This window comes from Trachypithecus francoisi, unplaced genomic scaffold, assembly GCF_009764315.1.
Source record: "Trachypithecus francoisi isolate TF-2019V2 unplaced genomic scaffold, Tfra_2.0 Lachesis_group1, whole genome shotgun sequence".
NCBI classification, from domain to species: domain Eukaryota; kingdom Metazoa; phylum Chordata; class Mammalia; order Primates; family Cercopithecidae; genus Trachypithecus; species Trachypithecus francoisi.
Genome location: NW_022681454.1, coordinates 68,468,178 through 68,756,535, shown reverse-complemented (window position 1 = coordinate 68,756,535; position 288,358 = coordinate 68,468,178). Strand labels below are relative to the sequence as shown.

General features: G+C 34.7%; 1 protein-coding gene and 1 pseudogene across 3 annotated transcripts; one reads left to right on the top strand and one right to left on the bottom strand.

Annotated features, from left to right (window-relative positions):
* Positions 1-108,813: 108,813 nt before the first annotated feature.
* TECRL (trans-2,3-enoyl-CoA reductase like) lies at positions 108,814-240,928 on the bottom strand. 3 transcript variants are annotated; one of them, XM_033214557.1, is made up of 12 exons: positions 240,576-240,928; positions 212,798-212,849; positions 160,001-160,045; positions 153,776-153,879; positions 145,553-145,668; positions 141,142-141,247; positions 136,494-136,566; positions 131,391-131,434; positions 121,836-121,893; positions 111,840-111,925; positions 111,410-111,455; positions 108,814-110,572 (listed from the first exon to the last, which is right to left on the bottom strand). In XM_033214557.1, exons 1-12 carry the CDS (start codon positions 240,807-240,809, stop codon positions 110,445-110,447), a joined length of 1,092 nt encoding a protein of 363 aa, XP_033070448.1. In that variant the 5' UTR covers positions 240,810-240,928; the 3' UTR covers positions 108,814-110,444. The 3 variants fall into 3 exon arrangements, with proteins under 3 accessions (XP_033070448.1, XP_033070450.1, XP_033070449.1); XM_033214559.1 differs by lacking the exon at positions 111,410-111,455 and having other exon boundaries at positions 110,117-110,572; XM_033214558.1 differs by lacking the exon at positions 160,001-160,045 and having other exon boundaries at positions 110,117-110,572.
* A 23,113-nt stretch (positions 240,929-264,041) lies between these two features.
* LOC117086379 lies at positions 264,042-267,094 on the top strand (annotated as a pseudogene).
* The last annotated feature ends 21,264 nt before the right edge of the window (positions 267,095-288,358 follow it).

Below are 288,358 nucleotides of genomic sequence, written 5' to 3'. Positions count from 1 at the left end.
AAGTGGCTGGTTTTGAGCTGGAAAAGTGACATGCTCAGGATCCTGTGACACTTCCATTATATTTACTACTTTGAACTCCAGCAAAAATATGTAAAATTAAAAGCCCAATATTAAAGGTAACTGATTCTGCATTTCTGTTAATAGCCACAATTGTTACTTGAAATCTGTTCTAAATGTTTAAATTATTCCTTGACATTGTTCAATTTTGTGTTTTAATTAGGATATACTTTAAATTATTTACTTTGATTTTGAGGAAATTTAAATATTACTCAGAAATATGACACTAATGAAAAATAAATATGCTTTCAGAGAAGTGGGATTATTTAGGACACAGGACTATTTAATTATTCTAGTCTCCTGGATAGCAGCTCAGTATATTTTTCATACCTTACTGCACCATTCTGTGACACATACAATGTAAGACTTAAGATATATATTAAATTGTTTTTGAGACAATTTTATTTCATTTGAAATATTAATAAAAATTCAGGTTAGTATATACATGTTGAATATTTTAAGCAACTTGAATATGTTTCCATTGTTAATGTTTTTGCAAAATAATACATTATAAAGGTGTGTAGTTCTCTATGAGAACAAGATATGAATTCAATGTGAGCATTAGATGTCAAATTGTATCTCTATTTACCTCATATAATTAAATTTCATGGTAAGGTGTTGAAGCATTATTTGAAGATAAATATTAAAATGTTAATGAAACAATTTTCCCTAAAAAGTGTTTAAATACTTAAAAAATAGCATGCTCTTCTTGTCTGTAAATGTGAACCTTAATAAAAATTAGCTAAGCAAACAACAAATCAAGTGAGAAGTAAATATAATTTATGATCTGATTCTTGTAAAAAAATAAACATTTAAACAATTTGCACTCAAACAGTTTGATCACTAAATTAAAGAAAGCACATTAACTGTCACTTAAAAAATTCTCTTTTGAATATTTTGTACTTTGAAATAGAAAAATGCTAAAATAAGTTCATGTTAATAAAAGACCAGTATGTCAGGAGAATTGCTTGAACCTGGGAAACGGGGATTGCCTTGAGCCAAGATCACACCACTGCACTCCAACCTGGGTGACAGAGCAAGACTCTTTCTCAAAAATTTAAAAATATAGATATAGATATAGATATAGATAGATATATTGAAAGAATCAAAGGCAATTAGTTCTGTATCTTAGATATTTTAAAACTGGGCTGGGCGCAGTGGCTCATACCTGTAATCTCAGCACTTTGGTAGGCCAAGGCAGGCGTTTCATGAGGTCAGGTGATCGAGACCATCCTGACTAACACAGTGAAACCTCGTCTCTACAAAAAATTAGCTGAGTGTGGTGGCAGGCGCCTGTAGTCCCAGCTACTAATCAGGAGGCTGAGGCAGGAGAATGGGGTGAACCTGGGAGGCGGAGCTTACAGTGAGCCGAGATCATGCCACTGCACTCTAGAGTGGGAGACAGAGCAAGACTTTGTCTCAAAACGAAAAGGAAAGAAAGAAAAAGAAATTTAAAAACTGAAACACATTTTTAAAGGAGGTTTCACCTTTAATGGCTACTTAGAATGTTGTACTACTGAAATGAAAAATAATATTAATTACAAAAAGATCTTTGTTCTGCTACCGACATTAAAAATGTTGGTAAGTGTTTAAATGATAACAACAAATATGCTTCTTTATATGGTTTTGTTTTTACAATTGATTTGAAATCTATATATCTTTGTTCAATTATTTATTTTGCAATAATTATATGCTATATACTTTTTAAGGTACTGGTAATATAGCAATAAACAAAACATACTAAGTTCTTTATCTTGATTGGCTTACATTCAAGAAAGACAGAAACTAAGAAAAATAAATACATCAATTATATAGTAAATTGGATAATGTTAAGGGAAATAATAGAAAATAACCAAGAAAGAGGAGTGAGGATTGACACATAAAATAAGTTAGAGATGTCTTTAGAGAGAAAATGCCAATTGCTCAAAGATGTACAGTTGAGGAAGAATGAAAAATTAGATTTGGTCTAAATATCTTTCAGATAGTAAGTTCTGGAAATACTAAAACCCTGTTCCAGGGCTGCATGCTATGTTCAAGAAAAAAAAAGTGCCAATTTGACTGAAGCTAAAGGAGAAGGAGAGGTATAAAATATGATGTCACAGAGGATGTTGACTGTGGTCTCTATTTGATTGCTAATTATTACAGTATCTTAGCACTGCTTCCCTTTTATTTCTATATGCATTTCCTAAGTGATCTCATCCAATATCATTCCCTTAAATACCGTGTATATGTCACTAATTCTAAAATGAATTACTTGATTCTAACATATCCACTAACTTCAAATGTTTGCATCTGACTAATGTCTTGCTATCTTTATCTAGAAATCTAATAGGTATCACAAATTTAACAAGATCAAATCAACACTACTAATTCTCCATCTCAAAAAATATTCTGTCAAAACATTTTCCTGCTTAAATCATCTTTATATAATAAACTATATCTCTATCATTCATGAAGCTAATGCAAAAACAAAACAAGAAAAATAGTAAACATACAACATAAAGAGTCATTTTTGTGTCTTCTTTTCTTTTTAATTTGGCCTAGAAACAATGACATTACAATAGTAATAAGAACCTCTTGCATTTTGACTTTGATTTTGCCCAAGAAATTGGAGACCGTGGAGAAATAGACAATTCTTGGGCTATGACAAGAAAAGTACTAGTTGAAACTGTAATATCTAGTGTCATAAAATAATAAATGCTAAAAAATAAGAGACCATTTCACAAGAGAAGCTCTCTTGCAAGGGCTAGACAAATATGGCACATTTTGAACACCAAAAGAATAACATAAAGTATTATATTCCATTGAATAACATATGTATACACAGTCTGCAATTATAGAAAGTAAAAAAGAAAGCATAAAAATACAGAGGAAGAAAGGAAGGAAGGAGGAAAGAAGAAGCAAAATATCAAAATACGTAGTATAATGACAACTAATGAATGCAGAAAAATGCTAGGTTTAGAAAATAAATAAAATTAGTAAAAGAAGAAGACTCAAGTAAGAATTATCAGTTAATGCAAAAATATTAGGTGAAAGAATGAACAGCCTGTTTGCTGAATTTCAAATTAGCTTCCTAATAAAATATTATAGTTAATTACAGAGGGGAAAAGTATAACTTTTCAGTGGAGAATTTTGGTAAACATCACCTCAGCCAAGTGACCAAAATTAACATCAGAAATAGTGGGATAAAGAGACATTGTGTTTCCCAACATAATTAATTGAGAAAGTAAAATGTCACTTATATAATATTTCTGTCACATATAAATAACTTCAATTTAATCATGTCAAAACAGTAAGCAAATCTAGATGAAGGGTCATACTACAAAACATATCACCTGTCCTAGGAAATGTTAACCATAAAAGAAAAAGAAAGATATAAAATTTTCCAGATAACAGAAAACAAGTGACAAGATAATTAAATATGATGAATTATCCTGGATTGAATTCTGGATCAGAGAAACTATTACTATACAATACATTTTTGGGCACTACATGAAACTAGAATATGGATTGTACACTAGATTATACTATTGTATCAATATTACATTTCCTGAAGTTGAAAATTTTGGAGGTGTTGTGAATAAGATTGTCTTTTTGCCTAGAAATATAGTTGTGAAGTAGTTAGTAGTAAAGGGTCATGAAGTATATACATTCTTCTTTTCTTTTTCCTTTTTTTTGAGATGGAGTCTCACATTGTGTCCCGGCTGGAGTTCTATGGTGCGATCTCGGTAAACTGCAACCTCTGCCTCCTGGGTTCATGCAATTCTCCTGCCTCAACCTCCTGAGTAGCTGGGATTACAGGCACACACCACCACACCCATCTATTTTTTTGTATTTTTAGTAGAGATGGAGCTTCATTATGTTGGCCAGACTGGTCTCAAACTCCTGACCTCGTGATCCGCTTCACTCAGCCTCCCAAAGTGCTGAGATTACAGGCCTGAGCCACCACGCCCGGCCGTAAATTATTCTTTGTTGATTCAGAAGACTGAGTGTGTAAAGAAAAAAAAAGACACATAAATTATAAAATTTTAATAATAGTGGATTCTGGGTAAAGGATATAGTTACCTAATTAGTAGTTCTTGGTAAAAGATATATGTGAATTTTTGTACTATTTTCAATGCTTCCGTAATTTGGAAATAAGCTAAAATATAATTTAAAAAAATATTTCATTTAAATGAGGAATAAAAACCTAAAGGAACTAAATATACCTTTCACCTCAAACAACAGAAAAAGTATAAACGTGCTTTCCATATTGGATAACACACAACGTAATGATTCCTGAGACACCAGAAACAAATACGAGCCCAAAGTTTGCTGTATCTTACTGTTTGGAAATAATCTGCAAGTTGCAGTGCCTGTAATTAGCTTCTCTGATACACTTAGTGTTTGAATCCTTTCAGTTTTTAGATATCGGCTCAAAATTTACCTCCTCAATGACATCGTCCTTGAACTTTGTTTCATGATCAAAATATGGCATTAAATGTTCATAGCATTTATCATGATCAGAAGTCATCTTATTAGTTTCTTGATTAATATTTTCATTGTACATATTCATCCAAATATTGTATTATTGACAGGAAAATTAGCTTTTAATGCATTTAAGGCAACATATTTAATAATTTTTTAGTTTCCTCAATGTCTAGAAAATGCCATAACATAAAATAAATACTTAATAATTATACATGGAATGGAAATGCAATTAATAAGTTTAGGTGATACAAAATCACTTATATAAATGGAGACATGTTAAAAAAGCATCTGAGTGATTAATACTTAATATCCCACTTAATCTTCACAGCTACCAATGAGATTATCCTTCTCATTTTTCCTACGAAGAAACTAAAAAATAACTAGTTTAAATGTTATCCAATGACACTTCTTAGTAAATAGCAAAGGCAGTCTGCCTTGAATTCTGGTTTGAATCTCAGGCACTTAGCCATTATTCAGTACTATTTTACAACTCTGTGTTATAAATATGATGCATTTTTAAATTATTAAGAAAAACTTGAGAGTACAAGGAGATATAAAAGCATATTAAACAAAGGAAATTAAAGAAAAATAAGGAATAACACTATTATGACAAGGCACAGGCAAATTCAGGCTCTATAGTCGAAAATTTTAAGATACAGAGGCTTTCATAATAAACAAAGGATATTAAAGATTAAACAGTCAACTGGATATTTAATATAATGCAGTAAAATGTATAATCCATTAAACAAACATTATATAGACACAAGAGAGGCAAGCTGAAATGTAAGAGATCTGTTCATTTCCTGTTAAATAACTAAAAAAAAATGTTAATGAGTAGTTACAACTGCCAAATATGGTGATGGCTTTTGAGTACTTGAAGATGAGTAGAGTACTCTTTGTGATTTTAATCACTTTACAGAAAGATTTACTTCTTCACTTTCCAATATATTGTTATGAGGATCTTAGATATTTTGAAAAACAAAATACTATGCAATCTGAGAATATCACACTTCTACCTTTGGCTGGTTAGATAATATTCTAGAATAGGGAAGAACTAATTTGTAATAACAATTTTTATAGTTCCAAATTATTCCCACTCTTGAGGCGGAAAAGTTGGTGAGTTATAGCCAGCTGGTGGTGGAATTATGTATTTTATGCAGGAGGAAATATAATTGCATGTGGATATAAATGGGCATTGGATATTGAGGATGAAATTAAAAAGGGGATTTTGAAGTAGCTTGAAATCTTTGCCAATGACAACACTGTTTGAGTAAGGCTGTTTAATGCTAAATAACAAGTCAATTTTCATTTATTTGCCTTTGGCAATTACAGTAGTCTGAGGCTTCAAAAATGTAACAAGATTTTGAAGAACCTTTTCCAAGCAATTTTAGTAGAGAACGCATTATTTTGGCAGATTTATATATCAAGAGTCAGATAAAATATTTGAGGTGTGTCAGGAGTTCTGCTCAAAACTGAATTGTTAAAGGAAAATTTATGTACACATTTGCTCCAAAGTGTGAAACATGGTAGGATTATAGTAATTTTTCTACTGAAAAATAAGGTAGCAACAATCCCTCACATTCTGGGTAAGGGAAGTTTGCTCTGGTCTTTCTGAGAGTGATTTTTTTTTTTTTTTTAATTTGTCTCTAGTGGAAAGTGCTAGCACATAAACCAACCCTGCAGGAGAAGAAAGAATAGCAGTGTTTGTTTGTTTTGTTTGTTTGTTCATTTGTTTGTTTCACTCCTGTTTCTAGAAAACTTCCAGAGTTTAAAAATATATATATATTGTATCATTAGTCTGAGTAGAAAGAACAAATAAGTTCTTGGGGGGGTATAATTACAGCAATTATTTAAAACTGTCTTGGAAAGCCTATTCCTTTATAATTAAGTTGACTTGCCCTGTGCGTCTTGGGAATTAGGGTTGGTGAAAATGAGTCTCTCCAGTTGATAATGATTGTTCTGATCAGATTATAATGCAAGAGCAGAAGAGATGACATTTTAGCACACAGAAAAAAAGGCGTGAATTTCTAAACAGAATAAAGAGGAAGGTTTATCCTGAAACTTTATGAGCCATGATATATTCTGATCATTTTCTTTTTCTTTTCTTTTCTTTTTTTTTTTTTTTTTTTTTTTTTTGAGATGAAGTCTCACGCTGTTGCCTGGGCTGGAATGCAATGCCACGATCTCGCTCACTGCAACTTCCGCCTCCCTGGTTCACACGATTCTCCTGCCTCAGCCTCCTGAGAAACTAGGATGACAGGTGCTCACCACTGCACCTGGCTACTCTTTTGTATTTTTAGTAGAGATGGGGTTGCACTATGTTGGCCAGACTGTCTGATCACTTTCTATAATCTTCAATTTTTATTCTCAAATCAAAGATAAAATATAATGGCCCATTTATTTTAACAACTACTTTGTGCCAATTACCACATGAGGACTTTTCCACATGATATCCAGCATGATTCTCTCAAAAGCATGGGAGAGATTATGTTATTGGTTGGGTGCAGTGGCTCATGCCTGTAATCCCAGCACTTTGGAAGGCGGAGGTGGGCAAATTATGAGGTCAGGAGATCAAGAGCATCCTGGCCAACGTGGTGAAACCCCGTCTCTACTAAAAATACAAAAAATAGCTAGGTATGGTGGCACACACCTGTAGTCCCAGCTACTCAGGAGGCTGAGGCAGGAGAATAGCTTGAACCCGGGAGGCAGAGGTTGCAGTGAGACAAGATCACGCCACTGCACTCTAGCCTGACAATAGGGCAAGATGCCATCTCAAAAAAAAAAAAAAAAAGAAAAAGAAAAAAGAGAGAGAGAGGTTATGTTATTGTCACAATTTTCAATGTAAAGAGAGAAGTTCATATAGAATAAGCAAATTGCTTCATATTTGTAGCAACAGTATTAGAGTTTATACATATCTCTAAAATTTTTGACACAAGGTCCATACAGTTTATTTTTTCCAGCGTTATATTTCCTACAGTATATACAAAATGTAACATTGAGTTCTTGCAGAGCACCAGAAAATGAAACTTTTATAATATTAGTATACATAATTTAAAATAATTAGAACACATTCATTTGGTGCATTTATCACCACCTATTGAACATAAACACTATTCAGAAAACTCAAAGATTGATCTAGGAAAGGGTATGTATTCCTGTAACTAGTATTTAAAGGCTATGATTTTAACCACAGTAGTGAAGTCACCTTGTTTATGCCCAGGGATTACATTGTAATTAGGAAATCATGAGGAAAAGTTTGATATTTTAGCTTCAAGTTGTCAGCCAATTTTCTTATTTGGAAGATCTTGACAGTGGAAGTTTCTCAGGAAACTTGATCCAAAGAGTTAACTCTTTGGCTCAAGCCTGTAATCCCAGCACTTTGGGAGGCCGAAACGGGTGGATCACGAGGTCAGGAGATCGAGACCATCCTGGTCTACACGGTGAAACCCCGTCTCTACTAAAAAATACAAAAAACTAGCCGGGCGAGGTGGCGGGCGCCTGTAGTCCCAGCTACTCGGGAGGCTGAGGCAGGAGAATGGCGTGAACCCGGGAGGCGGAGCTTGCAGTGAGCCGAGATCGCGCCACTGCACTCCAGCCCGGGCGACAGAGCGAGACTCCGTCTCAAAAAAAAAAAAAAAAAAAAAAAAAAGAGTTAACTCTTAAAATGTTTTTTTCTGAATATACGGAACAAAATATTTTATAAAATAAATAACTTTTCTAAACCAGAAACATTATTGGTGTATAAGTCACTTACCAATATTTAAAAGATGTTAGAAAGATTATGAGGAAAGTTATTGTATTAGTTCATTTTCACACTGCTATAAAGAACTGAGACTGGGTAGTTTATGAAGAAAATAGGTTTAATTGACTAACACTTCTGCAGGCTTAACAAAAAGTATGACTTGGGGGTCTCAGTACAACTACAATCATGACAGAAGACAAAGGAGAAGCAAGACATGTCTTCTCATAGCTAAGGGAGAGAGAGAAAGTGAGGAGGGTAGTGTCACACACTTTTAAACCATCAGATTTCATGAGAACTCACTTAATATCACCAGAAGGGCACGAGGAAACCTGTCCCCATAATCTAATTGCCTCCCACCCGGCCCCTCCTTCAACACATTGGGATTACAGTTCAATAAGAGCTTGAAGTGGAGACACAGAGCCAAACCATATTATTCTGCCCTTGTCACCTCCCAAATCACATGTCCTTATCAAATTTCAAAACACAATCATACCTTCTCAACAATTTCACAGTCTTAACTCATTTCTGTGTTAACTCAAAAGTCTAAGTCCAAAGTCTCATATGAGACAAGGCAAGTTCCTTCCACTGATGAGCCTGCAAAATAAAAATCAAGTTAATTACTTCCAAGATACAATTGAGGTACAGGAAGTGGGCAAATGTTCCCATTCCAAAAGGGAGAAATCAGCCAAAACAAAGGGGCTACAGGCCTCATGCAAGTCTAAAACTGAGGAGGGAAAGGCATTAAATCTTAAAGTTCCAGAATAATCTCCTTTGACTCCATGTTTCACATTTAGGGTTTGCTGATTCAAGGGGTGGGCTCCCATGGCCATTAGCAGCTCTGCCCCTGTTACTTTGCTGGGAACAGCCCCTGTGGCTGCTTTCATGAGCTAGTGTTGAGTGCCTTCAGCTTTTCCAGGTACCCAGTGCAAGCTGTCAGTGGATCTACCATTCTAGGATCTGGAGGATAGTGGACCTCTTCTCATAGCTCCACTAGGCAGTGCCCTAGTGGGGACTCTATGTGGGGACTCCAACCCCACAATTTCACTCTGCACTGCCCTAGTAGTGGTTCTCCATGAGGGCTCCACTCCTGTAGCAGACTTCTGCTTGGACATACAGGTGTTTCCATACATCCCCTAAAATCTGAACAGAGGTTCGCAAACCTCAATTCTTGCCTTCTGTGCACCTGCATGTCCAACTTCATGTGGAAGCTGCCAAGGTTTGGAACTTCCCTCATCTGAAGCAATAGCCTGAGCTGTATGTACCTTGACCCCTTTTAGCCACAGCTGGAGCTGAAATGGCTGAGTGCAGGACACAATGTTTTGTGGCTGCATAGAGCAGCAGGACCCTGGGGTTGGCCCATGAAACCATTTTTTTCCACCTAGGCCTCTAAGCCTTTGATGGGAAGGGCTGCTGCAAAGGAGGTCTCTGACACGACATAGAGACAGTTTCCCCCATTGTCTTGGCAATAAACATGTGACTTCCCTGTACTTATGCAAATTTCTACATCCAGCTAAATTACTTCCTAGAAAGTTTGTTTTGTTTTGTATTTTCCTACCACATGGTCTGGTTGCAATTTTTTCAAACTTTTGTATTCTGCTTCCCTTTTAAATATAATTTCCAGTTATGTGTAATCTCTTTGTTCATGCATATAAATGTACACTTTTCAAAATAGCCAGGTCTCATCATGAATGCTCTGATGCTTACAAATTTCTTCTGCCAGATACCTTAAATCATCCATCTCAAGGTCAAAGTACCACAGGCATCTAGGAAAAGAGCACAATGCCACCAATCTCTTTGCTAAAGCACAGCAAGAGAGACCTTTACTCCAGTTCCCAATGAGTTCCTCATCTCCATCTGAGACTATCTCAGCCCTAGTCTTTATTGTTCATATCACTATCAGCATTTTGGTCAAAACCATTCAATGACCAGGCACAGTGGCTCGTGACTGTAATCTCAACACTTTGCGATGCCAAGGCAGGTGGATCACATGAAGTCAGAAGTTCAAGATCAGCCTGACCAAGGTGAAATCCCATCTCTACTAAAAATACAAAAAATTAGTTGGGTGGTGGTGGACACCTGTAATCCCAGCTAACTGAGAGGCTGAGGTAGGAGAACAACTTGAACCCAGGAAGTGGAGGTTGCATTGAGCCAAGATCATGACATTGAACTCCAGCCTGGGTGACAAGAGTGAAACTCCATCTCAAAACAAAACAAAACAGAAAAGAAAAAAAAATTCAACAAGTCTCTGGGAAATTCCAAACTTTTCTAATGTATTCCTGTCTTCTACTGATTCCTCCAAACTATTCCAAACTCTGTCTGTTACCCACTTCCAAGGTCACTTCCACGTTTTCAGGTGTCTTAAGAGCAGTGACCCTCTCTCCAGGTGTTAATATTCTGCATTAGTCTATTTACACATTGCTATAAAGAGCTCCTTGAGACTGGATAATTTATGAATAAAAGAGGTTTAATTGACTCAGAGTTCTGCAGGCTTAACAGGAAGCATGACTTCAGGGTCTTAGGAAACTTACAATCATAAATGGAAGGTGAAGGGGAAGCAAGACATGCTTTCCCATGGCAGTAGAAGAGAGAGAGAGAGAGAGAGAGAGAGAGAGAGAGAGAGAGAGAGAGAGAATGAGGGGGGAGATGCCACATACTTTTAAACCATCAGATATCATGAACGCTCACTCACTATCATGAAAACAGCATAGAGAAATCTGTTCCCATAATCCAATCACCTCCCACCATGCTCCTCCTTTAACACATAGGAATTACAATTCAACAAAAGATTTGGGTGGGGGACACAGCCAAACCATATCACTTACTAACAGTAAACATAATTTGTTTCAAACTAGACTCATTTGAGTAAAGATAAAAACAAAAATATCTTTACTGCATACCCACATTGGATCCAGCAGATATTCAGCATCTACATCAAATGAATTATATATTACATGCTATACAATCATTTCACTGTTAGTGAAATGTTCTGCCAAATGTCTGTAAGAAAAAGTGCTGAAACTTGAATTTTAAAGTATTTCATCTTAAATATTACGTTTTATATAAACACACAAGAATAATTTACAATAAATAAATTAATAGTACTATATATAGTTTTAGAGGAATAACTACATTATCAAATAAGATTAACACAGCTATAGGTTTTCTCCAAGATTCAGACTCAAGTATCCAATTAAAACAGACTCACTGGAAGAGATTCATTGGATCTAGAGTACCTAAAGGCAAAAGACATGAAAACAGAACTATGAAGAGCAGAGCTACTGTAACAGTATGTAGCCAGTCAGACATGACATGTCAGAAGTGGGTTCCCCACAACACACACACACAACAGGAATGTCAGGTGACCAGAAGTTGATGGGCAGGCAATAATAATTGGTCACAGCCAGAACAAGGGAAAGTAGTTGTCTCCCAATAGAAAGCACCTGAAACTGGTGATCAGCAGCTTTCTGACCTTAGGAGTTGGGTGAGTGAGCTCAAGCATGCACATTCAGAGGCAAAATGGCAGAGTTTAACTGGTATATTACCTTCCTCTAGGGATGAAAACTAGTAAGGGAAGAACATTCAAGTGATCATGCTTAGAACTCCAGTAAAGACACTGCACATGTTCCCTGCCAAGTTTTAGCAGGCCACTGTGCATACAGATAGCCCACCCCAAGAGAATAATCAGTGGAGAGGGGATTGCTGTGACAACACTATACTCTTTTAAACCAAGACTATTCACAAGCAGACTATACACAAGTCTTTATTTAAAAGAATATAGTGTTGTCACAGCAACTCTAGAAACTTTTCCTGTAAAAGTTGTTAACTATTAGGAAATGACTGGGCATGAGCAAGGTGACATGCTTACTGTGATTAAAATCATAGTGTTTAAATAGTAATGAAGTAATGCCTTGTCTTAACCAATATTTTACTCTGAGTTGTGTGAATGTTATTTACAAGTGCAATACATCTTATTATATTGGAGTTATATATTAGATTAGTCTTATCAAGAAAATATACTTTTTGAACACTAAAATTGAGAATCCATTTCTGTTCTCAGATTTGATATCTATTTTTAAAAATATGCTAATATTTTATAAATATATCTGCTTCTGATGCCATCTAATGTTTTACATTTACTCAAATCTTCTCATCAAAGAGTAACTGCTCCCCTACCATCTCTATTAAGTAGAGCAAAAACTTCAAATGTACTTTTTGGTATAGGCACCCCGGAGTTCTTGACTTCCACATTGAGAAGAAATACTTCACATAGTAGCTACTTTAAAGAGCATAAATAACATTTAGAGAAAACCCAGATAAAACAACAGCTTAAAATTCACAGTAGCCTTGCTTAGCCTTGATCAGCAAAATTCCAGAGACTTACAAGGAAAGAAAAGATTTTTTTTTCCCCCTTCAGTATGCCACTCTGATCTTGTAATTGTTACAAAACATTTATTTGTAATGAGAAATACCAGTTAGAAGCATGGGCTCTTCACACTGGCTCATCAGCACAGTATCTTCAGAGAAAGTGTGGCTAATAAAAAAATAGAAATGAAATCAGAATCAGTTTGATCAATTAGAATCATAGACACCCTATGAGTTCGTTCTTTTGCATACATGTGTTTCTTTTGTTTTGTTTTTTTAATTTGTGCTTTTAAAAAGTTTATTATTCATTTTTTTTGTGGATACAGGCATACATATAGTAAGTATACATGTTTATAGGGTTTATGAGCTATTTTGATACAGGTAAGCAATGTGTAAGAATTACTTCAGAGTGGCCGAGTGCAGTGGCTCACGCCTGTAATCCCAGAACTTTGGGAGGCTGAGGCAAGTGGATCACGAGATCAGGAGTTTGAGTCCAGCCTAAACAACATGGTGAAACCCCATCTCTACTAAAAATACAAAAATTAGCCAGGCATGGTGGCACACACCTGTAATCCCAGCTACTCAGGAGGTTGAGGCAGGAGAATTGCTTCAATCCAGGAGGTGGAAGTTTCAGTGAGCTGATATTGCGCCACAGCACTCCAGCCTGGGTGACAGAGTGAAACTATGTCTTAAATAAAGAAGAAGAAGAAGAAGAAGAAGAAAAAAAAAAGATTACTTCAGAGTAAATGAGGTATATCCATCATCTCAAGTATTTAGCCTTTGTGTTACAAGCAATCTAATTACACGTCTTTAGTTATTTGAAACTGTACAGTTGAATTATTATTGACTACAGATGCCCTGCTGTGTTATTGAATACTAGATCTTATTCAATTTTTCTGACTAAATGTTCATAGCCATTGACCATCCCCACTTTCCCCTGCCCTCCCACTACCATTGTTCTCTGGTAATCATCATTGTGCTGTCTATCTCCATGAGTTCAGTTGTTTTTTTAGCTGCCACAAATTAGTGAGACTTTGCGAAGTTTGTCTTTCTGTGCCTGGCTTATTTTGTTTCACATAATAGCCTTCGCTTGATTCATACTGGTTCAAATGACAAGGTCTTATCTTTTTTGTGATTGAATAGTATTCCATTGCGTATATGTACTATATTTTATCTATCCATTCATCTGTTGATGCACACTTAATTTGCTTCCAACTTTTGGCTGCTGTGAATAGTACCACAATAAACATGGAAGTTTTTTTGTATCTAATTTCAATTCTTTTGAGTATACTCTTAGCGGTGGGATTGCTGGATTGTATAATATCTCTATTTTTAGTTTTTGAGAAACCTTCAAACTCTTTTCAATAGCAATTGTCCTATTTGGCATTTCCAACAACAGTATACAGGAATTTCCTTTTCTTCACATCCTTGCCAGCATTTTTTATTGCCTATTTTTTGGGTAAAAGCCATTTTAACTGGGTGAGGTGACAGGTTTCTGTAGTTTTGACTTGCATTTCTCTGATGATCAATGATGTTGAGCACCTTTTTATAGATCTGCTTGCCATTTGTATGTCTTCTTTTGAGAAATGTTTATTCAGATCTTTGCCCATGTTTTAATCAATTAATTGATTTTTCCTATAGAGTCGTTTGAGTTCCTTATATATTTATTAATTTCTTGTCAGATGGTTAGTTTGCAAATATTTTCTTCTGGTCTGTAGATTGTCTCATCACTTTGTTGATTATTCCCTTTGCTGTTCAAAAGCTTTTTAACTTACTTTGATCCTACTTGTCCATTTTTGCTTTGGTTGCCTGTGCTTCTGGGGTGTAACTCAATAAACCTTTGCCTAGGCAAATATACTGGACAGCTTTTCCAATATTTTCTTTTAGGAGAGTCATAGTTTGGAGTCATAGATTAAAATCTTCAATCCACTTTCATTAGTTTTTTGTATATAGTGAGAGATAGGAGTATAGTTTCATTCTACTGCATATGAATATCCAGTTTTCCCAGCAGCATTTATTAAAGAGAGTATCTTTTCCTCTATGTACGCTTTGGCAACTTTGTCCAAAAAACGTTCACTGTAGATGTATAGGTGCTTTTTTTTCTGAGTTCTCTATTCTCTTCCATTGGTCTATGTATCTGTATTTATGCCAATATTAGGCTGCTTTGGTTACTATAGCTCCATAGTATAATTTGAAGTCAGATAAGGTGATTTCTCCAATTTTGCTCTTTTATCTTTGACTATTCTGGCTCTTTTATGGTACTATATAAACTGTAGATTTTTTTTTTTCTATTTATGTGTAGAATATCATTGGTATTTTAATAGGGATTGCATTGAATATTTAGATTGTCTGGGGTTAGTATGGACATTTTAACAAGGTTGATTATTCCAATTTATGAACGTGGAATATTCTTCTATTTTGTTGTGTGTCCTTTTGAATTTCTTTCATCAGTGTTATATAGTTTTCCTTACAAAGATATTTTACTTTTTTACGTTAGTTCCTAGGTACTTAATTTTACTTGTAGCTACTGTAAGTGAAATTACTTTCTTGATTTTTTTTTCCTCAGGTTGTTCACTCTTTTTGTTGTTGTTGTTGTTGTTGTTGTTGTTGTTGTTCTTGTTGTTGTTGAGACGAAGTCTTGCTCTGTCGCCCAGGCTGGAGTGCAGTGACACGATCTAGGTTCACTGCAACCTTTGCCTCCCGGGTTCAAGTGATTCTCCTGTCTCAGTCTGCCAAGTAGCTGGTATTACAGGCGCCCACGACCATGTTCAGCTAATTTTGTATCTTCAGTAGAGATGGGGTTTCGCCCTGTTGCCAGGCTGGTCTCTAACTCCTGACCACAGGTGATTTGCCCACTTCAGTCTCCCAAAGTGTGTTCACTCTTGGCATACAGAAATGCTACCAAATTTTGTATATTGATTTTGTATGCTGTAAGTTTACTCAATTTGTTTATCAGTTCTAATAGTTTTGTGCTTGCTGTTATTTAGGTTTTCATCAATATAAGATTATGATATCTGCAAACAAGGAAAGTTTGATTTCTTCCTTTCTAATTTGGATGTGTTTATTTCTTTCTCTTGTCTGATTGTACTAGTTAGGATTTCCAGTACTATATTAAACAACGTGATAAAAATGGGTATTCTTATATTTTAAATAAAAAGCATCCAGTTTTTGTTCATTCATTAGGATATTAGCTGAGGATACGTCATATGTAGCTTCTGTAATGTTGAGGTCTATTTTTTCTAGTCCTGGTTTTTTGACTGTTTTTATTATGAAGGGATGTTAAATTTTATAAAATGCTTTTTAAGCATGAATTTGACTTATTGTATTTTTTTCTCCCATTCTGCTCACATGATGTATTACATTGATGAATTTGAATATATGAACCATTTTTGCATCCCTGGGATAAATCCCCTCTTGGTCATTATGAGTAATCTTTTAAATGTATTGTTGAATTTGATTTGCTAATAATTCATTGAGGGTTATTGTGTCAATGTTTATCAGATATATCACCCTATCATTTTCTTTCTTTTTTTTTTTGGAGGGTGGAGTGGGGAGGGAGTCTCGTTCTGTTGCAAGGCTGGAGTTCAGTGGCGCAATCTCTGCTCACTGCAACTTCCGCCTCCCAGGTTCAAGTGATTCTCCTGTCTCAGCCTCCCGGTTACCTGGGACTACAAGTGAGCACCACCACACCGGGCTAATTTTTGTATTTTTAGTAGAGATGGTGTTTCACCATGTTGGCCAGGGTGGTCTCAATCTTTTGACCTCATGATCCAGCCACCTCAGCCTCCCAAAGTGTTGAGATTACAGGCGTAAGCCACCACGCCCGAGTCATTTTTATTTTTTCAAATGTGTCTTTCATTTTGGCATCAGGACAATACTGGCTTCAAATAATTAGTTTGGAAGTATGCCTGTAGCCTTTTTTGGAATCATTTGAGTAGGATTATTATTAGTTCTTTAAATGTTTGCTTTCCCTATTTATTGATATATGGTTGCTCATAGTAGCCTCTAATGGTCTTTTTAATTTCTATGATAATGAATGTATTGTTTCTTTTTTCATCTCTGATTTAATTCATTTGGATCTTTCTTCTCAATTTATTTATTAGGTTGGTTAAAGGTTTGTGTTTTATCTTTTAAAAACAACTTTTCAACTTTTCATTTTGTTGGTATTTTTTATAATTTTCTTGCTTTCAATTTCATTTATTTGCACTTGGATGTTTATTATTTTATTTTTACTACTGATTTTTGGTTTGGTTTGCTATTTCTTTTCCAGTTCTTTAAGATGCATTTGGTAGGTTGTTAAAGTTTTTCTTCTCTTTCGATGTAGGCATCTATAGCTATAAGCTTACCTCTTAATGCTTTTGCTAAATCCCATAGGTTTTGATACATTGTGTTTGCATCACCATTTGTTTCAAGAAATATTTTAATTTCCTTCTTAGTTTCTTCATTTACCCACTGGTCATTCAGCAACATAGTGTTTAATTACCATTTGTTTATGGTTTCCAAAATTTCTTTTGTTATTGATTTCTAGTTTTAATCCATTGTAGTCAGAAACAATGCAGATGTATATTCCTTTGTGTGTGTGTGTGTATGTGTGTGTGTGTGCTCTAAGATTTGTTTTGTAGCAAAATATATGGTCTATTCTTGAGAAGGATCCATGTGCTGTTGTGAAGAATGTGTATTCTGAAGCCATTGGATGAAATGATCTCTAAATAGCTATTTGGTGCCTATGGTCTACATTGCTGATTAAGTTTGCTATTTCTTTGCTGATTTTCTGTTTGGATCATCTGTCCAATGCTATAAATTAGGTATTTTAGTCTCTGGTTATTATTGTATTGTGGTCTGTCTCTCTCCTTATCAATAATAATATTTGCTTTTTAAATCTAAGTGTTCCACTTTTGGGTACATATGTATTGTAAACTCTCATATTCTCTTTATTCTCTTGCTGAATTGACCCCATATCATTATATAATTAACTTATTTGTCTTTTTTTTTTTTTTGCCTTAAAGTGTGATACAAGTATAGCTACTCCTTCTCTTGGGTTTCATTTATGTGGAATATGTGTTTCTATCTTTTCTTTCAGTCTAAGTGTGTGTTTCTAGGTAAAGTATATCTCTTGTCAGTAACAGAGTGCTGTTTTTTTAATACATTTAGAAACTCTAGGTATTTTGATTGTACAGTTTAGTATGTTTACATTCAATGCTATCACCGATAAATAATAACTTATTTCTGCCATTTTGTTATTTGTTTTCTGGTTGTGTTGTGGTGTTCTCTTTCTTCTTTACTTGCTTCCTATCTTCCTTTTAGTAAAGGTGGCTTTCTTTGGCAGTATGTTTAAATTTCTTGCTTCTTATTTTTTGTGTATCTATTGTATGTTTTTAGATTTGAGGTCACCATGAAGCCTTCAAATAATACACCCTATTATTTAAAAATAATAACAACACTAATTTTATAAACAAACAAAAAAGAGTAAAAACGCTGTACTTTAACTTCATCTCCCCATTTTATGACTTTATGTTGTTTTTATTTATATTTTATTGTCCTATGTCTTGAAAAGTTGTAATTAATATTTTTGATTGTCTCATTATTTATTCTTTCTACTTAAGATATGAGTAGTTTCCACAAAATTACAGGGTTTATTTTCTTGTGCTTTTCTGTGTATTTATTTTTACCACTGAGCTTTGTACCCTCAGATAATTTCTCATGGTTCATCAACATCTCTTTGTTTCAGATAAAGTCCTCTTTACTTTTCCCTCTGTTTTCTTTTTTTTCAAGCAGGAGTCTCTCCCATAGCCACCACAGCTGAGAATGTGCCGAGACTTGCCTGAAGCCAACAACTCTGGAGTCTCATTCAAGGCCCACAGTATACTGGTAACATTTATTCAGGGTCCAAGGGTTCTCTAGTCAACTTGTGATGGGTCCTATCCTTTTCTTCAAAAAATAAAAATAAAAATAAATAGCGTGTTCTTCTCTTGCCATGGATGTGTCTAGAAATATAGTCTAGGAGCTTGGGTATTGAAAGGGGTACTCAGGACTGATTGATGCCATATCATACATACTGTGGCTGAGCTAGTATCCAAGATATAAGACAAATGCCTCTTTCCTCTTTCCTCATCTTCCCTCAAGAGGAAGGAATGGGTCCCTTGTGGAGAATGAGCTTTGCAGCCTAAAACTGGGAAAGATGTGGCACAAGCACTCCCTTAGCCACCTTGGCTTGTATCTCAGTATGTCGCAGTCCCTCCAAGTTCACTGGCTGCGTGCCCAGTTCTGCACTAGGACTTGCCAAGGAGTTGCAGTCCTTGTGGCCTTAACTGCCTTTCTCACTTATTTAGGGGCCCAGAGCCGTTTATCCCATGGTTGTGAGGCTCGTCAGAACTCAATTTCCAAACACTGAGATGAGCAATTCACCTCTGACTAGGACTGGATTAAATACTCCCTCCATGTGTGGGTGTTAGCTGAGTTTAGCCTGATTTTGCCTTCTGCTGTAACAGAGTAGCACTGAGTTCAATACAATGTTTTACAATTGTTGCCCTCTACCTCTCTCAAGTGCACAGATTCTCTCTCTCTGTACCACATAGCCACTGCTGGGGATGGAGGAGAGGTGACACTGGATATTAGAGAATGTCTTTCCTACCTTTATCAATGCCTCTTTCAGTGATATAAAGTTAAAACTAGGTACTATGAGTGTTCACTTAACTTCTTTTTTCTTATTAAAGTGTTTTTATGTATAGATAGTTGTTAAATTTGTGTCCTTGTTAGGTGAACAATCAATGGAGCCTTCTATCTGTCATCTTGTTACAATGCTGTCTATTTTCTAGGTCTTGTAGGAATCCTTCATTCTTTTTTATTCTTGTTTCTTTTGTTTCCTATGTATTTTCAAACAGTCTGTCTTTAAATTTGCTAATTCTTTCTTCTCTTGAACAATTTTACTATTAAGAGACTCCAATGCAGTGTGTCAACTGCATTTTTTGACTCTACAATTTCTGCTTAAATATTTTCAATTATTTCACCTTCTTCTAGAAATTTATCTAGAATTTTGAATTTCTTCTCTATGCTATCTTGAATTTCTTTGAGTTTCCTCAAAATAGCTATTTTGAATTTCAGTCTGAGAGGTTACATAGATATGACTCTCTAGAATTGGCCCTGGTGTTTTATTATGTTTGTTTCATGAGGTCGTATTTTCTTGGATGGTCTTGAGGCTTGTGGATATTCTTCAGTGTCTGGGCTTTGACAAATTTGATATTTATTGTAGTATTTCCCATCTGGACTTGTTTGTAGCATCCTTCTTGGGAAGGCTTTCCAGGTAGTCAATGGGACCTGGGTGTTGAAATCCTTATTTTTGGTTACTGAAGCCATATCTGCACTAAGGAGGACCCCAAGCTCAGTAATGCTGTAGATCTGGCAGACTTATTGAGGTACTAACTTGTTGGTTGTGGATAAGATCTAATCCAGAAGAATTCTCTTGATTACCAGGAAGAGATTCTCATTCTCTTTCCATGCTTTTTCCCAAACAAATAGAGTGGCTCTCTGTTCTGAGCTGTCTGGACTTGGGGCAACAGGTGCCAGAGGACCACTGTGGTCACTGCCACTGGGACTTCACTAGTTTAGACCTGAAACCAGCACAGCATTGAGTCTAGCGGAAGGTCAACTATAACCACTACCTGGCTACCATCTGTATTCGCTCAAGACCCTAGGGCTCTACAATCATCAGGTGGCAAAGTTAGCTACTCTTTTTTCCTTCTCTTCAAAGTAGTGAGTTCCTCTTGGCCCCAGGGATGCCCAGTGATGTTTCCTGGGAGCCAGGGCCTGGAGTATGAAATCTTAGAAATCCACTTGGTACATTATTCTACTGCGACACAGCTGGTACCAAAATCACAAGACAAAATCTCTCTAATTATTCACTCCACTTTTTTCAGGCACAGGAGTATCTCCCTATGCCCATCACCACCACAGGCCTGCAGAGTGTACTTCCAGGATACCAGCAATGTTCATATAAAGCCCAAAGGCTCCTCAGTCAGCTTATCATAATTGCTCCCAGGCCTGGGACTCACCCTTCGAAATATGGGCTACCCTCTAGCAAAGGATAAGTTGAGAGATGCTGGTCAAGATCCAAAGTCAGGAATCAGATACCCTAAGATCCCTCAGTTTGCTCTTCCCTACTATAGCTGAGCTGGTACCTAGGCTGCTTTTTGGTTCTTGTGATGGTGCTTTTCTGTGTAGATAGCTGTCAAATTTGCTTTTGCTACAGTATGAATTATTGGTGGAGGCTTCTATTCAGCCATCTTTCCCCACCTCTACCAAATTGCCTTTATGATATGCTGTTGGATATGGTTTACTAGTATTTTGTTGAAGATTTTTAAAAGTCTATTTTCATCAGGAACCTTTGTCTGGAATTTTTCGTTGTTATGTTCTTGCTTGATTTCAGTATCAGGTGACACTGGTTTCATAGAATTAGTTAGCAGGAGTTTAGGAGGATTGCTCTCAAATTTTTTGGAATGGTTTTATTAAGATTAGCATTATCTCTTCTTTGTATATAATGGTAAATTTGACTATGAGTTCACCTAATACTGAGCATTTGTTTCTTGGAAAGTTTATTATTTCTGATTTTATTTCATGGTCTGTTCAGGGTTTCTATCTCTTCTTGGTTCAGTCTTTAAAATTCATTCATTTCCTTTAGGTTTTCTTGTTTGTGCACATAGAGATCTGTTTATAATAATCTGTAATTATCTTTGATAACTCTGTTGTATCAGTTTTGATATTACCTTTATCATTTCTGAGTGTGCTTATTTCAGTCTTCTCCTTTTTCTTCATTAAACTAGGTAGCCATCTATAGATTTTGATTACCCTTTGAAAGAACCAAGGGGTTTTTGTTTTGTTGATTTTTTGCATCATTTCTTGTTTGATTGTTTGATCTCCATCTTATTTAGCTTTGCTCTGTTATGATCTTTGTTATTTTCTTTCTTCAGCTAGCTTTGGATTTCATTGGTTCTTGCTTTTCTATTTTCCTGAGGTATGATATTAGTTTGTTAATCTGAGATCTTTCAATTATTTTGTTTTAGGCATTTAATTCTGTAAACTTTCCTCTTAGGATTGCTTTTATTCTATCCCAGTTGTTTTGGTATATTGTATCTCTATTTTCATTCATTTCCAAAAATTTTTGGATTTCTGCTTTAATTTCATTGTTTGTACAATAGTCATTCAGGAACAAGTTGTTTAGTCTCCATGTAATTGTGTATCTTTAAGAGTTCCTGTTTGTGGGCGGGTGCGGTGGCTCATGCCTGTAATCCCAGCACTTTGGGAGGCTGACACAGGCGCATCACAAGGTAAGGAGATCGAGACCATCCTGGCTAACAGGTGAAACCCCATCTCTACTGAAAATACAAACAATTAGCCAGGCATGGTGGCGGGCACCTGTAGTCCCAGTTACTTGGGAGGCTGAGGCAGGAGAATGGCATGAACCTGGGAAGTGGAGCTTGCAGTGAGCCAAGATCACGCCACTGCACTCCAGTCTGGGAGACAGAGGGAGACTTCTTCTCAAACAAAGAAAAAAAAAAAAAGAGTTCCTCTTTGTGTTAATAGTCTAAGTTTATTCTACTGTGTTCTGACAAGTTTTTTGATATGATTTCAATTTTTTACAAATTTGTTGAGACTTGCTTTATAGCTAAGCACATGGTCAATTTTGAATAATGTTCCATGCACCCGTGAGGAAAATGTATATTCTGATGCTATTGGGCAAAATATTCTGGAAATTTCTGTTAACTCTATTCAGCCTAGAGTCTAGTTTAAGTCCAGAGTTTCTTTGTTGACTTTCTGCCTTGATTACCTGTCTAGTGTTGTCAGTAGTGTGTTGAAGTTCCCCACTATTATTGTAATGCTATCAATCTATATTCTTAGGTCTAATAGTATTTTTTATAATCTGGCTGCTCTGGTCTTGAGTGTTTATATATTTAGGATAGTTAAATCTTCTTTTTGTATTGATTCTTTATCACACATTGCCCTTCTTCATCTTTTTAAAATATGGTTGACTTAAAGTTTTTTTTTTTTTTTTATCTTGTATAAGAATGGCTACTTCTGCTTGCTTTTGCTTTGTGTGATATATCTTTTCCTGCTCCTTTTGTAAGTGTCTTTAGTGATTAGGCAGGGCTCTTGTAGGAAGCAGATGTTTGGGTCTATTTTTTTTAATTCAACTTGACGGTCTATATCTTTCACAAAGAGCCTTTTACATTCTAGATTTGTATTGATATGTCAGGTTTTGTTGCTATCATAATTTGGTAGCTTGTTGTCTTGTAGTCTCATTTGTGTAATTGTTTTAGGGGTCTGTGAGCTTTCTACTTATGTGTGCTTTTATTATGGCAAGTGGTATGGTTTGGATGTGTATTCCCTCTAAATATCTGTTAAAATGTGACCTCTGATGTTTGGAGTGGGCTTAATGGAAAGTAGCTGGGTCACAGGAGTAAATTATTTATGAATGGCTTGTTGCCTGTATTAGTTCATTTTCATGCTGCTGATAAAGACATACCCAAGACTGGGCAACTCATACAGAAAAATGGGATTAACAGACTCATAGTTCTGCTTGACTGGGGAGGCCTCACAATCATGGAAGAAGATGAAAGGCACATCTTACATGATGGCAGACAAGAGAGAAAATGAGAGCCAAGTATCTCTTGATCTTAAGATATCTTGTGAGACTTATTTACTACCATGAGAAAAGTATGTAGGAATTGCCCCATGATTCAATTATCTCCCACCAGGTCTCCATCACAATACATGGGAATTATAGGAACTACAATTCAAGATGAGATTTGGGTGGAGACACAGCCAAGCCATGTCATTCCACACTTGGTCCCTCCCAATTTTCATGTCCTCACATATCAAAACTAATCATGCCTTTCTAACAGTCCCCAAAAGTCTTAACTCATTTCAGCATTAACTAAAAAGTCCACTGCCCAAAGTCTCATTCAAGACAATGTAGGTCCTTTCCACCTATGAGCCTGTAAAATAAAAAGCAAGTTAGTTACTTTCCTGATACAATGCAGGTACAGGCATTGGATAAATACACACATCCAAATGGGAGAAATGGGCCAAAATAAAAGGGCTAAAGGCCCCATGAAGGTTTAAAATCTAGCAGGGTAGTCAAATCTTAAAGCTGCAACATAATCTCTTTTGACTCCTTGTCTCATATCCAGGTCACACTGATGCAAGAGGTGGGTTCCCATGGTCTTGGGCAGCTCCGCTCCTGAGGCTTTGAGTGTCTGCAACTTTTCCAGGTGCACATGAAAGATGTTGGTAGATCTACCATCTGGGATCTGGAGGATGATGGCTCTCTTCTCACAGCTCCACTATCAAGTGCCCCAATGGGAACTCTGTGTGAGGGCTTCCACCCCACATTTCCCTTCAGCACTGCCCTAGCAGAGGTTCTTCCAGAGGGGTCCACCACTGCGTCAAACTTCTGCCTGGACATCCAGGCATTTCTATACATTCTCTTGAAATCCAAGCAGAGGTTCCCAAACCTGTTTTTGACTTCAGTATACCCACAGGCTTAACATCATGTAGAAGTTGCAAAGGCTTGGGGCGTGCATCCTCTAAAGCCATGGCCTGAGCTGTACCTTGGCCACTTTTAGCCACGGCTAAGGCAGCTGGGATGCAGGGCACCATGTCTCTAGGCTGCACACAGCAGGGGTGTCCTGGGCCCAGTCCACGGAACAACATTTTTCTCCTAGGCCTCCAGGCCTGTGATGGGAGGGACTGCCACAAAAGTCTCTGATATTCCCTGGAGACATTTTTCCTTTTGAATTAGTGATTAACATTTGGCTCCTTATTACTTATGCAGATTTCTGTAGCTGGCTTGAATTTCTCCTCAGAAAATAGGATATTCTTTTCTATCGCATCATCAGGGTGCAAATTTTCCAAGCTTTCATGCTCTGTTTTCCTTTTAAAACTAAATGCTCTTAACAGCACACAAGTCACCTCTTGAATGTGCTGCTGCTGAGAAATTTCTTCCTCCAGATATCCTAAATCATCTCCCTCAAGCTCAATGTTCCACAAATCTCTAGGGAAGTGGCAAAATGCTGCCAGCCTCTTTGCTAAAACATAGCAAGAGTCGCCTTTAATCCAGTTACCAATAAGTTCCTCATCTCTGTCTGAGACCATCTTATCCTCTATTTCGTTGTATATATCATTATCAGTATTTTGTTCAAGACCATTCAAGTTTCTAGAAAGTTCCAAATGTTTCCATATTTTTCTATCTTCTGCTGATCCCTCCAAACCGTTCCAACCTCTACTTGTTAGCCAGTCCCAAAGTCACTGCCATATTTTCCATTATCTTTACAGAAGAACTCCACTACTTAGTACCAAATTACTGCATTAGTCCGTTTTCACACTGCTGATAAAGACATACCCGAGACTGGGTAATACATAAATAATTAAAAAAACAAAAAAACAAAAAAGAGGTTTAATGGATTCGCAGTTCCATGTGGCTGGGGAGGCCTCACAATCATGGCATAAGGTGAAAGGCACATCTTACATGATGGCCATCAGGAAAAAATGAGAGCCATGTGAAAGAGATTTCCCCTTATTAAACCATCAGATCTCATGAAACTTATTTACTACTACAAGAACAGTATGGGGGAACTGCCTCCATGATTCAATTGTCTTCCACCGGGTATCTCTCACAACACATGAGAATTATGGGAGCTATAATTCAAGATGAGATTTGGATGGGGACAGAGCCAAACCATATCATTGCCATTTCCATGGTTATGAGTAAGTTATTGCTCTGGTAGCTTGCATGATACCTCGTTGTTTTAAGGGGCTTGGCACCTTCTCCTCTTTCTCTTACTCTCTCTCTCACCATGTGAAACTCTAGCTCCCTTTCCCCTTCTTGCCATGAATGTAAGTTTTCTGAGACACCAGAAGCAGATGCTGGTCCTATGCTTTGTGTAGTCTGAAGAACTATTATCCAAATACACCTATTTTCTTTATAAATTACCTAGTCTCATGTGTTCTTCATGGCAATCCAAAATTGACTAACACAGAAAGTATTATCTTTTAGTTTCCATATTTAGAACTCTTTTGAGCATTTCTTGTAAGGCTGGTTTTGTGGTGATTGATTTAGTGGCACTTTGGTCCCATGCCAATAGAATTGGGGTCTGTTGTGGGCAAATGAGTATATACAATCTCTGCTTTCTCCCAGCCTGGCAGACAGAAACAGCTGCAGCCGCCCGGGGCAGTACTCAGAATGTTGGGTGATGGACAACAAGTGTTGCATTTTGCTACAGCCGCACAGCACCCTGAAGCTTTTCCGGCTTTATGTGGACTTAAGTAACACCTCTGCACGTTCTCTATGCAGCTTCTCCTACAGTCCACACATCTGTAGGGGTTGTGGGAACTCTTGTAATTTGGATCTCAGAGGTCCTTGGCAGGAATGTGGTGCCCTGAGATTCCTTCACTCACCCCTTTCTTGGGTACTGTCTGTGTCTGGCGGCCAGTTCTGGCACCCAGCAGTACAGATCAGGCAATTCCACTTCCTTCTTCAACCCTAGTGTCTCTCATCACCTATTTCATTTTAGTGTTTTCTCTCCAAAAATAAAGACCTGCTTAAACTGTGAATGCTTACTTGATATTCTGGTTTCTTTCTTTAGAAGAGGTGCATCCCAGCTGTATCTAGGCTTCCATCTTTTAATCTTTTTCCCACTCATAACATTTTTAAGGACAAAACAAATATTTGCATCTTGTAGCCTTTCATATTTAGTTACATAAACATTTAATATTTCTTTTGGTTTTGACTTTGTTTTATTTTGTTTCTTTTATCTTTTTTTTTCATAACAGATACTCAGGCCTATGTATCATGAGACTTGGCCAGTAGACAAATTGTCTCTCCTTTTCCAAAACAATTCTAAAAGTAAGTTGTCCTTATGAGGTAAAATTTACTGCCTGTTTTTCTCATCTATAGCATTAGGTACTATAGATGTATAAATGAAGAGTTTTTGATTAGTAGGGATATAATCTTGTGACAATTCTGGAATTTGTAAGATAAATTGGAGAAATCTTCTAAAATAAAGTATTGCATTACAAGCAAACAATTGGGTCTAAACTTCAAATAAATAAATTAGTTTCTATTAAGTTTAAAAATTAAAGAAGTTACTAACTTGCTGTGTATCTCATAGGTTAAATTTGAAAGAATTATAAAAATATATTAGAGTTCAATGTCTTTTAATATTTCCACTGAGGAGATAGTATAAAAAAATCAGGAGTTCACATTTTCCTTCATGTCAAAAATGAATAAATTTTTAAGTAAGCAAAACACTTACTTTTAATAAGTCCAAAATATACAATTTAACAGTTTTATATATTTAGTTGCTCTCATCTGAATTTAGTAAAGTCCTGAGTTTTTTAACATGCCCATTAATTGAAAGACCTATATTTCTAGTGAGAAGAATTGAAGTTTCAGTTCTCTCTGCGACATTTTTCATGATTGCTTCTAGTTGAAATCCAGAGATTTTTGTTAGCTTGTTCCAATCTATTGTTAGCTAAATATAACCTAATGTACATATGTTTGTGTGTGTTTTCTTTCCTTTTAATTAGGTAACCACACACTTGCCAGTGACCTGAATGGTAATGTCATGTTTTAAAATCATCTGTGTTCCATTATGAATGTTTAAATAAATAAAAATAATGCTTTGATTAAATTGCATTTCCCTTGATGATTAATTTAATAAGAGAATAATGAGTTTTCTTGGTAGTTTATAATTTTGGGTAGTATCACTATTTAGTAGAAATAAATGATTCTGAATTTCCTGTTGTAATACAGTATTTTCAGTGTCTAGGGAATAAGTATTATTCATTATTTAGATTCACTTTATTGACCTGCACTTTAAATTGTCTCCATATTTTGTGAAGTTAAATAAAATAATTTAAAATATTGGTATTCTTCAGTAGTTTATGTGTAGTTATAATTAATATGAGGTTTTTTTTTTTTTTTTTTTTTTTTTTTTTGTTGGAGTTTCGCACTTGTCACCCAGGCTGGAGTGCAATGGCCTGATCTCAGCTCACTGCAACCTTTACCTCCCAGGTTCAAGTGATTCTCCTGCCTCAGCCTCCCGAGTATCTGGGATTACAAGTGTTCACCACCATGCCTGGCTAATTTTGTGTTTTTAATAGAGATGGAGTTTCACCATGTTGGCTAAACTGGTCTCAAACTCCTGATCTCAGGTGATCTACCCACCATAGCTTCCCAATGTGCTGGGATTACAGGGATGAGGCACCGTGCCCAGCCTAATATGGGCATTTTATGTGCATTCCATCCATTTTTAAGAACAAAGAACTATACTCTTCTTGTATTCTCCATTCATGTAGGCATCCTATGAAATTCAGAGAGTTTTTTTCTTATATTTCCACTATAGATTTGCATGGCAATTAATTTTGAAAAAAAATGATAACAAAATTGTAGAGGCAATTACATTGACCTCAATGATTTTTTCCCAGTTTATTATATTATCTAATAGTCATACCATTTAAAGAAAATAAAATATAAAGCTTAGTATATTTCATAACAACATTTAACAAAATATCAAAGTAATCCCTTGTAACATTTTTCTATGTACAAATATTAAAATTTTAAAAATATCAATATAGGAAACTTCTGGTTTCATCTCTGACATTTAGATAGCTTAAAAATCAAGATTGAAATACAATGACACAAAAAAACTGGACAAACAAAATCAATGACTTTTCTTGGACCCATCAGAGGACCAAGATTGGAGGACAAATTGCCACCCTGAAATCTGATCAGAGAGTCATATTCAGAGAGACACAGATGAGATATGTTGACCTGGAGAATCATCTACTGGAGCCATAAAACTGGTGGAAATAATTCAGCAGTAAATTTGTTGAATTACTGGCAGCTAAGTGGGAATTGACATGACAGTGAGTAACTCCTGAGGGTAAGCAGTGTAACTATAAGAAGGCCCCTACAGTTTCATAGGCTTTACCTTGAGAAAAACCGTCAGATTCTCAGAGGTGGTAAGATCTCTGTAGTAGGTCTGGCAGTAAAGAGGGAAAATAATCATTATGAAATACACCTAGAGTATATTATTTTAATAGACCTGTTTTCCTGTTTAAAAAGGAATTGATTAGAGTCTTATCTCAGCTGAAGAAAGGGAGTTTCTCCCTTTCCTGTTTTTTCTAGTCTCTTATCTCCTCTAGGGTAAGTGAGGGGACACAGTAAACAATGATAAGGTTTAAAAAATTAATTGAAAACACGTCAATCAGGGGACAAAGTAAGTCTGTATGGGGGGAAAGTAGGCTATACTACAGGAGAAACAGTGAAGGTCAAAGCCCTTTGATACAGGCTAATTTAAACAATTAGATACAATTTGAAGATTATAACTACTTACCTTGACATACCACTTATATGAAGTGCTGTGCTATCACATCAAAAGTGCTCCAGAGCAACTGCAGTGGATTGCAGCTAAAAGGAAGTGGGGCACAGCTTTATTTCAAAAGAAGTACTTACAGATGCCCAAGGAGAAGATACAAAAGCAAACACACTAGAGAAATGTATAGACTCTGGCTCCTATAGCTACACTAAAAACATAAATATAGCACAACTGCTAGCCATAGAAATATTAATACTCACAACAAAGGTCTATTTAACTCAGTTTTTATACCCAAGACAAGAAGTCCAACTTTCAACAACAAAAAAATGATGAGACTTATCAAAATGCAAAATAAATCAGCAAACATAAAAATACCTAAAAAACAAAATGAAGCATCAAAATCCAGACTTAGATATGACACAGATGTTCAATTGACCAGACAGAGCATTTAAAATAACCATGATTAATATGCCAATGTTTCTATGGGAAAAATTATAAAATATGCACAAATAAATGGATGATCAAAGCTGCAAGAAAGAATAAAAAAGAAATTCTACAATAAAAGTAAAGTTTTTTTATGGATTCACTAGTAGGTTGGGTATGGCCAAAGAAAGAATTAGTGGGCTTGAAAATAGGTTAATAGACACTACCTAAGCTGAAATGAAACAGATAAAAAATGAACGAAAGAATAGCATATTGGAGATCTGTGGATGAATAGGTAAAGGCATAACATCTGCATAGTTGGAATACCAAAAAGAAGAGAAGAATAATGCAGAAGAAATATCAGAAATAATAATGACCAATAACTCTTCAAAATTAATGAGAGACATCAAACCAGAGATTAAGGAAATTAAAACAACACCAAATAAGATAACAAATGCACACACACAAGCATACCTTTTAGCATATTGTTTTCCAACTTTAGAAAACCAATGACAGAGAAAAATTCAAAAGAAATTGGTAGCAGGAGGAAGTGCTATCACTTGGAAACAAGTCTAAAGATGATTGCCAACTTCTTCTCAAAAACTATGCAAGTTAGAAGAGAATGGAGTAAACAATTTAAAGTGTTGAAGAAAAACCTCATAATTCAGTATTCACCAAAATTTTCCTTTAAGACAGAAGAGGATATGAAAACTTAAACAAAAACAATAAATGCATCACCAGGCAATCCTCCCTCAAAGAAATGTTAAGGTTTTCAGACAGAAGGCAAGTAGTATATCAGAAAATTCGTTCTACAAAAAGAGAGAAAGAGGGTCTACAGGGAATAAATGCAAATAAAACATAATCCTTTATTTCCCTTATTCTTATTTGATCTAAAAGGTAATTATTTAAAAGCAATAAAATGAAGACATAGTTGGTTATTACAGCATCTAAATAAATGAAATGAAAGATAACAGTTTTACAAGAGACAGAAGGAAGAATTGGGGACTATTTTTAAATAGAGTACCTGTACTATAGCTTCTGCTTTTTTTTTTTTTTTTTTTTTGAGACGGAGTCTCGTTCTGTCGTCCAGGCTGGAGTGCAGTGGTGTGATCTCGGCTTACTGCGAGGTCTGTCTCCCGGGTTCATGCCATTCTCCTGCCTCACCCTCCTGAGCAGCTGGGACTACAAGCACCCAGCACCACTCCTGGCTAATTTTTGTATTTTTAGTGGAGACGGGGTTTCACAATGTTAGTCAGGAGTATCTGTACTATAGAATCATCATACTCTTACTTGAAGGTGTACATAAATTAGTTTATATGTGCATGTATATATATATGTAAATATGTGTATGCATATTCACTAAAGATTTAAACTAATATTTAACTAAATATATATATATTTAAACTAAATCTTTAAGCTAAATATAGATAGATAGATAGATAGATAGATAGATAGATAGATAGATAGATGTATATAATTAATAGGACAATCGCTACTCAGCAATCTTTTCTAGATAATAGCAGAGGGGCAGGCAAGGCTTTCTAGCTTATTCTAGGGAGCCAGAATGACCCTAATACAAAAAACAAAACAAACAAACAAGCAAACAAAAAAATAGGTATAACGAGAAGAGAAAATGACAGACCAATACATTTGATTAACATAGACATAAAAATATTTAAAATAAATATTAAAAAGTTTACATTCCATGACTAAATGATAGTCCACTCATGTAAAACTTAATAATTTCAGCATTTGAAACAAATCAATGTAACCTACCGTATCAATAGACTAAAGATCAAACGTCATATGATCTTGCAAATTGATTTATAAAAGCATTTAGCAAAATTTCACGCCCATTCAAGACAAAAATTCAGACTGTATGACTACTCTTTGACTTTCCGGAAAAGGTAATATTACACATAAGATGAACAGATCAGTGCTTGTTAGGGTTTGGTGCAGGTGGGGGGAACATGCATACATGAAAGATAGGGCATCTTTTAGGTGTGAAATATTCAATATTATGCTGGTGGATATATATTATTATGCATTTGTCAAAAGCATAAAACTTCATGGCACAAATATTAAACCTTAATATAATCACATATATACACATATATAAACTTAAAAGTAAATATTTTTAAAGTTTTCTTGTGTATATATATACACATATCTATATATAAATATATACACACATATATATATACATACATAAATATGTATACATACATATATATATTCTTTTTAGTAGAAAATTGATGCACCCCAAGAGACTGTGACAAAACAAAATTATAAGTCTACAAAATAGTCTTGCTGAAAAGGGGTGGGAAAATGTGCTGACCTCAGTAACTTTGAAAATAGTGGAATCTGTAAAACAAAAGAAAAAAAAAAAAAACAACTGCACAACACAGTTTGTTTGATTTGTAAAAAAGTTGTGTGCATCTCTCCCCAATCCCCTGGCTATTTCTCTACAAAAGTATCTTAAATTGGCCCGGTGCGGTGGCTCATGCATGTAATCCCAGCACTTTGGGAGGCTGAGGAGGGCAGATCATGAGGTCAATAGTTCTACACCAGCCTGGCCAACATGATGAAATCCCGTTTCTACTAAAAATACAAAAAATTAACTAGGGGTGGTGGTGCACGCCTGTAGCTACTTGGGAGGCTGAGGCAGGAGAATCGATAGTACCTTAAATTTTATTTAAATTGTTATTTTTTATATCATTATATAACTCATATGAGGATAATTGGGTGATTAATATTTTTATTTTTTATCTAAAATGGATGATTCATCATTTCTAGATGTTTTGTTTATAATGTATCTATCATTAATTCACCCAAACTTCTTTTTTAGCAGTGCAAATCCCCTCTGAATACGTTAAATATGTTAGACAGACATTTATCTTTCTCTACCCTTCCTTTCTTCCTTCCTTCCTTCCTTGCTTTCTTTCCCTTCTTTTATATGTCTTCCTGTACAAATCCACTGCTGCTCTCAAGGATTTTTGCAGTTCTCTCATACTGTCACTTTCTTTCATCATTATATCAGGAATTGTCTTTTCTTCATTTCAGGGTTAGTTTCACACTCCCTGTAATGCCTCTTCTTTGATGTGTTTCTTAGTTACGTAAAAATATATACTTTGGTAAATTCCCGAGAAAGAGATTGTGTGGGGGTTAAAAGATTTTAGAAACTTTTCATTATTTTTTATAATTAAGAAGATCTTTACTCTCTTTTAACTCTCAATCAATAATGTGCAAAAAATGATATCACTTTGCAGCATTTCTCCATTGTCTCTTACTTTCTAGAATTACAAGAACATATTTGATGTTATACAAAATTCTATATGTTTTCTCCTCACTTTTTGTATTACAGCACTATAGAAAAACAGAACAAAAAAGGTATAGATGTATTGAAAGAGTTTTTTTTATGAGGCATGAACTTAACACAATTATGGAGGCTGAGAAGTTAAAAGGGTAATTTCATAATATGAATATGGTATGAGCTAACCACATTGAATGGTGTTTTGTCACAGTCATTTGAACTAGAGCAACTCCATCTTGAATAAGATCTGGGTAAAATGAGGCTGAGACCTACTGGGTTGCATTCTAATTCACAGGATTAATAGGAGGTCTGCACAAGATACAGGTCATAAAGATCTTGCTGATGAAACAGGCTGCAGTAAAGAAACTGGACAAAACCCATCAATTCATGCTAAGAGACACTCCCACCAACACAATAACAGTTTATATATGCCGTGGCAAGGTCAGAAAGTTAAGCTATATTATCTAAAAAGGGAAGGAACCCACAGTTCTAATAACTGCCTACCCTTTTCCTGGAAGATTCATGAATAGGCTGGGTGCGGTGGCTCATGCCTACAATCCCAGCACTCTGGGAGGCCGAAGAGGGTGCATCACCTGAGGTTAGGAGTTGGAGACCAGCCTAGCCAACATGGTGAAACCCTGTCTCTACTAAAAGCACGAAAATTAGCTGGGCATGGTAGCACATGCCTGTAATCCCAGATACTCCGGAGGCTGAGGTAGGAGAATCGCTTGAACCAGGGAGGCAGAGGTTGTGGTGAGCTGAGATCACACCACTGCGCTCCAGCCTGGGTGACAGAGCAAGACTCTGTCACACACACACACAAACACACACACACACACACACACACACACAAAAGGAAAAGAAAAGAAAATGTATCATCCAACTTTTGTTTAGCATATAATAAGGAAATCATTATAGAAATGGGCAACCAGCAGCTCTGGTAGCTGCTCTGCCTTTGGAGTAGCCATTCTTTTATTCTGTTACTTTCTGAATAAACTTGCTTTCACTTTACTCTGTGGATTTGTCCCGAATTTTTTCTTGCTTGAGATCCAAAAACCCTCTCTTGGGGTCTGGTTTGAGACCCCTTTCTGTTAAAAGTTTTACTGCCCAATTAATTACACAGATTACAGATTTACTTATACAGTATTCACTTTTTAAAGTAAATAAAAATGTGTATATATTAATATTTAGTATTTAAATGTAATATTTAAAATAATTATAATTATTTGATTTATCTTCTTTAATATATTTTTGCAAAGTCAAGAACTTAAAAATAGATAAGACATATACGAAATTTTAAGTGGACATTAAAAAAACTAGGTGTTCAAATGACAAAAAAGTATTTTCTAGTTTATTTTATAATGTGGACTCATTAACTTAAAAGTTACATATTTTATATCTTAAGTGTTCATGACTGTACTGTCAAGAAAAAAGATAAGGATGGAGTAATCTTGTTTACTTACTAAGTTTACAAATCATAACAAAAGTAATAATGAAAGCTTAACATTAACTTTACAAACTACCCAATGCATAAGGTCAAGCATTTATGCGTGACTTGCTTTCATTTGGAGGCTATTTTAAACCTCAAGATCTTATTTTTTATTTATCCTATTTGAATCTGATACTTTGCATTTTCAGATAAATATTGCATACTATGATTTTATGGTTTCATTTGTAAATAATTCCTCTTTTCAATTTAAAAACAATAGGGCAAGATATCCAAATTCATAATTAGACACTTTATATGTGTGTATATATGTGTATATAGATATATACATACATATGTATCTCCAAATTTGTTAGTCATTATTTTTATAATATTTAATTTAGTAGTAATATTTAAAGAGACAAAAGTATTTTAGAATTACTTAATCCATAGCATCCGAACTACGGAATATGAATAATGACCAAATTATGTAACAACACCAATTTTATCTAACTTATTTTAATACCTTAACATATTTTTGAAGTTTCACAAAATAGCATTTGTGGAAAGAAAATTCCAAATGTGCACTTTATGTTTATAACTGTAGGTCTTTGTTCCTTTCGTATGTTAACAATTTAATTATGTGTCTTCTATGTCTAATTAATTCTATATTACAAATTGACTTTATAATCATTTATTTATAAAATAGCTGCAAAATAGTAAGTCCCACAGCAATTTTATATTAATACATAGAAAGATATTTACATGGAGTGTTTGCTTTAAGTACATTGAATGTTGTTGTGTATACTTCCATGGCTATATTTTTACACATTATTTTTCCCTAATGACATATTACAAATCTGTTAGTTAGTTGACCTTTTATCACTTTCAGCTTATGATTTACATAACTGCATATTTAGTCACAATTTGTCAGTATGAACTCCTTCTTGGCACTAATACTAGGCTAAATTCCTTGTTTAGTACTGCATTTTGTCAAGAAAGAGTTGAGTAAGACAAAAAAAGTTGCTATAAAATTTAGTAGGTATCATTTCAATTTTTTCCACAGAAAAATTTTACTGTAACATTTGCAATCTTTTTCTAACTTAAATAAATTTTTAAAAAGTTTCCAAATAGTTACTTTTTAGATGATAATAATAATAATAGAAATTTAAGGGACTTGAGAGTGATTGAATAGTCATCACTGTTACTTGTGGTTACTGTCTCCTGGTGTTGCTCTCTACTTTTACATCTGCTGCATATTAATTAGCACTTGTTTCCTGGGTTTTTATCAAATTGAATGGAGGAGAATGGGATAATTGCTTTCCTCCAAGAGTGGTAATGCCATGTATTAGCAAGATTAGAATCACCCATAAATATATTATAACAATAAAGACAAAGAGATACCAGTAGAGACTTTACTGCTACCACAATTAGGTGTAGACATGCATTATCACACTGATTTGTTTTTAATTCTCTAACATTTCTTTAAGAGGAATTTAAATGAGTATAATACACAATCTTTTTCAGGTGTGAAGTTAATAATTCAATGCAGTAGCAAATGGATTCTTTTCACATTTGATTGAATTTTTCTTAGGGATTTCTAAATAAGTAAATAAAGTTACACCTAACTGCAAGAAATGCAGTTTGAATTATTGCCAATTCTTGATCGAGTAACTTTTTTTTTTTTTTTTTTTTGAGACGGAATCTTTCTCTGTCGCCAGGCTGGAGTTCAGTGGCACTATCTCGGCTCACTGCAACCTCTGCCTGCCAGGTTCAAGCGATTCTCTCGCCTCAGCCTCCCAAGTAGCTGGGACTACAGGCACGTGCCATCACGCTCAGCTAATTTTTGTATTTTTAGTAGAGATGGGGTTTCACCATGTTGGCCAGGCTGGTCTCCATCTCTTGAGCTCATGATCTACCCGTGTCAGCCTCCCAAAGTGCTGGGATTACAAGCATGAGTCACCGCGCCCGGCTGAGTAACTCTTTACAGAAGTACACAGGCGTTTGAATACCTATTAATTAACACTTAGCATCCTTTAATTTATATATTATTGTTAGTTCCTGCTTAGTTTTATCAAGCAACCTATTAAGGTAGACCCCCTTTTTAAAAAAGATATGAATAAGTAATTTCAAATATGTTAAATAAATTTTCCTGTTTTCCTTTATTCCAATAATAGATATCATTACAGCATAACAAACTGCTTTGATCATTATAATATATTCATCTCTTCTGTTTTGGCCGGATACATTATTTATGAAATATTTATTTAATATTTATGAAAATAAATATTTGAATTTTGTAGAATACATGTGACTAATGTATTTGTTATTTTCACACAATGAGTTCATTATTTGTTACATTCAATCTTTGTTCATGAAAATATAAAGGAATGATTCCTATTGTGTTAAGATGTTAATAATATAATAATTTGATTTCTTTTAAAATATAAGAAATCTGGCTAAAATATTATTTGACAGTGGCAATACATTTCAGAACTAATATGGATAATATGCAAAAACAGAAAGTAAAAAAATCTTAAAGATGCAAACATTTGTAATACCAAATTTTCTAATCAGGATAATCAATGGAGGAAACTTAAAATGTACACATTAGAGTTTTTTGTTTATATGGTATAATTTAGCTCACCAAGAATCCATTCATTATTTATTCAGTAATGGATGTATTTTTATACACTATAGTTAAAACAGGCACAATGGATAATGCCAACTTCTATAGCACAAGTTAAATACAATGGAAATTAAAAGTTACAAACTTCTCTTATGTTCATTCTTACTCATGAAAGAAGATTCCTAAGATTACTTACATTTAAGAAGCATAGAAGCATCTGAGAAGAGTGAAGCCAGAGTTTTTATAAAATGTATGTTCTTAAGAAACATCATGGCCACTTTCCAAGTTTTATTTTACTCATTAGTGAGTGTGTATATGTATGTGTCTGTGTTTTATAAAATTGTATTAGGAGGGCAGGTTAATGTATCCAGCACTACAGTCAAGTTAGAATAAAGCTTCATTAAAACAAGGATCCCTCCTGTTGGTCTATCAGAGATACATACTCCTCCCTTCCCTCCTCCTTCCCTAATGCTGAACACTCTAATATAGTCTCGTCTTAAAAATTTAGCCTTTTTGAAAATATTATATAAATCATATCATATGTGTATAAGAAAATAAATCTTGGGAACCTAAAATCACTAAGCCGTGAGAAAAGTCAAACTGACAACTATGAAAGGCAAATCTGCTTCCCATTTTATTCCTAAACAAGATTGCTACGAAGGTAAGCTGTATACCTTGCTCACAATTTGCCCACAGGAAATTCCTTGTGGACAAAGGACAGACAGAACTCAGAATCATCCCTCTGAGGCTCACCTGAGACAAATGCATATATGATTACTTCCTCTGCCTATTGTTTATGTAAAAATGCAGATTCACGGAGCCAGACTAAATTGTGTATTCAGTGGAAGACTGATGAATGACTCAAAAGAATGCCACCTTTACTTTCTTATCTACTTCTGACCTGGAAACTCCAACTTTGAGTTGTCCCCGCCTTTCTAGACCGAAACAATGTACATGTTACACATATTGATTGAAGTATCATGTCTCCCTAAAATGTATAATAGCAAACTGTACCACTGACCATCCTGGGCACATGCCATTAGGACCTCCTGAGGCTGTGTCACAGGCACATTCTTAACCTTGGCAAAATAAACTTTCTAAATTGACTGAGATCTGTCTCAGATATTTTATGTTAACATATGAAACCATTTAGAATTGCCTTTTTTACTTGGTTTAAATCTTAGAGATTCATCCAAGTTTTATTTTACATCAATGATTTGTTTAATTCCTGAGTAATATCGTCTGGTATCAGTGTAGTGCATTTCTTTAGTCATTAACTCATTGAAGGACATCTGTGTTGGTTCCAGTTTTGAGTTATAAACATTCATATACAGGTTTTTATGTGAACATGTCTCTCCCTTTTTCTGTGATAATATCAAAAGTTAAATTTGTAGACCTTATGGTAGTTTCATGTTGAGGTTTTTCAAAAGAGTCAAACTGTTTTGCAGAGTGCAGTACCGTTTAATATTCCCACTGGCAATGCTTGAATGACCTATTCTCTTCCCATCCTCTCTAAGATTTAATGGTTTCACTATTCTTTTTTTTTTTAAGCCATTCTGACAGTTGTGTAGTGTGTCAAATTACGCCTCAGTTGACAGATGTAATGAACTTCCTGTGGTTCAAATGTTGAAAGCAATACCAAGGGGCTGTGGCAAGGTGAGGGAGTAGCCACACTCTGTGTGTCCTTGGCAAATGTTGCAAAATGTATTTTTCTCCAACCAAGTCAGAAACAGTTCCAGAAAACAATATCAAAAACAATTACAGCTGGTAATTTCCCAACTAACCACCAACAGACTACCTGCAAACAGCCAATTAAGAGAGACTGGTGATTTGGCGTTTAAAGGTCTTCTAATCAAGCCTCTATCACTCCCCTAACTCTCCCCCTCTTCTTTATGATCTCTAACTCTTCAACCTGCTCCTCCTCAGAGTACCCTTTCAGTTTTACACTGAAGGCTTCTTGTCCTCAGTCTGCAATCTGAAGTTTGCTTTGGAAAATAAAGTTCTTTTTTTGCTTCCACTGATTTCATTGATCTTTTATTAAGAAATGGTATTGAAATGGGAGCATCCCCTGACCCTCGCAAGATGTGCAATAGGGGTGTGGCTCATCCGTTTGGCCACTGTGGGCTCCAACACTTTATGGGAGAAAGAGCATGCAGATGGACAGGTGCAGGAGACACGGCAAGTGCTTTTGGGCTCGGGCACAATGGTAGCATCTAGCGGGGCAGTCTGAGGTTCCCAGAGCCCCAGTGGGCATGCTACAGTGCTCTTTTAACTCTGCCACCCACAGATGGCTTAAGCGTTAATCATTTCAGTGCCCTCTTGGGACCTGGGATCTTGTCTGGCGTCCAGGAAAAATCAGATCACACAGACAAATTGAAGGATGGTAAACACGGGGAATTTTACTGCCAGATAGATGTGGCTCTCATTGGGATGAATGGGGAGCTGAAAAGGGGATGGACTAAGATGATCTTCCCCTGGAGTTCCGTCATCCCACAGCCATTGTTCCCTCTGACCATCCCCAGCTGAACTCCTCTTGATATTCAGAAGCTCCTTCTCTGCCGTGCTGCTCTGCCACCCTTCTGTTCCTCTGCTCCTGATTATCTGCCCATGGATCCTGGGGTTTGGGGATTATATGGGTATAGGATAGAAGGGCTTGACAGGCCAATAGGCAACATTTGGCACCAAAACAGGAATGCCTGTTCCCATTTAGCGCCCTGGGTTTCCAGACTTGGGAATGGGACCTTTGCCAGGGAACCGCCCTCTTCTACCTAGTATCTCTCTGACTTCTCTCTGTACCAGTATTTCAGTTTGATTTTAATTCGCATTCCTTTAATGGTGAAGGATGTTATACATATTTTCATGTGTTTATTTGCCAATTGTGTATTCTCAGTGTAATATATGTTTATATCTTTTTTCCATTTTTAACTGTAATGATTGTTTTCCACTATTGAGTTTTGAAGTTCTTTATATATTGTATATATTAGTTCTTGTCAGATTTGGTACATATTTTCTCTCAATTTTCACCTTGTCTTTTCATCTTACTTAGAGGATCTTTTGCAGAGCAAAAGTTGAAAGTTTTGATGAGGCTCAGCTCATCAATTTTTTTATTTTATGAATTATATGTTTCATATCAAGTTTAACAACTTCTTTCCTAACTTTGACTCAAAGATTACCTATTATTTCCTTTTTATAGTTTCGTATCTTACATTTAAGTCTGTGAACCATATTAAATTAATTTTTTTGTGCAAGGTGTAAAGTTTTTGCCAATGTTTATTTTCTGGCCTATAGATACATAATGCTATAGAATTTTTAGTTGAAAGGCTACTCTTCAACCACTAATTATGTTACACAGTGTCAAAAATCAGTTAGGCATGTTTGTATGAGTCTATTTTGGGAGATTTCCATTCTCTTTTATTGATATATTGTATCTTTCCCCCTGTTAACACCACACAGTCTTAATTAATATAGCTAAATAAGTATAGTAATACTGATGAGTAGTGATTCTTCCAGCTTCTAGTCTCCTTTTCCAAAATTGTAGCTATTGTGATGCTTTTATACTTCTATCATGTTACAGAATGTTTCTGTTTTCTCAAAATTCAGGTATTGAAGCCCTAATTTCAAATATGGTGGTATTTGAAGGTGGAAGTTTTAAGAAATTTTGAAGTTTAGATTAGGTCATGAGAGAGGAGCTCCAAGATGAGGTAGTCTCCTCATAAGAATAAGAAAATAAATCACAGCTCTTTCTTTCTCTGCCGTATGATTACACAGTGAGAGGGCAACCATCTGCAAGCCAGGAAGAGAGCCTGTTCTATCTGAATGTATGCGTCTTTCCAAAATTCATATGTTAGAACTTAAACTCCATGGTGATGGTATCAAAACGTGGGGATTTTGGGTGGTAATTAGGGCATAAGGGCCTAATTATTTGGTCATGAGGGCCTAATTACTTCATTTTTCATGGAATTAATACCATTCAAAAAAAAAATGGAAGGAACTAACTAAGCCCTTTTGCCTTTCCTATTTCCATCATGTGAAGATGCAGCCATGATGTGTCATCTTGGAAGGAGAGAGTGAATCCTCACCAGACCCTGAATCTATTGATGCCTTGCTATTTGATGTCCCAGCTTCCAGAGAGTCAGAAATAAACTTCTATTATTTATAAATTACCCAGTGTGTGGTATTTTGGATAGCAACACAAATAGACTAAAACAGAAATTGCTACTGAGAAGTGGGGTGTTGCTATAACAAATACTGAAATATGTGAAGGTGGCCTGGGGTCTGGGTAACTCAACTATTAGAAGGTGGAACATAAAGCACTATTCTGGTGTGAGCTCGGAAGAAGAGGAGAGCTGTAGAGAGAACTTTAGTCTTCTTAAAAATAGTGTAAGGAGTCTTGAACAGAGTGTTAGTGGAAATATGGACAGTAAAGGCCATTTTGATGAGATTTTAGATAGAAATGGGAACTACATTACTGAAAACTGAGAGAAAAGTCATTGTGGTTATAGAGTGGCTGAATTTTATTCTTGACCTAGAGCTTTGTGGAAAGTAGAAGTAAAAATTGATGAACTAGGATATTTGGCAGAAGAAATCTCTAAGCAGTGTTCAGGGAGCTTCATAGCCTTGCTTGATTTTTTTTTTTTTTCTTTCTTTTTTTTTTTTTTTTTTTTGGTAGTAAAACAAATAAGGCAGAAACAAACTATGGTGGTATTTGTAATCAAGGGGGAAATAGTAAAGATCTGGAAAATTTCCAGCCTGGTCAGATGATAAAGGATAAAAACCTGTGTTCAGGCGCAAATACCAAAGGTGTGGCCAATCAAATATTTGGTGAGATTAGTATGGCTATCAGGAAGCCAGATGCTATTCATCAAGACAATAGAAAAATAATTTTCAGATGGCAATTCCATCACAGACCCAGAGTGCCAGTAATTTGCGGGCAGAATCTATTCAAAGGAGGGCCTCAGGGTGTTCATGGAAACTTGGGGCTCGCTGCCCCATACCACCTCAATCTTCTGCTCCCTTAATTCCCATGCATCACTACTTGGCCACCCCAGTTGTGGCTCAAATGGTTCCAGCCTCAACTTGGGCCATTGTCCATCCAGAAGTCACAAATGGTAACTTTGGTAGCATCTGCATAGTGCTAATTCGGCAGGTGCACAGAGTGTAAGAGCTGTGGAGGCATGAATACCTTAATCTAGATTTCAAAGGAAGCCTTGGAGAGCCTCAGGACCCAGGCAGAGAACTGACACAGAGACACAGTCACTGCAAAGACTCTATTCACACTAGGGAAATGTCCAGTGGAGGCATACAGTTTGGCCCACCAAAGAGAGTGCCCACTAGCACAATGACCAGTAGAGCCATGGGTTTAGGGCCACCCCAGACAACCCCTACTAGTGAAGGAGAAGAAAAGGAAAAATTAGTTAGGTAGACAGCTAAGGCTAGTCTTCAGAGAGGCAGTCCGCCCAAAAAATCACAGCTACAGGCAACTATAGAACAGCCTGGGGAAAAGCCAGACTGCATCTGTGAGATAAGGATGCAAGGTCCAGCATAGAGGTCTTTTGTTCTTTGTGTGAGTAGAAGTCTCCCAGAAAAAAATTTTCTCCTCTTTTCAAGCATGTACAGCATGGGCTCTGTGGGAACTTGCACAGGGAGGAGATGGGGACTTCCCTAAAACAAACTCATACTTATACAAACAAAAACTGCTTTGTCTGCCCACAACTACATAAGTAAGGAGAGTTACACAGACAACTTTACAGATAAGAGAAGTTATCCAAACAGCTACAGAGATGAAAGGAGTTTCCTATAAAAGCTTTTCAATTTGACTGGAAAAATGGCAACCAACTCAGGCTCCCCTCTCTTCTGAGGAGAGCTTTTATCTTTAGCTTATTAAACTTTTGCTCCAACCTCATCCTTTGCATCCACAATCCTTAATTTTCTTGGATGTGAGACAACAAATCTTGGATAACACTTTAGCCATTGTGGATATTGACCCTGACCTGTTTCACTAGAGCATGCTTAATGAAGTCCTAGAGACAGAGTTGCCTCTGAGACACCAAAAGAGTAGAGCCACCAGTGTTCAAAACCAGCCTGGGAGAGTCACAAGCACTTCAACCTCTGAAAGCTACTGTTCGGGTTACATCCAGTGAAGCCATGGAGGCAGGATCACCTAGGATCTCAGGTGCCCAAACTCTGTCCCAATGTGTCTGGAGGGTGAGACAAGGAGTCAAAGAAGATTTTTCTTCCACCTGAAGATTTAATGTTAGTTGCTTTGTTAGATTTTGGAGTTACTGGGGATCTATTACCCCATTATTCTTTCCTGTTTCTCCATTTTGGAATAGGGATGTCTATTCTATTCCTGTCCCCCCCCCATCATATTTTGGAAGCATATAACTTTTTTGATTTCCTAGACTCATAAATGGAAAGGAGAATTGCCTCAGGATGAATCATACCTTGAGTCTCACCCATATCTGATTTAGATGATATTAAGATCAAACTTCATAATTAGTCTTTAAAGTTGATGCTGGAATGAGTAAATAAATTTGGGGATATTGGAATAGAATGAATGTATGCTGTATGTGAAACAGTCACAGATTTTATGGGCCAGGGAACAACATATGTGTTCCTCCAAAATTTCTATGTTGGAACATAAACCACAAAGTGATGGTATTAGTTGGGACCTTTGGGTGGTAATTGGGTCATAAATGGGATTAATGTTTTTATAAAGGGACTGGAGGGAACAAACAAGAACCCTTTGCCCTTCTACCTTCCACCATGTGAGCACACAGCAAACAGGTACCATCTTTGAAGCATAGAGTGAGCCCTCATTAAACGTTTAATGTGCCTATGCCTTGATCTTGGACTTCCCAGCCTCCAGAACTGCAGAAATAAATTTCTATTATTTGTAAATTACCCACTTTCTGGTAACTTGTTATTACCATGAAGGAACCCAGTAGTGAATAAGAATGACTCTTGGGAGCAGAGATCTTTCTCATGTTTATTATCTTTTATTTATTGTTTTATTTTTATTTTTGAGACAGAGTCTCACTCTGTCACCCAGGCTGGAGTACAGTGGTATGATCTCAGCTCACTGCAACCTCTGCCACCCAGGTTCAAACAATTCTCATGCTTCATTCTCCCACTAGTTGGGATTACAGGTGAGCACCACCACACCCAGCTATTTTTTTAGTTTGTTTGTTTTTGGAGAGATGGGATTTCACCCTGTTGGCCAGGCTAGTCTCGAATTCCTGGCCTCAAATGATTCGCCCACCTTGGCCTCCCAAATTGCTAGAATTACAGGTGTGAACCACGTTCCCAGCCATGTTTTTATCTTAGGCAGATAGTATTCAGTTTTTTGTTATTATGATATTAGATGTAGGGTTTTTGAGAAGATTCTTAACAAGTTAAGGATGTACACCACTCTCTCTACTTTTCTGAGCATTTTTATCATAAATGTGTGTCAGATTTTGCTATGTTTTCTGTATCAATTGATATGATCATTTGTTTTTTCTTCTTAAGCCTGTTGATACTGTAGGTTACATAGATTTCCAAATATTAAAACATCTTTGAATATCTGCAATAAATTCCACTTGATGATGGTATACAATTCATTAAATAGATTGCTGGGTTTAATGTGCTGTTGTTAACTTGTTGAAGAATTTTGAGTTTAAATTCATAGACAATATTAATTATTAGTGTTTTTAAAACTATATTTTCTAGTTTCAGTATCAGGGTAATTCTGATCTTATGTAGAGTTTAAAAATATTCCCTTCTTTTATATTTTTCTGAAAGATATAGTGTAAAATTGGTGTTAATTCATTTTAAGAAATCTATTAGATTATTGTGTGATTGGAGATTTTAAGCTATAAATTCAAATTCTTTAATGTTAATAAGACTTCAGATTATGCATTTTATCTTCATGTCACGTTGACTGTGACTATTGAGGAATGGATCTATACATTCTAAGCTGTTGAATTTATAAGTGCAAGGTTTTTTTCTAGTATTGTAATATCACCCTTTAACGGCTGCAGTATCTCTATGATATACATTATCCACTTTCAATTCTGATATTGGTGATTTGTTTCTTTATCCTTTTTATTTATTATTCTTTTGCTGAACATTTATCAATTTTATTGATTTTTTTGAGGAAACAAACTTATTTCACTGCTTTTCTCTGTTGTTTAACTGTTTCCAAATTCATTGATTTCAGTTCTTGTCTTTTTTATTTGCTTTTTCTGCTTGCTTTAAGAGTACTTTGCTTTCCTCATTTCTTGACCTAGGGATTTTGATTATTTAGGTTAGACATTTCTATTCCTAATTAAGTGTTTTGTGTTATATATTACCTTCTCGGCATAATTCAGATGCATTGCACATATGCTACATATTTTATTTAACTTTCATTCAGTTCTATGTACTTTTATTTACTTAAAATATTCCTTTTGTCTCTTTTTATTAATAAATGTTTTATGTAATTTCCAAGTAATTTGAGACATTCTTTTATCTTTCTATAATTGATCACATCTATTTGATTTTGTTATGGTCATAGAACATACTCTATGTGTACTCCATTATTTTAAGTATGTTTATGTTTATTTTACAGGCTATGATTTAGAACCCATTGGTTGATTGGATTCAGATAATGTTGTTGATTTTCTCTCTATCATGTCTATCAGTTGCTGAGAGAAGGACAATTATGCGCCCAATAATAACTGTGGAAAAGTCTATGCTCCTTTCAGCTTCATATATTTTGAGACTCTGCTATTTGGAGCATATCTATTTAGAATTACTGTTTTTTGGTGAATTCACCCTTTTATCACAATGTAATGTCCATCTTTGCATCCAGTGATTTTATTTGCTCTTAGTCTACTTTATCTTGCATTATTATACACATCCCTCCATATGTAAATTAATGTTTGCATGGTCAGTATTTTTCCATTATTTTACTTTCTTTATTATTATTGCTATCATTATTATTATTATTTTGAGACAAAATCTTACTCTCCTAGACTGGAGCTTCATGGCATGATCTTGGCTCACTGCAACCTCCACCTCCCGAGTTCAAGCAATTCTCATTCCTTAGCCTCCCAACTAGCTAGGATTACAGGTGCACACCACCATGCCCAGCTAATTTTTATGTTTTTGGTAGAGACGGGGTTTCTCCATGTTGGCCAGGCTGGTCTCAAACTCCTGACCTCAAGTGGTCCACCAGCCATGGCCGCCCAAAGTGCTGGGATTACAGGTGTGAGCCACTGTGCCTGGTCCCATTCTTTTACTTTCAAGTTACCTATGTCATTGAATTCGAAGTAAGTTTTCTGGGAAATAGTTTTGTTGCTGAGTCATTTAGGAAAAAAAACTTTCTGCAAGTATTTGTTATTGGTATATTATAATATTTATATTTCCACATTTTAGATAATTATTGGTAAGTTAGAGCTCAAGTCTGGCATTTTGTTTGGGTTTTGTTTGTTTTCTCTGTGTCCAGTGGATAGTGATAAGACACATATTTTAATATCCAGAGAATCACTAATAAAGCTATATAACTTTTATATCCTAAAAAATTCATTAATAAAGATAAATTCTTAAAAATGTCCAGGTAGCTCACAGAAAGGCAATAAAAATGAAACAGAAGAATAAGGAAAATGTGATGCAATGTAATCAGCAAAGAGGGTTCAGCTGCTTGAACTTGTAGAATAAAGTCAAAATAACGAAAGTGAGGTGTGATAAAAAGAGAGCAAACTTTGTTAAATGCTAGCAAGATTGGAGAATGGGTGGAATTCTTTCCAAAAATTATCACTTTCCAATGCACTTACTTCTTAAATCATGTGGAAGATTCATAAGACCCCATTATACACACACACACACACACACACACACACACACACACATATATAGGAATATATGAATTTTTAAGGAGAATGCATGCATTTTTAAGGAGAAGGGTTAGTAATGCAGGAAAGACAGCAGGGCTAAAATGTGTGAACACAGCATCAGGTGGTATGAACTGCTTTGAACGTTTGTCGTGAATTATTGTTCTATCTGGTGAAGCAGCTGGTGCCATCATGGCTTCAACCAGGTTACAAATCAATAGCAGTCAATTTTACAGTCAGTCTCTAGCAGGGAGTGAGTCCTGACCTTGGAGCAATCTTTTACTGGAAAGGAATTCCAGAGGTGTATGGTCAGTATCACGATTCTGCCCCTGAAGCTTCTAAGGAAATATATGACCAGATAAGTGAGCGTGATGTGTCCTTAACAAGCATTAAAGTAAATAAATGTGCATAAGGCATGTGAGTATAAAGTGGGAAAGGCAAGGGAGTGAAGCACACACTCAGATTACATTTCAAGACAAAAGAAAACACATCTGTAGTTAGTCTCAAAGCTACATCTTGAAACTGGGGAGAGGGGAAGAAAAATTTTTTAGGCTGTAAAACACTTTGTAGTTTATCTCATAGCTACATCTGAAAACTGGAGAGAAAGTAGGAAAGGAAAAAACACTATTTAAAATGTGGTTTGAAGCTAAACTGCTTGGTTAAAAAAAATAATACTTTGGCCGGGCGCGGTGGCTCAAGCCTGTAATCCCAGCACTTTGGGAGGCCGAGACGGGCGGATCACGAGGTCAGGAGATCGAGACCATCCTGGCTAACATGGTGAAACCCCGTCTCTACTAAAAAATACAAAAAACTAGCCGGGCGACATGGCGGGCGCCTGTAGTCCCAGCTGCTTGGGAGGCTGAGGCAGGAGAATGGCGTGAACCCAGGAGGCGGAGCTTGCAGTGAGCTGAGACCCGGCCACTGCACTCCAGCAGCCTGGGCGGCAGAGCGAGACTCCGTCTCAAAAAAAAAAATAATAATAATAATAATACTTTACCTCTGTGGTCTTCCACCAAAAATACATCCCTTCATTCTAATCATGAGATACACTTCAGACAAGTCCTGACTGAAGAACTTTCTACAAAATACCTAACCAGTACCCCTCAAAACTATGAAGTTCTTTAAAGAATAAAAAGGAAAAGTCCGAAAAGATGTCACAACCAACAAAAGCCTAAGGTGATATGATGAGTAAATACAATGTGGTATCTCGGATGAGATCTTGGAACAGAAAAAGGCATCAAATAAGGAAATCTGAATAAATTATACACTTTACTTGATAATAATTTATGAATAAGATTTCATTAATTGCCAGGCATGGTGGCTCAAACCTGTGGTCACGACACTTTTCGAGGCCAAGTCGGACAGATTTCTTGAGCCTAGGAGTGTGAGACCAGCCTGGGCAACATGGTGAAACCCCATGTCTACAAAAATACAAAAATTAGCTGGACATGGTAGCACACGCATGTGGTCCAAGCTACTTGGAATGCTGAGTTTAGAGAGTCATTTGAGCCTGAGAAGTAGGAGCTGCAGTGAACCGATATTGTACCACTGCACTCCAGGCCATGTGACAGACTGAGTTCTTGTCTAAAAGAAGAAAAACAAAAGAATGCACTATTGTACCATAAAAATGTAAGATATTAATGCTTGGAGAAACTGGGTGTTGGGTATATGAAATCCTTGTGTACTACCATAAAACTTTTTCTGTAAATATAAAAATGTTCTGGAAATAAACTTTAAATAAATTTTTAAAAAGTTTCTTTTGATTGTAATATGGAGAATGAATTACAGCCTGTATAGGGTGGAGACAGGAATTAGGATGCTGTTGCAATAATTCATGTGCCAGATGATATGACCTTTTCCAGAAAAATGTCAATAAGGATGAAGGGCTGTTAAACATTTTTCAAAAATATTTAGGAACTAAAGTAAAAATGACTAATTATTGGCCTGGGTATAATAGCACAATGTCAAGGAGGCAAGGATTATATAAGTTTTGGTGACAGTAAATAGTGATAACATCATTGGATATATGAAAAAGGGAGAGAATTACTGGGAGAGGAACATGTAATGAGTTAAGTTTTAGACAGTTTCCTAGTTTTCATGTACAGATTTATATATACATATAAAATTTGTTTTCTAGCTGAAAAACAAATTAGTGTACTTGGCCAAGGTCTTTGGATTTGTAATGTGTTTACACTAGATTTACCTCTGTCATGAACACAGACTCAAACGATAAATAATTTTTCAAAACTGCTTTTCTCTGTTGAGATGCCTGGCATCAATTGTCTTCCCATTTAAACGTACATACATGGTTTCAATTTTTGAAACTTTCAGAAAATAAAATAAAAATAATGCAAATGGGATATAATTTTTTACATTGAGTCTCTGAGACATTTTTGATGTTTATTCTGGGCTTTATATGAGACCAAAATAATAAATGATTAAAGTGAAAATTGTCTTCCGTCTTCCCTTTAGTTTAAGGTGGATAAATCCTGAACTGGAAATAAAACAAATACCTACCTCCAGTAATATAAGAATGCACACGCCTTGCTACAAAAAATTTAACTTATTTTTTAGAACCTTATTTATTGGTACATAATATATATACATATTTTGGGTGTGTATGTGATCATTTGATATATTCATATAATGTAATCAAGTTAGGGTAATTGACATATCCATCACCTTTTAAATATTTATGTCTTATAAAGCCTTGTTATAAACAGCAAAATAGCTAATATTTCAATTCATTTTTTAAAATTGCCAAACACACACACATGCACAGGCTTAAAAATCCAGCTATACTAAAATGCAATATAAAATCTATTTTAGGAAGAAAACATCTTGAGAATATTATTAGAAGTCACAGACATAAGGTACATTTTTCTGACCCAAACAAAACGATCACAACCAAACATAAAATGATTTTATTGTAAATTAAATGACTATTGAATTAATCATTTGGATCTCAACTCATGCTAGATTAGCTTTTGTCATTAGACATCTCTTGCACAGAATTAGTGAATATATAAAAAGTGTTATGATTAGAGGAAAAAATAAAACCTAAAGCAGATAATACCATTAAAGGCATGGCTCTCATGCCCTAAGGTTTAAACTATTTTGTTTTACAGTTTTAGTGAAATGTGCAACATCAACTGTGCAACATCAATAATTTCTATGTCATAAGTCTTAGACAATGGACCTGCAGATGTGTTTCTTGATAACACATTTTTTTTTTTTCTTTAGGGAGTAATAAGTTCTGCTGTGAAGCTGATGTCAGCAAACTCTACAACTTTGATCTTCATAAGGTTATGCTTTGAAAATTAATGGGACAGCTACATATGAAATCAAAATCAATTTACTATTTTCCACAATGGAGAAAAAATGAATTATCCAATATAAAGTGTGGGGCACTATAACGGCTGCAATCTCATCTCACTATTCTTATGTTTTTTAATAAACTGTTCATGCTTTGTTCTTGTAGTTTATGACATCAAAGGGACTCTTCTGTAAAATTACAGCAATAAATTTCACCTTATGCTGGACAGATTTTACTTCTTTTCTGTCTATCTGTCATCCTGTTTTGCAAATAATCAAGACATGACAAAATTGATTAAAGATTTATCTTGCCTTCATGAAATAGAATAGCTGCCTTACTTAGCTGAAACATGGCAATGTAAAAGCAGAGCTAAGATTAGACCAAGTTGCTACCATTTAACACCACTCAAAAGACAAGTGATATTCAGGTAAACCTGATACTGTTGCTTATTATCACTGAATATTTAATTTTTTGTAGTTCAAGTTAAAGTAGCTGTCATTATTTACTACTGGCATTTGGCAAAAATTGTTAATCAGGTATCAAAAAATGCATTGTTTACTACCATCTGCTGTCACATCTGTTTCACAAATAAATGGTTCTAAAAAGAATATGTATAGATTTAATACAGAACAGATACTTCTAGATATATTTTAAAATGTTAAACATTGAATTTTTTCCAAAATATTATACATTTGAATTGTAAAATATTCCTATACATATTTAGGGCCTGGTTTTCTGTACTTCTTCCCTGTAACAATTCTTAGTGCTCTGCAATCCTCTCATTCTCATTTTAACTGTTTGCTACACACAAACACACACACACACACACACGCACACACACACAGAGCTCACTTCCTTCTCTTTTCATGCCTGCATATCTTATAACAGTTATGCTTACTCTTTTGTAAATTTCTGTCCTATTTTATATTGTAGAGTTCACCAACAAAGAAAAATTTGATCAACATCCCTCACTCACCCGTCAGCCAGAATGGGTTACAACACCTGCTGTAAATGTATGTGATATACCATGCACTGTTGTACCTGATATGTCTTTTAATCAACCCTTTGTGTAACATAATGCTAAAATACAGAAGAGTAGTTTTCTGTAATTAACTCTGCCAAAGCCAGAAACTAAAAGCCACGGAGTAATGATACACAAGTAAGACAAGAACTGGATATGCTGTAAACACTCTCTTGTTAAGCAGACCTATTAAAAATATAAACAAGAAATTTTATATATTGGACAATTTTCCCCAGGATTTAAGAGAGGGCAATGCAGTTCTGAGACCTACCCTCTTTGCATTCTGTCTCTCCTATAGGAACACACCTGCCCCTAGGGCACTACCAAATGTTAGCTGTTCCTGAATCTCTACCTATCATATTTCCTGGAGGTTAAGTATGGTCCTCTTTACTCTTCATTGCTACTTTCAAAACATTTCAGAGGTGAAAAGATAGGAGCTAAGATAGGTAACAGTTAAGTGATTCATATTTAAAAACATAATAAACTTTATAAATATTATTCATATTTAGAATAATATAGAAAGTAATGATTATAACTCTGTTCATAATATATAAAAGTAATAATGGAATGATTCAAATATTATCAAATGCTATTTTGCCCTTTGCAAGAAATCTTAAACACAAAAACAGATAATCACAGCTTTAATCTGCTTTACAAAAATTCCCTGCAATGTCTGTGCTTGTGAACAAATTATCCTATTGAAAAATTCCAATGAACTCTACTAGTATTCCTCAATGTTTTTAAGATTTCTTGTCGAAATTAACCATTTTGTAATATAGTGACATCTCATAAGTAATAAAAATGCTTAAATAACATGAATGCTTCAACAGAAATGCTATGGAGTTTAAAACTATCTTTTTATGTCTAAATATTCAAAGGCCCTCAAATTAAGAACCAGTTTAAAATTTGTAGTTCTCTTGAAGGCTTTATAGTAGCAGGAAGTTTTATAAAATGCAGAATGTGAATTGAAGATTCACGTGTCTGTAAAACTCATTATGGGAGTAGTCTCATAGTGTTCCACTAGAAAGCAGAAGCAGCACCTGCTTTTGTTTAAGTTCTAATTTGTGAGTAAGTAAATTCAATCTATTGCACAACTAATCCAGTTACATGCATTTGTATGAAATATAATACATAACAACTAATTATGGAAAGTTTTGACACAAATATTCCTGTTTTGTTAACCTTTGCTTCATTCTCAAGCAAATATGTTGCTGATATAACACTTATCAAAAAACACAATGTTTCGTGAAGTTTGTATATTAAAAAGAAACTTTACGGTTGTTATTTTTAATTTTTATTTTGAAAAACATTTTAAAAACAAAGTAAGGAGCTGATAATCTGAACATAATTGACAGGATTATGTACCACATTAAAAGTAGAGGGGAAAAAAGTGAAAAAAAAATCCAATAACCCAACTTAAAATTATGGATTGTTCCTAAATATAGTAAGCATTTCTAGCCAAATAAAAATTGATGAGCATAACTGTTTGTAAATCCAGTCCTACTCTATACAGGAATCTGAGTTCCTAGAAAATAGAGAAAAAAGTGTATATAACTGACAGAATTTTAAAGATTAAATGAGACATCCTGTTTGTGCAGTCTGGACTATATTTAGTGTTTAAAATGTGCATGTGTAATACTTTCCCTTAAATTATTAATTTTCATGTAAAGACATACACATTCTACAAAAATAGGTTGAAGTTTGATTTGATAATAAAACATTTTTCTCAATTTAAATGAAGCACTTTTTTGGGCTAGAATATCATTTTAGATTAAATCATTGATGATATTTTTCTAATGACAGCATGCCATCCTGGTTCATTTTTAATATTTTGCAAACATGTTTTTTAAAAAAATTTCCAAATGTATATTTGAAGTAGAGATTACAACAAACCCCCATGCAACAATTCCCCAACTGTTCGTGCTTTCTGCTGTGGTAACAAATGATCCTAATGTCTATATTAGTTTTGACGTTCATTCTGAAACCACATTGAGGGATAAAGTTTCCATCCCAGTTTTGAAGCAGAGTTTGGAAAAGAGCATGGCAAAACCACAAGGAAGCTCTTCAAGTTTCTCTGTGAAGTGGCACAACTCAATTTTTCTTACTTTTTTTGGCCAAAGCTCGTGACCAAAGATGGCCACGTCCAACTCAGTAGGTGTAGAAGTATCCTCTCTCAGTGAAGCACTGCAAGCCCTGCGGCAATGGTTGGGATGTATTAATTCTTTTCCAGGAAGAAGAGTCAATAAATTATAAATTTATCAATTGGCTTGTAGAAGAGTGACGTTATTTTTTTTTTTTTTCCTGACAACAGAGTCTTCCTATCCAAGGACATAGCATTTATTTTCAATTTGTTCAAGTCTACTTTGTGTATCTTGGGAAGCTTTTCTCGTTGATGTTGCAAAAAAAAAAAAAAAAAAAATCTTTTTTTTATATATACTGTTTAGATAACTTATCATTTTTATTATTATGTCAGGTAGGACTTTTCTCTTATTGTGTTTTGAATTTAAACCATTTTTATTTTATTGTTATTATTAACTTTTTAATGGCAACCTATTTTTTAAAGACACCAAGCAGTCTGAGAGGCAATATAAAATGTGCAAAATAAATAAGTATGCGTTCCTGTTCTTAAGCAGCTCATAATTATAAAAGACACAAGATGTATCTGAGTAGTGATACTTCAAATACTACTTAAAATAGTAGATAACAAATATATAAAATTGTTTGACTATGAATGTGATTGATTTAGACATATGCTCCTCCATTGAGTAATTGATTTAATTGAGCTGAGTAGTTTAACACTGCATGGCTCCTTATTGTTCCTTAAATATCTCTCCTGAACCAGAAAACATTATTCAATAATATAAATACACATATGAAAAAATGTTTTTCTGACCAGTGGCATGATACTTATAGAACTTTTAAATAAATATGAGGTATATAACAAGATGCTGTGGAACAGATAAATAATTGATTTAATGCTTTTGTCATAGAAGTTAAAGTTTAATGCAAAATTTTTCATTTTAAATTTTCTTTGGACACAGGGTGGGGAACATCACACACCGGGACCTGTCATGGGGTGAGGGAAGTGGGGAGGGATACCATTAAGAGATATACCCAATGTAAATGACAAGTTAATGGGTGCAGCACAACATGTCACATGTATACATATGTAATAAATCTGCACACTGTGACATGTACCCTAGAACTTAAAGCATAATAAAAAATAAATAAATAATCTCAAGATAAGAATTCAATAATATTGGACATTATTAGATATCAATCATTGGCACTAAAGCACCAGTGATTGAGACCTACTCTAAAAATTACACATGGTTTAACATGCCTGAGTATAGGTGCTTGAACAAAATTATGATTATTGCTATTTGTTAAATATTTTGTTAAATAAATGAAATTCCTTAACATTTGATCTTAGTTTAATACTTGAGAGTCAAAAAAACTACAATCCTGAAGAAAAATTTTAACAATAATAGCTACTACTAAATTATAATATATATCAGCCATTGTATTAAGTATTTTATATACATCATCTAATTTTAATTCAATAATATCTCACAAAGTAGGTGTAATTACTTCTTGTTGCAGATGAGAAATATGAGGCACAGAGAGTTTGTATAATTGATCCAGAGTCAAAATTCGAGAAGAAAGGGCTTCAATTCTGGCCTGCCTCTTCCAAATCAGGAGTTCCTAAACACATAATATGGTTTAGAAAAAAAAAAAGAACTTACCTTTTAGTGTTGGTTATGTGTTGAATAGTTTGAAAGATGAACTGGAGGTTTGGAAAATGCTTATCAAGAAATAATAATATTTAAGAAGTTATGTGGCAACCTGAGTTATTTTCAGTGAGCTGTTGGTTAAAGCCTTAAAAGTGAGTAAATTTCTGAGATCAACAATATTCAATATTTAAAATTGTGCTTTAGCACCAATATTGTAAACAGATGCCAAACAGAGATTCTATTTACAAGCAGCATTGTTTTATACAGTCAGAAAGTTAGTTAAAAAATTATTCAATAAAAATTGTAAGATAGCAATATTCTGGAATTACAAATATCATGTTAACAAGTTTTCAAGTGATGCTAACTATTGACACATATATAATGAATTAAATTGTGGAAATTATAGCAAAAGTAGGTATTGACTTCTTTCTTACTAAATTCCAATAAGTTATACTTTTTATATGAATTTGATATGCTTATATTACATAACTACTATCAAGGAAATAACATTTTTTTCTAATTGTGGCTTTCCATTTTAATTTAGATTATTTCTAACTTGCATGCATGCTTCTGACAAGACTGGGTTTATAATTGCAAATATGTAAATAAAACAAAATGTAATCCTATATTTGAATAGAAAGTAAATTGATTGTTAAAGAGTCTATCAAGCAGTTTTGTTTTTGCTTTAATGACAGTAAAAATTAAGAAAAATAAAATGATAGGGCTTTACCTCAAGTCAAATAATATTATTTAAGAAATACAAATAAAAAATTCAAAAAATTGTGTTCAATACTGTACACAAGCTATGATTTCATATCTTAAAAATTTAATTAAAATTTTTAAAGTGAATATTTAAAGTGATTAAACAACTCATAATATGGACAATATATCAACTTTAATAATAACACTAAGAATAACGCTAAAATAATTAAAAAGTTGGAAAAATTAAGAACTGATCCTTGAATGGCACATGAGAATTATTTTATTTAGCAAAAATTTCAATGAACACATATTCATTGAGATTATTTTTGTAGACACTGTTCTAGATATAGATACTAGGGATACCATAGATAACAAAATGGAAAAGAGATTCCTGCTCATTTGGCTCCTTTAATGTAATACTATGATTACTACTCCAACACATTTATATTACACACAAAAAATATCATCCTTATACTTTATTTAAAATCTAAATATGAAACATGTTCCCCCCATTTTACTCTGTTTTTATTGTCTATTAATAACTTGTGATCATAAATTGGAAATAACTGAAAAAACAATCCCATATATACTCATGCAATAACCTCCTGAACTGAGAAAGATCAGTAACTTCGTCTGTAATATTGCATGTGTGCTAAGCTTAGGCAACTTCTCTTTCCTCTATCCCACTTTAATAAGAGGCAATAAGATGCAGGTAACTGAAGGTTAAATGAGAAGAAAAGAGGAGTGAAAGGACAATGGCGTCACTCTCCACTGCCTTTATGCTATCATAGTATTAAGATAGACTCTGCAATAATCTTTGTAATCATTTTCAAGAAGATTATGCAAAAAGATAAATATAGTGGATAACTAATGGCTTCCCTTAAAAAGCATCCTTAGCTGTGCTAGATCTCCATCTTTTGAATACTTCTTTTGTTACATGGTGCTGTAAAATTTAATCACAAATATAATCTAAACACACAGAGTTTTTAACAAAGGAGCCCCAGCCTTGACTGACATTTTGCTTTTTCTGTTCTTCCAGAAGAAATGCTACTCTTGAATATCAATTTTCTTCAGGGGTCTTGGGTGAAGGCTGCTACAATTGAAAAAATAATTTCTCTCTTATGGACTTATTTCCTTCCTAAGCCTGAGGGGAAAAGTAGGAAAGTATTTATTCTTACTTGAAAGAAAATTTGGTACAAATTTTAAAAAGATAAAATACTGAGAGGGGCACCCAAGATGGCTAAATAAGAACAGCTCCAGCCTCCAGCTCTCAGGGTGAGCGACACAGAAGACAGGTGATTTCTGCATTTTCAACTGAGGTACCGGGTTCATCCCACTGGGCATGTCGGACTGTCGGTGCTGGTCAGCAGGTGCAGCCCGACCAGCAAGAGCTGAAGCAGGGCGAGGCATCACCTCACCTGGGAAGCGCAAGGGGGAAGGGAATTCCTTTTCTTCGCCAAAGGAAACTGAGACACACAACATCTGGAATAGTGGGAAACTCCCACCCTAATACTGTGCTTTACCAAGGGTCTTAGCAAAGAGCACACCAGGAGATTATATCCCACACCTGGCCCACAGAGCCTCCCTCAGTGCTAGCACAACAGTCTGAGATCTAACTGCAAAGCGGCAGTGAGGCTAGGGGAGGGGCGCCCGCCATTGCTGAGGCTTAAGTAGATAAACAAAGCCTCCAGGAAGCAAGAATTGGGTGGAGCCCACCACAGCTTAAGGAGGCCTGCCTGCCTCTGTGGACTCCACCTCTGAGGACAGGGCATAGCTAAAAAAAAAAGCAGCAGAAACCTCTGTAGATGTAAAAGTTCCTGTCTGACAGCTTTGAAGAGAGCAGTGGTTCTCACAGCACGGAGATTGAGATCTGATAATGGGCAGACTGCCTGCTCAAGTGGGTCCCTGACCCCGGAGTAGCCTAAGTGGGAGACATCCCCCACTAGGTGAAGACTGACACCTCACACCTCACACACCTGGGTACACCTCTGAGACGAAGCTTCCAGAGCAAGAATCAGACAGAAACACTCACTGTTCAGCAATATTCTATCTTCTGCAGCCTCTGCTGCTGATACCCAGGCAAACAGGGTCTGGAGTGGACCTCAAACAAACTCCAACAGACCTGCAGCTGAGGGTTCTGACCGTTAGAAGGAAAACTAACAAACAGAAAGGATACCCACACCAACACCCCATCAGTACATCACCATCATCAAAGACCGAAGGGAGATAAAACCACAAAGATGGTGAAAAAGCAGAGCAGAAGAGCTGGAAATTTAAAAAGTCAGAGCACATCTCTCCCTCCAAAGGAATGCAGCTCATCACCAGCAACAGAACAAAGCTGGACAGAGAATGACTTTGACGAGTTGAGAGAAGAACACTTCAGTCGATAAAACTTCTCAGAGCTAAAGGAGGAAGTATGTAACCAGTGCAAAGAAACTAAAAACTCTGAAAAAAGAATGGATGAATGGATAACTAGAATAATCAATGCAGAGAAGGCCACAAAAGAACTGATAGAGATGAAAACCATGACACGAGAACTACATGACAAATGCACAAGCTTCAGTAATCAACACGATCAACTGGAAGAAAGAGTATCAGTGATTGAAGATCAAATGAATGAAATGAAGTGAGAAGAGAAGTGTAGAGAAAAAAAAGTAAAAAGAAATGAACAAACCTCCAAGAAATATGGGATTATGGGAAAACACCAAATCTATGTCTGATTGGTGTGCCTGAAAGTGACAGATAAAATGGAACTAAGTTGGAAAACACTCTGCAAGATATCATCCAGGAGAACTTCCCCAACCTAGTAAGGCAGGCCAACATTCAAATTCAAGAAATACAGGGAACGCCACAAAGATACTCCTCGAGAAGAGCAACTCCAAGACACATAACTGTCAGATTCACCAAAGTTGAAATGAAGGAAAAAATGTTAAGGGCAGCCAGAGAGAAAGGTCGGGTTATTCACAAAGGGAAGCCCATCAGTCTAACAGCAGATCTCTTGGCAGAAAATCTTCAAGCCAGAAGAGACTGGGGGCCAATATTCAACATTCTTAAAGAAAAGAATTTTCAACCCAGAATTTCATATCCAGCCAAACTAAGTTTCATAAGTGAAGGATAAATAAAATCCTTTATAGACAAGCAAATACTTAGAGATGTTGTCACCACCAGGCCTGCCGTGCAAGAGATCCTGAAGGAAGCACTAAACATGGAAAGGAACAACCAGTACCAGCCATTGCAAAAACATGCCAAAATGTAAAGACCATCGATGCTAGGAAGAAACTGCATCAACTAAGGAGCAAAATAACCAGCTAATATCATAATGACAGGACAGGATCAAGTTCACACATAACAATATTAACCTTAAATGTAAATGGACTAAATGGTCCAATTAAAAGACACAGACTGGCAAATTGCATAAAGAGTCAAGGCCCATCAATTTGCTGTATTCAGGAGACCCATCTCACATGCAGAGACACACATAGGCTCAAAATAAAGGGAGGGAGGAAGATCTACCAAGCAAATGGAAAGAAAAAAAAGCAGGGGTTGCAATCCTAGTCCCTGATGAAACAGACTTTAAATCATCAAAGGTCAAAAGAGACAAAGAAAGCCATTACATAATGATAAAGTGATCAATTCATCAGGAAGAGCTAACTATCCTAAATATATATGCACCCAATACAGAAGCACCCAGATTCATAAAGCAAGTTCTTACAGACTTACAAAGACACTTAGACTCCCGCACAATAATGATGGGAGACTTAACAACCCATTGTCAACATTAGACAGATCAACGAGACAGAAAGTTAACAAGGATATCCAGGAATTGAACTCAACTCTGCACCAAGCAGACTTAATAGATATCTATAGAACTCTCCACCCCAAATCAACAGAATATACATTCTTCTCAGCACCACATTGCACTTATTCCAAAATTGACCACATAGTTGAAAGTAAAGCACTCCTCAGCAAATGTAAAAGAACAGAAATTATAACAAACTGTCTCTTAGACCACAGTGCAATCAAACTAGAACTCAGGACTAAGAAACTCAATCAAAACCGCTCAACTACATGGAAACTGAACAATCTGCTCCTGAATGACTCCTGGGTACATAAAGAAATGAATGCAGAAATAAAGATGTTCTTTGAAACCAATGAGAACAAAGATACAACATACCAGAATCTCTGGGACACATTTAAAGCAGTGTGTAGAGGGAAACCTATAACACTAAATGCCCAGAAGAGAAAGCAGGAAAGATCTAAAACTGACAACCTAACATCACAATTAAAAGAACTAGAGAAGCAAGAGCAAACACATTCAAAAGCCAGCAGAAGGCAAAAAATAACTAAGATAAGAACAGAACTGAAGGAGATAGAGATGCAAAAAACCCTCCAAAAAATCAATGAATCCAGGAGTTGGTTTTTTGAAAAGATCAACAAAATTGATAGACTGCTAGCAAGACTAATAAGAAAAGAGAGAAGAATCAAATATTCACAACAAAAAATGATAAAGGGGATATCACCACTGACCCCACAGAAATATAAACTACCATCAGAGAATACTATAAACACCTCTATGCAAATAAACTAGAAGACCTAGAAGAAATGGATAATTTCCTGGACACTTACACTCTCCCAAGACTAAACCAGGAAGAAGTTGAATCCCTGAATAGACCAATAGCAGGCTCTGAAATTAAGTCAATAATTAATAGCCTACCAACCAAAAAGACTCCAGGACCACACGGATTCACAGCCAAATTCTATCAGAGGTACAAGGAGGAGTTGGTACCGTTCCTTCTCAAACTATTCCAATCAATAGAAAAAGAGGGACTCCTCCCTAACTCATTTTATGAGGCCAACATCATCCTGTTAGGAAACGCTGAGAGTGGCACAACAAAAAAAAGAGAATTTTAGACAAATATCTTGAATGAACATTGATGCAAAAATCCTCAGTAAAATACTGGCAAACCAAATCCAGCAGCACATCAAAAAGCTTATCCACCATGATCAAGTGGGTTTCATCACTGGAATTCAAGGCTGGTTCAACATATGCAAATCAATAAAAGTAATCCAGCATAAAAACAGAACCAAAGACAAAAACCACATGATTATCTCAATAGATACAGAAAAGGCCTTTGACAAAATTCAACAGCCCTTCATGCTAAAAACTCTCAATAAATTAGGTATTGGTGGAACGTATCTCAAAATAATAAGAGGTATTTATGACAAACCTACAGCCAATATCATACTGAATGGGCAAAAACTGGAAAGAATTCCCTTTGAAAACTGGCACAAGACAGGGATGTCCTCTCTCACCACTCCTATTCAACATAGTGTTGGAAGTTCTCACTAAGGCAATCAGGCAAGAGAAAGAAATAAAGGGTATTCAGTTAGGAAAAGAAGAAGTCAAATTCTCCCTGTTTGCAGAGGACATGACGGTATATTTAGAAAACCCCATTTTCTCAGCCCAAATCTCCTTAAGCTGATAAGCAACTTCAGCAAAGTCTCAGGATACAAAATCAATGTGCAAAAATCAAAGGCATTCTTATACACCAGTAACAGACTAAGAGAGAGCCAAATCATGAATGAACTCCCAATCACAATAGCTTCAAAGAGAATAAAATATCTAGGAATCCAACTTACAAGGGATGTAAAGGACCTCCTCAAGGAGAACTACAAACCACTGCTCAGTGAAATAAAAGAGAACACAAACAAATGGAAGAACATACCACGTTCATGGATAGGAAGAATCAATATTGTGAAAATGGCCATACTGCCCAAGGTAATTTATAGATTCAATGCCATCCCCATCAAGCTACCAATGACTTTCTTTACAGAATTGGAAAAAAAAAAAAAAAAGTTTTAAAGTTCATTTGGAACCAAAAATGACCCTGCCTTGCCAAGACAATCCTAAGCCAAAAGAACAAAGCTGGAGGCATCACGCTACCTGACTTCAAACTATACTACAAGGCTACAGTAACCAAAACAGCATGATACTGGTACCAAAACAGAGATATAGACCAGTGGAAAAGAACAGAGCCCTCAGAAATAATACCACACATCTACAGCCATGTGATCTTTGACAAACCTGAGAGAAACAAGAAATGGGGAAAGAATTGCCTGTTTAATAAATGGTGCTGGGAAAACTGGCTAGCCATAAGTAGAAAGCTGAAACTGGATCCTTTCCTTACTCCTTATATGAAAATTAATTCAAGATGGATTAGAGACTTAAATGTTAGACCTAATGCCATAAAAACCCTAGAAGGAAACCTAGGTAATACCATTCAGGACATAGGCAAGGGCAAGGACTTCATATCTAAAACACCAAAAGCAACGGCACCAAAAGCCAAAATTGACAAATGGGATCTAATTAAACTAAAGAGCTTCTGCACAGCAAAAGAAACTACCATCAAGTGAACAGGCAACCTACAGAATGGGAAAAAATGTTTGCAATCTACTCATCTGACAAAGGGCTAATGTCCAGAAGCTACAAAGAACTCAAACAAATTTACAAGAAAAAAACAACCCCATTAAAAAGTGGGCAAAGGATATGAACAGACATTTCTCAAAAGAAGACATTCATACAGCCTACAGACACATGAAAAAATGCTCATCATCACTCACCATCAGAGAAATGCAAATCAAAACCATCTCGTTTTGATATCATCTCACACCTGTTAGAATGGCAATCATTAAAAAATCAGGAAACAAAAGGTGCTGGAGAGGATGTGGAGAAATAGGAACACTTTTACACTGTTGGTGGAACTGTAAATTAGTTCAACCATTGTGGAAAACAGCGTGGCAATTCCTCAAGGATCTAAAACTGGAAATTCCATTTGACCCAGCCATCTCATTACTGGGTTTATACCCAAAGGATTGTAAGTAATGCTACTCTAAAGACACACGCACACATATGTTTATTGCAGCACTATTCACAATAGCAAAGACTTGGAATCAACCCAAATGTCCATCAGCGACAGACTGGATTAAGAAAATGTGGCACATATACACTGTGGAATACTATGCAGCCATAAAAAGAATGAATTTGTTTCCTTTGTAGGGACATGGATGCAGCTGGAAACCATCATTCTCAGCAAATTATCACAAGAACAGAAAACCAAACACCACATGTTCTCACTCATAGGTGGGAATTGAACAATGAGATCACTTGGACACAGGAAAGGGAACATCACACTCTGGGGCCTGTTGTAGGGAGGGGGAGTGGGAGAGGGATACCATTAGGAGATATACCTAACGTAAATTATGAGTTAAAGGGTGCAGCAGACCAACATGGCACATATATAGTTATGTAACAAACCTGCACATTGTGCACACGTACCCTAGAACTTAAAGTATAATAATAATAATAATAAATAATTTTTTTTACCAGATCCTGATGACAAGTCAACATTTTCTCAGCAAGCATTTTTACTGCAACATATGTCATTTATGCAAAGGAAAAAATATAGCAATATATATTAAGGACATTGTCATATACATATGACAATTCCTTTACATTTTCCTTTTTTCCCAAGTTTAAAGAGCAACAGACAATATTTTGAGAAATTTCTGTGAAACTGGTTACTTTGCTTTTATTTATTTATTTTTTTGCATTCAGTTTTATTTTAAAAATATTGTATCTACATATTCTTGATCTTGACTTTTGAATATTTTGGTGCTCCCTTAAATTTTATAAACCTTTGGCTTCCCCATAATCCAGATTTGGGGTTCAGACACGAATTATTAATACAAAGTAGAACACAACAGGGTGTCTGCTGTTAAGGAACTAAAGCTGTAGTATGCATTTCATTTGGAAATTAATATCCACTAGCCTATAGTCTCTTTCTTCTCACTCTACTATGTATTTTGATGTTCACTTTTACCTCTTAATTTTCATTATTTTCTATCTCCTTTAGTTGGATTTTCAATTCCTGTGCCATTTGCCTTACAATAGTTCATGCTTATAATAATGAGATGTCTTTATCCATAAGATTAACTCGTGTTCTAAATAGTATGTTTAAGGCATCAGAGTAGATGTCTTTATGAATAAGATTAACTCATGTTCTAAATACTATGTTTAAGGCATCAGAGTAGATGTCTTTATGAATAAGATTAACTCATGTTCTAAATACTATGTTTAAGGCATCAGAGTAGATGTCTTTATCAGTAAGATTAACTCATGTTCTTAATACTATGTTTAAGGCATCAGGGTAGTATTATGAAATTATTAAAAATAGTTTAATAAAAGATCTTAATTTTTTTAATTGCACAGGAATTTTTTGTTTGTTTGTTTAAGACAGAATTTTGCTCTTGTTGCCCAGGCTGGAGTGCAATGGTGAGATCTCATCTTACCGCAACCTCCACTTCCCAGTTTCAAGCGATTCTCCTGCCTCAGCCTCCCGCGTAGCTGGGATTACAGCCATGGGCCACCTAGCTTGACTAGTTTTGTATTTTTAGTAAAAATGGGTTTCACCATGCTGGTCAGGTTGGTTTCGAACTCCCGACCTCAGGTGATCTGCCCTTTTCAGCCTCCCAATGTGCTGGGATTACAGGCGTGAGACACCATGCCCGGCCTTGTTTTTAAGTTTTAAAAATTTTATTTAACATTAGGATAAAAAGTTTTAATTCTACTTTGTAGAAAAAGGGTAGAATAGCCCCTGCTTATTTGTAGTTTTACTCTCCAGGTTTCAGTTAACTACAATGAACTGTGGTCTAAAAATATTAAGTAAACAATTTCAGGAATAAAGAATTCATACATTTTAAATTTTGCACCATTGGGAGCACCATGACGAAATCTCACACTATCCTATGCCATGTCATTCTGTCCTGCCTGGGACACACATCTTCACCTTGCCCATATATATGCTGCATATCCACACTGTATATACTACCCACCACTTTAGTCATCAGTATCCTCTGCTCCTGTTATTCAACCATTGACATTGTCATGACCTGATAATCCTGGTCACTCAAAGCAGATAATCTGCCTTTTGACGTATTGTCACAAGGTGTATAGTAGTCTAACACCGTCACCTTACTTCATCTGACCATAGGCATCTGTATTAGTAAGCTTTCACATTGTTATAAAGAAATACCTGAGACGGGGTAATTTATAAACAAAAGAGGTTTAATTGGCTCACAGTTCCACATGGCTGGTGAAACCTCAGGAAACTTACAATCATAGCATAAGGTGAAAGGGAAGTGAGGCATGTCTTTACAAGACAGCATGAAAGACAGAGAGCTAGAGAAGAAAAAGTGCCACACTTTTAAGTCATTAGACATCATGAGAACTCAGTCACCGTCAGGAGAACAGCATTGGGGGAACCATTCCCATAATCCAATCATCTCCCATCAGGTTCCTTCCTCGATGTGTGGGATACAATTTGAGATGAGATTTGAGTGAGTACACAGAACCAAACCATCTCAGCATTTTGTTATCTCAGATCATCACAGGACAAAGGGTGAATACAGTAAAATAAGGTATTTTGAGAGAGAGAAAGACCATATTCACATAAGATTTATTGCACTAGATTGTTATAATTGTTCTGTTTTATCATTAGTCGTTAATCTTTTACTGTAGCTAATTTATAAAATAAAGTTTAATATAACTATGTATGTATAGGAAAAAACATTACATATAGGCTTAAGTACTATACATGGTTTCAGGCATCCACAGAGAGACTTAGGATATATTCCTTGTAAAAAAGGGAGGCTACTATATTTCATAATTTGATATTTTACATAATTTTATGTAAATAAAGATAATTTTATTAAGATTATTCATCAACTATGTAAAGCAATTATGATTTTGCTATAAGCTGGTTACTATTATTCACATATTATTCAAGGACATAGTTTTAAATCAATGATAATTTGGGATAGTTTTACTATTAAAGTATTGTGATTATGTACATTTATTTTTGCTTTTAAAACTCATAAGAAGAGTAATGTTTCAATTGTCTTAAAATCTAGTATTAAAACTTATTAGTGAAAAAATACTATACAATAAAATAGATGTTTTTATAATAAAATAGATGGTTTTTATAATTTTCATATTTTATTCTAAATGTTCAGATACGAAGAATACTGTATGATAAGAAAAAATATTTTAGGATGAATCCCTGATAAATAAGGAAATAAAAAATAAAATTTCTTATCTATACAGAATGCTCAAGCTATTGTATCAAACTGTTCATGGTAAAAGGAGAGGTCATTTTTGTTCATATTTTCTGACAGAATGAGGACATTCCTGTTATCCCTGGTTAGTTGAATAATGTCCCATGGCATTTTCTCCATTGATACAATGTTGCAATGACAGTCTCATTGCTGTTTACCCTGACTTTCTTTTTCTCCTCTTACTATATCCCTCTCCTTTCACAAACAGATTTAAAGTAATAAGAATGTTCCAAACTCCAAAAAAAATTTTTTTGTGTTTCTGGCTTACAATTCAAAAGTAAGATAATAACCACTAACATTCCCACTCACATTTTGCTTTCAAAATGTGCACTTAAAAAAAAAAAAAAGCTATGGATTCTTATAAAAATTACTATCCAATTAGGTAAGACTGGGTTTGAATAACAATTTGATCAGAAATGTACTTTATTTTTATTAAATTTTTGTGTATACAAACTGGATCTATGTCTATTATTTGTGTAATTCAACTATATTTACACAATTAAATCTATGAACAACAAACAAGTTTTGAGCTATATTTGTAAAAAAATGTGAAATCAATATACTAAATATCATGTGTTTTAATTTTCTATTCGCATCATTTGAAATTAACTATCAGGAGTATAAAAAGTAACATTGAAAATCATATTTACATAATAAAAGTGCAACCATTGTTTTTACACACATAAAAAAATACGATAATTGTTATAGTCTGCTTAGTCCCTACTTCAACTAGATCTATGTTCTTGTCCCATGACCAAGAAGAAAGAGGCAAGTGGACACCCGAGAGTGAGAATAATTGAATTTATTAAGCAAAAGGAAAGCTCTTAACAAAGAGAGGGGATATAAAAGCAGTTTACCAGAAATGGAGCTGAGTTCTGGGTCTTTTAAGAGTTCCAAAGACAAGGAACTCTTCTGTGGGTTCTGCTCAAATGGGATAGGTAAAATTTCCTCCTAGAGGTATTACACCTGTGCATGCCTGGGGTTGACCAGAATGACCTCATCTTGGTTATTACCCATGAGTACCTAAGTTAAACACATGAGGGTGCTAAAACCACAATGCTAATATCATGCTAATTGCATTATAATGAGCTGGATCAAGTTAATGACATTTAGGTTGATTTATTGTACCTGTACCTAAATTGTGACTGTCCCTTTTGAGCAACATCTTGTCACAAGGGGAAGTTCTTAACCATATTTCTTCCTATCAGTTAAACAGGTGGTGTAAATGCTATCACATGTTTGTTTGCGTGAACATTGCCTTTCTCTGTCCTTCTCCCTAGACCCTCCATCTCTGTCTGCTTAATCAGCCCCTACCTGCCTCCTTTTTCCTTCTCTGCTCTGGAGTGGTGACCCTAACTGCCATTAGGGGATAAGGGGAGATGACCACTCTAGCTTATTGAAGCTCTGAGAGAGTGTTGTTTGTGTGACAATCAGGGATCCTCCAGAGGGAAATCCAGAAGGCCTCAGAAAAAGGATTTCTTCATGCATGGTTCCACTTACATCATCCATCTGAAGTTTAATGGTGACTAGGTGAGAAGAAACAAATTTTACAAGAAGGTTTAATATGCAGGTTCCAAAAAGTAGAGCTGACATAATCATTACAGGGGTCCTATTAAGGGGAGAAATCATGCCATTGAAGGGAGATATCCTTTAATGGTATTCCATCTATTTCCAGCTAAATGGATCTTAGTGTCTCTGAGTCATTTAGCTCTATGAAGTAGCAGGTTGGCTCTAAACTTAACCTCTCCTGAGGGATTAACATAAAAGCAACAGGAAGTATTTGCTACAGCACATACCCCTCCTTTTCCTGCTGAGGAAAAACCAAGGGCTATTCTATTATCCATTACCTGGTTAACAAGTGAGTCTAATGACGTTCGAGGGCCTTAAGACCTTGACTAGGATCTTCAGCATTTTGTTCAATTAAACTTGATGCCTTTTGGATTGCATATGCATTGTAAACTATTTATCTCACCTAGCTGCCTGTGGATGTAACTGCTGTTATTACACCCAACGCTGTAAGACCTATTATTTATTTCTGTCAAGTATATTCTGAAGGGAAGGGACTATGAGAAGATACTGGTATATTTGTAGGAAACCCAGGCAAGACCTGCCTGTGAATCCCAGCACTTTATGAGTCCAAGATGGGAAGATCACTTGAGGACAGGAGTTCGAGACCAGCCTGATTAATATTGCAAGACAGCATCTGTACAAAAAAATTAAAAATAAAAAGTCAGCTGTGCATGGTGTCATGTATCTGTTGTCCCAACTACTCAGATAGCTAAGGCAATTAGGATTGCATGAGCTCAGGAGTTCAAGGCTGCAGTGAGCTAGAATCTGACCCTAGCACTCCAATCTGATAGAGAATAAGACACTGTCTCAAAAATAAATAAATAAATAATAAAAATAAAGAATATTTGAAAAAAGAAAATAGACTAAGACCCAGACTAAATTTTCAAGTTAAAAGAAGGAGAGTAACAGACTGGAAAAAATCCAAAACCTGTCTTTCATGATGTTTATAAGAGACTTCTAAAAGTTTAGCATACAGAAAGCTGGGCAGTAAAAGAAAAAAATATATTTAGTCTGAAAACACTAACCAAAAGAAAGGAAATGTTTCTGTATTAACAGAAAACAGTAGATTTTAAACTAAACAAACATTATTGAAGACAAATAAAAGACATAAATAGTTTAGTTCTCTAGGAAATTTTATACGTTCTAAATTGTATAGACAAAAATAACAAAGTTGCAACTTATATGAAGTTGAGATACATAGAGGTATAATACATAAATATGTAATTTCAGTGGAGAACTTCAAGAGTTAAGTTTTCAAGTTAAACAAGTTAGAAGACAAGCAGTTAAAAAAAGTAAAAAATAAATTTGAACAGCACAATATATAATACTTATCTAATGGATATTTGTAGAAGACTGTACTCAAGAACTAATGAATTCACATTGTATTCACACTCAGAAACCATTTACAAAAATTTGTCAAACTATTGGCCATGAAGTATAAAATGTTAAAATATTAAAATTATCCTGAGTACATTGTCTTTAGAAATTTAGGTGGAAATCTATAGAAAATAGTTAGGAACTCATTACATACCAGTGAATCAGGAAATACATGCCAAAAAGCCATGGTGCACAAAAGCCATTAAAATAACAAATAGAAAATCCTTTGAACTTAATGATAATAAGAATATTTTGCAGAGAAATTTGTGGAATAGAACTAAAGTAATCTTTAGATGAACAATTTTAGCACTGAATTCTTATAATAGAAAAAAATTTTTAAGAAAGATCTATGAATTCATCTGAATAAGTTGAAGAGCATTCAATTAAACACAAATAAACTAAAGAAAATAATAAGAATAGAAAATAATAAAACAAAAAAATTATTCACTAGAGAAAAATCAACAAAGCCAAACATTGTGCTGTTACATGCTATTAAAATGTATGAACCTTTGGGAAAAGTAATCAAGAGTAAACAGTGTCAATGGAAATCCCAAGTTAAAAATGAACAAAGTGATTTTCCTATATAACTTGAAGACATTAATACTCATTTCTTTAAGTAGTCTTTTTCATTGATAAATGCATTGTGCATCTTTGAATATCTGTTCATATTTGATAATTTTGAAGATATTTTAATAATACATTTTTAAATTGCATTTTATGATTGTTACAGTTATATAAAAAATCACTTACTTTTACAGTGCTTTTGCATCTAACAATTCTCTGCAATTTTTCCAAACTTAATTACTTAAGACGCTATTATGACTGACTTTTCCTATATATTTAGAAGTTTAGATGGATGGACAAACTGAATCCTGATAAAATAAAAATTCCTAATTTAAGAAAAAATAATTAAAATTCTCTTAACTATTGAAGTTATTGATTTCATGATGAAAACATTTTTTACAAAGAAAAATTCAAATATCAAATGGGTTTACAGGTGGATTCTATTAAACTCTCAAGCAATAAGTACTGCCAATCTTCTATGAACTTTTCCAGAGCACAGGAGAGAAAAGAAAAGAAATGTTCCATAAAAACTCTTATAAATTTTCAATAAAACTTTTAGCAAAAAAAAATCTCTTTTTAATTCCTAATATTTGTAATTTGTGTGTGCTTATTTTTCCTAAGAGATTTAAAAAAAATACATATTTTCAATGAAGCAGATATTTGGTTTCAATAGTTTTTCTTTATTGCTTTCATGTATTATTGATTTCTACTCTGATTTTTATTATAGCCTTTCTTAGGCTAACTTTGGGGATTTTTGTCTTGCCTTTTCCTAGTTTCTAATAGTGAAAGTTGAAGTCTTCTTTTCTCATATGTGTTTAAGACTATGAATTTCATTCTAACTACTGCTTTAGTGGCAACCCACAAAACTGATATATTTCCTTTGTATTTTAATTCACTTTCTATTTTTACTTTTGATTTATTTTGATCTATGTACTATTTAAAAGTGTGTTATTTTATTTCTGAACATAAGATCGCTTATATCTTTCTAATTTCTTATTAAATCTATTGTGGTCACTGAATGAACTTTGAATTACTTAAATCATTTTGAATTTATTAAAACATTTTTGCTGTTGTTGTTGAGATGGAGTCTTACTCCGTCTCACATGCTGGAGTGCAGTGGCGTGATCTCAGCTCACTGCAATCTCTGACTCCTGGGTTCAAGCCAATTCTCCTGTCTCAGCCTCTTCAGTAGCTGGAACCACAGGTGCCTGCCACCACGACCAGCTAATTTTTGTACTCTTTTTGGTAGAGACGATGTTTCACCATGTTGGTCAGGCTGGTCTGGAACTCCTGACCTCAGGTGATCCACCCGTCTCTGCCTCCCAAAGTGCTGGGATTACAAGCGTGAACCACTACACCCGGCCTAGTCTTTGTTAATTTGATAGAAAGGGAAGGCGATGAAAATGGAAGCAGAAAGTATGGGCTAAGGTACAGAAATTTTATTTGTCTAAGATTACATAATACACAATCAGAACATTGGGGCTGTTAGGAAACCCTAGTAAGTTTGTATTAATTTTAATTAATGGAACTGTGTAAACCTCACAAATGCGGAGAAATAAGAGTCTGACTTCATATTGTTATATTGGTCATAAGGACAAAGTTACATGTAGTTTCAGATAGTTTATTGCTTGCTATCAAATGTAATTTAAATGGATTTTATATACTTATTATACATAATATGCTATGTAAAATATTTTCTTTTTTGTTATTCATGGGAGTAGCTGTCCATCACTGTCCTGTGGAAGAAAATATTATCTTTTCCTTAATATTTAATTATTGGTGGTAATATAGCTATATTAGACTTTGATTTAGCTGATTTTTTTTTTGAGATCATTTCATTTCATGTTGTATTTTCACCTCAAAATGGAATTTTCTGAACTATTTTTTTCTACTGCATATTAGTCTTATGTTTATGGCTACCATGGTAGAAATTTTAGCTGTGGAATTAGGTATTTTATGTGAACTTCCAAAAAAATTGTATAACTTACTTAAATTCATTTACCCATTTCATAACCTCCCTTTATATTGACAAGGAAGGGCATAAAAAGAGCTACGCATTTAATTTTGAATAAACATTATATTGTATACCCCAGGGGCAAAAATCCAGGAGGAAAATGGCTTTAAAGCAGTGGAAATATATTGCAAATATTTGTGTACAATGTAATAATAACTTGATTTATTCAAGTCTGTGATTACATAATATTTTCACATATCAGCATTTAAATTTTTAAAAATTCTAAAATTATGTTGCAAGTGAAAATAAAGTCATAAATAGAATGTTTTCCTTAGATTTGACTTAGTTTTTTAAACTGTCAGCTGGAGCCAACTAAATGATTTTATAGTGGTGCTTCTTTTAAGATACAATATTCAGTTTTGGAAGGTTTTAAAATGCTGTGAATATCATTACATAATATGTATATGTTATTTTGAGAACCTATATACAGATGATGATAAATAATACTTAAGTATTTCACCTATTCAAGGTCTTACAGATGGCGCCAATCAGAAGAATTCAAAACTACAGATTTTAATACAAAAAAGGAAACAAATCTCATGGTGTCCCAGCTTTATCATGAAAATTCTTCAATGAAATAAAACACATATTACATAAATGGCCTTGACTCTTTCAATCACAGATGCCTTGGACACTGTGTTATGGCTTATAGATTTTCTAGTATAACAATGTAACATGCTACATTTTCTTTGATGATCAGATAATTATATTACTATGTAATCCATATATTTAAATACATCTTATTAAAATTTAATTCTGTCTTTGTCTAACAACCCATTATAGATTCCTAACATGCTAAAAACCTAATTATATATATATTTTTATTTTCACCTCACATAAAGTAAAATTAGTTGCCCTTTGTTTTGTATTGTACGTATGTTTTCAGGTTTCGTTAAAATTCTAAAAGGAGAAAAAAAGAATCAACTTTTCAATCACATTATTAGTGTATTTCCTTTAATTAGGTATATAATTTTTATTGGTATTGTTTTGCTTCAATTCTCCATATACTCATATGTCTTCATTATTTCTTAATAATATGCTTAATCTATTTAAGCATTAATATGCTCAATATATTTTATTTTATGCTTAAACTGTATGTTTGTCTATTTAGTAAAAGAATGCATCAACCTGGGTATATGATACAAATCTATTTTCTCACTCCTTGCTTTACCATATTAGCAATATTTTTTTCTTCATGTGTTAAATATGTCAAACATTACTGGCATGTTAAATTTTGCTACCCTGTTCCCATTCTTCTATTTCAGAAAAATGAGGTATACTCTTTTCACAAATAATATTTTCTTATTGTTCCTACAGACAAGGCAGTGGGTCATATTATTTTTTCCATTTTTCTATGGCTGGTCACACAGCAAATAAACCCATGATGCAAATGAGTAAAAAATATTTTATAATCAATCCAGTACATTCTGATTTATAATTCTCCATTCTGTACTATAAATAAAAACTATAAGATTTGCATTTAGTCCATTTGTAAATTCAGTCAAAGACCACAAGACTAAAAAATTAATACATAATGTAAGCAAAAAATAGCAGGTATGAGTCACTATTTGAACAAGGGGAGATAATAAGTTTAATTTGTCATTCAGTCATTCAAGAAACAAGTTGAAGTCCTGACATTTAGGGTATAGCTTCTATAAATTTCCACAGACTCCCATCCTTTTAAATTTTAATTTAATTTAATTTAATATTTTGGGAGGATGATAGCTAAAATGATTTATTTGCCTATAAATAAAATTTTCCTGCAAATACTTGCCAGAACTCAAATACGATTTTCAGGCTATATGAATCCCTCAAGCTGATTCTTATTTCTTTGAATTTCATTCATAGAATCATACCTTTATTTTAAATTACACCATGTGACTTTCTTTTGAAATCTAGGCTTCTCACTATTTCCTACATAAAAACATAAAATAAATAGAATCAAAATTGAAATTTAGATGAAACAACTCAAGAAAACTATAATAAATCATTTTGAAGTTTTAAAATCCCTTATTTCTCTCAAATAAATGGTTTATTCAGTAGTTATGTACCCACAATCCTCATTTTTTTATGCCTAATGTTTTCCTCTGTATTAAAAGTAAAACAATTGATAAATATGTTTTTCAATAACATTTCAGAATTTCATGCAAAACTGAAAAACGATGCTCTGAAAAAAGAAAAAAATGCTCAAATATCATGCATGTTGCTATGTCCTTAAAAACTGTAAATGAATTGTTTTCTTCATTCAATTAAACATCCCGTTTTTACAATCTTGTTTAGAAACCACTGAAACATGGCTTTACATAAAATATTTTTTTAAAGAATGGGGGAATATAGAAACTTAATAGACAGAGTATTACAAAAAACGATTCTGCCATAATTATTTTGAATCTTGGCTTACAAAATATATGCCTGGCTGGAGTAAAGAATACATGAAATTAAACATAGTGGTGGATGCCAAGTCAAATAGTTTTTCAATTATAAGCCTTACAATACAAGCTATATTTTGCTTACTTTTCAAAAAACTAAACCATAAGCAATCTCAATGTTCTGTAATCTAAAGTTTCCTTGGAAGTTTATATCATATTGTTACTCATTTGGCATAAAAATATTAGGGACAATTTTATATTTTCTTCTCTATACATATCACTATATTTGGTTATGTTTACATATTTGCAATTACTGTTAGAGATATTTATTTAGATTTACATACATTACATTTCCATATATTTACTTTGAAGCAGAGGTATTTTGTTTCATTTTGGTTTTTTCACCATATCTCTTCCCTGACATGTTCTGACCAACTAATCTTGATAACCGTATAATTATGCATATTTCCTTGCTCATTGAAAATATAGTTAGAGGGATTTCTGAGAAGGAAGATAATGAGGCATATTTTTTGAATCTCTAGAAATATACTCATACACAACAATAGATCAACTAGGATGGCAAAGCAACGTGTGCAGATACACACACAGACACCTTCCGGAAACTATCTAACAAAGTATCCCTATAACCTCCAAATATATCTTGTTGGGCGCAAACCTCCAACCTAAAGCATGACTCCTAATATACCATCAAGGGATTAGCAATTGTGCGGTAGTAGCAGAGAGAATCCTAAAACATGAATCTCAAAAATCTCAAAATAACCACTCACTTGCAATAGGAGAGGCCTCTATTCTGATTGAAATCTTAAGTAAACAGGTCAGGGGAAAAAAAAATTAACTCTCCCAAGTTAAATGGAATTATTACTTAACACCCACAGTGCACCATGAACAGAATGTTTTCAAAGAAATTTCACACAAGATGTAAATTTTTTTAGTAGAATATCATAAAGCAATAAAAACGACCAAACTCTGCAACAGTAAACAGTATGCTTACATCCCTCAGAAAAATGTCTGAGCAAATGAAATCAGATGCACAATTATATTCAATATGATCCATCCTTTATAAAAAGTTTAAAAGCAGGCAAACCTAATAAATGGTGAAAGAACTTTGAAGAGCAATTTGAGTGGCGAGAATGGAGAGAATGATACAGGCTTCTGAGATGCAAGTAATAATAGTTTATATCATAATCCATGGAATGGTTGTGAGAATATTTTCACTGTGTAAAACATCATCAAAAGTACACTTATGATCTAATTAAGCTTTAATGGTTTTCTTAAAAATTAATGCATGAGATGATAAAACTGAGTCAGTATAGGCATACTTCATTTCATTGGGCTTCATTTGATTGCCTTTTATAGATATTGCATGTTTTACCAATTGTGTTTTATGGCAACCCTGTGTTGAGCAAGTCCATCGACTGCATTTGTGCAACAGCATTTGTCTCTGTGTCACATTTGGATAATTATCACTGTATTTTTAACTTTTTCATTATTGATATCTGTTATGGTGATCTGTGATCAGCGAGCTTTAATGTTGCTATTGTAATTATTGTAATTACATTTAAACAATTTTCTTCAATACCTTTTCTTTCGCATCCATGACTTGGCTGTTTGACACAGGAGACATAGATTTGACCTGTCTCAGCTTTTAAGATGCCTTCCTTACTAAGCTTAATAATTTCTGAATTTTTATTTAAGATGAGAGACATGAAATTCTTGGTTTCACTTGAATACTTAAAGGCCATTGTAGAGTTATTGATTTGCCTAATTTAAATACTGTTGTCTCTTAGGTAATAGGGAAGCCCAAGTGTAGATAGAGAAACTGATGGTCAGTTAAAAAATTAGAACAAACACAACATTCATTGATTAAGTTTTCCATCTTCTATGGTTGCAGCTAATGCTTTCCCAAAATAATTATAAGTGCTATTCCAGCAAACATATGAGCGATAAATTAACAAAACAGCATTATTGCTAACATAAATTTGTAGTGGTCTGGATAGGAGATCAAACACCGGCCACAATATCCCCAATTAACCAATATTGATTATGCTAATTCCTGGATATATAATATTTTCCCTTTTTTTTTTGATGTCCTTTTCAATTTCTTTCTTCAATGTCTTACAATTTTCATTATAAAGATTCTTCACTTCTTTGGTTAGTTCATATGTACTTAATTTTATGTGTGGATATTGTAAATAGGATTACTTTTTTTTTTACACTGTTCACTTGCAGAAATGCTACTGATTTTTATATGTTGATTTTGTATACTGAAACTTTACAGAATTTGTTTATCCATTCTAATAGTTTTCCTTTGGAGTCTTTAGGTTTTTCAAAATGTAAGATCATATCATCTGCTAACAGGTGTTTTAGTTTTTTCTTTCCCATTTGGATGCACTTTGTATCTTTCTCTTGTCTCATTGCTCTAACTATCACTTCCAGTACTATGTTGAATAAAAGTGGTTACAGTGGGCATCCTTTTATTGTTTTAGATCTCACTGGGAAAGCTTTCTCTTTACCCCTATTCAGTGTGATACTTGCTGTGAGTGTGTCCATATATGGCTTTTATTATGATAGAAGGAAGATATGTCTATTCTAATCTATAAGAGTAATCATGCCTTATTGGCATGACCTAATAAGAAAATAAACATGGGCAATCAATTTACATAAAATTTATACTGCTAAATAATGGGAGAAAAAATAAAGGATTAGTATATGATATTGGGGAAAATGCCAAAAAATAAGCACAAAATCAAAACAATAAAAACATTAAGTCCTTACAGACAATACATGTATATATGTGAAATGCATGTGAAATAAGACAGTAGTCTAAATGTAAAAATAAATACAGTGAAATCTTGGAAATTATTTTTGCAACATAGATGCACAAAATTTCTTTGTAATGATACTGTATTTGCCATGGCACAAATAAGGCTTTTAATATAGTAGATTTATTTAATAAATAATATAATTTAGCAAATTTTGTGATTTCTATTTATTTAAGGATGCAGTAAATAGAGCTAATGAAGATATGCCTCACAGAGAAAATAATTGCAAGGTGTGAAAATGACAAAGGCACACTGCCTAAAATGTCTGAAAAGAGTCAAGTGATGTAAAGGCAACAGAGTGCAACCAAATAGAGCATTTGAAACCTTTACAACAAAAGAAAAACGGCCAACTAAAAATAATATAAAACACTGCTCAAACTAATGGGTAATCAGAGAAATGTAAGAATACAATGTCACTTATTAGGCTGAAAAAATTATAAAGCACAATTAATGCTGACTGAGAACATACAGCACATAGAGATTTCCTAGAGCACATCCTAAAGATGTATCATTTAAAAATTTTTTTTTTGCCATTTATTTTAAGGGACATAAAGATACACTTTAGAGTGAAGAAAGATAATAGCTGAAGGTTAAGAGGCAAGAAAGAAGTTTAATAAGTAAATAATGTGTCTATTCACACATATTTAAATGAGATGCTGTATAAAAAGATAATAATAAGTTTAATTAATTTGGAGGTTTTAAAGGAAGAATTTAATTCCTGGAAAAAAAGAGTACGTGGCTGAAGGGAGCACAATAAAACTAGTGGGCTCACAGGTAATTTAGTTATATTATAATATCACCCATCTAGTTTCTCAAGCCAAAAAAATTAAAGTTTTGCTAAATCGCTCTTTTTTTTCTCATATCCAGTACCTACACCAGGACATTCTATTAACTCTGTCTTCAAAATATATTCAAAACCTGACCACTCTTCACTGTCTTCATTTCCAGCACCTTAGTTTTAGTCACCATCTTTTCTGCCTGGATTCCTCTGCTTGTCTCATGATTTATTCCTTCCTCCAATTCTCTTCTCAACAGAGCCAGGAGAGTGTGTCTGTTAAAATAACAGACAGATTATGTTATGGCTCATTATTTTACTCAAGTAAATTCCAAAATCTTACAACACAGTCTAGTTCCATGTTTGTTCTTTGGTTTTATTAGCCACTACTCTTACTCAGGTGTGATTATACTTCACTTTAGCCATGTCAATCTCAAAAGGGCCAGGAGTGCTCCCAAAAAGGGAAATTTGTATTTGCTCTTCACTCTGACTGAAAATAATATCCATCTGGCTCGGTACCTCTCGTCTATGCCATCTGTGCACAAAAGTTGCCTTTCAATGAGGCCAAACCTAATCATGTATATAGCTTTGCAGTTGAAATCTATCAATTCTGCCATGCCAGAAAATGTTAATCATACCCATTACCCCATTTTCCCCCATGTAATTTATCATTCTAATTTACATTTATTTATTTTTTATTTAGTTAATTATTATGCTGCTCATTTCTCGTGTTTTTAAAATGCCAACTCATTGAGACCAAAATTCTTGTTCATTCTTTTCATTCATATTCCCCAGGCACATAGACCAAGGCTCAGGATATAAAAGGTGCCAATACATATTTCTTAAGTGACTAAGATTATACTGAATAATTAACACAATTGATCTACTGTAATTATTTTTTAAAATATAATTAACAACTAAAAACTAGAAATTCTTTTCAAGCATACTAAAGATATATAAAGTAAAAGCAAGCTGGATCATTAAATTTCATAAATTTAAATAATTGATATTAACAGATTTTGATATATGTTAATGAACAATAATCAATTGAAACATAATTGTAAATTTGGAAGTTTGTAAACATAATTGTAAACACTACATAAATCAAATAAAGCGTAACAATCAAATTGTAATAAAACATAAGCTATTTGAAATAACTTTACAGTTCTGAATATTCACATTCTAAAATATCGCATGATCCAAAGAAGAAGCAATAGTTACAAATCAAATTTTAAAATAATTTGAGATGTTCTATGCAGAAAATGTACAGCCTTGAGTGATTATATGAAAAAAACTAGAAAGACTAAAAATAAAACAACTATATTTCCTTATTAGGAAGTTAAAAAAAGAATGTTAAGAATTATAAAAAGTGGCAAATTTCATTTACCAAAGGTTGTTGAACTAATAACATACATTATTTCAACAAGGTAACTGACTTTCTTCTCAAAAGAAGGTGTAGTCTTTCTTTGTTCCTCTTGAATCTGGGAAGAAGTGTGTGACTATTTGAAACTGGCCCAATTGTCCCATAGAACTGATGTTTATGATTTCCTTTGAAAAAACACAGAGATTGACCCTTCCAGTCTTAAATGTAACTTGAGAAAGTTATGTTTGTCTTATCTGAGTTCCTTTCTCAGGAAATCCATCCTCCTGCCTCTCAGATAATATCAGTGAACTAAAACTGCATCCAGACGATGAGATGCAAGACCCCTCATTTGTCATAATTGCTTCACTACCTCTCTCTAATTTCTGTTTTCCTACCTGACCACCTGCTTCCTGCTTACCAATTTCTCTTTTTTACCTCTCTCTAATTCCTGTTTTTCTGCATGTAGCTACATTCATTCCTTGCTATATAAACCTTTAATTTTAGTTGGTCAGAGAAATGGATTTGAGACAGATCTGCCATCCTCTCAGCTGCAGCACCTGAGTTAAAGCCTTTGTTTCTGCCAATACTCATGGTCTCAGTGGTTGGGTTTCTGTGTGGACAGAAGTACGACCTAGACTAAAGCCCTGGTCTTTTAGCAACAGATTCATTTTAATAAAGGATTACAGAATGAAGCCGAGTCACTTCTGAAAGTTGCTCATAAAAAGGATAGCACTTCCATGTGACTTCTCATCCTCTTAGGTAAGGTGCTACGTAAGCCCTCAGCTTAATGTAAGATATCCAAATACCATAAAAACTCCATGCTAGACAAAACACATGTAGAGACTATATAAACAAGAGATGTTCCAGCGCTTTAGCTGTCCCAGTTCTTAACTCTCTGACTTTTCCCAGCACTAAGCACCAAACTTGTAAATGAATATTTGTTGAGGTGGTTTCATCTGGCTATCCAGCCAAAACATATTATGCCAAGTGGAGCAGAGAAAAATCTTCCCTGCTGTTCCCTGTCCTAAAGAATGTCTTACAGAATCTCTGAGCATGATAAACAGTTGCCAAGTTGGCCCACACTGGAAATTATCTTTTTCTGAATTCCTCTGTCATGTCTTCAACAAAATAAAAAAGTAAATAAGAGCTGAAAGTCAGAAATAAAGAAGAGGTCGTTATTATCAAAAATCTCAGAAACTAAACAGATTGAGAGAAAGACATAGAGGTTTCAGTGTGGTCAAAAATCCAGATGATCTATCAAACTACTGATCCTGGCAGCCAGCAGTGAACCCAATCCAAGAGCCAAGCTCTTCACTCAAGTTGCCTCAAAGATAGCAACTTACATAGATCTGTCCAGCAGTTTTCATTTCATTGTTTTATCCTGAGAGACAGGCATACACAGTGATTTGCTTTAATGCGACCCCCAGAGCAAATGCCAGAGAAAAGGCAAGTAGGCAAGGCAAAAAAAAACTTTATTTACAAGCCAATGTGAGGGAGCGGCGAGGTTCACCGGCCTCCGGCGGTGGAGGCCGACGAAGTCTCTCTGGCGTTCTCAGGCGAGGTTCCTAGGTCCGCACAGGAGCAGGGGCCAAGGAAGTTCGCTCCAGCGTTCTCGGGCGAGGTTCCCGGGTCCCGTGTAGGAGGAGGGGCCAAGGAAGTTCGCTCCGGCGTTCTCGGGGAAGGTTCCTGGGTCCCGCAAACGAGGAGGGGCTGAGGAACTTCGCTCCGGCGTTCTCGGATGAGGTTCCTGGGTCCCGTGCAAGAGGAGGGGCCGAGGATGTTAGCTCCGCGCGCCCGCCGGGAGCGGCTTTTATGTCCTGGGCCCAGAAGTGGGCGGGCAGTGGGCGGGACATAGGCGGGTCAGGGGCGGGTTGATAGGCGTGGCTAGGCGGGTTCCGGTTTCTCTCCGTCGGAGGTCGGGTTGCGCCTGTGCAGTCGACCCCTGTCTTTCCCGGGCGCCGGAAAGTTGACGGTGAAGAACCCGGAACTGCGCCATCTTGCCTCCGTTCCTCCAAACACACAGGTTCCAAAATTTTCCTTAAAACTCAAATCTGTCCAAATACTGTAGTGACTCAGGCTTTTGTTTACCTTTTTCTTCCAATAAATAAATGAGGTTGTTGACTTTGTCTTCCAATTCTTATCTTTCAGATTTTACTTAGTCAATTCTTTACACATTTGGTCATATAATGTTTTCAATAGTTCTACTATTCTAATTAAATATTGGATAATACAAGTACAAATGTATCACTTACTATATAAAATATCTATAGCAAATATCTATCTAAAATATCTATAGCAAATATAAACCTGCTTTTAACTCTCTAGCTACTATTAGAAGTTACATAATTGGGTAAGAAAGCTTGAACATAATAAATCCAAAAAGCAAACAAGACATATTTAATCTTCAGTTATTTTCACACCTGTAGATTAGGGATCAGCAATTTTTATGAGGAAAATAGTAAATATTTTATAATATTTAAAAAAGGACCATATGTCTCTCTTACAACTACTCAACTCTGCTGATGCAGTGTGAAATTAGTCATGGATAATACATGAATAAATGACTTTGGCTGTGTTCCAATAAAACTTTATTTATAAAGAACAGTTTGTAGACTAGAATGATCTATAAACTATATTTTGCTAACTCATTGGCTATAGACTTATAGTCTATTCCATGTTAGGCCCTACTCTATTTCAACATATAAAATTTCTATGTGTAAAATACATATTTTATTATACTTTTCTACCTTAATTATTCATTACTTCTTAATTTCTAACATATATTTTCCTTTGGTCATTAAGTAACTTAGATACTATGCTTCAGCTTTTCACATACTCGACCTATTTTAAATTAATATTTAATTCCACATATTTACTGCCAAATTATGTTGACTTATGCTCTCACATTCTCGTCCATCGGCTAATCATATTATATATCCTCTTGTGTGCATGATGGGAATCTGGTAAATTCGTGGGATCTCTTTGTGGTAAAGTGAGAAGGGAAACAGTGGCAAATGAAATGCAAATTGATGGAGTCCCATAGTACTGAAATTTAGTTTGCCAAACAAATTTAAGGATTTATTCCCTTTGCTTCTGCTAGTAATATAATACTTAAGGGCTGAAAAACAAAAAGAATACGTGAAACTAGTTTTCAAAGAGCCTGAAGAATTTATTAAAATTCATATTTTTTGGGCTTCACCTCTTTCAGGAGATGGAATCTTAGATTTATTTGGTGGCTCTTAAAAGAAAATAAATTACTGTGACATTCCTGAAACATTTGTAATTGTATCTACAGACAGATTTAAAGCCTTCTTTTCATAAAGCTTTGCATTCTGTAGCTGTTGTTGCCTGTTAAAGTCAGAGTAAACACTAGTGACAGCCATTTGTTCCTTTCTTATACCATGTCCAAACTGCTTAAAGTGGATCATTTGTTGGCTTAAATCTACACACATTATGTATGCCACTCAAAACATAAAAATCTTTATCAGCAAATATTACTAATGTGAGTTTTAAATAATGAATTATATTTCTCTCAAGGGTGAATGACTTGCAGTTACATTCTTTTTTATACAAGAGTTAAAATATTATTAAATATTTATATCACTATGATTTGACTTTGAACAGTGACTGATTAGAGGAATTTGTTTCTTCTTATGACATGTAATTATTAAAAATTTTAAAGCACAATCGGCTACAGAGGCTGGTTGTCTAAGTACATTGAGAATAAATTTTAGGCATTGAAAGTGAATGTCAGCCTCATTCCTAAGTAAATAATAATATTTTCCACTTAAAAATTTATTCAGAGTTATTTTGAATTTAAGTTTCAGTGAGATACATGGACGTATTTTATCATCCTCAAGTGCCTTAAAATTACATGCATAATTGGGCGTGTAACTGTTTTTCTGGTAGTAAAAAGGTATATGAATATCCATATATTAGAAAATAGAAGGATGAGTCAAAATAAATACTGATGGAAGAATAATTGCTATGATATTAGTATGAAAAATATCATTTTCTTTTTCTTTTTACTTCATATAACCGTAACAAGGAAACAAAAACATGAAGAGTTTTATTTTGGTAACTTGAACTTTAAAAATTGTTTTTGAATTGTAAGTCTTTAAATGTTAGACAAACAATGTTCATGTCACATGAAGAAAGACATTGAAATGAATTTATGAGAAATAACAGCAGAATCATGTTTTGACATTAATTAATAAATTATATTTTGTGATGAATAAAAGTAATGCAAACCAGAATTTTGTATTATGTTTCTAATAATGACCTGTGATCGTATGGTCCAAGACAGCTGCAAAAATTTTTTTACAGTGTTGTGATGTCATCAAATTTTCCAAAAGCATGTGCCAAATAGCAACTGTCTTTATGCCATTTGTGAAAGCCCCAATTAAAATTTTGCTGGTTGCTTAATTTTGTTGTTTATATGATTTTTCCCTTAAATTACTATTAAAGCACAAATCCAAGCCTTTGGAGTATGTTCAACTAGCAAATAGGTCTGGGCTAGACTAGCAGAAAACTAATAGGGCATATTTCTAATTATCTTTACATAACGTTCATGTTAAAATAGAATGCAGTTTCAGAAGAGTGAATAAAAGAAAAGACATTTAACCTTTCTGTATCTTTGGTTTTAATATTCGTAAAATCTCTTGTAGCTTGAAAATTTTATGATTTCAGCTTCAAGGAAAGTCTAGCAAATGAACCATAAAAGCAATACTGCTTTGATAAGGATAATGGATTGAATAGGATGTAATGAGCATTAGTGATATTTTTATACTCTTGCAGAGAAACCAAGCTATTAAAAACCTAAGGTCAATTTCAGCCATTAGCTACTCATAGATATTTTCACTCCTGTCACCAGGTAGATTTCTTTCAGCAGAACCTGGACCTGTGTACTTGAATCAATAATGTTGTACAACGAATACGCTTAGGTACAGTATCTCATGCTAATGAGGCAGACAGCCAGTCTTTTCCTCTAGGCTTATTGAATTGACCTGACAATAATACTTGTTAAATATTATAATTGGGTGTATGATCCACTCTTTACTGCCACAGGGCAGGACAAAAATAAAGTTCAGTAGAGATACATTAGAGCAAGGAATCTTCTCAAATGAAATAAATATGTGAGTACTTCCATAACAAGGCAGTGTTTTGAAAAAGAACTATAGTGAAACACTTTCACACAATTTCAATATTGAAATGTGAAGGTTGTTTTACATATGAAAGTTAATTTCCCTTTTGTTTATATGCTTCATACCAGAAGAATTGATCCCCTCCGTCTTCAGTGAAATGGCACAATTAATTCACATTTAGAACCATAATATACAGCTTACAGTTATTAACACATTAAAAGCAGGTTTAAGGATGATGATAAGATATTCCCTCTACCAAAATAATCTGAAATTAAATGAGCAATTAGAATTAAGAAATACAAGCATATAAAACATCCAGAAAAAAAAAATGAGATAGAAATAATGACATCCCATCTTTGTCATTATTTATGGTTAATTAGAATGTGCTTTTAGATCTCATTTGCCAAAATAGCTTTAGAATATGTTTGTCTTAATATTATTCTTTAAGACCTTTGAACATTATATTTTAACTTTGTGAGGAAGAAGATATGAGCATTGAACTTATAAATGACCACATAAACTGAACATGTACACTGATTAATGTTTTAAAATCTTATATCTCTTCATCTTTTAATAACACATCCAGAATATAAAAGCATAAATTATAGTAACATTTTTAATAGAGAAACTATAATTATAAATAGGCCTTTGAAAAGATAAATGAATGAAAGGGATATATCAGTGCTTTTGCTTTTCACTCTAGCATGCATTTCTAGATTCTATGACTTTTTAAGGAAACTGAAAATATTTTAATTATTTTTATAATATCTTTTTAGGTGTCTGTTTTGAGATTTTCAGTAAAGAAAACTGAGAAAAATTGCCCATATAATTGTGTATTTTAATTCAGATTACTAAGAGTTGCCTGAGATTTTGTTGGAAAAAAAAATGGACTTCCTCTTTTAAAACTAATTAGTTCAAAAGCATCACTTTATATGAGAAAACAGAGGTTCAGTAATAGTGTTGCTGTAGAAAAAAGTTATTTAACTAAAATGAAAATTCTTCCTTTGAGTTCAGTGTTTTTCCCTAATTTCCATGTTACATGTAATTACGAATTTAACCCTTAGGAAGCTGGAAGTGTTATAATGTAAAGTACAATGCCCTGTAAATTTTGTTTAAATTACCTTGGTTATTTTCACATGAGACAAAATTCGCTTGAAATACAAATATATTTGATATAAAATATGTCTTCATTGTTTTCTTATATGGAGAAGAAATTATTTAATTAAACAGGTGGGATTATATGCATGACTTACCAGATTCTATTGGCAGAAAAGCAGAATATAGAAGTTGAAGTTTGGGGGGTGTAGTGACTTTTATTATGTGGTGCATTATGGTGTAGATTCCAGATATTCTATTTGGTTAATCCAACATTCAATGTTTCAACAAGCAAATTACAACTTTCTAGCACTATGGGTCCAATAAATGCTTTTTTTAACACACTGGGGCTACACATTCAGGCAAAACTTCAAAACCAAAAAAAATGAAAATGAAGAATAAATAAAGGTTATGTTGATTACATGATTTAGAAAAAAACTGGGGCTCAAGAGGAAAGACTGAAGCCAATTGGGCTAAAGTCTTAAAAATTTATCAATTGGCAAGCTTAAGTGAGAATAATTAAAAAATAATTAGTATTATTAAGTACCTATTATATGGCATGTGCTTAGGCATATAAATCTGATTTTATTTAATCTAATAATATTATCATAAATTTGATTTGTCAATTCTCATTTTTATAAATCAAGCATTTGAAATTCTGACTTAAAGATTATATGAGCTGATTAAAATCAGAGTACTTAAACTCTCACTCAGGGATCAATTTCCTTTTGATCATGATTTACATTTTTTTTATTCTTTCACTTTGAATCTATTTGTATCTTTGGATTTAAAGTGATTCTCTTGTAGATAGCATACTCCAAGATTACCTTTTAAAATGTATTCTACCAATCTCTTTATTTTGATTGAAGAGGTTAACCCATTATATTTAAAATAAGTAATGATGAGAGGGGACCTCAGTCATTTTTCTATTTGTTTTCTATATTAACTTATAACATTTTTGGCCCTAGTATTTGGCATTACTATCTCTTTTGTATTTGGCTGATATTGAAGTACAACTAATTTCCTTTTGTGTATTCTGTGTTGTGTATATCCTCATGTCTTTTTGTATATATTCTATTATTCGTGGATAACATGGAGATTGCTTTTAAATTCTAAAATTATAATGCTCTAAATTGATATTATACCAGTTTAAGTTCAATAACACATGAAATCTTCTCATTTCATCCTTTGTATTCATTGATGTCATAAATTGCATCTTTGTACATTGGTGTCTCAAATTATAAACTAAAAATTTTTAATGTGTCAGTGTCTTACTTATGTAGAAAACAAAACATACAGTTACAAATCAAAGTTACAATAATATTGGCTTTTAGATTAATGATCTAATAATTTTAATAATGAATTTATCTCTTAAATTATGTAAATACAAAAAATGTAGTTACAAAGCATTGCTACAATAATGGTACTCTTTATAATTATCAATTTATTTACATTTATTGAGATTTTTATTTCTATATTTGTCTGTGAGTTGCTGTCTAATATCCTTTCATTCCAACTGTCAGGGTTCTAGAATCTCCTGCAGGACAGATCTTTCAACAACAAACTCTCTCTGATTTTGTATAGCTGATAATGTCTTAATTTTTCTCTCACTTTTGAAGAACACTTTTGCTAAACGTAACATTTTTGATTGGTAGGGCTTTTCCCCCTGTTAACACTTTGAATATATCATCCAAACGCCTTTAGTTTTTCAAAGTTTCTAATGAGAAATTCAGCAACAATTTTATTGAGGATCCCTTGTATATGATGAGTCCCATCTCCTTTGCATTTTTTTTTTTTTTTTTTGAGACAGAGTCTTGCTCTGTTGCCCAGGCAGGAGTGCAGTGGCGTGATCTCCGCTCACTGTAAGCTCCCCCTCCCAGGTGCATGCCTATCTCCTACCTCAGCCTCCCAGGTAGCTGGGACTACAAGTGCCCACCACCACATCCAGCTAATTTGTTTTGTATTTATAGTAGAGACAGGATTTCACCATGTTAGCCAGGATGGTCTCAATCTCCTGACCTCATGATCTGCCTGCCTTGGCCTCCCAAAGTGCTGGGATTACAAGTGTGAGCCACTGCACCTGGCCCTCCCTTGCTTTTTTAAAACGTTCTTTCTTCGGCTTTGGCCTTCAAAATTTGAATATAATGTGCCTTACTATGGGGTCTTTTGGAATTCATCCTATTTGGAATTCATTGAGCTTTTTGAATGTTTACATTCTTGTCTTTTATTATATTTTTGTAATAAACTAATGTTAAATGCTACTGGATTTTAAATTATATTTCTTTGAAAATTTATAAAATTAAATATGTTTACATTTGTTTCTTATCAATATTATTTTAAATTTTAAATGTCTACTTGAGAAACCTTCTGATTCCATGGATTAAAGGGAGAACTTATCAATCCAGGAACTTAGAGTTTTTAATGCACACATAAATTGTCCATAAAAAAAAAAATATAAATTTTACCTTTACATTTTCAGCACCATTTTGGGGGGAAACATCAAGTTATAATTCTCTGAAATACAACAATCAAATGACTTAAAAAGTACACAATGCAGATAAACTTTCTGAAATGAAATCTTACTGTAATCACTGATAGACTAGAAATATATATAAATATATTTCCATTTAGATTACTACATTACTGTCCTTTGAATGTAAATGCTGATTTAGCAAATATATTGGTGTGTAATTTTGATTCAATATGGCCTAACACTTTTAGTTCAATATCACATACATGTATCAGTGTTCTGGCCCCTTTCAGCAAACTACCTAGTATATTACCAACTCACTAATTTATTTAATTAATCAAATAACACCACATATGACTATTCTCTTTCGTCAACTTTTCTTTCTGATTCTGTAATTGTTTCTGTGTTATAAGTAGTCTCCAGATTGTATATATCAATGATATATTTGAGTGCTCTAAGAAATAGAATTGTATTTCCATTTGCAAAGTATTTCTGAAAAATGATGTTCTCAGTGCTTCTCAGGGGTAAACTTCGTGTCATCATGTTTTATAATGCATTATTCACAAAAGATAGTGCAGAAGCAGTGTGATCATCCATTACATTCACTCTAACAAGTAAAAATTTAAGGTATTTTCTCACATGATATATTTTTATAGTCCACAGGACATAAAACTGCTTGCTTTGATCAGCATTCTCGAGTAGCCTATTGTACTTGTCCAGATTTAGTGGCCTTAAATGGATTGAGTTCAAGTAAATGAAAATGATCACTTTTCTAAACACCTACTGAATGACAGTTCAGTTGTCAGTTGTTTAAAACTGAACTTTTCCTCATGTAACGCTTGCCAGGAAAAAAAATATATATCTTAATTATACTATTGTAGAATAGAAACTGATTTTGCCTTAGTAAATTTTATTTCAACATTCCAAGTTAAAGATAAGAAGAGAAGAAGGAAAGAGCCCTGAAACTAAACTCTTATAGTTATGTCATCTATAGGTTAAACCCTTGTAGTGTTCTGGAATATTTGCTCATTACTGCAGACACAAAGATCATTAAGACTTAATTCACGCCTTCAACAAATGCATAGTATACTCTATCTACTAAGGCAGACAGATAAGAAGTACATATAACATTATATATGGTGTATGAACTGCTATAAAAGTATATTTGAATATAATAAAGTGAGTATATTTGAGAGCACAGAAAACACAACAACCATCACTTGCCAGAAAAGATGAGGTATATAAAGAGTCACGGTAGGGAAAGTTTTACAGAAAACTTGACAATTAGCTCATCTTTAAAGATGATTTTGTAGCCTTATGGTTTTGCCGCTTTGGGGATAAATACTATTGTCTTTATCCCCAAATATTATTACTATTGTATTTATCACACACACACACACACACACACTCACACACACACATTTATTTGCTATGATGGCTGATGAAAATCAGATTAGACAAATGTCTTCGGTGAACTTTTTGAATATTAAAGTTGGCCTCATATATTGCTAATCATTTGGCTTAGAGATTGGTATAAGGCAGATAATCTTTTTCACTTTCACTTGAATTTATCTTAAATCCATGTTAATTGAGTTGGGCATTCTTAGTAAATAGTGACAAGTAATTATAATCAGAGTCATAACATTTAAAAGTGCACATGTACTGATTCAACTGTAACAGGACACATTTATTGAAATCAGAGGAGTTGGTTACCAACTGACAGGAGAAAACTGTTATTTAAAACAAAATATGTAAAATTGTAAAATAGCTAAAAGAAAAATTTGTTTTCATTCATTTTTGTTCTGTTGTTGCTTTTCGTAAAACTTTTTTGGATAATGATGCCGTTACATGAATAGAAATTATATATATTCAAATGCTGAAAGTGCACCAAAATCAGTAAATAGAATATTCTCTGGACAAGTAGAGGATAAACAGGGAAGAAATTTGGAAATGTTTCAATAGATGCTACGGTCTAGAGTATGAAGAAATGAGAAATTCAGCTCTAATTCAGAGCTGCTGATGTCATGGAGCAAATTTATACCCTAACAACAAGTTCTCAATTTCCAACCCAGAGTTAAAACTCAGTTTGGCAGGATAATCCATAACAATATTGAAAGTGGCCTGATAATGGCATGGGTTATAGGTATATAAATAACTTTTTTTTTTTTTTTTTTGAGACAGAGTCTCGCTCTGTCGCCCGGGCTGGAGTGCAGTGGCCAGATCTCAGCTCACTGCAAGCTCCGCCTCCCGGGTTCCCGCCATTCTCCTGCCTCAGCCTCCCGAGTAGCTGGGACTACAGGCGCCAGCCACGTCGCCCGGCTAGCTTTTTGTATTTTTTAGTAGAGACGGGATTTCACAGTGTTAGCCAGGATGGTCTCGATCTCCTGACCTCGTGATCCGCCCGTCTCGGCCTCCCAAAGTGCTGGGATTACAGGCTTGAGCCACCGCGCCCGGCCTAAATAACTTTTTCATTGTGGCGTCAAAAGACAAGATATAACTGCACAGTGGTACCAACATAGAATGTCATTTTCACTGAACACTCATGATATGCCCATTGATGGTATTTGTGAAATACATAGTTTGGGGAATTTTTCTAAATGAAAAATTCATGGATACTAACATATTTCCCCCATGAATTTTAAACACAATATTGGTATGGTTTTGGATAACTATTAAATATAGATAAAATATTTTAAAACCTAAATAATTGATTTTGTTTTGTTTGTTTTCTTATGTACATTGTAAATAATTTGAGCATAGTTGGAACCAGTTTACTGCTTTGTAATTTACAAAGTGCTACATACCAAAGTAAACAGGTTAGTAGTTATAATATGGATGGAGAACCACTTAATGACTTTAAATATGGGAAGCATACGTCCAGATTTGATGTATCTCTTTATCTATCTTGCTGCAAGAATGCCTATATAAACCATGAGTTGTTGTAATAATGCCACAAAATGTGAAAGTTATTAAACTAAAGGTAATAGAAAAAGTAGAGCAATTTATAACAAACCTTTAAAAATAAGTTTTTAGATATATTTTTATGAATAAAGCTTATTCCAGTCTACTACTACTACTAATTATTGACAATGTGATTTTGGACAAAGGTAACTATCATACATATCAGGGATTCTCGATATTGACACTGTTCATATCTTTTATGTGATTAAATCACTCCTGTTGCAAAACTGCTGTTGTATACCCTCTCTGAACCTCAATATCTTCAACAATAATATAAGGATCTTAAACAGAACAGGTGGTTGGTAATATAAAATGAAAACACATTGTTCCTGATTGTCAATAAATGTTAGCTATTCATGTTATTTTTGTTTTATTCATTTATTTTTATTTTTATTTTTTATTTGTTTGTTTGTTTGTTTTGAGACAGTGTCTCACTCTGTTGCCCAGTCTGGGGTGCAGTGACATGATCTCGATTCACTGCAACCTCTGCCTTCCGGGTTCAAGCAATTCTCCTGCCTCAGGCTCATGAGTAGTTGTGATTACAGGCACGCGTCATCACACCCGGATAGTTTTTGTATTTGTAGTAGAGGCAGGGTTTCACCATGTCAGTCAGGCTGGTCTCCAGCTCCTGAACTCATGATCCGCCCATGTCGGCCTCCCAAAGTGTTGGGATTACAGGCATGAGCCACTGCACCCAGCCCATGTTATTTTTATTTTTACAATGTATATTGATATATAGATATGGTTTGTTTCCTTTGTAAACATATATATCTAAGTTATTAAGATACATATTTCACAAAGGATTACTTTATTATCTATTATTGGCATATGTTTTTATCTACCAGTTAAAAAACTGTATCAATAGAATTGTGATTCTGTTAGATTTTTCTGGAAAATGGAAAAAGAAGAAGACATGGTTAACTCAAATGAATAGATACAACTATGTGTTTTAAGATAATGGATAAAGCAAAGCCCTAATATGAAATAGTATTTATTGTTAAATTGGAAGTCTGTGGATAATGCTATTAAATAAAGGGATAGCAATTAGATAAATTCAAATAAGAAGTAAATGTGAGGTTCTTAATATAATCATAATTGAATAGGTAATCAGTTAATAAGAGATTGGCTGTTGGAGCAGGCAAAGGATGCCAGGAACAGAGGAAGAGCTGTAATATTGCTTTTCATATAATTGATTCTACATTGTCTTTTTGGATCTCAGCTACACAGCAGCCAATTCAATACAATACACCCTGCATGGAGATAAACACAAAGAAATTCCTGTTAGGTCTATTTTCATTCATTATTGGAGGGTGTAACTATATGTTTTATGACTGCAAAAAGTCCCTACGGTAAAATTTCAGTCCAATTTAAATGTATGAGCCTTTGTTAAATTTAGAAGACGGTCAAAGTTGGGCTTTGAAAATTTCACATATATATATTTCATATATACTTGATATTTTACATTTGCTCAGTTTTATAAAGGTTTTACCTATAGCATGGGAAGACTTTTATTTATACAATTTACAGAATATTGCTTTATATATATATAATTGCTATGCAATCTAAGTATTATATATGTTTTACAAATATTTTTCAAAGATGTTAATTCAAAGTATTAAAAAGTTAATTGTAACTTCTATCCAGAGACTACAGAAATAAAATAAAAATTCAGTTTTTTATGGTGAAAATACAAAGACTTCTTCTTAAGTATGGAACTGTCAATCATAAATATGAAAAGAGGATTCTTGGATCTCATGCAAGAAATAATTTATGGTGAGTCCGTAAAGTGAAAATAAGTTTATTAAAAATTAAAGGAATTAAAGAATGGCTATTCCATAGGCAGAGCAGTCTCAAGAGTCACTGGTTGCCAATTTTTATGGTTACTTCTTGATGATATGCTAAACAAAGTGTGGGTGGGTTATTCATGCTTCCCCTTATTAGACCAACTTGTCCATAGATTAAGTTTGATTTCTTAAAGACAGCACACCATTCCAGTCAAAGCCTCGGTAAAATAATCAGTTTCTCCATTTGTGCCATATTGCAAAAGAAAACAGATTCCTGCACTTATGCAAATAACTATAATGACATAAGTTAAAAATATGCACAACTAGTTCCAAATTGTGGAGAAATCAGGTAGAGAAAAGCAAATATCTTCCAAATTTCATTTACAGAAATATACTTTACTCAATTGCTATAAACTGTAAATAGCTCAAAGTAAAGGTTTTCTTGACTTTGAAAAACAAAGCAAAGATCAGCAATGTATTAAGCAAAGTCGCAAAGATTACTTTAGTCTTCCATTGGTTTGGTTCATGCAGTGAACTCCTGTTTTGCTTGATAGTCATGAACATTTTAGCTTTTCATGAGTCCTGAAATTGTTTTTCTCTATTTTGTTTTCACAATTTCCAAAATTATAAGAAACCTGCATTTAAGAGTACCTGGTAAAATTCTATAGCTGATTATAAACCACCTTTTGAAGAGGATTAAAACAAGACAACAATTGTCTGTGAATGAGAACATGTTTTAGGACAACTATAGTGAAAAACACAATTGACAGAGAACTTTGGCTACCTCTGTGGCATACAATGATTTCACATGACAATTATAGCTATTAATAACATATATAAATTATATTAGAATTTTAGGGGATTTCCATAATTTTGAACACATTACAAAAACATATTTATACAAGTACAGACCAAAGAAAGCCAAATAACATTTTATATTTGACAATACTTCCTTTATGATTTTTATACCAAATAAGCCAAATTTTACCTTTGCATTAGTGTAGTATTAATGTTAAACCCAATTATTAATAAAAACTTAGAGACAAATCTATCCTATTTTAACGTCTGGGACTATAAGGTAGTATTTTTCATTAACGTTGTATAACCCTTTACAAATGTTTGTCAAAAAGCAGATCAGTGTTGCAAGAAAAAACTGTTAAATTTATAGAAAAACTGAATACTACCCTTTAGCCACTATATTCACACACAAAATTTATTTTGCAAGGTTAATCTTTTACACATCGTCCCACAACTTGCTCAAACCTTCAGCTTTATCTTATTTAACTTAAAACAATCCTTTAACCCTTTAAGCCAAAAAAATCATATTCCCATGATTCCTATGCCTTTTTATAATCTTTTACCAAAAGCATACTCTATTTTAATTGCATGCCTTTCATACAGAAGAACTGTTTTTATTTTTTTTGTTTCCAAAGTTTACTGAAGTCACATGAACTAAAAGGCATTATACTTTTTACTTTTCTGGCAATACTTTACTTAAACACCTACTATTTTTAAACCAATTAAAACTCTTTTATGTTAAAAATTACACACAGAACACCTGTAATACAAAGAAACAGAAAATCCTGTAGTTTTAAGATTTTTCATTGGCCGGTTTTTAAGTTTCTTTTTAAAGCATGCAGTTTTTATGGCCAAATAAGCAGGCACAGCTGGAAAGCAAAAAAGACCCCCAAAATTAAGGGTATTGTTTTTATACCAGATCTTAGATCCCAAAAACAAGGAACCAGCTCATCCCATGGAAGTTTTGTCTCTCAGTGCGTGGTGGGAACATCTCCATACTGCCTAGGTGACCAAGAGCATGCTTTTCTGATCCAAACATGAAGAGTTGAGTATTTCCTTGGAACTGTCATTAGTTGTTCCCAAAATCATATTCCCTACCTAGTTATTACACATCAAAGTTCATTTATAATGTGAAGTAACTTTTGATACTTCTCAAAGTTAAAAAATTCGGATAATGCAATGCAAAACAGAGCAGAGCCTTAGATTTTGAGAGGGATCTATTCACTTTTAATTACTGGGGATTTATAAAGAAAACAGAGTTCCCCCCAGCCAAAACAGGGTCTATGGCTCCTCCTCTGTTTTTCTCAAGGAGTCCCAAGCTGTCAGAACTTGAATATTTGCTTTTAATTAAGCTGACTGTTAACCATAACATTCTAAAAAAAGGTCAATATTTCTGGCTTTTGAATTTCACCAAATGTAACCTCCCAGGTGCTCAGAGAAAAGAAAATTCAAGATGTTTCATAGAGGGGAAGAGAATCAACAAATGATAAATTTCACACAGATATAAACCCAAAAACCCAAAAGGGACTCATTCCCTAAGTTAGGAATTGAACCCAGGCCATCGTTACAAAATGACAAAGCCTTAGCTGCCAAGCTACAGCATTGGTAGTTTCCATTGCTCTTCCTAGAAGGAGTCTAAAGCAGCCAGCTTTGAGCATGCAAAGGCTTTTAACTGATCAAGATACTTTTTAGAGCTAAATATGACACAAATCCCAAACTTCCTGTTCCCTGGACAACAAAGACCAAGAAAAAGTACCACCAAGTGGTGACAAGGTCGAGCTCCCAAGGACATAACTGACCGGTTTGCTGGGCTGTCTTGAACAGCAGGCTTATAGTGTCATGGGCCCACATTCTAACCTAAAGTACCTCTCTTTCTGATAGAAAGATATGGAAAGACAAATTCGTAGTACAGAGTACAACAGATTCACTACAACTTAAGACCAGCCTCGCATTTTTTTTTTCCCAATAAATCAAAACTTTAAAGAGGATATAAACAGTGATTCTTACCATTCATTTAACCAGTATGCATAGAGCAAGAAGGAAAGAGAAGGGAGAAAACCATTGCCTGTGGTGGGGTGAAAAAGGTGAAATGCTCAGGCAGGCCAGAGAAAGATACACCATTAACAATGATGTTGAATTAAAAGTTCAGGCAGCTGCTTCTTGGTCGCCAAGGGATCTTGTCCAGCAGACTCATCAGCTCTCAGGTTTTCCCCTTTTAGGGAGAAAAAGCTCCTATGTTTCATAACCCTATTTATGCATAATTCTGTCACCCATAGCCAACAGCAAAGAGTGCAAGGCAGATTAATTCAAAGACAATACCAGTTAACATCCCATAGCACCAGATCAGTTATTAGCAGAGAATGATTTTACTGAGAGGGAGGCCTCTAACCCCCTAAATCATAGGAAGAACACTAAACTTCCCAAGTTGGGCCTTGAACCCAGGTTTGGTCAAGAGTTCTTGCCGTTTACTGAGAGGAGCATTTAACCCTCTCTGTTTTAGGGGAGACTCTAACTCCCCTAAGTTGGGCCTCTAACCTAATCGCATTCTTTGTCTGGGTAAAAGCACCCCACTCACACAAAGTTGGCCAATTGGTATGCATAAATGATTCCCCTTTGTCTTTGGGGACTGTATTACTTTGTTTTCACACTGCTGATAAAGACATAACCGAGACTGAGCAATTTACAAAAGAAGAAATTTAATGAACTCACAGTTTCATATGGCTGGGAGGCGCACAATTATGGTGGAAGGTGAAAGCGACGCCTCACATAGTGGCAGACAAGAGAAGAATGAGAATCAATGAAAGGGGTTTCCCCTTTTAAAACCAACAGATTTCATGAGACGTATTTACTCTCATGAGAACAGTATGGGGAAACCACTCTCATGATTCAATTATCTCCCACAGGGTTACTCCCACAACTTGAGAGAATTATGGAAGTTACAATCCAAGATGAGATTTGGATGGAAACACGGAGTCAAACCATATTATTCTGCCCCGGCCCCTCCCAAATCTCATGTCCTCACATTTCAAAATCAATCAAGCCTTCCCAACAGTCTTCCAAAGCCTTAACTCATCTCAGCATTAACTCAAAGTCCACAGTCCAAAGTCTCATCCAAGACAAGGCAAGTCCCTTCTGCCTATGAGCTTGTGAAATCAAAAGCAAGTTAGTTACTTCTGAGATACAATAGGGGTACAGGCAAAAGAAAAATGAGAGTCAAGTGAAAGAGGTTATAAAACTGTCAGATCTCATGAGACTTTTTCACTACCATAAGAACGTTATGGGGGAAACCACCCCTATGATTCACTTATCTCCCACTAGGTCACTCCCACAACACAAGGGAATTGTGAGAGCTACAATTCAAGATGAGATTTGGGTGGGGACACATCCAAACTATATCAGGATTTCTTTTTTTTTTTTTTTTTTTTTTTTTTGAGACGGAGTCTTGCTCTGTCGCCCGGACTGGAGTGCAGTGGCCAGATCTCAGCTCACTGCAAGCTCTGCCTCCTGGGTTTATGCCATTCTCCTGCCTCAGCCTCCCGAGTAGCTGGGACTACAGGCGCCAGCCACCTCGCCCGGCTAGTTTTTGTATTTTTAGTAGAGACGGGGTTTCAGCGTATTAGCCAGGATGGTCTCGATCTCCTGACCTCGTGATCCGCCCGTCTCGGCCTCCCAAAGTGCTGGGATTACAGGCTTGAGCCACCGCGCCCGGCCAGGATTTCTTTAATTTTATTTTTTTGGGGGGCGGGTTTGCCAGAAAGATGTTACTGGAAAGGTGTCCTGGTCCAATCCTCAAAAAAGGGTTCTTGGATTTCACCCAAGAGATAATTCAGGGTGAGTTTCGTTCATTTAAAGTGAATTAAAGTTTAATTCACGCTTTAACTTGTGGAGTAAAGTTAAAGCAAGTTTATTAAAAAGTAAAGAAATAAAATAACGGCTGCTCCATAGGCAGAGGAGCCCCAAGAACTGCTGGTTGCCCATGTTTATGGTTATTTCTTGGTTATTTCTTCATTATATGGTAAACAAGCAGTGGAATGTTCATGCTTTGCATTTTTAGAGGATATAGGGCAAATTTCTGATGTCATCATGGCATTTATAAATTGTCATGGCACTGGTGGGAGTGTAGCAGTGAGGGTGACCAGAGATCACTCTCATTGCCATCTTGGTTTTGGTGGGTTTTGGATAGCTTCTTTACTGCAACTGGTTTTATCAGCGAGGTCTTTATGGCCCGTATTTTGTGCTGAATTCCTATCTCATCCTGTAACTTAGAATGCCTAACTGTGTGAGAATGCAGCCCAGTATGTCTTAGCCTTATTTTACACAGCCTTTATTCAATATGGGGTTTCTCTGGTTTAAACGCCTCTAACAAATGCATGATATATCAAAACTTATGGGATAAAACAAAAGGTGTGTTTAGTAGAATATTTATTATAATATAAAAAAATTATAAATGTTAAAAATTAATGATTATTTGTGCTTCATACCAAGAAAATTAGGAAGAAAAAGAAACAAACAAACAAAAAATAGCAAATAAACCCTAAAGAAAACAAAGGGAAAGAAAGGACATCGTGAAATTGTAGAGATAACGTGATAGAGTAGAAAAATTAAATATCTATGCATAGCTATATGAACAATATTAATCTCACATGCTTTGAAAGAAAAAAGGAAAAAATAAATACAGGAGCAAATGCTTTATTTTTTGCAGCACAAAAATTTCAAAATTAATCTGTGCTATACTATTAGAAATCACATTCATTTTTGAAGGATTTTAATGACTGCAAGGTAGCATGAGGCAGGGGACTCGTTAGGATGTTGGAATTTTTTTTTTTTTCTGAAATAATCTGGATAGGGATAGGCTTAGATCATAAAATTATATTTTATAATGTTAATAGAAAAACAAAGTGTAAAATATTTCTAAGAAGTTTTTTCTGAGCCAATGTGAGTGACCATTTTCAGGGAACAGTCCTAAGAGGTTCTGAGAAAGTGTGTGTGAGACACTCTGGTTACAATTTGGTTTTATAAATTTTAGAAAAACAGAAATTGTAGGTAAAATAATAAATCAATACATGGAAGGTGTACATTGGTTCAGCCTAAAGAAGGGGAATATGTTCAAGCAGGGGGCTTACAGGTCATAGATTGATTCAAAGATTCTGATTGGTAATTGGTTACAGAAATAAGCTTTATCTAAAGACTTGAAGTCTGTAGAAAGAAATGTCTGAGTTAAGATAAAGGGAGTGTGGAGGTCAAAGCCCTTGTTATGCAGATGAAGTGCCATAAAGCCATCAAGCTCTCTGTTAATCTCTCCTAGATCAGGAAAAACATAGAAAGGGAATACCTGGCTGCAATAATGGAGATTCTCTACTAATGCAATTTTCTCCCACAAAAGAGGACCTTGTAGGACCTTTTCAAAATATGACAAAAAGATACACATTGGGGTAAAATATTTTTATTTCCTTCAAGGTCTGCTGTCATGTGATGCTATACCAGAGTCAGGTTAGAGAGAAAGCCACATTACACCAGAATAATCAAAAAAACATTTTTAATGAAATCGTACGTTTTTTAGGGTATGACTTAACTCTTGCCATGGGGATTTGTTTATAAATGGGTACCTTATTTCTATAAATAGTCTGTTTTGTCCATCTTATTGTTTCTACGTTGATGTAAACTCCAAAAGGGAGGGAGTATAACTAGGCATGTCCGGGAACCCTTTTACCTTCAGGCCAGGAATTCAGTTTTTCAAGTCTCTCTGAGGTCCTTGAGGCCAGGAGAGGACCTATTCAGTCAGTTAAGGATGTTGAGAATTGAATTTCTGGTGTACAATATTTATAAAAATATGTAATATTTGATATGTATTTTATATATGAAGCTGAATTCTTTTTTTTTTTTTTTTTGAGACAGGTTCTCACTCTGTCACCAGGATGGAGTGCAGTGGCGCGATCTCGGCTCACTGCAACCTCTGCTTCCCGAATTCAAGTGATTTTCCTGCCTCAGCCTCCGGAATAGCTGGGTCTGCAGGTGCTCCACCATGAACAGTTGATTTTTATTTTTAGTAGAGACGGGGTTTCACCATGTTGGTCAGGATGGTCTCTATTTCTTGACCTCGTGATCCACCTGCCTTGGCTTCCCAAAGTGCTGGGATTACAGGTATGAGCCACTGTTCCTGGCCATGAAGGTGAATTTTATTTTATTTTATTTTTGAGACGGAGTTTCGCTCTTGTTGTCCAGGTTGGAATGCAATGGCGTGATCTTGGCTCACTGCCACCTCCGTCTCCTGAGTGCAAGCGATTCTCCTGCCTCAGCCTCCTGAGTAGCAGGGATTACAGGCATGTGACACCATGCTTTGCTAATTTTGTATTTTTAGTAGAGATGGAGGTTCTCCCTATTGGTCAGAATGATCTGGAACTCCCAACCTAAGGTGATCCACCCTCCTCGGCCTTCCAAAGTGCTGGGATTACAAGTATGAGCCACCATGCCTGGCCCGAATTTTAATACAGTTTTTAAAACTCTTAAAGAATGCTTAAATTGTAGAGTGAAAAACATATGTAGAAGTTTAGTTGTATAAAATCACGTGAAGAGTCCAATACATATTATGTTGATCTGTATTTCTTGAATATAGGAAGTATGAGAAAATATGTTTGAAGATAATACCAGGGAAAAAATAAAGGAGACAGTTCATAGAGTCTGGTGTGTTTAATAATTTTTTTTTCAAACCTTATAGTGGAATAGATTATACTTTTACATGGAAATTCAAGAAAACATAGAACAGGAGAAAGAAAATAAATATATTTGTAATACTCCCAGCCTCAAACAATTGTATATTTTTGGTTATGTCTTTTGTGTTATTCTCTTTTTTACATTATAAAATTAATATAAATAACCATGCTTTTTTTTTTTTTTTTTTTTTTGTAGTAGTAGTAGTATTGTAGCAGGACCAGCCACAAACCAAACTCCACAGACACAGAGTTAAAGAAGGAAGATGTTTATTCGGCTGGAGGTATTGGCAAGACTCCTGTCTCAAGAGTCAAGCTCCCAGAGTGAGCAATTCCTGTCCCTTTTAAGGGCTCACAGTTCTAAGGGGGTGCATGTGAGAGGGTCATGATCGATTGAGCAGGCAGTGGGTATGTGACTGGGGGCTGCATGCACCAGTAATTAGATCGGAACAAAATAGGATAGGGATTTTCACAGTGCTTTTCTATACAATGTCTGTAATCTATAGATAAGGTAACCGATTAGGTCTGGGGTCAATCTTTAACTACCAGGCCCAGGGTGTGGCGCCAGGCTGTCTGCTTGCGGATTTCATTTTTGCCTTTCAGTTTTTACTTTTTCTTTCTTTGGAGGCAGAAATTGGGCATAAGACAATATGAGAGGTGGTCTCCTCCCTTATTGTGTTAGGTAGTCAGGCAGACATGAACAGTGCAGGAGAGCCAAATCCCCCCAGGAGCATCAGGCAACCATCAGGTGATGGTCAGGCAGTTGTTAAAACTGTCTGTCTAAAATAATAGTTAGTTGCAGCCAGTGCTAAGGAAAGGCAGTAGCCCAATAGGTAGCAACATCTGAAACTGGTGATCAGCAGCTTCCTGACAAGGCCTCAGGAGCTGGGCAAGTGCACTCGAGCATGCTTACTAACAGAAAAAATAGGAGCGTTCAACTGGTATACAATTTTCTCCTAGAAGCACTCAACAGGTGAGGACAGAACACCTCAAGAGATTTTAAATAAAATAAATATTTTTCATAGAACTTAAGCATTGGTTTTATAATATATAATTTTAGAAGTAATGAAAATTGACAACTATTTAAATCTACAATTATTTTTATAAAAATAGAGAAAAAAATATAAGTTATCTAAACATCTTGCTTTACAGATAAGATGACTCATGTCTAAACAGGTAAACATACTTATCCAGTGTCAGATAGTTTAGGATAAACTAAATTATACATTAGCTTATCCTATTTCCTAAATAGGATATTGCTTAAATAACTTGTGTTTTGAGAACTTTATCTTCTTCTTAAAGTAAAATACTTATATTAAAAAAAAAATCTTATTCAAATTATATATCCAACTGTACTCTGTTGTATGAGTCAATATAGTTGATTAGATAAAGCATAACAATTTCTTCCACTTGGAGACTCTGTGAGGAAGTTTGGGAGAATTTTTGAAAAATGAACCACGTGAAGAATTGGTAGTAAGTAGGTCGCCGATGGAGGAAGAAGGAATTGTGAGTATTAGTTTATCAAAGAAATGAAATCGGCAGGTGGCAAATTCCTAGGCAAATAGGGGCAGGTTTTCCGTGAAACCGCACCTTCTGGCTCGAGACAGCCTGAAATCTGAACCCCAGCCTGCCCGTTCCGCGTAGAATCCACACCCAGAGTGAAAGCGTCCTTGATGTCTGTTAGCCAGTTAAATGATGGTTTTTCCAGTCCCACCAATGGACCACTCAGCACTCCCTTCCTCCTGCCCATAGACCAATGAGCATGTACTTCATTCTGAGCCCATAAAAACCCCCAGACACAGATAGACATGGGGAGTACCCCTCAGAGGGTAGGAGCTACCCACTTTGGGTCTCTTCTCTGCTAAGAGCTATTCTGTCACTGGGTAAAAGTCTTCTGCCATGCTCACCCTCCAGTTATTGGTGTAACCCCATTCTTTCTGGATATGGACAAGAACTTGGGCCCCACCAAATGGCGGAGGCTGAAAAGGCTGTAATGCTTTCCTGGCCTTCTTGCTGAGCTGTGGGCAGGCCTGAAAAGAGCTGTAACACATTCCTGGCCAGCTTGCCAAGCTGTGGGTGGTGACACCATCCCGATCACAGGTCCGTGAAAGTGAAAGTGAACACTTCTGGGGGCCCAGACCTCAGGATTCCCCAAGCCAGAGTTATAACACTATAGCCCTCGGTGGCCACCCCATGTGATGGGAAGTGATGGCAGGGCTGAGAAAACCAGGGAGTTCTAGGTGAGAGCAAGGTGACAGGACTGAAAAAGCTGTTATAATCTTAGCCATTTAAGAAAAATTTACTGGCACCTTTTATATCCTCAGCCTTGATCTATGTCCCTGGGAGATATGAATTAAAAGAATGAACAAGAATACGGTTTCAATGAGTTGACATTTTAAAAACACGAGAAAAGATTAACATAATAATTAACCAAATAAATAAATAAATGTAAATTAAAAATGATAAATTCCTGAGATGCTGGAGGTGGGAATGAGAGAGCTGTGGCACCCCGCACCCCTTGGGGTTCTGCAGTTGCTGGCGTCTCCAACTTTTTTGTGTGCCACCACGTTCCCCACATTCCCCTCATCCAGACCCAAGTGCCTGCAGCGGAAACTGCTTGCTGTAAGCCTGGTCCAGCCGCAGCCTTATACAACACTGGCACATGTGTAGGCACCTGGAGCTCCCTGCTGCACCACAGCAGCCAGAGTGCCTTGTTGTGCGGAGTGGCAGGACCCCACCCTTGCTTGCTTAACACCCCTGGTAGTCCTGAACTTGGCTCACCCTCAGCAGGCATGGGTTATGGGCTGTTATTGGGAGCCAAGTGCAACCTGCTGGTCTGAGTTGGGGGAACAAGCTCTGCAGGTGAGAGCAGAACTCAAGCAGAGGCACCACCAGCCACAGAGGTTTCTGGCTGCCGAGAAGTGAACCCAAAGCATTCTGTGACAGAAACAACTCTCATTTACAAGCTGACAGAACAATGGGAGAAACCAGAATTTATGTACTGGGATTATTGAGAAAACTTCTTATATTTTTAACAGTTTTATTTCTGACAACAGACTACGGGATTTCATTTCCCAAACATGGTATGAAAATGTCTTCTATATGCTCAATAAAATAAATAATTATGCATGTGTTTTGTAAATATTTCTGAATGATTTTTTTCTCGCATTTCAAGAACCATTAGCAAACTAAAGTTAAAAACCCAAATCCCATTTTAGCAGGAACTTTTATCTCAGGAAATGCTGCTGTGTATTTTCACAATCAAACCTCCTCTGAAGGAGGCCTAATTACAGGCTTCATTATGCACCTGGTGAAAATTAACTTTTAAGCAGCCTTTAAAATACGTTTTTAAATTATCATTATACAAAAACTGCAAAAATACCTGTAACTGTATTTACAAAGCAAAATTGTTATAATCACCTCTAACATTCAGGAGCAACCTCAGGAAATAGAAACCCTCATTACTGATTCATGAACTTTTTTTATGAGCACCAATGTTATCACTGACATATGTCAACTGCTAAAATTTAACATGTACTGAATGCTAGTTCCTTAAAACTGACCTTAAATATCTTGGAAATGTGTTTAATTACTGGAAAGTCATAAATAAAATATTTAAATATCATTATGAATTTTACTATTTTCTTAGCGTTAGCTTCGGAAATAGTACTTTTAGAGAGAAATAAAATTTAACATGCGCATTTTAAAAATGAGACTATTTTCATTTTGTATGCTTCATTTAAGGAGTAATGTTTCTTAAAATCGATGTGTGTGTGTGTCTGTGTATGAGTTAGAGAGTAACATTTTTTCCCACAAGTGTTACTAAAAAACAAAATGCACTGCAGTCTGTTTTGAGTCACAGCCAAAAACTAAAAATATACATGTACAAACAGAATTCCTTTTTTTTTTTTTTTTTTGAGACAGAGTTTCGCTCTTGTTGCCCAGGCTGTAGTACAGTGGCACAATCTCAGCTAACTGCAACTTCTGCCTCCCGGATAGAAGCGATACTCCTGCCTCGGTCTCTTGAGTAGCTGGGATTACAGGCATGCACCACCATGCCCGGCTAATTTTGTATTTTTAGTGTAGACGGGGTTTCTCCATACCTGTCAGGCTGATCTCGAACTCCTGACCTCAGGTGATCCACTTACCTTGGCCTCCCAAAGTGCTGGGATTACAGGCGTGAGCCACCGTGCCCAGTCCCGAATGCATTTTAAAAGTAACAACTAGAGGTAGAAAAAGTAGAAACCAGAGGTAGAAAGGTTGGGCACTCGAAGCAGTTATGTGGTAATGGATGTGTAGCTGCAGCTGATGCATCTCTTTGTTTTGTTTTGTTTTGTTTTTCTCTCTCCAGCCATTTTTTAATGAAAATACTGGAAAAGACAAAGATGTGGCATTTTAAAAACACTGGGTTTTTTTGGCAAATTGTTTTGGGATAGAGAATTAAATCAAACAATTTTTCCAAAAGTAACTACTAGAATGATAATTAAATTAAAGGGACTCTTGATTTTTTAAATATTATGATATTAAAATTTAGTATTAGAAAACTCTGAGGTTATTAAATCTCATACTTCTTATTATGCTCATAAATTTAAATATTTAAATTACTGGGTACTAGTCTTAAACTCCAAATGGCATGTGCAAAGCTATAGTCTGGCAAGAGACCTCCTGTTATGATATTTTTCCACTTTTGCTTGAGATTATTATCAATCTTTGTTTTAAGTGAGATTCATTTCCCAACCTGGTCCAATCTTTATTTCAGCAGTTTCATCTTCCTTAAGACCCTCTGAACTGACCTATCTTTGGATATGTACAATAATTATTAAACACCAAGAAAACCAATGGATAATCTGTGAAGATATCATGGGCATGAATTTACAGAACTATGCATTTATCTGAAGAAAGACTTATAACTAGTAATGGTGTATTTTTAGTTTTTAGAGTTTTTGTTTCATTTGTTTTGTTTTAATAAATGACATATGCGGCAAAAGTCATAGAAAAGAAGAACAAATACATTCCAAGAAATTATAATAGAGAAAGGGCCTTAGGGAAGACTGAAAATGGGAATCAGATTCACAATTCCATGATTTTTTTTTTTTTTTTGAGGTGGAGTCTCGCTCTGTCGCCCAGGCTGGAGTGCAGTGGCGCAATCTCGGCTCACTGCAAGCTCCGCCTCCCGGGTTCACGCCATTCTCCTGCCTCAGCCTCCCAAGTAGCTGGGACTACAGGCGCCCGCCACCTCGCCCGGCTAGTTTTTTGTATTTTTAGTAGAGACGGGGTTTCACCATGTTAGCCAGGATGGTCTCGATCTCCTGACCTCGTGATCCGCCCGTCTCGGCCTCCCAAAGTGCTGGGATTACAGGCTTGAGCCACCGCGCCCGGCCCACAATTCCATGATTTTTAAAGAAGCATTCATAGGTTGAGGTTATGTCAATCCATTTATATCCAATGTAACCCAAAGAATAAAAGAACAAAATATGGATATAACTTAATATTGCTTTTAATACATATATTCTAATTGATTTTAATTAATTCTACTATTTTTTTCTAAACATTCATATATCTTTTTTCATATTAAAACTGTTTAGGATATGTAAGCCAGCCAGTCTTTGATTCCTGTATTTAAAAAATGAACTGATTTACACATTACAAGAATGCAAATTGTTGATTTGATTCTAATTCAAGGTTCACAGTGTCCTGAAGGAAGAGGACAATTTATGGTTTTTGAGGGAAAAACATGCATACGAAATTAGTTTGATGACAAATATAACTGTATTTCTTTAGGCACAATTACTGAAAAACACTTTTTGAGGACGTTTGTCATCTAACAATTATTAATTTGGCAACAGTTACAACAAAACAACAAAAACTCAAGAATGTTTAAAAGCGGGCCGGGCGCGGTGGCTCAAGCCTGTAATCCCAGCACTTTGGGAGGCCGAGACGGGCGGATCATGAGGTCAGGAGATCGAGACCATCCTGGCTAACACGGTGAAACCCCGTCTCTACTAAAAAAATACAAAAAACTAGCCGGGCGAGGTGGCGGACGCCTGTAGTCCCAGCTACTCGGGAGGCTGAGGCAGGAGAATGGCGTGAACCCGGGAGGCGGAGCTTGAAGTGAGCTGAGATGAGATCCGGCCACTGCATTCCAGCCTGGGTGACAGAGCGAGACTCCGTCTCAAAAAAAAAAAAAAAAAAAAAAAAAAAAAAAAAAAAAAAGAATGTTTAAAAGAAATAAAAGAAGCAGAGGCACACTTCCAAGTGTCAAAAAGAAATATGGGATGGTTTGAGAAAAGCAAAAGTCTTCTTGTGATAAGGCTGACTAAAATGTCTCTCATCATAGGAAAAGTTTCACACTCGGAGCTGTTAATCTTATTTCATGTTCAAAGACATGCTTCCTATAAAGAATATTTAATTTAAGGGATAACAGAATAATTAAGCAAGTAAATATGCAATATTTCAATTAAAGTTGAACTTCTTTTGTCTCTTAAGCAAACTATCTAAAAAGTAGAGACAGGCTTGTACCTTTTTCCTCTCTCACTGATTGCCACATCTGAATCTCAATCTAAGAAACAAATCCATCAATATATAGAATATAAAGTTTGCATGTGAAATATAAGTATTTTAGAAATGTTCTCCAGTTAATATGGCTTATAGTAGTATCAAATGCGTGCCTTTCACAGATGGCAAAACTTCTTGGCCGAACCCTGTATTACTTTTATGAAAATATCAAATACATATATACCTTATTAAATTAGAAATGAGGCCTATATGTCGCAAAGCATAGAATTTAAAAGTTGCTAATATTATCATAATTTATCTTGACATAAAAATCACAACGGTTGAAAATACACACACAAGAATTGTAGAATTTGAGAATATATCTTTTATTTGTTGGATGAGAGTGTTAACTCTGAGAGAACATGGTATAACGAAACGTATTTAGGACAGCATATTACTCAAACAAGTAACCATGGTACTAATTTTATTGTTAATTTATGTAGTGTATGTATATATTTTTCTGCATTTAAAGTTTTCATTATTGTTTTTCCTATGAATATGATCAAATTATGACATCTATTATAAGTAAATGTTATATTTTATTTTTTATTTTAATTTTATATTTAAATGTTTTATTTTTTATCTTCTTTCCCCACCAAACACACTGATATATAAATGTAATAAAGACACCTACAACTAATCTCTGCAGTGTTGAATGCTGTTCCTGCAAAATACTCCATAAGCTAAGATTAAGTTACTTAGATATGTGGCAAAAAAAACCATGAATATGTGAGATTATAGAGATTTGTTTTATATTAAAAGAAATGCACAATTTCTTAGCCAGCAATGCAAACTTATTATTTATATAAACCTTATATATTAATTTAGAGAGTATCATTAAAGTTTGTAAGAGTGCACATTTACACACACACCCATATATATATGCATATGTGTACATCTTATGTATAGTAACTCCTAAAATCTATATATGAAGCTTAGGTTTTAAAGGCTAAAAACATGTACATGGTTGCTGCAGGATTATACCTGTAGCATTAATATTGATAACAAGATGGTGTAAGTTTGTCAGGCTTTTTCTTTTGATATCTTAGGCAGTGAGACCACCTGGAAATAAAAATGAGAAATACATTTAAAAAAGCACATTTCATAATGAAGATACCCTTTAACTAAGGTATATCTGCCAACAGTAAGGGAATAACTGATATGAAAAAAAATATGATGGAACAACTGGCATAAGGGAATGTAGCACAATGGGAAGAAAAATGTCTGTCATATAGATACCCCATACTTAAAGACTTTCTTCTAGTCCTACAAGAATGTGCAAATTTCCTAGGTTACTATTTGTCAGGATCCAGTTGCAAAAACAGAAACTATTCTTAGTCTTTCTGAAAAGGGACATTTATTACAAGTAGTTGATCATATAGCTGCATTGGGTATATATGATTTAATGCATTGACATTTCTTTTTAAGATAATTAAATGATATCATACAATTTAGTTGAATAGATATTAGGGAGTGAGAATTTTATTGTTGTTATTGTTTCCTCCTTAGAAATTTTAATAGTATGCTTTGGGAATTATAAGGCTTTTAAAAGGGCTTTTTGTTATTTCTTTAGTGACCACATATGTTAGTAATAAACAGTCCCTGCCCAGTGCATATAGACCTACTTTACAATATACTGTTTTATATATATATATAGTCACATATGTATATATTTATATATTGTCATATATGCATATAATCTAAGAGCTTTAATGAACATATTTTATTACATATGTATAATCTGAGAATTGAAAATGCTCCATAGACTAACAAATCTAAAGAATCATAATTAAAAAATAAGAAGAAATTGAACATTTCTTTTAAATATTTATTTATTTATTTATTTTGAGACAGAGTCTCGCTCTGTCGCCCAGGCTGGAGTGCAGTGGCCGGATCTCAGTGGCCAGATCTCAGCTCACTGCAAGCTCCGCCTCCCGGGTTTACGCCATTCTCCTGCCTCAGCCTCCCGAGTAGTTGGGACTACAGGTGCCCGACCCCTCGCCTGGCTAATTTTTTGTGTTTTTTAGTAGAGACGGGGTTTCACCGTGTTAGCCAGGATGGTCTCGATCTCCTGACCTTGTGATCCGCCCATCTCGGCGTCCCAAAGTGCTGGGATTACAGGCCACTGCACCCGGCCTCTTTTAAATATTTTAAATAATATATACTTTGATTTATACAGGTCATCTCTTTGTCAAGTATATATGCATGCTCACATACAAACTCACGTGCACATAGGCTTTCAGAGAAGATAGGTATTTAAAGATTTAAAAATAAAACAAAATTTTCCACTCTTAATGTCCCCAAATTACCAATGTATTTTCGCTTTGCAAGTGCATACAATCCATTTGAAATATATATATATTTTTTTGTGTGTGTGTATATATGTGTATATATGTAATACATATGTATATATGTAATATACACATATACACACGTACAACAAATATTTTGAAATATATTTCAGAAGATGTATAAATATAATTTACATATGAATATGAACAGTATGTATTTCAAAATATATTTTGAATATATTTTGAATATATATATTCAGAATGATTATCAAATAATGTACAGAAAATATTTTAATTGTAAATTCCAGTATGATAGCATACAATATCTGTATTATTAATAAATAAGGTACACAACTAAAAAAAAAATTATGCTTATAATACAGGTGTAATTTCCACAAGAATTTGAACTAATGACATAATACCTATGACACATCTCACTAAAATTGAACAACAAAAGAATTAAATTATTGTCAAAATAATGTGGGGCTCAAGTAATTTAAATGTCAAAACTTTGAAAAATATTTACTTTAAAAATCAGATGCTTTTTAAATTAAATTTTATTTTTTAAGCCACATAAGAATTGAACATATTTGGGAGATACATAGTAATGTTTCAATACATATAATTTATAGTGATCAGATCAGATAAATTAGAGTATCCATGGTTTCAAACATTTATCATTTCTTTGTGTTGGGTACAAAATCTCCTTTTAGCTATTTGAAACTAAATAGAATATAATGTTCTTAACTATAGTCATTCTACAGTGATATAGAACACCAGAAATTATTCCTCCTACTAAGCTGCAACTTTGTATCCTTTAACAAATCTCTCTCTAGTCTCCCTTTGCTGCAGCTTTCCCAGCCTGTAATATTCTGTTTTATTTTTTACTTCTATGATATCAATTTTTTTAGCTTCCACATATAAGTAATAACATGCAATGATTAACTTTCTGTTCCTGGCTTGTTTCATTTAACATATGCCCTCCAATTCCATCCATGTTGTCCCGAATGACAGGTATTCAGTTTTTATGGCTGCATAGTATTCTATTGTGTATATATACCACATTTTCTTTATCCATTCAACTGTTGTTGGACACCTAAGTTTCTTCTATATCCTGGCTATTGTGAATAGTGCTGCAGTAAACATAGGGTGCAAATGTCTCTTTAATATACAGATTTTCTTTTTCCAGTAATGGTATTGCTGGATCATATGATAGTTCTATTTGTAATTTTTGAAGAAACTCCATATTGTTCTCCACAGTGGCTGCTCTAGTTTACATTCCCACCAGCAGTGTCTAAGAGTTAATTTTTTTTTTTTCTGCATCTTCACCAATTTATTTTATTTTATTTTATTTATTTATTTATTTTATTTTGAGACAGTCTTACTCTGTCACCCAGGCTGGAGTGTCTTGATTTAATCATGGCTGTCTGTAGCCTTGAACTCCTAAGCTGGAGCAATCTTGAGTAACTGGGACTACCTACTGGCATGTGCCACCACACCCAGCTAATTTTTACTTCATAAAAGTGTTTTTTTAGAGACAGAATCTTGATATCCTTTTTAGAGACAGAGTCTCGATATATTACCCAGATCTCAAACTTCTGGACTCAAGCAATTCTCCTGCCTTGGCCTGTCAAAGTGTTAGGATTACAGACATGAGCCACAATGACTGTCATATTTTTTGTCTTTTTGATAACAGTCACCCTAATTAGGATGAGATGATATCTCATTGTAGTTTTGATTTACATCTCCGTTATGAATGGTTAATGCTGAGTGTTTTAAAGATATACTTATTCGCCATGTATATGTCTTCTTCTGGGAAATGTCTGTTCAGTTCACTTTTTCATTTTTTAATCAGGTTGTTTCTTTGTTGTGATATTTTGCCTTATGCAAATAGTATTGTGAAATATTAATGAAGTAAGACAATTTTATTCAAGGACCAATTCCATGCAAATACATTCAGAGCTGTTTTTAGTTAATTGCATTTATAATTTATACTTTTTATCACCATGTGCATTACTCTAAATTTAGTGAAATTTTACTATATTTTTACTCAGTGTATATACTGTTGCTCATGAATTGTTGGAGCATAGTAATTAACTATCCTTAATTAAGTCTTATTTATTGAATTTATATGTTGCCATTTTCTATAGGAGATTTTTTTTTTTTTTTTTTACAATATGAATGGAATCATTGCTGATTTTCTATGAATATATGAACTGAATTTTCTCAGATAAATCTTATGTTTCTTTTGTGCCCACAAAGACATCTGGATACTCATCAGAAGTGTAAAAATTCCAACTAGAAGAAAAAAGAAATAATTATTATTTATTTCTTATTTCTATCAAATAAGTTATATTAGGAAAAAGATCACTAGCATGTTTAGCTTTTAAGATGTTTCCCAAATGTTGCATAATTTCTTATCAATTTTCATTATTCATAACCATTCCCTAGCAACAGCCGATCAATATTGCATGAATAAGTAAACACAGAAAATACATTACAAAATTAAAAATGAATCTACATATTTTACATACCACAACCACAAAATACACCCAAATAAGGATTTATTTTTGTATTTAAAAATTTTCAATAATAGTTGCCTATATGCATGTAATATTCCTCTACATGCATATAATAAACTAAATTAATTGTGATTCAAAACTTTTGTACAATATAAGAAAATGGATAAAATGGGTATTACATATGTCCTTCTACTAAATGGAAATCATGCAATTCAGCTTCTTAGTGTGTGTTAAAATGCTCAATATTCAAGATGAACTCTCATACACCCCAACTCTTCCTTTGAAGACAAAACACATACACATGCCTGTGCATATGCACAAGAAGAAGTTTCAAGTGAAATGCATTGTTATCAAAACTTCTAAATAAAACTTCATTGCTTAATAAATACATTTGGATTACAATTCTTGGCTTGGATTAAGCAACAATTGTACAGAGATAAAGAGCAAAAGTACTTCAATATATTTTAATACTGCTAAAAATCAAACTCAATATGAAATTATAAAATCTTTTTGCAAACATGCTATACTTTAATACTATAATAACTTTTTCTCAGAAACCGTTTCTTCTAAAGATGCATTTATTTGATTAATTGTCATTAAATCTAGGTCTTACCTGGCAGTGTTTGTGTCATGACTGTGAAACTAATCCATGATCCAATCTGTTATATTAAAACTTAAATTAGCACATACATAAATGTAATCTAGTAATTTCTTCACTTGTGGCTTTGAATAGGTAATTTTAAGACTTAAAATATTAGAAAACTTATAGATAGGAATACATTTTCAAAAAATAATAATTTAATATTTTCATATAAAGTCATAAGCAATCTCATAAAATGGGATCATATTTATAAGAAAATGAAAGACTGTTTAATATTTGAAAAAATTGTGATTGAAATGTTCTATTTTTTATACCATGATCTATAGATAAGATTTCTCCTTTTTCTTGTATATATTAATTTATAATACATGTAAATACATAAGCACATTCATTTAGTATATCATGAATAGGATTCAAGTATTTACATACATAAATAACATACCTCATAGGTGTAGTTAGGACATGAAACCAGGAAAAACATCCATGTGAAGGGGTTATAATTTGGACTTGGGAAACAGGCATTGTTTCCTTTTGCAAAGGAAAGTAAAATGTCAATGATGCTACATCTTGCAAATCTGATCATATGCTTATTATATAATACGAAGTCCCCAAAATAACTGTGTACTACACGAAATGTCATCATATATTTATAGCAACCTATTTCACAAATTACTCAGAAGAGACCCAGCTTTAAATGTTATAACATTTTGACTCAAATAAAATAGCTGTCATTTTCATACCATGTCTACAGTTATGTTGCTGTAACATTGCAGAGAACATAAGGATAATTAATTCTTTAAGATCTTAAATATATATCAATTATTTTTACATTATAATAGTTGAAATAGTACTACATACTGAAATTATAAAGCGTGTTTTAACATTTGCCCACCTCTTCACATTCCCCTTTGCTATCAAAGAAGATATATTTGTTTGAGATTATTAAATACCTCAAGATTCCTTGTATTAAATTGGTGATAATCATAAGAAATATTATAAAGATGTCATTTATACCAGAAAAGTATGCAAACCTCTCATAAAATGATTACATTTAATATCAGTATAGTTAATATTCTGAGATACCACATTTCTGTTCAGCAATCAGGATTGATATTTACATCTCTCATTATCCTTCACATATTGTCACTTTATTTTTGTTAATTATTTTTCCCCTTTCAATTGTTTTTAAGAAACATTTTAGATAACAAATTTTTAATGATTTCAAGTTGAACTTGGAGCTGTGACATTTGTAAAATTCAATATGAATTATAAAATTACTGTTTTATTCTCCATACCAAGATTTAGTCAGATAGCAAATCAGCTAAACTCTTTTACTTATAACTCTAAAGTCATAATAAAATGTCAGTGTGTTGTTTTCAAAATTGTAGCAATTGCTGAAATATCAAAGTTAAAAATTATGCTAAGTATTGTTCAGATTTTACAACTGTTCATACAAATAAATATCTAGGTCTTTTGACATTACTGTTTTTTTACAATATTTATGTAGACACCTTTGTGTAATGTCCATATATTAATAAAATAAAGATAATTGAGGAATCTACCCAGGTTATAGTCACTGAATTTCAGAGGCAGGAGGTTCAGGGAATAGTCTGCTTTAGAGCCTGTGGTTTATGAGTGTTCAGCCCCTAGAGGTGTGGAATGATCAAGGGTCTGCAAATCTACATTTTTTCCAGATCTAGTTTGTAGATTAAATAGTGGATATGCCTTATGACACAGAAAAATATATGTATATAGATAATACAGTTTCAAGTATACACAGATGCTATTAACTGTAATATTAAATAAGTTTAGGAGTTACTAATTTAATACTTACATTCTACATAAATGTTCTCTCAACCTATAGTTATTATAGTAGAGCTTCTATCAAATTAAAGTTAGGAGGTTTTTGTATTAAAATGCTATGCCACCAGGTTCTTCTTTAGGCATATAAGGTTTATTCCATTGCTTCAGGGAGTGCTACTGGGAGAGAACCTTTAACTTTTGTACTCCCTATAGTAGGAAGCAATCTCACCCAAGGTCACACTGACTGATTTAACCTTAATATGGTATTTGATCAATATTGAAAATTGATTAACTCAATTCAGGAGAACATGGATTTTTCATTCCAGTTTTAGAATGTCCCATGCAATCACTGGAGACTTGTTGAGACTATATTGCTCTCAATTTCCTAACTAAATATGATTTATTTCTTCTATCCATAAAAACCACTCCTTAACAATCTTCTTGTGTTATTAATCTCCATCATGGCATTTGCATTGCAGAAAACCCAGCTTAGATAGTTGGCACCAGGAATGGCCCAAAAAGTAGATGTGGGAGTGGCATTTTAGAGTTGAATGACTTACCAAAAGGCCTGCAATGCGTACTCCATAGCTGATGGTAGATGCAGACAGATAGCTACAGGTACAGGGTAGCAATCCAAGCGTAAAAACCTTTTACTACTTGGATATTGTTATGTTATAGTGGTTGAAAACAATATTCTATCTGGTCTACTATTACAAGTGTGATTGAATGGCTCGACAAAGACATCTAAAACAAACTGATACTTGGCAATTAAAAGGCAGTTGTGAAAGTTAGAGGTCCACCTAGATAGTGTACAAAGAGGCCTGAAGAAGGCAAAAAAGCTGAGGAATAAGTCCAGGTAGTCAAACTCCAAAGAATATCCAACTCCAATCCAATGCAGATCTGTTAAGTCAAGTTTGTTTACCACACAATCTTGGAATGACTAGGTTTTCATAAACTCCTTGATCCTGCAGAGGTGGCCCACTCTTCCCTATGAAAGTTGAGCACAACCTTCCTTAAAAGTAATACAGAAGGCACTACACTGCAAGAAAATCCCCTTGAAAATCTCGCCTCTCTTTTCTTCTAGCCACTACAACTAGGGTTATATCACAATATAAACTACCTGAGGTTGTTCTGGGGATGATAGAGAAAAAAAAAAAGATAATGTCCCAAAGGAGCTGCAGAACCTAGCCAGCATGAACCAACAAAATATAGGAGAATACACATGGGATTGGAATCTGAGGATGTTTGAAGGGTAAAGTATAAACTTGAATAAAGGTTTGTTTATGTTTTTAGAGCACTGTCCTGCAATATAGGAGTAAATATCCTGCTAAGATTGTACAAACACACTACTAGTATGTACCTGGAAGTATGAACAAAGCAATGGCCCACAATAAGCATGAAGAAATGTTAGAATTTCCACGGCAGGCTGGGAAAGAAGGTGCTAAGTGCCTTAGAGAAATAGAAACCCTAGAGCAGATAGTCTATGCAAGGCTGAAAAGAGAGGACTTCTTTCTATACAAGGAATTTTTCCCCGTTTCATAGTCTCAGGATCTTTTTTAATGTTCCATGGGAGAGCCAATATGATATATCACTTTTCAAAAATACGAGGAATATGGTAGTAAAAGGAATACCATCATTACTAAGATTCGTGTTGACTTTTTGCTGTATCAGGCTGACTGTAAGTGAAGTCATCTTAGAACTGAGATGACTAGTAGTGGATGGGATTAAAGGACACTTCCTCACACCACTCCCTAGAAAATCAAGGCAGTTCCAATTACAGCACTTAATTTTTCCTGAGCCAAAATGAGTGACCTGTTCATAGGAGGCTTGACCTGCAGAAAGTTATGTTTGACTAATAGAACACAATGTCCCTAGAAGCTAGACAGCTGGATATCCAACAATGCTATTGCTAAATTTAGACAAATGCAATAAATTATAGATGAATAGTTAAGAGATTTGATACAGCTGGTGCAATGTCAGATCTACTATTCCTTTCCCAGTATTGGAATGTGAATCAGCTCTAAGACTCCAAACTCACTGATGGAAGAATAGCCTGGGAGAAAAGGTATTGTAACACCAAAACAAATGCACATCATAATGATTTCAGTGATCTTTCCTAAAAGGACTTTATTGATTCAGGGAACCATATACCAGAAAAAAGTGTCATTTTCACATTTTAAGTACAGTTAGACAAAGTGGGTTCACAAAGGTGGTAATTTATCCAGATCATAAATAAATAATAATTGGAATATATATACTTGTAGTTTGCACAATATCTACATTTGCTGAAGCTTTCTTTGAACTGTCATATCCTCCAAGAAAATGTCTTTGACTAAAGGGAACTGCCTTACACGGTCTTTTTCTTCCCCAGGTAGGCACACATCCAACTTATCTGTCTCCAGCCATTCCAACTCTTGACACCTCTACAGGGTTATTCTAGCTTCAGATTCCCAATAGAGTTGACTAAGACCATTCTTGTGACTACACCACAGCTCAATTTCCCCTTTGGCATAGTTCTCATTCCTTGCCTCTTTTCCATAATTCCTAATAGCCTTCTTTTATACCAGTTTCTGCCACCTGAGAATATGACTCATGGCACTTTGTACAATCAATATTAAATGGTTCCCTTCTAGACATAAACCATGCCTAAAGCACATCCAGTAGATATTACAACAAACTTCAAGTAATATGTAAGTGAGGGAATAAAAATTCAAGAGTAGGAGACGCCAATTTAGAGCTGACACAGGAACTGATATTTTATGTAAGGAAAAATAATGCATTGAGTATGCAGTTATTAATAATTCATAATCAGAAGATGAGAGTTCAATTTGAGAAAAGATTTGGGATCTGATAGATCAGAACCCTGGATAGGGAGAAATTGAATACAATTATCCGAAAATAGTTGAGGCCAGAGGTTGTCATCTTGGAGGACATTTTTTTTTTTTTTATACTTTAAGTTCTAGGGTACATGTGCATAATGTGCAGGTTTGCTACATATGTATACTTGTGTCATGTTGGTGTGCTACACCCATCAACTCGTCAGCACCCATCAATTCGTCATTTATATCAGGTATAACTCCCAATGCAATCCCTCCCCCCTCCCCCCTCCCCATGATAGGCCCCTTCCTGAGTCCAAGTGATCTCATTGTTCAGTTCTCACCTGTGAGTGAAAACATGCGGTGTTTGGTTTTCTGTTCTTGTGATAGTTTGCTAAGAATGATGGTTTCCAGCTGCATCCATGTCCCTACAAAGGATGCAAACTCATCCTTTTTTATGGCTGCATAGTATTCCATGGTGTATATGTGCCACATTTTCTTAATCCAGTCTGTCACAGATGGACATTTGGGTTGATTCCAAGTCTTTGCTATTGTGAATAGTGCCGCAATAAACATACGTGTGTATGTGTCTTTATAGCAGCATGATTTGTAATCCTTTGGGTATATACCCAGTAGTGGGATGGCTGGGTCATATGGTACATCTAGTTCCAGATCCTTGAGGAATTGCCATACTGTTTTCCATAATGGTTGAACTAGTTTACAATCCCACCAACAGTGTAAAAGTGTTCCTATTTCTCCACATCCTCTCCAGCACTTGTTGTTTCCTGACTTTTTAATGATTGCCATTCTAACTGGTGTGAGATGGTATCTCATTGTGGTTTTGATTTGCATTTCTCTGATGGCGAGTGATGATGAGCATTTTTTCATGTGTCTGTTGGCTGTATAAATGTCTTCTTTTGAGAAATGTCTGTTCATACCGTTTGCCCACTTTTTGATGAGGTTGTTTGTTTTTTTCTTGTAAATTTGTTTGAGTTCTTTGTAGGTTCTGGATATCAGCCCTTTGTCATATGAGTAGATTGCAAAAATGTTCTCCCATTCTGTAGGTTGCCTGTTCACTCTGATGGTAGTTTCTTTTGCTGTGCAGAAGCTCTTTAGTTTAATTAGATCCCATTTGTCAATTTTCAGTGAAATCAAAGAGGACACAAACAAATGGAAGAACATACCATGCTCATGGATAGGAAGAATCAATATCGTGAAAATGGCCATACTGCCCAAGGTTATTTATAGATTCAATGCTATCCCCATCAAGCTACCAATGAGTTTCTTCACAGAATTGGAAAAAACTGCTTTAAAGTTCATATGGAACCAAAAAAGAGCCCGCATTGCCAAGACACTCCTAAGTCAAAAGAACAAAGCTGGAGGCATCACGCTACCTGACTTCAAACTATACTACAAGGCTACAGTAACCAAAACAGCATGGTACTGCTACCAAAACAGAGATATAGAACAATGGAACAGAACAGAGTCCTCAGAAATAATACCACACGTCTACAGCCATCTTATCTTTGACAAACCTGAGAGAAACAAGAAATGGGGAAAGAATTCCCTATTTAATGAATGGTGCTGGGAAAATTGGCTAGCCATAAGTTGAAAGCTGAAACTGGATCCTTTCCTTACTCCTTATACGAAAATTAATTCAAGATGGATTAGAGACTTAAATGTCAGACCTAATACCATAAAAACCCTAGAAGAAAACCTAGGTAGTACCATTCAGGACATAGGCATGGGCAAGGACTTCATGTCTAAAACACCAAAAGCAACGGCAGCAAAAGACATTGTTTTTCAGAAAGAAAATGATGCCCAGAGAAGTTTGCTCAGAGAGGGAAGGCATCATGTGGAAGCTTAGAAGGGAAGGGAAGGAAGGAAACATGTTCTGGCATTCAAGGAATTTAGAAAACAAGGATGTTAGAGGATGAGAAGACACAATGAAAAACCACCTGTTTCCAGAACACACTTTTTTTTTTTTAAAGAGATTTCAGTAACCTCATCTGTAAAAAACTATGTTATTTTTCTTCAAGGTCAATTCACACATTTAATAATTAATGTAAATCAATCAGCATTTACATGATACTTCTGTGTGAATAAACTAGAAAGTGTTTTTGTTTGCAGACAAAAACTAACCCACCACAAAGAAAACAAAACAAAATGTAGAGAACACACACACAGAATTACCAAAGAATGTAACCATTAAGAAATCCCAAAATTGAAAATTGATATGGAAAAAAAAAACCAAGAAAATATAATACAAAATAAGAGTTGACTGTACTCAAGAAATTGTGGACAAAGAAGAAACTTTCCCAGTAATATGAAATACATTTTCATTTGCTTAAGGATGTAACATTCAATAGAACAGAGGATATTAAGCAGATGAAACGAATAGCCAAAAAAAAAGGGACAAAGATAGTTAAAGAGAAAGTGATGGAGAAGCTAGAGACAGAAGAAGGAACATAGGTACAGTGTAACTCCCCTCACACTCCACAATGTAATAAAACTAATTTTAAAATTGTAATTTGAGGAAATACTTTAGAACTTAAAAAACAAAACAAAACAAAACAAAAAACAAACAAACAAACAAAAAAACATGGATTAACCTACTAGAAGAGTACCCAGTGATCCTGGAGAAATTGGTTGCGAATTATCAACCCTTAGACACTCCCTCAGAATTCATAGATTTTTATAATAAAAAAAAGTCACCCGTGTCTTGAAGCAAATAAAAACATCATTTAACAAAAGAGAGAGAATTAGATTGGCATCTGATTCCGCAAGAGCAATATACAAAGCAAGATAAAGAGTGAACATTAAAAGAGGGTGGCCTTCTTACATGAACAATTTCAAAATTCCTGGATGACTTAAAATTTTTATTTTCAAATGGTGAGACCATATTCTAGATAAATGAAGAAGCTTGAGTCGATTACATTGCTAGTCACCTAGCTAAGACTAAAATCTGTAATATTTAAACATTGGCAATGCTAGCATTTTATTAGATTATATTGTGTTTTGCTTCTCTACTAAAAAAAATTAGACTCTCAGATATTTTTCACTTGTGGTTCATGTGCATCCAAAGAAAATTCAATGTATCTATGAATTTGGATCAGATAAAAATGGCATTCAACCTCTTAATGAAATATAGGCTTCACGCCATTGCAATGAGGACCACAAACTACAAGAGCATTGGCCTTACGTGTAATTTTTTCCACCAAGATGAAGCACAGATATTTTTAAGTCACAGTACACTTCTTTTTAAATCTGCATATACGTAATTTATAATCAATACTCAAAAAGTTGAGTACTCATCACAATGTTGTATAATGTAATAACAAACATATGCTTATATTCTAGTTTTTTCATATATTCACAATTGTTTTAATATAATAAATTTCCTTTGTAATTATATGTATTTTATTTTATGTAACAATTATTCTGGAAAATGTTTTATATGTTTCACTAGCCTGCCAGAAGTGTGGAAGGCAAGAAAATGTTAAGAAATTCAGGTTGATGTTGAAACATAATTGAAGAGTCAAATATGCCTTTATGTTTTCAGTTGAATTATTAATAACAATTAGTCCAAATGATAAACAAATGTTTCTCATTTTTATTTGAATTTACAATTATATTATATAGGGTAAGCAGTTGGGGATCCCTACATATAATTGAGCCTAAATGAGATGACTGATTTACCAAAAATATCTTTAAGTAATAGAGACACTGTAAACTTTTTCAAATATATAGGTGAATATAAAAGCAATTGAGTTTTTGCATTGTTGGAATTTGCTGTTTTATATTGGAATACATTATTAAATAAATGTGATTATGCTATACAACATTTTAATTGGCATTTCTCACTTTATTTTTTTTTTTTTTTGCTAATGAGTTATCACTTGCTGGTATTTTTTGTTTATTTTAGTCTACGGAAATGATGTTAGACAAAAAGCAAATTCGAGCAATTTTCTTTAAGAGTTCAAAAGGGCCATGGGCCAGGCACAGTGGTTCACGTCTGTAATCTCAGCACTTTGGGAGGCCAAGGCAGGCAGATCACCTGAGGTCAGGAGTTTGAGACCAGCCTGGCCAACATGGTGAAACTCTGTCTCTACTAAAAATACAAAATTAGCTAGGCATGATGGTATGCGCCTGTAATCCCAGCTGCTCAGGTGACTGAGGCAGGAAAATCGCTTGAACCCGGGAAGGCAGAACTTGCAGTGAGACAAGATCATGCCATTGCACTCCAGCCTGGGCTATAAGAGAGAGATTCCTTTCAAAAAAAAAAAAAAAAAATACAAAATGGGTCATGAAGCAGTGGAGACAACTCACAACATCAACAAGACATTTCTCCCAGGAACTGCCAATGAACACACAATGCAGTAGTGTTTCAAGAAGTTTGGTGAGAGCCTTGAAGATGGGGAACATAATGACTGGTCATCAGAAGTTGATGGCCAATTGAGATGAATCACCAAAGCTGATCCTCTTACAACTACAGGAGAAGTTGCCAAAGAACTCAGTATTGACCATTCTACAGTCCTTTGGCATTTGAAGCAAATTGGAAATGTGAGAAAGCTTGATATGTCAGTTCCTCATAAGTGGATCAAAAATATTAAAAAAAAATCATTCGGAAGTGTTGTCTTTCCTTATTCTATGTAAGAACAATGAACCATTTCTTGATTGGAATTTGACGTGCAACAAAACGTGGATTTTATACAACTGGTGATGACCAGCTCAGTACTTGGACTGAGAAGAAACTCCAAAGCACTTCCCAAAGCCAAATTTGCCCCCTCAAAAAAAGGCCATGGTCACTGTTTGGTGTTCTGCTGCCAGTCTGATCCACCACAGCTTTCTGAATCCTAGCAAAACCAGTATGATTGAGAAATATGTTCAGTAAATCAATGAGATGCATTGAAAACTTCAATGTCTGCAGCCAACACTGGTCAACAGAAAGGACCCAATTCTCCATGACAGTGTCTGACTGTGCATCGCACAATTAATACTTCAAGAGTTGAATGAATTGGGTTACAAAGTTTTGCCTCATCCACCATATTCGCCTGACCTCTCACTAACTGACTACCACTTCTTCAAGCATCTGGACAATGTTTTGTAGGGAAAATGCTTCCACGATCAGCAGGGGGCAGAAAATGCTTTTCAAGCGTTCATTGAATCCTGAAGCATGGATTTTCATGCTACAGGAATAAACTATTTCTCATTGGCAAAAATGTGTTGATTATAATGGTTCCTATTTTGATTAATAAAGATGTGTATGAGACTAGTTACAATGATTTAAAATTCATGGTCCAAAACCACAGTTACTTATGCACAAAACTAAATATACTACTAACTTTGAAATGTTCTCCCAGGCATTGATATTCCAGTGCCATTGTGTTTTTCAATGAAAGATTATCATTATTACAAAAAAAAAAAAAATTAGAAGTCATTTGAAATAGTGGGACTGCCTCAAATATTGTACAAATGAAAGGAATATTGAGAGTTTGGTAATTTGGATATTCATCAAGTGATTTTATACTGCTTTTGTTCTTATTCATTAGTTCATTTATTTACATATTTAAGTGATGTTGTTTAGGGTCTGTGAGGAGGGTGATGGTGTGCATGCACACTTCATTTTAGAAAAATAATTATTAGAGAATATGATTTTGTTCAAATATTTGGAAAAATTAGACATAAAAGGGAAAAATGTGGCATACATATTTCCAACTACTGATATTTTGATTTTTAAATATTTTTTGAAGTAAGATTATAAAAATAATTATTAACACAATTCCCTCTAAAGAAAAGAAAAAGAAAAAAGAACTAACCTGTGTGATTGGGATGAGACAACATTACATTAATGAAATGATTCCCAGCTTCACAAATCTGCAAAACATTTTAAACATTTTCAGTGTGATATACCTCTGCCTATTTAAAAAAAAATGTATTCAAGTGACATATAAAATATGTGTAATACATTAGTCCCAAAGATTCAAAAGATATATATTTTATTCTAATAATAAGGAGAAGTACTTTTTAAATTACAACAGTGAAAGAAGCTATTGCTGGTATATATTGAATAAAAATAATTAGTCACAACAAGTTGGAAATTCTGAAGATATTTTTCGCACTGATAATCAGGTTTAAACTGTCTTGTTAATCAGCTGTGTACTTGTTACTATGGGGAGACTTTCAGATCATACAGAGACAACTTTTGCTGAAGCCAAATATGGCATAGGTTTATGTTAATCTCAGTTCATTAACAGTAAAACTCTTTCTAGTGAAATGGTGATTGTTTGATTTCCAGCTAGTTTCAGCTCAGTTTAGAAAACCTACCGTGATCAGTGCTGCCACCCAAAGAAACCTGCTGCTTATCTGTCAACGAAGTTGTCCCCATTAATAGGCCACTATGTTCCTCCAAGATCAAAGGCTTACCACCATCCCCTGAGACTAATAATGTTCCCAGTTTGCAACACGTTTCCTGTAAGGGTAAGACCCTTCCTTTGTCTGCCATATATACTTATCTGATTTAACACAAGGTATGTATTTGACATATAAATACTATGTTACTAATAACAGAATGTATTATTCTAAATCTTTATTGTTTGAAGTCATTCAACTTGTAATATATCCCAAAAGTTGAGCACCCATTAAACTCAGTGTCTTTAATGTTATTAATATCATAAAATATATCTGATTTTGTTCTTTTCAACCATTTCTGTATGTATTTTTCATATATAATAACAGTTCTATGGACTTTAATTTCTGGATGTTTCTCACAATAAACAACTGGTATACATTTCAATACTTTCTAAATTTTAGGAAAAAAATAGATTGAAAGAGAAAATTTAAATCAATTTTCATCATCTAGAACTGTTATGTAAAAATGCTACTTAAAATAACCAGTTTCAATAAATTAATTCACGCAGGATCTAATGTAAACAAATACACCAAATATATTAAATCCTTATTTAAAGATCCAGAAAACAATGCAAATACAAATTTTGTAGCAACATAACTATACAAAATAATTATAGAAAAGGCTTTTGGCTTCTTAAGTTATCATTAGAAAGACAAAGTGGAATTTCAAATTTTCAGGTAATACGTTTTTAGTTGAAATTTTTACATGTCAATGTGGATATGTGTGTGGGCTTTTGTGGCACGAACCTGCATTCACATGCCACATGCTTCATTTGTTATGTATGAAAGATTAAGTAAATTTCACATTTGGAATTTCATTTCTTCACTCAAATGCAAATGTTGATTTCTGTCTCCAGAGAATTTATGATGATTGAATGAAGTCAAGTACCCTGCACATATTTGCTCAATAAAATTATTATGACAATTTTACTTACCAATTTAATCAATAAAAACTTCTGCAGATTATCCTATATTAATCTCACTTCTCTAGACTTCATTCTCACAAATTGTTAGCACTACAAAATCCATAATTACTAAACTAATGGTTTGTTACATTTCTGTTTAATCTTTGTATCTTTTGTACATCTTTCAACTTAGACAGCTTGTCATATTTATTTTCCATCACTCACAGTGCCAAATACAAAAATAGAAACTATTATATGATATTTATTAAAAAGCAAGTTAAGTTACCAAAATTTGTGAAAAAATATGTTTTCGAAATTATAATTCTTCTGATGAAACATATTTGTTTTGAGATTATTATTTTTATACTCATTCAAACATCAAAATATTTTCTTCTTCCTGCTTATTTATCACAACAAAGCTAAATATCAAAGCATCAATTGTTTAACCAAATAATGAGCCATGAAAAAATAGCATGTAGGTTTTAGTTAGAGACTGGATAAAAATTTAGTAACACCAAATTTTTCATTAGATGAATTTGCCCCTAGAAGAAAATATAATTACATACTAAAATAAAAAATACGAGATAGAAAGTAGAAAAAAAAAGTGGTAAAGAAGCCAGTTTTTTCATCTTGCTATCTACTGATGAAATGCTTACACGGTAAGAGTGGAGAGAAAAAACAACTTTATCTCTATGCTTAGAGATTCTTAAATATCAATTTAGCAACTTGTTAAGGATTTTAAAGAGCAACAATAACTAGTAATTTCCATTTTAAGTACTAGTTTTTATACCGTTGGGTGAATCCAATACAGCTTGCGATGCTAACTGAATTAGATAAAACTGGTGATATAATTTCCTTTTAGGTAAGGGCTGAGTAAGATCAAGAAGTTCAGTCAGTGCTGTAAAACTCAATATATTGTTCTATTACCGATTATAATTGCACACCAATTAAATGTGAAACACTGGAATATTTCTCAGCATGGCATATATTTCTCCCGGATTGATGTTTATCTAAATCTATCTTCATTTGGCAGACAATAAGTTTAAAAATAAATTTAATAAACAAAGTTTGGGGCAGATGCTATGAAGAAGTCTGATTTTACATTATTAAAGTTAAAATTATCTTACATAATAAAACATGAGATGCTACATATTACCTATGTGTGGCCCTTAAGTGACACAGATGATCAAGATATTCTAGGCAATAAACACATAGTAACACAATAAAAATACTAAGAAAACATTGCCCAGATACATTTAGAAAGAAATAGCACTTGAGTACTACATGTAAGAAGCAGCGTCATTTTCCTACATTATAATAGTGTAACAAATTAAGAATATTAAATGGCTTAATCATTTACAATTAAAAATTTTCAATAATTGTACTATTAGTCAAAAAGTTTAACCTATCAAATAAAAAAGTTTACATTTCCTAAACACACTCACATAATTATAAGCAACCAAGGGACATTGCCACAACTGCTTCTGTTGTCACGAACAAGATAGCCTAGATTTATTTAATAAAAAGTAACTAGGTGCTTGTTGCTCTACAATGTGAGTATATTTAACACTAACAAGGTGTACACTAAAATGGTTAAGGTGCTAAATATTATGTAATGTGCTTTTTCCCTATAATTAATAAAAAATCCACCAGGTGCTAGTGTTTTAAGTAATAATGAACTTTAGGATGATAAATAATAAAAATGTAAATTAACTTTACATTTTTGTGCACAGGTGTATATTAAAGCAAATTTAAAAATATTTATTAGTACTTACATAATCTTTATTGAGTAATTTGAATACTTGTTGCTTCAAACTAGCATTCATTTGAATAATAGCAGAATGTCAAAGAATGAATAATCCATTCTATTTTCTAGAGTTACCATTATAAGGATAAATATAAAACATAAAATTGTCAACTAATATAATATTGAAGAATCAGTGTCTACATACAAAAATAATCTTTTGCTTAAATAACTACCTTGATCAAGAAAGTAAATAAAAAAGCTTACTTTTTCAGGACCCTCTATACTCTCATTCTTCTGACTTTTTCATTTTATTTTTAATTAGCATTTCTAAATATTTAACAATGTTCAGTGTAGGCCAGTATCAAATTAATAATCTACAAAGGATTTTTGTTAATGTATATTACTAGAAGTGATGTATTACGTAGCATACTGTGCCTACGATTTTTTTTTTTTTCTAAAAATACACCTTGTTAAATCTCACTCTCTCAGGTTGAAAGACAAAATTGAATTATAATATGTGGGATTTCAGCAATAAAGTTGTTCATCTTTTACTGTTAGGCATTGTGTCTTGGTCAGTAACCCGCTGTCATTGCGGAATGATACCAATTACCAATGACTAAAGCAAGGGGTCGAGGGAGGACAACTTGCAATGATCCACTTTTACAATATTTAAATATTGTTAATTTTGTACAGACCTCATCAAGTTGATCATTCTCTTCCTTAAATAAATAGAAATGATATATCAATAGAACAAAACCCACATGTCCTAATGTAGAATTGGTAGCTATCAATTAGTCAGGCTCTGTCATTTTGTGTTAGTAAAATCCTTTTGGTTTCCACAATGAAAATAAATAATCCTTATACTGCAATCTCATAATATTTTCATAGGAATGAACATGAGCCGTTTTATCTTTTAATGTAATTGTTCTCACTTTTATATGTATTGATATTGTCTCATTATTAATTTTTGGCAGGTGCTATTTATTTATTTATTTATTTATTTATTTTGAGATGGAATCTTGCGATGGGGATACTCAGGCTAGAGTGCAGTGGCATGATCTTGGCTCACTACAACCTCTGCTTCCCGGACTCAAGCAATTTTCCTGCCTCAGCCTCTCAAGTAACTGGGATTACAAGTGCATGCCACCACGCTCAGCTAATTTTTGTATTTTTAGCAGAGACGTGGTTTCACCATTTTGGACAGACTGGTCTCAAACTCTTGATCTCAATTGATCCACCCGCCTCAGCCTCCCAAAGAGCTGGGATTGCAGGCGTGAGCCTGTAGGTGCCCGGCCGGCAGGTGCAATATCTTACATTTTTATCATTGGAGCAATAAGTAATAAATAGTCATTGTATTAATTTAATTGAAATGTAGACATTGCTAAAATGTTCCTAACACTAAAACTTTTCATCTTTTTCCTTTGCCAAACATTTATTCACTGAAAGAAAATAGCTTATGATGCATCTTTAGCAAAGCATACTTACATTTGCCTGTTATAGCTAGACATGCAAATGTGTCCTAATAGATACCAATGAAGAAATATGTTGTGATGATATACTCATGGTTTGCTTACAAAGGTGTTTCTCTAATAAACACTTGCTTTCATGGACAAGAAAAAAAGCTTCTGATGAATCTTCAAGAAAGCACGCTTACATGTCTTCTAAAACTGGAACTGTAAATTTGTGTAGTATGAACCAAAGTAGAAAGAAATGTGATAATAACATATGCTCAGTTTGTTTAGAGTTTCAGCTATTATTACTTTATCTATAGCAACAATAATAGTAATAATAATAATAACTATATCTTATGTTTTATTTGTTTTACCTGAATAAATATTTCAAAAATAAGGACAATTGTAGCTAAATATATTATTACAAAGATTCCCTTAGGAAATTTATTAACTATTTTGATCTTGGACAATTTAATTTCTACTTTAATAGATCATGCATATCCACATAGACTTAAGTGCTTTTGACAATATGAGCCAGTATCACAATGCTTCAGCATTCATAAATATTATATCTTATGATAATTTGTATTACTAAGTTCATAAATTTACAGACCTTTTTTCAATTTGCACTTTCTGCACCTCTATTATGAAGCTCATTCATACACATTTCTATGTTTTATACAGACATAATGATAACATGTATTGTGCTTTAAAAGAAATACATTTAGTGTTAATTTTGGGTTTAACTGAAAATATATATACTAACAAATATATTTTCACTTTTCAAAGTAAACAATGGTAAGACTCTAAATACAAATTCAGATATTTCATTTATATTCTTGCATAATGTGAAATTATATATCTAAATATTTTAATATATTTTATGAATTTATTTGTTGCATGAAACAATTATTTTATGCATAAACTTTGCTATAGGAGATGCTATTATCAATCAATAAAACTAATTCAAATCATTTGATTTTGGAATTTACTTAAGGCTTAAAATTATTTCATCTCTACTATGATGCTCCATTTCATTATCACAACCTTGGGAGCATCAGAATTATTTTTTAATTTATAGAACTCTCATGCAATACTGTATAACACAAAAATATGAAAAAATAGCATAAAAATAGCACCATAAAGTAAATCTCTTCAGAAAGAAAGTTAGTTTACATATACTAACTCTGCAGTAAATGATGATTAAAAACATACATGATTTTTTCACAGTTCTTTTTACATTAGATTCAATATCACATATTCTAACAAATGAAATCTTTATAGTTTTATAATCACTGCTGATTTTTATTTAAATCATTGCTCTTATATTTCTACAGTTTGGAGTAAGTTAGTTGTAGTTCAAAATGGACAATTATTATAAGTTATAATGAAATGAGTGAAGCACAATATTGCCATTAATTTCATATCTTCAGTCAACTAGTTTGCAAAATAAATCTTTAATAAGTAATGATCCCTAAAAATTTAAGTATAAAAGTTGGTTCCTATGCATGCTATTCTTTATATCAGATGCTTTAGGAAATTTGAGATGAGAGCAAAATGGCAAACGATGAAAACACACAGAGTACTAGACTTTTTTTCAGTCAGTAAGTATAAATCCTTTTATTGCTACCTATCAATGGTAGGTAAGTGATCAGAAAATTTGTCACAACCAAATCTCAGTAGACTGCTGAGAATGAAAGCACTGAACTTTGGCACCCTTTTTTTTCATGCATCTTATCCATAAATGCCAAATTTCATAAGCAGTTTCTTGGCCTTTGTGTGCTTTATATAGTAAAGGCTTGCTCTCCTGTTTTAAAAGCTATGATACGTTGTTCCCAGCATCCTCTCCACTAATCAATGACCAGTTCTGTATCCGAGGTTCTTTTCAGCTAAATATTACAAAAAGAGGTGTACCTACTTGATAAAAGCATATTTTTTCTTCTCCAAGATTATTTGCATTTTAGGAATAATTTTAAAACACGTAAGTGACTGAATAACTAATGAGAACACTGAAAACACAGAGGCAAAACCAGGGAAAAGAGTTATTTTAATTACTTTGTAAGCCATGTCTTCTATTTTATTATCAATTCCTCCCACTTCCTTCATTTTGAAGACATTAAGAAAGGCAAGAAAAGGAGTTCCTTTTTGGTAAAATCCTCATTCTGCAAAGAATTGGCAAACTTTAATGGCTTCTGGAGAGTAAACAAAGTTAAGGGGACAAGAAGATAAAGAAAATAGGCAGGTTCTTTATATAAAGTACATTTTGTTCTGCAATTGTGATTTTGGTATTTTTATTTGTTGGCTTTTGGGTGTAATTGAGTTCAGAGGATGAGGCAGTGTCATGGCAATATAAAGAGATCAAATTATAAAATGTATTCACAATATTTACATCAGACAAGATTGCATCTAAAATTTGTGTGAAAAGTTATTCTGATGTCTTCATACATTTCCCTGTATTTGATTCTCCTTATTTTTTCCTGTAGATTTGTCATACCTGGACGTATCTGAGGAATCAAACTTGTGTTGAAAATTAGAAAGAATTTAAACCAAGGGAGAAGTGACAGACTATTTCTTTGAATATAATAGAGATAGAAAAAAACCTCACCAAAATCGAAGAATTTTCCACAAAATAGGAGCCTGATTTTACAACATATTACTTACACATTGTAAATTATTTTGTTTTCCTTATAACATATTTTGCTTAATATGAATCTAATATGTCTTATATTAGATTCAATTACCTAACACTAACATCTTAATATCATATATTACTTGTGAAAGTGAAATATGTCTTAACAGTAAACACTACTAAGAAATTTCAGGACTAACAGGTCTTCTTGATTTCTCATGACAATTCATGTGTGTAAAAAGTCACAGTGGCCATTCTATCTTATCTCTAAATTTTGCTTTTCTATGGAATATAACTACATTCAATATTTTCATTTTCAAGTAAGGTTTTCACCTATACTTAATATTATACTATCTATAATTAAAGCATAGGTTTTAATTATATTACTTTCCATTTAAAAAAAAATTTCAATCTAAAGATTATAGAAATTTAAAGTTTATCAACTTGTTAAATCTGTTATTGAAATAGACAATGCTTGTTATGTGCTTAAATGTGGAATTAAAGTTATCACATTTACCTACTCCATCCCTATTGGACATAGTCTATTACACCATCTATCAGTATTTGTTTAATTTAGCATCTTGGGCTTTATTAATTTTTGCCTGAGGCTGTATGAAATATATTTGATTAATAAAGTGCTATGTGAAGAGGAAAAAGCAGTAGCTTAATAAGAAGGCAGAAATTTTAAGTCTCTGGGGAAAAAAAGTATAATTGCAAGCTATTAGAATTTTGCTTATGTCTAATTATGTCTCAATATTTTAAGAAAAATATAACATTTATAACATAACTTTTTAATAAAAAATATGACTTTCATTAAAAGTTTTATTTTATAGTATTGTCATTCACATTTGAGAAGAGGGAATAAATACATACATAGCCATATTATATTGGAGAAAAGAGAAGAAATCAATAATATTATATGAAAAGGGAGTTGTCTTAATTACGCAAAAAAATTATAATCCACAATTTTTTTGAAAAAGTGGACAACATCATAAGGATAAAAAGCAGAGGAATAATCAGATATTAATCTAAAACATACTGAAATTACCAACAAATAGGCAGTTATTATTTTGTTTATCCATTAATTCATTCTTCTCTTCCGTCAGATTTACTGAGTAATTAATATCAGAACATTAATCTTAATACAAGAGGGGTTGTAGTGCACTGTACACAACATTGCATAACGCTGTTACAACACACGAACCACAGAATTCCTCTCCTTGAACAGTATGGACTATCAGAAAATTACAAGGCTGTGATATATTTTCAATATATTGTTGAAGAAATTCCAAATACATAAATACTCTGTGCCATTTTTTCAAACAAATAATGAGTTCCTGCTATGCCAAACTATATGCTGAAAAGATAAAAACAAGATCTGTCCTTTTCAAAGCCAACGCACTGGAGTATATACTTGCTTAAACTATTAACCAAAGATATGTAGAGAGAGAGAAAGCAAGAGAGGGTCATGTGAGAGCTCCTTACAAAGTGTGGTGGGTGATTTATGATCTGTATAAAATGATTAGAAATAAGTTGTTGAACACAAACTTTGCAAGAAATATGAATTTGGAGATGAATCATAGGAGTTCACTAATTTATCAGTGACAGGGATGAAAGGAGAACATGAACACAGAATGAAAGCAAGGAGTTATAGAACGTATAAGCACTAAAAAAAGTGTCAGATGAAATAATTAATGCATTTTAGAAATAATCAAGAGTCTTGGGTACCCAGATTGATTTTCACACAATTTTATCTATATACGTGTTTATTTACATAGAACAATCTAAAGAAATTGAATGAGAACAGTTTAGAAAGGGCCAGGTTTTATTAAAAAGGCAAACTCTGTGTTCATCTTGAATTAGTTAAATTAACAATTATGCCAAAGTGTTTTTGGGGTGTTTATCTACAAGATTTGCAAAAATTTTTGCTCTTTATAGGTTGTAAATGTGCATACAGTAGGATCACTGAGTATACATTTTTCAAATATTTATTGTATTTCAAATAATACTAATCAAACGTTACAGATGACTACAACATTTTGATTATAAAATTTAGAGAGCTCAAGACTTGATTATAGAAAGTTATTTTATTTACTTCATTTTATATCATTATGTGTATTATATAAATATATATCGTATTTTCTACATGGCAAATCTTCAGATACAGTCTGTTTTTCTTCTTAATAATAACAAAATTAGAGCATGAATAGCAAAATATATATGATACATACCAGAAAATTGATAGCAGAAACTGTGATTTGCCTGTTTCCAAATGCTGGAGAGTAGAAAAAGAGTATGTCATGCAGATACTCATAGTTTGGATTGTCAAATATACAGACATAATTCAGGCAGTATTTATTCAGTATAATAAATCTATAATCAGTAGAACTGTCTAGTATGTAATTCATCTTTTGGGATGATACTTTTGCAATCTAAAGCGTTGACTTTTTTTTCCAAATGTACTTTTTTTAGTATCATAATGATATTTAAATTACAAATGGAATATATTACTAATTTCTATTATTAAACACCTTGAAGGCAGATTTAGTATTTGTCCCATTTAAAAAGCACACTTAAGTATGGCTAAGCATATAATGGCGCACAAAATAACTCTCATTTTTAATGTTTAACAATAAAAAGAAAAATGCTGATTATACTAATTTGTTTTATATATTGTTGTTTTTTAACAGGTAGAATTATATGTATATATATATAGTATATAAATTTTTATTATACAAAATACATGATGTATTACTTGCCTTACCTTAAAGAAAAATATAGGTTAAGTTCCAAAGGGCAGATAAAGAGTAATGTAGAAAGCTCCATTCAAAGCAATGTTCTAAAGGCAGGGTTGCTCATAGTGGAAACGTTGGAATATTCAATAATAATAAAAATAGAATATTTGATAAACTTACCATCATGTCTATTAACAGTTTCATTCCTATCTTCTTGTTTTATGTATGTGAGCATGTAAATTGTATTTATGTAAACACATTTACATCTACACATAAAAATATTATCCCTCATTTTAAAAAGTGCATTTTTCACCTAACAGTATGTTTAAAGATTTTTCAATATTACTAAACACTCATTGCCATAACTGTAATTGAATCTTCATAATAATGCATGACACGGCTAGCTCTTAAAACATTAATTATAGAATGACTGCAAAGTTCACTTTAATTTTATGTGTGATAAACAGTACTGCTTTGAACATCTTTATGTATAAATCTTTTATTAAATTCTGTTTTTTGGGGATAGAAATTTAAAAGTATATTTTAGTTAAAGGTTATATAAGTATTTTTCATAGATAAATATTCATAGAATATATATACAAACCACACGTACATGAATTGGAAGTTTTGTTTTTATGAAGTTTATATATCTAATAGTAAAATAAAACATATTAACAGAGAATATTTGAGAAATAGAGAAAAGTGGTAAGGGCAAATAAAATGGACAAAAATCTCACCAACCATAGAAAACCAGTGAATATTACAATTTTCCCCTTGGACATACTCATATATGTTGTATATGTTTATAATATTTGACATAACAATTTTATAACTTTTCTCTTAACATAATGTTACACCAATTTTGCCATATAATTAAACATTCTGCTCTTGACAAATCACGATTGGTTGATATGCATCTGTATCAGCCATAATTATTTTATTTGTACCTACTAGTCAATGTAAGTTTACTCATTCAACTATAGTTATCAAGAATTCACACGACAGGCACTGAACTGTGTGCTTGTGATAAACTACAGACAAAGATGAAGTCAATCTTAATTGAACTTACATTCTGACCTGGAAAAGTACTAATCACATGATAACAAATGGAAGTTTGCAAGATCGATAAGTGCTACTATACAGATCTATGTAGTATTTAATAAAATAACTGAAAAGGATATTTTGTAATCTGGGAGACCACGGAGGATTCTTCTGAGTACATAATTAAGCTTTGATTTATAAAAATGAATAGGCATTAGTATAAAGAAGAGAGAATTCAGAGCACATTAGGCAGAGGACAGTAAACATATGCCTTATTCTTATTTTTAAATGAAAATGAATAATGATGTGATAGTAAAAAGTATCAAGTGAAGAGTCTAATATTTTTCATATTTATTTCCAAAAAAACAAAGTTATAGGTAGTATAAAAATAAACATTCTCTTTACAATAGGCATTATAACACTTATTATTTAATAATATTTTATAATTTGTATAATGTTTCACATTCAGATAGGTAAAAATAACCTAATAGGCCATTATTCTTTGATTATGTTGATAGTAGACATTTATATATTAAGATTTTTGAACCTACACATTCTGATTTGGGGATTTTAAAATATTCCTGCCATTGGGCAGTTTTACAATTTTGATAATGTATTTCATTTATTTGTATTTAAATATTATTCAAGAAGTTGGAAAATAAATTCTCTAGTAGAATATGTGTTGGAAATATGCATACAACATGTTTTTCAATTAAGTTAGCTTTTATGTATTAATATACAGATGCTATTAACTTTATGCAGCCAAATTTGATGAGAATAGACTGTGGTGATAATTGTGATAAAAGTCAAACACTGTTACCCAGGAGAATTCAGAAAGAAATGGGAAAAAGACCGGTTGGCATAGAACACAAAGAACAGCAGTGTCAACTATGAAAACAAAAACAACAGAAAATCAGAGAAAAAAAAAAAAATCATGGCTGTAATGTAAGAAACAATATCCTGAATTAAAGACTTCATTATGTATGCTGAAGGGACATATTTTATATAAAGTGAAAATACAGAACATGTGATTAAAGATTAAACAGGTAAAATCCAAAAGTCCAATAACTTTTCTTTTTCTAATTTTGAGGGTAAAATGAGGGAAACTATGTTGTAAGCATGCATAATTTAATGAAAATTTTCAAGAGGAACAACATAAAAATTGGATCAATTGTCTGTTTTGCAACCTCAAGAAGATAGATTTAATGCAGCAAAGTAAGATATATTAAAACAAAAATTAAAGGAATTACTGATTTATGAGAATTGTTTCATTCCATCTTCCTTAAATATGATTATTTATTAAGATTATAACTACTTTGCTGAAAACAGGTTTAATATGTACTATTTTCTTTTTTGTTACCTTGTCATACTTGCTCTGTAATTACTATTATATCTTTTACTGTTAAAATAATTTAGGAAGTGCTTTTAAATATCACCTCATTTTGGTTTAAAAATTTTTTGTTCTTATATTGTATTTGTAAGGTTTATTTTATCTCACCTAAAGATAATGTAGTTTGTGCTATTTCTACTTTGTGAGTACAGAATTGAATTTTTATGATGTAATATATAATCAATTTTTAAAATTAAAATAAATCTATTAATTATAATCAAAGTGTTGAAAAGGGAAAATATTCTATCAAAGTCTTAGAAAGTAATAAGAAATGAAAGGGAAAGTCTTTTGCACCGTAAATATAGAAAAGGGTGAAATTTTACAGAAAAAATAAAACAATAAATGGCATAAGCATGGAACAAATTAGAGGGAGTCTCTGGGTCCTGGTATTTGTCAACAATTTGTGTTAGGTATCCTAAGCCCATGTAACTAACACTTTAAGAAATAGGAGGCTCTACTATCTGGGTCAAAACTCAAGATAAAGGTGATATTCTTAGGGGTCTCCATGATAATGTCTATACAGAATTTATGTGTCTGACTGTGGATTGGCTAACCTCTTGCACAGTTTACTGCTATCTGTAGCTACACTATAGATTCTTTTCCAGTTATTTGCTGAGTACATTTGGAAAATCTGCCTATATTTTCTGAAGTTTAGCTATTCATCTGTAAAGTTGGGATACAAACAGTATCATTTTCATGTGGATTCAATGAGACAAAATGTGCCAACTGCTTAGCATTGTACCTAATAAGAAGCCTTAACAAAAGTTAATTTATAGTTTCTCTGTTAAAGGAAAAAGCAACTTATTCTATCATATACTGTTTTAGAAGTCATATTATTATTTAACACGATTTAACTAAAGCATAATGGCTATAGCTCATGTATATTACAACCATGTTAAGTGTGGACTTCCTAGGCAAGATATTCATTTTCCACTTGTCATCAGTATTAAAATGCTATAATATATTTTCACAGAATTTGAGTCCTACTTATATCTTATGCATTTAAAGATCTTGAGCATAGTGAAATTATCTTTTCATGGCATCATTTTTCTAGCCTTCAATGGGGAATATTAAAGCCACAAAATAATGTTTTAAATTAAAAATATATAGCATATTTACAGTTATTAACAAACATTCAGTTTTCAATAAATGTTTTACATATATTAACAAAATTAACTACTATTATTATTTTGTACCCAATATGGAAATGAAGAATTTTTCAGAGGCATATCTTATTAACATAGTCTGGAGCAATAGTCTGCCTTTTTCAGAGGCATATCTTATTAACATAGTCTGAATCAGTGACTTCACTTTCCAGACTGAACTAGATTTGTTGATTTTAGCAAAGACCCTGAATATTGTAACTCTATATTACAACTTCAGCCAATAATTTAAAGAAGTTTAAGTGATTTTCTACAATTAAAAATAAAATTTGATGATACCATTTATTTCCATTTATTTTAAGCATTGTAAACACCAGAAATAGCCTGCAAAAATAATTGTCAAATAAATGAGAAAACATTTAATTATTGAGCTTTACATTTTGTGCCTTATGTGCTACAATAAAAGCTGAAGAGAGAAAAGTTCACATTGAAGGAAGAAATGAAATTCCTTGAGGAGGGCAACCTTTTTTCGGGAAGATTAAGAACCAAAGAATTAGGTTTCATCCAGTGTACATTCAACCAAATTGTTCATCTGAGTCAAGAGCCAAGATACTTTAGTAAATTAAATCATAAATAGAAACTACTATGCAACAGAAAAATCGTCCCCTATTTTTGGTTGAATTATATTTAAAAGAATAATTAAATGTTTATCATTTACTTGTATAATACCTGATAGCTGATTAGTATATGATTGTATAATTATATAATAATTTTCTCTTTAATTGTTGCTTTTGTATTTTATTAGCTGTTTTTTTAGAGCTTTACAACCTACTGATATTTTTGGTGGTTCATGTAGAAACAAAATAAATAAAAATATATGAGTCAAATTGGTCTTTTAGGCCTACATAAACATTTAAAGAAATATGAAAGTAATTTAAAAAACAAATTGTTTCATTTTCTCCTTATTCCTTTATGCTCTGCTGTTCATATTCTGTATGTCATTTAGAATAGAGTTTTTAGGTTGGTCCTTTAGTACAGGGTTAGTTAAGAAGAAATCCTACATACATGGTGGTGTATACAGTGGATGATTAATGTAGTAGGCAATCCAAGAAGTAAATCCCCAGTAAAAGGCACAACTCTGCAAACAAAACAAAACAAAATAAAAGTTAGGAAAAATATGTATTTCAATTGTGACATAAACATTTATATTATATGCATGTCACAATTTGAAACCACCCCATACATTTATATTAGACACTGCAGCATTTATATGTAAAATGCTACAAATTGTCTAAGCTAAATAAATGGAATATTTCTTTGCCCAATATAATAGTGAGAGAGAAGCCAGGTAGGGGCTGGTTAGGCAGGCAGAGAGGGAGGGTCTCAGAAGAGGGCCAACACCTGTGGACTGTGTGCCTGCACTGCCCCTATTATGCAGTTAGCAGGAGAAAATATGGTTAAGAAGTTTCTGTTATACCAAGATGTTTGCTCAGAAGGGACTTTCCATCCACCCACAGAGGCACAGACAAGGACCGAGGGTGTCCTAAAATGATCCTGACCACATTATAATACTATTAGCATTGTGCTTTAACCCTCCCCGCTCCATGGGTTTCTCTTAGGCACTCATGAGTAATAACCAAGATGGAGTAGCTATAGCCAACCTTAGGCATGCAGGCATGCACAGATGCAACACTCCTGGGGGGAATTTTACCCCTCCCCTTAGGGTGGAACCCACAAAACACTTCCTTGTCTTTTCCACATAAAAGACTAAGGACTCAGCCCCATTTCTTACAACCCTATTCTAGCCCCCTGTTGCTGCTGAGAGCATTTCTATTGCTTAATAAATGCTACTCTGCCTTATGCACTCTCCAGTGTCCATGTTCCTTATTCTTCCTAGTCGTGGGACAAGAACTCAGACCTCACTAAACTAAGGAATAAGGAGACTGCAAGATTTTGCGGGATTGCTCGGGATCATGGGAAGGGTGAATAAGAGCAGACTTCTTTATTTTCATTTCCAAGAGCTCTTGGTTCTCTTTATTATATGAAACCAAACAAAGTACTGGGCCTCTGTCAGCCAGTTAAGAGTGAACAGCATGGCTGTTGCTCCTACAAGACTCAGAGGACAAGCTTACTGATGAGGACTTTGTCAAAACCTCTTCATCCGTGGGTGTTGGGAATGTTCATTCTGTTCCAATCCAGTTTCCCTTCATGAAGCTCTAGCTGTTGTGTGGGACTTAGAAGGATGTCCTGGGGCAACTGAAAGTGTCTGACTGAGGCTACATTTTGTTGTTACGCAAAGGCCCTTGGACTGGTTCCAGTCCCTGATAGCCCATTATGGTGTTGGATAAAGATTTCCAGTATTTTTCTATCACATTTTCTTTCTTTTGAGACTATCATGGTTGCTCTCCCTTCTTTATATTCAATGTTATGTATGTTTTTTGCAACCAGGAGAGATAATATTATTGGGAAAATTGAGTAGCTTGCTTACTCATCAGAAGTGTAACCCAGAACAACATCGTTTTTACCTGTTCTTAGAACAAGGGATATATGAAGATTTAGAGTTTCCTTTCTCCTGTCAAGGAGACTGACTGGCACTGTACAGGAGGCTATTTCTCCCTTGGTGACTATTTTCCTCTCCATTTAGGCTGTTTCTTTTTGTCATGAGAGATGTCAGCAATGCTCAGTAAGCATAGAAGTGTGCACTATGCAAGAAATCAATTTTCTTATTCTAGGAGGCTTATTTTGAGGGATGCACACCAAGCCCCAAACTCCTCTCTTTCAAACTTCTGTCTGAAAAGGATTTGGACACAAAGTTACAGGCTAACATTCCAAACTTTGTCAAGGTGCCTGATAAGGCAAGGATTTGTTTCTGTGGATCCAGGGGAGCCCTAATTCCCTGGCTACTAGCACACAGAATTAGCCAAGTCAACCCCTACATTTTCAAAGACACCTATTCTTACTCCAAGTATAACAACTCCTGGGCAGGAAGAAGGGACTAGTTTTGGAGGTCGGTCACTTTCATTTCCTTGAATGCTATGATCTGGCTCTGTCCATCACCTATGAGTCAAGGGATGCTCCTTAAAGATTTAAGGACACTCCCCTCCAGTAATGTTTTTTGCCCCAATTCAATTACTTCAATGTATTTTCCAAGTTTCAAGTGGGAAGCTTTGGGTCTGAAGCCCGAAAGAAGAAATAGATCTGAGGGACCACAAAGGTAGTCAACACTGGTGAGCTAGAGTGCAGCATAGGTAAGTGTGACTATTCCTAACTTCCAACCCCCATGGTCTGTTGTTGGAGGTCACACTTGCATCCACAGGCGACACCTATATAGGTTGCTGGAACCCAGAGGATACAAGGAGGAGGAGAGGAGAAAGGAGATGCCTTTTCTCTCTCTCTCCCCCTCCAAGTTCACCCTAAAAGTGGAAGACAGACTAAGGGATGCCTTTTCTCCCCTCTCTTTCCATAAGTGTAACAATCCATCTTCAACCTGCACTCCCCTTAATAGCAACCTGGATCACTGGGACTCCTTTTACCCTCAGACCCTAATGCTCACTCTGGGCAAGTCCCAACATCACTCATTTATAGAGGCCTTCCAAAATTTAACTCAGGTATTTAAACTGTTCTTAAGCGATGATATGTTACTCTTAAATCAAACTCTGATGACTGCTGAGAAAAAGGAAGCCTCACAAGCAGTAAAGAAATTTGTATATGAGCTTTGTACTCATATAATACCAGAGACAGGGGAAGGTCTTAACCAGTTGGAAAGACAGCAATACCATTGAAGGACCCTAAATAGGATCCTAATGATAATATGAGAGAATGGAAGAATAAGCACTTTCAAATGTGCATACTGGAGGGCTTACCAAAGACTAGAATTAGGACCTTATGAGAATCCCTCTGCCTTTCTTGAACAACACCCTCTCACAACCTGAAACAGCCAGAACAATTATCTCCCTGTTCCTCCTAATGGTAGTTAGGGTTAACACTCCAGAGTGGGGAATGAGAGAGGAGGCTGATTTGGCAGATAGAGATGGAGGGTCTTGCAAGAGGGACAATGCCTACAAGAACACACCTGTACCACCCATGTTATGTAGCTGGCAGGAGGAAATGTGGTTAAGAACTTCCCCTTATACCAAGATGCTTACTCAGAATAAACTCTCCAGCGCAGGTGCACCCGTGCAGGTGCACCCGTGCAGGTGCAGACAAGAACCAAGATGCATACTAAATTGATCTTGATCCTGAACTCATAGTGCCATTAGCATTGTGGCTTAACCTTCCCCCCCTGCAGGTTTTCAATGGCACTCATGGGTAATAGCCAAGATGGAGTATCTATGGCCAACCCCAGGCACATGCCGATGCAACAACCCCAGGGGGAAATTTAACCCTCCTCTTAGGGTGTTAGCCACAGAAGACTTCCTTGTCTTTGCCACATAAAAGACCCAGAATTCAGCCCATTTCTGGCAACCCTCTTCAGGTACCCTCTAGCTGCTGAGAGCTTTTCTGTTGTTTAATAAATCCTACTCTGCCCTACCCACTGTCTGGTGACCATGTGTCTTATTCTCCTTGGTTGTGAGACAAGAACTTGGACCTCACTAAACTAAGGCATAAGGAGATAGTAATAGTAGCATTTTACAAATACTATTTTGATATCACTAAGAAAATGCATCTCTTTGCTCCACTTGTACTAATATTAATGGATATTTGTGATATATGTCAAGTTAACAGAATATTTTAGAAAAATTTGATGAGAATTATTTTGTCTAGCAAGTAGTAAATATAAATGAATTACTAAAAATAAAACAAATTATCTATTGCATAAGATACACTAAAATTTTTCCAACAATTAGTCCATTTAAAAAATAAATTATTTGATAATTGGTAGTAACACATGTTGATTGACTGGAATGGAAATGACTCAGATTTAGGAGTTGTAGTCTATAATGGTGATCTTGAACTGATGTGATTAATTGTACTATTTTCTATAAAAAAAAAAGCAGGTCTAAATGACTTCTGAGGTCTCAGAATTTCAGAGTTTACTGCTTTATTGCAACGATAATAATAGAATGGCTCTTCTATTGCAATATTACAAAGCAGATATTTGACAAAAACTATGAAGTTTTTCTGTACAGACAAACCTTTTTTGGAAAATAGATTTTAAATTAAGAAACAAAATTTAACTTAAATTGAAAATTGAGTTTCAACATGTTGTCTAATGTACTTTTCCATGTCAATATTTTACATTTTTTCTCATGTTTTGGTAGTTATTTGATAGTTGATAACAGTTGCATTCACAATTTCTAGAAGAGTAAAGACACTAGCATCATATTGACAACTGTCACAATAATGGAATATAGTATCATCATTTTAATCCCACACAGATGTATATTTGTAGGAACATTCATATATGATATTCTTCACTTCAAGTGGCACTCAAAGAATCTGAATTCAATGTTTAGCATTATCAAAATTAAAAGATTCCTAGGAGTATCTATTTTATCTTGTAATATGAGGTAATGACAAATCTTTCTATAGTGTTTAGTTAGAATTAAATATATCATAAAAAATGGCATTTTAGGAAAAGAATGTTTAAGACATGCTTATACAATTAAACATGAAAATCTAAGTTTTGGAGGGAAACAATAATTAAATATTTTGCAAAGGATCCAACATATAAAATGTCTCAATCATTATTAAAAATATAAAGCATCCTTACCGTTATCAAATTTTTCAAAGGTGTGTGTCCTGCAGAAACTTTGTGAACAAATAAGGTTTCCAAAAGGTATCGGATGTAGTGTATACAATGACAGAAGCAAGCCAAGCTGGAAAAAAAATAAAACATAAACATGAAATTCCTTTTGAAATTCTGGCTTGTCTCATGCATGATACATTTTATTTTTTTTTCATTTAATATTCTAGCTATTAGAAAACATTGTTTCTGGTAGCTAAACCACAAATGCTTGCTTTAATATTTGATTTCCAAAATGTTCTAAATTTAGTAATAAAAATAGCTGTTACAAGAGTCTCCATAAATTCACTTCTGATGACACTAGAAATATTTTATACCAGTCATAAACTGTAATGTTCACACCTGTCCCAGGAGTAGGTATAAATATAATAATTGCAAATATGTTCATATCAAACTGCCGCAACTGACACAGACAATTTACAAGTTTTAAAAATATCCAAAGCCTACTTGGAATGCATTTGACATTTTATAATATTCAGAATAACTTTTTAATTGTTTGGTTGTCCTTTAGCAAGTACTAAGATTGAGAAAGTTTAAATTGCATTTTCTGTGCAGTAATAATGCAGCTTTGTGCTTTCTTTTTGTATTTTTTTCCTACCTAATATTGTAATATTTTGTCTCTTTGTGTGTTTGTTTGTGTTGTACTCTAAGTTACCACTTCTTCTTATCATTTTTATATAATTATTATCTTAAAAGTAAATGTAAAATGTGACTGATTTACAGTGGTGTATTTTTCTGAATGTACTATAAAGAATGTATTTTTCATTAAGATTTGCACCTATTTTGTTATACATAAAAATGTGAAATCTCAAAACTTTGGTTGCTGTTAAAGAAATCAATACGGATGAAAGATGACATACTTTTTGTGTGTTGTTTGTTTTTGTTTTTAGAAACAGGATCTTGCTCTGTTGTCCAGGCTGTAGTGCAGTGGCATGATCATGGCTTAAACTCTCAGGCTCCAGCAATCCTCCCACCTCAGCTTCCTAAGTAACTAGACTATAGGCCCATGCCACCATGCTTGGCTAATTTTTTTGTATTTTTTTGTAGGAACGGGTTAAACCTTATTGCCCAGGCTAGTCTCAAACTCCTGGGCTCAAGTAATCAACATGCCTGGGGCTCCCAACGGGCTGGGATTACAGGCATGAGACACCACACCCAACTGATGACATACTTTAACCAGTAAAGATTGAGCATAAAAATCAGCATATCATTTACTCTATATAATAATAAAATCAGACATTGAATTTATTTATAAATTGGGAGTTGATTTTAGTGGAAACGATTTCTGGTATGAGTAGGGTGTATCTAGGAAAAACAAATAATAAACACTAACCTGGCTAAGTCAGTAGCAAATTTCTCGTTATTCGTAAATTAATAAAAACAAAAGTTTGCACCTATTACGTAACATAAATGTTTTATGTGGTGGTGATACCTATAAGTATAATGGTAGACAAATTCTGAAAAAGGTGACAGAGCAAGGAATGTGAATATCTGGGGAAAGAGTTTTCTAGGAAGTCAGACAAACAAAAGCAAAAGTCCAGATACAAGAAGCTGCCTTGTGAGTATGAGTACACAGAGTAGGTAAGGAAATTATTCTCTCTCCTCATTTTATTGTTCTTTTGTAGAAGTAGTTAGAAAAACCCTTGAATAATTTTGTTTTGTTTTGTTTTATAAAAAAGCAGCAATGTAGCAGAGCCCTCAGTGAGAAATTTTGGTTCAAGCTATGATCTGTCTAAGTTAGTACATTCACTTATATTACACTATACCATGAGAGCATAGAAACACCATAGAATGTACAGCTAGAAACTTAGTTTATATATATGCCACCATGCACATCACTGCATGGTGATGCACTAAGTTTGATTTTCTTTCAAAATATTATTACTCTATTTAATTATGTTTAACTTCCAAACACTGATTATTTTCTGCTGATTGCTAAATTAACTGTGAAACCATAAATAGGTGTGAATCCAATTCTTTTTCCAAACCAAAATATTGATAATATCTTATTTATTTTAAATCAAGTAAGGTTCAGGATGTGAGGGCACAACACAGAAAAGCACAGCTTCAACTTTACAAACAGCAAGGGAGGCATAGCACTACACCAGGTTTCTGTTTCTGTTGAAGAAGACAAAGAAATGTTCAGGTAACAGGTTCATAAGATACTTCATGCGGACACAGTTCCTACAGGAGATATGCCTTTAGTTCCAGTGTGTGGAGGTTTCTAAGAGATCTGAAGAACTTTGTGGTGGTTGGGTCACATATAGAAATCTGTCTTCTATATGAACTTAGCAGAAAATTCTTTTGACATTATAATATGATTCAAAGCAATTTTGGAGACAACATTTTAATGTGTTTCAACTGGACGTGGCATTTAAGAATTCATCTTAAAACATCATCATCCCGAAAATTAGGTGACAGAAGCCCTGTGGTTATTTTCTAAATCCCTGCTAGATATGTAAATTTCAAAAGCAGTTTGTGTATCTGCTGTGGAATTACTTTATATAAACTTTGCATATTTGTTATTTGGGAACAATGTGGCACAAATACACTCATCACTGAGATACTACCAAGTATGCTGTATTTGTGTTTAAGAATAGTACGGCTGGTGCAGTGGTGCATGCCTATAATCCCAGCACTTTGGGAGACTGAGTCTGGAGGATCTCTTGAGCCCAGGAGTTCAAGAACAGCCTGGGCAACATAATGAGACTTCATCTCTAAAACTTTTTTTTTTTTAAACATTAGCTGGTTGTGACGGTGTACACTTATAGTCTCAGTTACTTAGGGGGCTGAGGTGGGAAGATGGCTTGAACCCTGAAGAGTGAGGCTGCAGTGAGCCATAATTGAGCCACTACACTCTAGCCTGGGCTACAGAGCAAGACCCTGTCTCAAAAAAATAATAATAATAAATGGCAAATATGAGTCAATTCCTTTGAGAATGATACTAAGAGACCATCTTATACATGGTCTCTTTTATAAATAATTGTTCATTCCTCTCACTTAAAATGTGAAGAGGTACCTTCCGCTATAATTGTAAGTTTCTTGAGGCCTCCCCAGCCTTGCAGAACTGTGAGTCAATTAAATCTTTTTTTTTTTTTTTCTTTATACATTACTCAATCTTGGGTATTTCTTCATAGCAACATGAGAACGAACTAACACAGTAGCCAATCAGCACAAGAAAGGAGGTCAGTGTGGCTGAAGTACTGTAATTAAAGGTAGGCAAAACTTGATTTGAAGTAAGAAAGTTAGGATGAAATTAGTTCACTATCTTTTAGCATCCATATGATCTAAATACTTACAATTTGCTTCTTAATTCACTTGGAGTTTATTTAATGCATAAAATTTGTTCAGGTCTTTATTTATTTATTTTTTTCCCCAACAAATTTCCCTTCCCACATCCTACTATGGCATCTTGAATAAATATTCTCTTTCGGTTTAATTTGGCATGTATTTCTTACAGAGTGAGAGATTATTTTCACAATATGCTAAACACCACAATTATATAGAATATTTTGTTTATTGCCTTACTCTTTTTTGGTCATACTTCAAAATGATATTTAATTTTGGATTTTGACTTATAAAAAGTAACTTGTGGCCGGGAGTGGTGGCTCATGCCTGTAATCCCAGCACTTTGGGAGGCGGAGGCGGACGGATCACGAGATCAGGGGATCCATACACGTCTGGCTAACACGGTGAAACCCCGTCTCTACTGAAAATACAAAAAAAAAAAAAAAAAAAAAAAGAAAGAAAGAAAAAAAAAAAAAAATAGCCGGGCGTAGTGGTGGGCGCCTCTAGTCCCAGCTACTCTGGAGGTTGAGGCAGGAGAATGGCGTGAACCCGGGATGCGGAGCTTGCAGTAAGCCGAGATCACGCCACTGCACTCCAGCCTGGGTGACAGAGCGAAACTCCATCTCAAAAAATAATATTAATAATAAAATAAAATAAAATAAATAAAAAGTAACTTGTAAACTTTTTTCTTCCTGTCCATTAGTTAGGTCATTATTTCTTTCCTATGCAACATTGCCAAATAAATAAATGTATTTTTAGGGAAGCATTTATATTTTATATCCTATGCATGGTGTCTCGATTTTATAACTGTAAACTTCTTTTAATTATATTTCTGAATTTCCCAATTTCTCTTGACAGCTGTGATCATTATTAACACAAAGTACCTCTATTTTAAGGTATATCTAATAGTTTCTAGTTTACAAATTTGGAATCTGCTGTACATACACTATTTGTGGTTATGTAAAATATATTTCCATAAAATTGTATCCACTTTAATCGCATTTACTAACAATCTTTAGTAATATTTTACCTGCTTACTAGTTCATCGCCTCCTTAACGTGTATGTTATATGGGTGCGTGTATCACTTACTGTACCACTGGGTGGCGTAATCTTCTAGCACTCTCTTTTCCATCATATATACATGGGATCCTCAAATAAAAGAGGAGGTATATTAGCAGAGGTCCTGTGTATTCAGCCAAAAATACCTGAAAATAAAACATGATTTAGATTAAACAATAAAAAATAGATGTTTTTAAGGTTCATTTAATTAGTGAAATAGGTGAGTTATTTTTTAACCTGATTAGTGATATTGCAAATAACGACTTCCTTGGAAGAACCAGGGGGAGAAAGCCTAATATATGCATAGTTAATTAAGTATAAAGATAAATATTGAACCTAATAAACTGGTTTATTTCTTCAGATATAGTAAAAAGGAGATTTTATTTTAATAAGCAAACCATTATTAATGTATTTTTCTGTGTATTTCCCAGTCCAATACACACTTAATCTTCTGTATAAACTGTCCCTGTCAATAAATTGAACGAGCTAGAGTATCTTTTTTCTTTTTCTTTTTCTCTTTCTTTTCTTCCCTATCTTACCCTCCATGGGCCTGTCAGCTTGAATCCATTGATTTGACTCTACTTCGAATGGAAACAATTCAGTCTTCTCTATTAGAAATTTTATACTTTAATTCTAATTAGTCTAGTTGTGTGGTTAAAAGAATTAACCTTTGAGTGCTTGAGCTGAGTGGGGGTAACTTTATTTGTACTATAGAGAGACACTAACAATATTGGGAAAGGTAATTGAAAACAAGACCAAATGATTACAAAATATTAATCGGCTAACTGGTCTAAATTTGGTAAATGTTTGATTTTTTAGTGCTAAAATCATGTTAAATTTCCTCTGAAGTATTTAGACAGAGTAGGCAAAGTAATTTACTTTGGAGTGTTCAAAGAGAAAAAAAAATACAACTTAACAATAATAAATTTGACTGCCATTAACTATTTTGTCTTCATCTGCTACCACTTTTTTAAGAAAAAATTTAAATCTGCACTTTTACTCAAAAATGCAGTTAGCTGTGCACATTGGTTAGAAATCATGTTCACATCTCTGTTGAGAAGATTGTTGGAATGAATAATATATATCCATGGTTTCATATATATTCACATACATATATGTGTGTAATTATTTAAAGGTTATATATATATATGTAATTACACACAAATACATGAATAATAATTTACATGTGGAGGTTTCTTCAGTCACAATTCTGCCTTTTAGAAATATATATATTTTCTCATGTGCCAAGAAAGATTTGTGTGAGAGAAGTAAAAATAATGCAACTTCTGATCAATTCATTATAAAAAGCAATCTGATAGGAGAGACTGTAGTAATTTATGGCTTACAAAATGCCTCATTATTCAGATATAAAGAAAATGTTTGCCACTTGTGAATGTGTAATGATAGAATGCCAAAATTCTGGAATAATGAAGAGAGTAATTGTTTTAGTACAATAAAAATTTAAAAATAATTATTTCAACAGCAATTGATCTAGTGAAGTCAAATTTGAGCAAATTCTCTAAGAATATATCAGGAATATAAAATGTTGTGAACGATAGTTAACATGGACCAAGTATCACTCTTTATTAACTTAATAAAAGTGCTAACACAGATCTGAAGTTTCTTTGGATGAGAGGAAATTAAACCATAATCTTATCTCAATCATCCCTCAAAAATAATTCAGGAGAGCCAACTAGTATATAAAATGTGTTTTAGAAGACTTAATATTTTATAAAGAATATTTTTCTGCTACAATATGGAGGGTTATGAATAATATGTCCTGAAAGCACTAGAGAATGATACGTAAATTTTGGACAATGCATTTAAAAAAAAAATTTCAGTGCAAATAGAAGAAAGGAGAAAAGATGATTTATTAATCTTAGAAAGTAATCAGAAAATAGTTCAAGATGAGGAAAACGAGGGCTAGACAGACAAATATTAATATGGTCTTCTGAAAATGGAACTGGTCTTTTCTACTAAATAAGGGGAAGTAAAACAAAATCAAAACCAAATACAATCAAATAAACAGATAAGCAGGCATAAACAGACCATGTACATCACAAGAACTTACAAAGACTAGAAACTCCCCGATAATACAAAATTCTACTGAAGATTCTATATTCTTAAGAGGCAGATATACCTTTTTCTTATTTTGAAGATAAACACTACATTGAAATTTCAATTTATTTCCGTTATCAAATCCTGTTTATATTTTCTCTTTCAAAAAGTTAACTGTGTTAAACTAATCTTTTGTTTTGAATACAAAATTCATTATTTGTACTATGCAAGCAAGGAAACTGGGAGTCTTTGAAACCTCAGTGGAATCTTCAATGTGATATATGTGTAAATTGAAAAAGGTAATATTCTGCTTTAAAAAAACGAGGCTGCAATTGTGAATTGGTTAGATGTGCTTAAACTATGCTTAATGCATTTCATTTTATCTTGGAAAAAAAATAGTGCTATCATTATTAGGGCATTTTTGGATTTACTATCACCTTTTCTAAAATTGCTATAGGCAGTTAAAAAATGTATATTTCAGAATTGTTGAAAACAAAATAAAGTAGTTTTAACCTTAATCTCCTGAAGATAAGGATGTTACATAAAGTTTTGGAAGCATTTATGAGTTGTAATACAACAATAACACTTTGTACTTAATGAATACTGTTGAAATTAGTATCATGCCAGATAAAGATCATGTTTTTTTGTGGTTTGTCAAATAAATAACATATATTGTAGATTTCTATTCTAGATAATTCAAACACAAAATACTAATGAGTGTAGTGAGAAAAACTGATCAAAATCTTTTAAAAATTTTTTTTCAGTCTTCAGAGATTTAATATCACTGAGGAATTAGAAGGTCAAGTATTTTGAAATGGGGGATCCAGAGAGGAGATTGAATCTTGCATATGAAGCCTCATATAAGCCTAATAAAAAGAACAGATTTTTGATGGGGTCTGAGAATGAAAAAACAAAAACAGTTGTTCATCATCTCCAAAGGATGAAGGTGGCCTCGTAAAACTGTCTCCACAGATTCTAAAACTCATCCTAAAATCATTTCAATTATTGATTGGATCAAGATGACTTGGATCCAATAATGCAATTCATTCATTTGGAAGATGGTAACTTATCTTTGAAAGAAGATAAAAGTCATCCTAGATGTCAGTTATAATTAAATTTTTTCACATACATTTTCTGCATTTAGAAATATGCAGGTATACAAAGACTAAACAGACTGTGTGCAAAACCAAGAGAAATAGCAAAAAAAAAAAAAAAAAAAAAACAAATTGAAGATACACACAACAGGAATATCAGACACAAACTTTAACAAAAACTATCTTTTATGTGTTAAAATAAATGAAAGATAAGGTTGAGATTTTCACGTATGTAAAATCTTTGAAAAGAAAAATATTGAAATGTAATATAAAATTTAAAAAAGAATTTAAATAGAATAATGGACAAGCAATACTTGCATAGAAAACAGTAGCTAATTTTTCAAATTATATGCATGTATGTTTGTGCGCATGAATACACTAAACCACCAACTTAGATAAAATTATTGCAAGATAAATAAAAATATAATTTTAATTGTGTATATCATAGTCAAATTGCTGATAATAAAACTAAACAAGAATTGTTTAGAAAAGACACATTACTTTCAAAGGAATAAAGTTGACTTTTCAACAGAAACAATGGAATTCAGAAATTAAAACAATAAAATATTGCCAAGTTAAGAAAAGAGAACTGCCAAAGTAAACTTATTTTTATGTAAAAATGTTCTTTAACGATGAAAGTTAATAAGGACATATTAAGACAAACAAAAATGGAGATAATTCATCAATGACAGAACTACAATAAAACACTAAAGATGTTCTTCAGGGAGAAGGATACCAGATGTAGGCTCAGCATTAGAAGAAATAACTAAATTTCAGCAAAAAGGATAAGTCTAAAGGATAAGGTATTTGTTAGATAAAATGTTAGTAATGTGTTTGCATTTAACATATATAGAAAATTATATTATAACAAAAGCATGAAAAATGAGTCAGGAGGAGCTCAAATATAAAGTCATTCAACTTTATAGTCAATATTTATGAAGCATTTTTACATTAGTAAAATCAAATGTAAAAACGTATATTAGCATTTAATATCTCAAGGGTACACTCTGTAATATCTTTGGTAACCCCTAGAATTAGGAAAATAGAAGATATAAATACCAAAATAACACAAAGATAATAGAAAAGAGAGCATGACAATTAATTCAAAATAAGGTGAGAAAAAAAGAGAAAAAAGGGTTATAGAACACATAAGACAAATTGAAGAAAATTAGATTTAGAGATTAAAAATGTGGAATATACAATACAAATAGACTATCATTAAAGTGTAAAACATAAAACTAGTAAACTCATAAGAAAACACAGGAGAGGCCGGGTGCGGTGGCTCAAGCCTGTAATCCCAGCACTTTGGGAGGCCGAGACGGGCGGATCACGAGGTCAGGAGATCGAGACCATCCTGGCTAATACGGTGAAACCCCGTCTCTACTAAAAATACAAAAACTAGCCGGGCGAGGTGGCGGGCGCCTGTAGTCCCAGCTACTCGGGAGGCTGAGGCAGGAGAATGGCGGAAACCCGGGAGGCGGAGCTTGCAGTGAGCTGAGATCCGGCCACTGCACTCCAGTCCGGGCGACAGAGCGAGACTCCGCATCAAAAAAAAAAAAAAAAAAAAAGAAAACACAGGAGAGATACTCCAGGACATGGAATTAAGTTGAAGGATTCGTATGTATGAAAGCAAAAGCATAATCTTTAAAAGAAAACCTTGATAAATTAGACTCCATTAAAATTGAAAACAATTCTTTCAGTGAAAAGTTCTGTTAAGATGATGAAAAGACAAGTTAAAGAATGAGAGAAAATATTTCCAAACCACATATACAAGGACTCGTTTCTAAATTATATGAAGAATTCTCAAAACTCAACACTGTGTCCCAGATAAATTTTTTAAAAAGTTCATACAAATACCTCTAATATTCATTGTAGGTTTATTTGTAATAGCAAAATACTAAAAAACACCCAAATGTAATTCAAAGAGTAAATGGTTAAACAAAGTCCATTCCATCCATATAACTGAATACTACTCACCAATGTAAAGGAACCAATTTTTGATATAAACAAAAATCAGGATGGATTTCAAAGACATTATGCTTACAGAAAACTAAACATCAATCTCAAAATAGTGTTTAAATCATTTCATAGAGCATTCTCCACATGACAAAAATAGGGAGATGAAGAACATGTCAGTGGTTACTCCAGGATAGGAAAAAGTATATGTAAGTATGCAAAGATAACAGGAAGACGTTCCTTCTTAAGGATGAAGCAATTCTCTATCTTGACATTGGTGTTAGATACATGAATTTAAGGGATAAATTGCATAGAATTACACGTTAACACATACACACATGAATTAATACAAAAATGATGAAAACTGCATAACTTTAATTAATCAACACTATTCATATAATTAGAATTGTTATATTTTCATATTAATCCTTTATCCGAAGGTTTTTAGTAAGTTAAATGAGGCAGGATTTTTCTCAATATTTTGTAACACACTGTTAGTTGGAGAAAAATATTAACATCTTAATTTTAACCTTGTTAAATTAAATAGATTATTTCCCCAAAAATCTATGAAATGTCTTATTATAGGAACAGATTTTCCTATTTTTCAATGTACAAGAAAGTCATATGTGGTAAAACATTACTTTTGTTGTATAGTTTACTGGATACAAAATGGGTGTAATTGCAATGTAATGTGTATATTTTTAGCATTTAATAGAACTGACTTATTTGGAGCGAAAGAATGTGTGATCCAAGGGGTTGATTTAAAAATATCTAGCTTATTTGCAGAGTTCTCTTTGTCACATAGATGATTTTCCTCTCAAATAAACTATAATTTTCTAGTACAATTGCCAAATAATTCCCCTTTAGTGTGTTTTCTTCTCAGTGCTTATGCAAGTGATGGAGCTGAAATTTCTAATGATTTAATGGTTTAATGCTGCTCACCCTGACACAATTTCTGTAAACAGAGCTCCCTTTTCATCATAAATGTGGACAAAGACCCTGTGAATATTTTAACCTTTGAAGACCAAACACTCTTTTCTAAAATCTCTTTAAGCAAAAGTCTGTAGACATCACATTTAAGTACAGTATTAAAACTTTATTTGCAAATTCATGCATCTTCTATAGGTTGTTTTCTAAACATTAAAATATGCTTCACAAGAATTCATAAGATTCTAAACTCAATCTTTAGTGGTACAAATTAGTACTCAAAAGTTCAATATACTTTGGAAAATAAATCAACTATTTAGTGAAAACATAAAATAGAACTAATGAATTACACAGAAAATATATCTTAAAAGGAAAGATTGTTAGAAAATATTAACAGATGTAGCAATATTTTAATTAATAAATTTAAAATTAAATTTGTGCTAGATTAAAATTAACAATTAAATATTAATGCATAAATTGTCGTACTGGCCGGGCGCGGTGACTCAAGCCTGTAGCCCCAGCACTTTAGGAGGCCGAGACGGGCGGATCACGAGGTCAGGAGATCGAGACCATCCTGGCTAACACTGTGAAACCCCATCTCTACTAAAAAAAAAAAATACAAAAAACTAGCTGGCCAAGGTGGCGGGCGCCTGTAGTCCCAGCTACTCGGGAGGCTGAGGCAGGAGAATGGTGTGAACCCGGGAGGCAGAGCTTGCAGTGAGCTGAGATCCGGCCACTGCACTCCAGCTTGGGTGACAGAGCGAGACTCCGTCTCAAAAAAAAAAAAAAATAAAATAAAATAAAATAAAATAAAATAAAATAAAATAAAATTGTCATACCTTCGTAATACTTACAAAAATTGGTTGTTTAATTGTAAAGAAACAGCTCAAATCACTATGAATGGTAATGTCAATTGTTAATTGTGACAAAAATAAAAGCCATTTTGAATAGAAAAATATTAAAGGTAATCACAAATGTGGAGTGGAATGTAACCGCAAAGAAAACCTTTCATAGTTTAAATAATACAAATAACAGAAGTTTAATGTAATTGAAAGAAAAGGAGCTCATTATTCTTTGTATATCAAAACTATTTATTATTCTCTCACTGCCTCTGTTACTAAATATCATATTAACGTTTCCTTTTGCTGTTGAAGCTATTCCATTGATTTATTCTATTACCCATGAGTGTTTCAATACTGTGCACTAGTACCAAGTATTTTCACTGCCTCTTAACCCTTCATGTCTTTTCAATGTAGTCCTCATTCTTCTAATACCATTTTCAAATACCACAATTTTAACACCTGCTATTTTCCTCCAAAAACAGCCAAAAGAACATTTTCACAGGCTGAAAGAAGTTTACTTTTTCACGGTCAGTTGCCAAAAGTTTGTTTCTCTGCCTGAGAACCTCCTTTTAAACTGTATATTCTATACTCTTCTCTCCAGTGTCAAAAGAGTCTGTGATGTCCCTAGACTACTAGAAGAAAAAGGTAAAGAGATACCACGTAAATAACAAAGCATAGGCAGAGCAGATGAAACCAGCCCAATAGTCCCATAGACAGTTATTTTTGGATAAATGTAGAAATTGACCCTTATTACTGTTAAAGTTTGAAACCTGTATCTGTTCTACCTAAGTTCATTCCTCAGGAAAGAACCTTCAGCCCTCTCAAAAGAGTATCAAAGAACTGAAGCTCATCACATCACCCCACCAGATGCCTCCTTGTCCCTCCCTAGTACCTGTTTTCTTACACATTGTTACATTTATTCCCTGCTATATAAATCCCTAGTTTTAGTCAGGCAGATGGATTTGAGACAGCTCCTATCTCCTCTGTTGCAGCATCCAAATTAAGCCTTCTTCCTTGGCAATACTTGTCATCACTGTCATTGGCTTTCTGTGCAGTTAGCAGCAGGACCTAGACCGAACCCCTGGTATTTTGGTAACAAAGTTGAAGCTCCCAGTCATAGAGTAGATTGACACTTAAAAACAACAACAACAACAACAACAAAACAGAATTCATCTTTGTTTTTCAAAACTGTGGTTTACTATTGCTCCAATACTTGAGTAGACCTTTAGCCACTGGTCATAGTAAGAATAGAAAATTAAAAATACCATTCAGTACATTTTGTTTTGCTATGAATTTATTTGATAGAAATAGTCTGTCAATGAATTATTTAGATCAAAATGTGAGGCATGCATATTACATTTCACATTGACACTTACTGTGGTCCAACTGACTTGTTGACCTAGATCTGTAGCATACAGCGTGACAATGGAGGAAGATGCAATACTTTGAATGGTAATGTAGTCCTTCAAAAAAGGCCCGCCTAAAATAAAAACAACAAGAAAATGTTATTTTAATACAATTTCTTAGCATAATGATAAATAATTTCTTAATGTAAAATCAGTAAACATTAGCAATTAATTTAATAGGGAAATTACAATGTAAAAGAAATCTTCAAAGTAAAACAAAATGTGAACAATACCATTTTATAACATATATCTAGCAACTTATCAAATGCACAGTGGTTTCCCAATATCATCTAACCAAAATTTAGACTACCATTAGTTACTATCTTATTATTTCTGAGAACACGTCATATTAGGACCTAAACAAATAACATGCAGGATATTTTTTTTAAAGTATAATTTTAGGATGGGTGTGAAGGCTCCCATCTGTAATCTCAACATTTTGTCGAGCTGAGGTGAGCAGATCGCTTGAGCTCAGGAGTTCCAGCCATCTTGGTGACATGGCGAAATCCTGTCTCTACAAAAAAAAAAAGAAAACAATTAGCCAGCCTTGGTGCTGTGTGCCTGTAGACCCAGCAATTCAGGCGACTGAGGTGGGAGGATTGCTTGAGCCAAGGAGGTCAAGACTGCAGTGAACTGTGGTAGCTTCACTGTACTCGGGTCTGGGTGACAAAGTGAGACCCTGCCTCAAAATGAAAACAAAACAAAACAACAAAAAGCATAATTTTGAGTGTTAGTACAACGACATCTAAACTAATTTCTAAATGATTTTATAATAGTATAAATTAGTGGTGGATAGATGAATGGTCCCTTCAAAGCACCAGGAGAATGGCATAATTTATCTTTTTAAAATATATTCTGGATGCTATGTGAAAAGTAGACAGAAGGGAAGCGAGGTGATTATTTAGGAGACATTTACATTAATCCAGTTGGAGCTGATCTTTTGTTGAGATTAAGGTGGTATTGGTGAAAATGTTAAAATGTATCAATTGTAAATATATTTTGAACATAGTCTGGATTCAACTTCTTAATAAACTGATTGAGAGGAGAGGATTCAGTGAGGTAAAGACAGGTAGATTTTTGGCCCGAGTACTTAAGTGCATTGTAATGGTCATTAACTGACATGAAGAAGACTACAGCAAAAGCAAGATATGAGAGTAAAAATTAAGAGTCCTTAAGGTATTTTAAGTGTGTGGTATCTTTTAGACATTCAAGAAAGAATCAGCAAATAGACAGCAGGGTAGAAGTGTGAATTTGAAAGTCATTAACATTTAAAACCATGGGGCTTGATGAAATTGTTTGTATATTCAGCATGGAAAGAAAGGAATGAGTTCATGTCCTTTGTAGGGACATGGATGAAGCTGGAAAGAAAGGAACGAAAACACACTAAGGTTTCTGGTATTACAGGCTTTAGACATAGTAAGACAAAGATATAGCAAAGATTACTGAAAGGAGCTACTCGTAAGATAGATGTAAAATAAACATAATTGATTGCATTCTTAAAAATAACCACCAGACAAGTCTGGAATGTGTATTTGGAAAGATAGTACAAAAATATCTTTTTAAGCACTATTTATAAGAAAATATTTGAAAAAAAACTTATGTATTATTTAATAAGATAAGAGATAAATATATTTTGTTTTATTTAAAGAATGTATACTAAGCAGGAAGAAAAGTGAGTAGACTAGAGCTCATATACCAAAATGGATTAATCTCTCAAATATAATCCTATTATTGTTATTATTATTATTGTTACACTTAACATATGTTATTTGTGATTTATATTATCTACATCATTAAAAGGCATCATTTCAGTCTCTATTTTTGAAATAAATAAGAAAATGCTAATTTGCATCTACCATTAGATGATCTTTCAGAATCCAAGATATTTACTTATATTTATAATTAAAGGACCTTTAAAAGGAAAGGAAAATATACAATTATTGTATGTTACATTTGAAGGCAGAAATTTGATAAATCCACTTTTAACAGCCAGATAATTTAGGTGGTCATATTAATGTATATGGTTCTTTGGGTGCTTTATTGAAAACCATTTCATAGTTATATTTTAGAAATTTCATGTAAATTGATTACTATTTGTAAAATACATATATATATATGTAATTACATATAAAGATAATTTTGTATTGCTTTGAGAATGTGAACGTAGTCCTGTGTTTGCCTAAGAACACATGTGTGGTAGGCAAATTTCTTAGATAATTCTCAGGATTTCTGGTCCCTGTATAATCCCTGAAATTCTGCATATGATAGGCTGTTACTCTGTTGATTAAATTATATTGCATGGCTTTTAAAAATGAGATTATCTAGGTAGTCCTGATTTATTGCATGCATTTTTACAATCTGTGTGCAGAAATCAGAGAGAGAGGGCCGGGCGCGGTGGCTCAAGCCTGTAATCCCAGCACTTTGGGAGGCCGAGACGGGCGGATCACGAGGTCAGGAGATCGAGACCATCCTGGCTAACACGGTGAAACCCCGTCTCTACTAAAAATTACAAAAAACTAGCCGGGCGAGGTGGCGGCGCCTGTAGTCCCAGCTACTCGGGAGGCTGAGGCGGGAGAATGGCGTAAACCCGGGAGGCGGAGCTTGCAGTGAGCTGAGATCCGGCCACTGCGCTCCAGCCTGGGCGACAGAGCGAGACTCCGTCTCAAAAAAAAAAAAAAAAAAAAAAAAAAAAAAAAAAAAAAAAAAAGAAATCAGAGAGAGAGGAATTCAGAGATTCTGTGATTTGGGAAGATTCACTATGCTATTGCTGGTTTGAAGATGGAGAAGGTCAATGTCAAGGATACAGGTGGCCTTTGAGAAAAGACAGTAGTCTCTAGGAAGTGACAGCCAGCAAGAACACAGGAACTTCTCTCATGCAACTGCAAAGACCAAACAAACAAACAAACATAAAATACGAAAAGGTGCTCTTGCCATTATTCCACCTGCGATGAGCACCCTTTCTGCAGAAAGTAAAAATTGCCTTGCTGAAAGAATTAAATTTATGTTCGAGTGCTATTTCTTTGTGGCACCGGGGAACAAGCATTTCCAACACAAACTCTTCCAATAACACAAAAGAAGATGGAAGTGGCTTTTTGTCAAGAGTCTTCACATGAGAATTGAGTACAGTCAACACTCTGATTCCAGTCTTATAATATCCTAATCAGAGAATCAAGCCATAATATGGCTTCAATCTAATACATGATAGGTTTTTTAGATTGCTAAATCTGTGCAAATTTGTTACATAGCGATAGAAAATTTTTGCAATATGGATCAAGGTGAAGACTTTGATATCAAAATTGTCTGTACTATTATGACAATTATGTATAAGAACAAGAAAATGTTAATATGGACAAAAAATTCAACTGGCTTTGTATCACTTGAAAGTGTGCTGAAAATATATTTCCAATTACATCTATTAGCACACTTAGAAAAGGGGTTAGTTTCTACCCTTCTATCATCCTTGCCAACTTCAAAGAACAGAGATTAGCATTCTATTTTTAAAATGTGGTCCCATCAATATGAGATTTTGAAAAAACGACTTGACAGAATCTAGATGTATCATTAATCATAGCACTCAGACTCAAGAAAAAGGGACCATTGTACTTGGCTTTCCATGATTACGTTCTTTATCAAAGGGAGAGGAATGTGTGGGTCCAAGAGGACAGGACATGCCTAACTAGATCCCATGACGTATTTTTCTAGATCATACTTCAGTCACTTAAGGGCCCTGAATTTCCTGACCAAATTAACACAAGCACAACCCAGTCTTTCGATAGTCCCTCCCAAGTATGGGCCTGGAACTGGGGTACACAACCAACCACAAACCTAGTGGTTTCTCAAGACTATTGTATAAAGGATATGGATGGAGCTTGATGTATTGCTTGGAAACAGTGATGGAAAAAAATTCTATATTTTCTATGTAGAAATCCAATGATTTTAAACATTAAAAATTTTACCCAGTCCTTCCAGGACATTATAAAGCATATGAATAAAGATAGGAAGATACAAAACATTTTACTTACCAGATTATATGACAGATTTATTGTAAAAATAGCTGAAATTCTTCACCATATCTACACCATATACAGTATGACCTTATAGTTCTTCTCAGTGAGAGCTGTCCTTATATTCCCACTCCTCGAATATGGGCTAACTAGTGACTTGTGGGATAAATGATCATTTACTAGTTCCAAACCTGGGCTTCAACAATTCTTTAGTATCTCTGCTCATTTTTATACCTCTACTCCCAGCTTGTGAGTAAGTCCAAACTATTTTGCTGAGAGGTGAGAGACCACATAGAACAAAGGGAATTTCACGAAAGTTGTGGTTATTGTAGACCAATCATTCCCTAACAGCCCAGGAGCTCACTGCAGCTGCATGCATGAACCTCGCCAAGTTCAGCTAAATATAGCACAGTTCAGCAGAGATACAGAGCTGAAGAACTGGTTAAAATTTTACCCATGAAAAACAATGCTTGCTATTTTATTCCTGTTTTAAAGATTTCTTTTGTGTGAGGAAACTATAGAAGTCTCTAATATTCATAGAAGATCCATGATTCTAGTAAGCATATTTTGTGAGCAAACATGTATAAATATTAAGACCTTGTTTTTTTTGTATTGTCTTTTTTTCTTCTTAATATTAATAGTTATGACTAAGATTGATGGAGCAACTAGCCTGTGCCAATCATCATATGCATTATAAACATATGAACTCTAACACTTTAAAAATGATTTAAGTGTTTTTTTAGTTCTGCAACATAAAAGAAGACTCTGTAGGCAAGTAACTATGAGAGAATCAATCAAATGTAAAAATCTGAATCAATCCAAGTGAGCTTTGGATTTTGATTTCTTTGCACCATATTTCACTAAATCAATTGACTCTTTTTTTCAAATACATTATTGCATTCCTTTTTAAGGACACGTAGACAACTACATTTTACTCATCTCATGTCCCACCCTGGTACACTCAACCAGGTAAATAAATTTGGGAGAAAAGGAATATGTCATATTCACCAGAACACTGAACTAACAGAAATGTATCAGTCTTTTTTAGTGTCCTTTAAATGGAAGTTACATTTGACAATGTTGTGTGTGACATTCTTTGAGGCTTCTTTGGGTAAGAGTCAATTTCATTTTGTATATGTCAACATCCATGTATTGAAAGGCATTTATATGCTGAAATGTGCTAGGCCCTATGAAGGCAAAAAGAAAAAAAAAAAAAAGAATGAGGCAATAATGTTTTTTTCTTAAACTCTAGGTAGTTGGGAATTTGTCTTGAACATTGGAGCAAAAATAAATTTGAGAGAATCAAAAAAGTGTGGCCTCTAGAAATCTTGCATAGTTGTTTGTTTTGAACACACAGGTCTCAGAGAAAGATTACATGTTTAAGACAGCAATGAAAACACTCATAACAGTTTTGAGAGACTCAACAAAATAATCATTTGTCTTTAAGTGCATGTAATACCTGAGAAAGGACAATCTAAATATTAGGAAAAGCAATAGAAAATAAAAATCAACTCATCATTTATGAAAAATTGAGAGATTGAAATTCCTTAAGAGGTATCTCCTACAGATTTACTATTAAAGGCTTTTACTAAGTCAGCACTCTATCCTGAAAAAAGTACATGCTACCCACAGCTTTCATGAAAATGTAAAATTCCAATTTTAAAATAAAATCAATGTAGTGTCAGTAGCAGTAATTATTGGTAGGAGCCATTTTTAAGTGCATTTGTTGATAAATTTCTTGAGATCATAGGGTTTAAAAATCTGAGAAACTTGAGGTTTAACAGTGAGTATAACGTTTCTTCTCCAAATTCATTAGTTTTGTTCCTTATATCACTTATTCTGCTTTATAACAGCAAAAAGAAAAAGAAAAAAAATGAAAAAAAAGTAAGCATTAACCTTAAAAATATGTTGTGGGGCAGTAGAATGAGAAGGTGACCAGTTAAAGCTTCACAGACAAAAATATTTTAGTTTCAGAATCTGCTTCTAAAACTCATGGACAGTGAATATGTAAAAAAGTACTTCTTTGAGACTAAATTATTCATTTATAAAAGTGGAGCTCTAGTTTGTTGGGAGAATCAATTAAATAATACTAATATTTATATATTTACTAAGTGATAAGTGAATGTCAGCTTTTGAAAATAGAAAAAGGATTCTAAATTAAATAAACACATCAGTGAAAAATGCTGCTTACCACATTCTAGCTGCAGACCAACTCGAGAAGGGTACCATTTTGGACCTATTCAATGAGAAATAACATTTAATTGTCAGAAAAAGTGTAACTATCGCTTATAAAACTAACTGTTTCCATGGGAAGACAATTTAGATCTAGGAAGTAAACAAAATAAAGTTATCTAGTGTCAGAAATAGAAATAGTGGTTATCTTTTATGGGGTGCTGACCAACAATGATGGATAGTGACTGAGAGAAAGCACGAAGAAAGCTTTAACAGTGATAAATTTTTGCTTTTTGATCTTGGGACTTGTTACATAGATGTGTTCAGGTTTTGGACATACATCAAGTAGTACAACCTATGAATTGTGCACTTCAATCTATGTAAGTTTTTCATCAATAAAAAGCTTGAACATATTTCATTTAAAATTGGGGACTTTAATCTCATTTAAAATTTGTCTAATATTTGCACCTGAAATTGGGTTATTTTCTCTATCAAGAGTAAATACTAAGATGTCTATCAGCATTACATGTATCATTAACTTTTAATATTATGAGTTTATTGGTCATAGCAGAAACATCACTTGAAATTTTCTCTTTAGACTACCATTAGGAATAAAGAGAACACTAAATAATTATATCTCTATAGAAAAATCAAATCATCTTTATTATACACTGCCATAATGAAGAGTTGATTCACAATTATCAGAATATAACTTTATCTTAAAATAAATTATATACCATCATTTTAAAGTCTCCATTAAAAGTTTACTTCTTTGAGATTAAACTTTAAACAAATTTACCACATATATAATAAATTTTTAAAAAGAGTATTTTTAAAGGAATTTTCCACTATTATCTTTTTTTTTTCCAATACATTCATGGGAGAAAGCAGAGATGACTCAGGACTAGAAAGGCATAAGTGTACTTCATGGAAATGAGAAACCATGGACAGAGCCTCTATTAGTAGGTAATATATTATTAGGTGAAAGAAAAGAGGAAGGTCAGATGAAAGATAAATGTGGGTAATTTTAAGAATATATTGTATCTTTTACCTTCTAAAGTCTATTATGTGTGGGTATTGTAAATGCATACACTGAAATAAATTTAACTATCTAGAAAATATGTTATTTTCCTAAAACTAATAAATCAAAACATAAAACTCCATGACTTTCCTTAGCCAAATAATTTTATTTGGTTAAAAATTATATTGCTTTGATTACAACTTCTCAATGCATTTACAATAATAATAAATACCCCAAATATAGCCATGATATGAAGTCAAATTAATATACTCAATTATTAGTACTTTTTAAAGAACAAATATTTGAAAGATTGAATATAGTACAATAAATGTTTAAAGCCCACAGAAGGATACATAAAATTATTATTCTATTTTATAAGGGAAAATTGAGGGTTCTACTTTACTATTTTACTATACTGTTGAGGAAAGAGAAAAAGGAGAAACTAAAAATGAGGGAAAAATCAGAGAAACACCCATCATGGGTTAAAGTAACCAAAATATGTTTATATGCTACCTAAAATAATAAAGTTACAGCGTGCTGCTTAGCAACACCTGATTATGCATTGAATGCAACAATGTTCGAACAACTATGAAGTGTCTGGAAGTCTTAACAGATTTACAGAAATAAAACCTGTCAGTTTATTTTCTGAAATATGAGCACTAAAATGAATTAAATGTTGTCTCTTGTAATTTTAAGACCGTACAAAGCTCTTGTTTGGAACTGAACATTAACGACCTCTTAAGGATACTTAATGATTGACAGAATATATATGGCCATTGCTCAGGTGGAAATTTAATTCAATATTGATCAAAAGTTCAAATGTTGATAACCTGTAGGGTGGTGTTAAAATTATAATAGGAGTAAAATATATCTCAAGTTAAAAAGATGTTCATTAATGATAAATTTTAATTAATCAGCTGAACGTGATGGTTCACACCTGTAATTCCAACATTTTGGGAGGCCAAGACTGAAAGAATATTTGACCCTTGGAGTTCAAGACCAGCCTGGGCAATATAATGAGACGCTGTCTCTACCCCAAATAAAAGTTTAATTAATCACAAAACTTTATCCCATAGAAAGAAATAATAAAGGTGAATACCACTGAATTCGTATTAGACCACAGTTGATCCTCACCCCAAATAAAGTGATTAATGGGAGAAAACATTTGAGTTGTCAAGAAAAACAGAATTATATTTGTTATTAACTAAATCTGAAGCATGCAGTCAATACAATAAGAATGACAATTCTATTCTAAAAAAATACCACATCCTGAAGAATGCACATATTTTGTTTCTGGCAATATAGATACTGCATATAACTAGTATTCCTAGATAAAATATAACTTTTATGCATAGAGATCCCAAGACAAAAAAAGGAAAATCCAATGATAGGAAATAATCAAGAACCTGAGAAATAATTCAGTAAGTTTTGGGGTTCACACAATTTCTTTGGTTTTCTTGCACATTGGGAATCTACATAAAGTCCTAGGCCAGTATTTGTGATTCCTATGCACAAATAAACATCTTTAATTGAAAGAGATAATTAGAAAGAAATTCACCTTCAATACAGGTAAAATATGTCAATCTCTGCCTGTTCAAAGATAGAAAACATGTATCCCTTGAGAATTTGTAAACAGCCACTGGTGCCATATTAAGTTTTGATGCTCAAGTATATATTATAATATTATTGTTAGGTTTTTGGAATAATCTCATTGAAACTTTAGTAGTGTTCCACTAATGGTGGTCTGAAGCTGTAATACTTCTGGGACACTTGGTCCTAGAAAAGATAACCTACTGCAGGACCATTCATTCAGTTTAGGTAACACAGCCTAAAACCCTCAAGTAGATAAAATTGCAATTTAAGTTTTAAGAATCATATAAAAACTAATCCACCTTTAAAAAGTGTGCAGGGACATGACAAATAATAAGATTCACTCCAGAGAACATCAGAAATATGGAATCTCATAGAAAGTCACCTAAATCACTTAAAGATGATTGGAAGATTTAGAAAAAAAAAGAATCAAAAATATTAGAACTGCAAAAACCTACAGGCTTTTTTGAGAAAAGATCAAATAAAATTTATTGAAATAAAACCTTTTGTACCTTATGATTCAAATGTAGTGGAATGATGGTGTAGTCATGCAGAACAAGCAGAAGAATTAGTCAATGAAAGGATAAGCCTGAAGAAACTACTCAGAAAGCAGAAAGACAAAGGGATTAAAAAAATATGAAAGATAGATTAAAAGAAATAGGGACCAAAATTAAATGATGTATGTTCACAGGCATATACAACAATAAGCAAAAAAGTCCATTAATTGCAATGACAAACCACATATTCCATCTCATCCATCCCTCCTGCTGCGAACAACTGAAAAAGTATGAGAAAATATTTTATCAAAATCTCCACAGAGTTGTTAAGAAAAATAAAAATAATTAGAGAACCAAGATCTGGGAGACAGAGGACGCTCAGAAAGCCGAGTCCAGCAACTACAGCTCCATTCCACTAAGGGTATCTGTTTATATTAGAAGAAGGAGCTAAGAAGCGAGGAAGCTGAGCAGGGATTTTCACACACCTATGAGCCTAATGGGACAAAAATCAAACTGTATGCACAAAGGAAAACTCTGGTAAAAGTTCACAATTTCAGTCATTACCCTTAAGGAAGGATGAATCAGAAATCAATCAATTCTTAAAGGAAATTAAGCCCAATTTTAAGTCATCTCCATCCCTGTTTGAATTAAAGTGATCTGTAACCTCCAAAGTCCAGCCTTACTGCTGGCAGAGGCAAATGTAAATCTTCTCTGGAATGAGATCGCTTCTTTATTCAGATCCTATAATTACCTCTAATTTTTTTCATATATAATACCAGGCCTCAATAAAATATAACGAAGAATGCTAGAAGACAAGACATGATGAAAAACCAGGGGGAAATTAAAAGGTATTATAGACTTTCACCAACAATTCAGATAAAGTTTTCATACACAATTAAGAATAACTATGACTGATATAAACATAAAATACAAGACAGAATTATTTGTCTGGAAATCTAGAAACTATAGAAAGAAACACAGACATTTTGGAACTGTAAAGTATAGTAAATGGGTTTATAAGATATCATCTCAAAGTAGAGAGAAAAATAGTGAACTGGAAGTTGGAAGAAAATATCCCAACTAAAGCAAAGAGAGATAAATATGTGAAACGGGAAAGGTGTATGATATATACATGATGAACAATGAAAAAGTACATCATTCTAATATATGTGAAAATGACATGTGAGAATAAAAAAGTTAAAGAAAAGTAAAAAATCTATATATTGAATGATATGGTGGCTGAGAGTTTTCCAACATTGGCAAAATATATCAAGATAAATATTAAAGAATTACTGTAATATATACATATATAAAATAAAATGTATACATATGCATATATTGATATATATATAATTAAAGACATGTATGATGACAAGACATATATACTGAATATATATTTAATGAAAACCAGATGTAAGTATATAATTATTAAAACGTTTGAAACAATAATAGAAAATATTTTTAAAAGACAGATTAAAAAATAACAAAAAAATCATAAATATTACCAACAAATAAATGGCAATTAAACTAATAGAAGAGTTCTAAAGAGCAATATAAGATATTGGCCAAATAGCTTTTAAATAAAACACTATTGAAATAAAATGTAAAATAAGGACAAGTTTAATTAAACTAACAAGTCTTACTGTCAATAGAACACTTTTTTTCTATCATTAGATTAACATCTAAAGGACCAATTTGAGAAAAAGAAATTGATTTCAAGAGAAAGGGATGAGATAAATAACACAATATTGAGTCAAATTCTGCCATACATATGGATAATTCTATATAAAAAAGCAGAATATCTTATAATTTGATTCTATACAATATGATTATAGTGCTACTAATAATGTATGTGCTTATACAAAAAATATATACAACCATAATATACAAAATGAGAAGTATTCTTTGACCTTAAACCATCCTGAAAATTTAGGAAGAATGTGCAAAACAAAATTAAGGAATAAGAAGTGTTAATTGGGGAACGAAATGCTAAATATGAAGTGTCATGGCATGAGTGAATGTCCTGTGTAAATTGCATTATCACTTTGAATATCTTATTTTATTAGAATTGTTATTCTCCTAAACAGTGGAAGCCTACATATCTAAGAAAAGGGGCAGGTACATGAATTCTTGTATTTCTTCTTAAGAAATAAACATCAAATACTAGCCAAAACTCTTCCTTGATGTGCTAAAGTTACTGGCTACTGATTTAATAGTTAAATTAGCTGGATTTATTTTGTTAAAAATGATTCATTTAGTACAGTACTTCACTGGAATTAAATGGACCATTTTATTCTCTGTAAACCATTTCTTTTCAGTCTTGTAAATGCTACCTACATAATTAAGTGATCAAGCCAGAATGAAACCAAGGATGCCAGTGAGACATTTAATGGTTTAGTATGAGATGTATGATAGTGTTTATCTATCTGAAAAATGAGAAAACTGTTTCTGCTCTCATCCTCAACAACTAAGGATGTTTAACACTCAAACCAGCACCAAAATGTGTATAATTTTGCTGACCTTGAAAAACAATGTAACTGCTAAAGAGTTTACTATTACCAAGTACTCAAATAAGAAAGATAGAGTGCTCTAACACAATATAATCAGCAATTGCAGAAGAAAGTTTCTATAGGAAAACAAAGACAGGCTTCTAGAAATGGAAAATTGTAAAGTTGTACAAAACTCTGAATTATACAATAAAATATAGGATGAAGGAAGGATGCATAAAGCAACAAGCTGGTTCTTTGTGATACAAAGCACAAAGCAAGAATTATGTGGGGCAGGAAGAGGGGCATACAGATTGCAACCAAACTATTTCTTTACGCTCACTGGTTAAAATTTGGAACCAGTTTGATCACTGAATTACCCACCATCATCTAAGGAAGAAGCAAGATTGGTCATCATATCTATGCCCCCATTTACATTAGATAATATCTGCTGTGCAAGTCTCCCAGAGGATTCTTTACCTCAGTGACACTCCTCCCAATTTTACTTTGCAGAAACACTAATCAGACTTGATTGTCCACCTCTTCATACCTTCTGAGATTTTCCAATATACTTTAAGGCAGGGGTCTCCAACCCCTGGGCCACAGACTGGTCCTGGTCCATGGCCTGTTAGGAACCTGGCTGGACAGCAGGTGGTAAGTGATGGGCATGTGAGCGAAGTCTCATCAGTGTTAACAGCCATTCCTCATTGCTCATATTACCATCTGAGCTCCGGCTCCTGTCAGATCAGTGGCAGCATTAGATTCTCATAGCAGCACCTACCGTATTGTGAACTGCGCATGAGAAGAATCTAGGTTGCATGCTCCTTATGAGAATCTAATGCGTGGTGGTCACTATCTCCCATCACCCCAAGAGGAGACCGTTTAGTTTTAGGAAAACAAGCTCGGGGCTGCCACTGATTCTACATTTTGGTGAGTTGCATAACTATTTCATTATATATTAAAACATCATGATGATAGAAATAAAGTGCAAAATAAATGTAATGTGCTTGAATCACCCTGAAACCACTCCCTACCACCTCCAGTGTGTGGAGAAATTGCCTTCCATGAAACTGGTCCCTGGTGCCAGAAAGGCTGGGGATTGCTGCTTTAGGGTACTCATGGCCTGTCTTCTAAATCATCAAATTCTACTCCAGAGATTCCTTCATTGTTCTGCTGTAATATAAAACTTCTCTTCCTCTTCTTCAACTGGTATTTATACTTCATAATAAACTCACATGATTGTCAGAAAGAGTATTAGGAGTCCTTTTTCTTATTAAATGCTGCTTTAAAAACATTTGTTTTCCATTTTCCTTGTGGAATGCATATCACTAGACTTTACTATCTAATATTATTTATTCTAATTGCTATCTGTAATGTTCTTTCCACATAAATCACTGATATTTTTAGCACAGAACATCCTCTCCTCCACTACTTACTTATCAATGTTGGTGATTTTAATATCACTTTAATTTTCTGCCCTTTAGGTCCTTGATGTACTCAAATCTGAAGATTCACTGCTCTGCAACTCTTTCCGAGTTTTACTCAAAGAAATGCACTACGCCCAAAATAGAGATTTCAAATATCTTCTCATAATCACCATCTCTCCTTTCTGCTTATTTACACTAATAATTCTCTCTAAAATATTATTTGATTTTCCAAGAATTATTCTACTATATTCATTATCATAAATTCCTCATTTCTCCTAAATTCCATGCTATTCTGGACTCAATTCTAGGATCCATAACAAATCACAACCTGAGGAACAGACCTACTTTGCCCTGTTCTCTCTTGGTCTCACTATTGGCAACTGTAAACTTCATTTTACTCAACTATTTGACTTTCTGAGTTACTGAATGACTCTACATAGAGAGAATTTTCCTGATACTGATGGCAGCAGCAGGTCATCTGTAGTTGCCATCACTCCAGCTGCAGTAGGGAGGTGAAGCCAGGACTGCATGCTCCATCGAGCTGGCAGAAGCCACGCACAAGCGGGAGCCTCACCCCTTATGAGTAGAGGCAGGAGTTCCCTGGGTTCTGCTGCAGCCATCCAAACTGTGGCCCCAGCCTCTCACTCCATGGAGCAGGCAGGACAATCAGCCCGCCGGACACAGCTGTAGCCACCCAAATCATGGCTGCAGGCCCAGGAATCCCTGCACTCTCAGAGGTCTGGGGAGGTCCCACTGCCTTCACAGTCTTGGAAGTGTCTGCTCCAGCTGTCTGGCTTCTCTCTGCTGTCAATGCCCACTCCAATTTCAGAGCAAAGTTGGGACCGAGCCTGGGCACTATGACAGCCAGTCTGGGTTTGTGCACACTTGGAGCAGTGCTGACACACTAGACCCCTCCTGCCTGCTGCTTCAGCCCCCTCTGGACTTTGGGCACTGACAAGCAAGGGAGGGAAGCCAAAGGGGTCCTGAGGGCAGCTTGGCAGTGGCGTGTAGATGCCCCTTTGTATGAACAGCCTGAGCACCATAAACAGCAGTAAGAAGTAGACAGGCTCCTGGGCAGAAGTGGCCAGTTCCTCGTAAGGCCCCATCTTCAGGCCAGGAAGTGCTTGAAGGATGGGGACCCGGCTGCCACTCTCACAAACTGGAGTGTGAACTTGTGGTGACTTTTCTGGGCCTTCCCTTGGCTGTCCATATACTTCCTTCCCTCTGAGGCCCATAAAAGCCCCAGGCTCAGGCATTGCTGAGCAGAGGCAGGAACTACCAGTTGCAGAGAGGAACAACCCATTCCAGGGCCTCCTCTCTGCTGAGAGCTTGGAAGACAACGGGATGACCTGCCTGCAGAGAGGAACAACTCATTCCAGGACCTCCTCTCTGCTGAGAGCTTGGAAGACAACGGGATGACCTGCCTGCAGAGAGGAACAACCCATTCCAGGACCTCCTCTCTGCTGAGAGCTGCAGAGATGATGGGACAACCTGCCCACGGAGAGGAGCTTCCCACTCCAGGGTCTCCGCTCTGCTAAGAGCTGAACACTTACTTGTTGGGACACCCTGACAGCAGAAATGAGCTTCTTCCTATGGGCTTTCTCTGAGCTGTTTTACTGCTCAATAAAGCTCCTCTTCATCTTGCCCACCCTCCACTTGTCTTCATACTGCATTCTTGCTGTTTGCCAGACAAGAACTCAAGACCCACCAAATATTACTAAGGCTGAAGGTGAGGTAGCTAACACCTGTAATCTCAGCACTTTGGGAAGTTGAGACGTGTGGATCACCTGAGGTCAGGATTTGAGACCAGCCTAAACAAAAACCCATCTCTACTAAAAATAAAAAAAAAAAATTAGCTGGGAGTGGCAACACAGGCCTGTAATCCTACTTGGGAGGCTGAGGCAGGAGAATCACTTGAACCTGGGAGGCAGAGGTGAGGTTTCAGTGAGCTGAGATCACACTGTTGCACTCCAGCCTGGGTGACAAGAGTAAAACTCCATCTAAAAAAAAAAAAAAAAAAAAGGGACTTGAAACATGCCCCTTGCTTGCCATGTTGCAGGTGAAGAGAAGGAAAGAAAAGCTGCAGCCCTTTAGGGAACTCAGACCTGGGAGCTTCTGGAGCCAGGTCTGTGACTCCCTTTTTGGGCCCCTGTGGTTCCTGGCATTTCTAAGCTTCTGGGTGCCACCACATTCCCCGGTGACAGCTGGGGAAGCAACTTGTGGTGCGCCTGGTCCAACTGCAGCCTCACAGAGAGCTAACACCCATGCTGGCACCTGGAGGTGCCCACCCTGTGGCAGGAGCCAGCATTCTGACTGTGCAGTGGCCTGATTCAACACCCACTCACACACCCCTTGTCACTCCACACCTGACTTCAGTTTCCCTTGGAGGTGTGGGATGCAGGCCAGTAGCATGAGCTGAGTGTGGCCTGCCAAGCTGAGTGGGCAGAATGAGCCCAGTAGGCCCAAGGAAAACTTAGGCAAAGGCATCACTAGCCACAGGTTTCCGGCCGGAAAAGCAACACCCTAAAAATCTCATAAAAATACTACCAGATGGAGTAGAACCTAGTATTTTCTCCCTGTTATTGTTTCCCCACTTCCCTGTTTTTGGTCTTTATATCTGGAGCTACTTATGTCTATTACGATTTTTAGTGTACATTTCTCATTACTGTTGTGAAATTTCCATGAGAACAAGTATTCTGGATCATTTTGATCACCACTAGTATATGCAGTGATTAGAGGATTGCATGACACTAAAGAATGTGTGATGTGATTTTGTAACATTTAAGTAAATATATAGCCTTTCTTAGAAGAAGACTTGGTAGTAGTTTTATATATGTGTGTATGTGTGTGTGTCTGTGTGTGTTTATTTATATTTATATATACTATGATTTTAGTTAAATATGAGTCTGTTACTTATAATCCTTTCCCTCTCTGAAGAGAAGGTGATTGCTGCTTAACCGCCAAAGTCTGTCCACATTCAATGTACTTAAAATCTGAAATTATGCTCTATTGTTGTTTTATTATTCTCAGGTAAATTACTTCCATGAATCTTAGTGTTTTCATCTGTGAAACGAACAATAAAAACAAAACTAAATGGAGGCCACAAAATATCTATCTATTCAGGACATTGTGAGGAATAAATGTAATATTATGTCAAATTACAAAAAAATTTATTAAGAACTCATTAAATATACTATTAAATTGTAGTTTTAAAGCAACATTAAAAACTTTTGGTCATTTGTACAGATGGAAGCATTTCTGCTAAAACATGGTATATGTATTCCTGAGACATATTTTCTGAAAAAATACTATGAAAATACAGGGTTATAAAAACATAAAGTTAGGGAAAGATTAATTAAATTCTTTACAACTCTGTGTTGTGATCACTAACAAAACCAGCAATAGTCATAATAAAAACAATAGTACAGTTAAAATTATGTTTCTAATAAAAAATTCAACAGAAAATATAGTTTGCCTTATTTTAAAAAGGGGGAATAAAGGGTGATGAAACTATGTGTAAGAATGATTTTCCAGTGATCAAATTAACAAAAAAAAAGGGAAATTAGACAAAATACATTACTAAGAGCACCTGGTCAAAGGAGTTTGGTAAGAAATAGATATTGTGATACAGTGTATATTAATAGCTTATATCTTTCCATGTTTATGTTGTATAGTTTGTGCTCAGCTACTGTTACTTGGTGGTGCAAAGTGATACTATGCTCAAAGAAAGGTATATAAACAATTGTAAATTCCACATCATACTGATATCATTACCCTATTTACCAATTTTGCATGAGTTAATTAAAGTTATAGAGACAAATAAAGCAAACTATAAAACCAAGTAAACATATTCTTATAGTAAAATGTAGTTGTTGCTCAACAGGAAAGAAATCAAAGAAACATTTATAATGATATCCTTCAAAGTATTAAATGGATATTTATTTACTCTCACTAAGAGAAACATGCTCACACACACAGGTGCGCGCACACACACACACACACACACACACTTACTTAAATCATTCTTTCCATGCAAATTTAATGCTTTAACAAAAATAAATTCTGGTAAATAGAATTTTATTCATCTCATTCAACCTTGTTATTGGGAAAATATTTTCTTGCTACAAATTATTCAACAGTTAGGTTTCAACTCATCAAAAAATGCTTTTCTTTCAAAATCTTTCTGGTTGATTGTTGATACTTCAGTTTGCCAAAAGATTAACCTCAATTACACACTTTAGATCTACAGAGAGAAAAAATAAAGTATGAACAAAATGTCATGGCTTGTGGAGAACATTTTATCCTGCTTTCATTTGTAATCTATAGAAAGCTTTTTAAAAAAATGCCTGAAAACGTAAAATATGTAAGAAATAAATACTAACAGATGAGAGGAAGGGGTCTATCCCTGCCCTCCCCCACAGTAATCTGTGTATAAATATCTGTGAAATGTGAAATAAGTGAACCCAATGCAAATGAGGTAGGTTACCATTTGCACTGATTTTTTTTTTTTTTTTAATTGTCAGCATTTAGAGTAGGGAGTAATAGGACAAAATCATAGGAAAAAACTCATATATACACACATATATACATATGTATTATGTATATATAGCTCCATATGTAACATTTATACATATAAGATGATACAAATATAATCTATATTTATATCTCTATGTAACCTATGTCTGTATCTATCTATAAGATTCTATATCTATACATCTATCAAATTGTATGGATATATGTTAGATCAATAGATAGATATAAAGACATGATATTTGATATTATATTTGTTTAGTTTTGATATAGGAGTCTGAAGTTCCTAGTACATTTTGAGAAGCTCTGTCCTTGTGAAAAAGACACAATTTATGACATTTTATATAAATTATGGAAAAGGCAGCATCTGGAGTTATCTGCATTCAGATTGGAAAACAGGCTGAGGTGAGAGACTTCACACTTGCTTACTATTCAAATGCACAAACATTAATGGTGAGTGTTGAAAACGGCATCTGCCATTTAATTTAAATTTAAAACAAAGTTTAATTTAAAATTAAGGTGTAATTTAAAACAAAGCTCCTACGTGAAATGTAATGGCTTTAAGGCTTTGAATGAAACTACACAGTAAATGCACGCTACCAACCATAGCTCTCAGCAAAGAAGAACTGGTAAGAGAAAACAGAAAAACAAAATGGCAATCTGAAAATGTTTCAGAAAGATTTTTATTCTCCATCTTGTTTCTTGTTTGCCTGTTTTTGTTGTCTTAAATAATAATACATTTATTCTTTCACAGACCAGGCCAATGTGAGACAGGTAGCTCTTGACTGAGTGACACAGAGGTTAAATGAATCCATCACAAGTCAAATGAAATTAACATTGTCCATAAAGAAGTTAAAGGTTTTCTAAGTCAAAAGCAGACCATAGTTAAGGTCCTGTTGAACCTAATGCCTTTCTCCTGTGTAGATCAACTGATATAGAAGAACTGTATGGTTTCAGGTAATCTTTTCCACTTCGACTACACATTGTATCATCTTCTTCCACTGTAATAAGACTCCCCATACTGGGTGCCTCAAAAGCAACAACAACAACAACAAAAATTATCATATCCCTCAAAGTATTCAGCGGATTTTTATTTTAAACATGCACACAGAAGCACACACACAAGAATATAAACACAACACACACAAATACACACAGGCTTACTTAAAACATTCTTTCCAGACAAATTTACTCTTTAACAAAAATGAATTCTAATAAATATAATTTTATTCATCTCATTAGATGTTGTTATAGGAAAAATACTTTCTTGCTACAAAATATTCAACAGTCATCTTTCAACTCATGAAAAAAGCATCTGTGGCTTTTTCAGGTGTATGTTGCAAGCTGTCAGTGGATCTACCCTTCTGGGGTCTGGAGGATGGTGGCCGTTTCTCACAACTCCACTAGGCAGTACCCCAGTGAATACTTTGTGTGGTGGCTCTGACCCCACATTTCCCCTCTGCACTATTTTAGAAGAGGTATTTCATGAGAGCTCTGCTCCTATAGCAGACTTCTGTCTGGACATCCAGGAGTTTCCATATATCCTCTGAAATCTAGGTGGAGGTTCCCAAACCTCAGTTCTTGATTTCTGTGTACCTGTAGGCTCAACACCACGTGCAAGCTGCCAAGCCTAGGGGCTTCCATACTCTGAATCCTAAGCTGTACACTGGCCCCTTTGGGTGATGTCTGGAGCTGGAGTAGCTAAGACATAAGGCAGCAAGTCCTGAGACTGCAGAGATCGGTGGAGGGCCCTGGGCCAGGCCCACAGAACCATTTTTTTCTCCTAGGTTTCCAGACCTGTGACGCAAGCAGCTGCTGTGAATGTCTCTGAGATGCTCTGGAGAATTTTACCCATTGTCTTGATGATTAAGTGTGGCTTTCCCTGAACATGAGTTGCCTGGTACTGCAGCACTGGACTGTAAGTTTCTCCCAGTCTACTGGATATGAAGGACTTTTTCATATGTTTGCTTTTATGTGCTTTACAAACTAAGCCCTGTCCTTACTTCTGAAAAATGTATCGCTACTGTTTTGCTTCTTGCTCTGGTGACAATTTTGCTGTACTTGAAGTTTGTTCTATGTGTGCCTACGTCTGTACAGTTTCTACCCAGAATTGGGTTATTGGACATTCAGTCAGGTGAAAAATATCCTTTAAGTCAAGGACAAGTATCTCACAAGAATGGGCCATATGAATGCACAGATCTGCCTTTGCAATCCTGAATTGTGACATTCTTATATAAATAGTCTGTTCAAAAATTTGCCTCCTCATCTTCCACTCCATGCCATCAATGCAGTGAGGCCACAGTGCAAAATAATCCAGCATTCCAACATGATACAGGAATCTTTGAGTCACATAAAAGAACACTGACTTATCTGGAAAAAAGTGGATGAACATATCCTCAAATACCACACAGCCCTTCCTAGAGTTCATAGGTATTTCTATGGCATGGGAATGTGTACAGCTGCCCATGTGGCAACTTTATTCTGGGACATCTCAAAATAAATGTGTTCATAAATTTAATGCCCAATGTCCTTAAAGTCGACTCCTTTATAACTTCCTATATTAGCTCATTTTCACATAACTGTGAAGATACTACCCAAGACAGGGTAATTTATAAAGGAAAGAGGTTTCATTGACTCACAGTTCTGCATGGCTGGGGAGGCCTCAGGAAACTTACAGTCGTGGCAGAAGACAAAGGAGCAGCAGGCACCTTCTTTACAAGGTTGCAGGAGAGAGAAAAAGAAAGCACACAGGAAACTGCCATTTATAAAGTCATCACGTCTCATCATAACTCATTCACTGTCATAAGAACAGTGAGGAGGAAATAGCCCCCATGATCCACTAACCTCACTCTCTCTATATGTGGGGATTACAGGTCCCTCCCTTGACATGCAGGGATTACAATTGAGATGAGGTTTGGGTCGGGACACAGAGTCAAACCATGTCATTTACCCCATGGCCCCTCCCAAATCTCATGTCTTTTCACATTTCAAAACAAATCATGCCTTCCCAAGAGTCCTCTGGCATTTTGGCGACAGCCATTCAGCAAGTCTCTAGGAAGTTTCAAACCTTCTCACATCTTCCTGTCTTCTTCTGAGCCCTCTAGACTGTGTGAAGTTCTACTCATTATCCAGTTCCAAAGTTGCTTCCATGTTTTCATGTTATGTTTATAGCAGTGCCCCACTCCGGGTACCAATTTACCGTAGTAGTCTGTTTGCAGACTGCTATAAAACAGTACCCAAGACGAGGTAATTTATGAACAAAGTAGCTTTAATTGAGTCACAGTTGTATATGGCTGGGGAGGTCTCAGGAAAGATACAATCATGGCAGAAGGCAAAGGTGAAGCAAGGATCTTCTTCATAAGGTGGCAGAAGAGAGAGAAAAAGAAAGCACAGAGGAAACTGCCATTTAGGAAACCATTATAATGGCAGAATAAGATGAAACCATCTTGTGAGAATTCATTCACTATCAGGAGAACAGCACGGTTTCGAGAAAGCATCCCCAAGGTCCTATCACCTCCCACCCTCAACATGTGGGGACTACAGTTCAAGGCAAGATTTGCGTGGGTACCCACAGCCAAACCATGTAACTTCACCATTGCCATTCTTCCAGATATTCTGGTAGGTAAATGTGGAAAGTTATTTCACTCTTTAGTTTTGATCCTACCTCCGTGCCACATCGAATGCAGCAGGGATTCTTTTTTCCAGCAGTGTCATTTTGATCTACCCAGAATCTGATCACTTCTGTCTCATCTACTGACATCACAGTGGTCTATACCCCACTTCAGTCTCCTAGAGTCTATTCTAACATATTTCTTTCCGTGTTCCTGTTTCCACTATCTTCCCCAATTCTGGTCTGTTCTTTGTCTGAGCAATCTTTGGGGTTTTTTTTAAAAATTGTAGCTCAGAACATGTCTCTTCCTGTATACAATTTCACATGGTTTCCAGTGACATTGACCACTCTACATCCTGGGAAAGTGATGCTATTGCCAGGGAAAATATCCAGTGTCCACTGCGCAGGTAATGGCATGGAAGAGATCCCTCCTCTTTGTTCCAGTTACCTCAGTCCTGAGAACATCTTGGATTCTTCAGGATACAATGTCTGGTGCCTCCAATCAGGAGTACAGATTGAAGAGAAAACAAAATTGCAAAACTCCATCTTGTGTTCAAATGCAATTCCTTTACTAGAGGTTTTTTGGAAATTACAAAAAAAACAAACAAAAACAAACAAACAAAAAAACCTAAAATTCTCGTAATTTTTAAAATAAAATGTGAAAATAATTTATAAAAACTTTTTTTTTTTTTTTTTTGTCAGATGGAATTTCGCTCTTGTGGCCCAGGCTGGAGTGCAATGGAATGATCTCAACTCACCGCAACCTCTGCCTCCTAGGTTCAAGCAATTCTCCTGCCTCAACTTCTCGTGTAGCTGGGACTACAAGCATGCACTGCCACACCCAGCTAATTTTTGTATTTTTAGTAGAGACGGGGTTTCTCCATGTTGGCCAGGCTGGTCTCAAACTCCTGACTTCGTGATCCACCTGCCGCGACCTCCCAAAGTGCTAGGATTGCAGGTGTGAGACACCTCCCCTGGCCTATAAAAACCTTTAAAGAATAAGCATAGCAGGATCACATTGCTTTGATCTTGCTTTGAAATATGACAGAGTTCAATTACCCTGAGTGAAAAATCCAAAATCCTTGAAGACATTATTCCTGAAGATGAATCTAGATTCTAAGCTTTAACACAATTGCAAATACTGTGTGAGATAAAGAAAATATAACTCAAGGCATAGTTTTAAATATTCATATAACTTAGCATATAGTTATTGAATATAATTAATTTAATCGAGAACTATAGAGTAAGTCTAAAGAAAATATCATATTATGTTGTGGTGCACAGCCAGGACTTGAAGAGATAATACAAGAGTTTGACCCATGAATTGAATTCCAACATTTCCAGAAGGGCAATTTCATTATAGAAATAAACAGCTTTGTTGAATATACACAAAAAATAATAATGAAATTTACACGTGAAGAATAATAGTGTGGTTGAAAACAAAAAGACTATTTACCAACTTAACCAGATGCTAATTCAATTCTCAATGAAATTTTTGTCAGAGTTGATTTCTCAGATAATAAATGCACTGCTTATGAGAAATTATAAAATATTTAACATTATTTCATGATTCATGTTTAATGAATATAGAGTGTGCTTTTCTGCATTTTATTTTATTTTATTTTATTTTATTTTTTTTCACGAAGTACCTGGAATTTACTGTCAATAAATGACTTGATTCTACTTATTGAGTAAATACTATAAAAACAAGTCTTGAGGATAATTTTGAAAGGCTTCATGTAAAATGAGGGCTATTTTCTTTTTTTTTTTTTTCATTGTAACTTTCTTTTTTTTTTTTTTATTATACTTTAAGTTCTAGGGTACATGTGCATGACGTTTATATCATGTATAACTCCCCAAAGCAATCCCTCCCTCCCCCCCCCTCCCCATGATAGGCCCCAGTGTGTGATGTTCCCCTTCCCGAGTCCAAGTGATCTCATTGTTCAGTTCCCACCTATGAGTGACAACATGCGGTGTTTGGTTTCTCTTCTTGTGATAGTTTGCTAAGAATGATGGTTTCCAGCTGCATCCATGTCTCTACAAAGGACACAAACTCGTCCTTTTTTATGGCTGCATAGTATTCCATGGTATATATGTGCCACATTTTCTTAATCCAGTCTGTCACAGATGGACATTTGGGTTGATTCCAAGTCTTTGCTATTGTGAATAGTGCCGCAATAAACATACGTGTGCATGTGTCTTTGTAGTAGAGTAATTTATAATCCTTTGGGTATATACCCAGTAGTGGGATGGCTGGGTCATATGGTACATCTAGTTCTAGATCCTTGAGGAATCGCCATACTGTTTTCCATAATGGTTGAACTAGTTTACAATCCCACCAACAGTGTAAAAGTGTTCCTATTTCTCCACATCCTCTCTAACACCTGTTGTTTCCTGACTTCTTAATGATTGCCATTCTAACTGGTGTGAGATGGTATCTCATTGTGGTTTTGATTTGCATTTCTCTGATGGCGAGTGATGATGAGCATTTTTTCATGTGTCTGTTGGCGGTATGGATGTCTTCTTTTGAGAAATGTCTGTTCATATCCTTTCCCCACTTTTTGATGGGGTTGTTTGTTTTTTTCTTGTATATTTGTTTGAGTTCTTTGTAGATTCTGGATATTAGCCCTTTGTCAGATGAGTAGGTTGCAAAAATTTTCTCCCATTCTGTAGGTTGCCTGTTCACTCTGATGGTAGTTTCTTTAGCTGTGCAGAAGCTCTTTAGTTTAATTAGATCCCATGTGTCAATTTTTGCTTTTGCTGCCGTTGCTTTTGGTGTTTTAGACATGAAGTCCTTGCCCATGGCTATGTCCTGAATGGTACTACCTAGATTTTCTTCTAGGGTTTTTATGGTATTAGGTCTAACATTTAAGTCTCTAATCCATCTTGAATTAATTTTCGTATAAGGGGTAAGGAAAGGATCCAGTTTCAGCTTTCTACTTATGGCTAGCCAATTTTCCCAGCACCATTTATTAAATAGGGAATCCTTTCCCCATTTCTTTTTTCTCTCAGGTTTGTCAAAGATCAGATGGCTGTAGATGTGTGGTATTATTTCTGAGGACTCTGTTATGTTCCATTGGTCTATATCTCTGTTGTGGTACCAGTACCATGCTGTTTTGGTTACTGTAGACTTGTAGTATAGTTTGAAGTCAGGTAGCGTGACGCCTCCAGCTTTGTCCTTTTGACTTAGGATTGTCTTGGCAATGCGGGCTCTTTTTGGTTCCATATGAACTTGAAAGCCGTTTTTTCCAATTCTGTGAAGAAACTCATTGGTAGCTTGATGGGGATGGCATTGAATCTATAAATCACCTTGGGCAGTATGGCCATTTTCACGATATTGATTCTTCCTATCCATGAGCATGGTATGTTCTTCCATTTGTTTGTGTCCTCTTTGATTTCACTGAGCAGTGGTTTGTAGTTCTCCTTGAAGAGGTCCTTTACATCCCTTGTAAGCTGGATTCCTAGGTATTTTATTCTCTTTGAAGCCATTGTGAATGGAAGTTCATTCCTGATTTGGCTCTCTGCTTGTCTGTTACTGGCGTATAAGAATGCCTGTGATTTTTGCACATTAATTTTGTATCCTGAGACTTTGCTGAAGTTGCTTATCAGCTTAAGGAGATTTTGGGCTGAGACGATGGGGTTTTCTAAATATACAATCATGTCATCTGCAAACAGGGACAATTTGACTTCTTCTTTCCTAACTGGATACCCTTGATTTCTTTCTCTTGCCTGATTGCCCTAGCCAGAACTTCCAACACTATGTTGAATAGGAGTGGTGAGAGAGGGCATCCCTGTCTTGTGCCAGTTTTCAAAGGGAATTTTTCCAGTTTTTGCCCATTCAGTATGATATTAGCTGTGGGTTTGTCATAAATAGCTCTTATTATTTTGAGATACGTTCCATCAATACCGAATTTATTGAGCGTTTTTAGCATAAAGGGCTGTTGAATTTTGTCAAAAGCCTTTTCTGCATCTATTGAGATAATCATGTGGTTCTTGTCTTTGGTTCTGTTTATATGCTGGATTACATTTATAGATTTGCGAATGTTGAACCAGCCTTGCATCCCAGGGATGAAGCCCACTTGATCATGGTGGATAAGCTTTTTGATGTGCTGCTGAATCCGGTTTGCCAGTATTTTATTGAGGATTTTTGCATCGATGTCATCAGGGATAGTGGTCTAAAATTCTCTTTTTTTGTTGTGTCTCTGCCAGGCTTTGGTATCAGGATGATGTTGGCTTCATAAAATGAGTTAGGGAGGATTCCCTCTTTTTCTATCGATTGGAATAGTTTCAGAAGGAATGGTACCAGCTCCTCCTTGTACCTCTGGTAGAATTCAGCTGTGAATCCATCTGGTCCTGGATTTTTTTGGTGGGTAGGCTATTAATTGTTGCCTCAATTTCAGAGCCTGCTATTGGTCTATTCAGGGATTCAACTTCTTCCTGGTTTAGTCTTGGGAGAGTGTAAGTGTCCAGGAAATTATCCATTTCTTCTAGATTATCTCGTTGATTTGCTTAGAGGCATTTATAGTATTCTCTGATGGTTGTTTGTATTTCTGTGGGGTCAGTGGTGATATCCCCTTTATCATTTTTTATTGCGTCTATTTGATTCCTCTCTCTTTTCTTCTTTTAGTCTTGCTAGCGGTCTGTCAATTTTGTTGATCTTTTCAAAAAACCAACTCCTGGATTCATTGATTTTTGGAGGGTTTTTTGTGTCTCTATCTCCTTCAGTTCTGCTCTGATCTTAGTCATTTCTTGCCTTCTGCTAGCTTTGGAATGTGTTTGCTCTTGCCTCTCTAGTTCTTTTAATTGTGATGTTAGGGTGTCAATTTTAGATCTTTCCAGCTTTCTCTTGTGGGCATTTAGTGCTATACATTTCCCTCTACACACTGCTTTAAATGTGTCCCAGAGATTCTGGTATGTTGTATCTTTGTTCTCATTGGTTTCAAAGAACATCTTTATTTCTGCTTTCATTTCGTTATGTACCCAGTAGTCATTCAGGAGCAGGTTGTTTAGTTTCCATGTAGTTGAGTGGTTTTGATTGAGTTTCTTAGTCCTGAGTTCTCGTTTGATTGCACTGTGGTCTGAGAGACAGTTTGTTATAATTTCTGTTCTTGTACATTTGCTGAGGAGTGCTTTACTTCCAAGTATGTGGTCAATTTTGGAATAAGTGCGATGTGGTGCTGAGAAGAATGTATATTCTGTTGATTTGGGGTGGAGAGTTCTATAGATGTCTATTAGGTCCGCTTGGTGCAGAGATGAGTTCAATTCCTGGATATCCTTGTGAACTTTCTGTCTCGTTGATCTGTCTAATGTTGACAGTGGAGTGTTGAAGTCTCCCATTATTATTGTATGGGAGTCTAAGTCTCTTTGTAGGTCTCTAAGGACTTGCTTTATGAATCCGGGTGCTCCTGTATTGGGTGCATACATATTTAGGAGAGTTAGCTCTTCTTGTTGAATTCATCCCTTTAGCATTATGTAATGGCCTTCTTTGTCTCTTTTGAACTTTGATGGTTTAAAGTCTGTTTTAGGCCGGGCGCGGTGGCTCAAGCCTATAATCCCAGCACTTTGGGAGGCCGAGACAGGCGGATCACGAGGTCGGGAGATCGAGACCATCCTGGCTAACACGGTGAAACCCCATCTCTACTAAAAATACAAAAAAAAAAAACTAGCCGGGCGAGGTGGCGGGCGCCTGTAGTCCCAGCTACTCCGGAGGCTGAGGCAGGAGAATGGCGTAAACCGGGAGGCGGAGCTTGCAGTGAGCTGAGAGCCGGCCACTGCACTCCAGCCTGGGCGACAGAGCAAGACTCCGTCTCAAAAAAATAAATAAATAAATAAAGTCTGTGTTATCAGAGACTAGGATTGCAACCCCTGCTTTTTTTTGTTCTCCATTTGCTTGGTAGATCTTCCTTCATCCCTTTATTTTGAGCCTATGTATGTCTCTGCATGTGAGATGGGTCTCCTGAATACAGCAGACTGATGGGTCTTGACTCTTTATCCAGTTTGACAGTCTGTGCCTTTTAATTGGAGCATTTAGTCCATTTACATTTAAGGTTAATATTGTTATGTGTGAACTTGATCCTGTCATTATGATATTAACTGGTTATTTTGCCGTTAGTTGATGCAGTTTCTTCCTAGCCTCGATGGTCTTTACATTTTGGCATGTTTTTGCAATGGCTGGTACGGTTGTTGCTTTCCATGTTTAGGGCTTCCTTCAGGGTCTCTTGTAAGGCAGGCCTGGTGGTGACAAAATCTCTAAGCATTTGCTTATCTGTAAAGGATTTTATTTCTCCTTCACTGATGAAGCTTAGTTTGGCTGGATATGAAATTCTGGGTTGAAAATTCCTTTCTTTAAGAACGTTGAATATTGGCCCCCACTCTCTTCTGGCTTGTAGAGTTTCTGCCAAGAGGTCTGCTGTTAGTCTGATGGGCTTCCCTTTGTGGGTAACCCGACCTTTCTCTCTGGCTGCCCTTAAGATTTTTCCTTCATTTCAACTTTGGTGAATCTGGCAATTATGTGTCTTGGAGTTGCTCTTCTGGAGGAGTATCTTTGTGGCGTTCTCTGTATTTCCTGAATTTGAATGTTGGCCTGCCCTACTAGGTTGGGGAAGTTCTCCTGGATGATATCCTGAAGAGTGTTTTCCAACTTGGTTCCATTTTCCCCCTCACTTTCAGGCACCCCAATCAGACGTAGATTTGGTCTTTTTACATAATCCCATACTTCTTGCAGGCTTTGTTCATTTCTTTTCTTCTTTTTCTTTTGGTTTCTCTTCTCACTTCATTTCATTCATTTGATCCTCAATCGCTGATACTCTTTCTTCCAGTTGATCGAGTCGGTTACTGAAGCTTGTGCATTTGTCACGTATTTCTCGTGTCATGGTTTTCATCTCTGTCATTTCGTTTATGATCTTCTCTGCATTAATTAGTCTAGCTGTCAATTCTTCCACTTTTTTTTCAAGATTTTTAGTTTCTTTGCGCTGGGTACGTAATTCCTCCTTTAGCTCTGAGAGGTTTGATGGACTGAAGCCTTCTTCTCTCATCTCGTCAAAGTCATTCTCTGACCAGCTTTGATCTGTTGCTGGCAATGGGCTGCGCTCCTTTGCAGGGGGAGATGCGCTCTTATTTTTTGAATTTCCAGCTTTTCTGCCCTGCTTCTTCCCCATCTTTGTGGTTTTATCTGTCTCTGGTCTTTGATGATTGTGACGTACTGATGGGGTTTTGGTGTAGGTGTCCTTCCTGTTTGATAGTTTTCCGTCTGACAGTCAGAAGGACTGTCTGTTGGTCTGTTGGAGATTGCTTGAGGTCCACTCCATACCCTGTTTGCCTGGGTATCAGCAGCAGAGGTTGCCGAAGATAGAATATTGCTGAACAGCGAGTGTACCTGTCTGATTCTTTCTTTGGAAGTTTCCTCTCAGGGGTGACTCCACTCTGTGAGGTGTGGGGTGTCAGACTGCCCCTAGTGGGGGATGTCTCCCAGCTAGGCTACTCAGGGGTCAGGGACCCACCTGAGCAGGCAGTCTGTCCGTTCTCAGATCTCAACCTCCGCGTTAGGAGATCCACGGCTCTCCCCAAAGCTGTCAGACAGAGTCATTCGCGTCTGCACCGGCCCCCGCTCTTTCCCCTATTGGACTGCAGCTGTGCGCTGTCCGCAGAGGTAGAGTCTACAGAGACAGGCAGGCTTCCTTGAGCTGCTGTGAGCTCCACCCAGTTCGAGCCTCCCAGCCGCTTTGTTTACCTACTTAAGCCTCAGCAATGGCGGGCGCCCCTCCCCCAGCCTCGCTGCTGCCTTGTGGATCGATCGCCGCAGACTGCTGTGTTAGCAGTGAGGGAGGCTCCGTGGGCGTGGGACCCTCCCGGCCAGGTGTGGGATATATTCTCCTGGTGTGCCTGTTTCCTTAAAGCGCAGTATTGGGGTGGGTGTTACCCGATTTTCCAGGTGTTGTGTGTCTCAGTTCCCCTGGCTAGGAAAACGGATTTCCTTCCCCCTTGCGCTTCCAGGTGAGGCGATGCCTCGCCCTGCTTCAGCTCTCGCTGGTCAGGCTGCAGCAGCTGACCAGCACTGATTGTCCGGCACTCCCTAGAGAGATGACCCCAGTACCTCAGTTGAAAATGCAGAAATCACCGGTCTTCTGTGTCGCTCGGGCTGGGAGTTGGAGACTGGAGCTGTTCCTATTCGGCCATCTTGCTCCGCCCCCCTTCTGCATTTTAATATAAGGAAAGAATCAACATCTGTCTATTGACAGAAGCAATGTTGGGCATTTGCTTAAAAAAAATTATCAATGTCCCACAAAACTGTACCTTAATGTATAGGTAAATTGAATCAGAACACACCCTTTTAGTTTCAATTCATTCCGTAAAAATATTGTCATGGATTTATTTTCTCAACACGAAAAATATTGCCAGAATAGTAGTATTTTCATGTTTTATTTAGCTTACAATGTTGTCATTGTAATGCTTTCAGAAAAATGGCCTGTGGATCTCATCTGTGAATGAAGTAGATAGAATAATGCAACCTATTTCCCTTAATAAAAGTTCAAATTACATAACTACGTGTGAAGGTTAATTTTATCTGATGAATTGCCTGGGTAACAATTCCCAAATACTTGGCCAAACATGATTCTGGATGTTTCTGTGAAGGTGTTTTTGAAGGAGATTAACATTTTATTATATCTTATTCTTGGCAAGTTTTTATTGACTAATATTAAGATTATATAAATTAAGAGATTAACATTTAAGTAGGTGGACTTTGAATAAAGCAAATTGCCATTTGGAATGTGGTGGAGCCATATCCAAATAATTGAAGGCCTCACTTGATAAAGACTGATCTCCTTTGAAGAAGAAGAAAATTTGCCAGCAGACTGCCTTTTGACTCAAACACCAGTTTTTCCCTGAGTCTCCAGTCTGCCCACCTATCCCATCAGTTTGGACTTGCCAAGCCTCCACAATCACAAGAGCCACTCTCCACATTCTTTTGGTTCTGCTTCTCTAGAAACTCCAACCAATTTAATAAATATAGTAATATAGTCAGGTTGTGTGAAAAGTTTTATAGAAATCAGTGATTGTAATAATCAGATTCAATAGTTAACATTTTAAGCTGATAATTTATGTAAGTACCACCAAGTAAAATATGGGTTATGGTAGATTACATCAAAGTGGGAACTGGAGATCGTTATAACAGTGAAAAACCAGACAGAGAAGGACAACTTTCACAGTTCTCACTCATATGTAGAAACTAAAAAAGTTGATCTCATGCAAGTAGAGAGTAGAAATATACCAGAAGTTGAGAAGGGTGATTGGATGGGAAAGGGGCATGAAGAGAGACTGGCTAATGGATACAAATATACAGTTAGACATCAGGTATAAGTTCTAATGTTTGATTGCAGAATAGAGTGATTGTAGTTAATAACAGTGTATTGTATATTTCAAAGTGCTAGAAAAGGGAACTATTTTTTTTTACAGAGTCTCACTTTGTCACTGTGTCTGGTGTACAGTGGCATGAGGATGGCTCACTTCAGCCTCGAGCTCAAGCAATCCTCCTGTTTCAGCCTCTGGAGTAGCTGGGAAAGAGACACATACTACCACATCTAGCTGATTTTTAAATTTTTAGAAGGATGAGGTCTCACTATATTGCCAAGGCTGGTCTCAACTCCTAGGCTTAAGTGATCCTCCCACCTCATCCTTCCAAAGTTCTGGGATTACAGGAGTGAGTCACTGTGCCCAGCCAAAGGGACAACCTTAAATGTTCCCAATACATATTAATAGAAATGATGAATAACATGATGTATACCCTAAATACCCTGACTTGATCATTACAAATTCTATGCATGTAACAAAATGCCACATGTGCCCCATGGATATGTAAGTTATTATGAATTGATTACAAAATTTAAAAATATTGTATATGACATTTTTAATAAAAAGAGTAGCAGTCTAATTGCATAATAAATGGTATATGTTATTTATGGAGGGCATTTGTGAACTGCACTTTATAAATTAGTCTAATGCAGTAGAGAGTAAAACATACCTAATACCAATCCATTGAATGCCTTAAATCTTACTAATTAATCTGCTCAAAGCACTGACATCAGACCCTTATTGAAAAAGAAGTATTTGTGTTAAGCATTTGGATCAAGGTCTAACTAGTCCCGAAAAGAAAAATTGAACTAATATTGATTGCCTTATCATTTTCCAATTCTTAAGTTAAAACTATTTTTGTTCAAATTCTAAGACAAATATTTAAAGAAATATTGATGAATGGTATTATAAGCTAGTGGTTTTCTGATGTCAAGAATAATAAAGTGAAATACACAGTTTATTACTTCAAATACCTGAGTCTACCAACAACAGACACACAAACAACTCAAATTACATATTAGTGCATTGATGAATAGGCTGTACAAGCACCAAGGTAGATCAACAATTTCTCTTGGAGTAGCTAGGGTAAGAAATTAATATTGAACAGAGTCTTGAGTCATCATTAAAAAACAATTATTGTATTCCAAATCTGTCCTGAGAGAGGAATAGATAGATAGATAAGTGGATAGATAGATAAGACAGATACATAGCTAGAATATAAATTTTATAGGAACCCTGCATGATTCATAATAATATTTCTTTTCTCCAATGAAGATGCTGAGCTCAGATAATTTCAATTACTTTTTCATCAAGTAAGAACAATAAAGGGCAGAAAATTGTATGGTTACATGTGTCACCAATATCTTTTTTTTTTTTTTTTTTTTTTGAGACGGAGTCTCGCTCTGTCGCCCAGGCTGGAGTGCAGTGGCCGGACCTCAGCTCACTGCAAGCTCCGCCTCCCAGGTTCACGCCATTCTCCTGCCTCAGCCTCCCGAGCAGCTGGGACTACAGGCGCCCACCAACACGCCCGGCTAGTTTTTTGTATTTTTTAGTAGAGACGGGGTTTCACCGTGTTAGCCAGGATGGTCTCGATCTCCTGACTTCGTGATCCGCCCGTCTCGGCCTCCCAAAGTGCTGGGATTACAGGCTTGAGCCACCGCGCCCGGCGTGTCACCAATATCTTATGTAGATGTTAATTTGTATGTGAATTCTGGATAACTTATGTCTTTATTTTTTAACTATTGTATCCTTTCTCTACAGTAAAATTGAAGTTGCTTTAAAAACAATGCATCCCCATCAAGCTACCAATGAGTTTCTTCACAGAATTGGAAAAACGGCTTTAAAGTTCATATGGAACCAAAAAAGAGCCCTCATTGCCAAGACAATCCTAAGTCAAAAGGACAAAGCTGGAGGCGTCACGCTACTTGACTTCAAACTATACTACAAGGCTACAGTAATCAAAACAGCATGGTACTGGTACCACAACAGAGATATAGACCATTGGAACAGAACAGAGTCCTCAGAAATAATACCACACATCTACAGCCATCTGATCTTTGACAAATCTGAGAGAAACAAGAAATGGGGAAAGGATTCCCTATTCAATAAATGGTGCTGGGAAAATTGGCTAGCCATAAGTAGAAAGCTGAAACTGGATCCTTTCCTTACCCCTTATATGAAGATTAATTCAAGATGGATTAGAGACTTAAATGTTAGACCTAATACCATAAAAACCCTAGAAGAAAATCTAGGTAGTACCATTCAGGACATAGCCATGGGCAAGGACTTCATGTCTAAAACACCAAAAGCAACTGCAGCAAAAGCCAAAATTGACAAATGGGATCTAATTAAACTAAAGAGCTTCTGCACAGCTAAAGAAACTACCATCAGAGTGAACAGGCAACCTACAGAATGGGAGAAAATTTTTTCAACCTACTCATCTGACAAAGGGCTAATATCCAGAATCTACAAAGAACTCAATCAAATTTACAAGAAAAAAACAAGCAACTCCATCAAAAAGTGAGCAAAGGATATGAACAGACACTTCTCAAAAGAAGACATTCATACAGCCAACAGACACATGAAAAAATGTTCATCATCACTGGCCATCAGAGAAATGCAAATCAAAACCACAATGAGATACCATCTCACACCAGTTAGAATGGGAATCTTTAAAAAGTCAGGAAACAACAGGTGCTGGAGAGGAAGTGGAGAAATAGAAATACTTTTACACTGTTGATGGGACTGTAAACTACTTCAGCCATTGTGGAAAACAGTGTGGCGACTCCTTAAGGATCTAGAACTAGAAATAGCATTGATCCAGCCATTCCATTACTGGGTATATACCCAAAGGATTATAAATCATGCTGTTACTATAAAGACACATGCACACGTATGTTTATTGCGGCACTATTCACAATAGCAAAGACTTGGAATCAACCCAAATGTCCATCTGTGACAGACTGGATTAAGAAAATGTGGCACATATATACCATGGAATACTATGCAGCCATAAAAAAGGATGAGTTTGTGTCCTTTGTAGGGACATGGATGCAGCTGGAAACCATCATTCTTAGCAAACTATCACAAGAACAGAAAACCAAACACCGCATGTTCTCACTCATAGGTGGGAACTGAACAATGAGATCACTTGGACTCGGGAAGGGGAACATCACACACTGGGGCCTATCATGGGGAGGGTGGAGGAGGGAGGGATTGCATTGGGGAGTTATACATGATATAAATGATGAATTGATGGGTGCTGACGAGTTGATGGGTGCAGCACACCAACATGGCATAAGTATACATATGTAACAAACCTGCACGTTATGCGCATGTACCCTAGACCTTAAAGTATAATAAAAAAAAAAAAAAAAATACAAAAAAAAAGAAATATAACTGTATTATATAAATATTTGGATTATAATACTGACAAAATAGTATATTCCTGAGAATGTTTGGTATTCAAGTTTACCCTGAAAAATAAATAGATGTCAAGAAGTTATCTGATCACAATTTAATTATCAGGTAAAAACTGGAGAAATCACATTACAAAATAAATGTGGAAACAATTTTTAAAGTAGAATTAATTCTCTGATATTCAGATATTATTTTGAAAACAAAGAAATTAATATAAATTTGTCTGAAAAAAGCTGTCATGCAAATTCATTAGTAACAATTATAATAAGATTTAAAACTATAAAAAGAAAAATTATAATAAAAATTGAGATTAATTTTATTCATTCCTTATGCCAAAATAAATTATAGATATTAAGAAATTCTATGTAGAAAACAAAACTACAAATTACAAGCACAAATTCTATTTTAAAAATTAGATGATGAAAAATTATTATTTCTAAATAAGCCATACAAAATCCAAAATATAAAATATGTGATAGATAGATTTGGATGTTTAAAATTCATTTTTTTCAGAAGAAATAGAGGAGAAAAGTATCTGTGACATGTATATTAATTCATAAAGACATTATATATTAGGAAGTAAAATGAAAGCATCCAAATGAAGAAGAATATGGGTAAAGATCATGAACATGTGATTTCTACAAAATCTAAATGAAAATACTAAGAGTGTGAAAAAAAAGTATTCACTAGTAATCCAAAATAGAATCTAATATTAAATGAAGTCTCTTTTCTGCTCATCAATTATTAAAAATTACTAGGCCTGTGAATATCCAGTATTATTGAAAAAATGAAAAAAAGAAAACCTTCTGAATGATCATTTTAGGACTGTAAATTGGTAGATAAAATTCAACAATGTATGCCAAACATTACAATGAGCTTATTTATGACAGCACTTATTTTGCATCATTCTTACAAAACAACTGAAGAATTTAGCAAGGATAAATGAGCCTAGAGAATATTTAAATGTATGATATATTATAAATGTTTAGGAAATATTTTTCAATGTCCAACAAATATTGTTAAATAAATAAACAATCATTATATTGCTTCATTATGGAGACAGAATTTATATCTACAGGATGTATATTGCACATCAAGCAAAAGTATATTTCCAGTAATATTGATTATTTGGATAAATATTGATGTGGAAATACATCTAGAAATATTTTGATAGGAAAAGGTATTGGAGAACAATAGGTAAAATTTGTGTCTATCAGAACAGAGAAGTCATCTTATTAATGAAAATGCTAGCAGTAAGTGTATAATACTTTATTCTTTACAATTTTTTATATTTCAGGAAATGTATTTGGTATAGATACCTTATTATAGTGAAAACTGAAGCTATTATTATCTTGCAAAAATAAACTCATTGTGTTGAATCTGATGCCTTCCCAACATAATATGTACAAATTGAATTTTAAAAATGGTTTTTATAAATGAGGCATTGACACAATATTATTTTTGGAATAACAGAAAATATTGAGATACAATATAGCATGTCTGAAATTAGCAATAAGATTCTGTGTATTTTCAAAAGATTTATTACAGGCAGAATCTAAATAACTTTGAATATGTCCTGTTTTAGGAAACATGAAAAATAAATATTTTAAATGAACTATATTGATGAGAATATCCATAGGAACCAATAATTTATGATATTTTCTTGCAATAATGAAGTATTATTGATAAAGCATTTTAAAAGCTCATGTATTTATTTTTAGATTGTTTACATGGAATTCCATTGTGATGTATTTTATGGTTTTCTGAAAATATTTTTAAAGAGAAAAAAAGATTCTCTAGCATTTTTACATTACTCGTCATACACTAATCCTGCTAATGCATGCAATTAAATCAGAAATACCAGCTGTTGAAAGAAAAGATATGCATGCTTATTAAAGTTTGAGAGTCTTTCTTTGATTATAGTAACAATATTTTTATTGTCTCTGTGTGTTTGTGGACATATTTTTTAAAATTCTTATTATTGAGAGCATTCTTTAGAATGTGATGACTACTTTTTCTCATCATCCAGATATCTATCTCCCATTAAATTGTAAATGGCATTACACTGTGGCATATTCAAATAGAACACATGATTCTGCTATAAATAGACTATATTTTCAAATAGTTATTGCATTTGTAATGTGTTGCTCACACTCAGATACTGCTAAGCCAACCATCTAGATGCTTGATGATTATTAAAAAAAAAAAAAGTCCATCATATCAGGCTTGGAAAACATCACCATGTGATGAAAGATTAATCAAAATAACATTGACATTGCACAGCAGTACATAGTTTTAATGCTGTGCCATAATGAGAAACAAAACCATTCATAGCCAGAATCACATTTCAGGCACTTCAAGAATGATTAGTTATGACAGTTTTATTACATGAACCTTAACTGGCAAAATAGCTATCCCTTAATAAGAGTTTGATCTCCTACAATTGTATAACCATATATCACATAGGTAAATACAGTTCTCACCATTTATGAGAGTATCCGATTACATTAGTATATAGCAATATACATTTGACTATATTTTAAAGTAGTAACAGTGAAAATAGGTTCATTTACAATGCCAAATATAGCCTGAATAGTATATGTGTTATTTTTATTGAAGAACAAAGAAAATACAGGCTTCAGTAAGAAATTTAAGTGATATACTTAAAAGGCCTTTTAGTGAAACTGTCAAGAATCATAGAGACAAGAAAATTGTATTCTTCTGTATATCATTAGCTGAACTTCAAAACAGAAAACGAGAAATCATAAGAAACCGTATGTTCAAAGTATGATTTATTCGTACACTTTTTGATTGATAATGTGTCTTACATCAGAAATATTTGAAATGTAGATTTCTCCCAAAATAGTATTATCTCAGTATGGTTGCAGCTCTTGATAACATTATGGGATAATGAGAGATACACACTTAATTTTAATTTTTTTAAATCTCAGCTAGTCACTTTAGGCAAACAAATATTAATGTATCTACAATTTTAAAGTTGAGTAATAATTTCTTCAGAATTACTTTTTTTAAGATTTGACAATTCTTTTCATTAATATATTTAAGTTGTTGAACTATTTTGAAGTATGCTTCAGCAAAAGTAAAATGAAAATATACCGACAAACTTTAAAACCAAGAGACCATCTATGAGCATAAAGAGTAACATGCTAACATTAATTTAAAATAAAATGGTGGGGAACAGCCAAGATGGCTGACTAGACGGAGGCAGGAAGAACTTCTTTCACCAAGAGACACCAAACCATCAAGTAGATTAGCACACTATAAACAGATCTTCAGAAAGAAGGAAGGCATTGAGTGTGGACAGAGGGAGGATACAGATCCTGGGTTAAAATGGGAAGGAACTCGGAACCCTTCATGGGATTGCCAAGCATTGGGACTCACCCCTGGGGTGAGTGCAATAGGTGTGGAATGGCCCACTCTCGCCATGGACTTCTGGAATCCCAGCGGTGAAAGACTGTATAATCTCCATGGACATCTGAGCTGGCAGGTAAAACTGCCTGGAGAATTGGCAAAGACAGAACTCCAACCTGCATAAGGCACAGAAGGTTTGGTGCAGGAGCAGACACAGTGGAGCACAGCCATGGACACCCATCCCACAAGGCTCAACATACTCTACTCAGTGGTTTTAGCCTTTGTTAGCTGCTGGACTGGACAGAGTGGGGTGGCCTTGCCCACGTGACAGGGCCAGTCTGATCTAAGCACCCCTTTGTCTGTCAACCTCTCCCAGGGTCTCAGCATGACTGCACACACTTGCAGCACAGCCTCAGCTTGTCACCGGTCACTGCCATAACTTTCACCAGCCAACCCTGACTATCCATCAGAGTGCTTTTGCAGACAGACCTCTGCCAGCATGCACCCACCCACATATTGCTCCACCAGTGCATACTCGCCTGCAGCCTTCCACCTGCCACTTTACTGACTTATATGCATACACGGACCCACAGAACACCCACCTGATGAACCCATCATCATGCCACCAATGTACAGATGTGCATATATCCACAGGTGTGTCCATATGCATGGACCTTCTGCTGTCATGCATCCAAATGTGCAAGGGCCCACTTCTACCCTACTGAAAAATTTTTCATGCACCCCCATTGGAGTGTTGTTGCCAGAAGACTGGGAATATCTTGACCCCTCCACCACGGCACACACTTAATCTTGAGAGGTCAAAGAACAAAGCTGCAGGCCTGGGCCCAGCCTCCCAGCGTTAGAGCATGCACCCCAGGAGTGCTGAGCTGAACCTACATTGCCTGAAAGCAACCAGAAAGAAAATCAGTAGACTAAACCCAACTTATTCCATAGCCAAACCTTCAAGGTCACCAAAGAACACAAAAGCAAAATTCCCTATCTGAGAGACAACTTCAAAGTTTAAGGAAACATCAGCCCACACAGATGAGAAAGAACCAGCACAAGAACTCTGTCAACTTCAAAAGCCAGAGTAACTTCATACCTCCAAAAACCTGCACTAACTCCCCAGCAATGGTTCTTAACCAGGCTTAAATGGCTGAAATCACAGACATAGAATTCAGAATCTGGATAGAAAGGAGGCTCATCAAGATACAGCAGAAGGTTAAAATCCAATCCAAGAAAAACTAAAATGGTGCATGTGTTAAAAGATGACATAGCCGTTCAAGAAAATAACAAACTGAGCTTCTGGAAATAAAAAATTTCACTACAGAAATTTCAAAATACAATAGAAAACATTTATAATATAATTGACCAAGCTGAGAAAAGAATCTCAGAGCTTGAAGACCACACCTTTAAATCAACATAGGCAGACAAAAATAAAGAAAAAATAATGTTTAAATATGAGCAAAACCTCAGAAATGTGAGATTATGTAGAGACCAAACCTACAACTTACTGGAATCCCTGAAAGAGATGGTGTGATGGAGTAACTTGAAAAGCATATTTGAGAATCTGTCCACAAAATTTTCCCCAACCTTTCTGGAAAGGTTGACATGCAAATTCAGGAAATTCAGAGAACCACCAAGGGATGCTATTAAAAACAACCATCCCCAAGACATATAGTCATCAGATTCTTCAAAGTCAAGCAAAAGAAAAAAAGAAAAAATTAAAGGCAGCTACAGAAAAGAGGCAGGTCGCATTGAAAGGTAACCCCATCAGGCTAAAACCAGACCTTTCAGGACAGATTATACAAGCCAGAAGGGATTGGAGCCCATATTCAACACCCTTACAAAAATGAATTCCAACCAAGAATTTAATATCCAGCCAATTGAGCTTCATAAGCAAACAAACAATATTTTTTTTTTCAAAGAAGTAAATGCTATGAGAATTTCTTACCATCAGACTGCCTTACAAAATGTTTTTAAGGGAGTGCTAAACATGGAAATGAGAGATCATTACCTGCCACCACAAAAATACACTTGAGTACATAGTACATTGACTCTAAAAGCAACTGTACAATCAAGTATACATAACAACCAGTTAACAATATGAAGACAGGCTTATATCCTTAAATATATATATATTAACCTCAATGTAAATGCTCTAAATACACCATTAAAAATCACAGTGGCAAGCTGGATAAGGAAGCAAGACTAAACTTTAGGCTATGTTCAAGAGACCTATCTTATGTAAAAAGACATCCGTAGGATTAAAATAAATGAATGGGGACAGATATATCAGGCAAATGGAAAAATGAAAAAAGAAAAAAAGAAGAAGTTGCTGTTCTAATGTTAGGCAAAACAAACTTTAAAACAACAACTATCAAAAAGGACAAAGGAGGATATTACATAATGGTAAAGGATTCCATTCAGAAAGACTTAACTATCCTAAATATATAATCACCCAACACTGTAAACACCAGATTAATAAAACAAATTCTTCGATTTTTATGAAGAGACTTAGATAACCACAAAATAATAGTGGGAAACTTCAACACGCAAATGACAGTTAGGCAAATCGTCAAGGGAGAAAACTAACAAAGATATTCATGACCTAAACTCGACACTTTACCAAATTGTTTGAAATGCTTGTTCCCTGGTGCCGTAAAGAAATGGCACTTGAACATAAATTTAATTTATTCAGCAAAACCATTTTTACTTCCTGCAGAAAGGGTACACTCGCCAGCAGTTTTTCCATGAGAGTGCACCGAACAAAAGAGACAGGGTCATTTATAACCTGACGTGTTCACCCTACTGTTATGTCTGGTTTCCATTGGCTGGAACAGGACTCACATTCTGTATTTGTCCCAATTGGCTAGCAACTTAGAACTTCTTAAAAGAGACAAAGGTAGAGGAGAACAAAGGAAGGAGGAAGTAACTTGTGGAATGCTGAGAAAGGTAAAAACATTTTTAAGTAAGGAAGAGGAACAGTCTATGACCTAATGCTTGCTTGGACAATACAAGCATGCCAGCACAAATGTTTAGGCTAAATTGTGGGAACTAAGAACATAAAGTACATTTATTTCTTTATTATGACTAGCAGATATTTAAGAATGTTAGCACAAGTCTTTGAATAAATTTTGTTTCTAAGAGAAGTTACTATTTATTCCTAATTAGACGGGAAAGAAAGTCTTTGAAGAGGAAACTCTACTTTAGTTTTTACAAAATGAACCTAACAGATATCTACATAATATTGCACCCCAAAAAATACACATTCTTATTTGCACACCACACATAATCTAAGATCAACCATATACTTGGCCATGAAGTAATTCTCAACAAATTATGAAAAACTGAAATTATTCCAGCTACACTCAGAGCACAGCACAATAAAAATACAAATCAACAATAAGCAGATCTCTTGGAGCCATATACCCACATAGAAATTAAGCAATCTGCTCCTGAATAGCTTTTGGGTAAAAAATAAAATTAGGGCAGAAATTTAAAAATATCTTTGAAACTAACGAAAACAAAGATACAACGTACCAGAATCTCCAGGACACAACTAAAGCAGTGTTAAGAGGAAAGTTTATAGTGAAACATCTACATCAAGAAGTTACTAAGCTCTCACATTAACAACCTCACATCTAGAGAAACTAGAAAAGCAGTAGCAAATCATCCAAAGCTAGTAGAAGGAAAGAAATATACAAAATCACAGCTGAACTGAATGAAATTGATATGTTAAAAACCACATAAAAGATCTATGAAACCAAAAGTTTATTTTTTGAAATAATAAATAAGATGGATAGATGGCTAGCTAGACTAACGAAGAACAAAAGAGAGAAGTTCCAAACAAACACAAGCAGAAATGATATAGATAACATTACCCTAAATAAACACAAAAAGAAACTCTGAGAATATTACAAACACATGTATGCACAGAAACTAGAACACCTAGAAGAAATCAATAAATTCCTGGAAACATACAGCCTCCCAAGATTGAAATTGAAAAAAAGAAATTGAAATCCTGAACAGACCAATAATAAATTCCAAAATTGAATAAGGAATAAAAAACCTACCAACCAGAAAAAGTCCTAGCCAGACAGAATTGCAGCCAAACTTTACCAGACTTTCAAAACGAACTGGTACCAATGCTACTAAAATTGTTTTTTTTTTTTTTTTTTTAATTGAGGAAGAAGGGCACCTCCCTAACTCAGTCTATGAGGCCAGCATTATTCTGATACCAAAAATCTGGCAGACACAATACAAAAAAAGAAAATCTTAGGACAAAAACCCCGATGAAGATATATTCAAAATTGTAGACAAAACAGTAGCAAACTGAATTCAGCAGCACATAAAAATTGGCCATAATAAAATAGGCTTCAGAGGACAATAGGTAGTTCAAGGTACACAAAACAATAAACGTAATTTATCATATAAACAGAACTAAAATCAAAACTCACATGATCATCTCAGCAGATGCGAAAAGGCTTTTCATTAAATTCAGTACTGCTTCATGTTAAATATTATATATGTATATATACACATACACATAAAAGGAACATACCTCAAAATAATAAAAGCCATCTTTGCCAATATCGTACTAAACAGACAAAACCTGGAAGCATTCCACTTAATACCGAAAACAAGACAAGGAATTCTACTCTTACCATTCCTATTCAACACAGTACTGGAAGTTCTACCCAAAGCAATTAGGCAAAATAAATTTTTAAAAGACATTCAAATAGGAAGAGAGGAAGTCAAACTATCTATTTTCATAGAGGATATGATTCTGTATCTAGATAACTCCATAGTCTGGGCTCAAAGGCTCCTAGAATTAATAAACCACATCAGCAAATTTTACTGTACAAAATTCAGTAACATTTCTACACACCAATAGTGTTAAAGCTGGAAGCCAAATCAAAAATACAATCTCATTCACAATAGCAACAAAAATATAAATACCTGGGAATACAGTTAATCAGAGAAGTGGATGATGTCTACAATAAGAATTACAAAACACTGCTGAAAGAAATCAGAGATGACACAAAGAAACAAAAAAAAATTACATACTCATGTACAGAAAGAATCAATATTGTTAAAATGGCCATACTGACCAAAGCAATGTACAGACTCAATGTTATTCATTTCAAACTACCAAAGACATTTTTTCACAGAATTAGAATAATAAAACTATTCTAAAATTGATGTAGAACCAATAAAGATCCCAAACAGCCAAAGGAATCCTAAGCAAACTAATAAAGCTGGAAGCATCACGTTACCTGACTTTAAACTATATTACAAGGCCATAGTAATCAAAATAGTATGGTACTGGTACAAAAACAAACACATAGATCAATGAAACAGAATAGAGAGACCAGAAGAAAAGCAACACAAATACAATAATCTGATCTTTGACAAAATTGTCAATAACAAGGAATGGAGAAAAGGACTCCCCATTCAATCAATGGTACTTGGATAACTGGCTAGCCATATACAGGAGATTGAAACAGGACACCCTTCTTCCACAGTATACAAAATTCAACTTGATTTGGTGAATTGAATACTTAAATGTAAAGATAGATTAAAGACTGAAATGTAAAGCCCAAACTGTAAAAACCCTGGAAGACAAGATAGGGTAATATCATTCCAGACACAGGAAGTGGGAAAGATTTCATGACAAAGATGCCAAAAGCAATTGCAACAAAAGCAATGATTAACAAATGTAATCTAATTAAACTAAAGAGCTTCTGCACAGCAAAAGAAACTATCAATGAAATCAACAAACAGCCTACAGAATGGGAGAAAATATTTGCAAACTATGCATCTGACAAAGGTCTAGTATCCAGCTCCTAGCAGGAACTTAAACAATTGAGTAAGCATATAACAAATAACTCCATTAAAAATGGGAAAATAACATGAATAGACATGTAAAAGATGATATACATGCATATGAAAAAAAAGCTCTGTGTCACTAATCATTAGAGAAATGCAAATCAAAACCACAATGAATTACGATCTCACACCAATCAAAATGACCATTGTTAAAAATATAACAGATGTTGGCAAGGTTGTAGAGAAAAGGGGACACATATACACTCTTCGAGGTGATGTAAATTAGTTCAGTCACAGTTGGAGATTTCTCAATGAATTTAAAACAGAACTATCGTTTGACCCAGCAATCCCCTTACTGTGTATACACCCAAAGGAATACAAATCATTCTACCGAAGAGACACATGTACTCATATGTTCACTGCAGCACTATTCACAATAGCAAAGTCATGAAATCAACCTAGTGGCTCATCAACAGTGGACTGGTTAAAGAAAATACGGTACATATAATGCCATGGAGTACTATGAAGCCGTAAAAATAATAAAATTATGTCCTTTGCATCAACATGGATGGAGCTGGGGGCCATTATTATATATAAATTAACATAGGAATGGTAAAGCAAACACTGCATGTTCTCACTTATAAGTGGGAGCAAAGCACTGAGTACATATGAATATTAAGAGAGGAATGATAGACACTGGAGCCTGCTTGAGGGTGGAGGGTTGGAGGAGGGTGAGGGTCAAAAAACTACCTATTCATTACTATGTTCACAACATGGGTAATAAAATCATTTGTACATCAATCCCAGCAACAGGCAATTTACTCATATAACAAACCTGCACATGCAACCCCTGAACCTAAAAGTTGAATACAATAATAAAATAAAATTCTCATAATTTTAAAACTAATGCAATCGTTAATACATTCCAGTATGTCTTTCAATTTGTGCATGTATGTAGGCAAAAAATCAATACAAAATACAAATACAAAAAGTGTCATATATCACATAGAATTCTCATCACTTATATGAATATCTAATGACATTAAGTATGCAGCAAAATAAATTTGACCAGCATTTTATTGTATTCACACTGAGTAGTCAATTTTTTATGTCAAATAAGAAACTTTTTGTTACCAAATAATAATGATCTTCAAAACTTTAATGATCTTTTATCTAAAATTGAAGGATAATAACAATATATGGTATAAAATTGTCAAAGAATGTATGTAGTATGCCAAATAAAAAGTAGAAATTTTTAAATTTTTTTCAGTTGTAAATTGGTGAAATATGATTCATAAAAATGCTTTCCCTCTTGCTAAGATATTTATTTCATGTCCATGGAAGATGCTGATGTATCTCTTTTGTTGTGCTCAACTGTGGGAAGGGAGTTAATAATTCAGTTTCTTTGTCTCCAGTGGGCATGTTTGTTAGGATTTCCTCCATAACCAGGGCATCAACACTAACAGGTTTTGTTAACACATCTCAATCTTGAAAAACACATATACTATGAAAAAGCTGGTGATATTGCTGCCCAATAATAAAAGTGCTTATTGGACCTTCCTGACTAAAGTTCCTAGAAGGTTCTTAGAATGAACATTTGTTTATATAGCATTCATAAAATCTAACCATGTCTGTTACCAAAAAATGAATATGAATAATTTGGCAAATTACCCCATTTCTCCATCTAAAATGTTGACAAGGCTCATAATTGTTTGTTTGTTTGTTTTTCTTTTATTTTTGTTTGTTTTTTTGAGATAAAGCCTTGCTCTTGTCACCCAGGCTGGAGTGCAATGGCACAAACTTGGTTTACTGCAACCTGTGCCTCCCAGATTCAAGCGATTCTCCTGCCTCAGTCACCTGAGTAGCTGGTATTACACGCGCACGCCACCACACCCAGTTCATTTTTATATTTTAGGTAGAGATGGGGTTTCGCCATGTTGACCAGGCTGGTCTCGAACTCCTGACCTCATGATCCGTCCGCTTCGGTCTCCAGAAATGCTGGGATTACAGGCGTGAGTCACTGTACCGGCCCTCATAATTGTTTTTTAACCCAACAGACTAGAGGGAGAATCTTAGATACTTTTTGAGTTAGCAGTAGAGGAGATTTTATTTTTTTAAAGCATTCTGCCACTTTTTTTTTTTTTTGGTTGCATTTATCATTTTTCTGGCTTTTTTTGTTAAGAGTTCAGGGAATTCCACAGCCTTGTCCAGGGGGCTACTTCCAAATTGCTCAGAGAACACTCATTATCTTCTACTATATGTGATAAATCCTCCTGCTCCGCTGTCTTTGTCCTGAGTTACTATCCTTGAACCTTTCAAAGTTTAGCACTGTTTACGTCTCCCAGCATTTTGGCAAAGATTTATATGCATTCCAACCGTCACAATAAATTATATACCTTTTCTTGTCCTGTTAATTTCATTGCTTCTTACTTTGCTTCGTTCACCACGGTTCTTTCTGGGAACTGCTTAGACAAGTATTGTGATAGATAATAAACATCACGAAAACTTTGTATGGTGTTTTCAACTAATAGATAACATGAAAGTCATGGGCAAAATGATTTTGTTTTTGTCGTTCAGAAACTTTTATGACACAGAGTCAGTGAACAAATTATACTTCAGCTGTTAATCATTCATCGACTCTTTCAATTTATATATTACTATTTTTTAGATCAATCTCAAAGGAGAATAATTTATTAGCAATTTTAAGCCATATTTGCACTCTTCTTCTAAATTCATATTAGCTGTTGTTTGTATTAATAGTTTAGTAGTTTTTTTTTTTTTTTTTTTACACTACCATATGACCTTAGACAGGGATTTCAGTTATTGTAACCAATTGTGAGCTATGTTCACATTTGCTGTGATATTATTCACTACATAATTTCTAAAACAAACTTTGCAGTTTTCTATTTGAGAATGAGGATTTGTAAGTAACCTTTCTCAAGTAAAATAACTGGATACTACTGGGACTTCTGCCTGAAGAAATTAATGAGAATTTTTCAGGAAAAGAGAGGGAATGGAGGCTAGTGGTTATAGCACAGGGTACAGAGTCATGCTGCCTGAGTTTAAATTCCATCTTTGTCACTTATTAGCTGTGTGACCTGGGACAAGTTATATGATATTTCTTTAAAGATTTTTATCTGAAACATAAAAATTATAATTGTACCTAAATGATCATAGTATTGTCACAGTTATTTTCAAACTATGCTACGATAGAAATATTTTAGATCCTTGGCACATAATAAATTCTGAAAAAAGTTAATTGTTATTATTATATATGCTAATGCAAAACAGAGTAGGACATGTAGTGATATTATAAGACATTGTATTTGACAAGTGCTGCACTTTGTTATTAACTATAATTTTTCAATTATATAGAAAAATGAGCGAATAGGAACAGCTCCAGTCTTCAACTCCCAGCGCGAGCGACACAGAAGACCGGTGATTTCTGCATTTTCAACTGAGGTACTGGGATCATCTCACTAGGGAGTGCCGGACAATCGCTGCTGGTCAGCTGCTGCAGCCTGACCAGCAAGAGCTGAAGCAGGGTGAGGCATCGCCTCACCTGGAAGCGCAAGGGGGAAGGAAATCCGTTTTCCTAGCCAGGGGAACTCAGACACACAACACCTGGAAAATCGGGTAACTCCCATCCCAATACTGTGCTTTACCAAGGGTCTTAGCAAACAGGCACACCAGGAGATTATATCTCACACCTGGCCGGGAGGGTCCCACCCCCACCCCCACCCACCGAGCCTCCCTCTTTGCTAGCACAGCAGTCTGCGATCTAACTGCAAGGCAGCAGCGAGGCTGGGGAGGGGCGCCTGCCATTGCTGAGGCTTAAGTAGGTAAACAAAGCCCCTGGGAAGCTGGAACTGGGTGGAGCTCACAGCAGCTCAAGGAGCCCTGCCTGTCTCTGTAGACTCCACTTCTGTGGACAGGGCACAGCTAAACAACAACAACAACAACAACAACAAAGCAGCAGAAACCTCTGCAGACGCAAACAACTCTGTCTGACAGCTTTGAAGAGAGCAGTGGATCTCCCAACACAGAGGTTGAGATCTGAGAACAGACAGACTTCCTGCTCAAGTGAGTCCCTGACCACTGAGTAGCCTAACTGGGAGATATCCCCCACTAGGGGCAGTCTGACACCCCACACCTCACAGGGTGGAGTACACCCCTGAGAGGAAGCTTCCAAAGGAAGACTCAGACAGGTACACTCGCTGTTCAGCAATATTCTATCTTCTGCAACCTCTGCTGCTGGTACCCAGGCAAACAGGGTCTGGAGTGGACCTCAAGCAATCTCCAACAGACCTATAGCTGAGGGTCCTGACTGTCAGAAGGAAAACTATCAAACAGGAAGGACACCTATACCAAAACCCCATCAGCACGTCACCATCATCAAAGACCAGAGACAGATAAAATCACAAAGATGGGGAAAAAGCAGGACAGAAAAGCTGGAAATTCAAAAAATAAGAGCGCATCTCCCCTTGCAAAGGAGCGCAGCCCATCGCCAGCAACGGATCAAAGCTGGTCAGAGAATGACTTTGACGAGATGAGAGAAGAAGGCTTCAGTCCATCAAACTTCTCAGAGCTAAAGGAGGAATTACATACCCAGCGCAAAGAAACTAAAAATCTTGAAAAAAGAGTGGAAGAATTGACAGCTAGACTAATTATTGCAGAGAAGGTCATAAATGAAATGACAGAGATGAAAACCATGACACGAGAAATACGTGACAAATGCACAAGCTTCAGTAACCGACTTGATCAACTGGAAGAAAGAGTATCAGCGACTGAGGATCAAATGAATGAAATGAAGCGAGAAGAGAAACCAAAAGAAAAAAGAAGAAAAAGAAATGAACAAAGCCTGCAAGAAGTATGGGATTATGTAAAAAGACCAAATCTACGTCTGATTGGGGTGCCTGAAAGTGAGGGGGAAAATGGAACCAAGTTGGAAAACACTCTTCAGGATATCATCCAGGAGAACTTCCCCAACCTAGTAGGGCAGGCCAACATTCAAATTCAGGAAATACAGAGAACGCCACAAAGATACTCCTCCAGAAGAGCAACTCCAAGACACATAATTGCCAGATTCACCAAAGTTGAAATGAAGGAAAAAATCTTAAGGGCAGCCAGAGAGAAAGGTCGGATTACCCACAAAGGGAAGCCCATCAGACTAACAGCAGATCTCTCAGCAGAAACTCTACAAGCCAGAAGAGAGTGGGGGCCTATATTCAACATTCTTAAAGAAAAGAATTTTCTTTTTTTTTTTTTTTTTTTGAGGCGGAGTCTCTCTCTGTCGCCCGGACTGGAGTGCAGTGGCTGGATCTCAGCTCACTGCAAGCTCCGCCTCCCGGGTTTACGCCATTCTCCTGCCTCAGCCTCCCGAGTAGCTGGGACTACAGGCGCACGCCACATCGCACGGCTAGTTTTTGTATTTTTAGTAGAGACGGGGTTTCACCGTGTTAGCCAGGATGGTCTCGATCTCCTGACCTCGTGATCCGCCCGTCTCGGCCTCCCAAAGTGCTGGGATTACAGGCTTGAGCCACCGCGCCCGGCCAAGAAAAGAATTTTCAACCCAGAATTTCATATCCAGCCAATCTCAGTTTCATAAGTGAAGGAGAAATAAAATCCTTTACAGATAAGCAAATGCTTAGCGATTTTGTCACCACCAGGCCTGCCTTACAAGAGACCCTGAAGGAAGCCCTAAACATGGAAAGGAACAACCAGTACCAGCCATTGCAAAAACATGCCAAAATGTAAAGACCATCAAGGCTAGGAAGAAACTGCATCAACTAACGAGCAAAATAACCAGTTAATGTCATAATGACAGAATCAAGTTCACACATAACAATATTAATCTTAAATGTAAATGGACTAAGTGGTCCAATTAAAAGACACAGACTGGCAAACTGGATAAAGATTCAAGACCCATCAGTCTGCTGTCTTCAGGAGACCCATCTCACATGCAGAGACATACATAGGCTCAAAATAAAGGGATGGAGGAAGATCTACCAAGCAAATGGAGAACAAAAAAAAGCAGGGGTTGCAATCCTAGTCTCTGATAAAACAGACTTTAAGCCATCAAAGATCAAAAGAGACAAAGAAGGCCATTACATAATGGTAAAGGGATCAATTCAACAGGAAGAGCTAACTCTCCTAAATATATATGCACCCAATACAGGAGCACCCAGATTCAAAAAGCAAGTCCTTAGAGACTTACAAAGAGACTTAGACTCCCATACAATAATAATGGGAGACTTCAACACTCCACTGTCAACATTAGACAGATCAACGAGACAGAAAGTTAACAAGGATATCCAGGAATTGAGCTCTTCTCTGCACCAAGAGGACCTAATAGACATCTGTAGAACTCTCCACCCCAAATCAACAGAATATACATTCTTCTCAGCACCACATCGCACTTATTCCAAAATTGACCACATAATTGGAAGTAAAGCACTCCTCAGCATATGTAAAAGAACAGAAATTATAACAAACTGTCTCTCAGACCACAGTGCAATCAAACTAGAACTCAGGACTAAGAAACTCAATCAAAACCGCTCAACTACATGGAAACTGAACAACCTGCTCCTGAGTGACTACTGGGTACATAACAAAATGAAAGCAGAAATAAAGATGTTCTTTGAAACCAATGAGAACAAAGATACAACATGCCAGAGTCTCTGGGACACATTTAAAGCAGTGTGTAGAGGGAAATTTATAGCACTAAATGCCCACAAGAGAAAGCAGGAAAGATCTAAAATGGACACTCTAACATCACAATTAAAAGAACTAGAGAGGCAAGAGCAAACACATTCAAAAGCTAGCAGAAGGCAAGAAATAACTAAGATCAGAGCAGAACTGAAGGAGATAGAGACACAAAAAACCCTCTAAAAAATCAATGAATCCAGGAGTTGGTTTTTGAAAAGATCAACAAAATTGACAGACCGCTAGCAAGACTAATAAAGAAGAAAAGAGAGAGGAATCAAATAGATGCAATAAAAAATGATAAAGGGGATATCACCACTGACCCCACAGAAATACAAACAACCATCAGAGAATACTATAAACGCCTCTACGCAAATCAACTAGAAAATCTAGAAGAAATGGATAATTTCCTGGACACTTACACTCTCCCAAGACTAAACCAGGAAGAAGTTGAATCCCTGAATAGACCAATAGCAGGCTCTGAAATTGAGGCAACAATTAATAGCCTACCCACCAAAAAAAGTCCAGGACCAGATGGATTCACAGCTGAATTCTACCAGAGGTACAAGGAGGAGCTGGTACCATTCCTTCTGAAACTATTCCAATCAATAGAAAAAGAGAGAATCCTCCCTAACTCATTTTATGAGGCCAACATCATCCTGATACCAAAGCCTGGCAGAGACACAACAAAAAAAGAATTTTAGACCAATATCCCTGATGAACATCGATGCAAAAATTCTTAATAAAATACTGGCAAACCGGATTCAGCAGCACATCAAAAAGCTTATCCACCATGATCAAGTGGGCTTCATCCCTGGGATGCAAGCCTGGTTCAACATTCGCAAATCAATAAACGTAATCCAGCATATAAACAGAACCAAAGACAAGAACCACATGATTATCTCAATAGATGCAGAAAAGGCTTTTGACAACATTCAACAGCCCTTCATGCTAAAAACGCTCAATAAATTCAGTATTGATGGAATGTATCTCAAAATAATAAGAGCTATTTATGACAAACCCACAGCTAATATCATACTGAATGGGCAAAAACTGGAAAAATTCCCTTTGAAAACTGGCACAAGACAGGGATGCCCTCTCTCACCACTCCTATTCAACATAGTGTTGGAAGTTCTGGCTAGGGCAATCAGGCAAGAGAAAGAAATCAAGGGTATCCAGTTAGGAAAAGAAGAAGTCAAATTGTCCCTGTTTGCAGATGACATGATTGTATATTTAGAAAACCCCATTGTCTCAGCCCAAAATCTCCTTAAGCTGATAAGCAACTTCAGCAAATCTCAGGATACAAATTAATGTGCAAAAATCACAAGCATTCTTATACACCAGTAACAGACAAGCAGAGAGCCAAATCAGGAATGAACTTCCATTCACAATTGCTTCAAAGAGAATAAAATACCTAGGAATCCAGCTTACAAGGGATGTAAAGTACCTCTTCAAGGAGAACTACAAACCACTGCTCAGTGAAATAAAAGAGGACACAAACAAATGGAAGAACATACCATGCTCATGGATAGGAAGAATCAATATCGTGAAAATGGCCATACTGCCCAAGGTGATTTATAGATTCAGTGCCATCCCCATCAAGCTACCAATGACTTTCTTCACAGAATTGGAAAAAACGGCTTTCAAGTTCATATGGAACCAAAAAAGAGCCCGCATTGCCAAGACAATCCTAAGTCAAAAGGACAAAGCTGGAGGCGTCACGCTACCTGACTTCAAACTATACTACAAGTCTACAGTAACCAAAACAGCATGGTACTGGTACCACAACAGAGATATAGACCAATGGAACAGAACAGAGTCCTCAGAAATAATACCACACATCTACAGCCATCTGATCTTTGACAAACCTGAGAGAAAAAAGAAATGGGGAAAGGATTCCCTATTTAATAAATGGTGCTGGGAAAATTGGCTAGCCATAAGTAGAAAGCTGAAACTGGATCCTTTCCTTACCCCTTATACGAAGATTAATTCAAGATGGATTAGAGACTTAAATGTTAGACCTAACACCATAAAAACCCTAGAAGAAAATCTAGGTAGTACCATTCAGGACATAGGCATGGGCAAGGACTTCATGTCTAAAACACCAAAAGCAACGGCAGCAAAAGCCAAAATTGACAAATGGGATCTAATTAAACTAAAGAGCTTCTGTACAGGAAAAGAAACTACCATCAGAGTGTACAGGCAACCTACAGAATGGGAGAAAATTTTTGCAACCTACTCATCTGACAAAGGGCTAATATCCAGAATCTACAAAGAACTCAAACAAATATACAAGAAAAAAACAAACAACCCCATCAAAAAGTGGGGAAAGGATATGAACAGACATTTCTTAAAAGAAGACATTCATACAGCCAACAGACACATGAAAAAGTGCTCATCATCACTCGCCATCAGAGAAATGCAAATCAAAACCACAATGAGATACCATCTCACACCAGTTAGAATGGCAATCATTAAGAAGTCAGGAAACAACAGGTGTTGGAGAGGATGTGGAGAAAAAGAAACACTTTTATACTCTTGGTGGGATTGTAAACTAGTTCAACCATTATGAAAACAGTATGGCAATTCCTCAAGGATCTAGAACTAAATGTACCATATGACCCAGCCATCCCACTACTGGGTATATATCCAAAGGATTATAAATTATTCTACTACAAAGACACATGCACACGTATATTTATTGCAGCTAGTACTTGTGCGGGATATTGATTTCACGGAGGATGGTGAACAAGGGACACCTAACTGACTGGGGGCATCTGTGTTGTAGAGGATTGTTAGAAAGGGCTTAGTAATAATGTGCCATGTCCGTAAAGGATGTAATGTACTATTCACAATAGCAAAGACTTGGAATCAACCCAAATGTCCATCTGTGACAGACTGGATTAAGAAAATGTGGCACATATACACCATGGAATACTATGCAGCCATAAAAAAAGGATGAGTTTGCGTCCTTTGTAGGAACATGGATGCAGCTGGAAACCATCATTCTTAGCAAACTATCACAAGAACAGAAAACCAAACACTGCATGTTCTCACTCTTAGGTGGGAACTGAACAATGAGATCACTTGGACTCGGGAAGGGGAACATCACACACTGGGGCCTATCATGGGGAGTGGGGAGGAGGTAGGGATTGCATTGGGGAGTTATACATGATATAAATGATGAAATGATGGGTGCTGACGAGTTGATGGGTGCAGCACACCAACATGGCATAAGTATACATATGTAACAAACCTGCACGTTATGCGCATGTACCCTAGAACTTAAAGTATAATAAAAAATAAAAAATAAAAAAAAAGATTATAATAAAAAAAGAAAAAGAAAAATGAGAGTACAGATTGAAGGAGTGAGGAAAATTCTCTTAAAGAGCACGAAGGCATATGTATCTTGATAATTAAGTGAAGGTTTTTAAACAGAGAAAGATGATTCTTACTGCTATAAAAAAGATGTCAACAAACACGGAGAAAGGTATAGGAATACTTTGCATAAGAGACAATTTAAAGAAAAATGTTTTAAAGGTAGTTCAAATGGTCAAGAAACCAAGAAATAATGATGCTATAACACTGGTAGAAAATAAGAAATTTAACAAAGACAAATTAATTTGAAGAAGAAATATGGATGATAAGTACTAGGAGACAACTTTTTGGATATAAACTTTATAGGTTTTAGAAATAGATTCTCCATGCCGGGAGCGGTGGCTCATGCCTGTAATCCCAGCACTTTGGGAAGCGAAGGCGGGTGGATCACGAGGTCAGCAGATCGAGACCATCCTGGATAACACGGTGAAACCCCGTTTCTGCCAAAAAAAAATACAAAAAACTAGCGTGGCGTGGCGGGAGCCTGTAGTCTCACCTACTCAGGAGGCTGAGGCAGGAGAATGGCGTGAACCCGGGAGGCGGAGCTTGCAGTGAGCCAAGATCGTGCCACTGCACTCCAACCTGGTCGACAGAGCAAGACTCCGTCTAAAAAAAAAAAAAAAAAAAAAAAAAAAAGAAATGGAATCTCCAATAAAAAATAGATTTCACCAGGTGAAGAATGCCAGTGAAAGCTAAAATAGTTATGTTTCTGAGGGATAATGTTTGAAAAGCACAGGAGGCTAATAATTTCTCAGAGACATTTAGATTTGAGAAAACAAAGAAGAGCAATAACAACATAAATTTCACAAGAAGTAAGTTTTTTTCATATCTTTACCTTTTCATTATTATCTCTAGTTATCTTAAATGCAAGTAATTTTTATCAATTTGACTAATATGTTACTAGTCCACACAAAATCAGAGAGTAGAAAAATTCCATGTGCGTTATTTCTGACGGTTCCCTCTATTTAATCTTTAACCATCCTAAACAATTTTGATTATATAGAAAGAAATGTGATCTAGAAACCCTAAAAAGTACTTACTACTTAAAAATTACCAAAACGTGTAATAAAACTATTATCTCAAGTAAGAATCCACAATGTTAATGATGAATTATCCAGAAAGAAAACTATTAATCATGTGCTTAGTAATATGCTAAGCTAAACTAAAATATCACATAGTTCATACTGTACATTTTGTATGAGCTTTGACATAAGCTTTGAAAATAGATTTTGATATAATTTTGAAAATATTTAATACAGGGCATGATTTGCTACTGCATGAAGATTGAATCTCATTCAATATGTTCCCAAACTATTTTTTCACCCAACTTCAAACCTGTGATTTTAATTGTAATTATGGTGTTTACCCACATTGAATAATCACAGAAGTGGTCATCCATTATAACTGATGGATGACTAGTTTCTCTGTAGAAACTATATATGCTATTTGGAGTGCCATTTAGGGCATCTTATCTTGTGAAAACAAACCACTTTTAACTACAAACCCAGTAATAAAAAGACATAATTACTTTTACATTAATGACATTGTAATTTAGATTGTAAATTATAAACACAATTCAACAATAAAATACAATTAATTTGTCATTATAATTAATTAAATTATATTATAACTAAATTGTAAAACAATAACAGTTATAATTAAAATACATTTAATCAAAACCAAATAATTATAATAATAAACAATCAAATAATAAATAATTAGAAATAATTTTACAAACTCTTTTTATACAAAATTCTACCTTTATGCATGTTTGTACAGTGGTATTTCTGAATCTCTGTTAGAGATTTCCTGGCTTACAATCATTCGTGCCCAGTTCCTATAGAAAATTTTAAGTAGACCTTCGCTTTATCAATTTTTCAAAGTATTTACATAAATATATATTTTATTCTATTAATGCAAAATATCACATTCATCTGCTTTTCTGTGGAAACCTAGACTATAGGAATTTTTCACTTTTCTTTGCAGGAAGAAACATTTTTCTCATTCTTGCCCCAGCTAGCCACTTTATAAAAATCAACTGTTCTGTCATGCTTATTGAAGCTGTTCTCTAGTTACATCATATCTAGACAAGATACTGCCCCATTTATGAGTGGCTAATAACTACCAATTATTTCTTTAAATGTAAATTGTTATGATTTTGTTTTTAAATATGCTGTCATAAAGTCATATTCTATCCCAAGAGAAAGGTAGGTTATTTGTTGAATTGGGTAACAATAGAAATAGGGTGGTAGTACTCTGCTAGAATAAATAATAAAGACACACAGAAGTTTTTTAAATCTCTTAAAAATGTTTTAAAATATCTACACAGTATTAGTCAGAGTGTCACTGGGACTAATAGTTCTTTATTTTTCAGCTAGGTTTTTAAAATAACGAACAATTCCTCTATGGAATACTTATGAGCAAATGAACCTGAATAGAGCATGATAAAAGAGAGAGTAGCGTGAAAATTTCTTAAGCTCTCTAGAAGAGACTTGAAGATGCAAACAAGAACAATAATTACAAGTGTTAAGTAATAAATAGATCAAGATAAAGACCACTTGAGGATTTGCAGCTGGGGACATTTCATGTATTGCATTTTTGCTGCATTAAATGAGAAAAGCATAAGAAATGGGTGAAATTACTTGTTTGTACGTGCATGCATAGATCTAATTTATAGTTTTACATGCTTCTATTTTTCATGAAAAAATTCCTCTCTCCTTGCCTTAGCAGCTAACTCATGAATATGGTTTTCTCTCTTTCTATTTCTTCACCAGTCTCATTGCTGTGGCATTACTAGGGTAACCTAAGAGATTATTCTTATAACAAAACAGAACATAAAAATTATAAACCTTGGAAGAACGTTAAGATTGTGATTGTAGAGAAAAGACATATTACAGTAAACAAAGTTCTAAAATAAAACAAAGAAAAATGTAAAGCTGAAATGTCTGAGAAATCGTAAGAAGACAAAATATCAGGATTAATCAAAACACCTAAGACAAAAAAAGATAGAGATAAAAGACATATAACAAGAATTCTGCCTTCAGGAAATAATGTCTTCTGAGAGATTTTTTTTTTTTTTTTCTTCCCAAGATTAAATTCCCACTCCAGGGCCTGAAAACAAACAATGTCAGAAATGTCATAAAAATTAATTTGGTGTCAAAAAGTAAAGTTTTTAAAAATCTGACAAATGTGGCTTTGTACGTATATGATTACTCTCTTTGGTGCACATTTATGTGCTTTAATAAGTACCTAATATTGTCTAATTTTAAAATATGCTGAAAAGATAAGATCCTAAGGACATTGTGAGAGAAATTCATTTTACTGATGTCCATATGTTCACAGATTTTTCAGGATTAGCAATATTTTTCAATGTCTTTCAAAAACTGGCAAATACATTATTTTAAATACTTTATATAATGTAATGCAACAAAAAGTGTTTGTGTGTCTTCAATCTGTAAAACCTAAAGATCAGCAAAATTTTGAAATACACTACGATATATAGGAAAATGCTGAAATATTATTTTTATATTTAAATGATTGAAATCTCAAAATAAAGATACTTTTTAAAAAGTGAAAAAAAGTCACAATCTAAGTAAAGCTGTTAAAGATTAGTACTTACAAAGTGAAATAAAATAATAGCTATCAATAATTATTGTCCTGACACAGCTATTGAAACTAACTATACTATTGTATTGGCAGCTATCCACTTTTGCAACAGGACATTTCTAGGATTTTTTTGTAAGCTGCTTAACTTCAGTTTCCTAATTTTATATATTTTATATATATATATATATATATAGAGAGAGAGAGAGAGAGAGAGAGAGAGAGAGAGATCTTTTTGGCTTTGTTCTTTGTCCCTTACTATAATGCTTTTCTGGCTCTTTTCAGCATAACCAATTCCTATATGACTTCATGGCAAAATAAAAAATGTCAACTTCTTCAAGAATTTTAAACTGAGTAAGCATATTTCAAACAATTCTATTCCTTCCTGTATAGGTTTTCTGTTTAATTACAAATTTTAAATAGATTGTACTCAAATGTTTATAAATTTTAGGTACATTGACTATTTGCAATTTATTTCTACATTCTTTAGATGAATATATTGTCTTCCACATAAAACTATTTTTGACAATTTATGGCATGTTTTCTACCTTTACTGAATTAGTCTTTATGTTTGGCCTAGTTCCATATGTAGAAAAGTACTCAGTAATTATTTTGTTTGTCCTAAAATAAAGTAATATGAGAGCTCTACTTATTTACTGTGAAGGGTAATTAATTTAATGCATTAAATTGTGAGTTTCATGATTATTTTCACAAAATACACCTTGTTTAAATAATCTAAAATATTAAAAATGTTCCCTAGCAAAACTCATAGAATATACAACACCAAATGTGAACCGTTAGCAAAATTCCAGGGGTTCAGTCTTGGTCTGGGTGCTCATAGCACACAAAGCCAGTGACTGAGAAAAGAAGAAGGCTTTAATTGGGTGCTGCAGCCAAAGAGATAGGAGCTGTCTCAAATCTGTCTCCCTGACTAACTAAAATCAGGGGTTTATGTAACAGGGAGGAAATGTAACTGTGTAAGAAAACAGGAACTATGGAGGGGAAAGGACACAGTTATGATGAATGAGGGGCCTAGCATCTTATTGTCTCGATGTGATGACCTGGTGAGTTTTAGTTCTTTGAAACTTTTTGAGCGGGCTAAGGGACCCTTTGCTGAGGAAAGAACTCAGATAAAATAATAGTATCAAGCTTTAAGAACAGAAGGGTCAATTTCATTGTTTATACAAAAATAACTGTCTATTGGACTATTGGATCAATTTCAGAACTTTAAACAATAGAATTTTGGTTATCATGATCTGTCAGTATATTCATTAATTTCAACAAATGTGCCATTCTGTGAGGGATATTTATAATACGGGAGGCCAGGCATGTGTGGGGACATGGTTATATGGGAAATCTCTGCACTTTCTACTTAATTTTTTTCTATGAAACAAAAACTGCTCCAAAAATAAAGTTTGTAAAAACAATATTTGCCAATAATTATAGACATTTTTATATTTAACATTTGGAGTAAACTTTATTGAGAAAGTATAAAAATAAAAATATAACTGAAATACATCAAATATAAATATTTTTAAGTAAATAAGAGACTAATTCATGATGTAAATTTATTAATAAAATTAAACCCTATAATTTAGATGAATAGTGTGAAGGATTTCTGTGTGAATGATACTTGACCAGTATAAATACAGGAAGTAAAAATGTGCCTAGTATTTTCCTTAAATAGAAATAAATACTTATATCAATTAATGTCTTTGGTATATACAAAGTTTCTCTTTATAATACAATGAAGTTTAAATATAAATTAAAAACAACTTTGTGAAGAAAAATTGGAAATTCTGGAGATTAAAGGGTCAATTAGAGTTAAATGCTAGAATATTTATGCCAAAGAAATATTAAGCAAACTATCCTTTCTGAGCTCCTTGTAAAACTATAGTTTCCATACACTTTATCATATATTGCTCTTATAGAAAAATTAAAACCTATTTGAAAATAAAGAACTGTAATATAAATTCTAAATAATATATAAAACTTACATGCTTTGTGAAACTTTTGCTTAACATCATGAATAGTAGATGACTGTGTCACCTGAAAAGGAAAAGAAAATAGAGTTATTTTTAAAAACTGTTAATTTGTTTTCTATCCATTTAAGGAAAATACATTTTAAATATATCCTAAAATTCTTACACAATAAGAATTTTTGCTTGGTTTATCTTTTTAGTGATTACTATTTTGACAAACTTGAAGTGTTGCAATCAGTAAAAATATAATTTAAAAAATTGTTTGTATACAACAGTAATAGTTTTAACACATTAATTCAATCCAAATTTTATCCCCAAGATATATTTTTGAATTTTCTTTGTCCAAAATATTCGATGTATTTTTCCACATCTCGTAAAACTATCAATTAAAAATATGTCTTAATGCACAGGAAACTAAAATAATGTATAGCAATAGTACCTGAGGATGTGAAGTTAATTTATATGGACAAATGAGAAAAATGTTTACCTCTGAATATCATGAGACAAAAGTTACCTTAAGCCCCCTACTGACATTATTTAAATCTCCAAATAAAAGTACTAAATATCCATTAAAATGCATGTGAGGGCCGGGCGCGGTGGCTCAAGCCTGTAATCCCAGCACTTTGGGAGGCCGAGACGGGCGGATCACGAGGTTAGGAGATCGAGACCATCCTGGCTAACACGGTGAAACCCCGTCTCTACTAAAAAAATACAAAAAATTAGCCGGGCGAGATGGCGGGCGCCTGTAGTCCCAGCTACTCGGGAGGCTGAGGCGAGAGAATGGCGTAAACCCGGGAGGCGGAGCTTGCAGTGAGCTGAGATCTGGCCACTGCACTCCAGCCTGGGCGACAGAGCGAGACTCCGTCTCAAAAAAAAAAAAAAAAAAATGCATGTGAGTTTTTTTTTTGTTGTTGGATTCCTTAAGTACATAGTAATTTGTCAAAATATTTGGTTCTAAATTACTAAAACGAACTCTATAAATTAAAAAATGAATAAAATATTTTTATTCTTCTAAATTTGAAAATTATTGAGGACTAAAGTTCCATACCGACACTTCAAGTCATCCAATACTTTTTTGATTTTCTGAATTTGTCTCAAAAGACATTTTCATGATAATTCAAAAAAAATATTTCTTTTCCCTGAATAAGCATATGATACTAGTGAAATGTATTATAATCATATGTTTACATGATTTATTTATGCTACACTAAAATCCCCTTATAGCTGTTTTGAAAGGGTTAAATGAAAAATACATAAAATGTTGGTGCATAATAGTCCATAAGAACCATGTAGTTCTTAATATTGTTACATTACGTTTGATGTTTTATTATACACTGAAAGTATAACAACAAATACATTTATTTTTACATATTTCACCCTCTACTTAACAGGATTGTGACTAAGCATTCAGTATACTGTTCAGAATTTTTTTATGATTTCCTGTGTGTATATGATTTACTAAATAAGAGAATTATAAGATTTAAACCCTAAAAAGTAATAGGAATTCCAATTTGTGTTATGCTGTTAATAGCAAAATGATCCTAAAACATTCTGTGTATATATAATTATAAATATTTCATGGCATTGCTCTTCTCTGAAAGATGTTAGAAAAAAATTTAAAACAGTTTATAGGGAGAGTAATATAGATGTATATACTTTTGCATATATTTTAATTTTGGTTATTAACCTTTAATATTTAAATTTAATTTTAAAATATTGTTTTAACAGTGTCCATTGTTTCATCTCAATTTCTTACTCATTCAGCACCTTTATATGTTGCTTTCTCTGACAGTGGAGTAAAGACCGCATGATATTCCCTAGAGTAACAAATATTTGTTCATTAGTCATATCAAGGACCAATTAATTTTAAATAAAAAATAATTTTCATAATCAACAATCCCTCAATTTGGGTTTGATATGTGTTCATCTAGCACTTTATGAGGGTCATTATTTTGTATTATGCATTGGTTGCTCAATCTATACGGAGCTGAGGATAATTACCTAGTATTACTGTTGTTTTGTTTTGTCATGTAGTACACCACAGAGCAGACAATAAGTTTTAATTAACTTTATAGAAGTCAGAAATAAAGCTGTGAGTGCAAACATGTAAAAACAGAGTAAGATCAAAGTTTCTTAATCTGATATGCAAAAGCTGTATGCCATTCTCCACACCAGAATAATGCAATTGACAGCCTTCTAATTTGGTACATGCATTTTACTTTGAATTTTCTTATTTTCTCTTTTTTTTTTTTTTTTTTTTTTTTTTTTTGAGACGGAGTCTCACTCTGTCGCCGGGGCTGGAGTGCAGTGGCCGGATCTCAGCTCACTGCAAGCTCCGCCTCCCAGGTTCCTGCCATTCTCCTGCCTCAGCCTCCCGAGTAGCTGGGACTACAGGCGCCCGCCACCTCGCCCGGCTAGTTTTTTGTATTTTTTAGTAGAGACGGGGTTTCACAGTGTTAGCCAGGATGGTCTCGATCTCCTGACCTCGTGATCCGCCCGTCTCGGCCTCCCAAAGTGCTGGGATTACAGGCTTGAGCCACCGCGCCCTGCCTGAATTTTCTTATTTTCAAGACTAACATCATTTTCCCGAAAGAAACCTTCATGTGTAATAGTAATGTATTATAAGCTCTTAACATTTTAGAAAAAATTCATTTGACTTTCACGTGTTAAAAAAGTGCTGATTTTGAATAAATCCTTGAGAACTGCCCTTTCTGCAGTAATTTTGGACAAATTAAATCAGAAAAATTAACTACTAAATGATTCAGACATGTATTCAATTAGGCATAGGATTGTGCTTTTCTGCTCTTTTCAGTCCTTTAGTTGTACTGAAAGCACAAAGAGAGGAAAATATGATAATTAACTGAGCATATAAGAGCTTCTGATGACTAAATTGATGTCTAAGTGGCTTCATCAGGGAGTTTAGTTATCATAACCTCCACTTCTTAGTCAGTTTTACAACATCCTAAAAAGGATAAACTATCATCGTGATAATTTATTCATTTCCATAATTATACAGATGGGAGTATGTGAAACTCTACATTTGAAACCTTAATATTCCCTTCATTAATGTTTCTTTCTCTTAAAAGAAAATGAGTCTTAAAATACTGAGTAGGCAAGTCAAATGATGGTAGTTAAACCAAAAATTTACTTCTAAATTTTAACTGATTATAGTTAAAATTTGAGTTATTATTACTTTCTCTACATTAAGTTGATGAAAACAAAAAAGCTTTTTCATTCAAGCATTTAATCTAGAATTTGTTTGAATTTGCCCAATATGCATTTACTACAGTTTTTCACAGAAATCCCTTTTTATAATATTGCTTCTTTTTAAAACCATATTTTAGCCACTTTCACAGTAATTTTTTATTTTTATTTTATTTTATTTTATTTTATTTTTTGAGACAGAGTCTCGCTCTGTCGCCCAGGCTGGAGTGCAGTGGCCGGATCTCAGCTCATTGCAAGCTCTGCCTCCCGGGTTCACGCCATTCTCCTGCCTCAGCCTCCCGAATAGTTGGGACTACAGGCTCCCACCACCTCGCCCGGCTAGTTTTTTGTATTTTTTAGTAGAGACGAGGTTTCACCGTGTTAGCCAGGATGGTCTCGATCTCCTGACCTCGTGATCCGCCCGTCTCGGCCTCCCAAAGTGCTGGGATTACAGGCTTGAGCCACCGCCCCTGGCCAACAGTAAATTCTTAAGATGCACAGATGTCTCCAAAATATTGCTCATCCTGATTAGAGCAATAAAAATTAAATTATAATAAAAAACAGCAACCACTTGACATTCATTTGATGGGGTTATTGTAGTATAAAAACCTAAATTTGTCAGTAAACTTTATTAAAACAAAGAACTTGTCTAAAAGTAAATATATAGAAATAAAACCAAAGTAAAAGATGAACTGATATAAATAATTAGATATAGTGGTGTGAAAATGCAGACACAGATACACAGAGAAATACAAAATGTCAGTGCAGGTTTCCTACTTAAACAGAGCTGTTTTTCAAGACACAAGGAAGAAAATTGCCAAAAAATATCACATGTTAAGCTTGATTAATTCAGAAAAACGGAAAAAAATAGTTTTGAGAATTTCCATTAGAAGATTTTAGGCCAGACTTGGTGGCTCAGGCTTGTAGAATAAACTCTTTGGAAAACTAAGGCAGAAGGATCACTTGAGTCCAGGGCTTCAAGAAGAGCCTGGGCAACATGGCAGAAATCCCATATCTCAAAAAAAAAAAAAATTAGCAGGGCATAGGGGATGTGTATGTAGTCCCAGCTATGCTGGAGCCAGGGTGACAGAGCGAGACCCTGTCTCAAACAAACAAACAAACAAACAAAGATAAAGAAGGTAGTAGATTAGCAAATAGAATGTATATTTGCATATTTTATTCAGAATGGACAAGGATTTTCTCAGTAAGCAAATGTTATTTTACTAATAAATAACCTTAGGATTGCTCAGATAAGTAAGCAATATATGGAAGATAATTTTTATACCTTCAAAATGTGTTCAGTATTTTGTAGAATAGCAAGAATTTTCACTACGAATAAAATTGACAGTACACAGTGAATCTGAAAAAATATGTGTTTTAACAAGGTTTAAATGTTTAAATTTAACTGAGTTATACTATGGATTCTCTTCAGATCGTATAACTCTTTCATTTCTTAAATTTAACTGAATTTGGCCGGGCGCGGTGGCTCAAGCCTGTAATCCCAGCACTTTGGGAGGCCGAGACGGGCGGATCACGAGGTCAGGAGATCGAGACCATCCTGGCTAACACGGTGAAACCCCGTCTCTACTAAAAATACAAAAACTAGCCGGGCGACGTGGCGGGCGCCTGTAGTCCCAGCTACTCGGGAGGCTGAGGCAGGAGAATGGCGTAAACCTGGGAGGCGGAGCTTGCAGTGAGCTGAGATCTGGCCACTGAACTCCAGCCTGGGCGACAGAGCAAGACTCCGCCTCAAAAAAAAAAAAAAAAAAAAAAAAAAAAAATTTAACTGAATTTTATTTATGTAAGAAATTGAAATGTTTTATATTGTATCAATTTTATTTATTTATAAACTAAATTATTTAAAATTAGTTCCTTGTTAAGTAAAACGATATGTGTGTGTGTGTGTATATATATATAGATATATATATTCATACACACATATCCTGTTTTTGTATCATACAAAATGTTTCTTTTTATATTGCAATAACAATTTGGTTAATATCAATTATGCCATTTCTATTGAAAAATAATGTAAAATTTAACATATAAATTGATTTTCTCAAAGTATTTACCAAATAAATTTTATCTGAATAATGCTCTCTTATATGGAAAATTTTATTTCTAGGAAATTATGTGTAAATTTTACTTAGAAGTACAGCCTAAAACATTACTGGTCTTTTATTTGTGTGTGTGCACATACACACATGCACATACACTTGACCCTTGAACAATGCAGAGGTGCCAACCGTCCATGTAAGCATATTTTAAAACAATTTTTATAGATATCTAATAATTATACATATTTATGGGGTTCATGTGCTATTTTAATATGTACATAAATTGTGAAATGATCAAAACAGTATTTAGAATATTCATCACCTTAAACACTTATCAGTTATTTGTGTTGGAAGCATTTCAAATCCTCTCTTCTAGCTATTTTTAAATATACAATATATGTTAATTGTTAATTATAGTTACCCTACTATGTTATCAAACAGTAGAAGCTACTTCTATTATCTAACTGTATGTTTCTACCCATTAACTAACCTCTCTTCATTCCTTCACTGTCGTTCCCAGTCTCTGGTAAATATATACTGTACCTTCATGAGATAAACTTTTTAAAGTGTTAAACTTCTTTTTAAACCACCACACATGAATGAGAACATGCAATATTTGTCTTTAAATGCCTGGCTTTTTTCACTTAATATAATCACCTCTAGTTACATCTATGTTGTTGCAAATAATAATTGATTCTATAGCTTGGTTATTGTGAATAGTGTTTCAATAATCATGAGGATGCAGGTATCCCTTTGATAATATTGATTTGCTTTCCATTGGAATGAATACCCAGGGTGGAAGTCTGGAATTTATAAAAGTTCTATTTTTGTTTTCTGAGACACTCTCTACTCTTTTCCATAATGTCTGTACTAATTTCATTTCCACTGATAGTGTATAATAATTTCCTTTGATCTGCATCTTCACCAGCATTGGTTTTGTTTTTGTTTTTCCATAGTAACCATTCATACTTGGATAAGATAATATCTTGTTGTTGGGTAAGATAATATCTCATTGTAGCTTTGATTTGGATTTCCCTGATGTTAGCGATGTTGACCACTTTGTTATATATCTGTTGGCTATTTGTATGTCTTTTTTAGAGAAATATCTATTCAGATTATTTGCCCAACTTTCCGTGGAATAATTTGTTTGCTTGTTTTTATGCTTCTGGGAACTGAGGTATTTTAGTTCCTTATTTAGTTCTGAATAATAGTCCCTCATCAGATGAATAGTGTGCAAATATTTTCTCCTACTCTTTTGCCTCTTTTCACTGTTGTTTCCTTTGTTATGCAGAAGTTTATTATTTTAATATGTTCTCATTTGTGTATTTCGTTTTTGGTACCTATTCTTTTGAGGTCTTAGTCATTATTTATTTATTTTTTTTTTTTTTTTTTGCCTAATGTCCTGAAGTATTTCTCCTATGTTTTCTTTTAGTAGTTTATGGTTTGAGGTCTTAGTATTTAAGTTTCTAATCCATTTTCAGTTGTGTTTTAGTGTTTGATAAAACATAGGTGTCTAATTACATTCTTTTGCATGTGGATATCCAGTATTGTTAGCATCATTTATTAAAGAAGCTGTCTTTTCTTCAATGTATATTGTTGGCACTTTTGAAGACAATCAGTTGACTATAAATGCAAGGATTTATATCTGAGTTCTCTGTTACATAGGTCTATGTCTATTCTTATACCAATGCAATGCTGTTTTGGTTACTATTGCTTTGCAGTATATTTTAAGTCAGGAAGTGTGATGTTTCCAGCTTTGTCCTTTTTGCTCAGTGTTACTTTGTCTATATAGGGTATTTTGTGGTTCCATATAAACTTTAAGATTGTTTTTCTATTTTGTAAAGAATGTCATTGGTATTTTGATAGGAAATGTATTGAATTTGTAGATTGCTTTGGGTGGTGTGGTGTGGATATTTTAACAATATTAATTCTTCTAATCCATTAGCATCAGATGTGTTTCCATTTGTTTATGCCCTCTTCAATTTCTTTTATCAGAGTTTTGGAGTTTTCCTTGCAGAGTTCTTTCCCCTTCCTGGTTAAATTTATTCAAAGCCCCCCCCCCCCCTTTCTTTTTATTTATTTATTTATTTATTTTTGGTACCTATTGTAAATAACATAAAATTCTTGATTTAGTTTTCAGCTAGTTTCTCATTGGTGTATAAAAATGCTACTGATTTTTGTATGTTGATTTTGTATTCTGAAAATTTACTGAATTTATTTGTCAGTTCTAAAATATTTTTGGTGGTGGTTTTATGTCATTACACATATAAGATTATGTCATCTACAAAGGACAACTTAACTTCCACTTTTCCAATTTGGATGCCGTTTTTCTTTTTCCTTTTTCTTTCCTGATTGCTCTGAGTAGGATTTCCTGTACTATGTTGAATAAGAGTGGGTATCCTTGTCTTGTTCCAGTTCTTAGATAAAAGACTCTGTTTTTTTTGCCATTCAGAATGATGTCAGCTGAAGGTTTGTCTTATATGCCTTTTATGTTGAGGTATGTTCATTCCATGCCTAATTTGTAGAGAAGTTTCTTTCTTTTTTATCATAAATGGATTGTGCCTTGTATTAGATGCTTTATCTGTATCCATTACAATAATCATATGAGTTTTATCCTTCATTCTGTTGATATGATATATCATATTTATTGATTTGCATATGTTGAAGTATACATTTATTACTGGAATAAATCCTACTTAATCATAGTGTATTATATTTTTGATGTGTTGTAAGATTTGCCACCCAAGCCAGCAGCAGCAACCTGCTGGGGTCCCCTTCCATGTTGTGGAAGCTTTGTTCTTTCACTCTTCATAATAAATCTTGCTGCAGCTCCCTCTGGGTCTGCACTAACTTTAAGAGCTGTAACAGTCACTGCGAAGGTCTGCAACTTCACTCTTGAAATCAGCGAGACCACGAACCCACCAGAAGGAATAAACTCCGGACACATCTGAACATCTGAAGGAACAAACTATGGACACACCATCTTTAAGAATGGTAACACTCACCACAAGGGTCTGCAGCTTCATTCTTGAAGTCAGTGAGATCAAGAACCCACCAGAAGGAACCAATTCTGTAAACACTTTGATCCTTTCTTTTTTTCTTATTGTCATTGCAGTTTGGTTGTTTTCTGTAGTGGTAACATTTGAGCCCTTCCCTTTCTTGTTGTGTCTGCTCCACCCATGAGTTTTATACTTTTTTTGTATTTTCATGATGGTAGATGCTATCCTTTTGCTTTCAGATGTAGGAGTGTCTTAAGCATCTCTTGTAGGATCAGTCTAGTGGTAATGATTTCTTTCAGGTTTTGCTTATCTAGGAAATACCTTATTTGTCCTTGATTTTTGGAGGATGACTTTGCTACATATGGTATTCTTGATTGTCAGTACTTTTAATATGTTATCCTATTCTCTCCTGTCCTTAACAGTTTCTGCTGAGAACTTAGCTGTTTGTTTGATGAAGATTCCTTTATATGTGACTTGATGCTTTTCTCTTCTGTGTGTGTGTGTGTGTGTGTGTGTGTGTGTGTTCTGTCTTTATCTTTAATTTTTGACAGTGTGATTACAACAGGTCTTACATAATATCTTTTTGGTTGGATATATTTGGGCATCTTTAAGCTCCTGTTTCTGGATGGCTACATCTTGCAAGATGGGATATTTTCAGCTATTATTTCCTTAGGTGGAGTTTCTATGCTTTTGTTTGTCTCTCTTCTGGAACACTCAAACTTTAAATATTTGGTTGCTTTATGATGCCCCATATGTCAGGCAGGCTGTCTTCATTCTTTTTTATTCTTTTCTTTAGGTCTCTCTGGGCTATTTCAAAAGACATGTCTTCAAGTTTAGAAATTCTTTTTTTTTGCTTGATCTAGTCTATTGGGGAAGCTTTCCTTTGTGTTTTTCTTTAATTAATTGAGTTCTTCAGTTTCTGAAGTACAGTTTAAACCTTTTTTTATTATATCTATCTTTTTTGTTAAGTTTCTCATTAGATTACAAATGATTTTCTAATTTATTTGTATTGTTTGTGCTCTTTTATATCTCACTAAGCTTCTTTAATATTATTTTAAATTTATTTTTAGGGATTTCATATATTTCTTTTCATTGAGATCTGTTGCCAGAGAATTATTACATTTCTTATCATGATTTCTCATTTTATCTTGTTTCTTGCCTCAATATGCTGATATGTGCAGATCTGATGTAACAGTTGCTTCTTCTAATTTTATGGATTGGCTTCCAAGGGAAAAAAATTATCCTGTAGATGTCCCTATAGTGTTGGTTGGGCAGGGCACTTAGTCTTTGATTCTTGTGTGTGCAGTATTGTAGTCTCTGTATGATTTACTTTGTAATCATCAGCAGTATTGTCTGTGTAGTACTCAGAGGCTTAGGCTGTACTTGTAGGTGAAGGCTGTGGTAAGATTTTACTGGAAATTAGAACATTAGGTGGGTCATCCTTATACACCAGTGGTGTCAGCAGCAGGCCATGTGTGCCAGTCATTGGGTGCCCAGGCAGTGTACGCAGGCACTAGTGTTCCAGGTGGGATGATTCTTGGGCCACTTGGTGACTTCTCATGTGCTTACAATGACAATATTTAGCTGGATAGGCAGGTGGGTACTCAGGCCTCTTGCTTTGTGGTGTTCATGCCAGCCCTGTCTGTGGGCCAACCCTTAAGACCTCTGGTAGCATGCACAGGTGTCAGCAGTGGTGGCAACTGGATGAATGGGCCAGTCCTGAGGCCTCAAACTGGCATATGCAAATGAGTGCTGTTAACTGTGGTGGTGGCAGGCTGGGAGGGGCCATCCTCAGGCTTTCAAGAGGCATATGCAGGCACTGATGGAGACAGATGGAACAGGTGAATCCTCAGAGCCCTAGACAATATGTGCAGTCATCAGTAGGCTAAGGGCTCATTTTCAGGCATCCTAGAATGCATTTATAAGTACTGGTGGTAGTGGGTGGAGGAGTCAATCCTTACACCCTTAAATGATGCATGCAAGCATTGGTAGGGGCAGTAACAGTTTGTATGGACCTGTTCTCAGGCCCTCTGATAGTGTGCATGGGTACAGGTTGTGGCTGGTTTATCTCCATACCCCTGGACATTGTATGGGACCCTGACAGCATGAATGGGCCAGTCCCCAGGCTCCTGGAAGTTATGCATGAGTGCTTGTGGCTTCAGGCCCCTGGATAATGTGCACAGACACTGGAAAAGGTGGTTCCAGGTTGGGTGGGCCTATCCTCAGTTCTCCCCAGTGTTATCTGCAGTCATAGGCTATGGTGGGTGGAACAGGTCTCCAAATGGTATGCTCACATCCAGCAGTGGTAGTGGTGGACAGTGCAGACCAGTTCCTAGGCCCATGGATGATGCACACAGTAAATGGCTGTGGGGGGCGTGGATCTGCTGTCAGGTTTTCCTGGATGCTATATGTGGGTTCCAAGGACAGACAGATGGGTGGGTCAATCCTCCAGTTCCTGCACAATCCTCATAGAGGCTGGTGTCTCTGGTGACCAGGTGGGCCTGTCCTCAGACCCCTGATGGTACATATGCTTACTAGCTGTGGCAGGCCAGGTGGATTGATCCCTAAGCTCCTGAACAGCATGTTTGGCCAGCTGTGGAGTAGTGTTAGTGTGTGAGGCAGGCCTGTCTTCAAGCCCCAGGGTAGTGTCCAATTTTGCCAGTCCCCAGATACCCTGAAGCATGCAGGTTAGCAGCAGCCTGTTGCTAGGGAGGTGAATGTTACAGTGTTGCAGTGGCTGCAAACAGGCAGCTCTCAGGCTTGTGGGAGTGTGTACTTTCACTCTCTTTGTCCTGACAGCAGTCTCCTTCATGCACTACACCACCCTCCTGTTTCCTGGGATACAGGACACTGCATAGGCTGTGTGCTAAAGAACATCCGTGCTGCTGTGTCCATCTGGTGTCATGTTGCCATAGCTTTCTAGGTGGATGTGAGGGGATGTCAGTGGGGCTCTAGGAATGTGGAGATGCAGGGGTTGTTGGGCCCCAAGGCAGGATACAATTTATTGGGAACTGAGCTCTCAAAATGGAACTGTGCAGCAGTTAATTTGAGTCTTAAGAGATGTGTGGAATCCAGTATGAACTCCCTTTCTGGAATAATGTCATCGTGTTGACTCCAGGCAGCTCCTTATACTACTCTTGGGGCCCGTGAGGGCTGAGGGGCTATCCCAGGGCTAAGATTAAAGGGGCCCATGGTGAAAAGGTGGACCATTGGGAATCTCTTGCTTACCTTTTCCCCACAGTTGGCTGGGCTTCTTGCTTTACTTCCTTCACCTTTCATGATTCAGAGCTTTCATGCCACTTTCCTGCTCAATTTCAATGTTCTCTCCTAGATGCCCTATTCAACCTGTGATCACCTATCTGCTTTGTGATTCAATCCTTCCTTGTGTAGAAGGCAAATGTCAGGAGCCTCTAGTCAGCCATCCTGAAGCCCACATATAACTTTTGATTCCCCAAAAACTTGATTACTAATTGCTTACTGTTGACTGGGAGCCTTATCAATAATGTAGAATCAATTAGCACATATTACATCTATATAATTATAGCATTATTAACTGTTACAATGCATATAATATGTATTATATATGGTATTCTCAAAATAAAGTAAGCTAGAGAAAAGACAATATTATTAAGAAAATTATAAGGAAGAGAAAACATATTTACTGTTCATTAAGTAGAAATGGAAATTCATGAAGGTCTTTATCCTCATCGTCTTCATAGCAAGTAGGCTGAGAAGGAGGAGGAAGACAAGGGTTTGATTGTTGTCTCAGGGGTGATAGAGGTGGAAAACAATCCATTTATAAGTAGACCCATGCATTTCAAACCGATGGTGTTCGTAAGTCAACTGTATGCATATATATGTGTAAGCATAGAGGACAAAGTATGCGAAGTGATTTTTGGATATGTAGTTTTTCCTGTGTAATTTTTCTTTTGATTATTAGAGGATTTATCCTTCATTGTCTTTTAAGCTCTATATTTATGATAGATAGTAATACTTATGCTGTTTTACAAAGTTTATATTTAATTAAGAATTACTATTTCAAGCCAAAATGTAAGCCTGTTACTCAGACACAAATTATTAAAATCAATTTGTTTTGTTTTGCATTATTTTATAATGGGCTTTATTTTAGAGCAGTTTTAGGTTCACAGCAATGTTGAAGAGAAGGAACAGAGATTTTAAGGTACTCTTTACCTTCATACATGCATAGCATCCCCTATTATCAACATCTGTCACCAGTATGGTACATTTGTTACAACTGATAAACCTACAATGACACATCAAAATCCCCAAAGTCCACAGTTTACAACGGGGTTCACTCATGGTGTTGTACATTCTGTAAGTTTGGACAAATTTACAATGACATATATCTACCATTATAGTATTATTCACAGTGTTTTTACTGCACTAAAGATCCTCTGTGCTTCACACCCCATCCCCACTGGCAACCACTAACCTTTTAGCTGTCATCATTGTTTTGCCTTTCCATAGAGTCATATGGTTGAAATCATAGTATGCAGCCTTTTCCGATTGTGTTTTTTTCACTTAGTAATGCACATTTAAATTCCTTCAATGCCTTTTCATGGATTAATAGCTTATTTCTCTTTAATGCTGAATAACTTTCCACTGTCTCTGAGTAACAGTTTATCCGTTCACCTACTGAAAGACATCTTGGTTGTTTGCAAGTATTGGCAACTGTGGATGCAGCTGCCATAAACACCTTTATGCAGATTTATGTGTGGACATAAGTTTTCAGCTCATCAAGTAGGATGACTGTTGTACTGTATGGTAAGAATATATTTCGTTTCATGAGAAACCATCAAATTGCCTTCCAAATGATTTTACCATTTTGCATTCCTAAAAGCAATTAATGAGAGTTCCTGTTGTTCCACATCTTCCCAGCATATGATGTCAGTGTTCTGGATTTTGGCCATTCTAGAAGGTTCACAGTAATATCACATTATCATTTTCCTGATGACATATAATGTAGAGTATCCTTTTGTATATTTATTTACCATGTGTGTATCTTTTCTAGTGAAGTGTCTGTTAAGTTCTTTGGTCCATTTTGTAAATGGGTTATTTGGCTTTTAATTTTTCTGTATCTAGTGATAAAACTATGGTTTTTTTTTTTTTTTTTTTTTTTTTACTTTAGCTAGCTTGGTGATGTGATGAGCCACATTAGTTGCTTTTTAAATGCTGGACTAGTCTTGCACAAGTAAGATAAATTTTAAGAGTTCTTTCTATATTATATATATGTCTTTTATTATATATATGACATTTGCAAATATTTTTTCCAGTTTGTTTCTAGTCTTTTTATTTTCTTGGCACTGATTTGGTACTGATTTTCACAGAGTAGAAATTTTAATCTTATCTTAATGAATTCCATCTTAACTTTTTTTCATGGATGATACCTTTGGCATCATCTCTAAAAGGTCTTTGCCAACGCCAAGTTCATGAAGATTTTGTTATTATACCATAACAGTTTTATAACTTTGTGTTTTACATTTAGGTCTGATATTCATTTTGAGTTAATTTATGAGAAATGTGTAAGATGTGTCTGAATACTTTTTTTTTTTCATGTGGATGTCTAATTGTTCCAGCACTATTTGATGGAAAGACTGTGTTTTCTACATTATGTTGCCTTTGTTCCTTTGTCAAAGATCAGTTGACTGTATTTAGATAGGTTTATTTGTGGGCTTTCTATTCTGTATCGTTGATATATTTGTTTTTTCTTTCACTAATATCACATTGTCTTGCTTACTGTAGCTATAGAGGAATCCTTGAAGTAATGTAACGTCAATTCTTCAACCTGGTTCTTTTTCGTCAATGTTGTTTTAGCTATGGCGTGAACCCGGGAGGCGGAGCTTGCAGTGAGCTGAGATCTGGCCACTGCACCACTCCAGCCTGGGCGACAGAGCGAGACTCCGTCTCAAAAAAAAAAAAAAAAAGAGCCATTATGAGTTCACCGCATTTCTGTTCCTTCTACTTGGAAACTGACAATAATAAAGACAAAAGCTGTTTAATTTAATCTGTTCCATAATAAATAGGTCTTTGAGGAAAGCTACAGTTCGTCCACTTTGGACATGTCATATGAGAGAGGATTAGACTTTTGTTATTGCACATTATCGATTATTTGGAATCATTGCTTATTTTAAACTGAGCAGTCCTCTTATTAATTGTATATTGTTTAGATAGTCAAAGTGGTGTTTTTGTTTTTTTTTTTTTAAAGATAACTAGATTAAATCTATTGACTTAAAGGAACAGCATATCCTGTATCCCTGAGAGATAACAGATTTAAAATTGATTTCAAAATTTTAGAGCACTTCAAATTTTGAAGTGATGGTCATATATTTCTTTTTCCTACTTAAAGATTTATGTTAGAAATTTTAAAATGTGGCAAATATGAAATGAGTTTCAAGCAAAAATAATTAGGGAGGAAAATCAATTTTAGAAAGTTCATATCACTAATGAATTGTTTGACATCAAACCACAGAGATAGAGGCTACAATTATTTCTGCATCATTGGCTCACTGTCCTCATAAATGCTACTACATATTGCCAGCCACTAAAAATGATTGCATTACTTTTTAAATTTAACTATGTGGATTGCATGCTCTTGGAAGAATTTATCCTCAACATATAAACAAATTCAGAGTATCTGACATTATAGAGAACAATGAAAAATTTATCATTTCATATGTCTGAAATTCTAAAAAAAGTTTGTTGATTAAATGAACCATGAAGGTTCAAAACATAATTGAATTGCTTTGGTGATCCTATGTAAAAATAGCTTACGTTTTATCAAGGAAGTTGATCTCACTCATTCCCATTACTATGAATGCCTATATTTTCATATTCTCAAATGTATATTACCAGCACCAACTTGTTTTCACAACTGAAAACTAATACATACAACTGGATGTTTAACAAGTCTGCATGACTGTCTCAGAGTAATTTCAAAGTTAAATGGCCAGAACTGAGTGTTATATGTATTAGGCAAAAAACTGTGTCTACCCCATTAATAATATCAACACTCAAACAGTTTTTAGGCCAGAATCTTTACATCAACTGTGATAATTCAACTTAATTATCTAAGAAACCTCATCATTCTTTAGATACAACTTTATATATTTAAGATAAGCTCATTTCTGCTGTCTTTATTCTCAATATTATTGATTAGAGATTCTACTATATAGTAGGTACATTCATTGAAGACATTAAAATAGACTGGATAGATTAATTAATATAACCAATTTATTGGATGGTCTTATGTGAACAATAAAACACTTTATAAACATGCCTCCTATTTTTAAATGAAAGATGTGACATTGATATACAAGCAATAATTTAAGAAGAAATATGTTACAATGATAAAGAAAACTGCTCTCACAGTCTTTCTCTTTGTTTTAGGTTCTTCTAATGATTGAAGGATTTTTAATAATAAACTGACAAAATTACAAAAGCTGTCTTTAATTCAAATTTAATTGAATACACCTGCTAGAATAGTCTAGCTTGTGTTGCAAAACTCAGTGGCTTAAAATAGCCCATGCTTATTTTCTACACATACTACTTATACATCACGGATTGACTAGTGTATCTAACCTGCATTCTCCTCACTTTAGAATCTATACTGACAAAGCAGAAGTCATCTGCAACATTGACTGCTTCTAAGGCAAAGGCTAAAAGAAAGGGTAATTAAATTAGGTTAGGTTCTTCCAGCTTTGGTCTGGTAATAAATGTAAGCCTTTCACCCGTATTTCATCAGCACAAAACATGTTACTTCATCCCAGCACTTTGGGAGGCCGAGACGGGCAGATCACGAGGTCAGGAAATCGAGACCATCCTGGCTAACCCGGTGAAACCCTGTCTCTACCAAAAAAAATACAAAAAACTAGCGGGGCGAGGTGGCGGTCGCCTATAGTCCCAGCTACTCGGGAGGCTGAGGCAGGAGAATGGCGTGAACCCGGGAGGTGGAGCTTGCAGTGAGCCGAGATCCGGCCACTGCACTCCAGCCCAGGCGACAGAGCGAGACTCCGTTTCAAAAAAAAAAAAAAAATGTTACTTCAGGAGGTCGGTGAATTAAATTCTACCATGTTCCTGTGTGAGAACCAGTTAAAAACCATAATAAAAATAGTAATATTTGAGTCTACACTTCTGATCATCAACTATTTAGTCCAATCTCCTTTACATTTTCAAAATACACACACCATATCCTCAAGAAATGCCAAACTCTTTCTAATCATGACATTGAGCTCAAACACTGGACTCTCTGAATGATATAAGATATGCCTATTTAACGTAGCAACCTATGAACTAAAAGACATTATCAGCTTTCCTAGAGCCCATTTCCTACCCCCAAGCATTTGGGAAGAAAGCAATGATTTTAAAGCTTATAAAGTATTTTTTTTTTTAGTCGAGGCTGATAGATATTTTGACTTTAAGACTTAAACTCTGCTTTTATATTTATTGTCTGTCACATTCACAAGCTTTTATATAAATAAACTCTTCTCTCCTGAAATGCATTGCCATAAGCATCCAATTTATATTGGATACCACAGGTGGTATTAACAATTTTTTTTCTAGATCAGCAATTTCATCAGGTCTGTGCTGTCCTTTATAAGTTACTGTACACAACACTTTACAAAATACCACAGCATGACCTGGATTTTCATCTTTCCAGCTTCTGATGTTTTTCTCACTACTCAACAATGAACCAGTAAGCCATCTGTACATCATTTAAATATGTCCTACAGCACCACTTCATTCCTAGCACCAAGTTATATACTAGTCACTCTGCTATCCTGCTTAGTACATAACTTGGTGCTAGGAATGAGGTGGTGCTATAGTGTCGTTTGTGCTTGACTAACAAACCCGGAATCCCAGAGTCTGGAAACAATAGTGATTGGTTGATGACGCTACATTTCTACCAATAGTTCAGTCTTTTTCGGTTACCAAAATCTGTGATAAAATTGATAGTAAACCTATTACCTAGAAGAGTTTTGGCATTTAAATTAGAGGGGGAAAATATCCCAAATTTTCCCTGACTGAAATCTTTGGCAAAAAAAGGACATGGATCACTTAGTTTTACATTTTCTTATTTGTAAAAGCACATCATGTGATCATACCTAACTCCAAAGGGATAGAGGTGATTCCAAATCCAAATGTGATTTTGACTGCAAAAGGTGGAACATGAATACCTTGCATTTGTGTGGAAAGAAAAATAATGCCTTATCCATCACAACCTTGCAATCAAAGAGATGTTAAAATGGAAAAGTTACTTTCAAAATATAATAATTTTACAAATTCCTACTTTTAAGAGGAATTAAGTTGCTTTGATTATATTGCCCTCCTAAGGACATTAAAATTGAAAACAGTATGAGGATATTTTAGTTTCTTAAAATGTATTTTATCAGACTTAGAGTTCATAGCTTTCCCATTTCTGCTTCTGTACTGAGTAGGGATACTATCTTACAGAAAATAAATATTAATATAACAAATCTAATATATTTATTGTTAATGCATCATATATGATTGTGTTTAGAAATTATGGACTCAAGGAAGAATTGTTAAAATTCAAAAAAAAAATTATTATTTGGAGTGTTCAAGAAGATCAGAGTCCCAGTTATGATTACAATATTTTTTCTGAGTCTTATATAAGAATCCATCATGCATATTATTTTTCTTTCTTGAAGAGCTAGCTAGATAAAAATATAATATTACATATATATTTTAAGCATTATGTATATATCTAAATATACATATATATAATGCTGTTGGAAAATTCAGACTTTTTTGGAGTAGGAAAATATGATAAGAAATGTAATTTAATTGTTCCTTCTTCAAACAAAATATGTTCTCTCCATCCTTAACCAAGACATTCATTTCTTGGGCAAAATAAGATAAATAAAAATGGTCAGCTCATCTAATGTTAAAAATATACTATCAACTATTTTGTTATGTGAATTATAATGTCACTTTCATTACCAACATGATCTGCTATGTACAGTGACTATAAAATCATCATTGTAGATAGTAATAAAAATTTCCTCTCCACTGCAGTATGGCAGGTAACTTAGCCTCTGCTCCTTATGGTATAGAAGAGGCAACTATCAGACATGATGATAGCACCATTTTCCTCATTGTTGTGCAGCTAGATTTTTTTTAAAAATTAATTTTATTAGAGTGTTGCGATAGTAGAAAGCTTAATCTTCGATAGTTGTAGTGGACATACGCTTTCAGAATGTATTCATTCCACAGACTTTAATGTAGAAAAGGCAGTCATAGGTACTAGTCCAAGAATTTTATCTTTACTTAAAAATCCAGTTCACATACCATTCCCGTGGCTTAAGATATATATTTTACTTACATTTTACAAATGAAAATACTGTGAGCCAAGTTGGATATTAACAGGGTTAATAATTAACAAGGTTATTTAACAAGGTCATACAGTTAACAAGCTAAAGAGAAGATTTGAACACAGAATGTTTCCATACTTGTCCTTAACCACTATACTACACTACGTGGTGGAAGAGAGTAAAATGGAAATAAGAGGAGAAAATTTATTGGGCATTTACTGTGCAGCAGGTATTACTTTGTATATATACAGAAAAACATTTTATCATCATAAATAACTTTGTGAAGTAGGCAACATTGAGTTCTTTAAAAGATTAAAAAAAATTGAGATTATGAAATGTAAATATTTTCCTAATCTTACAAGTCAACAAATTAACAAACACGATAATTTTTTTTTTTTTTTTTTTTTTTTTTTTTTTTTTTTGTTGAGACAGAATCTTACTCTGTCACCCAGACTGGTGTGCAGTGGCACAATTACAGCTCACTGCAATCTCCGTCTCCTGGGTTCAAGCAGTTCTCCTGCCTCAACCTCCGGAGTAGCTGGTATTACAGTCACCCTCCTCCACACCTGGCTAATTTTTATTTTTTGTAGAAACAGGTTGGCCAGGCTGGTCCATGTTGGCCAGGCTGGTCTCGAACTCCTGGCCTCAGGTGATCCCACCACCTTGGCCTCCCAAAATGCTGGGACTGCGGGAGTAAGCCACTGCTCCCAGCCAAACATGATATTTTTAAGCCCTGTAAATTAAGTATTCTAGCCAAATATATTTGAATACTTAATCGATCACATACATGGACCATTAACCTAAGTTATAAAAGTTACTTAACATTGCCATAAATAACTGCTCATATATTAAATGCTAATTTTATGAGGAAAGAAAGTTGTCACTAGAAACAGAAGCTCAGAACCCACGACTGTATTCTCTCCCTTGGACACCTCTGGTTGTGGAAGAAATTTTTAAGCAGTAAAGTGTTCAAGATGTACACTGGCTACTTCTCATAGCCTAATTTCAGATTCAGTAGCAAAGGAATAACTTGAAATTGGAACTTATATTTAAAAGCGAAGCAGAGCCAAAATGTTTGCAAAAAAAGTAGCTTGGCCATGTGGCACAGAAAGAAAGAGTTTTTTGAGAAGGAATTCAAGCAGGCTACTGAGCAACCACTTGCTAGAGAAATTTGTGTAACTAAAAAGAAGGCAAGTGCTGATCGCCAAGACAAGGAGAAAAAGTCCTGGAAGCCATCTTAAAGATCTAAGAGGCAGCCCCTCCCACCATAAACCCTAAGGCCTAGGAGAACAGAATGGTTTCCTGGGCCAGGTTTTGAGCCCTGCTGCCTTGCCTAGACTCAGGACACTGCTTTTGCCTCCTGGCTGCTGGAGCTTCAACCCTGGCTCAAAGGGACCTAGGTACAGCTTGGGATGCTGCTTCAGGGGGTGTAAGCCATAAGCATTGGCAGCTTCCATGTGGTTTTAAGCCTGCAGGTACACAAAGTGCCAAAGTTGAGGCTTGGGAACCATGGCCTAGATTTCAGTAGATATATGAAAAATCCTGGGTGTCCAAGCAAGAGCCTGATGCAGGGGTGGAACCATCATGGAGAACCTCTACTAGGGCAGTGCAGAGTGTGAAGTTGGAGTTTCCACGCAGAGTGCTCACTGGGGTACTGCCTCATGACATAGTGAGAAGAGGGCTACTGTCCTCCAGATCCCAAGAAAGATATATCCACCAGCTTGCACTTTTGGCCTGGAAAAGTTGCTGGCACTCAATGCCAAGCCACCAGCCTGTTAGAACAGCCATAGGGATTGAACCCTGCAAAGCCACAGGGGTGGAGCTATCCAAGGCTTTGGGAGCTCACTTTATCAAACCGGTGTGTCTTGGATGTGAGACATGGCATCAAAGGAGATTATTCTGGAGCTTTAAGATTTAATGATTGTTCTACTAGGTTTTGGACTTGCCTGGACTCTGTAGCCACTTTCTTTTAGTGGGTTTCTCCTTTTGGGAATGGGAATGTTTACTCAATGCTTGTACCTCCATTGTATCTTGGATGTAACTAACTTGTTTTTGATTTTACAGGATCATAGGTGGAGAAGACTTGCTGTGTCTCAGAGAAACTACAGACTTTGGACTTTTGAAGTAACACTAAAATGAATTAAAAATTTAGGGGATTATTGGGAAGGCATGACGGTATTTTGAAGTGTGAGAAAGGCATCAGATTTTGGGGAGACCGAGGGCAGAAAAATATAGTTTGGGAATTTGTTCCTGCTCAAATTTCATGTTGAAATGGAATTCCCAGTGTTGTAGGTGGGGCTTGGTCAGGAGGTGATTGGATCATGGGGGAAGATTTCTCATGAATGGTTTAGTGCCATTCTCTTGGTACTGTTGTCTTCATAGTGAGTGAGTTCTTGCAGGATCCTATTGTTTAAAAGTGTGTGCCATCTCCTCTTTCTTCCTCTTTTCTACTGTTTTGATCATGTGAAGTGCCTGTTCCCCATTAGCATCCTGCAACAACTGGAAGCTTCCTGAGGCCTCCCCCAAAGCAGCTGCCACTAGGCTTCCTGTACAGCCTGCAGAACTGTGAGCCAATTAAACATCTTTTCTTTATAAATTACCCAGTCTCAGATATTTCTTTATAGCAATGTGAGCATGGCCTAATGCAATAAATATAAGGGGAAAACATAAGTTTGCTCAATGTCACAACCTGGATAAGTGTGTGAGGTGGCTGAGTGTCTTAAAGCCTAAGCAGATCCCAACACCATCTTGCCTCCCAAATGTGGCAGTCTTGAACAAGCTCACACAAGATTTCTTCTTCCTTTTACAGAACTGTCTTCAGGGTTTCTGCTGCTCATTTTATCTTCTACATAGCTGACAGATTTAATTTCCGAAAGGCAGATCTAAAAATATTGATTACCCTGTTCAAAGAAAAATAGTTTAAACGCCCTAGCAAGGCAATCAGACCCTCTCTCATCAGTCCCAGCTATACCATTTTATTCTCAGTTTGCTCCATTTTGAAGTATCAAACCATGTACTTAATTACACCAGCCCAAGAGGCTTGGCTTACTACTTTCCTGCCTCTTTTTTCTTGGATATCTTAAATTTTCTTCCTGGGTTGCTCTTTTGACCTCAACCAGGCTAATGTTCTATACAACATATTTTTTAAGATACTTTCAAGTGCCATCTTCAGTTAAACAATTCTTTGACTCTCATACTCATACCTAAATTTCTTCTACATAAAATAATTATTTCCCCAGACTTCTCAGTATAATTTGTGTTAAACTTGTGTATGCTATTTATTATATTGCAGTTTGTTTTAAATGTATTATCTATCTTTCCCATTAAGTTCAAGCATTTTAAGGTTAGCAAATACATTTCATTATAAGCTTCATGTAATCTAAACTATTTGCATAACAAAGGAGGCATAGCTCTCTCAAATGTGCATGTCTCTCTTGATATAGTCACCACTTCATTGCTAGTTTCCATAGACAGAAATGTTATTTAAGCTTTATGTATGTTTTTAAACAAGTGTTTCCAGTATTAACTTTATTTATTCAATCTTGATATAATAGGAAATAGGTTTCCTTTTAGTAAATTATTTTAGCCTCAGGCGTATCTCCCAGTTATATTCTTCTTATAAACTATCTAGGACACACATAAATATAACTTCTCCAGGAAAGCCTTCCTGTTCCATAAAAAATGAATAAGAGTCAGAGATACCACACTATGCCTAAGGAAAAAGAAATCTCACTCTCAGATTTATATTAATATACTAGTCTTTCTGAATTCAACTCCCATATGCTTTTGATTAATTCTTATATCGTGAAACATCATAAGAAATAGGAAAAAGAAGACTGAAGGGGCATGCAGAGGAGGAAAAGAGGGGCAGGAATGTGAGGAAGAGGCAGAAGAGTAGATGGAGGAAAAGAGAAGGAAACATCAAGAGAAAGACAAAAAAAAAAAAAAGAGAAGACACTGTCATTTGCATGTACATGAAATTCTGAAAACTGCCATGTGGCCATTCTAAGGCAGATACTATTCCCATTTTACAGATGAACAAACTAAGGCATAAATATGCTAACTATCATGTACAAGGTAAAGTATTAAAATGGAAATGTCAAAAATTAAGAATTGTCAAAATTTCTAAGGTTACAAAGGTACAATTGGTATGCCCTCTTACTACCCTATAATTATTTCTACTCTTTTCTGAGGATAATTGTTATTTTTACTATTAGAAGCATCAGGGAGTTACTGAATGCTTTATTTTCTTCATAAGAAAGATTTAAAAAGCTTTTGATAGTTTTGACCAAAACAAACTAGCAAACAAACAAACAAACAATAGGAGAAAGAGAGCTCTTGAGGTCAGGTTACTTGGAGAAAAGATTGAAGAAATTTGAATGAGATGATATTGGAAACATTTACCATTTCTCATCTCAGGCTCTTAGAGTTCTTGCATGCTCTCGAATCAGTCATTGACTTATCAGTAGATAAGCTTGTGACATTTTACAAGAAAGAAACAAGACAACAGCAGGCAGCAACTGGAAATGATTCATTGTTATATTTTTAAAATTTATTTTTCCTACAATCTCATATTTTTAATGTTCCAACAAATACTTGAAAAATGGTATTTAACAATTATTTTAAATCTGCTCTCCATTTTGTTATCCATGATTAATTATTTTAGTCATTCGTGGGAACTAACTAAATGAGCTAAATAAATATTCCCATCTGCTTTATGAAAATCACATTAAAATTGTTATCAGAACATGACTGTCTATTACAGAATTATGCACTGACACAAAGTTAAATTACATGTATTTGTTTTCAGGATAAGCTGGGGAGAATTTGAGCATTTAGTAAAATGGTTTGAGAGAATGTCTTTTTCTGTGAATGTATGAACAAATATTCGAATAATAATTTGATTTGATGTAGAAAATAATAAAATTTATTTTCAAATATTATACTCCTCCACCTCAAAACTATCACTACTGAACATGAATGCCATGTGAAATTCACATACTTCTTGAACAGGAGTGCATTTATTCAACACATACTGGTTAAACACTTTCTTTTTGTTAAACATTGCTGTTAACACTGAAGATACAAGTGTGTAAAACAAACGATCTGAATTTTTGTGCTTATATACTAAGGGTAGGTCAAATAATGAACTAAATGAAGAAAGAAAAATAAATAGTAGTTTAGTTGGCAATAAGTCTAGTTAAGAAATAAAACAAGGAAGCATAATAAAAAAATGTTGGCTAGCTTTGCTCTCTTAGTAGTCAGGAAAAGCCTCCAGGAAATGTTAACAGTTAAGACCTAAAGAAAAGCATTGACTAGTTTTGAGGAACGAATGATATTATCTGCCAGGATTTAACAGGCTAGTTCTTGTTATTATGTAGGGGATATATTGAAAGTGATAAAGAAACAAGTAGGGAGAAGATTCAGAAGTGCTAGAAGTAGAAGGGGTGATATATTTTGAAGCTATTGACAAGAAGCTGGATTGTATGTGGGGTATGAGATTAAAAGACAAGTCATGGTTTCTCCAAGTGTTTGGCCTGAGCTATTTGAAGGATGTAGTCGTCACTTATTGGCTTAAATAGCTCTGTGGAAGATGTTTGGGAGAAGACCAAATGGTCAGTTTTAGAGATATTAAGTTTGATATGCCTGGTAAACATCCAGATAGCTCAATAGATTCAGTCGATACATAGATATGTAGATTTACAGTTGAAGCAAAATAGTAGGTTATAATATATATTTATAAGACCACTAGGAAGATTTTTTTTTAATTATGAAACTCAATAAATTATTGTAGAGGAGAAGTTGTGATGACTCAGTTCTTGAAAATCCATTCCTAATAAGTCAGATGAAGAATCAACAATAAGGAAAGGAAAAAGTCAATGAAGTTGGTTAAAAAGCATGTATATTCTCCTGGAACTCAAATAACAAATGCTAGTTAAGGAGGAGGTGATTAACAGTGGAAAATGTTGTTGATATACCCAGTAAGATAACACGTGAAAATAGACCTCCACATTTAGTAAAGTATTTGCCATGCTTCACTGGTGACCTCAGTAAGTTCAGATTCTGGGAACTGATGGAAACGAGTGCCCAAATGAATTGGGACTATGATACAGTGAGAAGAGGCAAATGAAAGCTGACAATATGAATACCTGAGGAAAGTAATGAGAGAAATAGGCAAAACTAGAGAAAACAACAGAGGCAAGATAAAGTTTTTTTGTTTGTTTGGCGTGTGTGTGTGTGTGTGTGTGTGTGTGTGTGTAATTAAGTAAAAGAACATGATAAATATATTTTCTTTCATCCCAGAACTTTTCTGAAAATTTTTATCTCATGCATATTGTGAGTTTATACTTTGTCTATTTTAAAGTTTGAGTAATAGACCTAAAACAAAGTTTCTGTTAGAATATATATTACTAAGATAATATGTCTCATTTAAGATATTTGAAAAATATTATATCTATCCTAAGCAGTATAACAAATCATGTCAAAGAATAAATAATTATTAAGAAGTCAAATTTAAATTCTGAGACAGTTATCAAACGGCTCAGAATTTATTATTTTTATATTTTATGTATATTACTTTCTTCAAATGATTATTAAAAATAAGATGATAATAATTTTGTCCGTATTATGGTCAAGGCACTATTCTATGCATGTTGCATGTGTTTTCCTTACTCTAAGTTTCCAAAGTGAAATTTATTAACTTTATTGATATGATTTTACTAACCCATATTCTAAATAAGGGTCTTTGGCATCAGCAATTCAGTGACTTTCTTAATCCTTGATAGATACAAATGATGTAACAGGGATTGAGTCCAGATATGCTTAATTGCAAAGTACATGATATGTGATTTGTACCACTTTACTGCATAGTAAGTATTGAAAGACAGGCACTAAGTTATAAGCAACATGTCTTTTGTACACTGGGTAGAGCCAGGTACAATGAAGCGTACTTAATATGATCTTACTATAAAGTTGTCAATTTGTCTAAGAAAAATAACATCAGGAATAATAATAAAAATGTAAAAATAAATCAGTCTTTTTTATGTTTACAAATTCAAAATGTTAGAAATCACTAAGCAAAAACAAAAAATTAACCTAGAAAACTTTTTTCTCTCAAGTGTCTCACCACTATTATGAAACAGTTTATCAATTTACAAACTAAAACAATACACAACAAGATCCAGTTCTACTCAGACGTCAAAGATTTGAATGCAACTAATTGCACATTATATAGGGCTGATTGTGCAATAAAGGATTATGAACAATCCAGTGTTAATCCTCTAGTTAGCCTGCTAAGTTTTTACAAAGATATGCCACTTGAAATGCAAATGTCAGGACCATCATAGTTCGAACATTAGATTCCCATGCAAAATTGCAAAATTCTTATCTCTAAATAATGAATATTTAAATTTCATTTCTTCTAAATGTTTAATTTTTTCACAATTTAATTAACACTTAAAAATGTAAAAATCCTTGTCTTACCTTCAAATAAAATATCAATAAGAAAAAATTTAAATGTATGAGGCAAATAATTAGGAACTCATTGGCATGTGTGTGTGTTTGTGTGTGTGTGTGTGAATTAAGTAAAAGAACATTTAAACATTATTAGTTTTTCATTACTTTAAGGTGGATTGCCTGTCAGGATCTATATACATGTCAGAAAGGACACAATAACTAGTGTCATTTTAGAATCGTAGTCTTTGGAAATCCTTGACTTATTTGATATTCATTCCATTTGTTGCACTGTGTCCTTGGATTTAACTGTGTTTTTCTTGTAAGATTTGTGTTTTTCATAATGGAATATTGTAAACATTAGCAAATTCTGAAGGGTAATTTTATTTTTTATTTTTCTTATGATATTTAAATATTAAATGCTTAATATGATATTTAAATATTAAATATTTTGTATGATATTTAAAAATCCCAAAACTTCACTTTGATACAAAAATAAAAGTAAATTATACAAGTCTTGAAACTAATATATCAAAATTCTCTTTTATGTGATATATATTCATTGCTTATATGTGGCCTCAGTAGAACTATAGAAAAAGCATATGATTTAGAACTGTATAGAAATGGTTTAAAATCTTTTAAGTTCCATTAACGACCTGTATGCACTTATAAAAGGTCTTAATCTTTCCTTTTCATCTATGAATTAGAGTTAATATAACTCAATTTATAAACTGCTCATAGTGTTATAATTACTGAATAAGAAATTTTATATCATGTATTTGGCAATTATTAAGGAAAGGACTAAACAGTTTCTTTTTTCATTTCTTCTAAAGACCTAGATAAACATGGAAAAATGGAATGCGTGATTGCATTTTATTTTTAGAACACAGCAACAAAAACGTATTCAACATTTTTTTAAAACAAGATCAAGCTCTATTTTATTACCTGTACAAATACGTCTTTCTCATATTAAGTTAAATTAATAGTTATTTTCAAATTTATTAAAAACTGAAAATGCTTGGAATACTATTTATGCATATGTTTATCTAAAATATAAACATATATTTATAATTTAGTTTTCTAACCTAAGAAGAGTATATTTTCTCCTTCCTTAGTGCAAAATCTGTGAATGTGGATTTGGATGAGTAACATTTCAAAACATTATTTTCATGAACTTAAATATTGTTTTTGAAGCAAGTAAACTTTCACAAAAAGTTAGGTAGTCACTTTTTAAGAAAAATAATAAAATCAATTCAAATTAATGCTTAAATGATGAAATTTTTCAGGCATATTACATGTTATTTCTAACAACTACTGTGGCTTTTGCGTACTATTTTCTATAGACACGAATTAAACTCTATGATAATTTGTATATACAATGAAGTACATGAAGACAAAAACCTGGAGACATTTTCCATGTAAGAAAATAGGTTGAGCATTTGTAATTTTACCTGTGGACAATGGTCAATGACAGCATAAAATTCACAGACCAATGACAGAACCTCATTATTTTCTACCATTTAGTTAATTTAAATTGAGTATGAGAGATGCATTGAACATGTTCTATTAAAACAATGCATAAAGTATGCATGCTCTTCACCACAAAATTAAGGTAAAAGTCAGAAATGTATTTTAGAACAGTCATGTTAGAATTTAATCAAGCAATCAATAATATTTGAGGCAGAGAAGAAACACTTAAATAAACAAATAAATAAAAAGATAAACTCACCTTATCCAGAATACATATCTGTTTCCTTGTTTGAGCATCAAGTATTTCAATCTCAAAGTGAGTTGTTTTTGAATGTTTGACTGCTGGCGTTGGTTTTAGAGGGCCCGCTGAGAGTACAAGTTTTGACAAAAAGTGAAAATTTCTCATATCATCCTTCAGTATGAACCGTGTAGCTCTTTGGGATAATAATCCTCTCTTGCGTTCTGAAGCGAGGGACTTCTGCCTTTTGAACATTGTGTGAACTAACAGGAGGGTCTGTCATGTCAAAAGTAGACAATTGCGAGTATGCTCCTTTTGCACCAGTTAAATACTGCTGGAGAACCTTCGAAAGGTCAAATGGTATGCCATTCCAAGAGTTCAGTTTTATTTAGCAGGCTTGAAAACAATGACTGATCTTATTTCTATATATAACACGCTATTGTGATTTGCTGTGTAGAGTATTACTTTACCAGCAATTGAATTATTTCTTGCTTTCTTCTTTTATCTCTGCTTTGTAATATGACTACTCTTATCTGAAATTCCAAAGCAAGAATAGACAGAGCATTTTCATTATCTCTGAGTTCTGGATGCGCTAATCTTCAAACACACACATACACATTTGCATTGAGATGTATTTAACATTAGCAAAGTGCTCTCTTAAAGTTAAATTTTTAAAAGTCCTAGTACATTACTACATAACATTTAAAAAAATGCTATCTAAGGACAAGAGAAGTGGCATATATATGTTTACATATGTTTTATATATAAATATGGTATATATGCATGTGCATTTAAAGCGTTCTAAACTGAAAAAAATTTTTTATCAGTACTAATTATAATCCCAACTAACTTAAAATAACTTACACAATATAAAATGATGAATTCTTCACTTCATATAAAGATTGAAAAGATAGCAAACTATGAGATTAGAATTTGTAGAGAAACTTTTTGTAACCTGGGGAAAAAGAAGTAAGCATTATTTTAACATTGTATATCTTTGAAAATCTATTGAATTGATATACAAAATCTATAGTAAGTACTGCATTTTCCACAACCCTATGTTATGGAAAATACAGATAGCCTCAGAATGAAAAATGAAATCTGAAAAACATCCTGGCAAAAGAGCTTTCAGAAAACCTCCTAGTCCTCTGAGATATGTAAATCTGATGAAGAAACAACCGAAAAAAAATCCAAAATATAATATCACTGATTCAAAATGATTTTAAAGGAAAATATTCTGAAATGTAATTTTCAATGAAAACATAAAAATAAAATGACACAAAATATATAGAAGAGGAAACCTGTTATCTACCTGAGGCTAATCTTTACTTTTAAAAACAACTAAAATAATGTATTCATGTATAATTTTATTATACATTATGCCCTAGAGATTCACTTTACACTCTTCAGTTATTATGTTCAGACTTAATATTTTATATTACATTACACTCAATATTTTATATTTTCAAAAATATAAACAATAGGGATATGTGCATGTTTTTACATACTTTGCGGGCACACATTGTGCAACTTTATCATCTAGTTGTTCAGCACTTCAAACCTGGAATCATCTTTAAATTTTCCATTTCTACCACACCTCACATCTAATCCATCAGAGATCCACTACACTGTCTGTTCACAGTTACAGTCCAAGCATGAATCTCACCTGTATTGCATATCCAAACTGCTCTTCCTACCACAACACTAATCAATCAATAGTCTATTTTTAACACAGTAGCTGGAGTGACCTGGCTCTATATTAAGTGGGTAACTTAATCTGCTCAACACATTGCAGAGGCTTTCTATTTTATGTTAAAAAGAAAAAAAAAAAAGCCAAAGATTTTTGCAAAGATTTGCAATGTTCTGCATCACCCAGCTCCCTATGACATCTCTGGCCATATCCACTAACCTAGGTACAGCATTTAGAACAGTATCTAACATAGAGTAGATGATCCATAACTTGTATTAAATAAATTAATGACCAAAATGTGTAATTTGAATGTGTAGGCAGAATGATGTAGTGCTAAGTTATTGCATTATATTGAAATGATCCAAACACTATTTACATAATGTTTCTCCATATATTTTTTTTATTTAAAAAAAGAAATAGTTGGCCAGGTGTGGTGGGTCATGCCTGTAATCCCAGCACTTTGGGCGGCTGAGATGGGCACATCATAAGGTCAGGAGTTCAAGACCAACCTGGTCAACATAGTGAAACCCCGTCTCTACTAAAACTACAAAAATTAGCTGGATATGGTGGCAAGTGCCTGTAGTCCCAGCTACTTGAGAGGCTGAGGCAGAAGAATCACTTGAGCTCAGGAGGTGGAGGTTGCTAAGAGCTGAGATCGCGCCACTACACTCCAGCCTGGATGACACAGCAAAACTCTGTCTCAAAAAAAAAAAAAAAAAGAAAGAAAGAAAAAAAAAAAAGAAAACAAAGAAAAAGAAAAAGAAATGGCCAAAGGAATTCAGAAGCCAATCTGAAAGAGCTCTCATAGCCAGATTTTGAATAATTCAAGCAACAAAACAAGTACTAATAATAATGGGTTCAAATTCAAAAAACAATATATCTAGGAGTTCATATCATTATAATTAAATGATTGAATACATAATAAATAAATTAATAAACAAAAAAGAATCAGGAACAAGTCTTCCTTACACAAGACTTCCAAGTAATTTATAGATATACTATCTCCTGAATGTGGGTTTCAATTAGTGACACATTTGCAAAAAATAATGAAGGAAAAGGGAAAAATAGACACTTTATAGAGGAGAAATCCAGAAAGCAGATAGCATCTTAACTGCTTGACCAAGTCTATTATCACCATGAAAAGTCATGTTGCCATTCATGTACCCATTATGTCATGAAACGAGAAGAATGCTTCACTCCTGTAATATTCCTCCAAACCTCATTATCTCACTTCAACTATAAAAACACATCGAGGACAAATTGAGGGACATTCTACACAATACGAGACCAATACTATTCAAAAGTCGCAACAAGATAAAAAATCGAGAAAAATTGAGACTGTGACAGATCAGAAAAGCCTACACGGGGACACTACTGGAACATTCTATGTGCTATCCAGGATTGTTTTCTGGAACCAAAAAAGAATGTTAGTGGGAAAATCTGTTGAAATAAATATAACATCTGTGGTTTAATGAACAGTATTGTATCAATGTTAATTCTGAGTATGGTAAATCTGCTATGGTTATGCAATATGTAAAATTAAAGTAAATTGAGTGATGAATATACCAAACTTTTTACTTTTTTAAACGTCTGATAAAATCTTTCCAAAATAAAAGGTGTAAAATAAGCCCCCACCCACCAAAATCATAACAAAAACAAGGAATGTAGAAAGAGACAAAAAGGTTGGGGGGCGAGTATCACTGAAAATAGGAAAATTACATCTATTCGCTTAGGTTAAAAATTTTGAAAGGAGTACAAATTTCAGTTTTTATGCTACTTATAATTTTATTATCTGTACATGAAGCAGTTTTAAAAATAAAATATTTGTTATTTGCTAAGATGTTTTATATGTTTTTTGCGAAACATATCACAATGAAAATAACACTAAATTAATACTTTTATTATACTAGATAATGGATATCATTTGGTAAACTATATTGCAATTTAAAATATATTTAAAATTAAAAAACACACATGTTAATAAAAATACACAGATATATGATAGAATATTTATTCCAGTTGCATTTAGTTATTAAAAATACTGAACAGAAAAAATTATATTATATCACCTTCATGTTTTTTATATTTTTTGACAAAAAGCATTCCAATTCAGTTTAGTCTCCATTTGAGGTGTTACTTCTTTTCAGTTCATTTTTAGCATTAATAACATGCTTAGAGCGGTTTTAATTTACGGAAAAATTAAACATTAGGTACAGATTTTCCTTAATAATCCCTTGCGCATCCCCAACACCAGTTTCTTTTATTATTATTTAACATCTTTCATAGTGTAATACAATTTTTATAGTTGAAGAACCAATATTAATATATTATTATTAACTAATTTCACTAGGTCATTTTAGGTTTCACAGTTTGTGTTTTACTGTTCTATGAGTTATGACAATTGCATAATGTATCCACCATGACAATACTATACAGAATAGTTTTGGTGACCTAAAATATTCTGTGTACCAACCCTTCATCCCTCCTTTGCCCCTCCAAGCCCTGGAGATCACTGATGATTTTATCATCTTCATAGTTTTGCTTTTCCCATAATATCATTAGTTGGAATTATATAGTGTATAATGTTTTCAGACTGGCTTCTCTCACTTAGCAATTTGCATTTAAACTTCCTCCATGTTCTTTCACAGCTTAACAGCTCATTAATTTTTGTAATTGCTGAAAAATACCTAGTTGCATGGATATACCATATTTTGTTTGTCCTTCCTATTGAAGGAAACCTTGGTTGTTGCTATAAGTATTTGTGTGAGGGTTTTTATATGAATATAATTTTAAATTTATTTGGTAAACAGCTATGAACATAATTGTGGAAATGAATGGTAGGCTTATGGCTAGCTTTGTAAGAAACTGCCAGCATGTCTTTGAAAGTGGTTGTATCATTTTGCATCCCCCACAGCAATGAATGAGAGTTACTGTCACTCCACATCCTCTCCAGCATTTGGTATTGTCAGTGTTTTGGATTTCAGTCACTCTCATTGATGTTTTGTGGCATCTCTTTGTCTTATTTCTTAATGACATGTGATATTGAATATATTTTAATATGCATATTTGATATCTGTACAACTTCTTTGGTGAGGTGTTTGTTCACATCTTTTGTCCATTTTGTAATTAAGTTGTTTTGTTATTTTTGAGTTTCAAGAGTTCTTACTATATTATAGATATAACTCCTTCATCAGATATATGTGTTACAAATATAAACTTCCAGTCTGTGGTTTGTCTTTGAGGACCTCACAATAAAAATTGTGCTTTTAATCTACGCTAAATGCTACCCAAATATATGTTGGAATACACTGCACCTGGGGATGGGTGGCTGAAAGAGAAAACAAAATAGTACTGTCAAGGCAAACCACTTGTCCTTTATTATTTTGTGTCAGTGTTCATGCAAAAAAATGTTACATATTAGATAAAAATAATTGGAATTCAGGAAGTTAGTAATGAGATTTTCAAAATACTGTATACATCAAGCTACATTATTCTTAGACATAGGCAAACACATAGGTAAGAAAGATACATATAGAAAATGGCATTGTTTACTGGAAATTGTTTGGATTCAAGAAGTCCTTTTTTCTAAAGTGTTGTATGATCTCAAGGTTTCTATTATCTGTCACTTTTTATAACGTTATGAACCTTATAGGTTCATAATCTTATGAATATTTATAACATGAACCTTATAGGACTTTTATGAAACCTAACAAGGAAATTCATATAAAGTAAACAGATTTTTTTAAAACAGAAGACTTTATATATATAAACTTATATATATAAACACATATATATTTATATATACATATGTAGAGATATATATGTATATATAAAAATATATGTGTGTTTATATATAAGTGTGTGTGTGTATATCCATAAACAGATCCATGTTTTTCAAATCAGGTTTATGTGTTTTTCTTCACCCCATCACCCTGCTCAAACATTAAAATTATTCCTGTTCTCTCTCCTTCTAAATTTAAATGGTTATAATACATGTTTACATGCAATTTACTTAAAATATGTATACTAATAGGCAAACGGTTTTAATGGGTTTGGGCCTTGATCCCCAAAGACACAATCTTGAATGCCATGACCCTGGATGCTGAAATCCCAAAAGATAAAAATTCCTACAGTTTAAATGCCTGGAAATTAAAGTCCTGGATGATCAAAATCCCAAAAATATAATTCTGAAAAAAGTATTTAAAAAGTCTATAAAATATGTTTATTAATAGGTTTACTTCAGAAACATTAAAAATATGAAAGAATACTTAATGGGTTACTTTATATAATAAATTAAGAAATAATGGCATACATATTTTTGTGAGTATAGGCACTGGTATACTAAGAACTGTCACATCAGTATAAAGTATGAGCAAATGAACCATATTCACACAGAAATAGGTCAAAAAGTAAAATGTATAACCACAAAACACTACAGTTGGCAATTTTGTGCACCCAGATTTTTTACCTTTTAACTGCAGTAATTTAAAGTACCATAAAAGGACAACCTAAATGTTCTAATAAGATTGACCAAAAACTGTGACAGGTGCAGTCGCTTAAGGAGCTAAGATCTTGAGAAATTTCACTGTGTGCAAATGCAGATATACAAAAGTGACACCTCTGAATTTACTGAGGAAATTTCAAGGACTTTCTGTACTTGCACAACACTAGCACACAAAGTCAATGTTGTGATAATACACTTTCATGAAATCACATTTGCAAAAAATGCATAAAACAAATTAGAATTATCTATATATCTTTACACAATATATATCCCCCCAGTATTGAGAATTAGGCAAAGATGAAATACATAGCATAGCAAATCGGTGCTGTATTTGAAGAGGAAAAGGTTATACGAGATTAAATAATTTGGCAGATAAGATTTCTCATATTTTTTGCCTGAATTTTTACTTCTGCCTTCTTTGAAACACCCACTATACTTATATTTGGAGAGAGGTTGTGATCTACTAAATCCATAAGTATATGCTGCACATTTGAATATCTGGTTATTGCACAGCCACTGCAATTAAAAAATTATCTGCCTTAGAAACACTGATAATAATGACCTTTAAGACTCCATATTTCACCATTAAGTAATCTAGTAAACTTAATTTTAATAGCACTCTTGTGAGAGAACAACTTTACAAGTCTCTTCTATTGTGTTGTAAGAAATACAGTAAGAAGGAATAATATTTGGCTTCCCCAATACCAAATCTATATTATTGCTCTCCAGAGAGAGAGAATCAATAGGATATGTATAGAGATAAATAAAAGAGGACTTGATAAGGAAGTTTACTTATACTATTATTGTGGTTTTGAAGTCCCACAACAGGCCATCTGTGAGCTGGAGACCCTGGGATGTCAGTAACAGGGCTCTCTCCAAAAGATGGAGAGCCTGAAGATCTGACATCTAAGGCAGCAAAAGAAAAGTCTGTCTCAGCTCTCAGAGAAACATCAAGTATCCTTATGTATTCGTTCTCTCTGGGAGCACAATTGATTTTATAGTTCATGCCAACAATGAGGGGAGATCTATTCCACCTGATCCAGCCAGATTTACACACTAATCTGCTATGGAAACACCACAGAGTCACACACAAAATCATATTTTACTAGGTTTCTAGATGCCCTTAACCCAGTTGACAAAACTAAGTCCACAAGTTGAACCTTTGTCAACCTTGCCACCATACTCATCTCCATAAATCACACAATTTCCAAATAAAGACAGTAACAAGGTAGTAGTTTAATCTAACGTGATGCCACTAACATGATGCAACTATCCTGCATACAACTGAAAACACACTAATCTCTTACCTAGGATTTAGCATTCAGGGTTTCAACATTTGGGATTTTAATCTTTTGAGATTTAAGACACTAGGAATTTTAGACTTTATGAATTTTTATCTATAGGGACTTTTTAAAATCTTTTGTGATTTCAGGATTATGGTGTTTAGGATTGTATCCTTTAGGTTTATCATCGGCACTGGGTTCTAACCCAGGTCAATTGACTCACAGAAATATCTTCAAGTACATTATCCTCTTCACCCATAAATTTATAGTATCATTTCTTTTCCATTACTTTTTTTTTTTTTTTTTTAGAGAGAGATGGAGTCTCACTCTGTCCCCCAGGCTGGAGCGCAGTGCCATGATCTCAGCTCACTGCAACCTCTGCCTCCCGGGTGCAAGTGATTCTCCTGCCTTAACCTCCTGAGTAGCTGGGATTACAGGTGCACATCACCACGCTCAGCTAATTTTTGTAATTTTAGTGGAGGACGGGTTTCACCATGTTAGTCAGGCTGGTCTTGAACTCCTGACCTCGTGATCCACCCGCCTTGGTCCCCCAAAGTGCTGGGATTACAGATGTGAGCCACCGCGCCCGGCCCAAGAGATCTTAATGACACAGAAATAAACGATTTTCTGAATCTCAAGCTTCTGAAATATCTAAAAAAAAACAAAAAAAAAAACAAAAAACTATTTGAGCAGTAACATTGCAAGCACCAGTATTAACATTTAAACTAATACATAATAATTACAACATTAATTCGGTTACTTGAAGTATATCCCTGGTAAAAGCAGAAAAAGGAGAAAAGGTAAAAATAAGTGTTGCTACAGTGACAAAATATCAGTTTCAAAGTTTTGAACAACAAAGCAGAATTTGCTGACCTAAAATGATTATCAATAAGAAACAATAATTAATACATCAGTTAATGTTATTATACATAAATGATATTGCTCTTCTAAAAACCACAGTGTAGCTGCAATGTAGAGGAAAGCGCTCCGCAGTTAAAAGTCAGATGTGCCAATTGTTTTTCAAACTTTGCCAATGTGTGATGTACGATATTGAATAAACCTGGTAACCAGATTGAACACAAATTATCTAAGTCATAAAATGAATTCATCCTCATCATGATTTCTAATGACTCTTCTATGATTTCTAATCAATATTTGAACATTTATCTTCCATTTAAAATCAGTGTTAGCAAAACAAGTTAAAACTACACAATAGATAAAATCTGCACAGAGTTCTTCCTTCAGAAGATTATTGTACAAAGTAATATCTGTAAAAATATACTATGATATTCTACAGCCTTATTAATTATTAATACACCAGATAGAGGTGGAAGGCTCTTTACTTAAGACTATGGTAAAATTAACTGGTTTCCTGTAGAGAAAGTAAATTGGACTGAGGTTTAATCTTTCTTTAAGAAAGTTGGGAAAAATGGTCTCATCTTGTGTGTACAAGATTCAAGTTACTTGTAAAATTAACATATGTATGGAAAAGGGGAAAAAAAGAGGGAACAGAACTTTCTCCATAGTCAGTTTGAACCAAGTCATCTAACTTGATTGTCTTTTGAAAATTTATATGAATATTTATAAAAATGTTTTCTTTGAACAGTTTATACAAACTCCGTACAAACCATTCAGTCTATCATTAACTCAGCCCTGCCTGCTACATTCTCTTTAACTGAATGCTATTCTTTATTAGGGCAGTTGGCTCTGCCTTCTGTGTTCTCCGAATCATTCCTGGAGAGTTTCCAGATCATTCCACTCTGCCCTTCCCGAATCTGAGCCTTGCTATTGCAGTTGTTCCCCTCTTTGTGTTGGCACATGCTGCCCTTTATTTTGGGAGCTGAGGGCATGCTTATCTCTTCTTTGCCTTTCAGGGATTTCTTGTCACAAAGAACTCCTTTACCAACATTGAAAGAACTTACAAAAAAAAAAAAAAAAATCCCCTTGCTCGAGATCCACACACATAGAAACCATACTATACATTTCTTATGTACCTTGACTTCTAAATAATTTGGCAAGTTGTGGGAGAATTATAACCCCAAAAAGTTAAGATTCAATTTGAGAATCAATAATTTAGTTTATTTATTTTTTTATTATATGTAGCTTTTTTTTTTATGGCAGTGAGGGGCTCAAGGACAGTACATTTCTTTGTTTCATAGATATTCATGAAAACTTAAAATATACTGGGCAGATAAGAATGAAACAGTACAGAGTGAGGGAACTGACATTTCTTCTCTATAATTTAAAAAATCAATAATATTATTTTTATTCATGTCTATATGCACATATCAAATAATTTTAGTAATATGATCTTGGATATTTGATGTATATTTTTCCTAGAAGCAGAGAGCTTCACTATCATTATATTGACTGTCATCTTGCCTTATGATTCTGAGAATAGTTTATTTTTAGATATACTTTATGTCACAAGATTTGCATAGATCAATTTACATTTTAAAAAGTTATGTCTGCATTGAAGTACTTATCATTCACGTAACAATAGCTAAGGCTCATGTGAGGCTTATTATGGCGGAGGCAATCTATGCAGTACTTAACCACCTTACAACTCTATAAGGTAGCTATTATTACAGATGCAGAAGCTAAATGTTAGAGAGTTTGAATAACTTAACCAAAAAAGTGATAACATTTAAAAAGTGGCACAACTAGTCATGAAGAAGTCTAAGCTGTTAATCACTTCACAGCATCACCTCTCATGACCACACAAATATACACAGCTAAATACATATGTGGGCCTCCATTATTTATCATTACAGTTAAAGTTATTCTATACAGAAATATGCATACACTATCAAGATATAATTGGGGGTCAGGCGCAGTGGCTCACGCCTGTAATCCCAGCACTTTGGTAGACTAATGCGGGGACATCAGGAGGTCAAGGGATGGAGACTATCCTGACCAACATGCTGAAACCCCGTCTCTACTAAAAATACAATAATTAGCTGGATATGGTGGTGCGTGCCTGTAGTCCTAGCTACTCAGGAGGCTGAGGCAGGAGAATCGCTTGAACCTGGGAGGCGGAGATTGCAGTGAGCCGAGATCGCGCGTCACTGTACTCCAGCCTAGCGACAGAGCCAGACTCCGTCTAAAAAAAAAAAAAAAAAAAAAAAAAGATATAATTGGGACTGCAAAATAGAAAATAGATGCACACATTTTTCAGTGGCAACTTTTAAAACCCAGGGATCCTTCACACACAATGTCTTCCATGTGTATCTTTGTGTGTGTGTGTGTGTGTGTGCGCGCGCGCTCGTGTGTGTGATTACTTAGGAACTTATAAACATTAGTGATGCTTTTGGCAAGTTTACTCTTAATGAAATAGAAAAACATGGTGCTTCTTGATGGGTACACAGGCTCATGTTTCTCTAGCCTTCAATAACTAAATCAATATCATCGGTCACTTTTTCTGCAATTCCTACATCTCAACCATTCTGGGATTTACAGGGCTTTGGTTAACAGTTAAACCCAGAGTTAGACAGTTTTCTTAAAGATTGATGAGCACTCACACAGGTTCATTATGTTTACTACATAAGGAAATTAAACCACACTGTATTGAACAGCAATTTACTGTAACAATGTATTTTGTTTTTTGGTATTTGACATATTATGCCTTTTTATAAATGAGATTGTATTTTTTAAAATCTTAGGATTTGCCTTACTTCATCTTACTTTTAAACAGCACAGCACATTACCTTATGCATAGTATGGCCAACTTTCAATAAAGTTTAGTGAATAAATGTATAAATGCCAACATAAAAATTATGCTTAAGACAATGTAGTAAAAATATATGAATGAAGTGTAGTTTTATGTTAATAACTACAGTAGCTATCAGAATTGAATTAGAGTCTATGTAGGACCAGAATATTCCTATGATATCATAAGAAAATGAAGATCCAGTCAAGAATATTCCTACCTCGATTTGGCTGTGTTTGTCTCCTGGCAGAATGGACAAACAATAAATAAATAAAAAAGAATCATATATACAGAAGATAAAAGTCTACGGTATGTTTTGTATGTCCATCTGATTATAAGCTCAGAAATGGTGAACAAAGGCAAAATATTTGTTATAGAATATCAATTAATAAAAAACAATGGCATCTCAAAGACAGCATTTTGCTACCACTGTAGAACAATTTTTTCATGCAAGATTATTCAATGGATGACAAAACAAGATATTTACATATTTCCAAAATACCTTCATGTAGTATAATTAGTATTTACTGAGGAAAAAATGGGAATATCATTGAAACCTGGGGGCCACAACAATGACCATGTGATTTATGTTAATATTAATAAGCATAGGATAAACTGGTATCTTGTATTCCTTGATATAATTCACTAAAAAGGATATAATATGAACTCCGTGTCATTCTTGTGAAAAATAAAGTTTACTCTAAATATAAGGAAATGTCAGATAGTAGACAAGCAACTGGACTAAATTCTCCAAAAATTGCAATGGATAAGACAAGTAAATAATTATTTTATACTAAGAGAAACTAAATAAATATTAATAATAATATTTATAATTAGATCCAGGGTCAAGCAGAAATTTCTGTAATGCTATACAGAATGAATTTGAGGTCACTGAAGTAAGAATTAACTATATATTAAATAATGTCAGTGTATAAATATTAATGTTATTATAGTTATGCTGAGTCACTTAGGGAGATATGGCCCTGATGTCCAGAACTAAATCTCAAATAGTTTGGGAATAAATAATATATTCATAAATGTCAAAAATGTGTTAGGGTTAAGGATATTAACCCGAGTTAAAGATATTCACTTTGCTTTCATGCTAACTCCTTTTTCAGCTTGTAACTATTTCAAAATAAGAGACATTTATGTTTACAAATGAAGAGAACCCCATATACAACATTCAAAAGGGATGAAAAGTAAATATGTAAGTAAAGAAGCCCGTAGTTTTCCACGTTTTTCTCATTTGCAATGAGATCAGACACAAAAAAATTTAGGAATCTAGAATTTTACTTTCTAAATCATGACACCTCATGGCTAACCTTCAGAACAAGGAGTTTCACTGTAATGACATTAAATGACATACTGTCATCTGTGTAGTCTACACAGAAAGGGCACTCAATCAAGTCTGAAAAGGAATAATCACCATAAAATTATTGTAAAGTACATATTGCAATAACTATTTAACACCAGAAACTATGAGAAAACGCCATAAAAATCATCACTATTTTTCTCCCACTTTTAGAGTAATTTCTCATGACTTTTCTTTTTTTTGTAAATATTAGTAAATCTGTAGGATAATTATATTAACACAAACACCCTAAAACTGAATTACAAATATCATATAGGTCATTTGCTAAGTGTCAGTGATAAATGTCAGTGTGTTTATTATATAACTCTAATTGATATACTACAATGTAATATATCTACACATATATATTTTTTCATTAGTATTGTTTTAACTTTATTCAAGTTGATATGACAAACAAGTGTTATTTCTATGAACTATTGTGTGGATAAATATTATCATTATGCTTGTTAACCTTAAAGTCTCCAAGCTGAAAACAAAAACACTGAAAATTAAATCAAAACTATTAAAGGTTAAATACTGATGAAAAAGAAATGGTTAAATACTGATGAAGAAAGCATGTATACATACGTATATTAAAATATTCAACTATATCAACTATAGATGAAAAATTATTTCTTAGTAATAAAAGTTAACAGAAAATTATCTACTATAAAGTAATTTGTCTTTTGTTCAATATGTATAGGACCATACTTTGTTTGGAAAGAGCTAACTCTTACATTGGAGTATGTGGTCCTGTACATCTGTATTTAGCTGAACATATCTGAGTGTCGGAGGATTTCTCTTCTACATTCTACTTTCAACACATTTACCCCCACTCCTTTATCTGAACTGTTGAATTTTTTTTATATTTCAATAAGAAAATATAGGCAATCATAAGAGAAGTTTCATATATCAATAAACCTGAAGCTGTGTTCATATAGTCCTTGTATGTACTTATACTGCAGAGATGGACTATTTTCCCACCTAAAGTCAGAGTTTCCAATTATAAACTAAATCCATTTTCCTTGTGTCTGGGAACATTGCTCCAGCAATTACTGCCCTCTTTTCTCTGTTACTTTTTAAATTTTTACTGTAGTATTAATATCAACTTATTAATGAAACTTCTCTTTATTCCATATTTTCTTCCACCTAGGTAGTCAATTTTATTTTTTCTGTTTATAAATAACTCACTGCAAATTTTATCAAGAATTCTTGTTCAATTTCCTCTACAATTATTTCCTTTTGGCCTCATTTTTACATTTCTTTTTTATGTCCAATTATTATTTCTTTAAAATCATTAATAATTAGGATGGGTGTGGTCGCTCATGCCTGTAATCCCAGCACTTTGGGAGGCCGAGGTGGGTGACTCACCTGAGGTCAGGAGTTCGAGACCAGCCTGGCCAATATGGTGAAACCCCGTCTCTACCAAAAGTACAAAAATTAGCTGGGCATGGTGGCACATGCCTGCAATTCCAGCTACTTGGGAGGCTGAGGCAGGAGAATCCCCTGAACCTGGGAGGCAGAGGTTGCAGTGAGCCAAGATGAAGCCACTACACTCCAGCCTGGGTGACAAGAGTGAAACTCTGTCTCAAAAACAAACAAACAAAAAATCATTAATAATCATTCTTGAAAATAAAATTCTATATTCTAAATTCTCAATTTTTGAACTAGACTGTAGCATTTAACCCAGTCAGTTACACTGCCCTAAACATTTTCATCAGTTGGCCTCTGGGATTGTCTCCCCTGGTTCTCTCTTTTATTACTTGCCTATTCTCATCAGAAAGGTTTTCTAGAATTCTTCCTGAACCCTTAAATGCTGCTGCTTTTCCCTTTGAGTAGTCCAAAAAAATCTTGTTTTCTCTATCCACAAACACTGTCTAAATAATATTTTCCTGTTTTATAGCTTTTCCTTTATTCAACAAATACTTATGTAGCACCTATTATGTGACCAGCAGTATGATGAGTGGAAGAGATAGATCAATTAACAAAATGAATAAACATCCTGCCCTCTGCAGTGTACATTCTATTAAACGCAGAGATATACAATAGGTAGAAAACTGTATTGTGTATTAGAAGGTGATGATTACTAAAGAGAAAAATCAATTCATTGTGATTTGAAATAGAGTTGACATGGAAGACCTTGAGGGGCAGATAATATTTGAGTAAAGAAACGGAGTAGGGAACAATGGATTCTTAGGAAGTAGCATGACTTTAAATATGGCTTCTGTATGGGGAAACAAATTCCAATTTTATTGGTCCAGCTTTGGCCTGTAAACTGCAGGCCTATGTCCAGCTATCTACTTACACCTCATGTGGATAACTAATTTAAGAAGCATCTCAAGCAAAACAGGTCTAAGAATAAAAAAATAAAAAAACACTTCATTTTCTTCCAACAATATTCTTCCCAACAGCCATTTATATCTTAATTCTTAAATGTAAAATGTTCTAATAAATGACTATTATTGTAGTTTTTTCTGTATGAAATTCCTGTAGTCAATCTTACCTATTCCCTTTTTCACCCACTCCATAACCAAGCTATGTAAATGCTATCGGCTTTTACACTTACATATGTAAATGCTATTGGCTTTACATTTAAAATATCTGTAGTCTGAGCATTTTATAACCTCCACAGAACCCACTCTGACCCAAGACACCACTGTCTCTCATTTGAATATGGCAATAATGTTCAAACTGCCATCCCTGCTCTAATCTTACTCTCTGAAAGCCAATTTTTACAGAAACCAAATTGCTCTTATCACCTTGAGAAGTAAGCACCAAGATTATATTATACACTACAGAATCTTTTCTTACTAGAGCTCCAATCCTCTCATGTCTCCTCCCACTGTTCTCAATCATTCTACTCCATCACTCTGGCCTAGCTGTTTCTAGAATACACCAAGCTTCTCCTCTCAGGTTTGCACTTTATTTTCACCCTTCTTAGAGGGCAGTTACACCGATTTTTGAAAGGTTACACTTTTTTTTCAGGTCTCTGTTAAATATAACATATAGAAATAATACTTTTGTGAGGAGCGGCCAGCAGTGGCCGGAGTGAAATGAGTCAGTCCAGTTCCCACCCATGAAGAAGGGTCAAGGTCAAAGGAACAATTGTGTGTCATCTCTCCTTCCATAGGTAAAAGAAGACACATAGGGGACTAATCAGTCTCTCTCAGCATATCCCCACAATTCTGTTTTTATTCCTTTTTTTACTTATTTTTAGCACATGCCACCATTTGACATGTCAAATATATCTTTGTTTGTTTGTTTGTTTGTTTGTTTGTTTGTTTTGTTATCCCCACTCCCAGTGGAAGATGAGCTTTACAGAGTAGGGATTAGTCTATTTTGCCGTTGTATCTTCAACACCAAAAATAACTGTCTGGCATGTGATAGGTATGTGAGAAATATTTATTGAATGTTTTTGAATGAATTAAGTATGAAGCAAAGCAGAGAGTTTACATGTGCTGCAGTTCATTGTAGCTGAAAATAGTCTAAGATTTAGTTGTTGAAAATATCAGAATCAAAAAGGACAAAAAGACACAGTTGCATATCTATTCTTTATATCAAGAAAAACTCTCTAGACCAGAAGCTATTCCTGTCATACCTCTGATCATGTTCTCAAAAGTTTCCTAAGATTTTTCGTTGTTGATCCTTCAGACAGACTATATCATTCAAGATTTAGAAAATAACACAGAAGTACTAATATTTTTGGCTGTCAATCTGAACAGATATCTTGAATTATTAATAAAATGAGTGAGAAAGAGCATGAAAATAGAAGATGATGGTTTTCAGAACAGAGACAAACAGCAACTAGCTAGTGCATTTAGCAACTGTTGACATGTTTTAAAGCTTATCTTTCACAATTCTAAAAATGGTTTATAATAATAATAAAATAGTTTCTTCAGTCACATTATGCATATATAATACAATGCATTATCTCTTGCAGTCTCCCTCATTTTTCATTAACCCACATCATAATTATATAGCAGTACTTTCATCAAATTTCTAAATATTTATCTTTCTCTCTAATTAAAATCAACTTTCATTACTCTTAAGTATTTCATATTTTCCATATTAATGATATTAATGTGTATTGGATTGGCAAATCTAAATAATCTACTCATCCAGTTACTCTGATAAAGAATAATACTGAAGGGAACATTGACATAAATACACAGAATTCATATAAAAAGGAAAGTAAATATACTATTAGATGTAATAATTTACACATGATATGAAGCTCTTTCCCTAACACTAAAAAATAATTTCTTATATTTTGTAGATGTCAATATTATATGTTTAGAGTTAGAAACTGATAATAATGGCTGGTTCAGAAGACTGAGATGGGGAGTTTTCACTTTAATATTGCTTTCCGTTAGGTACTCAGCTTATACTGGTTTTATGATGTATACTGATATTATGTTACATAAAGTGGTTTTACATCAGTAAAATAACATATTCATCACACATGCATGCTGCTCAAAATCACATATTGGTGTTACACTACTTTTCAGTTCAACTTTATAAAATTTATCTAATTTTTAAGATGAATTTTTAGATAACTAAAGTATTTAATGGTCATTTATATTACTTTTCAAAAATGTATCAATTATGTGTCTGAAGAGAATCCAGGAAAAGATACTTTAAAGTCATAGGATCTTGCTCTTCTGGTTCAAATTTCATTAAGAAAAAAACAAAATTTCTCTTTCAAAATTTTGCTTAATCATTAAACTTGGTTTCACACTCTATTTCAATGACTATATTTTGAAAAATTGAAATAAATTTTTTTTTCTGCTTTTCTACTTTATAATTACATACACCTTGGAGACTCAATTTCAAATTGAAACAAATAAGTTGACTCTTTAATTAGTTCTTTGTTGCTCTCGTTAGTCATAATCTTGAACTATTTGTCAGGTCACGTTGCATTTTTGAAGGCTCCATTGGAGGAATGGAGCTTTTGTTTTTATTGTGTCATCATTTTACAAAATGCCTGTCATGTGCTATGAGATAATGCTTGTTTAATATAGAAAAAGAATAGTTGTGCTCTTGTTTCTAATTATGCTAACACAATTTCAAAATATATTTTAGAAAGCTTATAGATTTGTACACATGTCACTGAGGTATACCAAAAAACAAATAAAATTGGCATATTTTTTGTAGTGCCATTTTATATACCCCTGATAATCTTACTTTCTCTTCAAAACAGTCATGTGTAATTGGTTTTCAGCTTTGCTAATTAGAACTGGATACTGGAAAACAGTGTGATTAAGCACACCGGGCTTGACCCTTGGTCTTCTGAGGACAGTGCAATGACTACCTGATAAAAACTATTTCAACCCAATAACTTTGTTAAATAGTAGAAGTAGGAAGAGAAGTGAAAATACACTTTTTAAAGGCAAAATGAAGGCTTCCCTATATGGTGAAAGATGTATGTTAATATTTAACCCTATCAGGCACCAATCTTTGTGCATGTGCACAGTTATTATAGTTCTAGTGGATATAATATTTGTATAGATATGCATGCCTATGTATATATGTGAAAATGTATATATTTAGACTTGATTATGTATGCCAATTTCATCAATTTTATTTCTGAAATATATTATGAAAATAAAATATTGTATGTAATATAGCTTTAAAGTTTGAAGAATGTTAATAAAATAAAACAAGTATCATGACAGAGTATTAAAAGATAACATTAAAAGTCCATATATAAAAGCATATTTTTTGCTCCTTCGGTTAATAATTTTTCTTAGTGCTTTTACTTCTTTGATTTGTCTATTCTCCAAATGTTCTATTTTTGAGATTCAGATGTATTCATGCATGTTATCAGGAGTGATTACAATAGAAGAAAATATTCACCAATTATCAGACCTAACATGCCAGACCATATAATTTAATTTAAAATTTATATAATTGTGGTTAGACATTTAATTTTTTGTTGTATGTCTGTCAGGTTTTTTTTTTTTTTTTTTTTAATTTCTGGGTTTTGTCTGTTGCTTTCACCAACAATTCTGCAGTAAAAATTATATGCATTACCCTTGGTATCCACATGAAGTATTCCATTACATTAAACTCCTAGAAATACAATTACTGTCACAAGTGCAGGTGTGCTCAGTTGTACTGGACAATTAAAATATTTTCTCAAAGTTATTCCATAAACTTAAAATTTCAGGAGGAATGTCTACAATTTTCATTGCCCCAGAAACTTTTCAGCACTTGATACTGTTAAGCACTTTTTCATTTTTTTCTAACACGATGTGGGTAAATGTTTTCCAACTCTGATTTCAATTTTCATTTTCCAAATATTATTGAAGTTTTTCACTTTTACATAAATTCCATGGTATATTTATTTCCATTTAGTTAAAGGAGTTCAAGATTTTTGTTTGTAATTTTCTATTAGATGGTTTGCTCCTTCAAATAATTTGTATAGCCTCTTTACTAGTTCTGTATTTAAATCTTTACTGATAATATATTAATACATTCGCCAAACTTTTGACTTGTTATTTATCCTTTTTTATGATGTACTTAATAAAAAATATCTTAATTTTAATGGAGTCTAAATTTTCAAACTTTCTTCTGTGCCTACTTTTTAATCTTAAAAAAAAAATTGTATTTGCAGAACTAGTAAAGCTTTTCTTCAATATTTTAAAGGTTTTCAAATTTTGTCTTCCAAATGTAACCTCAAAATTCATAGTAACTTGTTTCTTAATGTTATAATCCAGGTTTTATGTATTTTTTTCTACTTGGATGACAAATGGATCCAGCACCATTTACTTAATACTCAATCATTTCCTGCTAATATGCAATGTCAGCTTTGTATATACAAGGTTTCCATATAAATGGTGATTTGATTGTTGTTTTTTATATATTACAATTAATGAATTACCCATTCCAGTACCATTACTAATGGAATTTTACTGCTACAGCTTTATAAAGAGCTATGACTTTAAGAAGGAGAAATAAACCCTTCTTCATTGTTCTGTAGGTTTAGCCTTTATATGTTTGACTCCTTACTCTTTTTTACTAATATTAGAAATTACACTCTCAAGTTTCCTGTGAAAAGTATAGAAAATTGATTATCCTTATAAATTGAAGAAAACATTTTAATTAAATTTAATAATTTTTGTGATTCTTATTTTTCTCTGAATTATCTTCAAATTGTTAGAGCCCATATTGCTTTTCTTTTATATTTTGCTTGTTAGAAATTATATCTTAATTTTAAAAAGAAATGGTGATACAAAACATTGTAACTTCGTTCTTTCTGAATCGATATTAATGATATTTTTCTAAATACTATTTTATTTTTATTTCACAAGGGTTTTTCTAAATTTTATAGAAATTATTCATATTTATTTTTGAGACAAAGTCTCACTTTGTCATTCAGGCTGGAGTGCAGTGGAATGATTTTGGCTCACTGTAGTTTTGACCTCCCTCGATTAGGTGATCCTCCCACCTCGGCCTCCCAAGTAACTAGGACTGTAGGCACTCACCACCACCACATCTGGCTAATTTTTGTACTTTGTGAAGGTGAGGTTTCGTCATGTTTCCCAGATTGGACTCAAACTCCTGAGCTCAAGTGATCCACCCACTTAAAACCTCCCAATATTCTGAGATTACATGCATGAGCCACTATGCATGCATGTAATTAAAAATGTGTCAATTTTTAATTGACAAATAATAATTATGTGTATATATATAATTATAAAAAGTATTAAAGGTAATTGTTGGTGAGGATTCAGTTTGGATATTTTCAATTGACAATTCTTTCAGTTGAACAATGTTGATTTCAATTTGGTTGAAGCGACTGTCAAACACATCTATTGAGTTATTATTTTTTAGATGCACTATGTTTTAGTCCAGAATATTTCACTGATTGTTACAGTTGTAAACTCATAAAATGTTTGTCATGCAAATTATTTTATCCTTTTCGTAAAGAATTTATTTTACTAAACAAATCATTTATTTCAAAAAGACTTAAATATTTGGATATACTCTACAGTATTTGGATTTCTACTAATTTCAATATTTAGATGAAACATGGTATGATTTGGCTCTGTTTCCCAATCCAAATCTCATGTTGAATTGTAACCCCCAATGTTAGAGGTAGAGTCAAATGGGAGGTGATTGGATCATGGGTGCAGATTTCCCCCTGGCTCTTCTCATAATAGTGAGTAAGTTCTCACAATATCTTGTTGTTTAAAAGTTTATGGCATCTCCTAATCATCCTCTTCCTCCTTCTTTGGCCATGTAAGACATGCCTTCTTCCCCTTCATCTTCTGTCATGGTTGTAAGCTTCCTGAGGCCTCCTGAGGCCATGCTTCCTGTACAGCCTGCAGAACTGTGAGTCAATTAAACCTCTTTTCTTTACAAATTACCCAGTCTCAGGTAGTCCTTTATAGCAATGTGAGAATGAACTAATAGGAAAAATTGGTACCAGGAGTGGGGCATTGCTATGAAGATACCTGAAAATGTGGAAGTAACTTTTTAACTGGTCGACAGGCAGAGGTTGGGAAATTGTGGATGACTCAGAAGAGGACAGGAAGATGAAAGAAAGTTTGGAACTTCCTAGAGACCTGTTGAATTGCTTTGACGAAAATGCTGATAGTAATAAAGACAATGAGGTCCAGTCTGAGGTGGTTTCAGATGGAGAGGAACTTACTGGGAACAGAAGCAAAGGTCACTTTTGTTACTCATTAGCAAAGAGGTTGGATGCCTAGAAGTCTGTGGAACTTTGAACTTGAGAGAGATGATTTATGGTATCTGGTGGAAGAAATTTCTAAGCAACAAAGCATTCAAGATGTTACCTGGCCGCTTCTAAAAGCATTTGCTCATATGCATGAGCAAAGAGATTATTTGAAACTGGAAGCTATATTTAAAAGTGAAAAGGAGCAAAATTTTCCAAAAGTTTGGAAATTTTGGAGTCTGGCTATGTGGTAGAAAAGAAAAACACATTTCCAGAGAAAGAATTCAAGCCAGCTACAGAAATTTGCACAGGACAAGCCAAACGTCAATAGCCAAGTCAATGGGGAAAACACATTGAAGTTATTTCAGAAACCTTTTTGGTAGACCCTCTGATCACAGGCCTAGGAAAGAAGAATGGTTTCATAGGCAGGGGGGCCAAGGCCTCTCTCCTGTGTGCAACCTTGGGACACTTCTCTGCATCCCAACTTCTCCAGCTCCAGCTATAGCTACAGGGGCCCCAGGCACATCTCAGGCTGTTGCCCCAGAGGGTGCAAGACCCCATAAGCCTTAGCAGCTTCCACATTGTGTTAACATGTGGGTGTGCAGAGGACAACAGTTGAGACTTCAGAGCCTCTGCCTAGATTCCAGAGGATATATGGAAACAACTGAATGTCCTGTTAGAAGTCTACTGCAGGGATAGAGCCCCTATGGAGAAACTCTACTAAGGCAATGCAGAGGGGAAATGTGGGGTTGGAGCCCTCACACAGAGTCCCCACTTAGACACTGCCTGGTAGAGTTCTGAGAGGAAAGCTACTGTCCTCTGGACCCCAGAATAATAGATCCACCAACAATTTGCACCATGAGCCTAGAAAAGTCATAGTCACTAAACATCAGCCTGTGAAAGTAGTCATGGTGACTATATCCTGTAGAGCCACAGAGGCAGGGCTACCCAAGGCCTTGGTAGCCGACCCTTTGCATCAGTGTTGCCTAGATATGAGACATAGAATCAAAGAGTATTATTTTGGAGCTTTAAGATTTAATGACAGCCTTGTTGTGTTTCAGACTTGTGTGGGGCTTTCAACTCCTTTGTTTGGGCTGATTCCTCCCTTTTAGAAAGAGAGTATGTATTCAATGCCTGTACTCTCACTGTATGTCAGAAGTAACCAACTTGTCTTTGATGATACAGTCTCATGGGTGGAAAGGACCAGCCTTGTCTGAAATGAGACTTGTATTTGGGTCTTTTGAGTTAATATTGAAATGAATTAAGACTTTTCCAGACTGTTGAGAAGGGATGATTGCTATTGTGAAATGTGAGAAGGACATAGGATTTGGGAGGGTCCAGGGATGGAATAGTATGGTTTGACAATGTGTCCTCAACCAATCTCATATTGAATTTTAATCTCCAATGTTTGAGGTAAAGCTAGGTGCAAGGTGATTGGATCATGGCAATCACCAAGAACAGCAAAGAGTTCCCGTTACGGTTCTTGTGATAGTGAGTGAGTTCTCATGAGATCTGGTTGTTTACAAGAGTGTGGCACCTTTTCCCTCACCCTATTCCTACTTCTCCAGTCATGTAAGATGTGCCTGCTTCCCATTCTGTCATAATTGTAAGTTTTCGAAGGCTTCTCCAGCCATGCTTTCTGTACAGACTGTGAAACTTTGAGTAAATTAAACCTCTTTTCTCTGTAAATTAACTGGTCTCAGATAATTATTTATACTAATGTGAGAATGGACTATTTCAACACATAAGTCTCTTCATATTTTATATAGTATTATTTTTCTCTACAAAATAAACCTTTATTGTGATAGTTTTGTACCATTTTCAGCTTCAAAATTTGGACTCTGCATACCCTCATGTTCGAAGTTGCCCCCGTAGCTCATGGTTCCATGTAGAATTCTGCTAGATTCCCTTCCAACCAAAACTGGCCTTCTGCCTGGAAAAAGCTGAAGTATTCACATTCTTAGCCAAACTAAGAACCAGAAAAACATCCAAGACAAAGAAAATAAAAGTAATTACTTCAAATTTGAGAGTTTCTCCTCTCTTTGCAAATGTATTCATTTGATTTCTTCTCATTTCTTCTATAAAAGTCTGATGTCTTTGAAGACAAAGAAAAAGACATATATTGTAAATTACTTTTCTGATTATTCTAAGTGTAAGAGTTAGTCTGACACAAATACACTATACTACCCCAAAGAAGAAATCTCAAATATGATTTTTAAAAAATAAACTAAATAGACTTTGCAAACAGAGCAGCTGCTGCAGCAGGGCCCATGGAGGACACACAGTACATCCTGCCCAATGAAATCAGCATGTCTAGCATGGAATGCCTCGAGGCCTTCTGCCTCCTGTCACCCACAGAGCACCTCCTCTATTCTCACCACCTTACCATGCTGACTGGTACAGAGGCCTGGATGTGCTGCTGTAGACCTTCCCCAAGGCCCCCTACACCTATCCTCTGCTCAGTCACCTCTTCTGCTCCCAGTACCCCAACCAGCTATGCCAACATGCCCTGGCCAAGGGCCTTACCAAAGAGGAGTATCAGGAGAAGCTGGAATAGGTGATCCTAGGGCATGAGACTGCTCAGGGGCTTCTGGAAGACCTGCAGGGAACTTACGTTTTCTTTGGAGTCAAGGCTTCGACACCTCGGGCTGGAGAAGGAGAGAATCACCACCTATTTCTTTGGGAATTGTACCATGGAAGATGCAAAACTGACCTGAGACTTTCTAGACTCACAGAACCTCAGATTCTACAACACCTGGCTCTTCAAAGAGGTGGACGGAGAAGGGAAGCCCCACTACGAGGTGTGTCTGGCTTCTCAGCACAGAGCCTTCCCTGCACTCCGAGGCGACTTTCAGGCTCAAGAGCTACAAATTCTGGGGTAGACCTTTCCAGGTGACCCAGGGAGACTATGTGCTCATCCCTCAGAATGTGGTGGAGCAGCTGGAGAAAGCCAAGGCATACGCAATCAACAGCCACCAGAGGCAGATGCTGGCCCAGTATAAACAGCACTTCACCCAGGGCTCCATCACGGCCAACAAGAGGGGGTCCTGCTTCTGAAACCAGCACAAAATCCCCATCGTGGAGAGTTACATCGAGTTCATCTAGAGCTACCGAGTTCATCGAGAGCTACCGTGACTCCTTTGGTTCCCGAGGAGAATTTGAATACTTCGTAGCCCTGGTAAACAAGGCCATGAATGCCAAGTTTGAGTGGCTGGTGGCAAGCACAGAGCAGCTACTGAAGGAGCTTTCCTGACCTCAAGTCTTTGAGAAGGACAAGTTCCTCGCCCCGATTTCACCTCCCTGGATGTTCTCACCTTTGCTGGCTCTGGCATCCCTGCCGGCATTAACATCCCCAACTACCATGACCTGAGGAAGATGGAAGGTTTTAAGAACATATCACTTGTGAACGTCCTGGCTATGGCCTACACCACACAGCAGTCTAAGCTCACCTTCCTGGAAGAGAATGACAAGGACCTGTACATCCTCTGGAAGGGACCCTCCTTTTATGTGCAGGTGGGCCTGCACGAGTTGCTGGGCCATGACAGTGGCAAGCTCTTCGTGCAGGATAAAAAAGGAGCATTCAACTTTGACCAGGAGACATTGATCAACCCAGAGACTGGTGAGCAGATTCAGAGCTGGTATCTGAGCAGGGAGACTTGGGACAGCAAGTTCAGCACCATCGCCTCCAGCTACAAAGAGTGCTGAGCTGAGAGCGTGGGTCTATTCCTCTGTCTCCACCTGCAAGTGCTGGAGATCTTTGGCTTTGAGGGGGCTGATGCGGAGGACGTGATCTACGTGAACTGGCTCCACATGGTTCGTTCGGGGTGGGCTGCTCCCTCTGGGGTTCTAAGGCCTCCAACTGGCGACAGGCCCATATGCAGGCCTGGTTTGTGATCCTGAGAGTCTTGCTGGAAGCTAGCGAGATACTCGTTACCATCACTCCTATCACAGGCTCTGAGGGGCACCTGGATGCCAAGGTCCACCTCCACTGCAGCAAGATCCGGTCTGTGGGCAAGCCTGCCTAAGAGCGCTTCCTGCAGACTTCAGGTGCTCAAGCCCACAGGGTTACGTGGCCGGAGGGTGGGCTCTGCACGAGGGTAATGCTGACCCCTGAGTGATTCCTCACCCTCAGGCACAGGGTACTGCTGCCTAAGGAATCTCAGAACTCATCGTTCATATCCAGCACCTACAAAGAACTCAATCAAATTTACAAGAAAAAACAAACAACCCCATCAAAAAGTGGGCAAAGGATATGAACAGACACTTCTGAAAAGAAGACATTCATACAGCCAACAGACAGATGAAAAAATGCTCATCATCACTCACTATCAGAGAAATGCAAATTAAAACCACAATGAGATACCATCTCACACCAATTAGAATGGCAATCATTAAAAAATCAGGAAACAACAGGTGCTGGACAGGATGTGGAGAAATAGGAACACTTTTACACTGTTGGTGGGACTGTAAACTACTTCAACCATTGTGGAAAACAGTGTGGCGACTCCTTAAGGATCTAGAACTAGAAATAGCATTTGACCCAGCCATTCCATTACTGGGTATATACCCAAAGGATTATAAATCATGCTGCTACTATAAAGACATATGCACACGTATGTTTATTGTTGCACTATTCACAATAGCAAAGACTTGGAATCAACCCAAATGTCCATCAGTGACAGACTGGATTAAGAAATGTGGCACATATACACCATGGAATACTATGCAGGCATAAAAAAGATGAGTTTGTGTGCTTTGTAGGGACATGGATGCAGCTGGAAACCATCATTCTCAGCAAACTATTGCAAGAACAGAAAGCCAAATACCGCATGTTCTCACTCATAGGTGGGAATTGAACAATGAGATCACTTGGATACAGGAAGGGGATCATCACACAGTGGGTCCTATTGTGGGGAGTGAAGGGGAGGGATAGCATTAGGAGATATATCTAATATAAATGAGTTAATGGGTACAGCACACCAACATGGCACAAGTATGCATATGTAACAAACCTGTACGTTGTGCACATGTACCCTAGAACTTAAAGTATAATAAAAAAAAAGAAAGAAAGAAAGAAAGAAAGAAAGAAAGAAAGAAAGAAAGAAAGAAAGAAAGAAGAAAGAAAGAAACTCATCGTTCAGCCCGACACTTGCCTGACGTGCAGCTTCTGGAATACCAGGCCTCAGCTACTGGCCACATCCTAACCTTCTCCGAGCGTTTTCCAGAGGATGGACCCGAGTTGGAGGAGGTCCTCACACAGCTGGCCACAACGGATGTCCAATTCTAGAAGGGCCCCATTGAGGCCCCATCTGGCCATGCTTGAGGAAGATGTATGGTCTCTCCCCCAACTCCATCAAACCAAGGCTTCAGGTGACTCTCCATTCGCTGGTATATTTAGGGGCTAGGGGAGGGGGAGGAGCAGGAGCTTGGACCTTGGTACTACCTTAGCTGAGGGTGGTGACACTAACCCCTTCCATTTGTCAACACTTTCTAGTTTGCCAAGTGGTTCCCCTCTGTGATCTCATTTCATCTTGCACTGCCATATGTGGAGTGAGCAAGACAGGGCTCACCAGCCTGCCTACCAGATGAGGAAATGGCAGTTCTGAGAAGTCACTGGTCTAGATCCTGCAGGTGGCTCATGACAGCTAGGGTTCAAAATGTTCTTACCAAATCCAATACTCCTCACGTATTAATTTTACAAACAGACAAATAAATATTAGAGACTTATTTAGCTTATCAAATAAATAAATAAGCTAAATAATTTTGACTGATTGATTCCATTTACATTCATGACATTTCTCATATATCAACATCATATATATGGATTGATATCACTAAGTTATATTTTGTTGACCCATTCTATTATTAACAACTTTCTTGATATATTTGTACCCCATTCTTTGGATATTTAAAAAAATATTTTATTTGGTCGGCTGCGGTGGCTTGCGCCTGTAATCCCAGCACTGGGAGGCCGAGGCAGGTGGATGACGAGGTCAGGAGATCGAGATCATCCTGGCTAACATGGTGAAACCTCGTCTCTACTAAAAAAAAATGCAAAAAAATTAGCCGGACGTGTTGGCGGGGAACTGTAGACTCAGCTATTCGAGAGGCAGGAGAATGGCATGAACCCGAGAGGCGGAGCTTGCAGTGAGCTGAGATGATGCCACTGCATTCCAGCCTGGGAGATGGAGCGAGACTCCGTCTCCAAAAAAAAAAAAAAAAAAAAAGAAAAAAAATTATTTTTCCTTAGTCCACATTACATCATATATGGATGTGTTTTTCTATTTTTTAGTAGTTAATTCTAAACTTTTAGCACTTGTATTCAATACGAAGTGGCCATTATCCAGTATATTTTTCTTCAGTTCTAAAACAATATAATAGACCTGCAGAAATTATCTAAATATTCAAACATTTACTGTTTCCATGGATCATTTTTTCTCAGATTTATTAGATTATTTTTTCTCATTTCTTGAATAAATACTTTAGTTTTCTGCAGGGGTACTCTGCTTGAAGTAACACTTTAGGTTATATATGGGATATATTGTTTATATTAGAAACATTTTACCTTATTCTTCTTAAACGAATTATGTTGTGGTTGCAATTAAAATTAAGTTATTTAGGCTGGACACAGTGGCGGACACCTGTAATCCCTGCACTTTGGAAGGCCGAGGCGGAGCAATCACAAGGTCAGGAGTTCAACACCATCCTGACCAATATGTGAAACCCTGTCTCTACTAAAAATACAAAAACTATCCAGGCATTGTGGTGGGAGCCTGTAGTCCCAGATACTCGGGAGGCTGAGGCAGGAGAGTCGCTTGAACCTGGGAGACAGAATTTACAGTGAGCTGAGATCACGCCACTGCACTCCAGCCTGGGCGACAGAGCAAGACTCTGTCTCAAAAAATAAATTAAATAAATAAATAAATAAATAAGTTCTATGAAGATACTACTTTGCTGTTCCTGCTTCCATTATTTCTATTAAGCTATAAATTGATCATCTATTTACATTTTTCTCAAAGTAATTTTTGCCTTTTTAATTTTTTTTTAAAATTTTTTTGAGACAGGGTCACACTCTGTCACCCTGACTGGATTGCAGTAGCACGATCTCGGCTTACCACAACCTCTGCCTCCCAGGCTTAAGCAATTCTCCTGCCTCTCAGCCTTCTGAGTGGCTGGGATTATAAGCGTGCACCACTACCACCTGACTAACTTTTGTATTTTTATACAGATGGGGTTTCACCATATTGAACAGGCTGGTCTTGAACTCCTGACCTCAAATGATCCACCGACCCCAGCCTCTGAAAGTGCTGGGATTATAGGCATGAGTCAGTGTGCCCAGCCCCAATTTTTGTCTGTTCTTTCTCCTCTTTCTCCTTTTTTTCCTTTCAGGATGCTTTAAAGATATCCTCTTTACCTTTAGTTTTTGAAGTTACTCTAAATATATCTGGCTGCAAATTTCATCGTATCATTCTTGGGATTCACTGAGTTAATAGAATGTAAGAATTGATTTCATTCAATCATGTGTAAGACAACCATTTTCTCCTTCAAATATTCATCTTTACAGGTTAAAGTTCTTTGGATATAATGACCATTTTTAATATACAATTATAGTTTAGATTCATTTGAGCAAATTGTAGAATGTAAGAATTTCAACCATCACTTTTTTTTTTTTTTTTTGAGACGGAGCTTCACTGTTGTTGCTCAAGCTGGAGTGCAATGGCGCGGTTTCGGCTCACAGCAACCTCCATCTCTTGGGTTCAAGCAATTCTCCTGCCTCAGCTTCCCAAGTAGCTGGGATTACACGTGCACGCCACCATGCCCAGCTAATTATTTGTACTTTATAATAGAAATGGGGTTTCACCATGTTAGCCAGACTGGTCTCAAACTCCTGATCTCAGGTGATCTGCCCACCTCGGCCTCTCAGAGTACTGGGATTACAAGCATGAGCCACCATGCCTGGCCTCAACTATCACTTTTAACCACAATTCCAAAAATCGATTACTGCTAACATTTCAGTATACACAATTGTCTATTTTATCTATGGCAATTTAATACAAAAATATTTTAGGCTATATATATAAAAATATATTTTAGGCTATATATTGACTAATATGTTTGTAAATATATGTGATTTTACAACAAAACTGTAGTGATTCCGTAGTGTTATATCTAAAAATCTATTTAATCAAGTATCTTTTACATCCTTAAATCATTTCCATTGTTTTTTTTCCTATTTCATGGATCACTTCCACCCAGGCTGCACACAGCAAGGGAGCTTTGGGCCTGGCCCAAGATCATTATTTTTCATCCCAGGACTTCAGGACTATGATGGGAGGGGCTTCCATGAAAGTCTCTGATATGCCCTGGTGACATTTTTTCCATTGTCTTATTTGACTACTTTTTACTTACGCAAATTTCTACTGCAGGTTTAAACTTCTCTTCAGATAATTGATTTCTCTTTTCTAATGCATTGTCAGACTACAAGTTCTCCAAACTTTTATTCTCTTCTTCCTCTTGAATGCTTTGCTGCTTAGAAATTTCTTCTGCCAGATATACTAAATCATCTCTCTCAAGTTCAAAGTTCCACAGATCTCTAGGGCAGAGGGGCAGGGACAAAATGTCACCAGTCTCTTTACTAAAACATAGCAAGTGTCACCTTTGCAATACTTCCCAACAAGTTTCTCATCTCCATCTAAGACCACCTGTGCCTGTAATTCATTGTCCACATCATTATTAGCATTTTGGTCAAAGCCATTCAACAAGTTTCTAAGAAGTTATAAACTTTGCCACATTTTCTTATCTTCTTCTGAACCCTCTAAACTGGTTCCAAGCTCTGCCTGTTACACAGTTCCATAGTCACTTCCACATCTTTATAGCAGCACCTCACTCTTTGCAGCACCAATTTACTCTTTTAGTCCAATCTCACACTACTATAAAGAACTACTCGAGACAGGAGTAGTTTATAAAGAAAGGAGGTTGAATTAATTTACAGTCCTGCAGGGCTGGGGAGGCCTCCAGAAACTCACAATTATGGCCGAAGGTCAAAACTGACACATCCTTCTTCACATGGCAGCAGGAAGGAGAAGTGCCAAGCAAATGGGAAAAGCCCCATGTAAAACTGTCAGATTTCATGAGAACTTAGTATCACCAGAACAGCCTGAGGGTAATGGCCCTATGATTCAATTACCTCCCACTACATTCCCCCATGACACATGGGGATCATGGGAACTACAATTCAAGTAGATATTTGGGTGGGGAAACAGCTAAACCATATCACTATTACATTGTTTTTCTACTATGTCACTTTGACTGATCTAACAAATAATATAGATATAATAGCAAAAGATGCTATAACATTTTCTATTTTTTAGAATGATTTACAAAACTCACTATTTTTTACCTACTATCTAATTTTTTTTTACCCCTTGAAACCAAATTTCTAAAAATATTGTCACACACTTTCCTCATTTCTTCACCACCAATTATTTCTTTTTTTTTTTTTTTTTTTTTGAGACGGAGTCTCGCTCTGTCGCCCAGGCTAGAGTGCTGTGGCCGGATCTCAGCTCACTGCAAGCTCCGCCTCCCGGGTTCCCGCCATTCTCCTGCCTCAGCCTCCCGAGTAGCTGGGACTACAGGCGCCCACCACCTCGCCCGGCTAATTTTTTATATTTTTTAGTAGAGACGGGGTTTCACCGTGTTAGCCAGGATGGTCTCGATCTCCTGACCTCGTGATCCGCCCGTCTCGGCCTCCCAAAGTGCTGGGATTACAGGCTTGAGCCACCGCGCCCGGCCCAATTATTTCTTATATCTACTCTAATTAGACTTTCATGGATACCACTTCAAACTTAAAACTTCTTGTCAAGATTGCAAGCACATTCTATATTGCTAAATCCAATACAAAACTTTTAGCACTGAAATGTTTGATGCTTACTGAAATTATCAGGAGCATCACTTCATTCTTCTGCATAAACTCTCTTTACATGATTTCTGAAATATCATTCTACTTTGTTTTTTTTCCTATTTCATGGATCACTTCCACCCAGCTTCTTCTGTAGGTCCTTTTCTAAATTTTCATGATTTAGACCTAAATATTAGAAATGGCTAGAGCTTGAGAAGAGATCTTTTCTTACTTTATTTTACACTCAATATTGTGTGAATTTTTGGAGTCCCATGGATATAAATATTATTAACATCCTGAGGATTTCAACCTTTTTACCTTCAAACTGTACTCTTGCTTGAAACTCAGGCTTATGTGTCAAACTGCACACATGACATTTCCATTTAGAAGCTATTTCAGACTTAATAAATCCAAAGCAGATGTTATGCTCTCTGTAAACTCTACTCATGCAGTCTGGCACTATGATTGATACAAACTGCATTAACTAGTTCATGTGGTATGCACACATATACACAAAAACATAATTCCATCACTCCTCCACTGCCATGTGGAGACTAAAAGATCAGTCTCCACATAGAAGTCATATTTTTCAAAAACAAAGTCAAATTATATCAACAGTCCTCACAAAGCACTGTGATGGCCTCTTATCTTATTCAAAGCATATTTAAAAATCTTTATAGTGGTCTACAAAACTTGATGTGATCTTCTCTACACCACTGTATGATCCTCTGCCTTCATTTCAACCTTTATTCCTATTGCTTATTCTCTTCCAGTAAAAATTGGTATTGACCATACTATTTTCTCTATATAAACCCCTCCTTACACCTCTACAAATGCTTGCTCTCACACTTCTTTCTGTTTTTTGCTCTAATATGACTTTGTCATAGAGGCTTAGCTTGATCATCCTCAATAAAATAATCCATTGCACCTAAAATGATTTAGTTCTCATACCAGACATCACATAACTACAAAGCATATAAGCTATATTGTTTTACTTTTTGCCCTGTTATGCCCAGACCCTTTGTTCCCCGAAAAAGACCACCAGAGTCCAGAGTCAAAGCCAAGCGGCAAGGATCTTTAATGCAAGTTCGAACTTGGTCCCTCCGTTCCACAACATACAGGAGGGCCCAGAACAATGCGTGCGCTTGCCTTTTATAGCCTAATGTAAACAGGACTGTAAAGTTGCAGAGGAACGAGGGAATTCTCTAGGTTACAGCATTACAATTGGTTAACATTTTAAGTTTATACATTTAGCAGTTTTTTATTGGTTCCCGTGCTCTCACAAACGGCTGTTTTCTTATTGGGGATTTTCCAGGTGGTGTCCTTCTAAAGTTGAGATATATGGTAGTCTTTGAATGAAAGATAAATAAAAAAATAAAAAAATAAATAAATAAAAAAAATAAAAAAAATAAAAAAAAAAAAAAAAGAAAGATATATGGTAGGGAGACATATGGTGGGATGAGCCCAGGAAGTTGAGGGATATATGGAGGGGAGACATATGGTGGGATATGTTTATACTGGGCTCAGGAAGTTGAGAGATATATGGCAAGCACTAGTAATTAGAACAGAAAAAGAACAAGACAGGGACTTTCACACTGCTTGTCTATACAACATCTGAAATCTATAGATAACATTATCGGTTAGGTCCGGCATCAACTTTTAACTAGGCTCAAGGCGCCGCCCGGGCTGTCTGCCTGTAGGGTCAACTTCTAACTAGGCTCAAGGCGCCGCCCGGGCTGCCTGCCTATAGATTTCATTTGGTCTCCTTCAGCCCCAGCTGAATGTGAGGCCCAGGATGGCAATAACTTTGTTTGTTCTTAATATTGATATATTCTTGCACTAGAAATATCAACTAACACACAACAGATGTTCAAGAAATATTGTTAAAATGATGGATGATTGGATGGGCAAAGGGATAGATGAAGAAATAGGTGAATGGTATATTGCGCTATCAGAGATAGAAACCCTTTAACCTGCTCCACAGATAAAACACCAAGGAGGAAGTAAAACTTTCAGAAATACTTGGGGGATTTGAAATATAAGATATTATGCCAATTCCTAGATAAAGTTCCAAAAATAAGGCAAGATTCCAGAAATAAATTGGTTTGCATTTATGAAGGTAGATATTAACTTAACAGGATAACAAGTGATGAAGCAGGAGGAAAATTATTTTAAGCATAAAAGTAGCATAGAAATAGCAAAGAGAGCTGATGGACCTGAGGTCCATTAGGAGGAGGAGTGGTTATAAGGGAAATTCCATTGAAAATTACATGAATTAATTATGAAAGAGAGAGTGAGGAAAAGGAGGTAATGAATTTCTCAGAGAATCACATCAGGAGTTGATAGTAATAAATACAGCTGAGACACTTTTCCTTCAAGTTCTGACACAATAAAAACATATTTTCCAGGATATGAGACAAAATGACTGGCAACAGTCTTTTCATTTTTAATCTCTTCCTGTCAAATTGCAAAATTGATGAGAGGCCTAGCTAATGAGAATAATTTTAATTAGCTTGATATAAACCCCCAATTCTAATTGATTTTATGAAACTACAAGATTAAAAATGTAATACAAATGGCCATATGGAACGGCCACTGTGAAGACACTGGCTACAGTAGGGGAGATGTGGCCAGGGTTGTGTGCTCCTTGGGCCTGCAGGAGCCGGGAACAGGTGGGAGCCTTGGCCCCTACTGAGTTGGTGATGTGGGGATCCCACATTCCTGTGTGCAGTTGCAGCTGACCAGCCACTGCTCCAAACACAGTCATCCTTGTGCTCTCAGGGTCTTAGGAAAGCTCCCTGCCACTGTGAGCTTGGAAATGCTTGCTTCTGCTTCTCCTTACTCCCAGTGATTTCAGAGCAAAGTTGTGGCCAAGTCCAGACACTGTTGAGACCCAGCCAGGTGTGCACATATTTGGAGTGGTGCTGATGCACCAGCCCCTGCTGCCTTGGCCCCCTCTGGACTTCAGGTGCCAACAAGCATAGGAGGCAGACTGAAGAGGAGTTGAGAGTGTCTTGGCATGGGCTTGCAGAGATCCCTCGACATGAATAGCCTGGATGTTGTGGATGACTTATTGATGGCCGCAGGAGAAAAACTGGATCCTAGGCAGAAAAAGTCAGGTCCCTTGTGAAGCCGCATTTTCAAGTCAGGGATGGCCTAAAGCCTGGGATCAAGGTTGTCATTTCCAGATGAAGTCTGACCTGGAGTGAGAACTTACATAGCTTCTTCTCTGTCCACCTATTGCCACCAATGGACCAATCAGCATGTAGTTTCTCTCTTGTGAGCCCATAGATACCCCAGACTCAGCCAACCTCAAACAGATATAAGGACTACCAGCTACATAAAGGAGCTATCCACTGCAGGTCTCCTCTAGGCTTAGAGTGGGACATATGGACAATCTGCCTGTGGAAAGGAGCTACCCACTGCAATTCTCCTCTCCAGACACTCGTCTGATCACTCGTTGGGATGACCTGCCTGCAGGAAGGAGCCACCCACTATGGGTCTCTTGAGAGCTGTTCTGTCATTCAATGAAGCTCCTCTCCACTTTGCTCACTCTCCAGTTGTTCATGTACCTCATTCTTCCTGGATATGGGACATGAACTCCGGACCTGCTGACTAGTGGGACTAAAAGAGTTGTAACACAAATAGGGCTGAAATATGTTCCCCTGCCTGCCATGTTGTGGGTGATGAGGAGAGAAGAGATGCACCCCTTTTGGGAGCCCAGACCTAGGGACTCCCTGAGTCAGGGCTGTGACACCCTCTTTGGGGCTCTGTGGTCCCTGGTATCTCCAAAATTCTGAATACAATCATGTTCCCCTCATCCAGAGCTGGGTGCCTGCAGCAGAAGCCATGTGCAGTATATCAGGTTCAGCCGGAACCTTGCATGGAGCCAGCATCTGTGCTGGCACCCTGAGCTGCCTGCTCTGCCAAACAGCCAGCATGCTATGTGTAGTAGCCAATCCCTGTGCTTACTTGCTCATACTCTCCTTGCTGCCCCACACCTAGCTTGCCCTTGGCAAGTGTGGGATCTGAGCCGGTACTGTAAGCCAAGTGCAGCCTGTCAGGCCAAATGGGTTGAATGAGCCCAGCAGGAGCAAGGGATACTTAGGCAGAAGGTGTCACTGGCCACAGAGGTTTTCAGCTGGCAAAGTGACACCCCAAGGATCCCATGACACTACTATTTAAACTGATCACATGGCAACAAATATTTTTTCTCTTATATTTAAACCTCTCTTCTGACAGTTTGTTTAAGTTAATAACATTACTTTTAATACCGTGGAAATATTTGGCTTTTTTCCATTTGTCTCCTTTCTGAATCACAATGATTTCTGTAATGGATTTAAAATGAGTCATATTCATAAGTGAATCAATTATTTTGAGATATATTTAAGAGAAATTATGTTTAGAAATTAGTTACAGAATCCTCTACAGATTTGAATAGGGGATATTTTATTAGATTATCTCAAATATATTCTTTTTTAAAGAGTATGCAGGAGTTCAGAAGATAAATAGCCAGAAATGAGTGTGTCCTTACAAATATTTTTCTACCCAAAGGAAATTACTAGGTAGTTTTATCTGGCAAAAGAGTTAGATAGACTAGTTTACCCACATACACAGAAAAGTTTTTTGGACAAGTAAACAGTACTATAATTTTCATCAAATATTTTTTCAACATTGCTAAATATATGAGATAATACTACTCCACCCATTTTAGAAACAGTATTTTCAAAATTGTACTAACAACAAAGGTGTAATAATCATACTATATAGTGGTTTTCAACACAATAACCATTCTTTAGTGATAATAACCCTGTCACCTTGAACTGAACAAAATTTTGTCCAGAACTGTTTGATTTCATAACAGCAGAGATAGATGGAAAAAATCAATTAATGTTATCTGACTAAATAAACGAGCTTCTCATTTTCAGATCTATACAAAAATCCCAACTCATATCAGACAAAAATTAAAATTGTGTGCAGAGGGCAGAAGGGCTTTTGATTCATTTTATTTTTATTGATTAATAGATTTCTCATTTTTGCTAGGGGATTGCTGCAAAATTGCAATCTATGTGAGTAATTAATTGGATAGTCTTGTTGTTTCCCTAACCAAAATGAACAAATGACACCTACATTTAGGTGGGATAAATAGGCTTCTTTTATCATTTTTCCACTATTTTTATCTCAATTAACATGCAAATGAAAGTAGCTTCCCTAGTATTACAAAACAGATTTTGTAACAAAAGAGAGAGATTTTTAGCAAGTTTCTGGTGTGCATGAGAAACAATTAATTTTTACAGCTTAGAGAAAATAAAGGTAATATTATGCATTTCCTTGTTTAGTACAAAGACCCACTAGCAGTTTAAATAAAATTGGTTTATATTAGATTTATTTACAAGTGTTATAATAGAGAAATTGTCTGTTGTCTTTTACTAAGCAAACCAATATACAGTATTTTTGTTTAAAATATTTTCCTAAAATATATTGATGTTCTTTTAGAATATACAAAACAAAATTGAGTTAATTTTAAAAAACACATTGTCTAAAATTACTGATGACGCTCTATAGAAAATTACTTATTCCCTAGTCATTTCCAGTAGCTAATACATTTCCATTAAAACCTATTTTGAGCATGTGTATGTGTTTGTTTTACTGCAAATGCCTTTTAGTTTCTTATACATATATAAAATAATTTATTCTATATTGTAATTTTTAGTTTTTTTTGGTTACTTAGCTAGAAACGTTGAAAACCAACTGTTAAAATCCAGGTGAGCATTTATTTATTTATTTATTTTAATTTCCAACTTTTATTTTAAGTTCAGGGTTACATGTGCAAGATGTGCAGGTTTGTTATACAGTTAAATGTGTTTCACAGTGGCTTACTGAACAGATCATGTCATCATCTAGATATTAAGCCCAGTGACCATTAGCTATTCTTGCTGATGATCTTCCTATCCCCACCTCTCCCCTCCTACAGGCCCCAGTGTGTGTTGTTCCCCATCATGTGGCCATGTGTTCTCATTATTCAACTCACATTTACAAGTGAGAATACATAATGTTTTGTTTCCTGTTCTTGTGTTAGTTTGCTGAGGATAATGGCTTCCAACTCCATTCATGTCCCTACAAAAGACATGATTTCACCTTTTTATGACTGCATAGTATTACATGGTATATATGTACTATATTTTCTTTATATCGTCTATCATTGATGGGCATTTAGGTTGATTCCACGTCTTTGCACTGTGAATAGTGCTAAAATGAACATACATGTTAATATGACTTTATAATAGAATGATTTATGTTCCTTTGGGTATATACCCAGTGATGAAATTGCTGGATCGAATGGTATTTCTGTCTCTAAGTCTTTGAGGAATCACCACACTGTCTTGCACAATGGTTGAATGAATTTACACTCTCACTAACAGTATAAAGGCATTCCTTTTTCTCCACAACATCGCCAGCATAAGTTATTTTTTGGCTTCTTAATAATGGCTATTCTGACTGGTATAAGACAGTATCTCATTGTGGTTTTTATTTACATTTTTCTAATGATCAGTGACATTGAACTTTTCTTCATGTGTTTGTTGGACACACATATATTTTCTATTGAGAATTTCCTGTTCATACTCTTGCACACTTTTTAATGAGGTTGTTTCATTCTTGTATATGTGTTTAAGTTTCTTATAGATGCTGATTTTAGACCTTTGTCAGATGCATAGATTTCAAAAATTGTTCCCTATTCTGTAGGTTATCTATTTACTCTGTTGATAGTTTATTTTGCTGTGCAGAAGAAACTACAGAAATTAAGTTAGACAATCTAATTTAATTAGACCTAATTTGTCAATTTTTGCTTTTGTTGCAATTGCTTTGGAGATCCTTGTCATGAAATCTTTGTCCTGGCCTATGTAATGAATGGTATTGCCTAGGTTTTCTTCTAGGGTTTTATAGTTTTGGGTTTTACATTTAAGTCATTAATCCATCTTGAGTTGATTTTTGCATATCGTATAAGTAAGAGGCCCAGTTTCAATATTCTGCATATGGCTAGCCACTTCTCCCCACAATATTTATTGAATAGGGAATCCTTTCCCCATTGCTTGTTTGTGTCAGGTTTGTCAGACACCAGATGGTTGTAGATGTGCAGTCTTATTTATTGGCTCTCTATACTTTTCCATTGGTCTATGTGTCTGTTTTTGCACCAGTGCCATACTGTAAATGTGATTCATCACATAAACAGAACTAAAGACAAAAATCATGTGATTATGTCAATAGATGCATAAAAGGCCTTTGATAGAATTCAACAGCCCTTCATGTTAAAAACTCAATAAACTAGGTACTGAAGGAACATAACTCGAAATAATAAGAGCCATATCTGACAAAAATACACCAATATTGTACTGAATGAGCAATAGCTGGGATCATTCCCCCTGAAAAACCAGCACCAGACATGATGCCTTTTCTCACCACTCCTATTCAACATGGTAGTAGGAGTTCTGGCTGGGGTAATCAGGCAAGAGAAAGAAAGAAAGGATATTGAAATAGGAAGAGAGGAAGTCAAAATATTTTTGTTTGTAGACAACATGATCCTCTATCTAGAAACCCAATCGTACAAAAGCTTCTTAAGCTGATAAGCAACTTCAATTAAGTCTCAGAATACAAAATCAATGTGCAAAAATTGCTAGCATTCCTATACACCCACAACATGCAAGCCAAGAGCCAAGTCACAAATGAATTTCCATCACAATTGTTACAAAAAGCATAAAATACTTCAGAGTACAGCTAACGAGCCAAGTGAAAGACCTCTTTAGGATAAACACGAGCCACTGCTCAAATAATTCAGAGAAGACATAAACAAATGGAAAAACATTTTATACTTGTGGATAGGAAGAATCAATATCGTGAAAATGGCCGTACTGCCAAAAGCAATTTATAAATTCCATGTTATTTCCATTAAACCACCACTGATACTGTTATAGAATTAAAAATACTATTTTAAAATTCATGTAGAACTAAAAATTAGCTTGAATAGACAAGGCGATCCTAAGCAAAAATAACAAACTTAGAGACATCACTCCACCCAACCGCAAACTATACCACAGGGCTAGAGATGAGTATTTACATGGAAACATTAGTTTTCTTTCTATTTTTGAATTAGTGACATTAAAACATATTTATAATAAATATTTCTTGTAATTAATTGCAACAGTTAGAATTAATATTTCAACAGTTAAAACTAAAAAATTGATAGGACATTCTTAATGAACCAAATGACCGGGCGCCATGTACAGGCTCAGGCCTGGAGTCCTAGCACTTTGGGAGGCTGAGACAGGTGGATTGCCTAAGATAGGGAGTTTGAGAGCAGCCTGGGCAACATGGTGAAACCCTGTCTCTACTCAAACACAAAAAATTGGCCAGGCATGGCAACATGTACCTGTGGTTGCAGTTACTCGGGAGGCTGAGGAGGCAAGAGAATTGCTAGAACCTGGAAGGCAGAAGTTGCAGTGAGCTGAGATTGCACCACTGCACTCCAGCCTGGGTGGCAGAGCAAGACTCTGTCACTAAAAAAAAAAAAAAAAAAAAAAAAAGAATGAAACATAAGTTTTCTATATTTAAAATTCTCCAGATTACATGAGATTCATGCAGTGATATGTGCAGAAATTATAATACACCTTTGGGCCATATTTAAAAAGATGAAGGTGTCAAAGAATGAACATTTATTTGCACTAGAACGAATTACAACAGAATCTTCTGATAAAGGATCAGAAGTGATTATGGCAATAAATACAGTAGTAGATGTTCTATGATCAGAGCTCTAGATTAATAATTGGGGTATTGGGCCCCCAGATTTATTTCACTTCCGATCCACATTACCAAATAATAGGTCTTATATAAATGCATTTCAAAGGCATGCAGAAGTGATTGAATGAAAGCTTGAAGATTTATTTCCTCATACAATTATGTGAAATACAATACTGAAATCATTGTATCTCATACTTATTTTCATTTTTTAATTGTAGATAAAATGGAATATATATTGAATACATCTGTAATTGTTGGAAATACAAGTATATTTACAAATAATTTGTATTATTTGTTAAGAACAAAAGCAAAAACAAAACCTATCTCTCATTAATACACTGAAGTTTAAATGTAGAGCCAATGTACCATAAAAGTCGTCATCTATTCCTGGTATACTAATGCAAAAACATAAAAGTAGATAATGAAAAAAAATGGTGCCACATATTGAATAGTCTCTGGAGGAAATATTAAGACTGTGGGTAGGCACTCTTGGATTAATATTCTCAAATTATTAATAAACAAAAAAGGATTAACCATTACTTGATGAAGAAACATATTTAATTTCCCATTTAGACAAGCAAACGAGAATAAAAATTCAGAAATAAAAATAAATTTTAGGAGCTGAACTAACTTTTGGGATTGTCTTTAAACTGTAAAAAAATCTTAATTTTATTTTGCTTGCTTATTATTGACACTTTTGATTGATTTCCATGATTGATTTATATTCAGCAGGTTTATTATGGTAAAGAATAACAGACATTATGGCTGTCAGGAAATGCTAGAAGATAGATGGCAGTAGAATTAATCGTGGTGATCAAAACCAAACCAAAACAAAAACAAAAACTGTGAGATAAGGCTTCAGCCTAAAGTTAAAGTAATTTATAGGGAAAAGATAGCAAGAGTCAAAAAGACTGCCAGAACCATACGAAGGTCAGAGTTCTGAACAAGGCTATAATTTAAAGAAAAACTGAAATGTAAACCAGAAAAATGAGACAAGCCTCAGTGCATGTATCAGAACTAAATGGCAGGCCCCTGACTTCCCTGGGTCATCGCTAAGACATTCAATACCCGGTCTGCTACAGACAGGCTAAAGCCGTCTATAGACGGTTTATAACCAAAATCACAAAACCAGAACTGAGTTCCTAACATACTCCTTGCCTGATCAAAGTTGTTTAAGGGACTTGGAATGTTTGAACCAAGTTAAACTTTTCCTGTTTTCCTTAAATCGAACAAATAACTTACAAAATAGTCAGTTGGTTTGGATTAAATCAGCATTCGGAGTTCCTCACCAGTCTCCAGGTGTGATCTGTTATGATTTTGAGTTTAGTTAATTTGTTTTTTCTTCAGTCTTTAAAAAATAAATTGAAATAATTTTTGGTATAACTTTTCAAATAAATGATTTATAAATGATTGACCAATAGTACTTGTATAATCAATAATATCATCAATAGCAGCACCAATACACCATTCTAAATGAGTAACTTTTTATCTAAAAAAGAAATATATATTAAGGTTTCTCTTAATTGTCACATAATTACACTGTACTTGTGTTTTATTTTATCACATTGGCTTTCACATTTATGAAAACAAAAGAAAATATTTCAAAGACTCTATTTTTTTTTTTTTTTTTTTTTTTTGAGATGGAGTCTTGCTCTGTCGCCCAGGCTGAAGTGCAGTGGCCGGATCTCAGCTCACTGAAAGCTCCGCCTCCGGGTTCACGCCATTCTCCTGCCTCAGCCTCCTGAGTAGCTGGGACTACAGGCGCCCGCCACCTCGCCCGGCTAGTTTTTTTTTTTTTTTTTTTTTTTTTTTGTATTTTTAGTAGAGACGGGGTTTCACCGTGTTAGCCAGGATGGTCTTGATCTCCTGACCTCGTGATCCGCCCGTCTCGGCCTCCCAAAGTGCTGGAATTACAGGCTTGAGCCACCGCGCCCGGCCTCAAAGACTCTATTGATATACAACTTACTTCCCAAGAAAATGCAAACCTGTCTTTATGGGAGTTTTGCAACTTTTTTCTTTTCTTTACCTATTGACCTGCTGGGAAAGATCTATTACATTCTTACATTAATCTCTATGTGCTAGCACCAAGAGAAAACTGTTCCTGGGAGACCAAAGCAGTAACTAACAGTTGCCAAGACAAACAGGTAAGCAGACTCTCTCGAAAGGGAGGACTAGACACTCGCCATGCTTGAAGAGCAGCATGTCAATCAGTACCTATCCCTGTCCTGAGATTTTAAATATGAGACCTTCCAATTAATTGTTCAATCAATTTCATTCAATTGCAGAATGACAACAGCAGTCCTTAACTGTAAGCTGGAAAAAAAAAAAAAAAAGAAGGAGCAGCTTATTTTCTTTGTCTTGATAACTCTGATCAAGATGATAATTTGACCACATGCATGTCTCCTTATTTCTTTGAAATTTATACAGAAGAGATCCTCAAAATAAACAAATACAAATAAGAAACTAAACAAAATCAAGTAAAGAATCTTCATCACAACTAGAAACTAAGGGTTAGAATCATAGTCTTTTCAAAATCCTTGATGACTGTTTTTTTTAGAGAGCCCACAGATGGGACCAAACTAAAAGAGGTCTGTGTAAAATAGAGCGATGAACAAGGAATAAATATGAGAAGCATCCACTCTAATTCAATCGTTCATAGGATAATCAGGTGCACACTACATGAGTCCTTCTCCAACTCTATGAACAGGTGGTAACTGGCTTCTACTAGCATTGATGAGAAGATTGTCTTAACATTTTATTGTGCCCAGCCTCTTCTGGCAAAAGCCAGAGGTTACAGGTTTTTTTCTTACTGTGAAAATCATACCAAATTCAGAGAAGTAGCAGAACAATAAAACTGTACACTAACTACTTACAATGACACAAACTTCTGATTCAACTTATACTATTTAGTCTCCTAACTAACATTATACATTTATAAGAATACATATTCAGGGCACCACCTCAATATTGGCATAAAATTTTGAGCAGAAATTAACAAAATATCAGCCAACATCATGCCAATATCCACCTGACTGTAAACCAACTCTGAGTAAAGACCAATCTTTGTGTTTGAGTGGCAGAAAAAAATCAATGGATTTTTTAAAGACCATGGTTCAAAAGCATATATTGAATTGAGATGACTGACCATTTGAAATAAAAATAATAAAAGTAAAATGTTTTTAAATGACTAATTTCAGAAAATTCAAGGCACATATAAGCAAAAAGAAGCTGTGTGCAAGCATATGCATATAGACATACACAGATTCAGATCCCAAAGTAACAATAGTATTATCATCACATAGGAAAAATGTAAACAAAATATGTAAATGGTAGGAATATAAAATTACAAAACATTGTAAAAGTTAAGAAAAAAGTTAACTCATTTCATGTAATGTAATGTTTTCTTCTTTTTGAAAGACACCAATATTCTACATAACACTAAAACTATAGAGCCCCAGACTTAAAGATGCTATTATATCATCAATTATAAATATATCTTGTATCAAAATGTTATTTGCAAAAGTATCTTAGAATCAGTGTAATACAGTAATTATGTCAATATGCCAGTTTTTCCAGGATGGAGTGATATTCTTATAATTAGATCAACTACTTTAAAGTCATGTCTAATAGTAGACATATTATATATAATACAAACACATATGTATTTGTTGGCATATGACTTCAATTAAAACTCCAGATGTATCGATATTAGAAACATTCTTTTGAAAGAATAAATTATGAAATAAAATAAAATGAGTTTCTATTCAGTTTATATAGAATAACAAAGCAGGTTTAATCTAGTAGATATTAAAATATATACAAGAACAATTATAGGAGGGGATTATTGGAATGATAGTATCCAATGAATAGTAAAATAGAGTAAAATCAATGGTCATGAAATAAAAATAGTGAGTATAAAAAATGAATACACAAGCAATTTACCAGCTTTCAGTGAGGAGTACAGAAATCACTCCAAAATATGCCAAAGGGGGCTTCACCCAAAATTTTAGAGCTATCATGGCCAGTGGCAATATGTCAGAGGCAAATAGACTTTTCTGAATATTCCATCCCACTTTATTTTTCAAAATTAGCTACAGTAACAAACACTATTTAATCCTTTATTATAAAGTAGGGGCACTATAAAATAGTCTGATGTTAATATGCAGGATAGATAACTCACAAATTCTTAAAATTACCAAAAACTCAAATGAACATGCTATTCTTTAATGGGAAAAATCGCTTGAAAATGCATGTAAATACATTCTAAAATGATTTCAAATATAGCAAAAAAGTTCAATGCATTGAAACAAAATTCGTTTCATTACTGACATGTTACAATATGTGTATGGAAATTCCCTTTCATATAACCAAACCTAGAAAGAGATTCAAAGCGTAAAAGTTCAGATGCTGTAAGTCTTAAATATAGGAGATTTGGAACCTTGCGCAATGTTTATAAGATCATCTTACTCCAAAAAGTAGGCAATTAAACTAATTATGAATATTAAATAACCAACTTAAATAGCATAGGCTTTATAGATAATTTGTACTGCATCAGACAATTCAAAAATAAATATTTAAAATATAGCATATTTGTTATATATCTTCTAAAATAATACAAAATAAACCAGTAATCATATATGAGGTCTTTAAATGTGAATAATTTTAATACCCTCCAAAGATCAACTTTATCTCAGATAAGTTTACTTTTATTATTTTGGACCAATTTAAATTAGTGAGAACTGCTTAATAATATCAACTACTAACAAAGCATTTATTCATCATACAAAATCTAAGAGATAAAGAAATATATTGAGTAGATGTGTAGGAACAAATGCAGACTCTAATTTATGTTTTAAAATTGTAGTCTATAATCTCTAAGTTATATCTATTTTTTTCATATTTCTATCACAATTATAGAAAGAAATAAAAATAAAATAAGGAGGAGTCTACCAGAATTCAAACCTTCATTCAACTGAGTTGCCATTACAGGACATGTTTTTTCAGAATATGATAAATAAATTAGCACTAAACTATGATTATTACACAACCACATACACACATGCATGCACACAAACCTGAATGCACATTCCTTCTGCTGCGATGATAAGCAAGTTAATCCATCTCACTGGGTGACTGACACCTGGCTCTACTCACGTGCCACTCATGAATGAGATTAGAGCTTTAGTAAAATATTGTAAGATAAATGAAAAATTCTCCATATGGATTTATTTCCAAGAGTGAGATGTCCATACTCAGAAGATCAGCGTTAAGTATGAAAAACTTTCTGAATTTGATTTTGAAATAAGAAGAATAATCAGTTCAAACTGTGTTCATTTAATAATCGGAAGCCATTATTATTTGTTATTACAAAGGAAAAAATATTTCTAAGGATAGAAGTGTGTGAATATCATGAGGATTACTAAGAAATAGACACAAAAGTCAAATTACTGCTAGTGAAAGTAAGTGCTTTTCAAAAAACAAACATCGGACTGGCAAGAATTTGAAAAGAATTAAAAATACCAAAAAATCTCTTTTAAAAGACATGAATAGATGAGGCAAAAGAAATGGGTGTTAGAGTAGTCTATTTGTTATTTAAAATAATCAATGTGATATCCATGAATCAGTTAGATTATTTTGAATGGAGAATTCAGAAAATATTTAGGGAATAGATATAAAAATGTCTAAAGAAGTGGAAAATAAGTTCCACAAAAGCAGGCCCAGTAGTTCTCACTTATATTTATTTCAACTATCAGTTTATGCCATCTAATCTGGGATCACATAAAACTTAACAAAGACTAAGTTTGCTCATAATTTATCTCATATTTTTTGACCATATGATATTAATTTATAATTTATAATATATTTTATATCTCAGCATTAACATAATAGTTGATCAATAATCTTTCACTATTTTCATGATATTAAAATGTTTTACTTCAATTTCAACTATGTGTGATTAATAAATTTTTTTATGAATAGATTATTTTAAATATTTGGCAATAGGAGAATAAAAGTATAAATATTGATATTTATTGAATGTTTATAATTTTCTGTATTAACCAAAAATATGAATAAATGATGATTATTGTAAAGGGAAACCATCAATTCAGAAACAGTTAAGCCAGGTTCAGGCTCGTCTGTCTTTTCTAAAATTATTTTTATCAAAGAAAATGGAAAAATGTCTACCAATTATAAATGAGAAAAGTGTAATTTCCAAACTTACTAAAAACAAGTTGCCTTTACATAATGCCAATGAATCATTTTTTCTAAAATAATTATTAGCCTAAAACATATATAATACACATTATTCTTGAAATAGTTAATGTCACATACATAATAGTCTATATAGTACAGTCCATACCTTATCCAGTTGCCCCTAATTTACTCCCTAGATTAGTAAATTATACGACTACTTTAATTTTATTGAATATTTAGAAAGATAAAGTAATAAAAAGTAAAATATATAAATGCAGTGTCTTTATTGGTTAAGGTAACACAACCTGTCACATTCCGGGACAAGTAATAGAACAAAAACACATAATTTCCGAAAAAATGTAAATATATATATTAGGCTATTTTGATTTCTACAGATTAACAGCAAAGTGATGTAAGTTCTAAATGTTTTGAAAGAAAAAGGAAAATGTACAGACTAGCAAGTATCATGAGTCGGCAGAAGTAACAAGGGGTAGAAATACATGACAGAGACTTGGATATTCAATTACATATAGAATATATAAAACAAGTTGAACAGAGATAAATGTAATACTAGATGAAATATCATTGTAAAAATGTGAGCAATGATCGAGACCTTAAAAATTAACAAATTACTTTGAAAAGAATAAAGATTTTTCTACACTATATTTACATATTTTATACTTATTCATTCATTTATAATTATTCAAAAGAATGTCTAAAAGAACAGAGCAGATGCATTCAACAAGAAAATTGTAAGTTAAAATATATGTTTAAGTCAGTAATGATTACAAGAAATGTCAATGTAGATTACAAAATTGGGTAAAAATCTTAGTATGTACTATTTACTTAAAAGGTATCTAAAAATAAGGATATGGATAGCTTGAAAGTTAAAGGTTGTAAGATAATGTGCACGGGAAAACTAAAAACTAAGAAAATATGTGAGGTCATGTTAATACTAAAAATATGGAATTCATTGAAACAACATTATTAAACAAATAGGTACCTAATACTTTATAATGCTTAATTCAACAGTAATAATGTTTCAAAGTATACATGCACCTAATAATATACCATCAAGATAACACAGTTTTAAGGTAATTACGCATACCGGTTGACAAATTCCCTGTCACAGTTGAGGATTTTAAATACATCTCTCTTGTTATTCAACAAGTTAATCAGTCCAAGTATTAACAAGGTTAGAGAAAGTTTGAGTGACATAGTAGGATCCAATACATACATACAAATGTATGTACATATATGCATAGAAAGTTTTACATAAAAACAATTTGAGAGTATGTATACATTTGAAGCATAGATGGAACATTTGTGAATATTATTTATTTATTTAAAAAACTAAACTCTAGGCTATAAATAAAATCTTTGTAATTTTCAAAGAATATGTAGCATTCCATGATTTCTGACCACAATATAAGCAGTAATGAGATCAATGGCCAAAGGTTTGCTGTTTGAAATATATTTCACTTTCACGGAGAACATTATTTTTAAAATACTGGCCAGACATGGTGTCTCATGCCTGTAGTCCCAGCTGCTCGGGAGGCTGAGGCAGGAGAATTGTGTGAACCTGGGAGGCGGAGGCTGCGGTGAGCCGAGATCACGCCACTGCACTCCAGCCTGGGCAACAGAGTGAGACTTCGTAAAAAAAAAAAAAAAAAAAAATTGACCAACATGAAACAAAACCAC

What these genes read in the sequence shown, in the direction of transcription:
- TECRL (XM_033214557.1), bottom strand. Translation starts at nt 240,809, where the DNA reads ATGTTCAAAAGGCAGAAGTCCCTCGCTTCAGAACGCAAGAGAGGATTA. An exon ending in TTACGCCACCCAGTGGTACA is followed by an intron (nt 141,248 to 145,552) that starts GTAAGTGATACA and finishes TTTTTTTTCCAG; the next exon opens with CTTGGCTTGCTTCTGTCATT. An exon ending in CTTTGAAAAATTTGATAACG is followed by an intron (nt 136,567 to 141,141) that starts GTAAGGATGCTT and finishes TTTTGTTTGCAG; the next exon opens with AGTTGTGCCTTTTACTGGGG.